General features: G+C 42.7%; 4 protein-coding genes across 20 annotated transcripts; 2 read left to right on the plus strand and 2 right to left on the minus strand.

Annotated features, from left to right (window-relative positions):
- Positions 1 to 22,044: 22,044 nt before the first annotated feature.
- CRELD2 (CRELD disulfide isomerase 2) lies at positions 22,045 to 55,488 on the minus strand. 4 transcript variants are annotated; one of them, XM_084810963.1, is made up of 10 exons: positions 55,157 to 55,488; positions 53,996 to 54,066; positions 49,499 to 49,609; positions 46,170 to 46,261; positions 37,139 to 37,315; positions 34,838 to 34,933; positions 33,062 to 33,145; positions 29,593 to 29,688; positions 27,497 to 27,637; positions 22,045 to 26,165 (listed from the first exon to the last, which is right to left on the minus strand). In XM_084810963.1, exons 1-10 carry the CDS (start codon positions 55,343 to 55,345, stop codon positions 26,113 to 26,115), a joined length of 1,110 nt encoding a protein of 369 aa, XP_084667089.1. In that variant the 5' UTR covers positions 55,346 to 55,488; the 3' UTR covers positions 22,045 to 26,112. The 4 variants fall into 4 exon arrangements, with proteins under 4 accessions (XP_084667089.1, XP_084667087.1, XP_084667090.1 ...); XM_084810961.1 differs by having other exon boundaries at positions 53,984 to 54,066; XM_084810964.1 differs by having other exon boundaries at positions 25,575 to 26,162.
- A 1,050-nt stretch (positions 55,489 to 56,538) lies between these two features.
- Positions 56,539 to 90,471, plus strand: ALG12 (ALG12 alpha-1,6-mannosyltransferase). 5 transcript variants are annotated; one of them, XM_084810956.1, is made up of 10 exons: positions 56,539 to 56,988; positions 57,970 to 58,151; positions 60,462 to 60,594; positions 60,789 to 60,962; positions 65,436 to 65,630; positions 66,945 to 67,048; positions 74,117 to 74,340; positions 76,575 to 76,744; positions 79,490 to 79,565; positions 86,385 to 90,471. In XM_084810956.1, the coding sequence occupies exons 2-10, from the start codon at positions 57,990 to 57,992 to the stop codon at positions 86,617 to 86,619; spliced, it is 1,473 nt and encodes a 490-aa protein (XP_084667082.1). In that variant the 5' UTR covers positions 56,539 to 56,988; positions 57,970 to 57,989; the 3' UTR covers positions 86,620 to 90,471. The 5 variants fall into 5 exon arrangements, with proteins under 5 accessions (XP_084667082.1, XP_084667081.1, XP_084667083.1 ...); XM_084810955.1 differs by having other exon boundaries at positions 56,539 to 56,604; XM_084810957.1 differs by having other exon boundaries at positions 56,539 to 56,792; positions 86,385 to 87,528.
- ZBED4 (zinc finger BED-type containing 4) lies at positions 90,438 to 122,528 on the minus strand. Of its 5 annotated transcripts, none has more exons than XM_084810952.1 (3): positions 122,490 to 122,528; positions 104,539 to 104,590; positions 90,438 to 96,470 (listed from the first exon to the last, which is right to left on the minus strand). In XM_084810952.1, exon 3 carries the CDS (start codon positions 96,117 to 96,119, stop codon positions 92,637 to 92,639), a length of 3,483 nt encoding a protein of 1,160 aa, XP_084667078.1. In that variant the 5' UTR covers positions 96,120 to 96,470; positions 104,539 to 104,590; positions 122,490 to 122,528; the 3' UTR covers positions 90,438 to 92,636. The 5 variants fall into 5 exon arrangements, with proteins under 5 accessions (XP_084667078.1, XP_084667076.1, XP_084667079.1 ...); XM_084810950.1 differs by lacking the exon at positions 122,490 to 122,528 and adding an exon at positions 110,497 to 110,664; XM_084810953.1 differs by lacking the exon at positions 122,490 to 122,528 and adding an exon at positions 108,910 to 108,943.
- Positions 122,529 to 122,763: 235 nt separating this feature from the next.
- BRD1 (bromodomain containing 1) lies at positions 122,764 to 165,638 on the plus strand. Of its 6 annotated transcripts, none has more exons than XM_084810946.1 (13): positions 122,764 to 123,280; positions 129,807 to 131,184; positions 134,871 to 135,027; positions 135,307 to 135,438; positions 136,550 to 136,678; positions 137,286 to 137,598; positions 140,544 to 140,810; positions 144,419 to 144,907; positions 155,721 to 155,856; positions 156,507 to 156,634; positions 158,009 to 158,118; positions 159,108 to 159,262; positions 161,731 to 165,638. In XM_084810946.1, exons 2-13 carry the CDS (start codon positions 129,821 to 129,823, stop codon positions 161,912 to 161,914), a joined length of 3,564 nt encoding a protein of 1,187 aa, XP_084667072.1. In that variant the 5' UTR covers positions 122,764 to 123,280; positions 129,807 to 129,820; the 3' UTR covers positions 161,915 to 165,638. The 6 variants fall into 6 exon arrangements, 5 of the variants coding, with proteins under 5 accessions (XP_084667072.1, XP_084667074.1, XP_084667070.1 ...); XM_084810948.1 differs by having other exon boundaries at positions 144,803 to 144,907; XR_014784462.1 differs by lacking the exon at positions 122,764 to 123,280 and adding an exon at positions 123,722 to 124,027 and having other exon boundaries at positions 156,507 to 156,712; positions 161,731 to 163,568.
- The last annotated feature ends 39,306 nt before the right edge of the window (positions 165,639 to 204,944 follow it).

Here is a 204,944-nt window from a genome sequence, read left to right on the forward strand (position 1 = left end):
CTGTAATTCACGCTCTCAATTTCTTTGCCTCTGATTTACATTGTTTCTTCTTTTCCTCCATTTCAACTCTCAGTTGCCTTTCTTTTCCCTCCAGCTCCATCACTCTAATCCTATTCTGTTCCCTCAGATTTTCTAAATATGTAGGGTCTGTGGTTTTTACCTTGAGGTCTTTCTCTTCTCTCATTTCACTAGACACTTTCACCTGATGTTGAATCAATATCGCTCTCAATTCCTCCACACTTTTTCCATCATGAGAGAGGTTCAACACTTTACACTTCTCCATTTCTTCATGCTCAAAAATTTTGCATTTTTCAACACACTTTTCTCTCGTATTTCAAATTCAACACACTCTTTTTTCATAACCCACCCCATATGCCACCCCCTGTGACGTTCCTGCCTATTTACCAGTATGAATACCTTTTCTATAAGGCCTTTCCCACAGCAGGCAACACCTTTCACCACTCACACAGTAACACACACCAGGACCTTTAACTCAGGTCCAACACCTTTATTTCTTGTGAGAAATAACTGCCTTTTTATTCTGACATATATTGTTCTCTTCATCACTTTTGCCCTTTGGTAGCTCTGCACCATAAGCTTGGGATTTTGAAAACAGAGAAATCTTCATTATTTACATGCTGAAGGTGTTAAGCAGTAAATAACCACTTTATTCTCCTCCTAACATAAAAAATTAAGTTAGAGTAATAAGTCACTTTAAATCCTTTTATATAGCCTCTCACACATGCACTCTCAATCACCACTCTAATCCTATAAACACAGATCCTGGGTACTATCTATCTTGTCAGAAACCCTATCTGTTCCCTATCTGAACTCCACAGGCACTGCTCCCATTTATATATATCACATACCATTTCTCCTCCTGCCCCACCCACTCAGGTAATCATCTCACATATGCAAATACAACATATCTCCTTTCACTCATACTACTCACTCTCTAGATCGACTTACAGAAAAATACATAGCATTAATGCATATATAGCTTTGACATCACAGCTTTTCTAGACCACCATGTACAGGCAGGTGCTGTAACTGTTCTATCCACAAATCAGGTCTGAAAAAGGATTGAGTGACAGCACACATATGCAAACCCAATGAAATAGAATGGATTGGCAACGATGTCATTAAAAAGTGAGTGAATTATGGCAATTCCAGACTAAACCAGTTTGGAAGTACCCTTAGTTCTCAGTTGACATTTACAGGATGAAGATTTAAGACTTCTTCATGTCCTCTAAATGTCTTAAGTATTCTCTAAGGTTGGGTGACTCAGAAACACCCTTAATACACATATTATCTAGAAGGTGTGTATGTTAAGTGCAGCTCTGGTTCTGCAGTTGAGCTGCTAATACCTGAGATTCATGTAGCATGAATCGTATCATGTAGGATATGATCTGGTAAATGCATACTTTCCTATTACTATGCAGGAAAATGGGTTACTCCAATGTTGTATCAATGCTGGTTTAGATATACCACAGCAGATGTTAGTTACTGCACCCTAGTTAGTTGGCATGCTCAGGGGAGAAAGGGAGGTGGGGAGGGAGGTACTGAATATTTTACTTCCAATCCTCTACTGGAAGTAGAAGATTCAGTAACACAGGAGATTTTCTAACTATCGGTTTCTCTTGAAAGAAGCTGCTTCATCATATACAGAACATGAGAAGGTGCATCATAAACTGTACCCTGTAAACAGCTGATCCTTAACATAAAGCAGGTTTGCTTCCAAGGAAAATGGCAGACACCACTAGTATTTAGCTGACCTATATGTTCCCACTTCATTCATCTCCTGTTTATCCTTCCACAGTTGTCTTCTTCTTACCTCCCCACATAATCCCAATTAAAATGTAATGTTGGCCACAGGCAAAGCACTTTCTCTTGTAAATATTTTGTATGTTTGCCATCTCTATTATTACACCATAACAAAAGCGTGATGTCAGCAGGACGACACTTAGTGGTGTCCTGGTATGGTTGCCTTCAGCCTCTGGTTCCTCAAATATCACATCATCTGAATGGAAGAGAAGAAAAGAAAGGTGATATTTCATGATACCAGCTTCATTTGGCTTAACTGGGTCATTGTAGTTAAATAATTAAGGGTCCAGATGCATTATTTGGTCTGTTTTAGTCATAATTATCCCTGTTACTGGGATAATGAAGTGGTCAATGAAGTGGGTTGATTAGTCAAATGGAGGAGCAGGAAGCAAATTTCCTTCCCCCAAGTGGCAGGATTTCTAGAGATGGAGGAAGAAAATTAATTGTTTTCCAGAGGGATGGGGGAGGGAAGGCTGTGTTAAGAAACAAAAAGAACTTCCAGGGAATTCTTGCAGTGGGGCTCTGCAGGGGCATGGGCCTTTGGCAGGAGCCCAACCATGCCTACCTTTGACGTCAACCCTGCCATGACCCTGTTTGCCAACCTTGATTTTTAAAAAAGAAAAATATTCTGAGCCTGTGCAGTTTTGCATTTAAAACTCACCAAAATCATAGCCCCATCATAACTACAGGAATAAAATGGAGCTTGTTTCAGCTCACCAATATTAAACATGTTCACTTGGGAAGAAGCACCATTTCATTGTTGAAAACAATAATATATTTGTAAGGTAAAATTTTATTTATTTATTTGTGACACTTATATACCTCTGAATATGATAAAATCCCTCAACACAATAAATATTAAATACATTTAAATACAATATTAAAAATGCAACATCAAGACACAGCATTAAAAAAAACACAACCTTAAAAGCCCTCCCAACTACAGTAAAAACAGTTCAGTGAGCAGTATGGTATTGGCAGTTTTATTTTTAATTAATGTCTAATTTTATTTAATTTTTAATAATTAATAGTATTTAATTATTTTATGTACGACACCCTGATTTATTTGGCCTGAAGGATGGCTTTGGAATTTGAAGAACAAACAAATAAATGAGACTTCTGTATGATTTTATCCTGCATTACGCAAAGTAAATCCTGGTATTTCATACAGTCAGCATATTCACTATCAAGACAGACAAACCCAAAACTCCCCTGGGAAGTAAAAATACCAGTTCCTGTCAATCTCTCTCTTTCCAGAATAAAGAGGAAAAACAGTATAACAATAACAGGATGTAGACAGATCCCAGAGGAAAGTGTCATGCGACTCCCAGATTTCACTCACTCATACAGGGCTGCAGATGCACAACACGTAATGCATAGGCCACTTCTCTAGCTAAGGGTTAGAATTGACATGGGGAGGCCGCCATCCCCTGAAAGAAGCTAAATTGCTTAGGTCCTGGTTTCCAGCAGAGGCCTATACAGTTGATTTTAAGTAATTCCCTGTGAATGATGACAGAAATGTGCTATGAATAACTCTCCCCCTTGGAATTCCAAAACCACTTTGAACATGCAGAAAAAAGCCCAAAGAATTCAGCAGCAGACCTCATAAGATGCACCAGGAGCTACCATAACAACAGCCCAGCCAGAGGATACGTTTGTGCTTTAAAACAAAATGCGACAGGTTCAGTTTTTACCTAGTTGGAAGACCTGTTCATAATTGCTGCAAACACTAATTTTAATTTCAGAGTTATTCTGGAGTCATCCTAGTTCCATCTTAATACAGAGAACTCCAGTAGTTTTTTGTTTTGGTTTTTAAGAGAGAAAGCTCAGCCAGACTTCTGATCCCAAGCCACATAACTGCAGGATACTTTACAGATATCACATGCCATGTGACAGCTGCTTCACATGTTCAGAGCACTTCCATGTCAGGGCTGTTTCACGTCATTTAGGGAACAATCCTATATACCCTAGACAGCGTCTGGATATTTTGGATTCCTGGATCCAAGGCTGGAGACAGCACTCCGACCTCAGAGCCAAGAATCCACGTTCCCCACCGCCTTGCCCTCGCCCTCCCCAGGAAAGGACCACGACCTCAGAGAAGGCGTTAAGAGGCGTTCGGGTGGGCGGAGGAAAGGGACTGGAGAGGCCGGGATGCGAGCTATCCCCAGGCTTCTCCAGCCTCCTTCCCTCCTCCTCTGAAGTGCTCCACCTAGATGGGCAAAACAGCTCATCTAGTAAAAATCCAGAGCGGGAGGAACGGGGAGGCGAAGATTGCTGCTCCTCCTGCTCTGCATTGGATGACTGTAGGCCTCCAAGTTTGGAGGCTTAGGATCTTCCCGATAGGACTGCACCCTTAATGTCACAGGAAATAGCCTTATACCAGGCTACTCTGGCTATTTCATTGTCTACTCTGACCAGAAGCAGCTCTCTGGGGTATCAGGTTCTGTAGCTGGAAGTGGCAGGCCCTGAAATACCCAGGGGACTACTGGATGTAGAAGGAGTTGGAAATGTGGGATTATGATCTTCCTCTCTCCCTATTCAGGCCTGGACTATCCACAGCTTAAGGGGCTGGAGGCACTCCCAACCATCAACTGAAGAGAAGGTAGTGGGGTGAATTAACCACTGCTTAGAATGATGTTACCATTAACAACAAAGACACTGCTATGGAAAGCAGAGTGCTTTGTCCTCTGTGGTGAAAGGGGAGCGTATGGAACCCTATGATGAGGAGCTACCTCCCAATATTACACAGAGACAGATATCTGAGGCAAGAAAAATGTGCCCTTCTGAGAACCTGCTGTCCAAAGTGGCTGCTTCTCTTTGCTTCATAATAAGACTCTAAGAACAGCTCTGCTGGATCAGACTAAGGGGTCATCTCAGCCACCATTCTATTTCTAACAATCTAGTCAGATGCCTCCAAGAGGAAGGGCCAACAGCCCTGTTGTTTGTCTCCTGAATGTGATAGTGTCTTTGAACATGGAGTTTCCATTTAGGTACTGTGGGCAATGGCCCCTTGATGGACCTAAACTCTTGGATCCATTTTTAAAAGCCCTCTAGCCAAGTGGTCACTGCCACAAGTTGTGGCCGTGAATCTCATTGTTAATTGTGCATTGGGAGAAGTGCAACCAGTCAATTTCCATGGGTGACCCCCAAGTTTTAGTATTATGAGAATGGGAAAAAGTTCTCTATCAGCACTCTCTTACTATTCAGAATTCAATTAGACTACATTATGCCCCCCTCTACACACACCTTAGTCATGCCCTTAGTTCCCCCTTAATCACATTTCTTTCTAAACTAAAAAGCCCCCAAAGTGTTAAGGGGGCCAAACCTGGTCACAACTGTCCATTACTCTTTGTTATGAGATCCCACAAAACCCATAGAACACTGTTCAGGTGCAATATTTTTGCTATAAAGGAAACCCCCTAAAATAGAGGAGCAATTTTCTTACAAGTGCCAATGTCATGTGGAATTGAGCATGAATGAGTCATTTGGCAGATCAAAAGGTCTGGGAACTGGTCTTGTTTACCAGAGATGTGTGTTCAAGGTCTGAGCCGAAAGTGCATTGATTGCACAGAAGATCAAAGGGAGAACATCAAATACATCTGACTGCACTGTTATGTGCATTGATAGTTTTGTCATGTCATGCCAGGACATATTTCCATTTAAAAAAAAATGGATTGGGATGCTACCTCATGAACAAGGGCAAGATTTGTCATCTTGAATTGTATATTATTAAATATATTGCATCTTGCATTGTCTAGTCTTCCCTCCCAATCCAGGTGGTTGTATAACTTCTGATTTGTCTTTAATTCCCATGTGATGTGCTGCCAAGCTATTACAAACTGTTAGTTCAGTGTTACCTGATGCCATTGTTCTTTATACCTTAATCATACTGGATTTTTAGAAAATAAGCTGGTTTGATCCTCCAAGAGGTACAGGGATTCTAAAACATGCAAAAGATCATGATATTGAAAGATTAGAGCAATTCCAGCATTGGACAGCTAGATTGAATAATATCATGGCCAAGCACAATTTCTGGATCCTAAACCATGGCAGTTTTTATAACAGCAAGGAGAAATATGGTAGGTTTACAATGTACCATGCTTTTAAGTAACCCATTTCAAAAAAAGTTTGAAGGTTGATTTTGCTATATATAAAAACCTATAGGTTCAGTCACTAATTTTTATTGATGCATTAAACAGTTTTTAGACTGTTTTAGATTTTAATGTGTCGCCGTAAACTACTTAAAGATATCTTTAAATATGGCACATCAATCGCATAAATAAATAACAATGCTTACCCATGACAGCTCATGCAGACATGTTGGGTCCAGGCTTAGTCATACTTAGAGTAGCCCTATTGAAATCAATGGGACTTGTCAGTCATTACTATGGTTTATTGGCCCATCAGTGAGCCATGCACCCATGTAGACCCTCCTCACCTCTTCCTTCTCTGTGCACCTGTCTTGGCATGTATATCCTGGGTTTATCATGACATCTGAATTGAGGGCCAAAGCAGATGTCTATTCGTTTGCTAAATTCATGCTCACCAGCTTGATCATAAAAGCAGGGGTGGGTATAGCGTCTAATTTTTATCACTCAATGGTACATATGGAAGGACAGGAACCATGGCACTACCAACTCATCTTCCAGCACTCAAATGGTTGTAGACCCCACCCCTAGCCAGATGACATCCAGTATCAGAATAGGTTTTTGGCGGTGGAGAAGAGGATAAAAGTAATGGAGTACGGGGAAGTAAATTGGAGGGAGGTGGGTTTCAACCCTGTCCTCTGTGTGCTCCATTTAGTAGTAGATTCCTCACTTCCTCTTTAATATAGCCAAACAAATGAGTGTGAGTTTAGTTTAGATCCTAATAGATCTTACTAAGGGCTTCTTCACAAGGAGCTTTTATCCTGCTGTTGAGATTGGTTACCCATGGAAGTTTGCGGGTCCTTTAGATGACATTGTCAACCTCCAGGGCATCTCCAGCACTAAATGACCTTTATTTTTATTTTTTAAAAAGGTCGGAGATGAGCTATCAAATTACAGTGCTTGAACTCCGCTTGAGTTCCCTCCTGAAAAGAGGAAAGTGCGCGGTAAGAGGAGCTAGACCACATCGCCATCTAGTGGCTGTATAATGAAACATATGGAAGACTCAGATAACAGGGGAATAGAGGGGGAAACAGGGGGAAAGGAAGCATGTGTAAAGGGAATCTGTCGTGATCCTACATTTAAAATGGAAGCAGAAAGCCCTGTTTTAAATACAGGATTTTAGGCTGGCCTAGAGATGCTCTTAATAACATATATTGAATCATTCAGTAACTTCAAATGACTTATTCAAACATCAGACACTTAACCAACATGCATCAATCAAATTTGATTACTTTCAGTATTTCATTAATTGCAGCCCACATTGTTATTAATTAGCATTAAAATAATTATGCCCGTTAAACACACACACATGTGCTGCTTGTGGAGTGCATTGTACGCCTGGTTCCTCCCAATCCACGACACATCCTAAAAACTTTGGAAATACCAGATGATGATGATGATGACAGAGCACAGGACCTCACCAGAATTCCTGATGAATGGGATATAATCCCCCCTGAGCCACCCCAAATTGGAATTAATACTGTATAAAGTTATGCTGGCATTTCCCAATCCACTCTGAAAACTCTGGTGGCCATCCCATAAGCCACAAGAAATAGTCATTTATGTCATGCTTAGATCAAACTGTCTTATGCATATTCATGATATCTGTATTGTTCCTATATTTTATCCTTTTAATGCCAAACCATCTCCTGCAATCTCATCATACTCCATGCCATCGGGAGCAACTTAGGGGCAAACTATCTTGAATATTTAGCATGGAACTATGCCAGTGTTTTTCTACTCAAATGTTAGGTATGGGGATCTGATCTGGATCAAGACCCAACATGCTGGAATAATGGAGTTTTAACCCTTTGACCCCCACTTCTGTAACTAGGTTGCAATACTATACCTGCTTCCCTAGGAATAAGCCTCATTGATTCAGTGGGGCTTACATATAAGTAGACATGCATAGGACTGTACCATAAGTAAACAATTAGCTAACAGTGATGGCATTCTGTTCACACAGTGGCCAACCAGCTTCCTGGGGGAAACCCATGTTCCCAGAAACTGGTGTACTGTTGAGAATGAAAAAATCTCAATTGAAAAAACAATTTTCTCAATTCAATTTTCAATTCAATTTTCTCAATTGAAAAAAGATTGAAAAAACAAAGATACCAGAGGTAGCATATAGCCATAGATGCCTAGTAGCCATTGATAGCCTTCTCCACCAGGAATTTGTCCAATCCCCCTTAAAGCCATCCAAATTGGTGGCCATCTCTACATCTTGTGGTAGCAAATTCCATAGTTTAACTATGCGCTGTGTGAAGTACTTCCTTTCTTCTGTCCTGAATCTCCCACCAACCAAGTTCATGGAAGGACCTTGGGTTATTATTGGGTATTATGAGAGAGGGAGAAAATGTCTCCCTATCCACTTTCTCCACACCATGCATAATTGTGTACACCTCTATCATGTCTCCCCTCACTTGTCTTTTCTGTAAGCTAAACAGTCCCAGCTGTTGTAACCTTTCCTCCTAGGGGAGTTACTCCAGCCCCTTGATCATCTTAGTTGCCCTCTTCAGGACTTTTTTCCAACTCCACAATAGCCTTTTTGAGATGTGGTGACCAAAACTGTACACAGCATTCCAAGTGTGGTCACACCATAGATTTGTTGGCTATGATAGTACGATATTGGCAGTTTTATTTTCAATTCCTTTCCTAATTATATCTAACATAGAATTTGCCTTTTTTCAGAGCAGCCACACAATGGGTTGACATTTCAATCAAGCTGTCCACAACAACCCCAAGATCTCTTTCTTTGGCCATTACCGCTAGCTCAGATGTCTTGTGTGAGTGGAAAGACACTTACACTTGCACAAAGTAGCCCCGAGGAATGCTCCGAATTTCCCACTCTCACATCTCTTTTCTGAGGGATGTGAGTTGTCTTTCATTTTTCTCACATCTCTTTTTCCTGACCCAAGGAAGGTTCTTCAGGGTGCAAGGGGCTGTCAAAGGTGGAGGAAGCAGCCATGGAACTCTCATTGCACAAGAGGCATTGCGTTCACCTATCTGTGGATACAACACTATGTGAAGAACAACAATGAGGATGGGGGAGAAAGTAAAAATCTACAGCTAGTATTTGGGGGGGTGGACAGAGTGAGTAAATTATAACATTTTAAAACTACAATTGTATTTCATGTATTTATATCATTTGTGAAACTCAATGCACCATTTATTGAATAAAGAGTTTGTGGGACTGTCTACAAAGATCTTTATCTTTTCTTCCCCTTGCTTCACAGTACAGTTAAGGTTACTGTGAAGGCAACTGAGATCAGGAGCCAAGCCATTTTGCATAGAATTCCCTGTCCTTGGGTTTTGCTACAAGACTCATCATAACTACTTTATAGTAAATCCTGGTCTCTAGTATTGTATTTCTAGTTTCCAAAAAGCAGTATACAGCTTCTACAAACCAAGAGAAGGTACAGAGGCATTAAAAATAACCAAGAACCTAATAAGGTACTGTTGCTAGTTTTGCCCCCTGGAAGCTAGTCCAACTTGCCCCAAAGAGGAGAGTCACACTCAGGCTGGGTCCAATTCGATTTTATTGTTTGCAGACGGTTCGACAGAGGAACATCAAGGCTCAAGCAAAGTCGACAATGGGCAACGCCCCCTTCTGTTTCCCCTTCTCTGGCGCTCATCTGCAGCTTTACCGTGCACTTTTAAGTCCACCACGGCTACCTCCTTTGGCAGTTGAAGAGCTTCTAGTAGTGCCACAATTTGCGGCCCATTTGCAATCTTCTGTCTAGAAGCTTTGATGAACCCACATTCTTTCCACAGCAGTCCACAGGTATGTACAGTAGCAAAGGCAAAGCCACTTGCAGGGAGTTTCTCTTTCCACATAGTCTCAGTCAGCATTACCACGGTGCACCCTGTATGTCGTGTGCCATGTATTACATTGCTTGAGCCATCCACAAAGAACTCTTCCTCTGGGTTTTCAAGTGGGTCATCTGTTAAGTCGGATCGAATCAATACTGTCTGACTTAATGGAAAGGTTCCTGCTGTGCAAGCACCGAGTCATTGCTGACTCCTAGAGGGATGCTGCTTGTGCTGGCGTTTTCATGGCAGACTATAGAGGGGTGATTTGCCATTGCCTTCCCCAGTCGTGACTACCTTTCCCCCAGCAAGCTGGGAACTCATTTTACCGATCTCGGAGGGATGGAAGGCTGAGTCGACCTGAGCCGGCTACCTGGGACCCAGCTTCTGCTGGGATCGAACTCAGGTCTTGGAGAGAGTTTTGGTTGCAATACTGCTGCCTACCACTCTGTGCCACATGAGGCTCTTGTCTGACTTAATACTTCTAAACAATAATGACATGGTTCTGGTAAAAGGGTGGCCAGATTTAAGGCAGTAGTGTGCTTGTAGGTGAGGCCTGGGTTAGATAACAAAAAGATCTCATATCTAGTTTGTCTGGAAGGGTTTAAGAACTTTCCCCCCTCTGCTTCAAGGATTTGGGGCACTCCATGTGGGGTGTGTATTTCCATGTTGGCTCCCATGACAATCTTTTGACCCTCCTCTACAAGGGTGGTGGTGGCTGCAACAGCTCTTAAGCATGCAGGCCACCCTTTAGCTACAGGGTCCAGGATCTTGGAGTAGTAGCCCACAGGCCTCCATGTCAGGCCTGCTGGTTGAGTTAAGATTCCTGAGGCAACGCCCTTATTCTCATGCACGTATAGGGCTTGCACCCATTTGGAATCATTAGTGCTGGGGGTTGTGAGAGGACAGTTTTCAGTAGGGATGTACAAAAGTCACTTACCATTTCATGGATCTACTTCACGGTGGGGGGGAGGCGCTCTGTCCCTCCCCCCGGAATCCTCGACAGGGGGGAGGCACTCCGTCCCTCCCCCTGGAGTCCTGCCCAGCTGGATCCGCTCCGCGGAGCCACTGGCCGGCTCCGTCCACAGCCAGACATCCAGCCGCTGGGCAGCAGGGATGCAAACGGCGGCGGCCGTAGCCGCTGCTGTTTGCGCCCCTGTATTTAACCGTGATAGGCTACGTAAATATTTATGTAGGCTAGAACAGCGAAAAATAGCAAACGCAAATGGTGGCCGCCATAGCCGCTGCCATTTGCGTACGCTGCACCTGGCCACGGCTGGCCAGGAGACCAGCCGCCGCTGCCACCACCACACCCGCCGTTGCTTCACTCGCTGCTTCCGCTGCCGCACCTGCCCCTGCCGCACCTGCCGCCACTGCCACCAGAGCCACCGCTGCACCCGCTGCCGCTGCTGCCGGAGCCACCGGAGCCACCGCTGCACCTGCCTCCACCGCACCCACCGCACCCTCCACCACCGCACCTGCCGCTGTATCCGCCACCTCACCTGCCACCACCGCACCCGCCACTGCACCTGTTGCTGCCGCACCCACCACCAAATCTGCTGCCGCTGCATCTGCCACAGGTAAGTGCCATCCCGGGGGATTCCGTGGGGAGGGCGGGGGGCAGGAGGCTGTTCCGCCACAGATTCCAGTGGGGCGGATTCTATAGAATCCGCAGAATTCTGTAGAATCCGGCCTCACTGGAATCCGTGGCGGAATTCTCCTCCATCCCTAGTTTTCAGTAGTTCAAATGCATGTTGGTTTTCTTTGGTCCATTTCCAACTTGCAAGGCCCTCTTTGGTAAGGGATTCATATAGGGGCTTAACCTTTCCCCCATAATCAGGGATCCACATTCTACAAAACCCCGTCAGGCCTAGAAAGGCTCACAGCTCCTTTGGGCTTTTAGGAGCAGGTATGTCTTGTATAGCCTGAATTCGATCTCTACTCAGGGCTCTTGCTCCCTTTTCAATTTAATAGCCCAAGAAGGTAACCTTTGGCTGACATATCTGAGCCTTTTCTCGTGATACCCCCTCACCCCCAAGGTATTCAGCAAGGATTCCGTTGCTCTCTTCCCTGTTTGCATATCAGGGCTTGCTATTAGCAAATCATCAACATATTGCAACAGCGCCACCTCAAGGTGTCTCTCTTTCCATTGTTCTAAGTCTTTCTGCAACGCTGACCCAAAAATGTGGGGGGCTGAGACAAGACCTTGGGGTAACACGGCCCATAACAGTTGAGTTTTATGATAATTATCTGGATCCTCCCATTCAAACGCAAGTATTTTATGACTGTCCTTATGCAGTGGGGTAGAGAAGACAGTATCTTTCAAATCCAGGACAGAAAACACCTTTGCATTCGCTAAGACCTGGGTTAAAATGGTATGGGGTTTCGGAATCAGGGGATGATCCACTAAGACTTTCTTATGTATAGTTCTCAGGTCTTGCACTAACCCAGAGGAGGTGCCATCTGCCTTGGGCACCCCAAAATTGTTAAAGGGGGATGAACCCTCTATTAGCCAACCATATCTTTTAAACTTTTCAATAACTGGTTTTAAGCCTGCATGAGTAGCTCTCTTCAAAGGATACTGTTTCGCACACACAGGAGTCTCTCCCTCCTTAAGGGGAATTTTGATTGGTATTATATACTTTGCCAGAGCTGGGGTTCCGTCTGCCCATACACACGAGTCAACATTCTCCAAAATCTCAATCCCTTTGGCCTCTAACACAGTTTCAATCGCCTGGAGGGCCATTTGGTAATTTGAGCTTTGTTTTACTGGCAGCTGTACTACAATTTGATCTTCATGGAAGAAGATTTCAGCTTGCAGCTTAGTTAGCAAGTCTCGCCCCAGCAGGACAACAGGACATGTGGGCAAAACCACAACGGCATGTTCTAATCTATTATCTCCAATCCTTGTGAGGAGGGGCTTGCATACAGACAATCTAGCTTTTCTTCCTTCAATTCCTTCTATAGGCACATGCTTTCTGCTTTCTATAGCTACAGGGGGTTTCACGGGAATCATGGAAAAGGTAGCTCCAGTATCTATCAGAGCATCATAGTCTCTGTCACCGACCCTTATCTTTACCATGGGATCCTCCCAAGCATTTGCTCGTAGGGTGGTGGCCTTAGATCCCAGTCCCCTTCCGCTACATTCCTTAGAGGAGTCCACTCTCCTTCAGCTTTCTGTAGTTTCTTTCGTATCTCTGGAGCTGCCTGCCCCATGAACATGGTATTTACCATGCGCTGGTTTTCTGTGGCCTCTGGGTCACTAAACTTCCTAAATGCATCAAACAACCGTCCTAGGAACACAGAGGGATTTTCATCTTTCTCTTGATGGACCTCATACAGTTTGGAAAAATTAGTCACACGTGGCACCGCCTTCCCCAACACCTCTACTATTATTCTCAAATACTCCTGACTCCTGTCTCGGTCTCTGGGGTCATTGGGATGCCACTCGGGGGCTTCTCAGGGGCACGATTCGCGGGGGCAGTTCCTGCTACCCACTCTTCAGTGATCCTGTCAGCTGTGCCTTGCACTAGGCGTCTTTGCTCAGACGACAATAGGGTTTGCAACATCATCTGTACTCAGCAGTTTGCCCATGTGGGTCGATGCGTCTGCCCCACAGATTGGAACAGGCTTTGCATCTTATCAGGATCTTCCCTGAAGGAAGGATTTTGATTTTTCCAATTGAACAAATCAGCAGTGCTGAAGGGCACATATACAAATGCAGTCTGTCCTTGCCCCATCATCACCTTTTGCATCAGGCACTGGTACTGGGGGTGCGGATTCCAGGTGGCCCTAGGCTCAGCCGGAGGAGAAAAATGTATTGCTAACTTGGGTGGATCTTGTGGGGGGTTGGCGAGTTGGGCTGGGCCGCTTGTCTTGGGACTTGGTCGGAGGAGGAGTCGGCAGAGCATGAGGGAGTTGTGTTGTATTCTTCATTATAGGGTGGCTGAGAGAGACTCTGCAATGAGGACCCAGTTGGCTGGGGTTGGGAAGTTATGTTGGGGTGCTGTCTGTTGGGGTGCTGTCTACCGGAGGCTGAGGTGGAACTGTGCGACCACGATCCTGCCCCCTCAAGCCTTGTGCCAAGTCCATCTCATCTTCTCCCTCTAAGATTGGTCTTCCCTTCCCCCCTTTCCCTCTCCGAGTGCCTGCAGTCAGCATTTGTTTACACATCTCTCCTTTACATTTTTTCGCAAGGGTTGCTCAAAGCACAACTCAACCACGAGTCTATGTAGGGATATTGATCCTAGTGCCCATCATTTACAATAATAGTGTGCACTTTTCTAATTGTGGCCTCATTAAAGGAGCCGATATCTGGCCAGTTGACTCCAAATGATGGCCATTCCAATTGACAGAACGTAATCAGTTTGCCTTTCGACATCTTGGTGCCATAATCTCCTTTGAATTTACTAAAGTTCTTTAGCATGCATCCTAAGGGAGTGTCAGTTTTCTAAATGGGAGCTACCCAACCCCATTGTGCCTGCCTCTATTGATTGCCAGCAGTTTGCCTACCTAAATTATCTTAGGGTTACTGTTCACTCATTCCAGGCATGCGCAGCTTTCACAATGCTACGTGCTGCTTAAGGCACATACAACGGTATTAGGTTACATTTTTCCACAGTACTGATGCTTAATTTTTTTTTTAATAATTAGTGCATTTCTCACATTAAGGGTGCAAACCTATTGATTGAGCTCTCTATGATCAGAAGCACCTGAACTCAGAGGCTGCTGATAATCTAGTGCAGAGTGGGATGAGCAGTGGAGGCAATCTTTGCCTCTCTGTCCTCCTGCCCTGCACTGTTCACTTTTTGGCCTGTCTAGCAACAGCGCTTCAGAGGGAGAGGGAAGCAGTCTGGAGAGGCTTCAGGATAGCTTGTATCCTGGCCTCTCCAGACTCGTCCCTTCTTTGCTGGCCAGAACGCTCCCTTTCCCCCGTCTCAGAGGTTGCTTTTCCAACCTCGGAGGGCAGCCAGCGTGGTTCTTTCTGCACTGGATGCCAAGGGGTAGGGCACTCCCCCTTCTGAGGTTCTAGCACTGTCTCCAACCTCAGAGGGAGGAATCCCCAGTATCCTATGGCCCCTCAGACAATGTCTAGGGGCCACAGGATTGCTTCCTAAACATATTAAATTTATTAAAGAAAAGAAGGAAAGAGTGTGTATGTGTGTTTTTAAAAGATCATAAGTAAGTAAGTTATGGAATCCACCCCCAATAGATTTGAATTGCTGAAGAGTTCTAGGAAATGGTTGCTAGCCACTGCCAGCTAGCTCAGCCTTCCAAAACTATCACCAGTTTTAGAAAAGAGAGAGAGAGATTTGATTTGCTCTTCTCTTGCTTGCGGAAACCGCAATGCAGATCTGTTTCAAAAATGTATGCTCATTCTCAGCTGTTCTGCATCCAGCTCAGTGTGTAGTTTTTCCTTTTGGGGGGCACATATTTAATAGTGGTGAAGTTGATTCATATCACTGGGCCTACCTTGTGCTAATGCTCCTTTTTAAAAGAGAAGCTTGACACAGGATTTAAATTGCTCAGATATAAGGAACTATCACTTTACCCACTAAGCTTTGTTGAATATCCTCCTTCCATCTCCAGCTAATAAACTAAAATTAAGCAAAGTGTTCATTAAAATGAGAGCTAGTACTCCCAGCATTTTAGCACGGAGAAATTATAACATCTACAGGGAGACAAAACTATCTTTGCATTTAAGCGTCAATTAGTTTTACATTTAGAGACACTTCACTACAAACATTTGGTTTTAATGTATCCATAAAAGATGCACTGGCAATTATTACAGAAATTAATGAAATCTGATTCCAATCTTCCCCCCCAGCTCATTCATGTTAAGTTTAAGACAGGGTGCAGCAGCACCTCTTTCAGCCCAAGGGATGCATTCCACTTTGGAGAAGCTTTCGGCGGCCACATTCTAGTGGTGGGTGGGGCTGAAGGCAAAAGGGGTGGGGCCAAAAATACCAGCATTTTTTAGCTCAAGAGCCTCTCTACACCAGCCTAAAATCCTGCATGTAAAAGGGGGCTTTCTGCTTCTGTTTTAAATGCAGGATCACAACAGACTCCCTTTACATGTGCTTCCCCCTTGCAACTTTCCCCCCTCATCAGAGTCTTCCATATGTTTCATTGGTCGAGCTCCTCTTCTTGTGGCTTATCCTTTTTTCATGGAGGGAACTCAAGAGGAACGAAAGCAGGGTAATTAGATACCTCATTATCTCCGATCCATTTAGAAATGGAATAAAGGTCATTTAGTGCTGGAGACGCCCTGGAGGTTAACAACGTCATCTAAAGGGCCCACAAACTTCTGTGAGTGAGCACTCTCAATGGCAGGATAAGAGCTCCATGTGAAGAAGCCCTACGGCTCTTAGTGCTGGTAACTAAGGGCTTCTCCACACAAGGCTTTTATCCCATGATTTACCGCTCCTTCCTCTTCTGGATTCTTTGTCGGTTTTTAAATTGGCTCTTTACGTAACTGGGTTTTCTTTACTGCGTAACGCTACCTGCCATTTACACTGGTGGGTGGAGCCTGGCGGGATGTTATCAGATGTCAGCAGCATTGTATGCTCCCTGTCCACCCCCTGTGGTGTAGCCCCTCCCCGCTCTCAGCATGTGCTCCTGCTGCCTCCGATCCCTACCTTGGCAACTTCTGTATACAATCCACAGTACTTTCAGAACTACAGAAATCTCCCCCTCCCCCATATGCGCAAGTCGGGTTGGACTCGATTGGGGGTTGGACTCGATGGCCTTGTAGGCCCCTTCCAACCCTACTATTCTATGAAGTCAGTGTTGTAACTGAAAAAGCAAGCAATAACACTTTTCTCTGGATGGTATACACTGGGAGAGGGGATTGAGTGGAAAGGGGTTGCATGTGCTCACGTTTGCCTGTATCATGTAGGAGCCATTGCAACACCCCCCATCTGCTTAGGCATCCCTGAGACATGGAGCTGAGCATGGCTTGGCTCTGTTCCACTCCTGTCCCTAGCTCAGTTTTTTGTCTCCCCCCAAATGTTGACCAGATCGAGGGCCTCCTGGTGTTGCCAAGAAATCCCACAGACAGTGTGGGCAGGCGGAGCAGCAGCCGGTGGACAACCAGTGATATCTGTTCTCAGCCATGCCATATTAGTGCAGTGCCATGCTGCTACTCTGCTGGCAAAGAGTAACAACTGAGGAGGTGGAAGGGCGCAGGCGTGGCAGGGAGTCACTCCCATCCCATTGTCGTCACTGCTGTTGTCATCATAACCGCACCCCCCACAAAGGACACACACAGTGCCTAATTTTGCCATTGCAGAAGTACTGGTGCTTTCATGGAGCAACAAGAGAAAATAGCGCATTTCCCCTGTTATGAAACAGTACGGGGAAAGCAGGGGGAAAGTGAGAAACAACCCACTGGAGGGCAATGTCAAATAAAGGACCTTGAAAATTCCATGGCTGAGGAATGATGAACGCACAACAAAACACTGGTGTAGATGCCCTAAGCCTTAGGAGAGGAATTTTAACCTTTTAGAATTGGGAAAAACTGCACAAAAACTGGGAAACCACCAAATGATGTGCAGTTGGGGGAATGGGAGTGGGGCCAGATGAAGGGGCCATGGTCATCTGGGAAAACACAGAGGGCCAGATTTGGCCCCTAGGCATGAGGTTCTGCAACCCTGGTTGAAGACATACCAGTCTGCAAAGCCTACATTGCACGATATATGATAAGAATTCCTAACTTCTTCAGAGTTTCCCAATAGATTGGGCTGCTACTTACAGGTAGCTGGTTTACAACACTTGAACTCACAGCTTTCAAGAATGCAACAAAATACCTGTAACTTTGCTAACAACTCCAACTTATTATATATACTTCTTACTTTAAAAGAAAGGGAGTGAACATTTACATTGATAGCAATGAAAAAGAATGGGAAGAATCTTCTTGGTCACATAGCATTCTGGCTCACTTACTTGTTTGTTATATAACTGTGTGTAACGGGGTGGGGAACCTCAGGCCAAGGGGCCAAAAGTCCTATTCTTGTTCATAGCATTGAGGGGCCCTTTGCCTAGAGGCTTTCAGCAAAGCAGCAACTCAGGAGACTGTACAATGACACATGGTCTCCTGGGCATTCCAAGAAACATTGCTGGCTAAAAGTCACTCTGCTAGGACCCCCACAGCTCTGTGTTAGTGTGTGGGGGGGCGTTAAAGTAAAAAACAAAACAAGGCCCCTCTACCACCTCCTACACTTGAAAGGTAAATAGAACTCCCCTCCCCCCCGGAAAGAGAAATTTAATCAAAATTCTCCCCATCCCTGTGAAAGAAGCAGAAAAAACAATGTCTCTTTCACAGGCAGTAGGGATGTACGAAACTCACCTTTTCGTGGAATCTTTCGCGGTGGGGGGGAGGCGCTCCGTCCCTCCCCCGGAATCCTTGATGGGGGGGAGGCGATCCGGTCCTCCCCCCTGGAATCCTCGATGGCTGGATCTGCTCCGCGGCCAGGCCGCGGAGCAGCCGCCCAGGGCCGTCCACAGCCGGATTTCCAGCCGTGGATGGGCTGCTGTGGACGCAAATGGCGGCCGCCGTAGCGGCTACCATTTGCATCCAGCCAGGCAGCCATGATAGGCTACGTAAGAATTTGCATTCCCTATTTTTTGCCGTTTTAGCCTACGTAAATATTTACGTAGGCAATTACGGCGAAAAAAAGGGGGATGCAAATAGCATAGTGGGCGCTATTTGCGTTCCTTTATTTTTCGCCGTTCTAGCCTCCGGCCTCACTGGAATCCGTGGCGGAATTCTGTGCCATCCCTAACAGGCAGGGAAGAATCTCGCAGAAGCAGGGGCAGGCTTCGGCACAGCACTACTGTAAGCTACAATATGCTGGCATTTTTTGTATTTTTGGCTCCATCCCTTTTGGCTTTGGCCCCAACCACCACTGGAATGTTTCCCCGAGAGCTTCTCTGAAACTGAATTTGGCCTTCTGGGCTGAAAGAGGTTCGCCACCCGTACTGTAGACTACATTCAGAATTGATTTTATTGCTAAAGCTCATCGTGGCTTCAATTACATTATGATTACGTGTGAAGAAAAGGTAGCAAACATATGCAACATTAAATTACCATGGTAAGCAAACCCAAAAGTGAAACCTCATCTTTACTTTAATAGGAAAACCTCCAGCACAACATAAAGTACTCTTGTAAAAGGCAATACCTTTAGCTCCTATTTTGTTGTAGTTGTAGTAAGTCAGTGTTGCGTTGCATTGCTAATTCAGTTCTGTCTGCTGTAGCTATGCTAGCAACAACTGAGGGCCACCCTCTTGTGGTCGAAAGTGAAAATGTTCAACTGCCGCACTGCAGTCTATGAACATAGAAGGAAGGGGTACATGCAGGTGTCCCAGTTTATTATCAAAGTAGCTTCCCAAATTTCAACATTAGTCACAGAGGGGGCGGGGGTGGCAGCAGAAAGAAGAGAGCCTGTGTAATACTAACTTTGCTAAAAAGAAAACAGGAGGAAAATAATTTCCTTCTACGATGTTCCTACATTTCTGATATGAACAAACCAAGCTGTGTACAGGACTGTTCAGTGGACTGCTTCGGTCCATGCACACTGAAGAGGCTTTGCCCTGGTTCATACATTACATACCCGGGCATGCTAAAGAAACAGTTCAATATACAGTGCTTTGCATAAGGATTCATCCCCCTTTGATTTTTCCACATTTTGTTGTGTTACAACCTGGAAGTAAAATGGATTTAATTAGGATTTCTTGCCACTGATCTACACAAAATAGTCCATAAAGTCAAAGTGGGGGAAAAATTCTACATATTTTTACAAAATGACTTACAAATAAGAAACTGAAAAGTCTGGACGGCGTTAAGTATTCACCCCCTTTCCTGTGACACCCCTAAATAAGCTCTGGTGCAACCAACTGCCTTCAGAAGTCACATAATTAGTTGGAGTCCACCTGTGTGCGATTCAGGTGTCACATGATCTCAGATTACGTACATCTGTTTCTGGAAAGCCCCAGAGTTTGTTGGACAAACATCATGAATATCAAGGAGCTATCAAAACAAGTCCTGGAGAAAGTTCTGGAAAAGCACCAATCAGGGTTGGGTTATAAAAAAAAATATCCCAAACTACGAACATCCCTCACCAGCACTGTTAAAGCCATTATTACAACATTGAAAGAATATGGCACAACTGCGACTCTGCCTAAAGAAGGCCGCCCACCAAAACTCAGTGACCAGGTAAGGAGGGCATTAATCAGAGAAGCAACCAAGAGGCTAGTGGTAACTCTGAAGGAGCTGGAGACATCCAGCTGAGATGGGAGAAATGGTCCATGGGACAACTATCACCCAGATGTTCCACAAAGCTAGGCTTTATGGAAGAGTGGTGAGAAGAAAGCCATGGCTGAAAAAAACCCTTATCAAATCCCATTTGGATTTTGCCAAAAGGCATGTGGGAGACACAGCAAACGTTTCGGAATAGGTTCTCTGGTCTGATGAGGCCAAAACTGAGCTTTTTGGCCCTACTGCAAAATGCTATGTGGGGCACAAAGCCAACAGTGCTCATTGCCCTGAGAACACCATCCCCATAGTGAAGCATGGTGGTGACAGCATCATGTTGTGGGGATGCTTTTCATCAGCAGGGACTGGGAAACTGGTCAGGACTGAGGGCAAGACAAATGGAGCCAAATACAGGGCAATTCTAGAGGAAAACATGTTTCAGTCTGCAAGGGACCTGGGACTGAGGTGGAGGTTCACCCTTCAGCAGGCCAATAACCCTAAACACACAGCCAAAGTTACACTGGAGTGGTTTAAAACCAAGAACCTGAATGTCTTAGAATGGCCCAGTCGAAGTCTAGACCTCAATCTGAGAATCTGTGGCTAGACTTGAAGGTTGCTGTTCACCAACAGTCCCCATCCAACCTGACAGAGCTTGAGCAATTTTGCCAAGAGTAAGCAAAAATTGTAGGATCCAGATGTGCAAAGCTGGTAGAGAGTTGGCAAAAAAGACTCACAGCTGTAATTGCTGCCAGAGGCGCTTCTACCAAGTATTGGCTCAGGGGTGTGTGAATACTTATGCAGCCAACAAATGCCAGTTGGTTTTTGTTTAACTTTTGTGCCACAATAAAAATATTTTGCCCCTTCAAAGTGTTAAGTATGTTATGTAAATCAAATGGTAAAAATGCCAATTACATCCATTTTAATTCCAGGTTGTAACACAACAAAATGTGGAAAAGTCAAAGGGGGTTGAATACTTATGCAAGGCACTGTACATACGGTGCTAACAGTCATTTCTTAAAACACTCATAATTCTGCAAGACAGGGACCTAGTTTACAATGACCTTTGCCTGGTGGCAGATCATTGTGACCCCTTCCTTCCCTACCACCATGGATCTATGACATAATATGAGCTGAGCCTCCTCACCAATAGCCCATTGCAGAGGTCCCATTTGTGAAATCTGTCTACCTAGAACAGTGATACTCACTATTTTTCAAGCAGGAGCCCCTTTGGCTCCAGCCACCGCTGCTTTGGCTACTTGGGGGCTGTTCTCAGGACATGGGGATGATGGCTCTCCTCTTCGCCCTAGTCAAGCAGTGACACGGTGCAATTTGGCTGGAGGCCTCTTCGGGCCTCTCCTCCCCATCCCACTCCCTGTTGGTCAGTCACCAGGAAAATTCCGACAGGGTTCTTGGATTGGGATCAATGGTTTTCTCATTGAGAGAGTGCTCTGTTCCACTCAGTGCTACAAAATCTCCCAGAACAGGCCACTGCTTTATCCCTCATCTGTGTATTCAATTTCCCTTCCAGCGCCTGTGCAGTGTGCCACTGCACCAACCACATTGGTCTTTACCTCTTGGGCTCTTCCTGCACCACAGCTAATTTGCTGAGCGCTGTGTTCTCCTCTTCCCCCCTCTCTAGCTACCTAACAGCTCAGGAGCAGTGGGTTGCCTGACTCCCCATTCCTGAAGCCTTCTCTGATAGCCCAGATCACAGCAGCTGGGCCACCACCATAGCGAACAAAGCAAAGCTAGACAGCCCTTGTGAGAAGGAGCAGCTCCTGCAAAGAGAGGGATATGTGCATGTGCCCATAAAGCCGTACTGGAGAGGACTGGGAGCTACGAGTAGCCCTCGGGCCTTGTGGTGAACAACGCTGCCCTACAAAATTAAGGGAGTGAATATGAATGAGACCTCTGTATGATTGCATGGTGGCCCCTGCTCACAAGTTATGTCACCAGTGTGGTGAACAGTAATGTCACCCATTCAGTACACAAATGACCTAGATGATGTATGAACTTTAATATGAATTTTAATATGGTGTTTTAATCTTTGTTTTACCTTTTATGTTCACCAGTCTGGAATCTGCTTTACATATGGAACGGTATCCAAATGTAATAAACAAACAAACAAACTGGTGCAAGGAATCCAGAGTGCGTAGAGAGTGGCATTCCAATGATTCAACATAGTAGGAAACACAGCTGCGTTATTCCACTTTCTCTCAAAACCGACATATAAATACCATTATTTAACAACTTGAATGTGATTATTATGCACCAACAGTCTTGCACTGGAGTTCTCCACAAGCTGGATGTTTTTAAAAACACACAAAACCTCTCTCAGAGGATGAAGTAGATCTTTAATGGCGTGGCATGATCTTGCTTTATGGAATAAAGAGACAGTCTCAAGACATTTTAAAAAAAGTTTTATTCCAAGGAATAGCCTTACGTGTTTCAGCCCTGAATGATATATATGACCTTCTTCAGGGACTATATCCAACAAGGAAGAAAATAATGTGTTATTCACACATTAAATTAGGGATATATGAACATCTCTGAAACAAACAAGAACAGGGCAGTTTTTTTGGAAGGTCATTTTGTAGAAAAAAGCTATTAGGTATATCCTCCACAACCGATAGGATCTTATTAAAAATAGAACTTGAATGGATTTTAAGGTTGAAAACCCTGACCCCTAGGGGCTGTAATGAAGAGCTGGAGTTTCAGCCTCTTTTGAAAAGTCCAGTACATTTGAGATACTCCCTAAGAATATGCTGCATGTCTAGAAGTGGGAAACCTTGACCCTAATCAGAAAAGACATGGATACAGCTCAAATATTTTGGTATATGTGTATATAAACTATTGCGTATCGGACATGTCACCAGTCACAGGATTCACTTTGGATCTCTTTTTCAGAGATCTCTGCAGACACTTTATAAATAATGTGTAAAGAATCACAGGCATTGCTGCAGTGTGTTAGTATTATTACCATGGTTTTAAAATGAGTATTTTATTCTAAAAGATATTTATGTGTTTTTGTCCTTTTCTTCCTTCTTTGATACAGCCCCTGAAGAAGGACCATATGTATTATTCAGGACCGAAATGCGGACTATTCCTTGGTTAGCGAGGGATGCTAAAAACAAAAAGGCTTTCTTCAGCTACGTGTATAGTAAAAGACAGAGGAAAGAAATGGTTGTTCAACTTTAAATAAGGATGGAAAAACGATAACAGATGACAAAGAAAAGGCAGAGGTGCTCAATTCCTACTTTGGCTCAGTCTTCTCCCAAAAGAGGGTCTATGACCCCCCCTGGCAAAGGCGAAGTACAGGCTGAAGGGGCAAGATTGCAGCTTGAGATCGATAGGCATATGGTCAAGGAACACCTCGTTAAATTGAATGAGTTCAAATCTCCAGGGCCAGATGAACTGCATCCTAGAGTAATAAAGGAACTGGCAGAAGAACTCTCAGAACTGCTGTCTATTCTCTTTGAGAAATCATGGAGGATGGGGGAAGTGCCAGATGACTGAAGAAGGGCTACTGTTGTCCCTGTCTTCAAAAAGGGTAAAAAGGAGGAACCTGGGAACTACAGACCAGTCAGTCTGACATCAATCCCTGGGAAAATTCTGGAGCAGATGATAAAGCAATCCAACTGGAAACACCTTGAAAACAATGCAGTGATTACTCGAAGCCAACATGGATTTGTCAAAAACAAGTCCTGCCAGACGAATCTAACATTTTTTGATCAAGTCACCTCCCTTGTAGTCTGTGGGAATGCTGTAGACATCATATACCTTGACTTCAGCAAAGCTTTCGACAAAGTGCCCCATGATATCCTGATGAGCAAACTAGCTCAAAGTGGGCTAGATGAAACAATGGGTGGATCCACAGTTGGCTACAGAATCGGACTCAAAGAGTGCTTATCAATGGGACCTTCTCAAACTGGGGAGAGGTAATGAATGGGGTACCGCAGGGCCCAGTCCCGGGCCCAGTGCTCTTCAATAATTTTATTAATGACTTGGAGGAGGAGGTGCAGGGAATGCTGATCAAATTTGCAGATGACACAAAATTGGGAGGGATAGCTAATACTTTGGAAGACAGAAACAAAATTCAAAGTGATCTGGATAGACTGGAGTGCTGGGCAGAAAACAACAGAATGGCATTTAATAGGGACAAATGCCAAGTTCTGCACCTAGGAAAAAGAAACCAAATGCACAGTTACAAGATGGGGGATACGTGGCTCAACAACATGACAAGCGAGGATCTTGGAATTGTTGTCGATCACAAGCTGAATATGAGCCAACAATGTGATGTGGCTGCAAAAAAGGCCAATGCTATTAATAGAAGCATAGCTTCCAAATCCCAGGAAGTACTAGTTCCCCTCTACTCAGCACTGGTTAGGCCTCATCTGGAGTACTGTGTCCAGTTCTGGGCAGCACACTTTAAGAAGGATGCAGACAAACTGGAGAGGGTTCAGAGGAGGGCAACAAAGATGATCAGGGGAATGGAAACAAAGCCCTATGAAGAGAGACTGAAAGAACTGGGCATGTTTAGCCTTGAGAAGAGAAGACTGAGGGGAGACATGATAGCGCTGTTCAAGTACTTGAAAGGTTGTCACAGAGAGGAAGGCCAGGATCTCTTCTTGATCATCCCAGAGTGCAGGACACGGAATCATGGGCTCAAGTTACAGGAAGGCAGATTCCGGCTGAACATCAGGAAAAACTTCCTGAGTGTCAGAGCAATATGACAATGGAACCAATTACCTGGGGAGGTGGTGGGCTCTCCTACACTGGAGGCCTTCAAGACGAGGCTGGACAGCCATTTGTCAGGGATGCTCTGACTTGGATTCCTGCATTGAGCAGGGGGTTGGACTCGATGGCCTTGTAGGCCCCTTCCAACCCTACTATTCTATGATTCTATGAAACACATAGCCTATCATGAGAAAATACAGGGATGCAAACGGCATCGTGGACACCATTTGTGTCTGGATCACTTCCTCCTTCTGCCCAGCAGCAGTATGGACAGCAATGGCGGCCGTATCACTGGCGGAACAGAGCCAGTGATAAGGGGGTTGGACTCGATGGCCTTGTAGGCAGGCCCCTTCCAATTCTATGATTCTATGAATAAAATCACGTATTTTTTCAACATCTTCAGCCTGTCTCTTTATTCCATTGTGCATTTTGGATGTTCTCCAGTTTTGTTTGACCATGATTGGTCAAACAAAAATATACTTCATGTGATAATAGAACATATTTTGACGTCTGATAAGGTTTCTCTGCTTCTGTAAAATAAATGCTTGTTTGATTCTAAAAGTTTCTCGTTAAAACACACACACACTACCTTTGCTGGATAACAAGATACTTACTCCAATAGAATTGTACCCGTTTTCTGGTACATAAAACCTAAAACTCCAATTAATGAGGCATTAAACACACAATCATCTAAACAAAACATATAAAACTGTGTATTAAGGAAAAGAAAAATGACCTCCTACCTTCCTTTGTGAAGGCTAAGGAAGACGGTAAATTGGTTTCTCTTCTAGACCAGCTAATTTGTACAATGACGACAGAGGTAAAAATAAATTTATCTACATTGCCACGTCATTCAACAGATGCCAACACACAACGCATGCAAAATACAAAGCAGCCAAAATAAATCTTTATTGAATGCCATACCTGACATTCCATTTTCATTTACACAAGTATTAAAAAACACCAAAAAAACCCACCCTTTTCCAGTTTTGAAAAGACAGGTTCTAGTCATTGAAAAGCCACCCCCGTATAAAAGCATTTAGTTCGCCAATTCATTTTCATTTTTCCACAAGTTATAGTTACTGCTAGATTGGGCAATACATCGTTGGATTTAACCAAATGCAATGAAAAGGTTTTGTAATTTCTCTTTCTCCATTCATTTCTACTAAGATAGTTTAATGGCAGTATAAAAAGTATCAATTGTTTAATAAAGAAATAGTTCTAAGGGCAATCCATCATCCATTTCCAACGAGAGTCATACTGGCAACCTGCCCTTGTAGTGGCTGTTCAGTCTAATAACTTAAGGGTTAGATATCAACGTCTCTTGTCTTGGAATGTAGATCATAAGTCCTCATGGGCATCAGGTGAAGATACTTTTGTTGCTGTCTCCTCTTCTGTCAAAAATAATGAATCTTAATTAAAATGAAACACCTACCCAGTTACGTTACTGATATTGGCTGGGATCCAAAGAGGCTCATGCTTGTGTGCAAAGTGTTTTCATGCATGCATGGGGAGGGGCAGAGACTGATTTTTCCTTCATGCTTGCAGAATACCACTTCAGAAAGCCCCCACCTACCCTTGTACATGTCTGCTGGAAGGGGGAGCTGAAAAGCCTCCATATGCTTGCGATACATAGTGCATAGCACTTGGATCCCAGCCACTTAAACCCCCCCCACATACAATATGACCATTTTTACAACAACGGAACTGTTAAATATATCGGCAGCAAGATTCTAACCTTTCTAGGAGCCTATACTGGGCTTGTCATTACATTTCACAAATTTGTTTTGGATTATGAAGACCAGACTTCCACAACCTGGTGCCCTCCAGATGTGTTATAGTACACTCCTGGCATCCCCTAGCCAGCATGGGAGTTGTTGTCCAACACATCTGGAGAGCACCAAGTTGGGGAAGTCTGATCAAGGCCAGTGATAAATGGTTTTCAAAGCAGATGTCTTCCAAGGTAAAAAGTAGTGAGTGGGGAGATGTATTCTTGCTTATTACATTTTTATCCCACCCTTCAGGAGCTTGGGGGAGTATGCATGATCCCCCCCTCCCCACACACACTTTATCCTCAACAACCATCCTATGAAGTAGGGTAGGCTGACAGAGTGACTAGCCCAAGGTCACCCTGTGAGTTTCACTGCTAAATCGGGACTTAGGATCCAACGGGGAGCGTACACCCCCACCAATTCTGTTGCGCAAGTGGCCCCTACCCCTTGCGCAACAGCAATTTAGCGCTTCCAGGGAAACCTGAAATGAGTTGAAACAGTCGTTTCTGGAAGGAGGCAGGGCAGTGGAGGTTGCATAAGAGAGCTCTGCTGACCTGCCTCCTTCCAGAAATGAGCATTTCCACTCATTCTGGGGCTTCCCCTAGGAACTGCTAAATCTCCCTTGCATAAGCTGTGGGTCTAGCTTGCACAACCCACTGGTTGTGGAAGGAATCACTGGGGCAGAAAGGAATCGGTGGGGGCATAAGTGCCCTTTTGGATTCTGCCATTAAAACCCAGGTTTTAAGGTCCTAGTCTACTACATCACACTGGTGTGATGACAAGCAAATATGCTAAGGATCAAAATTAGAAAACATAGACTTTGGAAAGAATGGTTTTTGAAGGTACACGAATACTGAATTCTTCATATATATTTACAGTTCTGCAGTAACACTGAATTTACCATATTCGTCTTCTGACTATCACCAAGACATCCTGAAGAAGCAGCCACTCACCTGCTTTTACAGTTGGAACACAGGTGTCATCCTGGTCTTGAAAGCCCTCTGAGCAGACACATCTGTAACCACCTGGAGTATTAATACAGTCTTCATTTTCTCTCTCACACACTTTTTCTGGCAGTGTACACTCATCTACATCTACAAAAAGAAAGAAAAGAAAAAAGAGTGTGGTGCAAAGACTTTCAGTTCAATTAAAGAAAGTGAACGAAAATCAATTCTACTAATACTCTTTCCTGCCTCCTGATTACAAATGCCTTGAGAACAAAATTTACTTTTTATTATGAATGAACAAACACATTGTCCCAAATTGTCTTCCTTTGTTTTGTTTTTTAAAGCAAGGGCTCTCTGTACATTTAGGGTTTAAAGGTTTTTTCCCCCCCACAAGAAAAAGAATTGAGCAAATTTGCTCACAAATGTTCCATTCACAAGAATCATGCAGAACATAACTTACCCCACATGCAGTACATTGGAAACAAACAACAGTTTCTACATCATTACTCATCAAACTGTAGCTGGTCATTATTTTTCTGCTGCAGAGTACGATGCATTCCAAGACATTAACCCCCCAAATTAATACTCAGACACAAGCTATGAAATCTGAATTGCTGTTATGTTTTACAACTCAAACGATGCCTGCAAGAGTTAAAATTGAGTCTTTTAGATTCTTTTAAATGAAATATGGAATTGGCTCCCTAAGGAGACTTGCCTAGAATTACTCTTTCCTTTATGGTGCCAAGAAAAGACCCCCCCCCCCCGGCTTTTAAAATTTTTATCATTATTATTATTATTATTATTATTTATTTACTATTAAATTTATTAATCGCCCATCTGGCTGGTCACCCAGCCACTCTGGGCGATGTACAGCGTACAATAGAACAGTTTAAACCAATAAAATTATACAGTAAAAACATTTTCTAAAATACCCTAACCCACCCCAAATGGCTGCCTGAACAACCATGTTTTTAATGCACGACGGAAGCTCATTAAAGAGGGGGCATGGCAGAGTTCCCTAGGGAGGGAGTTCCATAGAGTGGGGGCCACAACAGAAAAGGCCCTCTCCCTCGCCCCCACCAGTCTAGCTGTCCTGGCTGATGGGACAGAGAGAAGGCCATCCGAGGCTGATCTTGCTAAGTGGCCTGTCTGGTGTTGCTGGAGGCGCTCCTTAAGATAGGCTGGGCCAGAACCATATAGAGTTGTAAAGGTCAAAACCAACACCTTGAATTTGGCCCGGAAAACAACAGGTAACCAGTGCAACTCCTTCAGCACTGGAGTGATGTGATCCCGCCGGTGGCTGCCTTTAATCAGGCGAGCCGCCGCGTTCTGTACCAGCTGCAGCTTCCGAACCGTCTTCAAGGGTAACCCCACATAGAGCACATTGGGAGCAGATGGTCAGGAAGGAAGGGGCGCAGCCGCCGTATCAGATAGAGTTGATACAGCGCTGTCCGGCTCACAGCTGACACCTGAGCCCCCATGGACAGTTGGGAGTCCAAAATGACCCCCAGGCTGCGGACCTGGTCTTTCAAGGGTAGCCGCACCCCAATTCTCTCTCTTATCTATTTTTAACTACTGCTTTATTGCTGATTTCACAATGACAGAATTGTTTTGCTGTCTTGTACTAATTTTATTGTTTTTTCTATTTTGTGATCCGCTATAGGACCCATTTGGCTGAAGGGCAGTTCCTCCTGTGCAAGCACCGAGTCATTGCTGACTCCTAAAGGGATGCCGCTTTTGCAGGCGTTTTCATGGCAGACTATAGCGGAGTGGTTTACCATTGCCTTCCCCAGTCGTACAAAGATAAATAAAAATCTTCAGTGGCTGAAGGTTCTTGGCTCTTCTCAGCAATTTTTCATTTTTTAAAAATTCATTTAAAATTAATGACAACTTCCATATCCGGGACAGTGTTCTTGTAACTGTTTCGCTACATATCCAGTTCACAACTGAGTACTGCCACAAAGCAGCAATAAATGTGGGTTTCACTGAGAGCTGGAGAAGTGCTTACATTTTAAGTCGTGACAGGATTTAGAATTAGGGCCAAAAAACAAATAATCACCATGAAAACCTATGACTCTACAAATGCAGAGTAAAAAACTAACCTGTGCATTTTTCATCTTTCATTTCATAGCCAGATATACAGCTTTTACATTTGCTAGGGCCTTCTCCTGTGCATTCTGAACAGCTAACATCACATGCTGAAACATAAAAATGGGAATTCAATTGTTTTTAAAACAGCATAACTAAGCTGCAAGAGTACAGGGGGAAAAATCAAAGCTAACGGTTGCTTAAGTACAAATAAGGCAATAGCTACACTCAAAGTTGTACAAGACATCAAAGAATAACCCAGACAGAACAGTGCCCATAGGAATGCTCTCTTATCCGGATCTGTGCAGTTTAACACTTTAGGTTTCTATCTGCATTGCTGATCAACTAAAAATCTTTGAAGTTAGCGGGTGCCCGCACACGCACACAAATGAAAACATTCCTGACAATTTTTCAAGACAACTGTAGACAAGAGAAAAACTGACACACACACACACACACACACTTACTTTAAACTCCTCCTATTTCTCTTTGAGGTCTTCCTACCTTCTATTCTGTCCTGCTCATATTGCTACCACCTAACTAGGTTCCTTTCCCTCTCTTTCAGTCTTTGACACTTGGCTGAGGGTTACTCTTGTCTTCTGTTCCTACCCTTCCTGGGGATATTAATATTCATGACAGCTTTTTGAGCTTTTGAGCTTCCTTGGTCTTCCAGCCATCACAACAGCTTTGGCTTTTCTAAAATGAGGTGCATTTCTTATCTGCCCACATAACTCTTTCCTTTTCTAGTTATTGTATCACTTCAATGTAGCCCACGTCTTACACTCTGGGTCACTGTTTTCTCTCGGGTCCCGCATTCCAATGGCAAGTGGGGCTGAAGGTAAAATGGGTGGGGCTAAAATACCCAAAATAGCATCATATTTTAGCTTAAAGTTCTTACTGCCAGTAACTAATCCTTAGGGGAGGCATTCCAACCTTTTAGAATAGGGAAAAAACAGCACAAAAGCTGGGAAAACACCAAACCATCAATGATCTGGGGAAAGGGGTGTGGCCATCTGGGGAATTGTGGAAAGCCAGATTAGGGCTCCCAGAGGGCTGGATGTGACTCCTAGGCCTGAGGTTCTCCATAGGTACAATCCTATGCATGTTTGGACAGAAAAAAGGCCTACAACTCCCAGCATGCCCCAGCCATCCACCACACAGATACACTTGCTATGGTTTTTGTAACTGCAAAAGCATCTTCTGGAGCAGAGGCAGAAAGCACAGGGGCCACATGCGGCCCCCAGGCCTTTTTGGCATAGTGATGAAAATGCAGCATTTTAAGTTTAAAACAAGGCATGCTGGGGCTGCGTGCCTTGTTTTAATGCAAATTTACACTCCCTCAGGATTTCCGGGAACCTACAATTATGCAGTCAAGGAAGCATGCGCCTTGTTTTAAAATGAAAAGGTGGCTTTTTTTGGTTCGGCTTGCAATGGGTTCCTTGGACCCTCAGAAGTTCTAAAGCAATGGTTGTTGAGTCAGAACATAACATATCCATATAGCTCACACGTTTTTCAATGTTCTCCTACTCAGGCACAATGGGTTAACATTCATATGGTAGGAAAAAGCAGCTGGCTTTATTGATTTTGCATTTATTTATCTGATTTGTACCCTGCCTGTGTATGAAGAAAAATGGCACTCAAGGTAGCTTACAATCATATATAAAACTTGATTCAAACAATAAATCGAATGAATTAAAACACAATGAAAAACACAACAATAACGAAATAAAGAGCACATCCAATCCAAAAGGCCTGCGTGAATAAAAAAAGTTTTTGCTTGCCAATGGAAGGACAGCAAACAGAGAGTGAACCTAATTTCTGTCAGCAGGGAGTTCCACAGTGAACCTAATTTCTGTCAGCAGGGAGTTCCACAGTCTAGGAACGGCCACCAAGAAGGCTCCCTCTTGTGTTGCCACCAAATGCACCTCTGAAGGCGGTGATATCAAAAGAAGGGCCTCTCCCGACAATTTTAAGACCTGGCCAGGCTGGTATGGGAGAAAGTGGTCTTTCAGGTAGCTTGGTCCAAGCAGTACAGGACCTTACAGGTCATAACCAGCACTTTGGGTTCTGCCCAGAGATAGACCAGTAGCCAGTGAATCTGTCCCTGTACATACTCCCTGTAATCAGCCCCAGTCAACAGTCTGGCCATAGCATTCTGGACCAGATGAAATTTCTGAAGAGTTTTCAAAGGCAGTCCCACGTAGAATGCATTACAGTAGACTAAATGGGATGTAACTGAGACATGCACGACCATGGACACATCAGACATCTCTAGGAATGGGTGCGCAGTTGGAGCACTAGCCTCAGCTGCACAAGCACACTCCTGGCCACCGCAGAAACCCGGGAATCCAGGTTCAGGGCTGAGTCCAGGAGTACACCCAAACCATGATGTTGAGTCTTCAGGGGGAGTGTAACTCCATCCAGCACAGGATGAATCCCTACTCCCTGATCTGCCTTTTGACTATCCAGGAACACCTCTGTTTTGTCTGGATTAAGCCAGAGAAAAGGCAGGATATGTTATAAATAAATAATTTGTTTGCCCTCATCCAGTCCATTACTGACATCAGACACCAATTTAGAACTAGAACAGCTTCCTTGGATTTAGATGGAGAGACAGAGTTGGGTATCATCAGCATACTGGTGCCACCAAACCCTAAAACTCCAAATAACCTCTCCCAGTGGTTTCATGTATAAGATGAAATCCTGTGTGAGAGGAATTCCGCAGCACCACCTTCTGAAATCGTCCCTCCAAGAAGGACCAGAGCTGCCATATAACAGTGCCTTCTCAGACAGATGTCTCAGAAGGATACCGTGGTTGATGGTATTGAAAGCCCCAAGGAGGTCCAGCAGAACCAACAGGGACACACTTGCCCTGCCTAGTTTCTAATGTAGATGGTCCACCAAGGTGACCAAAGCAGTCTCTGTCCCCTAACGATGCCTGAAGCCAGATTGAAATGTATCTAGATAATCCACCTTATCCAGAAATGCCTGGAGCTGAGAAGCCACCACACGCTCCAGCACCTTGCCCAAGAATGGAATATTAGAGACTGGCTGGAAATTATTCAATACAGAGCGGTTCAGAGAGGTTTTTTTTAAAGAACAACAACAACAACGACCAAAGATCTTACCACTGATTCTTTTAGGGAAGGCTGAATCATACCTTGCTGTAAAGAGCAGTTCACCATTACCATTACCCACTCAGCCAGTCACCCCAGCTGCTTTTATAAGGAAGAAAGTGCAAGGGCTCAAGGATTCTGTTCTAAACCAAGAACTGAAAGACAGAGTATGTGTGTATGTTTATGAAGAAGAAAGCATAGCAAGTTCTCTAATTTCACTTGTGAAATTAAACACAAAGTTCTGTCAGTGGTTTTGAAGTGAGTAATTCCTTTCCAAGCCACAAATCTGACATTTGTTTTAGCCTACGCAAAAGCAAACGCCCTACAAGTTACGGCTAAATTATACATATATATATTAAAAGGAAACCTTTGCATGAGAAAGAACCGTTTGTGTTTAAACAGTATTGGTCAGAATGGCATGGAAAGTCTTCTACAGCACACTCATCCACATCTGAAAAAGTGATTAAAAAAATTAGATGTTAGTATTGCCACATGAATGGAATATTTCAAAAAAATAAAACCAAACCCCAGCACCATCTGATATGGAGGATTATCTATTTTTTCTTCCCCACTGCAGCCACTTATGCCTCATCAAATATTACTCTGGATGAATCCTGATACATGTGAACCCTTGGCCTCGAGGGGCAGCTTTTCAGGGACTGCAAAAGACAGTAGTCACAAGAAAACAGGTATGCATGAAACCATTTGGGTTCCAGCCTGTATCCTTTATACTATTCCTTTGATCTCAAGAAGCAGAACCACAGTTTTATACACAGTGGTTTGCTTCCCCTCACCCCCAAAATAGACTGGTTCACACATAATGTGGTTTGGCCCTGGGCTTATGTACTCCAATCTCTCCCTCGGCTCCTGGTTTGTACATACCACACTTGCTGTTACAACCAAATTGGCAAACCACAATTTGCTTCCATGGGTATGAAATGGATTTCAGATTCTAGTTGAAACCAAACCATGACTTGCACAGATAAGAAACGAGGGGGGTGGAAGAGGGCGTCCATCAGTGTTGAATTTTAACACATGAACCAACCCAATCTCTACAAAATATGCATTATTTCAAATAAATGTATTTTTACGCTAAGAGGTTAACATGACTGCTATCAATGTATGGCTGGGGTGCCATCCCAGGGTCTCAACCCAGAATGGTAGCAGCAAGGGCTGAGTTACCTTTTTGTTTCATTGCGATATTGCATTTGTGTTTGATTATGATGTATTAAGCGTGGATTGTACTGTAAACTTGCATTTATACTATTCTATGATTATTGAATTGTTGATTTTTATTTGCATTTGTTGATATACTTTGAAAGTGGTTTCAACTGGAACGCTGTGTTTCGATATTTGATGTTTAATTGTGAGCCACTTTGGGCATGGTCCATCATGGAAAAATAGCATATAATAAACATTAATGAGCCATGTATGATTTAAAGAAACAGAAGTGCAGCTCAATCGGTATTCAGAGCACCCTGCCACCATCTTCCCCTTTATCTTAAAAAATGAGGATGGTTAACCACTACAGAATTTAGGGAGCAATCCTACCAGGATAGGTGGCTGCCTCCGAAGTCAGAGGTGACCGCCTATCCAATGCAGGGCAGGAGAAGTGTGGAGGGGATCGTCCCTGCATTTGTGGCTAAACACCCAATTTCGTCTGTCTAGCTGCGGGAAGGCGGACCGGGGGAAACCGTTGCTGGACGACACACTGGATGTGTCATACTGGCATTTCCACCTTCCCCACCCTGGAACGCCCCCAGGAATGCCCCGTTTTCGCCGCTCTGCGCTCCTCTTCCAATTGCAGAGCGCAGGGCCGTTCTGTGCTGCCTAAGTGGGGGGGGGGGGGTGGAAGGTCATTTCTCAGGGAACTGATCTCGGAGTGTGGGCTCCGAGGTCGGTTCCTGGAAACTGATGCATCCTATGGCTGTCTAGGTACTGACTAGTGGCCACAGGATTGCTCCCTTAGTTAATTAATTGCTTGAACAGGCAAACTGAAACCCATTCAAGTTTTAAATCAGGAAAATTAAATCCTCCTAACTACAAGTGTCAAATGTGTGTGGGTGTAATATAACATTTTTCAGGCCCATCTCTAAATGAAGCACTTAGTGTGAACAATTTTGTGTCAGATGGCCTTACTTACCCACACAGGCTTCTTCATTTCTGATCCAGCCTTCTTTACAGTCCTTACAGTCTGTATTAGTTGCACCAGTGCATGTTTTACATGAATCGTGACAAGCTATTGAGAGAAGCAAGATTTCCGAGAACATTATTTATATATAAATAAATATATTTATATATATATTTAATAAATATATTAAATATATAAAAATTATATTTTTTATATATTTAAAAAATTAAATATATAAAAAAAATTAATTTTTTTTTTAAAAAATTAGTTTTCAATTGCAACAGAACAAGCGGGGACCCCCACAATGAAATGCTGCCACTTCTCTGCAACAGACGTATTCTTGTTCAAGGGTTAAGAAAGCCACGAATAAGAGTCTTGGAGCTCTCTTTAGAGCTCAAAGAGCATGGGGGAAGAGAGGGGATACTTCTTTTTCTTTCCTACCCACCATCCAGAAACTGTGGGTTTTCTGGAAGATTTTGAATTGCAAAACTCCCCTATGCAAATTCGGCTAATTTGCATCAGAACATTTTCCTATGCCCCAGAGTGATCAAATTTAGTAGATTTGTTTTACTTTACTTCCAAACGATGTGCAAAGGGAGAATCCAACTAAAGTTCCGCTTGCACAAGTAGTTCCATCACCACATTCAGGAGTGGGCCATATGCTCTGCTAGTACACACTCTGCTAGAAGATTGCTCGGCTAGTGCCACAGAAAGATTTGTTGGAGCCCTGCTAGCACTATTTGAGTTTGCGGAACCATACCGTTGCCTACTGCCCATGACACATTCTCAGAGTATAACTTCTCTATATAAATACATATTCTCTAAAATAAATATATCATAGCTGACATACAATCGGCTTTTCTAATTTTTACTGTCAATCTAGATTTTATATTGCGTGCAAAGTTTCCTGTCATGGTTTAAAATACAGATTGACTGATGTAAAGTCACAAGGAAAAACTGGTACATAACTGCACTGTAGAACACATAAAACTGTTGTTGTTGAAATCCATATGAGCATTAGGATGTAGTGTATATTTAAGCATTCAGAGGGAAAAAAACAGCTAGTTCTTACATAAGGATAAGACTTGAGTTTCAGAACTAGTTTTTTAAAACATACACACGATGAATCTGGGTTTATGTTATATAATTAAACTGCTTTTAGGAATACTTAAGAAGGTTCACTAGTGCAAATAATTACAGGTGAATTGGCTTGTTAAGTATTTGCACATAATGGCATGTTATTAAATTAATATTAAAATAAATGTGAAGGTTTATGCCTGTCGTCCCTAATCTGGTGTCCTCCAGAAGTCTTGAACTACAACTCCCAGCCTTCCTGACCACTGGCAATGGTAGCTGACTGGCTGGCTGCTGAAGTCCACCACATCTGGAGGGCACCAGGTGGGGCAAGGCAAGTTTATGATATAAACATAAACATATATACATAAACCACTGCACGATCAAAACAGCATAACAAGCAGTGACTGAGCAATCTGAAAAGGCTTATACCATATCAGCCAAATAAAAAAACTCTACTGTATTTGGGCTCTGATCAACAGGTTTCCTGCACGTAAGTGAGCCATCAGATAAACGTAAATGGAACGGAACAAGTTCTGTTCTGCGCCCTTCTGACAGCTAAAAGACTGATATTACAACACTGGAAGGATAAAGCTCAGCTATAAAACCTATAATGCAATGGATTGAAGACCTTATGGTATTTTCAATGGGTGATGTACAGACGCTACTTGCAAACGCATACTTATTTGGATATTTTGTCCTCTTTTGTTGAATTTTATGTATCCTTCTTAGAAACCTGTATTAATTAATTAATTCTCTCTCACACATACACACACACTTACCTCATATGTATGGATTGAAACTGACATATTCAAATCTATGTATTCACATTTTTCTTTTTGTTGAAATTTTGTAATAAAAATAAGTTAAACATGTTTTGGATGTAGGTTAAAATATAGTCCTTAAATATTTAGCAACATATTTTATGTCGCTAAATTTAATATTTACTATAAAAAGGAGTCTGAAAATCAACCATCTACTTTAAGTAAGCACACTAGTTTTGGTATGTCTAATGGGACTTTTGACTTCTTTCCCTTTGAGTGGCAGATATCTGTGTCACATCACGAACTGCTTCTCAGGTTTTTTTTTTTTTTTTTTTTAAAGAATTGTCATACAGTATTGCGAAATGGTCTCTGAGAAACTTAAGTCTGAAATTCCTTTGGGCGTGTGGAACTAATAGCGTGGCTCCTTGGAGTGAGGCCATTATCAAGACATTTAATGTAAGCATATGAATCATACCTGTACAAACAGAATGTGTGTCGTTTTTGTAAGAGTTGTAGTAGCCATCGGAGCAGTCCAAACAAAATTCTCCTATGTATTCTTTTTTACAGCTGCATGATCCATCACCACCCCTAGTACCATCTCCATCACAGTGGCCATTCCCATGGCAAGGCCTTTCTGATCCCCCACGGCAAGCTTAAATTACACAAAACATGACTTTACAATGTCTTCAAAATAAAACCAAATAATTCATTTTCCTACCACTTCTCCCACTGCAGTCAAGTCTACTCATCATTTCAGTTATTTGAAATCCCCTTGTTCAGGGGTGTTGAACCTCTTTCAGCCTGAGGGCTGAATTCTATTTCAGAGAAACGGGGGGTGGGGGCACATTCCAGTGGTGGGTGGGGCCAAAGGCAAAAGGGGAGGAGCCCAACATATCAGCAGATTGTGGCCTGAAGCTCTTACTGCTGGTAATTAAACCCTAGGAGAGACATGTCAACCTTTCAGAATGGGGAAACAACTGGTAAAAGCCAGAGAATCACCACACAATTGCAGCCCGAAAGAGGGCGGGGCCACCTGGGGCACTCTGGAGGGCCACTTTAGGATCCCAGGCAGGCCAGATTTGGCCCACGGGCCTGAGGTTCAACACCCCCTGCTCTTGACTAGGGAACCCACCAAGTGGATTTATCCTTGCTTCTAACTAAAGCTCGGCTAAAATCCGCCCCCTCCAACTTTTGTGAGCCTATTCACAAGTTTGTGAAACTGGAGAAGCATTTTCATTGATTTTTCATAAGAGAAAAGAGAAAAAAAAGTTGTCTGTGAGTCCATGTGAGAGCGAGCTTACTAGAAAAGCAGTGGCAACAGCACTTGGAATGATGCTACATTACAATGGGCTGCTTAGAGAAGTGCCACTGCAGCAGCAAAAAAACAATTAAGGGAAAATTTAAAATGGAAAAGCCTCTGCTTCTTGACTAGCAAGCCCTCAGCTGAAAATATTGTAGCTGTCTCCCGTTCCATCTGAAAATGTCTTGTATCCCCCCTCCCCTTTCCAACTCCTTCAAATGCCACCAAAAAGGTTATCTGCAGAACTTTTGGCTCCACTGGACTTTTAACAAACTGGCCACATTGACACTTAATGATAAGCCAGAATTCCAGAGAATCCTGGTGTATTGTTCAGAAGCAGCATGCTCATGCATGCTGCCCAGTTGCTGCCACTTGGCTCCTCCCACCACTAAGAGTGCTAAAATAATCAAAAGCTAACCAGAAAGCAAAAGCTTAGCATCACATCTGAACTGGGACTCTGGCTTGCTGCTTTCAAGCAAGCCAGGAATTGGAAATGAACTACAAAACCAGGGTTCAGATTCCAACTTGTGCAACAAACCAGGAGTTCCAGTTCGGATATAATTATTTTGCTTCCTGGTTAGTTTCTGATTACTTTAGCCACTCCAGCTGGCACAAAGAACCAAGCAAGACTGATCAGGGAGCATGTTGTTCATGAATGCTAAACCAAGAGTCTCCAGAATTTTGTCTCATTGTTATGTGTGAATGCAGTTAGGTAATTTTAGACTTGGGACATAATGGTCATATGCCCTCCCCCACTCCTTTAGATGATGATGTGAATTCTTCCACTTTAATTCAAAATATGCCAGCCCTGCTGTGTTTGACTTAATTATCTTGGCTGGGGGGTGGGCAGGAGTAGATGATAATGTGTACCCCTTCATTTACTTCAAGCCAGTCTTGCTATGTTTGGGGTCCGTCCTCCTCGTGCTGCGAAGTGGGGCCCTGGACGTCTGCCCCAAAGTCCACCCCTGATGGCACCACTGAACGTGGCCGCTGTGAGCTAACGTAACGTCTTCTCAGGTGTAGCTACTTGGATCATCGCTATCCTCAAAATTCACTGTAAAACAGGCTCCTCCAATGTGGTGCCCTCCAGACAGTCTGAATTACAACTCCTATCACTGGTCATGCTGGTTTGGACTAATGGGAGGCAGACTCCAAAACATCTGGAGGGCACTGCACTGGGGAAAGCTGCTGTAAACTATCTGACTACCAATCCAGCAAGGCTCCCTGGAACCAAAATCCCAAGTCCACTTTTCTTTATACACTATTTCCACACGCCTAAACGGGTGGAAACGTCAGCCTTCTCAGCAAGTACTACTGCTTGTGTGCTCCTTGTTTGCTTTCACTGGGCCAACTTTTGCTCTCCATCTTAGATCAGCACTACTGGGCCTGAAAAACAGAACTGGCTACTGCACACTTTCCACATGATAAATGCAGGTTGCTTACCTGCAACTGTAGTTCTTTGAGTGGTCATCTATGCATTCACACGTATGGGCTCTGGGCTTGGGCTCAGCCTCGTTCGGGAATCTTCTAAAGCTGAGGAACGTTTTGGAAGGAACCCTCCCCCACCGACCACTGCGCATGCCCCAGTGGGTTCCTGCTTGTTCCCTCAGTTCCTTGAGGCCACCTAGTGTGGCCTCTGACCTGAGAGAGAGAGTAAAAATCACACCTCGGTACCAACACTGGATTCGACATTGACACCGAAGTGGGGATAGTGGGTGGGTTGTGTGAATGCACAGATGAGTACTCCAAGACTACGGTTACAGGTAAGCAACCTGCACTTCTTCGTGGTCTCTGGGCATCACACATATGGGAGATTAACAAGATCTCTTACTGGTGGTGGGTAAGTGTCTCATAAGACCAATGACAGAATGGCTTGCCCAAAAGTAGGGATGGCGGAGAATTTCTCCATGAATCTCCGGGAGGCCGAATGCCAACGCATTCGGCCCCCCGAAATTGGTGGTGAAATTCTCTGCCCCCCCCCCCCGGGATGGGACTTACCTCCTTCGAATGTTCCTCTCGGAGGCGGGTCCCGGCGGTGGCCAGTCTTCCGACCGGCTGCCACCGCCGCCGCCGCCATTACAAAGTAAAGTAAAGTAAAAAAAAAAAAAAAAACGTGATAGGCTACGTAACGATTTGCGTAGCCTATCACGGCTAGATTTTCAAAGTCAGCCGTGATAGGCTACGTAAATCTTTACGTAGTCTATCACGGCTGACTTTGGGAAAAAAAAAAAAAGCGCATATGCAAATGGCGGCGCCCATGGGCGCCGCCATTTGCGTTCCTTATTTGGGCAGGGGTAGTCTACGTGAAGATTTACGTAGACTACGGCGAAAATAAGGGTAACGCTATTTGTGTTGCCCTTATTTTCGCCGTAGTCTACGTAAATCTTTATGTAGACTACTCCTGCCCAAACAAGGAATGCAAATGGCGGCGCCCATGGGCGCCGCCATTTGCGTACGCGTTTCCCCCCCCCAAAGTCAGCCGTGATAGGCTACGTAAAGATTTACGTAGCCTATCACGGCTTTGAAAATCTAGCCGCGATAGGCTACGTAAATCGTTACGTAGCCTATCACGTTTTGTTTTTTTTTTAATTTACTTTTTTATTTCGCAGCCGGGGAGATGGGGCGCTCCCCGCCTGCCTGAATTTCGGCCGGGAGGGGCAGGGCGCCTCCCCCCCCAGCCTGAATTATGGGGGGAGAAACGGTGCGCCTCCCCCGCGCACCTATCACAGCTGCGGGACCAGGTAAGGGACTTTCGTCCATCCTTACCCAAAAGCACAATCAGAATGTGCTTTGACATCCGGTTTGTAATGCTTCACAGACATCGAAGGCTTCGACCATGTAGTTGCTTCACATAAATCCGACAACTAAACACCTTTGCCAAAAGCTGTAGATGTGGCAACCCCCTCATCGAATGCGCCCAAACATGAGATGGACGCTCCAAACCTGACAGCTCATAGCGAAACCAACTGTTTGCACAAAGCATGAGGCTGAGACAAGACAGGAAGGCCCTTTTGGGCCACCGTAGCAAACAAATAAGTCGTTGGGTCTTATGGAAAGAGGCTGTCCTGGACTTATAAACAGACAATTCCCTCTTTACATCCAGAGCATGCCATTTCTTTTCCAGGTCAGAGAATGGTTCTGGGAAAAAAGTTGGCAATGAGATAGATTGGTTGACATGGAAATCAGAGAGCGCCTTTGGTAAAAAGGCAATGTCCAGTCTCAGGTCAACCTTGTCGTTATGAAAGATCAGGTAGGGATGATCAACCCCTAAAGCACAAATCTCGCCAACACATCTGGAGGACGTGATAGCAACCAAAAAGGCCACTTTCCACAAAAACAACGGAAGATCTGTCTTCGAACCAGAGGTTCAAAGGGCTTTGAAAGGAGGGCATGCAAGACAACAGAGAGACTTCACTGAGGCATTAGAGTTCTCACTGGAGGTACCAAATTCTTTACGCCCCACAGGAACTGACGAGTAGCGGGGTGAGTGAAAAGGGAAAACCTTTGAACTTGCCCTCTGTAAGAGGAGAGAGCTGCCAAATAAACCCTTCTGGATGAAAGCTTTAAACCTTTCTGGAACAAGTCATGAAGAAACAAAAGGACATTGTCAAAACCATGGAGACTTGCAAATTTTGAAAAAGAAGATCACTTAGCAGCATACAGTGTGTAGCTGGTTTCTTAGCCACGTCCAAAACAGCCTGGACTTCCACAGGGACCTGACTAGTAGTACTCACTGCTGAATTCTCCAAGCTGTGAGTTTCAAGGTGTCAAGATCTGGATGCCAAATCCTGCCTTGATCCCAAGAGATCAGATCCAGGGTCTGTGGAAAACTTGGGACTCTGTGTTGGACAGGCAGAGTAGAGTTGCAAACCATGGTTGCCTCAGCCACCAAGGAGTGATCAAAATACAATCCATCCCACCCTCTGCCAATTTCTAGAAAACCCTCAAGAGGAGTGGGAATGGAGGGAATAGGTAGAACAGTTCCTCGAAGTTGAAAGGCATCGCTCAATGATGATCGACCAATCTTCGCTCTTGTACAGAATCCTTTGCAAATTGTATTTGATGTGGTCGTGAACAAATCCACCATCAGCCAATCCCACTCTCAGAACAGGCGATGCACGATGGATGTGGACATTTGCCACTCATGGGACGATTTGTATGACCTGCTCAAACTGACCGCTAAAACATTGTCTCCACAATGTGGAGAGCGTTCAAAAGAATGCCTCGCTGGATTGCCCACTCGAATATGTCCATCATGAGATTCATGAGCTTGGATGAATGCGTGCCCCCCTTGCTTCTTGATGTGCCAAAGCACAGCTGTATTGTCAGTCAGGATTTGCACGTGCCTCCCCCATAAGTAAGTCTCAAAGTTATACATTGCTTTCGAAATGGTGAAGAATTCCAGGTAATTTATATGATGTTGTTTCTCCACTGCAGACCAGATTCCCTGGATTCAACGTGAAACACAGTGGGCTCCCTATCCCGAACGGGAGGAGTTTGTTGTCAATATTCACATAGGGGATGGTTGGAGAAAAGGAGCACCTTGACAGAGGTTGCATGGCTGCATCCACCACAGGAGGGAGTCTATCTTGTCTGGCATCCTCAGGTTATAGCATCACGCGTCGGTGGTGAAATTGAAGTGTCGGAGCAACCAATTCTGCAGCGGCCGCATCCGAAGCCTTGCCCAATGAACAAATGTGACCGGCGCGGCCATATGTCCTAGCAGTGTTGAACCATATGAGTGGTGACTAGCCGACGAGAATAAAGGGTCTTTGCAAGGGCGATAAGCTGCTCTTGTCACTTTTGAGGAAGGTAAGTGCATGCAACTGTAGAGTCCAGCAGCATCCCTATGGATTGGAGCCTTGGGGTTGGTTTCAAAGCTGACTTATTTCTGCTCACGTACAGGCCTAACGCTAACAGAAGATTCAGAACAATCCTTATGGCACAAGGAAGAGAATCTTGGAATCCGAGACAAGGAGCCAGTTGTCCAGGTAAGGGTAGACTTCAATGTCCTGAAGTCGAAGGTGTGCATGCACAACTGCCATGCACTTTGTAAAAACTCTTGGTGCGAATGCTAGACTGAAAGGCAGGACTTGAAACTGGAACATGTCAGTACTGTTGATAAAGCGTAAGTACTTCTGGTGAGCCTCTGCAATCGCTATATGGAAGTATGCGTACTTCAGGTCTACGGCTGCAAACCAAACACCCTTCCGGAGGGGTCATGGCCAACGTGGTCATTCTGAACTTTCTGGGGGTAATAAACTTGTTCAAGTTTCTTAAATCCATGATTGGATGGAAGCCTCCATCCTGTTTTGGTATGGTAAAATCCCAGGAGAAAAAGCCATTCTCTGGATGGTATGGGAGAACTCTTTGAATTGCTCCTTTCTGGAGCAGAGTGGTTGCCTCTAAAACTAGAGCCTCCAATGGAGGCATCACTCGAACAACACCCAATGGGGGAGGGGTATGGAACTCTATATGGTAGCCCTGACTGATTATATTTAACACCCAACTGTCCATTCTTATTGTTTTCCAGGTGGGAAGGAATCGAGCCACGACAACAACAAAAAGTGGTGGACTGGGGAGACAGTTAAGTATTGGAAAATCAAAGCCGCTGTTTAGATGAAGAGTCATTCTGTCCACATCCCTGATGGTATTTAGAAGAAGGGGTTTGCTGCTTTTGCTGCTGAGAAGGCTGGTATCAAGAATTGCACTCGAAGGTCTGTTTAGCTGGCTAAGGTTGCTGATGGAACCACCGGTGAGACTTTTAGGGCTGTTGTTGCGGTTGAGGACCCAGACCCATCTTTCTGGCCATCATCTTTGCATTTGTTCGTCCATCTTGGCATTCAACAGCCCCTCTCCATGAAATGACAAGTCTTCAATTCTGGATTGAGCCTCAGGACTCAAGCCCACAGATCATAACCAGGCATGTCTCCCGAGTGCGATCATGCCCACCGTAGACTCTGCACTGCAGTCAGCCTCGTAGCAGGAACTGTCAATCTGTGAGAGTCTGACAGCCTCCGTATGAAACACCCTGGCCAGATCCCTTGGGTCATCTGGGAGATACGCACAAAGAGGTCCATTTTCTCCCAGAGAAACAGCTGGTATCTGGCCATCATGGCCTGATAATTTGCAACTCCAAGGCAGACAGCAGCCAATGAACACATCCACCAACCCGGCAAATCCACAGGCTAAGGAGGGCAGAAGATCATCTTTTGCAATTGCCCTTCCGCTGATTCTATGATGATTAAGTTAGGATGTGGATGTGAGTATAAGAATGCCGTGTCCTTCTCCTGGACCTGGTACAAAGACTCAAGCCACTTGGATGTAGGGGCCATCAAAGATTGTAGGGGCCTTCCAGGATTGCCATACTGCCTGAAGAAGGGTTGGAAGAAAGGGAACTGCTGCTGGTTTCGATGATTCAGTATAAACAGCATCAAAGATCGAATCCTAGATATGCTGTTCTGGTCATGGAACCTCGATACCCAGAGATTGGGCCAGTCTAGTGACTTGTTCAGAGAAATGGAACATGTTCTCAGAGGACGATGCTCCTTCCTGTATCCCAGCTACATCATCTGGAGAAGGGACTGAAGAATAAGATGACAAATAGGACTGGTAATCATTAAGTGAGTTGTGAGGTGAAACTGGTCTGTTTGCAGGAACAGATGATCTGGCAGTATGACAGGTGAAGGTGGCAGTGGTGCTGGTTTGGCTGACGCCAGATGACTCCTAATTAAAGATAAGTGAAGAGGTGGTAGAAATTCGCCTTCCACTGGAGGTTGAGAGTGTTGCCACTGGGCAAGACGAACATCGAGGGAAGATGGCTCCAAGGTATCTGATGCAGTCGTAGGAGCATTCTCAATCCCCAGAGCAATGCCAGTCATTAAAAGCATAATGCCTTGGAGGTGAATAAGCCCATTCTGAACATCTATCCCAATCTCTATGTGGAGACCTGGACCTCTCCTTATATTGGCGTCCATACTGATGGTCAACATTTTCAGGCCTGAAGGACTCAGGAGAATAGGATTGGTGTTGTTGATCCTGAAAAGGAGAAACATTCCAATGTGGAGGAACACCCTCTTGCAATAAAGGGGAGGCTTCGTGCTCTCGAGGAGGAGAGATCACTTGATCCCGAGGAGCTGCTGGTGGGGACAACTCCAAAATCTTGCCTTCCGAGGCTGTAGAGATTGGTTTGATCACTCAGTACTGATGGAAGCACTCGAATTGCTGAGTCCAGTAACAGAGGGGCGTTGAAACCTTGGTCTTTGAAAACTTATCAACAACACTCTTTTTCTTTTTCAGGCTGTCTGATCATGACTTTGGAATCTTACCCTTTTTAGAAAGCTTCTTCATTAATGAGAGTGTTAAAGAGCGCTTCGACTCGGGTGTCTACTCAATGAGTAACAGATGTCGAAGGACGCAGAAAAGAGGGCTTTGATGAAGACATAGCAGTCACCACTTTCTCTTTTACATGAAAGTCAGGCTTTTTTTTTTTTTTTAGGATCTACCACCAACAAGGCTCTCCTCCAAAGTTCCACTTTCAGTCTGTCCGACCTATTGTTTCTCACCTGCTTGGTGAATGATTGGCAGAGCGAACAAGCCTCAGGCAAATGAGCCTCACCCAAACCAAAAAGGCAAAGGGAGTAGGATCAGTTAGGAGACAACTTGCTCCCACAGTTCACACATTTGCTAAATAGAGCCTTTGTGGCCATAAGCCGTGAGGACTCCAGCCGCGGCTGAAGACAGAACGAACAAGAAAACAGCAAAAAATACTACATGCATTTTTTTTATAAGAAAAAAGATTGGAAAAACTTACAAAACAACAAAAGACCTCAGCACAATGCTCAGCACCAGAAACCATTCTCTAAAGGTGGAGGAAGCTGCCATGGAGGCTACCGGCTAGGTGGTCGAACGAGAACTGAGGGAATGAGCGGCAACCCACTGGGACATGCACAGTGGACGGGCAGGGGAGGGTTTCCGCCAAAACATTTCTCAGCTTCAGAAGTTTCCCGAATGAGGCTCAGTGCAGCTGCAGAGCCCATATGTGTGATACATGGAGACCGCGAAGAACTTTACCTGCTGAACTGCATTTGAAGATTTATCTTCAGCACAATTCAGCACTGATGGTACAAAGCTATAATTAAATTAAAGCTTCTGCATACTAGGAATTTAAAGAAACTCCAGTACTTTATTATTGTGGTTTAGTTACCAAGACAATCTGGTCCATGTGTTCCAGGAGGGCAGCAAACTTCAATGGTTTCTATACAAAACCACTTAAACAAATTAGGGTATTTCTTCTTCCTGTAAAAACAAAGGCACGTATTTCTGAAGCAGAACACAAGATTCCTGTATGCATCTCTCTCTATATATCGAACATTAAATTTTTGTTAAAAAATGATCAAAATCAAAATTGTCACTAAGAATTGAAATGGAAAAGGTAAGCCTTTGAAGTCCAGGTAAGGTGTGCAATAATTCTGAAGAGCCAGCTACCTTAGCTCACCCATTTCCAACACTGGCTTATAGCTCCTCTGCCACCTCTTTACCCTATAGTACCTTTTCAAGAAAAGAGCTTTAGTCTACAATGGAGAAAGAGAGACCAGAAACTGGTACCAGTACAGAAGAACAAACATGTCAGAATTCTTTCCCTACCTTTTTTGGTGTTTAGTCCCTACCTTTTTTAGTCCCTACCTTTTTAGTGTTTAGCTTGCTGGGGTGGAGGTGGGGCGTCTGCAAATAAGGTTCTACAACTGTTTGAGAATTACTCACTGGGTCTCTTTGTGTGGTGTGTGGTGTTCCCATGGAGACGCAGGACAATGCACCAAGTTACCTGGCCGCTCTTCCTGGGTACCTGGCTTTGGGTGTCCCCCAGTGTCCCCAGGGAGATTCCAGATATCACATGAAGTGACCAGGCTGCAGTCACCTGCATTCCCACTGTTATCTCTGATCCCAGGGGAGCAGCACACAAGGGAATCCCCACCGTTATTACCAATCTCAGATAACAGCGGGGATTACTTCTGGGTGGGGGGGAATTCCTCCATGGAGCTCCATGGGCCAGATTAGGCAGACCAGATTTGGCTTATGGGCCAGGGGTTCTACACCCTTGGCGGGGGGAGACCTAGAACATAACCTGGAGGGACACCAATGGAGAAAGGGAGAGGAAGAGGTTCACCAATCACACACTGAACAAGTGATCTGATACAGAAGAGTGAACCGGTTTAGAATACAGACCTAAGGCATGTCAAGCAAGAGAGGCTGATCAACACTGTGAAAAATGGCAAAAAGCTTAAGGAGGACAAGGAAAGATGACAGAACCTAGATTTGGCAGTGAGGACATCCATCTGTGATTTTAGCAAGGGCACTCTGAACTGAGTGAAGAAGCCAGTTTATAGGAGGAGTTGGAAGGGATATAATCAAGAAAGCAGGAGTTAAAAAAGCATCTTTCAAGCATTTTAAGGCAAAAGGAAAAACTGAAGAGGTTTTTTTGAGAATGAAAGAACAGTGAAAGTGGGAGTTTTATATTTTATATTGGAAGCCTCCAAACTGAAAAGTAGTAAATGCTCAATTCTTGATGCATTCAGTTCTGGTAAGTAAGTTATTATGATCCTTTCTAAAACACTGCCTCATTATATTTAATTCACAGAGAAATAGTTACATTTGCAGTGTAGCCAGACAGAACTGAGAACCTCTCCTATGTCTATATATGATGCGGTCAACATTATCGGGTGTGTGCGTGTGTGGGGGGTCTTTAAACCTAACTTTGGTCTTAAGTCTAACAGGGCTTTCCAAGCAGTTCCACCAATATTACATCCAATGTTAGTCCTACGTAGAGTAGACCCACTGGAATGAAAGGCCCTTAAGTTAGAATAACACTGGATACAACCTGAATGGTGTGTAGGGGTTGATCGCCCATATGTGGAATGTATGTATATGAAGAGTAATGTCAAAGAATAATAGCTATAAGTAATAAAGCATCATTATCTAAGATGTAAGCAGCCATTTCTTTATCCGCAGGAGGCAACAAACCCAATGAATTCATAATCAATGAGTGTATCACACAACTGTTATACAGCCAGACTCCCTCGCTATTCAGAATCGTAAGTATTTTGTGCTGATCTATTTTTCATTCCTTTTTGACCCATCAACCTTTCAGGCTCATAACAGAAAGGTGAATTCTAATTCTTATAATATTTATTTACTGTACTTTTAAACCGTCCAATAATTGAAGTTCTCTGGGCGGCATACAAATAATTAGGATTCCATGCAAAATTACTGAACAAGGGTGCATTTTAGAAAAGCCACTGAACAAAACGTTAAATTTTGCAGGTATAACTGCAGGTAGAAAACTACAGCTAAGTGATGACATACAAGGAAGAACAACTTGCCCTTCTGATCCCAGGTGGAGCTGTCAGGGCTTGCAGTTAGAAAAACTGTCTTCTTTGGTTGAAAATGGAGCAGATGTGATCTGGAATTAATAAGAACCTGATCATGGAATCCTACAAAGTAATGCTCTAGAACGTTTATCACGTGCAATACAATAGCACAGCCTTCCCCAAGTCCTCTCCAGATGTTTTGGACATCAACTCCCATCATCCCCAGCAAGCATAGCCAATGGTTAGGAATGCTGGGAGTTATAGTCCAGGACATCTGGAGGGCACCAAGTTGGGGGATGCTGAGGAAGCACCTAGTAGCCAACTGTGGCAAAATTAAAGGAAACCTCAAGATTACACCAAAGGTCACTAGAAAAGAGCATACTAGGCTCTCACAAGATAATCGAGTGCCTATTTGGTTGCCTTTGCAAGTTACAAAGCTTGCAAAGTCTGCTTAGTTATGGATGGGTCAACTTGATGCAACAAGCCATCTGCTTAGCCTGCTTTTGCTAACCCGTAGTTACGAAATGTAGGCCCGAATGGGTTCCTCATCCATTGAGATTTACATTCCTTCTCTGCTGCTGTATTCACTGAGTGGGAGTCGCCTTTTTTTAAAGATGTCTACACTCAGAGGTGTAGGCAACCTGGTGCCCTCTAGATGTTTTGGACTACAACTTCTGTAACCCCTACCCATTGGCCACACTGACTGGGATTTATGGGAGTTGTGGTCCAAAACATTTGTAGAGTACCAGTTTGTCTATCATTTCCGATCTCAACCATTGCCTGCTGTTCAGCAGAGCGGGGGGGGGGGGGGGGAAGAGCAGCAACAGCAATCTGCCCTTAATTTGCATAGATGGTTTCAAAAGTGCCTTTAGATATTTTGAAATCATTACAGGACAAAACAAGCCCTGCACCAATGCCGCACCTTGTCTATACGCCTCACATAAACTTAATTCAAGTCCACAGTTTTCATTGCGACAAGGGAATTAGCAGTGCCTTACCAAGCTAACAGCGTGTGGGAAAATTGTTTTATCAAATTGCCTAAGAATGCATTTAATATTATTTTTATTTGTGTACTTAGCAAAGTTACCTCCCACCTTTAGCTTGAACCTCTCATAGATACAGTATTGCAAAAACCACAATAAATAATATTACCTTATTTCTTACTTACCATTTGAACCACCAAGTTTCTATATGCTCTTCATACTCTTCGACCATGTTGTTGCATTCAAAGTTACTACTGTCACACAGGTTCTCTATTATCTCTACAAGACGAATTTCACTACATAAAAACAAATCAAGACAAATTAGCTTATTTTGCTGAGTTCTATAGCACTAAAGAGTCTTCTTTAATATAAATCAAAGCAGACTCGGAAAAGGCTTCTGATATTACATGAGCTGCAAACATTTCTGCAAAATGCAGAAAAAGGGTGAAGTAGCTTTAAAAAACCGAACACTTAACACTTCCAAAATTACAATCCTACCCCCATTACATAGGAGTAAGTCCCATTAAATCTCTAAACTAAGTAAACATGCATAGGACTGGGCTGCTCATTTACTTACTGTATGCATGGTCAAATGACAGGCTTAGTTGTGACCACCAAACCTCCTGGCACTCTCTCCTTTCTTCTTCTGCTTCTGTTTTGTTTGCACTACCTTTCTTCAACAGTTTTTGCAACTCCTGAAATCCTCAGAATGAAGACAAAGGCTGAGGGAACAATAATCCAGGATTCTGGAGAATTCTGGCTTATCGTTAACTCGTCTCCGCCACTGTGACTGCTAAATAAACCAAGAAGGGTAAGTCTTTTTAGCACAAGATTCAACCCTGGGGATCCTGCCTTCTCAGTCCTAAACAAGCCAGGATTTGTAAACCAAGAACAAACCCTGGTTCACAAGCATGGCTTGTAGAAGAAGCAACAAGCCATGATATCTGTTTTGGAATACACATTTTCTAAAAAACACTTCTTGGTCTGTTTACCAGCTGCACCGGTGGGGAGGTCTAAAGTGGGAGCAAGCAGACTGCACACACCATCATACACAATAAGCCAGGATTCATTCATGATAAGCCAGGAAACTTTGGATGCATTCTGTGCAAACACAACCAAAGCTATCATTCACAATAACTGAATCCGGTTTTTTGGGAGGGCCTCATAGAACCATATCCTTCTTACTAAATATTTCAGTACCTTATGGCTTGTTTGAGGCTTAGACCTTAGTTAATATAGGAAGTAAATGACTTCAACAGGAGGGACTACAGTACACTCCTCATAAAATAACATTTGTCAAGTCTTTCCTATAAAACTTTACTTCACTTTTTTTCATGCCTCTCCTGGCAAAGTGGATATTGTGGAAAAGTGAATCAGCTTTTTCATTGGCCGTCACTGATTCTACCAGTCTGATGTGACAGCCTGTGATGTCAGAGATGCATAGGTCACAGGACAAGCTGATTTGAGCAAAGGGAAAATTTTTGATTGCACATTTCAAGTCCCAAGGCCAGCTTTTGCTCAATTGAGTGGAAATCATGGGTAGCATCCAATAACGCCCGCATGCCAGTGGGACCTACCACTAGCAGTTTCCGAAGCAATCAGAAGGGAGCGGAAACGCTCATTTCCAGAACGGCACAGGTCAGTGGAGCTCACAGATGGGGCCTCCGCTGACCTGTCCCATTCCAGAAATGAGTGTTTACGCTTGTTTCCGGGGTTCCTTTAGGAAGTGCTAGTTCCTGTTGTGCTGGTGCTGAGTCCCAGGAGCACAATGGAACCAGGAGAGTCTCAGTGGCAGTTCTGGATGCTGCCCAATGTATTTTGCCAAGTTCTTTCAAATGACATCTTGCTGATGCACCTCAGAAGAACAATTGGTTCTAACCCTACCACTCAAATCAGAAACATTTTGCATGTAGCATATGCAACTAACAGGTAATTCAATATGCTCTTCTCAGCAAAGTCACAAGCAAAGAAAGGCTGAGCATTTCATTATAAAAATGTGGAATGTTTAAATATGCCCGACAAATGCCAACATCAGAGATAAGCATTCATATCACAAAGCATGGGCTGAAGAACACCTAGTTACTCTCAAATAATGAGCTATTGAGTCCGTTCAAGGAATAAATTGGGATTGGAAGATGAGAAAGGGTGGGCAGGTGGGAGAGAATTCAAAGAGCTTATCCATGTTCTCCATCCCTTTCTTGCTCCACTGCTACTCCCAACTACCTTCCTTCCTGCCTGAATCAAACTTTTGGAAGCAACTCAGTTTTCCTCTGCAAAGGGAGCGTGGTTGGGACTAACTGCAGCACAGTGCTATAAAAGGGTCCTTGCTCTCCCTTCTCCCTGCCGGAGCCTGAGTGCCCAGAATTGCCACAGCACTGAACTGCTTCCCTTGCAGAGCAGGTGAAACTCTCAAAGCTGCCTTACAGGAGTTCAATGGCTAGTATAGGCAGCTACAACAGCAGGAAGCCTGGGTAGTAGTAAGTAGCACTTTCATCAAGGGGAATTACTCGCCCCACTTTGCAAAGTGAGAAGGATCCCCAGCTCAGACATTACAGCAGCCAGGAGCCGCCTCTGGGCTTGTGCATCCCTCCTTTCCTCTCTCATGCAGATTTCCTCCTCCCTTTCCTTGTTTGCTCTAACAATAGTTTGCTGTGATATCTGCGTGGGGCAAACTATGCTTAGCACTAAGGTTCCAAATCAGGGTGTGGAGGCAATTCCTGGAGCAGTCAATGACTGGGGTGAACAATTTCCCAAATCCGAAACTGTTCCAGTGCTATATTTTTCCACAGAAATGTTTCCATTTCATAAGTTCATTAGTAACAATGAATGGATGCCAACTGCAAATACATTAGGTAAACTTGGCATTCAAAGTTGTAGATGAGTGACTGTCAGTGTATCATGCACAGTTTTTTGGGTTACTAAAGTTTATTAGTGTGTCAACAATTTTCAATACATCTGGGTTTTCTCCTTAAATTGGAAAACTATAAGGGTGCAATCCTATGGTGATAGTCAGCTGCCGTCAGAGGCAGCTGACTATCCAATACAGGGTGGGTGGAGCACGGAGGGGATCCACTCCTCTGCACTCCAGCTGCCCTGAATTTGCAGGTAGATGGCAGATTTCGGCTGTCTAACCAGGGCGCATCGGGGGGGGGGGGAAGCTGGTCGGTGCACAGGAAGTGTCATAATGGCGCTTCCGTGGTCTCCTCCCCTCCGCCAGGAACACCCCCAGCAGGTGCTCTTATGAGTGCGGAGCCGTGGATGAGATGCGCTGCCTACGAGGTGGTGAGGGAGGGGGCAGGGAGTCAGTTTTCTAGGAACCAAGCTCAGAGCCCTGGCTCCGAGCTCGGTTCCCAAAAACCAAAAAATCCTATGACCATCTAGACACTGCCTAGCAACCATAGGATTGTTCCCTAAGGGAAGTACATGGTATTGTTTTCAAATTTTTACAAGTTGTCCAATAAAAATTCTACATAATATAACATTTAAATCACATTAAAGGCACAATCCTCATGATGTTTATACAAAAAAAGTCATACAACTCCCAGCATTCCCCAGCCAGCTGTGCCGAGTAGGAAATGCTGGGAGTTGTTGGATGTTTTTTCTGCCTAAATATGCATAGGACTGCACCTTAAGAGTGCTTCAATTTCCCCCTTCAAATATTTCAGGTCAAATACATGTGGTGTATTAGGACAAAAAAAATAATGGGATACTTTGAAAAGCTTTGTTGTTTACTAAATAGTAGTAAAACAAACATGCTCTAGGGCATCTGAAAATTTTCCTATGTAAACTGAACATTTTCCTATGCAAATTACCCTGATTAAAAAAACCTGCAGACCATAGTTTGCCCAATTCAGATGTTATGCCAAAGTACGGTTAAAGCTAGCTAGAAAGAGAAGGGAGAAACTACATCTGAGGGAGCAGGAAGGAGAATTTGAGCCAAGATGCATAAATTGGGCTTGAGACATTTTCAAAGCCTGACCCAGGGCGGTATTTTAAATCTATTTTTCCTGTGACAGAAATGCGTGAAAGAAATTCAGGTAACAATGAACTAGTAAGAGCAGAGTGCCAAGATGTACAAAAAATAAGAATAGGGACTTTGACTCAGTCAATCACATCAAAATGAAAACAGAATGACAGCCTTAAGAACATAAGGAGGGCCATGCTGGATCAGACCAAAGGTCTATCTAGTCCAGCATTTTGTTCACTCAGTGGCCAGCCAGATGCCTGTGGAAAACTCACAAGCAGGACATGAGTGCAACAGCACCTTCCTGGTCATGTTCCCCAGCAACTGGCATACAAACGCATACTGTCTGTGATACTGGAGATAACATATCACCATTATGACTAGTAGCCAATGATAAGATTTATTTCCCAAATGGGTGGTGATCACTACATCTTACAGCAGCAAATTCCATAGTTTAACTATGCGCTGTGTGAAGAAGTCCTTCCTTTTGTCTGTCCTGAATCTTTCACCATTCTGCTTCATGGGATGATCCCCCTAGGATTATGAGAATCACAACTTCTAATTTCTACAAATAGTAGCATGTCAACTTTACTCTCAATTAAAATGTTCCCTGCTTTACATATACTTCTTCATCCAGTCCCAGGCATCTTACATACTGCAGGCAAGGGCGCCAGCTCACTGAAAAGCATGGTCACACATACTGTACCTGGACTCATACTTTGAGAGTGTTTTTTCTTCCCAAGCTGTATTGCCACCTCCAAAGTTCTTTTTTGCAGTATTTGTTAGACCCTGCAGAACAGAAACAAATTTAAATGAAAATATTAACAACTCGTATCTAAAATTATGAACAATTGTAGTTTTATATGTAATTAGTAGGATATGTTTGTTGTTGCGTGTTTTGCGTATTCTACTGACAAAGTTAAAATAAAACCTAAACACTCTGACAGCAAGGGACTACTTCATGTCTGTAATGGTCTGTGCTGCTAAGCTCCACTGCAGCAGGAAATACACATGGCTACCAGTGTACACAGCACAGAAGTGAGTTACTTTGCTGCTGGACGAATTTACTGACGTTTTGGAATCCACAGTCAATCTTATGTATGTTTACTCGGAAGGAAGCACCATTGAGTTCAATGAGGTTTACTCCCAACTATGTAGGTATAGGATTACAGCCCTTTCCCTCCTGCTTGTACCCAACTGCAGAGAAATTAAGGAACAATTTTGTTTGGTTATAATTTTCTAAATGCACTTTCTCACTTTTTCAATATATCCTTTATATGGATTTGAACAGCTGTTTGGTGATAAGAGCACACGGAGGGGGGCACTTGTTCCAGAGTAAATAATCCAGAGGATTTTAGATACAGCAGGTCTTAATAATAAGGTACAGTTTTCCATACATTTTGGTACTTAAAGCACAAACCTAGCTATTTTTTTTCCCTTAGAAAAAAATATTCTAATATCCATACTCATTTCATTCCACTGGATGTCTATATAAATTCACAATAAACGACACCGCTACCCCTCTGGAAATAATAAGAGTTCACACGCATGCACGCACATCTATGTAGAGCTCCAATTTTAAGGGCACAATCTTCTGTAGGTTTAGGCGGAAAAAAAAGTCCTTCAACTCCCAGCATCCCCCAGCTGGCCATGCCGGCTGGGGGATGCTGGGAGTTGTAGGACTTTTTTCCTGTCTAAGCCTGCGGGGGAGTGCGCCTCAAAGGCATTTCACAGTGCAACCCTGTACACGCTTACCTGTGAGCAAGCCCACTGAACTCAACGGGCCTTGCTTCCGAGCAAACCTGTATAGGGCTGCACGATGCTTCAGTGGATTAACTGTAGGGCCGGGCAGGCACGGCCTCCCCCTGCGCTACCTCACCCGACTGAACCGCTCGGTGATTCCGCGGCAGGTGTTGCAGGCCTGCCGGAGCCGCTCCTCAGGCGAGCCCAGACCCGGCACCGGGAGGGCGAGGCAGAGAAGGATCAGTCGACCGAAGGCGGGGCTCAGCCCCCGGCACGGAGCGCGGCGCGGCGCCCGACGGGGGTCCGAGCCAGGCGAAGGTCTCATCGCTGGCCGCGCTCCGTTCTCTCCGCCGCACGCGTCGCCTCTCACTCGGCAACGGCTCCGCCCGAGCCCCCGCTGGGCATGACCCTGCGGGCGACGCACACGCGCAGCCGGCCCCGCGCCGGGGCCATTCGGAATTCTGAGTCAGGCCCTGCCCCGCTCGCGGCCCAGCCAATCCCGCGGTATGCTTCGGAGCCCCTCTCGTTCGGCCGCCGGAACGTGGCCCAATCCAGGCTCGCCACGCTCCGAGCCAATGGAAATCCCACGTATGGGGAAGGCGGGCGGGGCAAAGGAAAACAACAGGCGCCGAGCCATAGACTTGGAATAATTAGACCTATGCAGGCCTCGGCATTCTTGGTTCATTTTGTAGCCCCTATGTCTTTTTTCCTCCCGCGGCGGAGTGAGAGCTGCAAGCAGGACATAAGCAGAATGATATTAACAGAGAACTGCGCGGCGGAACTGTCGTGAACCACTGCCCCTCAACCACGGTGTCTTCCCCCCGACCCTAAAATACGTGAACAATGGACTAAGGGCGCAATCCTTTGCACGCTGAGACAAAGAAAAAGCGTTGTGGGCCTTTCCTCTGTCTAAACGTTCATAGGATTGCGCCCTAAATTGCCATTTGGGAGAAAAAATATTGGAAACGCTTCAAAGTTAGGGGAACAAACTCATTTTTCACGCAAAATAAGACCAGAGTTTAAAAAAAGAGTCCAAACTTCCTCCTCACCTTTGCTGCTACCTTTTTGGCTAGAAACGCTGGTGAAGCTATACAATTACAGCTATACTAAAATCCTGGATTTGTCCACTGATTTCTATGAGCAGCTCTCACTTCCGCCCCGGGTCTAAATTGAAGGAACCCAGGTTGTTCTCTTTTGACAGTGCGATGACTTCCTCTTCTTTTTCTTATCTCTATGAGCCTAGCCTCGGCCTGGGTTTAGCTGCCATGTTAAGTCCGGGCAAGGGAACAGTGGAGGAGAACGTTGAGCTCATGGCTGGCAGAATCGTAAGAAACTGGCGCTTGAAGAGAAAGGAGAAGGCTGCAGACTCTGATCGCTAAGGCTTTAAGCGCGGCTGTGCGGCAAAAACAGCAGCTGACGGCGTTGCCCATACCAAAGATGGCTGCAGGCAGCCGGCGCCGCTCCCGGTTCCCGACGCAGTGAGGTCGCTTGACGAGCCTGGCCCCGCCCTGCCCCTTCGGCGCCGAAGTGCGTCACGTGCGCCGCGGGGTGCCCCGTCTGGAGAGGCCACGTGGTCCTTTGCGGGTAAGTCCGGGCTCACGGGAAGCGGCGAAGGCAGGGAGCGCGCGCGCTTCCTCGGCCGGGCTCGGGCGGCTTCCCCTTTCGCTGTCCGCAGGGCGCCGTCCGGTTTCTATCGCAGGGCGCGGGGGGAGGAGCGCGAACGGAAGTCGCCCCTCACGGGACGAAACGGGGCAATGCACGATGGGCCGGAGGTTGAGCGTGGGAAGCGAGCTGAATTCGGGATGATGCTAATGCTAAAGCGAGGCGAAGGCGATGCCCGCCCCGCCATTGCGACTTGGATGCAGGGGCAGGCGTGCTCTAGGATTGCTGGATCTGCTTGGGTTTTTTGACTAAGATCCGCCTGTAGGAGCAAAGTGGGAAAAAGCGGCTCAGGCTGATGGACAAGGAGTAAGGAACAGCACGTGCTCAGGACCAGGACCAAGCTTTTACACAAACACCAATCCGCTCCTGGTTTCCCTCCCAAGCGGTCTTTTTCAGCAAATATTTTAGTTGTTGCTATTGTTAGACAATCGAGAGTCAGAAGTTCTTGGCGAGTTTCTGCACCTCCCCCAGAGATTTTCTGATAGATCCTGGCCTGGGCAGATTCCCCACATTATCCCATGTGGGATAGTCAGCTTGCCCTCATAATCAAGACATGATAGCTGACTGCCTCCACATGTGGTGAACTTGGGGGCAGGTTGGTAGGGCTAAAGCAGGCTTCCCCAAGCTGGTGTCCTCCATATGCTTGGACGGCAGTTTCCAGCATTCCTGACCATTGGCCATATTGGCTGGGCCTGATGGTAGTTGAAGTCCCAAACATCTGGAGGGCACTATGTTGGGAAAGGTTGGTCCAAGGCAATGTTATGCCTTTTTATATGTCAAGGGCAGCACCATATAGCAGCTTTCTCCAACCTGGCGCCCTCCAGATGTATTGGACTGCAAACACTCATGCTGGCTGGAGATGATAGGAGTTGTAGTCCAACACATCTGAAAGGCACCTATTGGGGAAGGCTGTCATATACTCTATGCAGCATTATGTAGGAGGCAATGACAATAGATAAGATGGTTGCCCTAGACCAGGGGTGGGCAACTTCAGTCCCTCCAGATGTTTTGAGATACAACTCCCATCAGCCCTAGCCACCATAGTCAGTGGTGAGGGATGATGGGAATTGTAGCCCAAAACATCTGGAGGGGAACAAGTTGCCCACCCCAGCTAGAAAATAGATTAGATACACATAGAATATGTGCTGGAGGAGACTTATACTCAAACCATATTCATCATGAGTCGTGCTTATGCTGCATGCCCAAAGTGTGTGTTTGCTTTTTTAATTATATCTTTAGACAGATACTTAATTCCTTTTCACTTCTGATTTCACTATAATAATGTAGATGGGAATTTTGAATCCAGCATGGCTGAAAAGAAGCCCTCGGGAGGACAGCAGCTGCTGCTGTTGCTGATCATTGCTGTTGCCTTCACACACTTAGCAGTTTGCCCATTTACGAAAGTAGAGGAGAGTTTTAATCTGCAGGCCATCCATGACATCGTGTACCACAAACTGGACTTGGAGAAGGTGAATGGGATTATTCTTTCAGAGGGTCCTCTTGATTTAGAGATCTCCCTGTTTTATGACTAGTGTGCTGTTGAATTTATTTTCATATGAACAAAGGGTGGGTTTCGGACAACCAGTAGTGTCTTTAAAGCTTGCCATGTTTTTGGCCTCTCCAATCATAGTGACCCAGTTCGAATGGGACTATGTGGGAACGATGCCTCCCACCCACTTGCCACTTCCACTTGCATCTGAATTACAAAACAGCCCAGGAGCTGGGTTGTTTTCATGATGTGTGAACCTGGAACTCTGGGTTCAGGGCGAAACAACCCAGAGTTTTAACCCCAAAACAAACCGTGGATTAAAACTCTGGGTTGTTTCTCCCTGAACAACCCAGAGTTCCAGGGCTGCATGTCATGGAATCAGTCCTGTTCCTGAGTTGTTTTGTAATCCAGGTGCAAAGCATAAGTGGCAAGCAGGCAGCCCCCAACGATTTATGGGTTAAGCGACCCATGAATTGTTGTAATGTGACTGTGGGGCCTGACATTACTATCCCATCTTGCATTTTTAGATATATTGATTTGTGATAAACTGCTTACATTTAAAGAGTTCAAGGGAGTGCACACCATTCGTAGAAACATAAAAATAAAGACAAATACATAAAATACATCATATGTACGTTAGATGGTAGGCTACGCTACATAGGGAAGGGTTGTATAAACAGATGGGTCTTCAACATCCGCCTACAAATAAAAAGTGTTGGCACGTGTCTAATGTCAGGAGGAAGATTATTTCATATATTGGGTGCAACTACATTAATTGCCCTCCTCCAAATGACTGCAGTGTGGATCTCAGAAGTAGGTGGCACCACCACGAAGTTCTTGGATGAGTGTTGAAGAGTGGAAACAATGACCAGTTAATTTGGGTGGATTGGAAGACGAGCACCCTTATGTTTTTCTCTTGTGGGTAATTCAAGATTAAGTGCTTAATTCATGAACTTTGTTCATATGGAAATGGAGAGCAGAGGGAAATGCACTTCAGTTTATGTCGTATTACATTTACTGTGTGAATGACAATGAACAGCTCAGGGTGCTTCCAGATGGGGCTTTTATCCCTCCACTCCTTGCCTCATTTGCAGAATTTTATGATGGGCGAGGTGGTCCTCTTACTTGGAACCCTCCAGAGTTTTCCCACCACTTCTTCTGTCTTTTTTTTTTTTCTCACTGCAGAAAGTCCATTAAGGAAGAAAAGATGGGATGGCTGCACAATGCCTTCCCGTTTGTTAGCACTAGGAGCTCCCTGTCTGGAAGCACCACCAATCCAGGAATCAGCTAAGCTGAAATATTTGGATTGATGGAAAAAAAGGTCTGGTCGCCACATCTGAACAACCTCTATGCAATCCTTTAGGACCATATTTGAGTACAGGGATCATGTGGAAAAGTGTATTATGCGAACTGGTGCACCAGGAACATATACCTGCTGTGGTTTCCACGATTGTAGAAGCACAGAAATAAGGGAAGGAATGAAGGAGCCCCAGGTCACACAGAAGACCTTCATATAATCCCTGTACCTAAGGATGGTTAGGAGGAACTGTATGGAGTGGATGTAGCGATCGTTGGGCTACAATCCTTTGCTCAGTTACTTGGAAATAAGCCTCCTTGAACAGGAACTATGTTCAAATTGTTAGTTTTGTGGTTTTCTTTAAGCCAAAATGTGCTTGAACAAGTACAGGAGAAGGGCTGTAGCTAAGTGGTGGAGCATGCGCTTTGTATGCAAAAGATCAGAAGTCCAATTCCTGGCTTCTCTGGGCGGGGCTGGGAAAAACTGAAGCCTTGGAGAACCGCTGTCTGTTAGTGCAGAGTGATTCCCAGCATTCCTAACCACGAGTCATACTGGCTGGGGCTGATGGAAGTCCAAAACATCTGGAGAGCACCTGGTTGGGGAAACTGGGTACAGAGTGACACTAGTGAGCTAGATAGAGCTATGGTCTGATTTGGTGTACAGGCAGCCCCTTGTGTTCCTGCTTGGCTGTTGATCCGACTGAAAATGTGACACAATAATAGTTCTGGCAAAGTAGTTATTTGTATGATTGTAACCGAGCAAATCCCATTGGAGCTACTTATTTTGTTTAAAGGGCTTTTTTTTTTTGGAGTAGTCCCATAAATGTCAACGGGACTACTGTAGAGTAAATGCTTTGGTGATGACAGTCCTGTCTAATTTGACCCACGTTGGCTCTAATCTCAAACGAGAAATGTAATTAAAATGTGTTTCCTGTTTGTGGATATTATTTCTACATTGTCTGTGTTATCAGCTCTTTTTGTTTTTAAATTGCAGTACGATCATCATGAATTTCCTGGAGTTGTCCCAAGAACGTTCCTTGGTCCAGTTTTTGTTGCTGTGCTTTCCAGCCCGGCCATATATGTGCTGTCTCTGTTTCAGATGTCTAAGTTTTACTCCCAGCTGATAGGTATGAGATATGTTGTCCCAGCCAGGAACAACGCCATTAAACCTGGTTATTCTGTCTTGGTGTTGTTCCATAATACTTTGTAATCTGTCATGCTGTTACGTTGCCAAGGTAACTTAGATCATCTTGAAATGTAACATTCAGTGTCTTTCTACTACAGATAATAAATCTATCTTTAAATTTTATTTTAACATAAGTCCGAGGAAGCCTGGGTTTGAGCGTGATTTACGCCTTGTGGCGGTTGCACAAAGAAGTGAAAAAGCAGTTTGGTTCAACCGTGTCCATGATTTTCTGTCTGATAACTGCTACTCAATTCCACTTGATGTTTTACTGCACCCGAACTCTCCCCAATGTGTTTGCACTTCCTGTCGGTAAGTAATTATATTGTGCATTGCCTTTAGGCCGGTGGTACAGCTAGGTGATTTTAAATTCTGGGTTTAATGGTCTTACGGGGGTGGGGAGGCTTTAGATGGCCATGTATATCACTTCCATTGTGAAGTCCACAGATAACATTTCTCTCCCTGTTTCCACCATTCCATACTTGCAAGTGTTTCTCCGTTCATGATACGTTAGAGTAGGGCTTGGCAACTCTGTGCATGGGGTCTCTGGGGCTAGTTTTGCCACTCTAGAACCCACCCTAGAACCTTCTGTCCTCTGTGCAGGCTGCATTCCTGACAGCACCCCATAGAATCCCCCCTTCCCCTCAGCAAAAAAGGCATTTTCACTTGAGAGCAAGCCAAATTTGACCTGTTTACCACTCCATATGGCAAATGGATGGTTTTTTGCTGCTGCAAATTTCCCTGCATTAGAGCAAAGAAAAGAAACCCCTTTTTAAAACTCTGTTTGCCAACCCTGATTTTTTTTTAAAGAAGGAATTCTCTGAGCATGTACAGCTTCACATTTTAAACTCAAGTCATAGCTACATCGTGACAGTAGAAATGAAATGGAGGTTGCTTCTGCTGTCCTGCTTAACGTGGGAATAAGCGCTGTTCTGTTGCAGAAAAGGATAATAAATTTTTAAAGTAAAAAACATGAGGATTTGTAAGCACCCCCAGGCGCATGGCAATAAAATGTTGTTAAAAATAAGAAGAAAGGATGCTTTGGTGACCAGTGTTAGCCCCGGTGGGTCTTGGCTTGCCAGGTGCTGATGTTGCTAGATGCTGGGTGGTCATTTGCACACACACGCATGCACTCAGACCTGCAACCCCCCCCCCCCCCCCCCGGGTGCGGGGCCCTGACTTTGGACCACTGCTTTAGGCTGAAATAACTTCTCATTTTATGAGTAGCTAATCATAACACAAAACATCTGTGAAATATTGTGGATACTAAAGGGACTGAGAATGGTTTGAAATATTCAGTTGCCTACTGCTGGCCACAGACACACACCTTCAAGGATAAAATCCTTAAACACTCCCTAAAATCCCTGGAAGGTGATGGTACACACAACAGAGCTCAGGAAGTAGGTCATTAGCATGATGCATATAACTCTCTGGAAGCCAGCTTACCTCTGGGAAAGTGAGCCTGTTGTTGTTGTTGTTCAGTCGTTCAGTCGTGTCCGACTCTTCGTGACCCCATGGACCATAGCACGCCAGGCCTTCCTGTCCTGCGCTCTCTCCCGGAGCGTGCTCAAGTTCATATTCATTGCATCCGTGATGCTATCTAGCCATCTCATCCTCTGCCGTCCCCTTCTCCTTTTGCCTTCAGTCTTTCCCAGCATCAGGGTCTTTTCCAGGGAGTTTTCTCTTCGCATTAGGTGGCCAAAATATTGGAGCTTCAGCTTCAGTATCTGTCCTTCCAATGAGCACTCAGGGTTGATTTCCTTTAGGATGGACTGATTTGACCTCCTTGCAGTCCAGGGCACTCGTAAGAGTCTTCTCCAGCACCAGAGTTCGAAAGCATCAATTCTTCGGCGCTCAGCCTTCCTTATAGTCCAGGTCTCACAGCCATACATTACTACTGGGAAAACCATAGCTTTGATTAGACGGACCTTTGTCGGCAAGGTGATGTCTCTGCTTCTTACTATGCTGTCTAGGTTGGCCATAGCTTTCCTCCCAAGGAGCAAGCGTCTTTTAATTTCATGGCTACAGTCACCGTCTGCGGTGATCTTGGAGCCCAAGAAAGTAAAATCTGTCACTGCTGCCATTTCTTCCCCTTCTATATGCCAGGAAGTGATGGGGCCAGATGCCATGATCTTAGTTTTTTTAATGTTGAGTTTCAAACCAGCTTTTGCACTCTCCTCTTTCACCCTCAACAAGAGGCTCTTTAGATCCTCTTCGCTTTCTGCCATTAGGGTGGTATCGTCTGCATATCGGAGGTTGTTGATAATTCTCCCAGCAATCTTAATTCCAACCTCTGATTCATCCAACCCGGCATTTCTCATGATGTACTCTGCATATAAGTTAAATAAGCAGGGTGACAATATGCAGCCTTGTCGTACTCCTTTCCCAATTTTGAACCACTCGGTTGTTCCATGTCTGGTTCTTACTGTTGCTTCTTGACCCTCGTACAGGTTTCTCAGGAGACAGGTAAGGTGGTCTGGTACTCCCATCACTTTAAGAATTTGCCACAGTTTGTTGTGATCCACACAATCAAAGGCTTTAGCGTAGTCAATGAAGCAGAAATAGACGTTTTTCTGGAATTCTCTTGCTTTCTCCATGATGTAGCGAATGTTGGCGATTTGATCTCTAGTTCCTCTGCCTCTTCGAAACCCAGCTTGTACTTCCGGTAGTTCTCGGTTCGCATACTGCTGAAGCCTAGCTTGTAGGATTTTGAGCATCACCTTGCTGGCATGTGAAATGAGCGCAATTGTGCGGTAGTTTGAACACTCTTTGGCGTTGCCCTTCTTTGGAATTGGAATGTAAACTGACCTTTTCCAGTCTTGTGGCCACTGTTGAGTGTTCCAGATTTGTTGGCATATTGAATGCAGCACTTTAACAGCATCATCTTTTAGGATTTTAAATAGCTCGGCTGGAATACTGTCATCTCCGCTAGCTTTGTTGTTACTAATGCTTCCTAAGGCCCACTTGACTTCACTCTCTAGGATGTCCGGCTCAAGTTCAGTGACCGCACTATCATGGCTATCAGGGACATTCAGATCTTTCCTGTATAGTTCTTCTGTGTATTCTTGCCACCTCTTCTTAATCTCATCTGCTTCTGTTATGTCCCTGCCTTCTTTGTCCTTTATCATGCCCGTCTTTGCACAAAACGTTCCCTTGAGATCTCCAATTTTCTTGAAGAGATCTCTAGTCTTTCCCATTCTGTTGTTTTCCTCGATTTCTTTGCATTGTTCATTGAAGAAGGCCTTCTTGTCTCTCCTTGCTATTCTCTGGAACTCTGCATTCAGTTGGGTATATCTTCCCCTTTCTCCCTTGCTTTTCGCTTCCCTTCTTTCCTCAGCTACTTGTAAAGCCTCATCAGACAGCCACTTGGCTTTCTTGCATTTCTTTTTCTTTGGGACGGATTTCGTTGCTGCCTCCTGAACAATGTTACGGACCTCCGTCCATAGTTCCTCAGGCACTCTGTCTATCAGGTCTAATCCCTGAAATCTATTCCTCACCTCCACTGTATTTAGTCATACCTGAACGGTTTAGTGGTTTTCCCGACGTTCTTCAATTTAAGCCGAAATTTTGCAAGAAGCAGCTCATGATCTGAGCCACAGTCAGCTCCAGGTCTTGTTTTGACTGACTGTATGGAGCTTCTCCATCTTTGGCTGCAAAGGACATAATCAATCTGATTTTGATATTGACCATCTGGTGACGTCCATGTGTAGAGTCGCCTCTTGTGTTGTTGGAAAAGAGTGTTTGCTATGATCAGCATGTTCTCTTGGCAAAACTCTATTAGCTTTTGTCCTGCTTCATTTTGTACACCAAGGCCATGCCTGCCTGTTATCCCGGTGATTTCTTGACTTCCTACTTTAGCATTCCAGTCCCCTATGATGAAGAGGACATCTTTTTTTGGTGTTAGTTCTAGAAGGTGTTGTAGGTCTTCATAGAACCGATCAACCTCAACTTCTTCGGCATCAGTGGTTGGGGCATAGACTTGAATTACTGTGATGTTGAATGGTTTGCCTTGGATTCGTACTGAGATCATTCTATCATTTTTAAGATTGTACCCCAGTACTGCTTTTCCCACCCTTTTGTTGACTATGAGTGCTACTCCATTTCTTCTAAGGGATTCTTGCCCACAATAGTAGATATGATGGTCACCTGAATTAAATTCGCCCATGCCTGTCCATTTTAGTTCGCTGATTCCCAAGATGTCGATGTTCAATCTTGCCATCTCATGTTTGACCACCTCCAGCTTACCTTGAAAGTGAGCCTACCCACCCAGTAAGATCTTCAGGGGAGGAAAAGCCCCGCTTCTGGCAGCTCTTATTTGTAAGGAGAAGTCTGTGGGGAAACAGCAGGGGCTTCTTGGTTGTGGCTCAAGTAGACTTCCAAGGGGCCCTGCCAGTATACCAGCCTAGGCACTTCTAGAAAACCATGCAAGACCTTTCTATTTAAATCAGCACTTGGATACAGATAGTTCAGCATTGCTTTATTTGGGGATGGAGGAACTGTGGCCTGCCAGATGATGCTGGGTGGAGTCCCATTGACTCCACCCAATATGGACAATAGTCAGAGATGGTGGGAGTTGTAGTCCAACAACATCTGGAGCGCCACAGGTTCCCCATCCCTGGTTTTATTGATGCTAGTTTCAAATTAGATGTTCAATATTCTCATATTGGGATATGTTTGGATGCAGTGGTATTTTGTTTTTATTGTGACTAGTTCAAACTTTACCTCAATGATCTAGTGACTGACAAGCTATGTATTCAATATCTGGTTTGTTTGCTTTGTAACCAGTTCTACTGGCAGTTACATCTTGGATACAGCAAAAGCACCGCCTGTTTATCTGGTTCTCAGCTTTGGCAATTATCATCTTCAGATCAGAACTTTGTCTGTTCCTGGGTCTTATGCTTCTGGTGACCCTGTTTAATAAAAGACTCTCCATTGTGAAAATGCTTTCCTATGCTGTTCCTGCAGGAGCTTTTTGGTTAGGTAAGTCTTGAGTGCTTTTGAACTAGTGGGACTTAAGAAATGCCTCTTCTAAAACTATCTAGCCAAGTATTAAATGAATGAAGTTTTTAGGGCACAATCCTGTGCATGTTCAGAAAGAAAAAAGTCCTACAACTCCCAGCCAGCATGGCTGGCTGGGGAATGCTGGGAGTTATAGGACTTTTTTCTATCTAAACATGCATAGGATTGCACCCTTAAACATTTTTTTAGAACATGGATAAAACAGTGTGCATGTGTCTCTGTGTTTTAATTTGGCATGCAAACAGTGTGTGTACATATATATGTAACATGAGCGTGGATGTGTGTGTGTGTGTATATATATATATATATATTGTGTGTGTATATATGTGTTGTGTGTGTATTGTGTACGTGTGTGTGTATATTGTGTATATGTGTGTGTGTATATTTTGTGTGTTTATGTGAGTGTGTGTGTTTGTGTGTGTGTGCGTGTGTGTGTGTGTATATATATATATATATATATATATATAATACTATGTGCACGGACGTGCATGCATACATATATGTATACAGGGCCCAATTGAAATGTGAATGTTACTTGTCATCCATAAAGCAGTTAAGCTGACTTGGTTTAAACCAATTTAGATCTGCTTTACAAGTGGCCACAGGATGTATGTTCTATGCCAGCCTTCCCCAACTGGGTTCCCTCCAGATGTTTTGGACTGCAACTCCCATCATTTCCAGCCAGCATGACCATGCTGGGAGTTGCAGTCCAACACATCTGGAGAGCATCAAGTTGGGGAAGGCTGCTCTCGACATGGTGGAACGTGCACACCGTTTTATATGAATTGGGGCTTATGCACATGCACTCATACGCAAGAAAGCCCTGCCCGTGAGATCTGACCCATGCAAAACACACTGCGTGGGTGGGGGTGTATTTGTATATCGACTGTACGAGTATATGTGGATCTGCCCCAGTTGAATAGTTTTCGTGACATATGGATAAGTTTCTGTGCAAGCCCGAGGCTCATGTCCAAACCTTGCCATCTAGAGCATTCCAGACTGTCTTCAATTAATACTAAGCTATCTTTAAGTTACTTCTTAACAAAGTGTGGATGAGGCAGAATGAAGAGCAATTACTGCAGCCTCAAGTCACAGCATTTTTGATATGGCTGGATGTACATCTTTCTGTTAATCAAGTTGGTCTGAAGGTTTTCCTTCAACTGTGATTCAAATGGGCCCCATTTTATATCTATTTGTGAAGCAAAGAAGTGGTTAAATTAAAAAAGAAGTAGTGTTCTCTGTTTATCTCTTAACTTGAATGTTTTGGTCTTTTAGGACTCACGGTGGCCTTGGACTCTGTGTTTTGGAGGCAACTTCTGTGGCCTGAGGGAAAAGTACTTTGGTATAACACAGTTTTAAATAAAAGTTCCAACTGGGGAGTATCCTTTAAACGATGGGTAAACCTAAATCAGCAGCACAGTATAAGTAGAGTCAGATATTCTGACTTACTCATGCAGCTTAACTAGGAGTTGCTAAAAAGTTACCTGAGAAGTGCCTCTTGTAAACCTATGTAGCCAAGTCTTAAATGAATAAAACTTGAACCACTAAACCAGATAACCAAAAAGCCCCCGTTGAGCTTGCATCCCCTCCAAATAACATTAACTCCTTGCACTATCAAGAACAGCAATCCAGCCAATATTTTTTTTTTTTTGATTCAGATCTGAAATGTCTTTAGCCCCTGTCATACATTACGGGTTAGCGTGTTGTCTGAACACAGCACGTTTTCTGCAGGGTGGGTTATCGTGTTGTCTGAATGCAGCCAGAGTGGCTTGTTAATCATGCAGTGTGTCTTGTTAATAATTCTGAACAACCCAACAACAAACCACAGGTTCTCAAGGTAGCTTGTTGGAGAAAATAAGCCACATTGCATGGTTAACAAGCCACTCTGGCTGCATTCAGACAACAAGATAACCCGTGGTTCAACAAAAACCCATGGTTCAAAGCCCACACTCAACCACTGAGTGTGGGTTAGCGTGTTGTGTGAACAGCCCAGTGTTATGAACCTCACTTGAACCACTCAGATCAAAAAGCACAGCTTCTGTTCTCTAGTTTTCTTTTTCAGCCTTTTTTTAAAAAAACATTCCTCTTGTTTGGAAAGGGTAAGTTGACATGGCAAAATTCCTCACACGTGTTACGTGAATTCACTTAACTGTGTGGTTTAGGTGGTGAATGGTTTTCGTGCATGACTTCAGCCTATCAAGAATAATCTCTTTGTATGTGTTTATACCACATCGGTCACTACAGAACCTGAAATTTTGTAGGAAGAGGGATGCTAGGTAGGGCAACCTGTGGTCCTCCAGATGTTTTGGCCTACAACTCGCATCAGCCCTAGGTAGCATAGGCAATGGTGAGGAATGATGAGTGTTGTAGGCCAAAACATCTGGAGAGCCAGAAGTTGCCCACCCTGGCATATACCTTCCAAAGGCCTGAGGAGGTAATGTAGCTGCTGTATGGCTTCTACCATATTCTTCCTCTGGTCCTTTCATCTGCCTTCCTCCTCCTCCTGCTGTGGCAAGCAGGCTTGCAGTTTTTCCCAACAGCCCAGGTAGATGGGGGAGACGGGCAGATGACAAGTCTGGAGCACACTTGCTTTGCGTGCAGGAGGTCTCATGTTAAATCACTGGCATCTCCAGCTGAAAAGGATCTGATGTGGTGTAAGGCAACTTCCCATGTCGTGGTGGCCTCTTCTGCTTGCATGGCACTTTTAAAGGTATATGCAGTATCTCCTGGTTGCAGCCTTGAAAGTTATTGAGAAGAATGTGGACTGTGAACAGACAAGCCCTTTCTACTTGAGCTGCCTTAACGTATAAACACATCTTAGGGTGCAATCCTATGCATGTATAGACAGAGAAAAGGCCTACAACTCCTAGCCATGCTGGGAATTGTAGGCCTTTGTCTAAACATAGGATTGTGCCTTTAGTTTCTACTAAATGTTCTGTAACTGGGAGTGGTTTGTGTGTATGTGTCCTTTGGATGTTACATGTACTAAATGGGAAAGTAGCATTTCTGTATCCCATTAAATAATGGGTTGTATCCAGTGTTAGGCTAACTTAAGTCCCATTCATTTCAACAGGACTATGCTAAGTAGGAGTAACATTGGATATAGTCCATAATTTCCATTAGGGCTGTGCAGCGCTTCATTTCCGAATTCTGAAACAAAGTGGAGTAATTCGGGCTGAATCCGAAGTCGGTTGGAGCAACTGGAGACTGCTGGGTTAAAAATTCCATTCCCCCATCACTCCAACCCACTTCAGATGATTCTGAAGCCCAGACAGCTTGTCTGGAAAATAACAATTTCCGTAAGATTAGGGAAGGGGGAGTTGGGAAGGGGGAACTGAGCCTTAGCAAGTGACATCTCTAAGTGACATCTGACCTTTTAACCCAGCAGTCTCCAATCGCAGTGGGGAAGAAGGGTTGGCCTCCCCTTCCCATTTTTCTCTTCATCTATATTATTAAAAAACAAAAGAATTTAAAAAATCCTTTTCTCTTTTGTTAGGCTTTAGATAGATAGTTAATGTTATGTCCCTGCCCTCCCCCCCCCCAGCTTTTGTAGGTAGTTACTTTTTTCTGACTCTGCTTTTCTTTTGGTTGCGTGTATGTGTGCTGTGCTGTGTGAGAGTAGCATATTGTGCAACGGGAACAGTGTGTGGCCAAGGCAGTACATATACGCAGTCCAATATATACTGTGGGGCAGAGCACTGCACAGTACATAATATGAAGCATCTTAAAAACAAAAGTTACACCTACTCAGTTTTCCTGATTTTCCAAGACACTTTGCCTGTTGCATGTTTTCCCTTGTGTACATCAAATTAATATAAGCAGAATATGATGAGGCTAGGCTATATGCCCCCTTCATGGATCACTGCCTTGTTGTGGCGAAGGGGCTTGCGTAACTCACTGAAGCCATAAGCTATGCTGTGCAGGGCCACCCAAGACGGACAGGTCATGGCAGAGAGTTCTGACAAAATGTGGACCACTGGAGAAGGAAATGGCAACCCACTCCAGTATTCTCGCCAAGAAAACCCCATGGACTGTATCACAAGGCTAAAAGATATGACGCCGGAAGATGAGCCCCTCAGGTTGGAAGGTGTCCAATATACTACTGGGGAAGAGCAGAGGGTATTTCCAAGTAGTGCCAGAAAGAGTGAAGCAGCTGGGCCAAAGGTGAAAGGACACTCAGCTGTGGATGTGTCTGGTGGTGAAAAGAAAATCCGATGCTGTAAAGAACAATATTGTTTAGGAACTTGGAATGTAAGATCAATGAATCAAGGTAAGCTGGAGGTGGTCAAACATGAGATGGCAAGATTGAACATCGACATCTTGGGAATCAGCGAACTAAAATGGACAAGCATGGGCAAATTTAATTCAGGTGACCATCATATCTACTATTGTGGGCAAGAATCCCTTAGAAGAAATGCAGTAGCACTCATAGTCAACAAAAGGGTGGGAAAAGCAGTACTGGGGTACAATCTCAAAAACGATAGAATGATTTCAGTACGAATCCAAGGCAAACCATTCGACATCACAGTAATTCAAGTCTATGCCCCAACCACTGAGGCCAAAGAACCTGAGGTTGATCGGTTCTATGAAGACGTACAACACCTTCTAGAACTAACACCAAAAAAAGATGTCCTCTTCATCATAGGGGATTGGAATGCTAAAGTAGGAAGTCAAGAAATCACCGGGATAACAGGCAGGCATGGCCTTGGTGTACAAAATGAAGCAGAACAAAAGCTAATAGAGTTTTGCCAAGAGAACACGCTGATCATAGCAAACACTCTTTTCCAACAGCACAAGAGACGACGGTCAATATCAAAATGAGATTGATATGTCCTTTGCAGCCAAAGATGAGAAGCTCTATACAGTCAGTCAAAACAAGACCTGGAGCTGACTGTGGCTCAGATGATGAGCTGCTTCTTGCAAAATTTCGGCTTAAATTGAAGAACGTCGGGAAAACCACTAAACCATTCAGGTATGACCTAAATCATATCCCTTATGAATATACAGTGGAGGTGGGGAATAGATTTCAGGGATTAGACCTGATAGACAAGAGTGCCTGAGGAACTATGGACAGAGGTCCGTAACATTGTTCAGGAGGCAGCAATGAAATCCATCCCAAAGAAAAGGAAATGCAAGAAAGCAAAGTGGCTGTCTGATGAGGCTTTAATAGTAGCTGAGGAAAGCAGGGAAGCGAAAAGCAAGGGAGAAAGTGGAAGATATATTCAACTGAATGCAGAGTTCCAGAGAATAGCAAGGAGAGACAAGAAGGCCTTCTTAAATGAACAATGCAAAGAAATCGAGGAAAACAACAGAATGGGAAAGACTAGAGATCTCTTCAAGAAAATTGGAGATCTCAAGGGAACGTTTTGTGCAAAGACGGGCATGATAAAGGACAAAGAAGGCAGGGACCTAACAGAAGAGGATGAGATTAAGAAGAGGTGGAAAGAATACACAGAAGAACTATACAGGGAAGTTCTTAATGTCCCTGATAGCCATGATAGTGCGGTCACTGAACTTGAGCCGGACATCCTCGAGAGTGAAGTCAAGTGGGCCTTAGGAAGCATTAGGAACAACAAAGCTAGCGGAGATGATGATATTCCAGCTGAGCTATTTAAAATACTAAAAGATGATGCCGTTAAAGTGCTGCACTCAATATGCCAACACATTTGGAACACTCAACAGTGGCCACAAGACTGGAAAAGGTCAGTTTACATTCCAGTTCCAAAGAAGGGCAACGCCAAAGGGTGTTCAAACTATCGTACAATTGCGCTCATTTCACATGCCAGCAAGGTGATGCTCACAATCCTACAAGCTAGGCTTCAGCAGTATGCGAACCAAGAACTACCGGAAGTACAAGCTGGGTTTCGAAGAGGCAGAGGAACTAGAGATCAAATCGCCAACATTCGCTGGATCATGGAGAAAGCAAGAGAATTCCAGAAAAACGTCTATTTCTGCTTCATTGACTACGCTAAAGCCTTTGATTGTGTGGATCACAACAAACTGTGGCAAATTCTCAAAGTGATCGGAGTACCAGACCACCTTACCTGTCTCCTGAGAAACCTGTACGAGGGTCAAGAAGCAACAGTAAGAACCGGACATGGAACAACCGATTGGTTCAAAATTGGGAAACGAGTACAACAAGGCTGCATATTGTCACCCTGCTTATTTAACTTATATGCAGAGTATATCATGAGAAACGCTGGGTTGGATGAATCGCAGGTCGGAATTAAGATTGCCGGGAGAATTATCAACAACCTCCGATATGCAGACGATACCACCCTAATGGCAGAAAGCGAAAAGGATCTAAAGAGCCTCTTGTTGAGGGCGAAAGAGGAGAGTGCAAAAGCTGGTTTGAAACTCAACATTAAAAAAACGAAGATAATGGCATCTGGCCCCATCACTTCCTGGCATATAGAAGGGGAAGAAATGGAAGCAGTGACAGATTTTACTTTCTTGTGCTCCAAGATCACCGCAGACGGTGACTGTAGCCATGAAATTAAAAGACACTGCTCCTTGGGAGGAAAGCTATGGCCAACCTAGACAGCATAGTAAGAAGCAGAGACATCACCTTGCCGACAAAGGTTCGTATAATCAAAGCTATGGTTTTCCCAGTAGTAAGGTATGGCTGTGAGACCTGGACTATAAGGAAGGCTGAGCGCCGAAGAATTGATGCTTTCGAACTCTGGTGCTGGAGAAGACTCTTACGAGTGCCCTGGACTGCAAGGAGGTCAAATCAATCAATCCTAAAGGAAATCAACCCTGAGTGCTCATTGGAAGGACAGATACTGAAGCTGAAGCTCAAATATTTTGGCCACCTATTGCGAAGAGAAAACTCTCTGGAAAAGACCCTGATGCTGGGAAAGACTGAAGGCAAAAGGAGAAGGGGATGGCAGAGGATGAGATGGCTAGATAGCATCACTGATGCAATGAATATGGACTTGAGCACGCTCCGAGAGAGAGCGCAGGACAGGAAGGCCTGGCGTGCTATGGTCCATGGGGTCACGAAGAGTCGGACACGACTGAACAACAACAACAAGGCTATATGCATTTTTTTAAAAAAATGTTTGCTTCATCTTACCCTTTTACATATGGGGGAAAGGGCTGCCAAAATGATCAGGGGGCTGGAACAACTCTTCTATAAAGAAGGGCTTCAATGTTTGGGCTACTTAATTTAAAAAAAAAGGCAAATACGGGGGGCGGTTTGGAGTAGAGAAAGTGGAGCAGTACGTGAATTCAGTCAGTGTGACTTGCACCTAGTAGGGATGTTAGAGAATTCCGCCTCGGATCCCAGGGGGGCTGAATTCCAGTGAATTCGGCCCCTCAGAATCCGTGGCGGAACGGAGCCCCCCGCCCCTCCACCCCGCGAAAGCCCCGCAAAACAGAGCCTACCTGGCTTCGGCGGCTTACCACCATCTGTGTCCCTATGGTAGCCCGTGATAGGCTACGTAAATATTTACGTAGCCTATCACGGCTAAAACGGGAACGCAAATGGTGTCCCCTACTCAGGATGCCATTTGCGTCTGCACCAGCCCAGCAGTGGCTGGAGGCCCCGCTGCGGGGTGGCTCCGCAGCCTGGCCGCGGAGCGGAGCTGGCCGGGCAGGATTCCAGGGGGGGAGGAATGGATCACCTGCCCCCACCTGCGGAACCCGGCGGAGCCAGGTAAGCGGGGTTTCATACACCCCTAAGTCCTAGCCAGGTAATGTGTATTGTAGCCAAAGAAGTTTAACTTCTTTTCCCTTATAATGAGAAGAGCCTCAGGTCATCCAGTGAAGCTGAATAGTGGCGGATTAAGGACAGACAAAAGAAAGTACTAGGGGAGAGGGGTTTTTTTGCACTTCTAAAAAATCTACACCAGAGATTAGGGATAGTGACCTAATAAACAACTTCTGATTAGGATCTCTAATCCCCTTTCAGAGCTTTTTGCTGTGACAGATTTTCTTGAAAAAGCAAATTTTACCTATAGCTAGCACAAAAGCCGCTGGACCTAACTGAAATTTGGCAGCTTCAGTTACCTCCATAGGGGCTGCCAAGTCTCCAGATTTCATATATTTATCATAAAAACTAAAGTTACGGCCATTTCTGTTTTCCAATGCAAGCCAGTGGGAAAATGTAAAATCCAAGTAATTAGGATTTCCAAATCTTGCTTAGGATCTGGAGTCTGAAGCAGGTCAGATCGGGTCCGAATCAGTCTGAACTGGACCAGACCTGAATCAGAAGCTCCGAATCAGCCTCCGAAGCAGGTTGGGGCGTCCGTGCACAGCCCTAATTTCCAACTATTTACTGTCAACATGAATGGTGTGTACGTATGATACAAGGAAAACTTGATACGTGCTTCTCGCTAAAAACTTTCTCGAATGTAGATGTTACTTTTTAGAGAATATAATTAATTAAAATGATGATACATTCTTAAATACAAAATAATTCTTAACTCTTTTTCTCTTTAAAGACCTCTCCTTTCTTGTGGTATTTTTATTCAGCCTTGCCTCGTGCTCTGGGATGCAGTATTATATTTATACCATTAGGTGCAGCAGACAAAAGGACCCGGATATTAATTATACCTACGCTTGGTTTTATTTTCTTGTATTCGTTTCTACCACACAAAGAGCTACGGTTTATCATATATACTTTTCCAGTCTTCAATATCGTGGCTGCCAAAGGCTGCTCGCGAATGTAAGTTTAGTGTTTTTTTAATTATATATAATTCCATATCTTGGCTTTATTACTTGTCACTTATCAGTTTTCTAATGACTTAGAAGAAACAGTATTTAATTTGTCTCATTCCATCAGGGCATATATTGAAGTGTTTAGGAAGCCAGGTAAAATTGGTCCTAAAGCCTGAAGGGGGAGAAATGGGTAAACAGTAAAGTGTAAAGTTATGTTGGTCCCTTGTAATGACTCAGGTTAGAAACAGAATCTCCTAGAATCAGAGGATCTAGAAGTCTGGAAAGCAGAAAATATGTTGTTTATGCTTGGTCCTGTGAATTTTACATTACATTGAAATCTCAAAGAGAGACAAAGAAGGTTAACCAATGGAGAGTCAGGGCTAGGAATTCTAGCAGTCGGGGTTGAGATTTCTTCACTCATCCCATCCACCTGGGTGCCCTCCAGATGTGTTGGACTACAATGGCCATGCTTGCTGGGAATTATGGCATTTGTAGTCCAGCTGAAGGGTACCAGATTGGGGAAGGCTGCATAACAATCATAACTCCTCTGACTGTCTGAGCTTTTCCATGAATACCCACACCTTCTTTTTCAACCCTAGAACAACAACAAAAGCCTTGCATCATAAATTCTTCAGAATGCAAGTTAAGCTGACCTGAACATTTCCCCTTTTGCATAATTTCCCCCCATCATAGAACTAGAGCTTTTTCTTGCACAACTTTGGCTTTATTCCAGGCAGAATTCTAGACAGCTTGCCAAGAGCTGGACAACTATTTGCAAACAGGACCATAGGAAGATGCCTTATCCACTGCTCTATCTAGCTCGGTATTGTCTGCACTGACTGGCATCAGCTCTCCTGTTTTTGGACAGGAATCTTTCCCATCCCTACATGGAGATGCTGGGGATTGAACCTGTGACCTTCTGTATGCAAAGCAGGTGCTTCACCACTGAGCTATGGTTCTTCTCTGTATGGCCCTTTGCTTAAATGAAATAAATGAAAATAAATGAAAGACACTTCTGCAAATGTATGGGGGACTTGTCTGTCTCCCTCTACCTGCACTTCATCACATGCTTCTTCAAAGGGTTCACTGATTTTCAAAAGTGACTTGGGGGACAGGGCGGCTGGAGCGTAGGGTCTAGAAAAGTGTGTGTGTGTGTGTGTGTGTGTGTGTGTGAGACAAAGTATGTGCCCCTATGGATCTTGGAGGCACAAAGAAGGTGAGTTCAATGAACAGTTGTCTCCCATCACACCACAATAAGTTAAACATTCCTTTAGAATACAAAAACAGATTTATTGCTGCATATTACTATCTGTCTAAGGCAGGGGTGGACAACTTGTGGCCCTCCAGGTGTTTTGGCCTACAACTACCACGATCCCTCAACATTAGCTGTGCTGGCTTGGGCTGATGGGAGTTGTAGGCCAAAATGTCTGGAGGACCACAAGTTGGCCACTCCTTGTCTAACAGATTAACAGATGTTTAGGCACAGAAGGAATTGTGTGAAAAAGCTATCCTTAAAAATAAAGTTATATTAGGGTAGGGTACAGGCATGAAGATAACGTACAGAAAAAAGAATGGAATGAAGTATTTTTAAAATGAGAGTGAATTTTGACTTGATCAGTTAATGACAGTCATCCCTCCAGAATTGAAGAAATAATTAGAAGATAAAATCTTAATAGTATAATAATACTTGCTTATTGGTACACGAATGAGCTTTGGGCTCACATGCTGTCTTCCTCCCCTCTTCTGGCACAGCCACACGGAGGGGATCGGAAGGTTTTGCTTCCATTTTTAACTAACCACACTTCAGCGTTATGTTCAAACCCAGACAAGCTGTGGTTAGTCTTAACTGGTTTATTGAAACAAGACAACTTCAAGTCTTGGTTTATGAAGCGGGCTTGTTTCAGTAAACCATGCTTAAGATTAACTACTGTTTAGGGTTTGGGCATAACACTAAACTATGGTTAATTGAAAACTGAAGCGAAAGCTTCTCATCTCATGGCGATGGCAGAGGAAAGTAGGAGGAATGAAACACATGAGATCAAGGCTTGTGTATGTAATAATAAACCATTTGGACACAACAGTAAACCATTTGTTGTGTCCAAATGCAGCCTAAAAATCATCATCATTCTCTCCTGATAACTAATGAAGCCATTTTGAATGGTTTTCTATGTTATAGTTGGATATCTTTTGTGAAGGCAAGATCAGCCACTAAGTATCATACCATTTTCCCTTTCTTCACAGTCTAAATAATTACAAGAAATCGTGGCTGTATAAACTAGGATCTCTATTTGTTGTAGCACACCTTCTAGCTAATGCTGCTTATGCAGGAGCATCGCTCTACGTTTCACACTTCAATTATCCTGGAGGAGTCGCCATGCAGAAACTGCACCAGTTAGTACCTTCAACATCAGGTGCGTAAAGCTGACTCAAAACTGAATCAGGTCTTTTGGCTTGTACCCTCAGTAGTCTGTGAGGGCAAGCCATGCATTACACACCCTCATACATTTGCAGACACATTTTGAACCCTGCCCCCTGGGGGGAGTGGGAGCTACTTTGAGAAGAAAAAATGGTTAAGGAACCTACCCATACACTATGCTCCTGGCATGAATCTACTTGTATGCTATGTTCATCATCTAAGGCCCTCCTCCAGGTACCGCCTCTGAGGGAGTCTCAGAAGGTGGCAACAAAGAGAGGGTTTTCTTAGTGATGGCTCCCCCAATTATGGAACGAACCATCTCCCCAATGAGGCCTGCCTGGCACCAGCATGGTTATCTTTTCAGTGCCAGGTTAAGACCTTTCGCTTCTTTCAGGGATTTGGCAGCAGATGATGAGGTTTTAATCATGTCCTGTTTTTTTTTCTTATTGTTGATTATTTAAAATTGTTTAGATGGCTGTGTGTGTGTGCTGTCTGTTTATAGGTTTGTATGTAAATGGTTATTATACAATGTATAATGTATTAATCTTTTTTAAACTTTGTAGCTTAAACTTTAAACTCAGAGCTTTCGTTGTGGGTATTATAGAAATGTAATAAGTAAGTGAATGAATGAACAAATTCTTACTCTACCACTTCCTCACTCTAAAGTCTCCCTAAAGCTGCTTTGTTTTAGGAAGGGAGGGATGGAACAGGGGAGCTATTGGGGCACAGAGTTGGCATGTATCCTATAATTACCCTCTTTGACAGTACCTGTAATACTGGGAAGGTAGACCACTGTTGTTTAACTGTGCTGCCATAATTGTGTGCACAAACAAGAACCGTTATGAGTGTTGGTGGTGAGATGTTAGGTCAGCAGAGACTATTCAGAGAAGATTGTAAAGCAGGGGTGTTGAGCCTCAAGACCATGAGCCAAATCCAGTCAACCGGGGCCGTCCGGGGTTCCCCACCACCAATCATTGGGTGGTTTCCTGGCTTTTGCACAGTTTTTTTTCCCCCATTCTAAGAGATTGAAATGCCTCTCCTAAGTTAATGGCAATAAGAGCTTTAAGCTCAAACGTTATGGTATTTGTGGAACTTTGGCTTCACTCACCACTGGAATACTATCCCCAAGAGCTTCTCCGAAACTGAGTTCAGCCCTCAGGTTGAAAGAGGTTCAACACTTCTGCTGAAAAGGAAAGCAGCTACCAGGAAGGAAGCAGAGAGAAGTTCTGAGGGAGATCCTTGCAGCAGGCCTCTCTGTCTAAGCCTGGCAGGAGGGGTGAGACAAACCTCAAAAGTGGCTTATGAGGAAAGATGTCCAGCCTGAACCTGTGTTATGAAAAGGGCTTCTGTGTTCTAATTACAGCTGTGCGCAAATGACCTCACAATTCTCCAGCCTATTTATGGGCAGAGAAATGGGCGGGGCAGCGGGGACCATTTCATCAAATTTCTTCAAGGGGAGGAGAAACTCTCCAAAGGTTTTTCAGATTGGAGCTCACCATTAGTAGTGGTTATAGCACAGCTTCTTTCTTTTTTCCTCAGGTTTTTGTTTCAGCACTGCCAACTGTGTTGGCAGCCTAGCCCCATTTTCTTACCCCTGAGAATTTCTCCAAATGTTCTCGTTTTGAACATGTTTTCAAAATTGAATGAGAATGGTTGGAAAAAAACAACCTGGAAGAAATTTTCAGCACAACATGTAGTTCTAATATCTGGCTACTCCCTGGGAATTATTTGTTTATTATATTTATATCTCGCCTTTCCTCCAAGGAACTCACGGAAGCATGCATGGTTCTCTCCCACCCTATTTCATCCTCACAACAATCCTGTGAAGTAGGTTAAGTTAAGAGGTGGCAGTTGTCCCAGGGTCGCCCAGCAAGCTTCATGGCTAAGTGGAATTTGAACTTGGTTCTCTCCAGTCTTAGTGTGGCTTTGCCACAATGGCTCTCATTGCCTTGAAGAAGAATTTTGGCAATGAGAGAGAAGTGGTCAGGACCTGTTCCCCACCACTTCCTCCCACCTTCACTCCATTTTTTCTACTTCTCCACCATTCCTGGTCCTTTTAATCCCATGTCCCTGCATTGCAAAGCTTTAGTTTTCGGAACTGGGCTTTTTGGGAATTTGTTATTCAGTGCAAAACAATCGATTCCCACAGAAGCTGCATTTGCAGAGGCTTTTCATCAGGGGTGGGGAACTTGTGGCTCTCCAGATGTTCTTGAACTACAGCTCCCATAATCATTGGCTGTGCTAGCTGGGGGCTGATGGGAGCTGGAGTTCCCCACCCCTGCTGTATAAGTTACAAGAAGTGCTGATAAGCAGATGCATTTCTATTCTTCTCACTTCCTCTGTAGTGCCTGAAAGGGAACTCATGTAAGGGAGATGCAGAACAACAGAAAGGTTTTCCCCTTTGCTGAAAAAAAGAAAATTCAGTGGAAAACCCAGAGTGGATTTTTGTGGGAAAGCTCAATTCTAGTACTAAAAACAAATTCTTGGACTAAGCATGAGTTCAGAGGCAGATGGTTCTTTAATTCTGAGTGTATGTCCGCCCACTACCCCACTTGCATGAGCCACTATTCTGCACCTTGCTCTAGCTGGTGGACCACAGGGATCTATTAACCCCCCCCCCCAAGCAGATCCTGCAAGTCTGCCCACCCCAATTTAAACTTATAAACCTTACTCCTTCCTTTCAAGTGTCTCCATCTTGAGGGGCTATTTATTTAGGAGTGTTGTTTCTTCTCTTTTTCAGATGTTTCAGTCCATATTGATGGGGCTGCAGCACAGACGGGAGTTACTCGATTTCTGGAAGTCAATTCGGATTGGAGGTAAAAACAAACGAAACGTGACATATTCAAAAAAATTTGTTGCTGTTTTCCATGCATGAATGCGCTTGCCACCGTGATAATCATTTGTTCTTAAACAGCATGTCACTGTTGCTAAGTCTGGAGAGCTCATGAATCAGGTGGCAGGACTTAGCTGGAGTCATAGGAAAGGAAAATTTGAACTTTGCATAAATTTCCATTCTCCGGGATTCTGAGTGGGGCATTCTATACATTTTGGAAGCGCCCTCTTCTGATTGGCTGACAGGGCTCCAGCAAGAAGCGCCACCAAGGGGAGGAGCTTCCCCTCAGCTCCCAGACCAAGCCCAGAGCCTGGAAGAAAAGCCCTTATCCCTAACAAGTGTAAAGTATATACAAGAAAACCATTCAACAGTATAAGTGCATGAACGGGTTCACGCTGAAGAAAGGGAAACATTAGGAGATCCCACTGGAACCTTTGGGATGTTACTTACAGCATTACAGATATTACTTACACTGCTTGCTAGGCATCCATGAGTCGTAGCTGCTGCTAGATGCCATCTTACGGTTGTTGCAAGCCAATTAACCAAAGGTGGAATGCTGCCCCCCCAAACTGTGACTGAGGAGAGCAATCACCATTGCTTGCCTCATCCGAACATTCACATTGGCGTCTGCCTGCCGTGAGGCTCTGTGGAACGCCATGGGGTGCAGCCACGTGACACGCAGGGTGGTGGGTCACTGTGACCGAGCAAACGCCTTCCCTTGTTCCCAATCAGTTCAGGTGGTGAGAAGGTGACAAATATACAGCCCAAGTAGTGGTACTCACCAGCCTCTTTCGGTTCATTGATGGCTGCTTTCCTGCTCTGCATGAGAGGAGGAAAAGCCAAGGTGAGGTTGCTGTGCCAGGAGTGGAAGGACGTCTCTCCTCAGTGGTACTCTTTTCCTCAGACTTAAGGGGTCGGAGTACAACCAAGTATAGCCCGAACCCCTGCCTGAAGGTGTGGATCTCCCACAAATTAATGCGTTGCTGAAGTACAATTCAAATGGTGTCGCAAGGTCTCAGCTGTGAATCATGCCACAAGTCTGCTGCCTGCTAGCCAGACAGGGCTAGTCTCAGAGCTGAGGGGAAGCCCCTCCCTTTGGTGTCGCTTTTTACTGGAGCCCTGTCTGCCCGCCAGCAGGAGGTACCTCCCAGATGTATACACTGTGCCACTCTGGAACTTGTGGAGAAGGGACTTTTCCATACCTCCCGGGCAGTCTGCTGCATAGGTGAGGCGGCGGATCATACAATGTGGAAAGGCACCCCAGAGATTATTGGAAATGGCGCAGGTATCCCTTGCATGTTGCTTTTGGCCCAGTGGGTCTCGCTGCCCTTGTGAAAGAAGCAAAGAGCTGGTGAGTGCCATGGGGAAGCACACCCTGGGGGCCTCTGAGACATCCTTGAATATTGGGTGGATATTGGCACCAGAAGGTCCCTGCAAGTCTTATGCTACTTTGGTTTGGCGTGGGCTGGCCATTCCTGTACTGGTTCAAAGCTGCACATGAGAAGGGGGATGCAGTTCAGTCATCGAACATGCATGAGATCCCAGGTTCAATCCCTGGTGCTTCCAGGTAGGACTGGGAAAGGCTCCTGTCAGTCTCGTATGCTTCAAATTCAGCTACTGCTCCATCCTATATGGCAGGGATGGGCAAAATGCACCCGCAGCCTCATTTCAAAAGCCCTCAGCATGCGATTAGTTCAGACCTCTGGCAAGAGCCATCTGTCTTTTCCTTGGCAGTGTTGCATGGATGGGGGGAGGGAGAGAGGAAGAAAAGGGGTGGCAGAAAGAGAAAGAAAAAAGGTGACCCACCAGTGTTTGGCTCTGGCCTTACCCAGTAGCGGCTTTGGCTGTGGCCACAGCCAATATGCAGCTCCTGACAGTTTACCCATGAAGGAATGTGGCCCTTAATAAGAACAAAATAATCCCGGTTATACAGGAAACTCCTGGGATGTTGCCCTGTCCCATATGCCTTTGCTTCCTCTACAGTCCTACTGTGTGAGCATTAAACAAATAGAGGAGGGAGCAAGATTCCTTCCCGCTCAAAAACAACTATTTATCTTCAACTAATTGAATCCTGTCGTTTGAGGGGCATGCCTGTCATTTGACATACTCCTCAAATTTGACAGGATTTGCTTAAAGATAAAGTAGTTGCTTCATTCGTGAGATGGATATACCTAGATTCTAACCATTTCCTGACCGGCTAAAGATTAAAACTTGACATTAATTGTTTGTTTGCATGTACGGTATAACAGGACAGTAGCAGAAATAAATATCAAACAACATAATTGTTGGTTTGGGGTCAAACATTTGGAGTTCTTCTTTAGATTGTTGGCAAACAACAAACAAGGTTTTTTTCCACTTCAGTCAATTTGAATATGGAATATTTGTGTCATTAGTCCAGAAACTGGGAGCATACCCCAGAACTGAAGAAACTGTAGTTTTCAAATAGATTCTCATTTTGTACTGGGGAGTTTAATGCCAATGAATATGAATGTGCAAAAGGCAGATTTTCATATAATAGATTTTCACCAAAGTTCACATAGGGGATTTCCAACTTCCGTTAATAAAAATCTGCAGAAAGATTTTGAATTTTCAAAAACTGGGAAGTACTTCCCCTTCAAAAATCCCAGTCATTAATTGAACATATGCAAGCAAGATTAATATATGCGAGAAACATTCTTCCATCTTTCCTCTTTAGCGGAAGCTTGCATTTAAGATTTGGTACCTAAATAACCTAAATGACTCATAAGGGCCATCTGAACCATAGCTACCTTTTGTTGCCTTGCCAAGAAATGCCTTAAGAAAATTACAGACTTTGTATAATTTTGCTCGAGAGACTAACTGCAATAAGCTTGACATAAATGCTAATACAGGCCAGCCTCTCTAATCTTGGCATTACAGCCGCTGAATTAGGATGAGAGAGTATCATATTTAGGACGAAAGAGTATTGTAGGGTAATAGTATTGGTGAAGCAGGCATCCTAGTAACAGCTTCTTCAGTAGCCAAAGGTAAAGTATTGCTTGAAGTGTGTAGTTTTATCCGGTAGCTGGGCCAGACTTTGTTTCAGTTAGAAGCTGAATCTGGTATGCCATCTGATAACTAGCATACCATTAATGAGGAGGATGGGAAAATTTGCCTAGTGACGTGGAGAAGTTCCTTGAATTAAAGCCTATAGGAGTATGGTCTCTGCTATTTTGGATAGACCCTATTCTCCATACTTAGCAATGGAGGCCACCCCTTTTGAATAGTGGGCTGCCTTACTGTTGTCCATCTCCGTCATGGGTATTGGACTTCTATCAGCCTGGGGGCTGGATTCCATTTTGGAGAAACTCTTGGGGGCTGCATTCCAGTGGTGGGCTGGGTCAAAGGCAAAAGGGGGCAAGGCCAAAACACCAGCCTGTTTTAGCTTAAAGTTCTTCCTGCCAGTGACTAAGCCCCAGGAAAGGCAATTCAGCCTTTTAGAATGTAGAAAAAACTGTAAATGCTGCAAAACCACCAAATGATTGGTGGCTGAGGGAAAGGAGTGGGGCCAGGAGAAAGGGTGTAGCCATTTGGGGACCCTGGGTGGGCTGGTTTTGGCCCTCGGGCCTTAGGTTCTGTTCCCCAGCCATTCTGTTATATCTTCACTGCTCACATCCTCCTGGACAGGCCATGTGACTATGAGGAAGTTGACAGAAAAGCTGTCATTCATCTGTCATGAAGCACTTGACAATCTGATGGCTCTCAAACTCTTAAATATTAAGCAAAAAGGTAAATAAGGAAAGGACAGGACAGGACAATAACTTGCAGCATAGATAGGCTGAGGTACAGTGCAGGGCTGAAGGCATTAATTGGGGTGTTTAACTGGAGCCAGCCAGCCAGGCTCTTCCACTAGCTCCCCAGTGCCTTCATCCTGTTGCAATCTCCTCCACCCTTTTCTGCTGCTGGAGGATGTCAAACTAGTACTGTAGAGTCATGGTACAAGGGCAGGGAAATCAGGAGGTATCATTTCCCTCCTATTGGAATGATCTCGCTAGCGAAGTAGAGAGAAACTGAAATAGGTATTTTGAAGGTCTGTAATAGGAGCTTCCTGGGAATGAAAAGTACTGGGTCATGGAAGCTTCCAGAGGTACGAAGGACATCTTTAAGTCTGGAAGCAGTGGAGCATGGACTGAGCTCAAGAGAAGTTTCAGATTCTGCAGTACAGAGGTTTCTTAAATGATCACTTGTCTTAACAAATGGTTGCGGGGGGGGGGGGGATATAATGGTGGCTAGCCATATTTGAATGTTCAGAGTCCAACCAAAGCCAAAGTCATTTGGTTCATATGGTAATTCAGTTATATTGCTTGACAACCCCCCAAAACCAGTACTCTCAGGTATTAGCCGTCAGTTCCATATTATGTCTCCTATGCATTATTGGACATTCGTCATAGACTTCATAATTGCCATATCTAACCTAAATAACCCTCCTGTTCAACATGGAACCCTGTCTTGAATTATTTTTCCTGCCTCATTTGTATTTCTGTTGCTTGTAATAAAATGGTGGAGAAAACCAGAGGTCGAGCATAAGAACTGAGCCAAATAACTTATTTTTCTGAAAATCAAAAGGGATTCCCTATTGATGCTTAAAAGATCCAGGCAGAGTTCAAACTGATTAGAATTGGATCAACAGAGAAAAGCAATTTAACAGTACAATCCTATACATGTGCCAGTGAGTCAATGGCACTTACTCCCAGGTAGGATTTTAGCCTCTGTTGACCGTATGATCTCCCACTGTATCTTAGCTTTGGCTGTGAAGACTGAATAAGGAGGGTAAGGCATCATATTATCTACTGCACTCAAATCCTAAGTCCGACTTGGTATTGATAGCAGGTTCCTGTTTCAAATGATAACAACATGTGGATTTTTAAAAATTATGATTCAGCATCAAATACTCTTAGTAGAAGAGACGACTAGGTGCACACTATTAGAGGTAGACATAAAATACATTTTCAGTAAATACTTGGTTATCTGTTAAACTCATTTTCACCACTGTGTCTAGAAAATGGTGGTTATCACTTGAAGCATCCAAACAGAAGCTGGTACAAACTGAATGCATCTCTCTGTTCTATATCAATAACAAAGAGGTATGATTTAGGAACTGGGAAGGTGAACGTGTACAACCATTTGTTACTGAGATAGCAGAGAGTGATGTGTTCACTTCAAACAAGTAGACATGCTGCCATAACTAACTACAAGTGTAACAACTCCATCCTACTGTATTGTGAGGTAGCTGCAATCCTACTGAAAATGCTTTCTGCCCCTATCACTAGCTTGCATTGGTCTAGCTGCTTCACCTGTGGCTGGTAAAGCCTTTTGGACACTGTTTAACTGCATCATTCTCATTCCTGCCACTAGTGTCCCCTTTCTCTGCCCACTTTGGTATGCACACCTAGTTTGCATACTACTGCTTTAGCAGTCGTATGCACACCTAGTTTGCATACTACTGCTTTAGCAGTCAGGTACCAGTGGCTGGTCCTGCAGTAGCAGCATAGAAATCCTATGTTTCTGTGCTAGATGACATCATGGGTGACTGGTGGATTTCAGTATTAGAGGCTCCAGTGTTGCACTACCTCCCTTTCCTCCTCAGTGGAGTCTGATGCGATCATGTATAGAAGTTTTGAATGACTGGGCAGTGCAGTATTATCTTTGTTATTCAGTTACCAAATAACCACTATTTTTAAACCTTCCTTGTTCCATAGAACATAATAGATGCCCCCCTCCCCTGGGAAAGCTTCTTTCTATATGATTCTATTGATTAACCTTCCTCTTTCTCTGCCACAACCCAGTTTTGTTCCAGGTATCTAAAATGGCCTTCCCCAACCTGGTGCCCTGTAGGTGTGTACTTGCTCAGACCCTTAGGTCATCTTTAGAGATCATTCTTCGGGCACCCCTGCTGAAGGAAGTTGGGCAGGTAGCTACGAGAGAGAGGACATTCCCCCTTTATGGAATGTCCTCCCCAAGGAGGTTCACCTGGCATCTACATTGTTCTCTTTTCAGTGCCAGGCAAAGACCTTTTCTCTTGGGCATTTTAGAGACCTAGTTTTTAGATTTTAGGGTTGTTCTTATAAATCTCTGTATTTATATATTCCTCTGCTGTTTGTGAATTTGTTACTTTATTATTTTAAGTGTTTGTAATCAGCCCAGACAACATTAGTCACTGGGCTGATTAAAAAATAAATAAAATGTTTATTCCTAACCATATTTTTAGGCCTTGTCTCATGAAGCATATAGAGCAGCCTTCCCCAAACTGGGTCCCTCCAGATGTTTTGGATCCATGAGCCCCAGCCAACATGGCCCGTGGTCAGAGATAATGGGTGTTGTAGGCCAAAACATCTGGAGAGAGCAACATTGGGGAATGCTGACATGTAGTACATTAGTAAAATGTACTAATTTTTAATCTAGGGGTAGTTTACAATGCATGGAGCTCCTTTATTTATTTTTAAAAACTGTAGACAGCCCTTCACTCACAAAAGTGGATTTCAGGGTGGTGTACAAAGATAAAACAAGTATCAAGAATATCATAAAAGACAAACGTCAAGCCATAAAAGTGAAAGGGATAAACCAAATCAACAGCTAAAATAACCACAACAACACAGTGAGCAGGCAAATAAACACATTTTAACTGGGCACCTAAAAGAATAGTGCTGATACACAGAATAGGTGTCTTTCCTTCACCTTATTTTTTTTTTTGCGTGCTGTGTCAAGAGGTCTCTGTGGAAGCCCCCTTGAGCCTTGGGAGCAACCTGGCATGTTGCAATGTTTAAATTAGTTTGTTCTCTTACAGGTATGACAAAAGGGAAGACCTTAAACCAGGTGATCCACTCATGTTCTCATACACACATGTACTTATGGAGATGGACCCTGTTCAAGCATCACATTACAAGACAACCCACAGGGTACTGGCACACATACCTGGCACCAATGGGATTGGATTGAATTTAACTGCACTACCTCCTATTACTTTAAACTTGAAATCTAAACTAGTTTTATTGGAAAAACTTCCTACTTCCGGAACATAACTTTTAACAGGCTTTGAATACATTTGCCAGTGAATTTATATTGCACTAATTCAAAATCACCATGCAATGGCTGTAATTGATGAAGAGAACTGTCTTTGATTCCATTAATTTCTCTTCCATATGTGAGTGGGTTGCATATATACACATTTATATTTAGTGCCAGCTGTATATATTTTTCATGCAATTGAGCATTGTTAAAAAAAATACTATGCAGAAAGTTCTGCATCATGTGTTTCACAAAGATGTGATGTACAGTTACCTAGTAGATACATCTAACAGATTTGTAGTGTTTTTATGTAATTCTGTGTGTGTGTTTGAAGCGTATTTTAATATTTCCCCTCCACTAATTGTTAAGTACTACTTTTGTTATTTAGGACTATAATATCTAAATCCATTCTGGGCTGGTTTAGAAAATCTTACTGGCTACAGTAGAGCAGGATTATAGTTGCCTGCTGACAGAGCCTGTTTTTCTGGATGTAGACTTGCAGGTGTCACATTTGAATAGCATCTACATGTGAAAAATCCAGCATGCATAGACCCAAACTATATGATTTAACATCTCATGCAGAATCTGGGAACTGACTGTGTGATTTGCTCTTGTATCTCTTGGATTTTATGCACACATGTGGATACAATCACTCACCCCTATCCCATGGCAAGATTTCTGAACCAGGTTCCCTGTCTTTATAGACTGACAATTGTGAGGAATGAGGCAATGGGGAAAAATCAAGTTGCCCTTGAAAGTGTTAACAAGTGATACTAAAAGCATTAATCAAGAGAAAAATAGCATACTACATTGTTGAGAACAATCTGTCCTTACTTGAAAATGTTTTAATCACTGTAAGCCGTGTTAGGTATTCAAGCTGCGCAATGCAAAACCTTTTAAATAAGAGTCATTCAGTGAACTGATCTTTTACTGAAATGAGTTTTCTATAAATACTTTCTTACTCATTTTAATTTAAAATTGTGTTGTTAAGTGGTAAAGCACATCCAAAACAAGCAGGCATATAATCCGACCTTCTAAAGACTAGTAATTGTATCCGATTTTCTCAATGGTCATAATGCAGAGCACTTAACAGACACATCACAGAAAGCAACAGGCTAACACAAGTCCCCTGGTGTGATGGCTTGCGAACAGTAGCTGAGGATACTGAAATTGAACTGGGTGCTCCAAAAGATTGTTATGCAAGTATACTGCTTCAAATTACTCTTTTAAAAATAAAAGAGCAGCTAACTATTGCTGTTCATAATGCGGAATGGAGCCTGGCACAGAATGAGTAGGGTGCAGATTTACCTAGATGCAACAAATACCAACCTGTAAAACTGGTTTATCCACACTGTCCTGCAGTTTCCTTGCATATTATGTCACACATTTAATCAGTTTTATTGTGCATCAAAGAGAATAGCACAATGCATTTATTCAGGTATTCAGCAGCAACTGGAGCCACTCAGGGCAGGTGAACCAGTAAGCCTTAGGCACATTGCCACAATCATAGCAGCCTATGTCTAGCACTAGCATGAGCATCAGGTACTGTAGCCTTGCTTTATGTGTACCAGACATTGCTGACAGATGAATCTATTGGATTATCTCCTTTAAACTTAAAACTCAAATGAGTACTATTAGAAAAACATCCAACGCCTTCTGAGATTACTAGTTGCACTTACTGTATTTCAAGTAAGGAATACCTGATGCTTTGGGTATTTGCAGATCACTAGCCTAGGCCACGGACATAAGGGATTATTAATATTTATGGTCACATAGAAGCCACCCCTTTTAATTTTGTTTACCGTCAAAAAAAAAATCTTGTGAATATACATACAGATATGTTTGCCCCTCCCTTCCAAAATAAGTAGTGTTAAATTACTTCTAGAGTTTAACCTCAACTGAAAATGTGTATAGACATTTATAAACAGAACCTGTATTCTCCAAGTGCACATCTGTTCCTGCCTGCCACTGGCAAACTCTTTTACCTGTCAAGATTGTTAAAGCCATAGCTGCTGTACTGTCATCCTCGTCCCCATTTTAAGACTTTTTAACATTTCTGGCTGTAACAGAGTCTACCCTTCTCTGATCTCATTACATGAAGTGTCTGAAAACAAGCTATTCTCTCTTCTGCTAAACTTGGAATATGAAGACAGCCTCAACACCGGTCAGCACCCCAGCAAAAAGCAAGCTAAAGTCTACATTTGATGGAACAGTTGGCTGTGGAGAGTCCCCTTCTCACATATATCACACTGCTGTTATGAGATGGTCTTCATGTCCCAAGGTTTGGAGAAGAGTTCAGATGTCTACTTCTCAAGTAACCAGAATGTGTTGGACTATATATGTACCAGTTCAGTTGATAACCATGTTGGTGAGGCCCATATGTCATCTTCATACTAGTAAGAGCTTGCATTCTATAAACATAGACCACATTCATGGCTGCTGCTAGAAATTACGGTCCTGCAATCCATGTCTGACTAAAGTGAGTGGAGAAAAAAACAAACCATCACAGCTTCACTTTCTGGCCCATATGTAGCTTTGCTTGTTCAGAAGCATGCAACAGAATGGAAGGAAACTATAGTTCCAAATTTATATCACTAACAGTTTTTGGATTGAAGGAAGAGAGGCAGAGTTACTGATAAGTTAAAGTATGTATTTCTGTTTGCAAAATACAAGCTGAGTTTACTAAACTAGATTAGGTGTTCAAACCAAAACTCCATGTAGTCTAGCACTGTATACATCAGCAGTTCTCAAGTTGTGAGTATACAATGAAACTGCTAAACACCCTGCCCGCTCACACAAAGGAACAGGTAGTCAGCTAAGATTGCCTTGCATCCATACCCACTATCCTCAATAACCTCTGCTGAATCTTAAACCCTTCCCTACGGTGACCTGGTTTGCATGATTGCCAGTGTCATGGCTTAAATAAGCCAACTGCCACTGTGAATATTCAAGCTGTAGCAGGTGGTCACTGCAGCTTATCTTGATGTGCAAACCTGGACAGGATGTCTTGTTGCAGTGGATAACAAGCCACCCACAACCCATGGATTGCAGTAGGGTTCTGCGGTACCTTGTTAGCCACGGCAGTAAGCCACCCTGCCTGGGTTTGCATGTCATCATAAGCTGTGGTACCTGCCCACTACGGCTTCAATATTTATAATAGCAGCTGGCATGCACCATAACCCACCATGGCTTAAAGCCACAATGGGCACTGGCGATCATATGAACCAGCCCATTGACAATGGTTCTGCCTGAGTCTAGAACCAAGATTTTTTGTAAGTCGCAAAATCTCCCAGTGGTGGCCCCTCCCTCCCCAAACTGCCACCAGAAGGGCATCTGTGGGCATCTTGCCCCGAGGGGATGAGAGAAGAAACAGATTAGGCTTTAACTCAAGAGAAACTGCAGAAGAAAAGGGGAAAAAAAGAACAGGGCAGCAAAGGAGGACAATAGATGCAGTGCAAACCTGAATTTAATGGATATATTCCCATCTATTTGAGCAACTGAATCAAACATCAGCATCATACTCCTCCCTTCTCCATCCTAATCCCTTTCCTTGTGCCTCATGTCTTTTTAGATTATGAGCCTAAGGGCAGAGACTGTCTCATTGTTGATTCTTATAAGCTGCTCAGGGAGTCTTGACTGAAGAGCAGGATAAAAGTGCTTTGAATAAATAAAGTAAACCTTGTTGACCAATATCCAAATGAAATATGCCACTGATTAAATGTGGGCTCCCATACAAGCAAAGCCAGTGCTCCACCAAGCCATGGCTTGTCACTTTAAGAGATGCCAGTACTTCTATTACAGAGATTTAGACTGGAAATTTATTCTTGCACCTTGCTTTATTTTCAATAAACACAGTTTTAAATGAAGATTTTTCCTTGCTCAGCATTACTTCAACAGCTATGAAACAAATAAGATTATTCGCCGTCTGTCTTGCCATTCTTTTCATGACAATGTCTTGGGTCTCTGAAAGCATCCTACTTTCCTTTCTCAGATACGGGCAACATGCATTGACTCTTAGCCCAAGCCCCAGTATGAAACACAAGTTGTATAAACACAGAGGCCAGGATCAAAATGATGTAGAATTATTTTTGTGTTCTCAAAAGGATTTTGGAATTCCTTTTGTTGATCAGCAGTTCCCCAATGCCACATGGTAAGCTTAAAAAAACCAGGAGCATTTTAAAATCAGTTTTTGAAGTGACATACAAATCTGCTGTTCCAAGTCAGAAATACTGAGAGGAATGAGCAAGCCCTTGTGAGCCCACTTAATTCTTAGGTAACAACCAATTTTGTTCTCCAGTTGGTCAGAAAATATTACCCATGGAAAGCACCTCATTTACCCTTGGTCTCATCCTAAATCTGTTCGTGAAATATTCTCAATAGCCTGGATTTTAAAATAAAGAAAATATTTCCAAATAGTATGTCTTTAGAATAGAATGGGCTGAATGGAAGTTTATAAAAGGGAGCTCCTCAATGTTGTGTTCTTATGCATAAATACAGATAGACATATCGAACCAATATTCAAATGTTCTGTACTGCAACTGCTATGTCACACACATCATTATCTGCAAGAATTAGTTTGGGAAGGAGTCCACAGAGACAACTAGTAAGAAAGTACAAGATCCCCACCCTCCACATTTTTATTCCATCGTCTCTACATACTTGTTACAGTCCTGCATATTCCTGGCACCACTTTTTGTTGTCAGCGAGCCCCATTGCCCTCTTAAGAGAAAACAGGAGAGGTAGACTCACTCTAAAAATTGCAAATAAGATGTTTAATTTCAGAAACTGAGTTCACCATTTATAAATACACTAAAACATAGTAAATGCAAAAATTAGGCAGAGGTACAATATTTTAACAAAACTACATTTTTTCTAAAGGTCATAGTCAACTCATTTCCCCAAAGAATTTCAATGCACAAAAATGGGGAGATGAATATTTCAAAAATCTGGAGAGCATACTGTTTACAATTAAAATGCTGGCTATTCTTACCTCTGTTTGAGGCTTAACAGGGTTCTACAGTATTTTATTTGCCTGATGGACACTGTCATTTATGGGTAATTCTACTATATAACATCCTAAGCAGGGCACCAATCTATAAGAGATAATCATTGAGAATCGGCTTCTTGTAACAGGAATGCAAGAGAATGCCATACAGAGTTTTCAGTTACATTGGAAACCAGGACTTAATTTTTACACCAAGGAGTACTGGATGTTCAGATGCACTCCATTTTAAAAGGCTTTTAGCGTGACACCTTTATATTTTACCTTTCAATACACTGCATTAAATAACAAACATTAATTGGAAAAATTTGAAAAAAAATGTCCCAAAGACCTTATAAATACTCAAGCTCTAATTCAGTTACAGTGTAAAAAACCTGAATAGGGACCACTGAAAGGCAAGATTATAGGTTACTGTATAACTGGTGTTTCATAATACTTCTAAGTTTAGTTTAGTCAAATACTAATTCAATAGCCACCCATAGTACATACATCATACTTGAATATTATCATTACCCCTTAAGTACATTAGGCTTGTAGTTAAAACCTGCTAAGTAGAAAGATGGCTTCAATTCCACCTTTATATACAGCTTTCTTCTGACAGCTACAAAATGGTTCTTGCAATTAAAGCAACGTTCAACTAATATACAGTACCTGGTTTATGGTTTTTACATAATTGAATAAAAAACTACATAATAGAACTGTTTACATCTCTTTTTTGCCATTCTATTCAAACTGCTTTGAAACATTTACAATTCTCAATTAAAAGCTACATTTTATAACTGGGACAAAACAAGTCTAATTCTAATGTGAAATTAAAAAAACCCTTATGTACAATATCTGGCCTGAAGGACTATTAATAAGGCACATGTAGACATATAGAAAGTTGAAAAATAAAACTAAATTTGGAACTAGACACTGATTAGATGTCATACATGGCCCCTACTGGAGCAGTTTAACAATCCAAGTTACAAATACAGTAATTATCCAGTGAGCAACAATAATTTTAGACTGGCAGCTTGTTCATTAGTTTCAATACTGGAAGTATATCAAAGGAAGATTTACTTTCAAAAATATAAGTTTTTCAAAGTGTTCCATTGCTAGCCTTGACTGACTAAAGTTGATGTTTTCGTTGGATGTACTGAACAATTTCTCTGATGGAACAATGCTTGGAGGACAACCCAGGAATCGAACAGCCAACTTCGATAGTACTGGCCAAGATGACTTTTTGAAGTTCCAGTAAGTTAGGGGATCACAGTTATGCTCAAGCACTTCTTCCTCCAAGTATAAAAGCACCATTTCTTCTGGCAGCTTGGCCTTCTCTTTCAGAACTTTTCTTTTTTTCATGTCTTCCATAAGTGACCAAAGATTATTGTCCCCATAAGAGTTTTTAGATGGTGAACCCAAACCATTGGAAACAGGTTGCTCATCATCTGAGGTAGCATTTAATATTTCTAGCTCCCTGATTAAGTCCTGTTTATACTGTTCTGCCTCCTCTTCAGTGAATAAGGAAGCCTTGTAACGGGGGTCCAAAAGTGTAGCAAAAATATACCTTGGATCATGAAGCGTGGAGGACAGTCTACTCACCATAGCTTCCTTGAAGGACTTTAGCATGGTATCTATGCCCATTGTTTCCTCAAACAGTAGTTCAATTTTCCGGTTGAGTATGTGAATCATTGGAATTACTTGGCTTAAAGTGGACATGTTTGTACTCATCTCTCTGCTTGCAACTTCAAATGGTTTCAGTGCATGACAGACAGACTGCATCACTTCCCACTGATCACAGCTTATTAACTCCCTGAAGCTGCACTCTATGGACATTTCATCAATAGCTCTTTTCTGTTCAATTAGGCGTTCGAGCATATGGAATGATGTATTCCATTTTGATGGAACATCTTGAATTAGCTGATGCTGTGGCAAGTGATACTCTTTCTGCAGCTCTGCCAGTTTCTCTCTCGCTTTTGCTGACCGATGAACACGTTCACATATCTTTCTTGCAATACTAAGCAGGTTCTGAACCATTCTCTGGCTTTTAATAGCTTCATTCACTATGAGGTTAACTGTGTGACTGAAGCACTCCACACTTGAATGCTCCCCTTCATTTAAAGTTTTTCCTATAGCCTGATTATCTGTAACAGTCATTCCAACCTGAAGCCCAATGGATGTTATCCAGGCTTCCCACCAATATTCTAGTTGCTTCTGAACGCTGATACCACTGTAGTCACAATCAATCTGTGATACATTTAAGAGAGCTGAACAATGGTAATCTTCACATCGTGGTCGAATCCTAGACTCGAATGTTACCCAGTGAGCAGTAAGGGTTAGATATTCTCGAGTTTGGTTGCTCATCCATATTCCAGATGTAAAATGGACCACCCCACTTTCAGCTTCTTTAAGATGTGAAACAATTATTTCTTTCACGCTACCATACATATCAGGAATCGCGGTATGTGAGAAATAAGATGGTGAAGGCAATGAATATTGAGGCTGCAAGTATTCAAGCAGTCGATTAAAGCCAATATTGTCTACAAAAGAATATGGCTGAAGGTCAAGTGCAATCATTTCAGCTACAAGACTTGTAATTTTTTTGGCAACAGGGTGAGTGTCAGAAAACTTGTCATTGGTTTCATCAAAAGATGAAGATCCCAACAGATCTGTGCTCAGTGGTATGTGGTTATTTGTGGAAGAGGACAATACTGGCTCTGAGGCTTCTGGTTTCAGGACATTGTGATGAAACCGTTGTAAGTGTCTTAGAAGGCAACTGGTACCTAGATTGGTTGGCTTTTTCCCTCGACTTATTGTACGTCCACAGTGCATACATATTACTTTAGTTGAATCTGCAGAACAAATTGAAAAATGATTCCACAGTTTTGAGGTCTTTTTACTACTGACAGGAAATATGACTTGACTATCGTTGGTAACCATCGTGGGTAAGTCAGTCAATTTTGAAGATGAACATTCTGCAGAAGCCAAGGTAGCATAAGGAGAATTTGCTAAACTCCCATCTGTAAAGCTCTTCTGGATCCCAATGACTTCAGCGTGATATCGAAATAAGTGCCTTGTCAAACCACTTGTGCCTAAATCACCTTTTTTCCCACGATTTATCATACAATTGCAGTGTCTACACACAGCTTTTAGATTATCCTCTGGAGACAAAGAAAAATGATGCCATACTTCTAACTTAAATTTTCGCATTGTCCGTTTATTCTGATGAAAAACAGAGCCATGTTCAAATATCAAAGGACTTTTTTCAGGGGAAGAAACAAAAGAAGCTTCACCTATATCTTCAGATGGTGACAATAATGATGAGTCCTCCATGAGTGTATCTCCCAAAGGGAGATTAGAATTGTTTTCTTCAGTCATTCTGTCTGGAGAAGAACAGACAGATGTTGATTCTTTAGCCATTTTTTCAGGAGATGACACAGAACTTGGTTCACCATCTGAAGGCAATAAAGGTGGTAATAAAGTTGGAGGAGCAGAGTACAGAGGGGGTATGCTTGAACCACCTCCATTCTCTTGTAGAACAATAGAACGATGAGCTCTCCACATGTGCCGTATTAAACAACTGGTTCCAAGATCTTTTCCATTCTTTCCTCTGCTGAATTCATTCATACAGTGGATGCAAACAGCTTTTGAGTTATCTAGAGGAGACAAATAAAAATGTTTCCAGACTGCAGATCTTCTTCTGGAGCCAGATGTACTCTTAGGGACCTGAACAGTTTTCTCTGCTTCATTTTCCACCATTTCTTCACACTGGTTGTTGGGCAAGTGTTGAGATAACCCAACACCACTTTCTTCTTTATTGCTCTTTTCAGTATGTGGCAGGTCTGAGGGCATTTCTTCAGTAGATTCCTCAGCTGTTTGATCTGGGGATGGAATCTTAGAAATAGTTTTCTTAACTAATTTCATAGGGGCTAACATGCTGGTTAAATCTCCAACATCTGCAGGCTGAGGTGGCATTAATAATGTAGAGGAAGAAAAAGAAGATATAGTTGCCATACTTCCATTTTCCTGAATGAGTACAGTGGGATGAGCTCTTCTCACATGCCTCATTAGACAACTTGTACTTAGATCTTTTTCATTTTTACCCCTGCTAAATTCTTTCATACAGTACATACATATTGCTTTAGTGCTGTCTCTAGGAGATATAAAGAAATGGTTCCAAGCGGGGGACTTTTTTCTGGAACTTATGTTTCTGCTTGAAAGAAGGCTCTGTGTTACAGCTTCCATTGCTACATCATAAAGAGTGCTGCTGTATTGGGAAAACAGAGATCCATAATCATCTTCATTTTCTGCAGAGATGTATTTGCCTGAATTGTTATGGAGGAAATTCTTTTCTCCGTCATCTTGTTCGTCACTGCTGTCTGTCTGTCTTAAGTCTTCTTGCTCAGTTTTTATATCCATTGTTTCTAAAGCACAGTTACTATCATCTTCTGGTTCCACTTTTAAACTGTTGATTTTATCCATCATAAAGTTATCATCAACTTGTGGAGAATCTGCCCTATCTGTATCCATGATTGACCTGTTATTTCTGCTGTGCCTTCATGACTTAGTGAAGATTTTGAACTCAGTTTAAATTATATTTCTTAAGTCATGCAAAAGAATGGGGTGGAACATAAGTTTGTATTCTAGGCTCTGTAGGTTTGATAAATATGTATTTACACAAACTTATGAAAAAGCACTTGGCTTAATGCACAGAATCTCATTTCTTCCACCAGGATCTTGAGATTTCCGGTCATATATTATTTTTGATGGGTGTTGGTACTAAATTCTTCATGTTGTGGGGAGAAGCCTGAGAAGAACTTGAGCTTCTTCCCAATAAAATCATATACTCCTGTCACTTCTATTATAATCCACTCACATCATCTAGAAATAAAAGAAAACAAAATGTATAAGTACACCAATTCAGGTAAGTTTAGTTACTCCTCTAAAGTGAATGGCTAACTACTTCCTTCTTAACCTTTAAACATTGCCATTCTTTAAAAAATAAGAAAAAAATGTGACACGCAACTTTTTAAAAAATAGAGTTTTCCAAATGTGCTTATGGAGAGTACATCTGAAAAGTAGTTTCTATACACTATTTCTAATGGCCAGGATCCAGATATCTAGACTTAGGTGTGTGAAAAGGTTTAGTCAAGCCCAATGTGATTTGTTACTTTCTCTGAAAGTACCCACAATTTCAAAAGCATTTTGACATACTTTATGGAGATGTTGAGAAACACAAGTTCAAAGCCACCTAGGCCACACAAAACTAATTGTGTGGTGTTTTGGACCCTGGCTGTCATTTGCTTGTAACCCAATTAACAGCATTTACTTAAACCAATTAACGCTTAAATGTTAAACGGAGAACTATACAGAACTCCTCTTCAACCCATAACTCAAGAGCATGAGTGATAAGCAGTATAGGCTTGTGAAAAACAGATCACATCATATAATCCCTATGACCTCTCTCTGACAATTTCCATGTCAACTGCACAAAGGGGCTACATGAAAGCCAGTTTGGTTCACTGTTGTACATTTTATCATTTACACAGTTATCTGTTTAGTTTATGTGGGAGGAAAAAGGGAAACAGGTGGCGTCACTTTTGTGCTTACTGAATTGTATCTTATTTCCCCCTACCCTACCATCTAATGTTTGTTTACTTATTATTTATTACATTTATACTCCATCTTCCTTCAGTAGAACTCAAGGCAGAATATAAGAGTTCTCACATGTTCTCCCATTCAAGCATTGGCCATACCCAAACCTATTTAGATGCAGTAAGTTTGCACAGGTCTGGAAGTTAAACCTCCTCAGCTTAGCTGGCATGAAGCTGGCTGAAAAATTATGCTGCCATTCTAACCATCATTCCAGCTGCTGCCTTCATCCCTTAATTTAAGGTGATGGCAATAGCACCATCTCCTGCCCCTTTACCCCCACTTGTCTAGTGAGTGGTTTGTGGTGGAGTGTGTGTGTGTGTAAATTCGACAGGTGTGTGCATGGGTCTGGCCTGCTCACTTGGTGCTCTGACTAGCTTGGCCACTTGGGTGATGGTTTTCCTGGTTTATCGAGTTCAGTTTCCCTGCTATACCCAGTATTCTTATCTAAACAGAGACACGGACACTAGACATATTCATTTATTTCATTCATTCAGAAAGTAAGGGAAAGAGGGAAGATGGGAAAGAGGAAAAGCATTGAAGAAAGGCTATAATGGATTTCTCATGTGTTTTAACTTAGTTCCACAGGTTTGAGGCCTGACCTGACCTGACCTAAAACGTACATAACTCTACAAGGTGTCTTTGTATGACTGTGGGCTATCCTGACCTGTAAAAAACTGTGTTTTTAATCTGCCTCTCTCCAAAGATGCCAGCATGTATATCTTTTTAATATGAAGGCAATTTCTGCATTCAACTCTGGAAGTTTTATAAAGTGTACTCTATTGCTACTAGTCAAGAGCAACTATGAAAAAAGAACTGACACTTACAGTGATCTTCAATATTATTTGAATTGAGAAGGCATTCACTCTTATAATAAAGATCAAAAGGATCTTAAGATGATTTTTAGTTAGGAATTTGATCCATGTGCAAATATACTAACTAATCATATGTAATAAGTTTTTATTAGCCATAAAACAATTGTCTGCACAGCTAGATTTGTATAACAGATGTTTTCCTATTAAGTCCTCTCTGTCTTGAAGCTAGTTTTTCTTAAAGATACATTTAATGTCATCCAAAAAAGTTACCAACTTCTTTAAAGAGGGTTTCCCCCCTCCTTTTCACCTTTATTATGCATAGATCAAAGCTCTGTACAGCTGAATTGGTACAACAGACATGTTGTTTTTAACATCATTACCAATATTTAACTGTCATGATAAATATAGGAGTGGGGGGGAACCCTACAAGCAGCTAAATACACCCATTTTAACCAATATTATGTGTAAATTCTACTTTTTGCTTATTATTGAAAAAACTAATCAATGCTCAGGATCACTCATGAAGACAAGTTATATAAATGGTATATGTGAACAACCCCTGGAAATGCCTGACTGCCTATGCCATGGTCTACTTTGCAAGTGAGTTCTCCCTCAGCTCCAGATTATTTGCCTTCAGTCCACTTTCCAATATAAAAGAACTCTGTTTTCAGGCCAAAATCCCTGGCTTCCTAGACTTTGCTGCTCATATATTCCATTTAGGGTGCAATCCTATGTTTAAGCCACCATAGGATTGTGCCCTTACCAACCTTATTTCTCAAGGTGCTGATTCTGGTGGAATTTAGTATGCACTGAGGGCACAATGTGCTGGCTCAAACAGGCAAGTACTCACTGCTGAAGCAAGAAGCTGTGTTACACATTCTCTGCTAAATAGAGATCACCCAAATAAGTATCTTTTTATTTGAAGGAATAAAGGTAATCTGCCTCTCAAATTGGTAATGACATGAAAGAGTTTGATACAACGAACTAGGGATGGGCCGATTCCCTACCTGCTGGTCCAGGTGGGAATCCGCCCGCGGGGGAAGGTGATCCGTCCCTCCCCCGGAATCCATCTGAGCTGGCTCTGCTCCACGGTGATCCCATGGAGCTGGCCGCCGGCTCCGCATCGCTGGCAATACGGTCGGCCGCCATTGCCATGCCGCTGGCTGAGGGCTAACTCCGGATGCAAATGGCGTAGTGGATGCCATTTGCAACTGTAAAGCTGTTAGATAATCTAACAGCTTTAGGGCTGCAAATGGCGTCCACTACGCCATTTGCATCCAGAGTTAGCCCTCACTCAGCCAGCGATACAGCACGGCAATGGCGGCCGGCCGTATCGCCATGAAGCCAGCAACCGGCTCCGCGGGATCGCCGCACAAAGGAGCTGGCTCAGATTCCGGAGGGAGGCAGAGGTAAGTGCTCCATTCCGCCACGGACTCTGGAGGCCGGATTCTTTGGAACCTGGCCTCATTGGGGTCCGTGGCAGAATTCTCTGCCATCCCTACACTGAATTGAATGAAGCTTGCCAGAATCGGTATTTCACCTACCTTGTAGGCTTCATCCTCTTAATTAGGCCCCACATGAATAAAGAAAACATGGCAACTTTCACAAACTAAGGAAGAGGGCCACATTCTCTGAAACCCTATACAAAGACAAATAACATTCACTTTACAATGTTTTTTGTTTTTCCTTATTGGTTACTTTGAGTACATTCGCTGAAAAACTCTCGATCTAGGTATCACTGCCAGGTAATGACTGCATGGCCCTAATCAGATATACAGATAAACCCCTTCCGTTCTGTCTGAGTGGGTGAGATTTAAAACTTCTGATTGCAGCTTCCTATTTCATCCAAATACAAGAAACCATGGTTACTTAACAAACTAGGATATCAAACTGCAGTTTTATAACCTGGTATGTTAATTTACTGTACAAATTAGAATGTTCCATACTTGGATGAAATGGGAAACTGTTTTGATCCAAACCACAATTTAAAGATTTAGATCTCCTCCCCTCACAAGTGGAGAATAAAGGGGAGGGAGAAGAACAAAACACAGAGGCCCACTGTAATGCATTCTCATCACAGCACACCATGGTTTGTTGCAGTGTCTGAGTGCTGCCTTTCTACCCTGAGATAATTAGCAACAATCTGTATTCGAAGACTGAATAATTAATTGCCTTCAAGTCAAGACAGAAGCTCCAGCTATAATGGCAGAATGTTCAGAAAACAGTAATATTGGACATACAGGACAGTATCTAATGCTGGCAATCTACCAACTCTAAGCACACTGTATCAGTGGGAACACAATGGAAAACTATGTCTTGCTAGTAAAACCCAGGAAACTAGCCAAAACTACCATTTCTGGAATGGGACAAGTCAGCAGAGCTCACAGAAGCTCTGCTGACTTGTCCCATTCTGAAGCAATAGTTTGGGTCAGTTTTCAGTTGTGCTAGCCAGCATTAGCTTCCTGTTGTGCTAGCAGTCATTCCCACTGTGCTAGATACTGCCCACAGTTATCCTCGCGCGCGGGGGGGGGGGGGGGGAGAGCAGTTGACACTGATGCACCTAAAATTCTTTAAGCACCATGTTAAATTATTAGTAGCACAACATCTCTGCTTCCATAGTTATTTATTCAGATAGTTAGCTTTACTTTACAGCATGAAAAATTTGACTGGAGTTTGTGAGTGCGCACGCGCGTATACACACACACATACACATACATACATACATATGAGAAATGTATTTGTTGTTGTTCAGTCGTGTCTGACTCTTCGTGACCCCATGGACCATAGCACGCCAGGCCTTCCTGTCCCGCGCTCTCTCCCGGAGCGTGCTCAAGTTCATATTCATTGCATCGGTGATACTATCTAGCCATCTCATCCTCTGCCGTCCCCTTCTCCTTTTGCCTTCAGTCTTTCCCAGCATCAGGGTCTTTTCCAGAGAGTTTTCTCTTCGCAATAGGTGGCCAAAATATTTGAGCTTCAGCTTCAGGATCTGTACTTCCAATGAGCACTCAGGGTTGATTTCCTTTAGGATGGACTGATTTGACCTCCTTGCAGTCCAGGGCACTCGTAAGAGTCTTCTCCAGCACCACAGTTCGAAAGCATCAATTCTTCGGCGCTCAGCCTTCCTTATAGTCCAGCTCTCACAGCCATACCTTACTACTGGGAAAACCATAGCTTTGATTAGACGGACCTTTGTCGGCAAGGTGATGTCTCTGCTTCTTACTATGCTGTCTAGGTTGGCCATAGCTTTCCTCCCAAGGAGCAAGCGTCTTTTAATTTCATGGCTACAGTCACCATCTGCGGTGATCTTGGAGCCCAAGAAAGTAAAATCTGTCACTGCTTCCATTTCTTCCCCTTCTATATGCCAGGAAGTGATGGGGCCAGATGCCATGATCTTAGTTTTTTTAATGTTGAGTTTCAAACCAGCTTTTGCACTCTCCTCTTTCACCCTCAACAAGAGGCTCTTTAGATCCTCTTCAGTTTCTGCCATTAGGGTGGTATCGTCTGCATATCGGAGGTTGTTGATAATTCTCCCGGCAATCTTAATTCCGACCTGCGATTCATCCAACCCGGCGTTTCTCATGCATATAAGTTAAATAAGCAGGGTGACAATATGCAGCCTTGTCGTACTCCTTTCCCAATTTGGAACCACTCGGTTGTTCCATGTCTGGTTCTTACTGTTGCTTCTTGACCCTCGTACAAGTTTCTCAGGAGACAGGTAAGGTGGTCTGGTACTCCCATCTCTTTAAGAATTTGCCACAGTTTGTTGTGATCCACACAATCAAAGGCTTTAGCGTAGTCAATGAAGCAGAAATAGATGTTTTTCTGGAATTCTCTTGCTTTCTCCATGATCCAGCGAATGTCGGCGATTTGATTTCTAGTTCCTCTGCCTCTTCGAAACCCCGCTTGTACTTCCGGTAGTTCTCGGTTCGCATACTGCTGAAGCCTAGCTTGCAGGATTTTGAGCATCACCTTGCTGGCATGTGAAATGAGCGCAATTGTGCGGTAGCTTGAACACCCTTTGGCGTTGCCCTTCTTTGGAATTGGAATGTAAACTGACCTTTTCCAGTCTTGCGGCCATTGTTGAGTGTTCCAAATTTGTTGGCATATTGAGTGCAGCACTTTAACAGCATCATCTTTTAGGATTTTAAATAGCTCAGCTGGAGTACTGTCATCTCCGCTAGCTTTGTTGTTACTAATGCTTCCTAAGGCCCACTTGACTTCACTCTCGAGGATGTCCGGCTCAAGTTCAGTGACCGCACTCTCATGGCTATCAGGGACATTAAGATCTTTCCTGTATAGTTCTTCTGTGTATTCTTTCCACCTCTTCTTAATCTCATCTGCTTCTGTTAGGTCCCTGCCTTCATTGTCCTTTATCATGCCCGTCTTTGCACAAAACGTTCCCTTGAGATCTCCAATTTTCTTGAAGAGATCTCTAGTCTTTCCCATTCTGTTGTTTTCCTCGATTTCTTTGCATTGTTCATTTAAGAAGGCCTTCTTGTCTCTCCTTGCTATTCTCTGGAACTCTGCATTCAGTTGGATATATCTTCCGCTTTCTCCCTTGCTTTTCGCTTCCCTTCTTTCGTCAGCTACTTGTAAAGCCTCATCATACAGCCACTTGGCTTTCTTGCACTTCTTTTTCTTTGGGATGGATTTCATTGCTGCCTCCTGAACAATGTTACGGACCTCCGTCCATAGTTCCTCAGGCACTCTGTCTATCAGGTCTAATCCCTTAAATCTATTCTTCACCTCCACTGTATATTCATAAGGGATATGATTTAGGTCATACCTGATTGGTTTAGTGGTTTTTCCTACGTTCTTCAATTTAAGCCAAAATTTTGCAACAAGATACTCATGATCTGAGCCACAGTCAGCTCCAGGTCTTGTTTTGACTGACTGTATAGAGCTTCTCCATCTTTGGCTGCAAAGGACATAATCAATCTGATTTCGATATTGACCATCTGGTGATGTCCATGTGTAGAGTCGTCTCTTGTGCTGTTGGAAAAGAGTGTTTGCTATGATCAACGTGTTCTCTTGGCAAAACTCTATTAGCTTTTGTCCTGCTTCATTTTGTACATCAAGGCCATGCCTGCCTGTTATCCCAGTGATTTCTTGACTTCCTACTTTAGCATTCCAATCCCCTATGATGAAGAGGACATCTTTTTTTGGTGTTAGTTCTAGAAGGTGTTGTAGGTCTTAATAGAACCGATCAACCTCAGCTTCTTCGGCATCAGTGGTTGGGGCATAGACTTGAATTACTGTGATGTTGAATGGTTTGAGAAATGTATACACATGTATATATTAGTTGAGTCCCAGTGTTTTGATCACATTACATTGATATTATTTCATCCTCACTGGTTGCCAATCCATTTCTGAGCCCAATTAAAAATGCTAGCCTTGATCTTGAATGGATTAAGTGGTTTGCAACCTGGATATTGTAAGACTACCTCTTCCCGTATGAATCAACTCACATGCTTAGATTTTCATTGCAGACCCTGCTCTGTATTCCACTGTTGCTTGAGGTACAGCAGGTAGATATGTAGGACAGGGCTTTCTAGGTGGTGGCACCCAGTTTCCAGAATTCTTTGTCTCAGTTTCCTTCCTCCCTATCTTCGGATACCAACTCAAGACACTTATTTCTAGGGCTTTGCACAGATGCCCCAACCTGATTTGGAGGCTGATTCTGGGCTTGGGCTTGGGCTCAGATCCACCTCAGACCAATTGGGAGGGGAAGGAATAGTAATTCAGAAGGACAGGGAGCCAAAGAACAAGCATGAAACCAAGAAAGGAAACAAACTGAAGTTTAGTGTGTATGGAATTGAGAAGGGCTGGGTACTGGGAAGAACGAACAAGTAAAGCTGCACTAACACAACCCAACAAACACTCAGCAATGAAGAACCCTCCTCCTACCAACTCTCTCTCATGCTAGAAAATGAAAGCAGAATTTCCTGTTATATACAACCCCTCGTCCACCACTGTGAATGGAGACTGCTGGGTTAAAAGTTCAGCCCTATTGGCACCTAGAGATGTCACTTGCCAAGGCTCAGCCCCCAACTCCTCCTGTCCGCCTCCCTAATCTTCAACAAATAGTTACATTTCCCAGATACACTGGGCTTCATAATTGCTCGGATCGGTCCAAATCGATTTGGATCTGACCCAATCCAATTTGGTCCGAATCACTCCACTTCAGAATTCGGACCCAGAACCAAAACGGTGAACAGCCCTACTTATTTCAACATGCTTTTGTCCTGGGAGATAACTGACTGTTGGTTTCTCATATTGGGATGTATTTCTAGTTTTGCTACTTAATTTTTTTAATGTTGTTGCTTTACTTGTAATGTTACTATGCAGTATTATCTGTCTTTCTGGTTTCATGAGCATTATCCACCTTTTATTTTATTTTAAATATTTTAAATAGTAATAATTTCAAGTGGAAAATATATCCAGCAGAAGAAAATACATATGGTTGATAGGGCACTTACCTATCTGGGAAACTATCTTCCCCTGGCTTCATTTCAAAAAGAATCTCCAGATCTGGAGTTGGGGGCAGGAGGGAACAGAAAAGGAAACAATAATTTAATATAAATTTATGCTCATAGGTTTTGGCCCAAAGACACACAAGATGCCCACTATTTCCCATGTAAACCCTACTACACTGGTTTAAAAACACAATAGATTATTTCAGACTTCATGATAAACTATGGTTTATTGTGACAGGAATGAGTCAAGCCCCACCCCACCCTGCTTGCACACTTCCCTTCTCCTCCGTCACAGGCATGAGGAGCTTGGAAGCTTTCACTTCCATTTTTGTTTAAACGTGGTGTCATCCAAACCCAACAAATTAATGTTAATAATGCTTTGTAATCAAACCATGGCTTATGAAGGTGGTCTGTTTTAAACACAGTTAAGATTGACCACAGTTTAGTGTTTAGATAGCAAAGAAGCTTCCGATTTCCTTGTCACAGCCATGCCAAGGAGAGAGGAAGAGTGTGTGAGCTGGAGAGAGGCTAGGCTCATTTTAATCACAAAGAACCATCATTTATTTTAATGTAGCCAATATTCTTGTGGTACTGCAATATGTGTCCTTCCTAATCACCTTGCCCAGTGATCACAAGTTACTTAAGAGGTAAATGCAACCATTTGCTTTATATAAATAGAGTAAAACTTCTTAAGAGTACACACAGCTACTGTACACTTTTGTGGTAATATAAAATGTTTAAAAGATCATCTACAAATAAAAACCACAATGGTAGTTGTATTGGCCCAGAACGATCATAGAAATGTAATTGAGAAACAGATTCTCTTCCAGCAGTTCTACTGTATATTGTTACACTGGACTGAAAAAGAGCAAATGCTCTTATGTTCTCTAAGTGTACAGTTTTTCATCTGGACAGGTGCATTTTGTTATAAACAGCTGTTGCGCATTACCCAAATTCCAAACAGAAATATATCAGAAGCCATTGTAATAAAGAGCAAGGCTTCCATATAGCTTCTATAGAGCTCTGATCTATCACTTGGCCTCCAGGAATTACAGTGCTGGAAAGAGAGATGCTTCTTCTAAATGAGGAAGTTCTAGAAACCAATGGAAGGTGAAAACAGTGAAACATGAGTAGACAATAAGGAAATGAAGAGGCTAGAATATATGTAGAGATGTAACAATATAACTAAAAAATGGCCAACAGTACTTTTTGCAGTTTGTGGCCTTTCTATACTTTTCTGTAATACTAATGGAAAGAGACTGGGTTCGGACAATTGCAGGGGGCGAAAGAAGCCATTATGCCTTCTTTCCCTGCCCCTGCCCCCACTCATGACTGCGATTTGCATAATTACCTGTGATACAGCATGGGTTGCTGTGTCATCCAAACCCGGAGCAGTGTCAGTGGCTTCTTACCCACACCACAGCCCATGACTTGTAGTAGGGGTTGTGGTGTGGGTAAGAAGCCACCCTCCACTGCACACCACACCAGCGCAGCAACCTGCACAGCATCACAGGTAATTATGCAGATTGCAGTCACACATGCAAGAAGTGCAGGGAAGAAACCACAATGGCTTCTTTCGCTCCTGTGTTTGTCCAAACACAGCCAGTGTATCTAAGCCAAACACAGAAATAACATTACAGTGGGTTTTAATATCACGAGACTGCAAACGCACTCAACAATATATACAGACAGTGGTTAGTATCCAACAGTATCATTCCTCTAGCGCAGATGATATACACTAGTGGAAACTAGGTTCTGAACTTTGTGCAAGAGGAATATCCCGCTAAAGTTACATTTGCACATGAGCAGTTGCACAAGTGGTTGTGCATTATACTTGCGCAACCTGTTGCACAAATAATGTACAACCGCTTGCGCAATGGAAAGATCTGCCAGAGCTCTGGTAACTCTTTTGAGTTTGCAGAATGACACTCCTGTATACTACTCAATCTGGGTGTCAGGATTGAGCCCAGGTCCTCTGTTTTGGTTTCGGGAGTAGGAGTGAGAAGAAGACTAGCTGAGACAAGGTGTGTGGGAGGAAATTCCCCAAGACTCCCTAGGAGCCAGTGATGAACCTTTCTAGGGGCTTATCAAGGAGGAGGGCCAGGCTCAGAGACCAGCTCCCCCACCCCACCCCGTGGGAACCCGGGCTCTGTCGGGGGGGGGGGGCCTTCAGGACTAACAGATGCCAGGGCTCACCACCAAGTTAAGTGGACAGAGTTTAGAGGAGGAGGTGGAAGGTGTCACACCAGACTCGCTGCCTACCAGAAGTTGGGTTGGAAGGATCCTCCCTGAAGGCTGGAGCTCAGAAAAAGCCAGCTGAGCACAGCAGGAAACCCATCCATAGTTGAAAAGGCAACTGCCTTGCATTCAGTGCCTTTCTTAATCAAAGCGCTATTTAGCTAATTAAGCTCCAACAACAGCTCCCAGGCTTTATAGTCGCTTTAGGTATGAAGAAATACTATTAATTGAATAAAAGAGTTTGTGGATTGCACAGAGAGTCTCAGTTGCCTCACTTCTCGGTGGGAGGGCTTGGAATCCACCACACTCAGTAGCCTGGCACCACATTTCAGAGAGGTAGCTCTCACTGCTGGCTGCTTGTATGAAGGGGCCCTTAGTCTTCCACAGCCGCACCTGTTTCTTCCCAGCAACTTAAATGTTGACATAAATGGATATTCTGCTTAAATTCCCATTTCAAAACTGTTAATGAACTGCATCATTAATGATGTGCAGTTTAACTAACGTCCAGTAGTTATGCCTTAATGCCCTTTAAAATACAGTTGGAGTGTCATTGTCATTTAGTTTGGGGTGCTAAGAGGTAGATGTTTTCAATCTTTTCAATCAATGCATGCTTCAGGTGAAACAAGGATTCTCATCTGTGTTAGTGACTATAACAAAACCTGGGGTGAAGTAGTGGCTGTTCTTCTGAAATTGGTAACGTGAGCCTCAATCCAGATAAAGTTAGTTGTGGCTGTGCTGCAATCCTACACAGTTACCTGCAAATACGTCCATAGTACAAAAATGATAATGCTTTGAGAGTAAACATGAAAATAAAGGAACTTGATTTAATCATGTGTAACTTGTTTCACTAGTTTCCATAGGATTTAGGCTGCAATCCTATGATCCGTTACATGGAAGTAAGCTTCACTGAATACAATGAAACTTACTTTTAGGTAAACATGGATAGTATTGCACTGTTAGTCACAACTGACTTGAACTGGATTGAGGTCATGGAGTATGTGATCTTATGTATCCGGTGTTTGGACAAGCTCAGTGGCGAGAAGTTGTACTCTCCTGCTATCTTTCCCTGTCTATGTAATCCTTATGATGTAGCATTTGTTAGGCTTTAATACAAAAAAAAAATAATCTGACTTTTTATGACATTTCATGCTTCTAAATGCAAGGCAGAATTTCAGAAAAAAGATAAATAAAATGCCTGGTTAAACATTTACATGGGATGCTTAAATTGAAGATCCATAGGAGAGAGCTCCTCCCTACTTACAAATAAGCCACTTTCCAACTGCAGCTACAAATACAAAGACATTTTCATCTTTTTTTTAAAGTTTCTGTTCACATTCGATATCAACTACTATAATGATCCACAAGACCTGGATCATTAGTGCAACATCTTTGCATGTCTTCCTTACCAAGGAGAATCACATACCTTACTGAATCACATAAAAGAGCATAGTAATGTATTACTTATACATTAGTTAGGAATGCATTTGCAAATACAATATGAGCATTACAAAGAAATGGGAAACATAGGCATTAAAGGCTGCAATCCTAAACATACTGAAAAGGGAGTAAGCCCCACTGAACACAGTGCAAGTTAGTTCTGTGTGAACATGCATAGGATTGCACTATGAATATAATTTATGAATTATTTAGTTAAGTAAGATTTTAATGCTTTATATATTCTCTACAAACTAAATGAATGGTAGTTCGTACACTGGATTCTGTGCAAAAAACAATGAAAAGGGTAACAATCTGGCATAGAAAAGAGGAAAAGGGCAACAATCATATTATCCATATTATACTTTATGCTTGGCACTGGAAAACATTCCGTATTTCTAAAAGGCAAGCTCCTCCCAACAAGGTAAATAATTCATTTTGAGAGTTTATACTGGTCTGTATTCAGCAAACCAAATCATGATGCAGTTCCACAGGGAACAAGATGAAGCAGGGTTCTAGACCCAGTACAGACTAAAGTCTGGAAGGCTTATTAAGAGGCTAGAGCCTACTAGATTAACAACAAAACCCACATCTTAGAACTACTACTTTTACAGATTTTTATTTTGAACACCTAAAGATGTAATTAGAAAGTTCAGTTCTAGCAACTTTTATACACACACTGGCTCAATAAGGTTCTCTCACCTGCTGTGTTTCTCTCAGGACAAGTTTAAATGAATCAGCCCCTACATGAACCTAGTATTATTCTCCATGTAGTAAGCAAACGTTGAAACGTTTCTTAAACCATGATTTGGCCCAAACATGCACAACTGCACATTAATGGTAGCGGTTATATGGGAAGTGCTGTGTATCAGTCTCCTCATGGGGGCTGAAGTGGGGTTTAAATTAGCCTTTATTGTACATGTGTGTACCTATAAAGCCACATAACACTGTCAGATCATTGATCCATCTATGTTTGATCACTAAGCGAGACCACCGATCTACTGACTATTTTGACTGGCAGCCGCTCTCCAAGGTCTCAGAGGTCTTTCCTAGCCCTGCTATCTGAGATCCTTGTAACTGGAGATGCCATGCACTGAACTTGGGATTTTATGCATATCTATGGGATCAAAACAGCTACTGCCTCTCCAATCACTAAGCACTAGGGTGACTTCATATATTACATTTTCCCTACATGGATAATTCTACCAATACAAATAAACCAGACAGATTACTATATGGAATGACTGTACAAACACCTATTTTGCTGAATAAACCTTCACTGGAAAGTGGCAATTCCATGAACTGGCCTTAAATTTCCCATCTGTACAGTAGAAACAATCGCTGAAATTTCCCCCTTCCACTGCCTGGGCTGCTAAGAGGATTAATCAAAGAGTATGTACAAAAGTGCTCTACACCTTTGGTAGCAGGGAACAAGGGCTGTGTACTCTTTAAAAAGGCATACACTTGCCATCTTAGTGGGTCTGACTGAGTTGTTTACAAGGGGAAAAGGTTGCTCTGGGGAAAGGTGTGGTGTCACACGACGAGGCTTACACGCCACCTTCCCCTTTCATTACTTCTTTTCCCCAGGAGGCATATGCCCAAACCAACCTGGGACCACCCCATAAAGTATGTCAAAAGGAGGGAGGGAATAAAGGGGTGGCGAAAAAAGGGTTTTAGTATTGGTTAAAACAGGGTGAAGTGAGACATACTTTACGGACGGACCCCCATATGGGAACTAAAGGTGTGCGTAGGGAGAGGGGGAGCAGACCGAACCGAAGGCCAGACAAAGCCAGGCGCATGCTCCTGCTCCTTTAAGGGAAGTGCGGCGCAGCGCCTTCCCAGGGGGGCTTCCTGATCCGACACTGAGGGGGGGAATGGGGGGGAGCGGGAGGGACGAAGGTTACCCCACCGTCCTCCTCGTCTGACGGGGGGGGCTCTTAGAGATTCCTGCCGGGGTTCAATGCCGCTTCCCCTCAGACAATAAGGCGGCGCACGCGAGGGTGAGAGAGAGCGGGTCGAGCGCTAGAGCCACGGACGCTGTTTCTTGCGCCCGCCCGACTCCGGATCAACAGCGACTCTCAAGGCTCTTGGAACGGCCAGGGGCGGGGGGTGGGGTGAGGAGAGAGGCCTGGCTGCAGCGGAAGGATTTCAACTGACTACAGGCGTCACTGCCCAAGCACAGCCACGGGGGGTGGCTGAAAGGAGTCCGGCGGGGGTGGGGGTGGGCAGGAGACAGACAGAGACCACATACACCGCCGTCTCCCACAGCCGGGACTTTTCTTCCCTCACCTCGACTCTCCTCCGAAAGCTACCGTCTTCGGTTCCGCCCTGCCGGGGCCGGAATGGTTAACGCGAAGGTTCGAGCGGGCCTGTCCCATTCATTTCTCAGGCGCTTTGTCTCCCGCTGCCGCGACGCTGAACTCGGACTCCCCCGGCTCGACCGCCACGGCTCGTACTGCGCCTGCGCCCCGCTCGGGGCAACAGGCAAGGGGGAGGCGGAGCCGGGGCATGGCACGCAATCCGAGCGGCGAAAGGGCCTCCGTCGGCCGAGCGAGCGCGTCACACGCACCGGCGCAGCGTGTCGCGTCATCGTCTGTGTCGCGGTTCATCGTCATTGATTGAAAGGGCAGACAAAAGCAAAAGGGCACGGCGACAAAATGGTTGCCGCTGAGGGCTAGCTGGGGGCGGAAGAGTAGGTGCGGCTTGGGAAAGTACGAGGCAAGCCCTTGTGTCTTGGCTACTGAATACAGACGAGCGATTTTTGTTTTCTGTTGTACTTTGGGCTGTGGCTACGAGGGTTTCTGTGCCGCCGAGAGTCAACCGAAGGGGCAGCAGTGGAATGCTTATGGAGAAAAGGCCTCTGGGCAAGCACGGTCGTTTTTCCCTTAGAAAGAGGTTAGGTACTTCTAGAGCGAAGAACCCCATCGCGAAGTGGGGGTGAAAATTGTTTCCACACCTGATGCAAAGGCCACGATTCTAAGGCGGTTGGGGGTGGGTGGGGTGGCGGTGGGCTGTTCCGCCCTATTGGAAAGTCCCATTAACTCTATGTAGGGTTGTCAACTAATCAACTGACCCCAATAGCTATGTTTTAAAGACTTGCTTGACGCATAGACCTTAGTGGGAGATAACGGTTATCCCCATGCTATGAAATCTTCACCTTATTGCTGCACATTAAGCTGCTACTAAACGCCCATGAGCCTTTAACAGGCTGGGTTTTTGGTCAACTGGCCATTCTTGTCAGTGGAATAAAGCTCACTTCCAAGTAATTGTGCATAGGACTGCAGCCCCAATGGTGGTGTAGAAGTGGAATTTCAGCAAGTACATAACAGGCTGTATCTGCCAAATTTTTCTCCTCTAAATAGCTAAGTTAAAAAAAAAAGGGGGTAAAGGTGTCCCCAACCAGTCATGTCCGACTCTAGGGTGTGGTGCTCATCTCCATTTCGAAGTCGAAGAGCCAGCGCTGTCCGAAGATGCTTCCGTGGTCATGTGGCCGGCATGACTGAACTTCTTTCAGTTTCAGCAGGTTACCAGTGAACTCATTAAAAGGAAAAGGCTGAAAATCCTTAGTCTGATTTCTTTATCACACTTACAAAGGCTTTGAGACCCAAAATTCAGACTTCATTCATATGAACAGGTGCTGTGGGGCCCAAAAGCTTTTAACTGCTTTACCATCACTTTGGTTCATGCAATAAACACTATTAAATTGAGGAAAGTGTTCAGAACACTATTAGAGCTGTAGTGGGGGAGGATGACCTGATGCAATAGAAGACAAGGTACCTTTAATAGGAGGAGGAGGTTTCTACAGGTGCAAGTTTTCCCACCCCTAAGGCACTTGATAACATGGCAACCTACATCTGCCCACAGTCCTGCTTCTATCCAACTATCAAAGGTGCATCTGAGCTTAAGCTAGCGCTTCAGCTATGACTGTGTAGTCCTGGGTGCAGATATTTAATGCACTGACTCCAATACTATTTGTTATGTACCGTCCCAGAATTTTGTGTAAAGAGATGCCTTATGTCCATGAGTGATTGCTCTGACGAACAGCAGCTTTTGCTTAGAGGTGAGATCTTCTGGCTGGAGATGCTAGTTGAATCTGCAACTGTGTACAGGTGTTGAATGGAATACAGTATGTTTATCATCCTGACGTGACATCTATGTGTTGGCTAAATACACACAAGTCTGTCAGATTGGACTCAACCATACAATTATCAGATTACTGGTTTGGTTGACTCCCAAACATTTGGCTGCTCAGCATCTGAAGGATTTTGTGGGAGGTTGTTCAGTATCATAATGAATCCAAGCTTTTCCCTGCTATAGTACTTCTAAAATGTTACACAGGAGTTTTTCTTTACTTAGTTGCTGAGCCAGTTGTACAACTTTGGGCTTGCACCAAGATAAAACAACATAGTTCTCTATTTCTGTGAGAAAGATCTTTGGGATACAGGGTTGTGTATCTGGTGTAATTCTGTCTGTCTCAAGTCCTTAAATACCTGTACCACATAGTCTCTGAAAATTGGGTGTAATTTCTGAAAGCATCCTTAATGAGATGTGTAAATTAATCCTATGCATCTTTAGATAGGAAAAAACTCATAGAACTCCTGGAGTTCTAGGACTTTATTCTGTCTAAACATGCATAGGATTGTGCCCTTAGGGAAATAAAGCTGTGCAGGGAAAATTGGGCAGATGAGTCACAGAGAAACTTCTGTTGATATATTAATTCTAGTTTAAACCCCTCTTACGGTGATTATTAAGGACTGCAATCTGTGCTAAAGTATTAAATACGTTATGGACTTATTGATACCAGAGTTGTGTACTTAAACTGTATGTTGTTTTGCCTTCTGGTAGTTGTATAGCAGGAATTTTCAAACCTTTTATCATAATCCTTTCTAAATCAAGGAGGGTGGGGGAGGGGGGAAAGAAACCCTTTTGAAGCTTATAGAGTGTAAATAAGACAAAACAAAAGAAGCACAGGACTCTCTTCTATCTTCACTGATTCGGGTTATCAAAACAGTAGCCCATGGGTACATATGGGTAGCCTGATCCTCAAGTACATTTACTTGGGAATCAAGTCCAACTGCATACAGTGGGGCTTACTCCTAAGTATGTATGTGTAGGATTGCAGGTTTACAGCACAGCAAAAGAATGCAAGAAAATTAAAATGCTCCTGTTGGGCCCAAACACTGCCAATAAACACCATAGTGTAGGAGACCCTTGCTTATAGGAAGATAAGAAAATCTTCATTGTCCTGTGTGTCAGGTGAGGAAGGAAATAGGAGCGCATCATACTTCAAAGAACTGGAATGTTGAAAAGGACTGAAATTCAGACCCCTACCTGGATGCAGGGTATTTTCCTAACAGACTCATCTGAATTTGTGTGCAATGAGAATACATGAGTGAAGAAGATGCAGCTCACTAGCTGGGGAAAAGTGCATTGTGATAAGAATGTCCACTATTGTAGGATTGTAGGCATCAGTGTTATAGTTATCTTAAAAAATACAAATACCAAAATAGAAGCAGAGTAAAAACGTGACTCTTTCGTTATGTATGTTTCTGACAATGCTTACTGCTTCTGCTTTGAGGTTGAGGGAATGATTTGTGAACCTTAAAATACATTTTAAATTTGTTTTAATTAAACATTTAAATATTGTTAAGGTCTAATTTTCATGTTTATTTTGTATGGGCTAGTTTTCATGTTTATTTTTCAGATGTGCTAGCTAATGTCATAGCATTTTGAAACTGAAGAAAATAATGATGAAGACATTCCAACTTCATAGCGGCTGCGTGCGTGCATTGAGGGTGTGGTTGTGGGCGAGGAGCAAGCAGCCCTGGATCCAAAGTATCCACAGTCCTCTCGGCCCCTAACATAGAGGGGAAGTCAGACCAGCTCTGAGGCTGGTCTGTAACTGGATTTGGGAGTAAAATGTCCCACAGAGAGGAAAAAGAGGCAACAGACACCTGCACTGTTCCTTCTGCCCTGCCGCCTAGTGTCTGGCAGAGCTTTGGATGGGGCAGAGCCTCTGAGACTGGAGCACCCCATCCTCCAGAATCCCTCCCCTTTAGGATTGCATTCTAAACTGGTTAGAGAATCAAGTCTGGGGAATAACACTGACAGACAACACCTTTAGACAAGTCATTAGACATCCTATGCTAAGATTCAAACAACAGTGATTTGTGCTGCCCTGGAAATAACATTAATGACCTGTGATCATCTTGAAATTCAGAAATATTTATGTGCTACCCATAGATAATGATCTGCAGAGTTTTCAAAAGCCCATGGTAGAGTCTCAGATTTAGGTTAAACGTCCCAATTATGCTAGTAGTGCTTCTATGGCAAAAGAATGAAACCTTGGTAGTTAAACAAATGAGACCTGCTACATTACTGGAAAGAGCGAAAATTAATCCCACTGTCAAATACTGAGCTCCATCACATTCTAAAGACATCAACAGAAGCTTTCATTTTCAAGCTGCAGTCATACTAGGATAAAGAAGAAAACCTAAACATCTTTAAAAGGGAAAATAAGGCTGCTTAAAAAAAACACCTTGGTTCCTAGCAACTATTTTTCTGATATGAATATTACTTTCTACTGTATTAGCTTTTGGGGTTCCTAAGCATTGTATTCATGAGATCAGGAAAGAGGTTTTTTAATCAGTTTCCCCAGAACATTTCAAAACAGTGCTATTTGTATTTGTGTGTACGTGCGTGTAATTGTACACTCATATTTTCAAAAGCTTGTACGCCACCTTGTGAAGGCAGTGTGCCCTAAAAAGCAGGTTAAAAATCTCTTAATAATAACTATCAAACAGACAAGAATAACTTAAAGAAAATAATTGTATTCAAATCATCCAAAATGTATTTTAAGTCGAATAATTTCAATGTAAATATCTGCAAATAGTTACATTTGTTAATCATGTTATGTATGATATAGTAAAAAAAAACAAAACCTTCCTCTTCCCATACATTTTTAATTAGCTATTATCTAAAGTTCACAAAACTGTTAAATAAAATTGTACTTTAAATAAGCATACATGTTCAACATTAACTTATTATGTTCAACATTAACTTATTTTTAAATTTCAGTCCTTTTTCCTTCTCTTTACTTTTAATCATTAATGAGTTAGGGCACAATCCTAAGGCTGCTAGACAGCAGCTAGACAGCCATAGGATTGATCGGTTTCCAGGAACTGGCCTTGGAGCCTGTGCTTCAAAGTCAGTTCCTGGAGAACTGCCTCCCCTGCCACGTTGTACATGGCGTAGATCATCCCTGCACTCCGTGCTCATAATAGCAGCACGGAGCAGGACAAAAGGGGGCATTCCCGGGGGTGGGGTGGGGGTTGCAGAAGTGCCTGTACAACATTTCTTTTGTGTTGTCTGGCCTCCCCACCCCACGCTTCGATGTCCTGCAACTAGACAGCTGAAATTAGCCGTCTAGCCGCAAATGTAGGGAGGCTGGAGCGTGTAGGAGATGATCTCCTCTGCACTCCTCCCGCCATGCATTGGATAGGCAGTCACCTCCGAGTTTGGAGGCAGCCGCCTATCCCCACAGGATTGCTCCCTTAATCAATTTTCCAAAGATTTTAATATATTTAGTTAAATCATGTGAGGAGGCCCAAATAGTTATTTTTTCTTGCTTTTAAAATATTCTACCTTTTTATGCTTTAAAAAACTGCAGGTAGCTATGTTAGTCCATTAGAAAATATTATTCATCAAGACCTACTTAAATTTGGGAACGCTTTTGAGTTCATCCGAACTCTCAGGCTAGATATCAAGAAAAACAACAACAAAGCAGAGTTAGGGGGAAAAATGTTTGGGCTCATAAAGCAGATTGGGGCTTTTTCATCATGCCAAATATCATTTTGCCTTTTTCCTCCATCCTTTTGTGTGCTTGTGTTATGTTTTCTTTAATTAACATTTTGCTTAAAGAGGAGCTCTTGCGAACTTGCTGAGTATTTTGTTCCATTTTAGTTGGCCCTAACGAGAACTACCAGAAGTACAACCTGGGTTTCGAAGAGGCAGAGGAACTAGAGATCAAATCGCCAACATTCGCTAGATCATGGAGAAAGCAAGAGAATTCCAGAAAAACATCTATTTCTGCTTCATTGACTACGCTAAAGCCTTTGATTGTGTGGATCACAACAAACTGTGGCAAATTATTAAAGAGATGGGAGTACCAGACCATCTTACCTGTCTCCTGAGAAACCTGTATGAGGGTCAAGAAGCAACAGTAAGAACCGGACATGGAACAACCGATTGGTTCAAAATTGGGAAAGGAGTACGACAAGGCTGCATATTGTCACCCTGCTTATTTAACTTATATGCAGAGTACATCATGAGAAATGCCGGGTTGGATGAATCGCAGGTCGGAATTAAGACTGCCGGGAGAAATATCAACAACCTCCAATATGCAGACGATACCACCCTAATGGCAGAAAGCGAAGAGGATCTAAAGAGCCTCTTGTTGAGGGTGAAAGAGGAGAGTGCAAAAGCTGGTTTGAAACTCAACATTAAAAAAACGAAGACCATGGCATCTGGCCCCATCACTTCCTGGCATATAGAAGGGGAAGAAATGGAAGCAGTGACAGATTTTACTTTCTTGGGCTCCAAGATCACCGCAGACGGTGACTGTAGCCATGAAATTAAAAGACGCTTGCTCCTTGGGAGGAAAGCTATGGCAAACCTAGACGGCATAGTAAGAAGCAGAGACATCACCTTGCCAACAAAGGTCCGTCTAATCAAAGCTATGGTTTTCCCAGTAGTAATGTATGGCTGTGAGACCTGGACTATAAGGAAGGCTGAGCACCAAAGATTTGATGCTTTCGAACTGTGATATGAAATAAAGATAAAGATATCTTTATAAATAAAGATATGAACTTGAGCACGCTCCGGGAGAGAGCGTGGGACAGGAAGGCCTGGCGTGCTATGGTCCATGGGGTCATGAAAAGTCGGACACGACTGAACAACAACAATGGTTCTTATAAGATTTAGCTTTCTGCTTTAGCTCCATGTTTGATTCCTCTCTTTTCTAAATTGAAGATAGTTTAATTCTTTTGATGAAAAACTTAAAACAGGGGAGTTGATGATTTAAATAAAGATAGCATTCAACAACATACTTTATCCTTACATTACAGAAATGCATAGATGCATCTTCATATTGCCAACAAAACTGAATAGGAGAGCCATGTGCTTGATGTTTACTTCCTCAGAAGCTGTCTGGCTTAAATGCAGTGATATAAGGGAACAGAAGATCAGAAAAAGATCAAAAACAGTACAGATCTGAATCCTTATTTATTCCACTCAGACCATCCTTTTGACTAGCAGAAAAAATATCATGTGGTTATGTAATTAAAGACTATATAGAGCATTTTCAAGTGGACTGCTGTACTTGCAAACAATTTTGATATAAAAACATGTTTCTGTCCATTAACATTTGGGGGTATCTTTCTTAGAAAATGTGTTTCTTTAATTATAAAGGGTAAGGGTACTACAATGCTGCAACCAAGAATAAGGGAATGATACCATTTTGCAGAAAAACTTTCCTGTAAAAATCCTTTAAAAACAAGGATAGTTGGTCACCCGCTAAAATGTACGTAACTGGCCAACATGATCATATCATGCCAGTACTTTTCCAGCTGCACTGGCTGCCATTCCATGTCCAGGCCTGATTCAAAGTGCTGGTATTAACATTCAAAGCCCTAAACAGTTGGGGCCATGTTATCTGAAGGATTGTCTCCTGCCATATGTACCTACCCAAATCCTAAGATCATCTTCAGGAGGCCTTCTCCAGGAGCCCCTGCCAAAGGAAGTGAGGCTGGTGGCTACCAAAAAGAGGGCCTTTTCTGCTGTGGAATGAGAGAAGTTCCCGTCGCCTATGCTGTACTTATTCAGGTGCCAGTGAAGACCTTTTTATTTTCCTAAGTATTTTAGATGAACTTGAACACGCTCCAGGAGAGAGCGCAGGACAGGAAGGCCTGGCGTGCTATGGTCCATGGGGTCACGAAGAGTCGGACATGACTGAACGACTGAACAACAACAACAAAGTATTTTAGCCTTATAGTCTTTTAACTTTGCTGTTTTAAATAACTTTTGTTGTTGTTGTTCAGTCGTTCAGTCGTGTCCGACTCTTCGTGACCCCATGGACCATAGCACGCCAGGCCTTCCTGTCCTGCGCTCTCTCCCGGAGCGTGCTCAAGTTCATATTCATTGCATCCGTGATGCTATCTAGCCATCTCATCCTCTGCCGTCCCCTTCTCCTTTTGCCTTCAGTCTTTCCCAGCATCAGAGTCTTTTCCAGGGAGTTTTCTCTTCGCATTAGGTGGCCAAAATATTGGAGCTTCAGCTTCAGTATCTGTCCTTCCAATGAGCACTCCGGGTTGATTTCCTTTAGGATGGACTGATTTGACCTCCTTGCAGTCCAGGGGACTCGTAAGAGTCTTCTCCAGCACCACAGTTCGAAAGCATCAATTCTTCGGCGCTCAGCCTTCCTTATAGTCCAGCTCTCACAGCCATACATTACTACTGGGAAAACCATAGCTTTGATTAGATGGACCTTTGTTGGCAAGGTGATGTCTCTGCTTCTTACTATGCTGTCTAGGTTGGCCATAGCTTTCCTACCAAGGAGCAAGCGTCTTTTAATTTCATGGCTACAGTCACCATCTGCGGTGATCTTGGAGCCCAAGAAAGTAAAATCTGTCACTGCTTCCATTTCTTCCCCTTCTATATGCCAGGAAGTGATAGGGCCAGATGACATGATCTTAGTTTTTTTAATGTTGAGTTTCAAACCAGCTTTTGCACTCTCCACTTTCACCCTCAACAAGAGGCTCTTGAGATCCTCTTCGCTTTCTGCCATTAGGGTGGTATCGTCTGCATATCGGAGGTTGTTGATAATTCTCCCGGCAATCTTAATTCCGACCTGCGATTCATCCAACCCGGCATTTCTCATGATGTACTCTGCATATAAGTTAAATAAGCAGGGTGACAATATGCAGCCTTGTCGTACTCCTTTCCCAATTTTGAACCAATCGGTTGTTCCATGTCTGGTTCTTACTGTTGCTTCTTGACCCTCCTACAGGTTTCTCAGGAGACAGGTAAGGTGGCCTGGTATTCCCATCACTTTCAGAATTTGCCACAGTTTGTTGTGATCCACACAATCAAAGGCTTTAGCGTAGTCAATGAAGCAGAAATAGACGTTTTTCTGGAATTCTCTTGCTTTCTCCATGATGCAGCGAATGTTGGCGATTTGATCTCTAGTTCCTCTGCCTCTTCGAAACCCCGCTTGTACTTCCGGTAGTTCTCGGTTCGCATACTGCTGAAGCCTAGCTTGTAGGATTTTGAGCATCACCTTGCTGGCATGTGAAATGAGCGCAATTGTGCGGTAGTTTGAACACTCTTTGGCGTTGCCCTTCTTTGGAATTGGAATGTAAACTGACCTTTTCCAGTCTTGCGGCCATTGTTGAGTGTTCCAGATTTGTTGGCATATTGAATGCAGCACTTTAACAGCATCATCTTTTAGGATTTTAAATAGCTCGGCTGGAATACTGTCATCTCCGCTAGCTTTGTTGTTCCTAATGCTTCCTAAGGCCCACTTGACTTCACTCTCTAGGATGTCCGGCTCAAGTTCAGTGACCACACTCTCATGGCTATCAGGGACATTAAGAACATTATAGTTCTTCTGTGTATTCTTTCCACCTCTTCTTAATCTCATCCTCTTCTGTTAGGTCCCTGCCTTCTTTGTCCTTTATCATGCCCGTCTTTGCACAAAACGTTCCCTTGAGATCTCCGATTTTCTTGCAGAGATCTCTAGTGTTTCCCATTCTGTTGTTTTCCTCGATTTCTTTGCATTGTTCATTTAAGAAGGCCTTCTTGTCTCTCCTTGCTATTCTCTGGAACTCTGCATTCAGTTGGGTATATCTTCCCCTTTCTCCCTTGCTTTTCGCTTCCCTTCTTTTGTGAGCTACTTGTAAAGCCTCATCAGACAGCCACTTGGCTTTCTTGCATTTCTTTTTCTTTGGGATGGATTTTGTTGCTGCCTCCTGAACAATGTTACGGACCTCCGTCCATAGTTCCTCAGGCACTCTGTCTATCAGGTCTAATCCCTGAAATCTATTCCTCACCTCCACTGTATATTCATCAGGGATATGACTGAGGTCATACCTGAACGGTTTAGTGGTTTTCCCGACGTTCTTCAATTTAAGCCGAAATTTTGCAAGAAGCAGCTCATGATCTGAGCCACAGTCAGCTCCAGGTCTTGTTTTTACTGACTGTATGGAGCTTCTCCATCTTTGGCTGCAAAGGACATAATCAATCTGATTTCGATATTGACCATCTGGTGACGTCCACGTGTAGAGTCGCCTCTTGTGCTGTTGGAAAAGAGTGTTTGCTATGATCAGCATGTTCTTTTGGCAAAACTCTATTAGCTTTTGTCCTGCTTCATTTTGTACACCAAGGCCATGCCTGCCTGTTATCCCGGTGATTTCTTGACTTCCTACTTTAGCATTCCAATCCCCTATGATGAAGAGGACATCTTTTTTTGGTGTTAGTTCTAGAAGGTGTTCTAGGTCTTCATAGAACCGATCAACCTCAGCTTCTTCGGCCTCAGTGGTTGGGGCATAGACTTGAATTACTGTGATGTTGAGTGGTTTGCCTTGGATTCGTACTGAGATCATTCTATCATTTTTAAGATTGTACCCCAGTACTGCTTTTCCCACCCTTTTGTTGACTATGAGTGCTACTCCATTTCTTCTAAGGGATTCTTGCGCACAATAGTAGATATGATGGTCACCTGAATTAAATTCGCCTATGCCTGTCCATTTGAGTTCGCTGATTCCCAAGATGTCGATGTTCAATCTTGCCGTCTCGTGTATGACCACCTCCAGCTTACCTTGATTCATTGATCTGACATTCCAGGTTCCTAAACAATATTGTTCATTACAGCATCGGATTTTCTTTTCACCGCCAGACACATCCACAGCTGATTGTCCTTTTGGGTTTGGCCCAGCCGCTTCACTCTTTCTGGCGCTACTTGGAAATACCCTCTGCTCTTCCCCAGTAGCATATTGGACACCTTCCGACCTGAGGGGCTCATCTTCCTGCGTCATATCTTTTAGCCTTGTGATACGTTCCATGGGGTTTTCTTGGCAAGAATACTGGAGTGGGTTGCCATTTCCTTCTCCAGTGGACCACATTTTGTCAGAACCCTCTGCCATGACCTGTCCGTCTTGGGTGGCCCTGCACGGCATAGCTTATGGCTTCACTGAGTTACGCAAGCCCCTTCGCCACAACAAGGCAGTGATCCATGAAGGGGTTTAAATAACTTACTGTATTTTAAATCTCTCCATATCTGCTAGGTTTTATTCTGGTTTTATTTTTATACTGTACTTTTAAGCTTTTATACTTTATATTTTACAGTTTTTATTCTGTACTTTGTGGTTTTAATTCTTGTGAACCGCCCAGAGAGCTTCAGCTATTGGGCAGCAAAGAAATGTAATAAATAACATAGTTTGACTTCATCTTCCTGCTAATTTGTCTTCTCACTATATGCATATGTTGGATGTCATTGCCTACAAACATCAGACCATTTGCCTTGAAGCCTTTTGAGGTTATTGATATGGGTGTTTCCAAATTACTAATATATTCATCACATGTAAATTATGTACGGGATTGCAGCCATGTTTTCACATCATACTACAGCACTGAAGTTTGCTTAATTTTGTTGGTGAGCCTTTTACAAGTCCAGGTTCCATGCAGATTCTTGCCACCTGACAAGGAATATAAGTTCCTTGTCATATCATATACTACTGGCCATACAGGAGCATTGCTATGTACACATAAATAATGTCCATCTATCACTGTTATACTGCAGAACAATTATCTGCAGAACCATAAACCATCTTCAGTGCTGGTATTTATACAAGTAGAGAACAAAGCCACTCCTTTAGTAATGGGACAATGGCAGTGAGCTGCACCTTTGAAAACGTTCCTTAGTTTTACTCCTCCAGAGCCTGCCTTCCCTGCTGATCGAAAGCAGGCCACCATCCTATGCTCGGTTTTCTTGGGAAAGGCCGATTGAACTCGGCAGAATATCTTCCGAATAAACATGCACAGTAAAACCAAGCTAAAGCATTCACGCTAGCGCCGGGAACCTAAAAGCGTAATCCTACACATGTCTACTCAGAAGTGAGTACCACTTAGTTCAACGGGGCTGTCCCCCAGGGAAGGGTGCACAGGATTGCAGCCGAAGTGTATTTGCTCAGGCGGATTCAGTGGGATTTGCTTCCGAGTAAACATACCTAGGATCTCCCGGTGAACGGGGTTAAACCCAAAGCACCCGCTGCACCTCACGCGTCTTCGTTTTCTGCGCACGACACCTAAAATGGCAGCGGCTGTCACCGACATGAGACGCTACCTGTTTTTTCACCCGCCGCGGCAGGCGAGGAGCGGCCAGCCCAGAAAAACTCACTCTTCCCGAAGTTGACCGGCAGCGAGGACTGGGGGAGCGTCCGCCGCGAAGCGTCCCGCGCGAGGATTGGCTCGCGGGCGGGTGACGAGCCTGGAGGGGGCCGGCGGGGGAGGCCCGTTGCCCCGCCCACAGAGCGCGCGGAGCCCTGGCGAGGCGTCCGCGTCGTCGTCGTCGTCCGCAGGCTGGGAGGCGCCTGGCGCCCTCGCGTCCTGTTCCTCCTCGCCCCCCGCCTGCGCGCTCCCTTCCTCCCCTCCCCCGCCGGCGCGAGCGCTGTGCTGAAGCCGCCGCATTGTTTGCGCCGAGGGGGGAGGAGGGGAAGCTCGTCGGCCACGGGAGCCTCAGCGCCCAACCCGCAGCCGGACTGCGGCCCTTCGCGACGCGCTCCGCCTCCCGCCCCGAATGCGTCGCTGCAGCCGGATCCAGCAACCGCCACCTCCGCCGCGACCGGGAGCCCGCGGGCGGCCGCGACAGCGCGGTGTCCGCCGCCGCCGCCTCCTCGGTCTCCCCTTCGCCTGGCACTAGCAGCGGAAGGAGCGAGCGCCGCCGCCATTAGACCGGACCCAGCCCGGTGTCTCAGAGTGGAAGGAGGGTCTGTCAGCCGCATCCCTGCGGCTCCCTCAGGTGAGAGCGGCAGCGCCTGCGTGCGGGAGCGGCTGGCGGGCCCGTCTCGCCCCCGAGCGAGCCCCGCTGAGCGAGAGAGCCGGGGCGGCTCTTGTGATGGGCGGGCGCCATGTTTGCCGCCCGAGTATTGTCCCGGGCGGGGGTGTGGGGAGGAGAGGGGGAGAAGCGAGGGGGCCCTTCTCGCAGAAAGGCCGGAGAAAGAGCTGCTGGGCCTGGCGTGGAAGGAGCCATTCTGCGAGATACGGGGGGGCGGAGGATGGGGGAGGGGAGCGCCGTGGATCTGGGCAGGAACCATTGGCGCGGGGGCGGGCTGTGGGAGGGGAGAAGGGGCGTGCTCCGGAGACTTCCAGCGACTGTGTTTATGTCACGGTGAGGCGGAGACGGGGCGGGGAAAAGCTAGCGTTTGGATGGGGGCGTCTGAATCTCGTGTCGGGTCGAACCATTCCAGAAGGGAGGGGTGTCGTACATGTCAATACGTTGTAGCTTTAATATTAGGGCGTGAATTTGTTATGTCTTCCTCTTAATTTTTACCCCTTTAATTCTGGATATTATCATCTCTCTTCCTGGATGTTGGGTTTACTGACGTCAGGGAGAGAGGGTTAGTTTCTGGGAAGCTCACTTTCGCTTTTTTAAGTGAAATGTGGCTTTCCCTTTTTCTCTTGACTTTAAGTTGTTTGTTTATTTTATTTATTTACACTACTTATATACCACTCCACATCAGAAGATTTCGGAGCAGTGAACAACAAGGTAACAGAACAGAACACCAGGTTAAAAGAGTTAAAACATTTTTCTTTGTCCTATATAAGTGTGGGGAGTTAGCACCGCTGAATTCAGTAGGGTATGATTCAGTGTAGACATGTATAGGGTTAGGTTATTGGAATTCTTAATCACCGGCATATATCAGAGTGCCAGCCTTTTCACTGAATGATTGAACGGGGAGGCTTTCATTTGCTTGTTATAGGAAAGGTGATGTAAGATACAAACAAATATATCTGTATCTTATTGTTTTGTGTACCCGTTGCAGTGCACATATTGCAAATCTTAATCTGTCATAACTTTGACAAACAGTAGGCTTCTTGGTGGGTGTTTTCTGAAAGAAATATTTAGACAGATGACATCATTTTCAAGAAGCCTTGTCTGTTGTTGCTGAGCTATGAACACTTGACTTGAGCATCAATAAGCATTTCTTTCTGTCTTAGTCTTCTAGACATGGAATCCTTTCACTGTATTTGAACTACTTTTTGTATAGCTGTTCTCTTAGTTTATGATACAAGCATATGCGCTGAACAAGATACACATAGTATTTACAACCCTGGAGAAAATAGTTTTAGTTGAACGCATGTTAACTTATATTGTTTTCTGTTAAAACTGTTTCATTGCACAAAGACAGACTTCTAGCTTTGTTTTTGGAATGTTGATTATTTTAAGGCTGAAGATTTTGAGAACAGTTAACTGTCAAGCAATATAGCTGTCATAGTATAGCTATCAAGCAGTATAGCTGTCAAGCAATAAGGTATGCTATTACTAATACATGTGATAGCCATTTTAAAAGTTGGCTTGGATCTGGGAGGTCTGGATTTAAGAGTAATTTATGTCATAGTCTCAGTCATCTCTTCTTCTGTAAAATAAGCACAGCGGTGACCTACCTTACAAGGTTGTTATGAGAGCAAAAAGATTCTAAGGCTGCAATCCTATATGCCACCCTTCCCCAACACAGTACCTTCTAGATGCTTTGGACAGCAACTCCAGTTAGCCCCAGCCAGCATGCCTGACAGTCAGGGATTGTTGAAGTTGTAGTGCAAAACTTCTGGAGGCTAGCAGGTTGGGGAAGGCTGCTGTATGCACTTATATGGGAACAAATCCCATTCAACGCAGTTCTGATATTAGACATGCAGAGGCTTATGCTATACAATACTTAGTACTCCATTTTCAATATACCTAGTAGTGTAAAAATATTCATCAATGTCTCCATACCTTATTTTATTTCTAATATAATTTTTAAAAGAGATGTTCTGGTTTCTATTCTAAATGCTGAACCAAGGCATCAGATTCTATCAAAAAACCAGCTTAGAGATTCCTGGAGAGGGAGAGATCTATTCAAACCTACATCTATTTTTGATGTAGGTTTGAATAGATACATCCTGCATTTGGAAGTATTTGTTATATACTTGGTGAACTAATCATTCAGCATTGCGGTTTCACTAATTCTGTGGAAATTCATGTAGTTGTACACTCCTCCCACCATCACCTTAGTATTCATAGTCAAATATTAGGGGAAATGGTTTTTAAATGTTATTTGTCCCTGCCTCTTCCAAAATTAGGATTTTTCCTGGAAAAATTGCCAACACAGCTTGAAAAGGAGGAATCTTCATTTTCAGAGCTGGAGAGAAATGGGGAGTCATTGGCAAAAAGATATGAAAAAAAGTCAGGCATCACCCATTAAAAAAATTCTCTCAGTGCAGACATTTGTGTGTTGTCTTCAGATTGCATTGCACAGCTATCCTATTCTTTTCCAAAAACAGCTGCAGTTAGTGGAAGAGAAACTGGTGATTGCCATCCAGTAGCCTTTTATTACGTTAAAAAAAACACACACAGCTGTTGTCTGTTGCATTTGTGTCTACTACAAGTGTTGCAGACAGGACGGCTTTCTGAAACAAGTAATATTCTAAATGAGTTGTGTGACAAATGCTTTTTGATTATTCTCTTGTATTGTACTTTAGTTTTATAAGGATTTATAATGCAGCTAAGAAATTATGGTGGCATTCTAAACTCTTAAGCAGAGTAAACCATGAATATAACAAGTTCATGAGTTAAATTAAAAAAGAAGGGTTATAGCTTAAGAATCTGTTTACCAGTGATGTGATACAGAAAATTTCTGCAGAAAAATTTCAAGTGCTTTATTTTTTTTGTGGAAAATGTTCCGTTTCGTAATTTCATTAGTAACAATGAATGGATGCCAGTTTCAAATACAATATTAGTCAAGCTTGGCCGTTTCAAAGTTGTAATTAATGTTTTTCAGGTGATTATCCCTAGCAAGTATGTGAGAGAATACACATATGTCACTGAAATACATATATGTCGCAGTGTGAAATGGATTAACTATTGAAAGTGAAACTAAAGGTGCCCCAACAACCTTAGTGGAAGAGAGTTGAACTCTATTGAAACAGATGAGTGTTTGTCAACATACCATGCACAGTTCTTTGGGGTTTTTAAAATGATTTATTGTAGACTTTCCCAACCTGATGCCCTCCAGATGTGTTGGACTGCAACTTCCAGCATCCCCAGCTAGCCATACTGACTGAAGGATGCTGGGAGTTGTAATCCAGCACATCTGGAGGGCACCAGGTTGGGGAAAGCTGAATTAATATGTCAACAATTTTCAGTACCTTTGTTTCATTTAAACAATGTAAGGGAAGTACATGCTGTTGTCTTTAAATTCCAATAAAATTTTTGACGTAATATAACACTTAAATCACATTAAATGTGCTTCAGTTTTTTTGTCATCAAATATTTCAGGTCAAATACCTGGGGTGTATTGGGACAAAAAATTAACATGGGTTACCTTGTTGTTTATTTGACTTGTGTTTAATAAACACGCTAAATTAAATCACTTTCTAGTGATTTTCCAATACAAACTGAGCATTTTTTGATGCAAATGATCCTATGCAAATTTGCCTAATTTGTGTTGGGAAATTTTCCAGTTCGAAATTTTTCAGAAAACCTTCATTGCTGTTCACATAATGTGTGTACATGTGGAGGTATATAGAACTTGTACCCATAAAATGATTGAATAAGGGTATACATGTATCATGTTCATATAAGTGAAGGTTCTGGTTTTATGAACCATCTGGAGGGTGGGCAGACAGACAAGTGTGCATTGCACAAGATCATTAAATGCACACTAATTACCCCTAACAATTTTAACTGCTTATACTTGTCAGTGGAGGGCATAATCTTCCCTGTGTGTGTGCAGTGTTTACACAGGTAGGGAGACCCATAGGACATAACTGAGCACTGTTCTTTCTTCCACCACCAACTTACATGTATGCAAACACTATGTTCCTTGACTGGAAGGAGGTATGGGAGCTGTTCACACACTTATTTCTTATAATGGCGTGGTGCACTGCATGCCCATGCTTCATTAGGGGAGGGCTGGGGAAAACAGGACTCTTACCATGTCCTGTTGAGAATTCCTCTGTGTGTGGGTACCATTCATGTTCAGGGAAGGATTATGCCAAGAATAACTAAAGGCTGGCTTTTTTTCTCCAATGCTTTAAATTTATACTTATAGGTAAGGTGGGTACACATTAGCTAACAAGGGTTTCTAAATAAAATGTGGAGTGCACTTGTGATCTTGTGAAGGCAGCAGCAATCCTTCAGTGCACTGAAGCGCACTATCTTGTTCATTTGCTGAAATGGAATAATCAGCTTTTGTCAGTTTCCTAAAGGCAATGAATGCATTTGGGTAGTGGTTGAAAACATTCTTCAATAAACTTTTGCTCACTTCATAAAATCATTTCAGTCCTTGGGGAACAGAGCATCCCTTAGTAATGTTGAATTTTTACTCAACATAATCAAGGCTCACTACAAATATTGTCTGAAGAAAGTGCTGGTGGGTTGCAGTTGACCTTTCAAAGCAGTTGTTTAAGACTAAAAATTAAGTGTTAACTGCATTATTGCAACAGTATGGTTCTAGTCTGGAAAATGGCCCTGAAGAGAGGAGGGCACCTGCACCGTTGTTATAAATTATTTCATATTCCCATATATATCCAGATAACTTCATGTATTATTGCCTAGCTAGTCTTGTTTTTTTCCTGATAGAAAGAGTAAAATGAGTGTTGCATCAGTGGAGGTTGATTAATTGGGGAGAGGATCTCATGCCCTAAGAGAATTGTTGTGTAACTGGTAGATTTACAAAACTGACTTAATGCAGAGGAGATAATTGCTGTAAAGAAAACAGTAAATATCTGCTTAAAAATTTGTAAAGAAACCCCAGAGTGGTTTACAGACATTATCAAGCATTGGTTTTGTTTCTCTTTTTGAGATCAGTTCACAACATTTTTCTTTTATCTCAGCATTTTGGCATGGGAATTTCCACAATATAACTCTTCCGGCTTTCTCTCCTTTGCCCCTCTGTGCCTTTAGCAGCATATTGGATCCGTCACAGCTTCTGTCCAATTCTTGATTCAGTGTATTGTACTTTAAACATTTGGGCTTTTCAGCAGATTTCTCACCCTATTACAAGGCAGAGACATCAAAATACTCCTTCTCTACTGATAACTGAGTTAAGCCACACACTACAGGGGAACGAGCCAATGTCCCACTTCTTCACAAGGGCATTAGTTGCAAGGACCCTGTACCTGAGCAGCCATCCCTGAGTCTTCTCCAAAGGATATTTCTAAGAGCTTATGTATACTTCATCTCAACATCTGTGGGTGCAAACATGCAAATTGTGTCAGTGTCTGCTCCCACCACCTACCCGTACCCTAGATAGAACTTGAACTATTGTTAAATTCCCAGTATGAAAACTGTCCCTTCCCAGAAGCAGAAGGCAAGGATATGTGCATAAAACAGACCATGCTCTGTAAACTTTCCAGACAGTGACTGGGTTCACACAACATGGGAACTTTTCCTCCCCAGCTGCAGTCATGAAGAAAATCGCTTCTCTGAGGCTGTTCACATTTTTAAAAACGTTCTGTTCTAGTTTGTGAACATCTCACATTATTATCAGATGCTGTTAACGTTGTGTATCATATTTAATCTCAGGCAATATGTATTACACATGCAATATTTACAGTGCAATCCTATGCAGGTTTACCTAGAAGTAAGTCCCATTAAATTCATTGGGACTTACTTCCAGATAAGTATGTATAGGATTACTGGTTAAACAATGCATAATGAAAAACAATGTGTAGTTTTATTTTGAATGCTTATGAGAGGTACCTATTGAATATGTCATTAAAACATATTTTAATGTTCATAGTATAAGTAGTCTCTGCTATGGCTGAATAGATTAAAAACCTGCTACCATTATTTTTTCCTAAAATGCATTAATGACGGTTATATTTTTTGCTACTCTTTTGTCCCAGAATGTTTCCCTTAATGTCAGAACGCTCATTTGTTCAATGTAGGGATTGATATGTATGGATGATATTCTGGAGGTGACGGACTCGACCTTGGGGGAGCTGGGGGTGGCGACAGCCGACAGGAAGCTCTGGCTTGGGCTGGTCCATGAAGTCATGAAGAGTCGGAAGCGACTGACCGAATAAGCAACAAGGGATTTTTAGTAAATTGAATTGCTTCCAAACTTTTAAAATTACAAAATATGTGGAATTCTTAATTTGATTTTATGAAAGTATTGTTCTGTTTCATAGTTTTTAAATGTCTTCTTGAAATGCAGGTACTAACTAGGCTTACGTTGGGGGAGAAAACCAGCTAGATGGTTAAGCTGAGTTATACGTTCTTGCTTTCCTGTTTTGTTGTTAAAAGATATAGGTTCATCTTACAATTGTGGTTATAATTTTAGGTAATCAGTACCAAATGAGGAGGAAAGGAAGATGTCATCGAGTATCTTCAGCACGGCACTCTTCTTCTCCATGCAGTATTAAACACTCCCCTACTAGAGAAACCTTGACCTATGCTCAGGCTCAAAGGATGGTAGAAATAGAAATTGAAGGTCGCTTGCACAGGATCAGTATCTTTGAACCCTTGGAGATTATATTAGAAGATGATCTTACAGCCCAAGAATTAAGTGAATGCAACAGCAATAAAGAAAATAGTGAGAGGCCGCCAGTCTTTCTAAGAACGAAGAGACATAGGAACAACAAAGTTAAAAAGAAAAATGAAGCTCTTCCAAGTGGACATGGTATTCCATCTACAGCAAATACTCTTCCAGAGCCCAAAGTGCATATTGTTGAGTACAGTCCACCTTCTGCACCTCGGAGGCCTCCAACTTACTATAAATTCATTGAAAAGTCTTCAGAAGAACTTGATAATGAAGTGGAGTATGACATGGATGAAGAAGATTACGCATGGTTAGAAATAATCAATGAGAAGCGAAAGAGTGATGGAGTCTCAGTTGTGTCACAGAACATGTTTGAATTTCTTATGGACCGTTTTGAAAAAGAGTCTTATTGTGAGACTCAAAAACAGGGTGAACATCAGTCTTTAATTGATGAAGATGCAGTTTGTTGTATTTGTATGGATGGAGAGTGTCAGAACAGCAACGTGATTCTTTTTTGTGATATGTGTAACTTAGCAGTGCATCAGGAGTGTTACGGGGTGCCATATATACCTGAGGGCCAGTGGCTCTGCAGGCAGTGTCTGCAGTCCCGTTCAAGGCCTGTAGACTGTGTACTGTGTCCAAACAAAGGAGGTGCCTTTAAAAAGACTGATGATGATCGGTGGGGACACGTTGTGTGTGCTCTTTGGATTCCAGAAGTTGGATTTGCCAATACAGTTTTTATTGAGCCAATAGATGGAGTCAAGAACATTCCCCCTGCCCGTTGGAAGTTAACATGCTACCTCTGTAAACAGAAAGGTGTTGGTGCCTGTATTCAGTGCCACAAAGCAAACTGCTACACAGCATTCCATGTTACATGTGCTCAAAAGGCTGGTTTGTATATGAAAATGGAACCAGTGAAAGAACTAACTGGCAGTGGCACAACATTCTCAGTGAAAAAGACTGCATATTGTGATGTACATACACCACCAGGTTCTATTCGGAGACCTCTGAATATTTATGGAGAAGCTGAAATGAAAAACGGCCTCTATAGAAAAGAAGGCTCTGCCAAAACAAGGTCTACATCTAAGGTCAGAAAAAAGGCTAAAAAGTCAAAGAAAGCACTGACTGAACCCTGCACAGTTATGCCTGCAGTATCTGCTCCATGTATCCCTCCTCAGAGGTAAGGAAGATAAATATTTTAGCAAGCCTTTTGCTTTATTTTATTTTCCTTGGTCTTCCATTTGTCAGCTTATTGATAGGGAATGAGATTTGATACTTTATGAGTCTGCTCAAATAGTAAATTGTAAGAATAATATTCTTATTCCAAAACATAACCTCTCTATAGAAAAGAGGATAGGTTGGTTTGAGTTCCCTCATATTTAAAGGGAAATCTGTGATGATTCACCTAGAGCCTAGTCCTAATTTAACAATACTGTCTAGTCAGAAATGTGTTTTTTTCCATGAGGTTCTTTGTTTTTTAGTTATATGCTTGTATGTTAGTGGGTCTGTAGTTTGTGAGGTTGGGGGCTATTATATCTTTAAATGTTGTGACTACCTCTAGACATGCAGTGAAGTTAAACATAACACCTTATGCATATTTAAATAATGTTCCTGAACTTTTTATTTTTAGAAATTAACTTAAATTGTCAGTAACTTTCCTGGCCGTAGATCCTTGAAATGAATGCTTTATCAATTATATACACTTCAATTTTCAAGCAAAGTAGAAAATGGTCTTGAAATACAATGTACTTTGTAACGAAATGGATTATTATGCATAGAGCCTAAATTGGAGTTACAAAGCTATTACATTCTTGTATTCATTTCATAGAGAGGCTTTGTGTATTTTGAGCAAGTATATCTGAAGACAACTCTTCAGAGTTGTTGAATATGTTTGGATGTCTTGTGGCTCGTCTCAGAAAACAACTAGGTTGAACTATCTGATACCAGAAACTTTTAAATATTACCTTGTTTATAGTGCTTCTTAATACATCGATTGGAAAATACTTGGGTGGGTCAAATTCAAAATAAATGTATTTTCTAGTTTTCTGCCAATAGTGCAGACACAGCTGTGGGGGGTTGTATTCCATTGTGTGCACATGCCATATATTTTCTCAGCACCTAGCCTATGAATGCCCCCCAAATTTAAATCAAGCCTGAGTTTAAACAACAGTTTCTAGGTCTGGCACAAAATAAGTCCCTTAGTTGATATGTAAAAACAGTTCTTCAGATTGTTTAACATATCTACAACTTCAGTACATTTTCTATAAATAGAAATTCTGAACAACATAATAAGAATTCATTAAGAATATATCAATCTACTTTTCAGCTTACAAAGCTCTCAAGGCAGGTATGAAATGGAAATGCTATGGTGGTATTACATGATATAGAAAGAAGGGTATCCAGCAACCCTGTCTTCAAGTATGTAAACAAAAACATGTGGCATCTTAAAGGCCAACAAATTTATTATGACATAAGCTTCTGTGAACAAAAGTCCACTTCATCAGATGCATGAAGTGTTATCTTAAGTATGTATGTAGTATTTTGTCCTGTTGAAACACCATTAGTCTAGTAATGAGATCTACTGAGGAAAGAATAACTACCACACTTCTACTCATAGTTGAGGATTCTATAATAGCTTGTATCCTGCAAAAACAAATAGGGATGTCTGTTCTAGAGATGTTCATTTCATATATTGAAGTTTCAGAGAACCAATAATGCTCAATTAAGACTGCAGTAAAGCACTAAGCCCCATTGAACACAGTGAAATGTACTTTTGAGAAAGCATCATTTTATTTATTTATGTATCACATTTCTTAAAAGCTTCATAGACAAATCTCTCTAGGCATTATATAGATTAAACACAATAAAGTCCACAAACAATTAAAAATCAGCACAGATGAAAAATTCACTTGACACATAACAGCATAATACCATAAAATATACCATAGTTTACAAAACCTAAAAGAGCCATCAGCAATAGGAGATTAAAACAAAAAAGTCAAATTGTATTGCAAACCTGTTTTAACAGTCAGCACCAACATTTGAACACATTTTAATACCTTCAGAGAATGAGTTAAGGTAAATAGTTGGCCTATCATAAATCTTAGAAAGTTTGGTTATGCATTGAAGTTCTGTTACCTTTAAAGACATTTACTTTTATATAAATGCAGAGCTGGCGCAAATCCAAACAGCACCATGTGCAAGCAAAATTGCTCTGCTCGTGGGGGTGGAGAAGAGTTTGCAATTTTGCTTTTGGATTGCAGCTTTTAGTGCTGCATTGAGTGTTCCCAACCTTTCAGGAGCAGCTTAGGGGGCAGTGTAAAGGGCTGCCTTGGGAAGGGTGGCCAGAAAAGCCTTGGCTTGCATGCAAAACTGGTGTGCATGGTATGTGGATCCTGACTACTGTTATAATATTTTTATATATCATTTGATAAAGTTAGAGAGCAATCCTATGGCCCCTAGACAGAGTCGGGAGGGAGGCAAAGGACACTTTGGCTTCCTGGATCTGAGGTTGGAGACAGTGCTTGCACCCAGAAGTCAGAACTTCCTGCATCCTCCCTCACCGCCTCAGAACTAGTGTGGAAGGAACTGTACTGGCTTTCTCTCCGAGCTTGCAAAGACGACCTTGGAGAAGACAGACAGGAGGCATGCTGGTGGGAAGGGAGAGGAGGGGACTGCGGAAGTGGGGATAAGATCTATCCCCAGCTTTTCCCAGTCTTGTTCCCTCCCCGATGCCTCAGCTAGATGGGCGAAAATGCTTGTCTAGCTAAAATGCAGAGCAGGAGGAGCCCAGAGGCAAAGATAATCTCCATGCTCCTCTTTCTCTGCATAGGATTCCTGTCAGCCTCCGAGTTCAGAGGCTGGCAGGAACCCCAATAGGATTGTGCCCTTAGTGATGTTTCTTCAATATGTAGTGTCTTTAAATACAGATTGCATTTCTGTGTAGGAAACAGTAAGGAGAACCATGTATTATATTGGTTTTTAGCACTCATCTGTAAAGCTCTTTTCCCCAAAAAATATTTTTGCCCATTATTAGAAGATTATATATACCTTCACATTCCTAATAGAATCTTGTATCATCCAGATTAGTGTGCTATGAAGAGATAGCAGGAGGAAACAAGATGCACCTGTTGGTGCGTAGATGAGGCAAACACAGCTGGTATAGTAATAGAAATAAAGCAGTCTGATAAATCAAACTTGTAAATAGCCATTTGCCTAGCTCAGTTGAGAAATTATCTCTAGGGAGAACCTGGAAAGCTTTTGTAAATTGGAAGAGAGTTGTTTCTCTTTTTCTTTTAGCCGGTCATTGTGCCACAAATGACTAACAGGTGTGTGTAGTTATATCTCAAGTCTGCACTACATAACTGGAGTGGCAAAAAATAAATTTAATCAAAGGCAATATGCAATAAGTGTTTATTGAAGAATTTAGGGTGTGGTGATGTTGGGGTACTATTCTGGAACATTCCACTAATGAACTACTATTAAGTAACATGCAAAAGTAATACTCTGAAAGATGAGCTTTTGTACGATACATGTAATTGTTTATAATGCCCTGGATCCAGAGAATTAGTTCCTCATGCCTTAGGGTGTTTCTTGAGCAGCAGACCCTCATGGTGTACGGTAAAGCTTTTGAAACTGAGGGGAGTGCCAAAAGCAGTTTGATGTGGCAGGAGTATCTGCCATTCAGATAATTAAAAAAAAAAAAATTCAACTGAGTATGCCAAAGCCCAAAGTATCTCTTTGGATACCAGGCCATGTAAACTTGTTAACATGTATTTTTGAAATGAGAAATCTATTCTTGATTTTTTAAAACTAAAATTTGCAGTGTTTTGTTACAAAATATAATTTCCCCTTTCTATGCTTTAGATTAAGTAAAATTATGAATCAGGTGGCCATTCAGCGGAAGAAGCAATTTGTTGAAAGAGTTCACAGTTACTGGTTACTTAAAAGGCTGTCCAGAAATGGTGTTCCTTTATTGAGAAGGCTGCAGTCCAGTTTGCAATCACAAAGAAACACACAGCAGGTATGTATGTTTCATAACTCAAAACGTAATTAAGTTACTTCATATGATTTGAGCTGATTATGTATGGCTTAAATAGCTAGGATCATTATAATTGCACATGAGCTGAAAATGAATATATGAGAATGTATATTCCTTCTTGTTCTACAACAGAAAAAAAATATTCCTGGTATCATTGTGAATAGCTTCACATACTAATTAGACTAAAATTGTTTTTGAAATGTTTTCTAGAATAGGAGTTAAGAGTACAATAACATATAAACTGCTCTTTTCTTTCTTAAGAGGGAAGATGATGAAGAAACACAAGCCTTAAAGGAGAAGTTGAAGTACTGGCAAAGGCTTCGCCATGATCTTGAGAGAGCACGGTTATTGATAGAGCTTATACGAAAACGAGAGAAATTAAAAAGAGAACAGGTATGAGAGTAACTCCTTTTAGTATCATTTTGAAGGCAAAACTTGAATAATCAGAGGATTAATTCAAAGGATATATTTAAGATGGCTTTGGTAGCCAACTTATGGTTGCCAAGTTCCTTATCCTTCTCATAATGGGGGAAGGGGCAATATTTTGTTTTTGACATTACACTTAGCTCAAGGTCAAGGATTACTCCTTTCCCCTAGCTCCTGTAGTTAAACTTGTGTTTGCTCCTTGGAAGCCAGTGCTACATTGAGAAGCCTTATTCCTGAGCTCCAAGGTCAGTGAGGAATCAGGAGATTATCTGTGCAGTTGAACTGTGCTTCTGAGGTATTCCAAGCTACCACTTGAAGTGCAGCATAACTGCAGCCGTGATCCCCCACCTGTCCTCAGCTTCAAGGTCAGGAGGAACATTGGGTCTTGTCTGTGTCACATTGCTCTTTGGAGGTGCTTGGAGCATGGGAGCTCCGGACCTGAGAAGTGGGCTGAGACTCCATTCATCAAAAAAGTGAGACACTTTTGACTTCTATATACAATTAACACCCCCAGTAATCTTTCTCCCTTTAATCCAACATAAGTCATGAATTGAACTATAATTCAGAGCTCCAACCAACCAGTCAGCCATTCCCTCTTCCTCTAGCTGCCAACCTTTTTCAACTTCAGGCTACTGATGTTTCTACATGGCTATATATAGGATGAGTCTGTGTCCATGTGTGTGGTGACATATGCCGAAGCTCTTAAACCTTTCAAAGAACGTCATGGTTACATGTCATACAATATGTTTTCTCTCCTGTCAGGGCTAATTCTCTTTCCTCCAAAATGTTATGGTTGCAGTTAGGCATATTACCAAATGCACACACAATTTTATAATTAAACTGTAAATTGTCAAGATGCGGGCAAAACAAATCACAGCTTTACCACCTAAATCAGTGTACTATTATAACGTTAAGGCTTCAGTCCTCCACACACAGAATTACTACTGAGTAAACCTGTTTAGGATTGAGCTTTAAGGCCAATACATTAAACTTAGCTTTGTATTGTCATTATAGCAGTTAAGTAGCTTGTAGTCATATTTGTTAATGAACTGGACTGTATTTCTCTTCCATTGTGTAGATCAAAGTGGAACAGGTTGCTTTGGAGTTTCAGCTAACTCCATTTAGCGTACTACTGCGGTCAGTACTGGACCAGCTACAGGAAAAGGATTCTGCTCGCATATTTGCTCAACCAGTGAATCTTAAAGAGGTGAAACTTTAATCTTTCTGATGTGGTTAGTTGTTCATCAGTATAGAACAATATAAGTGTTAATGGCATTGTTTTGAGGGACATGACAAAATGTTTAGTCAAATATCTGGTGTCACCAGACTTAAACATATAGTTTATTTACATTTAATTTAGAAACAATAAAACAAAACTCTCCTCATTACTTTTTCCAGATGTTGTGAATGCACACAATATAAAATATTTGTCTTATAAAAATAAGATCAATATCTGATTTTTCAACCTATTTGTAGGATTTAATCATAGAAACCTCGAAAATACAGATTATCCTCTGGCTTAGATATTAAAGTTAATTTGACTGTGCTCAGGTCACTTTGTAATAAAAGTTTGCTTTTAAAAGTAGGATGGAAAGAGGAAAGATGGAAAGCAAAGTTTCAGGCTGTACATTTCTTATCTTGACACATTTGTATGACTCTCATTGATTCAACAGATTCATTCTCATGGCAATGTTTGCATTTTATTAATATGGTATAGTCCATTGCCACTTTGCAAAATATAATCTCTTGAGTTTTAATCAAAATGCAAATAATTAAAATATATTCATGTCTTCTTTTTAAAAATTGTACTTCAGGTTCCTGATTATTTGGATCATATTAAACATCCCATGGATTTTTCTACTATGAGAAAACAGTTAGATACCCAAGGTTATAATAATCTCAGTGAGTTTGAAGAAGATTTCAACCTTATTATTGATAACTGTATGAAATATAATGCAAAAGATACAATATTCTACAGAGCTGCTGTGCGGTTAAGAGATCAAGGAGGTGTTGTTCTGAGACAAGCTAGAAGAGATGCTGAGGCAATTGGGTATAATAATGAAACTGGAATGCACTTACCTGAACGGCCTAAACTTGAATCTCCTCCACCTTTTACCTGGGAAGATGGTAAGGACATGTCACAGTAAATATTAATACAGTATTTTCAAGATATTGGGTAGGCTAACAAATTACTTGTCCATATCATTGTTTGCAAATCTGTTGCACGCAATAAAGTGAACATCCTTAGGCATATGGCAAGGATTTCATGTACTTAGGGCTTTCCACAGTGTAGCAGTCCCTGCAGTGCCAATTGCCAATTGTTTTTAAAGCAGCCCAGACATTAAAAAGTGTACTGTGATGTGAAGAAGGGATGAAAGACTAAGGGCACAATCCTATGGAGATAGTCGGCCACCTCCAAACTCAGAGGTGACCGACTATCCAATGCAGGGTGGGGGGAGTGCATCTTCTCCTCCATGCTCAGGCCTCCCTGCATTTGTGCCTATATGGCTGATTGGGGGGGGGGGGGGCAAACAGCACATAGGAAGTGTCATAACAGCGCTTCCACCGTCCCCTCCCCACCCCAGTAATGCCCCCTTTTCAGCCACTCCACACTGCTCTTGCTAGTGCAGAGCCAGGGGCGAACCGCACCACCTGTGGAGGAGAGGGAGGAGAGTCGGTTCCAAGCTCAGTTCCCAGAAAACAAAAAATCCTATGGCCATCTAGCCGCCGTCTAATGGCCATAGGATTGCGCCCTGAATTAATGAAAGACTGAACGTACATATTCTCTATATTGTGATTATAGCGTGCAAGTGACGTTAGAGGAATTGGACGGTGTAATATATTGGGCAGCAAAAGCCTCATAGTTGAGCATGGTAAAAGAACGTAAACAAGTCTGAAGTTATTGTTCCATTTGCATAGAAAGAAGGCAAAGATTTCAACAGTGAGGGTTGATGAGACAATATTTTCCCTGTTCGGTTCTGGATGTCTTCCATGAGTTGACTATGTTCAGTGTTTCACTCAGCCTGTTTCTGTAACTTCAGAATTGGTACATTATGCTTTACTCTTGCTGCAGCTTTCCATTCCTTCCATTAATTCATATGACTTTTCTCCCTTTGCTCTGGTAAGATAAATAACCCTGTCTGTATCATAATGTTCATCCTGTTCTCTGGTTAAAAGAAATGGAACTTGATTTCAGCTTTCACACATATAGAAACAGTTGAAAAATATATATCGAGAGAGCTAACTAAACTCTCCTTAAGCCCCTCGTAGTTTTTTTTTTTCCTCCTTCAAAAGCATATATATATGCACCAGCAGTAGTATGATAGTAATATGTTGATTACTCTGCAGCAAGGTTTCAGAAAAACTGCTTCTCATGCAGAAGTTCATATAAGGCAGGGAAAGGAGCTTTTAAACAATCAAATGATACGTGTGGTGCCATTGCAGCAGTCTTTACAAATTCCAGGGATACATACTGGAAGAACGGCAGAAAACAAATACATCATTGCTGTTTCATAACCATTACAAGATAAATTGGAACTATTAAATCCAGGGAGAAATTCAGAGGGAAGGAAATGCAGAAGTGTCCCTTATATAGGCCATGTTACGTCACAACCTGTTTGAAATAGGATGGCCAAATACATTTGTTGGTCTGATATAGTAACATAGCGAAATGTCTGTGACTTTCAGAACATGAAATTCAGATTAAATTGTCCAAGTAATACTTTCATTCTCAGGGGGAAAAACTTCACTATATTGAATTGGATACAAAAAAATGCTCTTCCACAAGTGGAAGGTATCTTCTGCTTTATGGAATGGCTGTGCTATAACCCTGCTGGAGCATCCACCAGGAAAGTGAAAGGAAATACAAAGGGATTTTTTTTCATTTGCTCTAGACTGCTCAAAGTCTTGCATATGTGGAAGCATGAGAACTGCTATATCACCTATCATAGCTGTGCTTGAAACAAGTTGGAAAGCTTTGGAGTGGGTTATTATTTTCAGATACAAGAAAAATCTGCAGCATAGAATACCTGTCCAAGAGTGGTGTGGAAATAATAGTTTGAATTGTTTCAAAAAAGGTTGGACAGTCACCTATCTTTCTTTATTGTGGAGTATGAAATTCCCCAGCCTACTCCCCTGCACTTGGTTAAACTGCAGCTGTTTGCTATGTGCCTCCCACACTAAGTCCTCATATGCTATGCAGTTCATGTTGCTTAGGAATTTGGGTGGCAGGAAGAGAATGGAGTCATCAAGAGCACTTGACATTGCATCTGAATAGCTGCTGGAATAGTCTATTTATACTGAATATATGAAGCTGCCATATTGACCCAGTTTGCACATCATGTCAACCCAGATTGTTGTTGTTTTTAACCCTGGGTTACCATGAATGAACCAGCACACTGTGAATGAGCCAGGAGGTTCCAACTCTGGTTTGTCAGGGGAGAGACAAGCCAGAGTTCCAGCTTCAGACATCACACTAATGAAGCCAGGAACAGAGCCTCCCATTAGCAGGAGCCAAGCGAACGTGATCAAGCTGTGTGAACTAGAACACTGGCTTGTTCATGATAACCCAGAGTTTTAAAAGTACCCTGGGCTGCCATGACATGTGAACTGGGCCACTGAGTCAGCCCATTGAGTTCAGTGCTGTCTACTCTGACTTGCAGTACCTCTCCAAGGTCTCAGGCAGTGGACTTGCTACCAGAAATACTTTGGAATGGAGATGCCAGGGATTGAACCTGTAACTTTATGCATGCAGAGTCAGTGCTTTACTACTGAGCTATGCCCCATTCCACATTGGTGCAATGTTGTGTCAGCAAAATGCTGTATCAAGGGTATAAAGGGATTTAATACTTTTAAAAGACAGGTGGGGTGGAATTTAATGGCTCTGCTCTGTTAGTCTAGTATAGGATGCTTTTTTAACTGTTGTTGCACTCTTTGCACTGCATCAGCTTCACTAGCAGAATAGAATTCTACTAGTTACTGAGAGTTGTTGCTGCTGCTTCAGTCACACTGTTTAAGCTATGTTCTTAATGCTATGGAAAAAATACTGTTCAATGCCTGTTTTTTAACTTCAGTGGATAGGTTACTGAATCCTGCTAACAGAGTGCACATGTCTTTGGAAGAGCAGCTGAGAGAGTTGTTAGAAAAACTTGATCTCACCTGTGCAATGAAATCCAGTGGGTCTAGGAGCAAACGAGCAAAGCTTTTAAAGAAGGAAATTAACTTGATTCGCAGCAAGATAAGTCAGCAACATCATCAGCCCCCTCAGATTGATTCAGGTATTGGAAGTTTTGAAGAAGAAAATTCAGCATTAGAACAAGAAGGTGAAGGTGAAGAAGAAGGTAAGAGATTTGTTGATTTAAACCAGTATTAATAAGTTGATAGTAACTACCGCAGATGTTTGGGGAAGCTGGAAGAGCTTATTTAGTATTAGTTGTTGGACGTCTTACACTTTTGCAAGCTTGTGTTGGTTTTTAAAGTAGGTTCTAAATTTAATTTTGGTTACTACATAACTGTTGTTTTTTTTAAGTTTTCTTTCACCACTTTCTGTGCCCAGCTTCCAAGAGTACCTTATAATCTAAAATTCCAGAAATTTTCAAGCCATGCTGGGAAAAATGTCCTTCCCTCTCTACTCCATTTTTGTTGAGTGGGCAATGAAAAATTGAAATATATGCTATACATTCTTATCAAACTTAAACTTATTTTACTGCTTGAACAGCATAAATACATGATCTATAACATAGCATATAAATTGTACTATTTTGCATATTATGAAATTTATACAGCAAGGCTATGCATTTTCACTCAGAAGTAAGATCCACTTTATTTAGTGGAACTTATGCTTGCATGGGATTGCAGCCTCAAAGGTGTAAATGCCTATGTTTTGTGCAAGAGAGGTTGTGAATATACCCAACACTAGAGAGAGAGAGATGCAAAGCATTGTACTCAATGCTGCCTAAACAGATGTATCTCCGTTTTTGCCATCTGAGAAGTAGGGGAAAAATAAATGTAGAAAATAATAACTGCACATTTTGTAGTAGACAAAAGAAAGTATAATTTCAACAAAAAAGTCAAATACAGTCAAATTATTAAGCATTAGCAGCATATTGGGATATCAGATTTCTTCCTGACTGAAGCTGTTGACGATGTTCCAAATAACTTCATTGTTAACAAGATAACAGCTCAGAGTCTTACGGCAGTAAAATAAGTTATTTTCTGTATAAACCAATTAGAAATGTAAAATTTCCGGAAATGTTAAGGCGGGAGGGGGCATTTTTTTTTCTGGGGGTTGCAGGGGGACTTCCACTTTGGAAAAATGGAAAAATAAGCAATACTTACTTTTGTAGTGCTCTTTACAGATCTATTGTCACATTGTTGCTTTAAGACAGCCTTCCCCAACCTGGTGCCCTCGAGATATTTTGGTCTTCAGCTTCCATCACCCTCAGGCAGCATGGCCAGTGTTCAGAAATGCTGGGCACTGTAGAGCATCTGGAGAGCATCAAGTTGGGCAGGGCTAATTAGGAACATAGAGTTGCCTTTCTGTTCCTAAATTTATTTTATGTTTAACTTAGTTTGCTCATATAATTACCATTATATCTTAATGAAAGTAAACTTAATAAATTTGTAATTATTATCTGAATACATTAGAACTACATTAAATGACTGTTAGAGCATCAGAAACACAGGACTCTATAGAACAAAAGCCAAACTGTCAAGAATGCACAATGATGACTCTACTTACATGTTGGGAAACTGAGCATAAATGTCAATCAGTAAAATATACTTTAGATCAATAATTTTAATAAGGAATGAAAGAAATAACTATGCTGGGAATGTTACAGAAAAGATTAAAAAAATTTCCCCCCCATGGCTTCATTATTTCCAGGCATTTTACATCGCTAGTCTTTCTATAAAAGTGTTTTTATTACATAGTCTTTAGAAATAATTTTGAGGGGAGTAAGGGCTGGGTAACAATACATAAATATTTTGTCTTAAATTATAAAAGAAAATAGTTCATAATCCAAAGCTGTTCAGTTTTTCCAATTTGGCAGGTGTGGGGGACCATCCTCGGGGAAAAAACAGTTTTTTCCAATGTTTTCTGGGGGGTTTCCAGGCCTTCACATCTCTAAAACCAATAAAAACTCTAATCTGTTGAAACTTTAGTTCTCTGTAGTTTTATGTGTGCGCCTGCAAGTGTTTTTTTCACGTACTGACTATAATGTCAATTAGAAATAATTCCAGAGAGTATAGTAAAACTTGAAAGAGCATGTATGAAGAGGTGAGATTTAAATAATGTGGCTAGATAGCTGTTGCCTTTTTTCAAGTGATTATCCAGCTGCTACACTCCATGGAAAGCTGCATTAGTTGTAGTGCTTCTCACATTTTTACAGATTGATATTCCCTTCCCCCCCTCACATACCTCTTATGGTGACTGTCCATATACCTCACGTGTGCATATCAATTAGCCCTGCAAGACTAAACCCAGCATGATGCGAATAGAGTTCTGCTCTTGCAGTGGGAGTTCCCCTTTCCTTTCTCTCCCCCTCCATGCCTCCCAGACCTGCTCTGGGGGGTCCCGCGACCTTTTGGAGTAGATTTGGGGTGCATGCAGGAGGCAAAGGGAAATTCAGTCCGTTAGTCCATTCTGCTGTTGAATGGACACCACTGAATACATCACACAGTTCTCACAATCATGGCCGCGCATCTTGCCTTGTGTGGTTTTACGTAACATATCAGCTGCCCTTGCTCCTCTGTTTATGACATTTGGGCCTGTTGATATGACTCCCCCTCTAAATAAAAATCCTAAGAAAAGTGAACTGCTTTTTAAAAGTTAGGTTTTAAAGGTGAACTTTTTTAAACCTGTGCAAAACAAAATAAAAAGGTTAAGGAATGAATAAATAATGTATAGATGTTTGAAATTCTTTTTATAGTCAAATATATGAATGAAGTTAAAATCTGAAGCTGGGACTTAGATTGTAGGGGGAAACTGCTCAATATTTTCAGCAGGTGTAAGGGGAAAATATATGAGAGGAAAAACCCATGGGAAATGAAAGCTATCATCAAGGACTGTTTGGGTTCTGACTACACTAAAGCACCCATACAATATTGTCAGTTTTAAGATACTGACAAAGTACTTCAATACAAATAGTTGCTGTGTTTATGTCCTCATGGAGTTCATAGAGATTGTATATGGACTGTTGAGCATTGGAACCTTTTGTGCGTGAAAACAAACATGGTTGACTTTCCCTAGCACATAATTGCTGTAAACAATGTCTTAATTGGCATTGAAATAAATAATGGGGAAAGGAATTGGGAGAAGTATAGTTTGTCTGAATCTTCCCAAATAAGTCTGATAGTTTCTGCCAAGTATTTTCCATTAAGATTTAAGTGCAAGTTTGACTGAATTGAAACTTGTAGCCATAACTATAAGGTTGTGTTGCAGTTCTTAATAATATATTAATTTAGCAAAGCCCCTTATTCTTGCAGTTCAAGGATGCAAAAGTAAAAAAAAAAAGTTAACTGAAAAAGTTTAATAAGTATTATTCAGCTTATTGCATTTAATTGTAAGTACTTTCATAAACAGTTTTAAGTCATGAAATACTATTGGCTCTCACATTATATAGTATTTTAGAGACTTAAATCTTTGACACAAATCAGGTCACTTTTAAGTTGAAATCCATAATACTAAGAATAAGTCCTGTGGTTCCTGTGGGACTTGCTACTATGGAATAAATATATTGAAGATTAGAGCCAATCTTTTCCATGCTTATAGTCCCACATAAATCTAGGCATTAACTAGGATAGTTTGTTTAAAGTTTATGTACATGAGGTGTTATACTTTGTATCAAACAATAAAACTTATTGTGGGCTACATATTTGATACTAAGTTTTATGTAGTAGCTCTTATAATTATCAGTTTTCAAAAATCGAACTTTATTAATTTTTTCAGGAGATAAATCTCCCCCTAAACTTGAACCATCAGATGCATTACCTCTTCCTTCAAACTCGGAGACTAATTCAGAGCCACCAACCCTCAAACCAGTAGAACTCAATCCAGAGCAGAATAAACTTTACAAAAGAGTAAAATTTGGCAATGAATTGTATAGTACTTCCATTCAGAAAGAAATTAATGGACACACTCCAGAACACTTACTTGACAGTAATCTCAGTGAGTCGACTGTTTCTGCTGTAGCTGAGTCATCAACTGATGTAAACAGACGTACATCAATTCTCTTCTGCAAATCGAAAAGTGTAAGCCCCCCAAAGTCTGCAAAGAACACTGAAACCCAGCCAACTTCTCCACAGCTAGGGACCAAAACCTTTTTGTCTGTAGTCCTTCCAAGGTTGGAGACACTACTGCAGCCCAGGAAAAGATCAAGGAGTGCATGTGGAGATTCTGAGGTGGATGATGAGTCCCCTGTAAAGCGTTTGGATACAGGTAAACATTTGCTTCAGTGTTCTTTTTGATGATAACATGGATAAATAATCTATTTAATATTAAAATCATCCACATCCAATTGATAATGTAAATATACAGCTTTATATTTGTTTGTATCTTGATATATTGTGATCTCAGTGAATTTGTTTTATCCATGTTGTCTAACTTCATATTTAGAGGTTGCGTTTTTGCTATAATAGTTGTCTGTGATCTGGTCTTCCTTAAATCAAATGAAAGGTTATTCCTCCAAGCCTTTCCTACTAATCATGTTATAATGTTTGCTTTGTAGTTATTATTGCATATATGGGTTCCTTTGTTTTGAAACATGAGAATAATTTTTCCTATTTAAAAGACAACTGGAGAACTTGTGCTCAAACCCAAACAAAGGTTTTGACCAGTTCCTTTGTTCCATTTTCTGAAGCAGGCCCATATTCAGTGTAAAGTGTAGTTCTGCCATAACATTTATGGATTGGATCCAAGGAACCTTGAGTTGGAAGGAAAATAACTGCAAGTGCCATTCCATGAATGTTTGCACAAGACTTTGTGCTATAGTAGGTACATTCTGTAGCAGTTTTCATGCTTGCTCAGGAACATCTTTGGATTTAGTTTCACTGTTCTCATGCAATGCATATTAGAAAAAGCATATGTGCACTTTTGGATCCAAGCCCATATTTTCAGTTTACCATACACATGCTAAAGACAATTCTCACAGCTTAAGCATATTTCTTAATTATATTAATCTGAAAAAAGTGTGTACTTCAGTCTTCTGAAAATGTTATGGTAAGTAACTGGCTTCTTAATCATTGCACTCAGTCTCAGCATAGATTGATCCAAGAATTCATGTAGTGCACAGGAGCTCTGATGTGACAGCAACTCCTGCATGGTCAGGGGTTTCTTCCTGTTGAAGTCAGAGCCAAACGTTCACCTGATCAGGCATTTCACATACATATTGGGACACGTGGACGTCTTCTAGATGTGAGAAGTATGCAGCAATCCTATCTGCAAACTTGTGTGACTTTTTGTTAAGCATTTGAGCTAGGTTTTTTACCCCTCAAAAATATTTGCGTCAGGAAATTCAATTTCTTACCTAGGTGCACGTTGCTATTTGTAGAAAAAAGGTAAACAAATACTTAAAGCTTACATATTGAGAAGTTATCAAAATGTATGCCAAATCAATTCATAAAATGCAGTATTGTCAGCAGCTCAAGAGGATTGGTTATCTTTATCTGTGCATATACACTTCTTTATAAATTCCTCTTCAGAAACATTCATTCTGAATCCATGTACCAGAACCATTAAAAGATCCGTGAATCAAACTATTAATGTCTAGCTAACTGTTGAGCATATGTATCTGTTCCTGTTACATTCTTTAACACACAGTGTGTGCGTGTCCAGATTAAATATAGTACCTAGTCCTACAAATAATAATACAGTTATTATGAACATGTAAAGCCCAAATTATGGCTCCATGGTGGTGTTTCATTGACTTTGGGAATGAATGTTTATAATTTTCTATAGATTGCTCTATAGCAATATTTCAGAGCAATTCAGAATTCAAGATTAAAATATGATAAATTAGTAAACAACATCTAACAATACAAAATAATTAACACCCAGGTTTTAAAAAAAATTCAGTTGAAAACCTAATTCATTTACAGTAGGGGTGGGCAACTTGCAGGGCTGCATGCCGACCCTGCTGCCCACCCAAATTGTTAACAAATAAATAAGGTATCTAGAGCAACCTTCTTGACCTTTTAGTGCTCCATAGCTGCTCCAGGTACCTGTAAAAAAAAGGTTCTGGAGCTGCAAGGGGAGGTGTGGCCCATGGGGGGGAGTTCTGGGGGGCAAAAATGGCCCCTGTACCACCCGAAGTTGCCCACCCTTGATTTAAAAGCTCCCTGAATTAAAAAGGGGGTTTATTTACTGTTTAAAAGTCAATAGAAAGGATGGCAGAAAAGCCTCACTAAGCAGGGCGGGGTGCCTCTTAACAAGTAGTTCTAGATTTTATGACTACCTGTCATGCGTCAGATGGTGGGAAGCACTTAAAGAACCTCCTTAGATGACCTCAGTGCATGGAGTAGGGGGGATAGATGAGAAGGAGTGTTGCCTCACATAACCAGGACCCAGGGTGTGTGTCAGCACTTTGAATTGGGCCCAGAAACAAAAAGATAGCTGATGTAAGACCCTTAGAAGTGGTGTTGTGTCATCCTGTTGGCCTATATTAGGTGAACTTTTAAACACTGAAACTTGGACCATTTGTTTCCAAACTACCTTCAGAGGCAACCGAATGTAGAGTGGTCTAATGTAGAGATTAACAAGGCATAGATTATGGAGGCATTAGCCTAGTTATCGTGGAGAGGACATAGCAGAAGCACCAGATGGAGCTAGAAAAGGTCACTCCTGCCATAGCTGTTGTGTGATAATCCATGAGTACCCCTGCAAGCTGCTGTTCTATATTTTAGGGACATGTGATCCCCATTTACATACTCCTCAGTCTAAGGCCCCATTGGTTATTACCATCCTGGCCTTATGTAGATGTTACCTGATGAACTGTATCTTACATTAAGAACTTATTTCCATCTTGAATGGCCCTGTGTAGATGTAACATTTTTGAAGTTGCCATGGTTAGGAGATCTGGAGCAGACTTGAGTGCTCTTCGCTCCCTTGTGCATTCTCCCACTTCAGTTTATTGGTTTGCTTTAGACATGAGAGCCCTGGTTTCAAGGACAATGTTTGCCAGCATTTACCACTGTTAGCCCCAATGTAGATGTAACACCACATCATACTTAAAGCAAACCATGAAAGGGAGAGGGAGATTTGTGTGGAAAAGGAGAGGCAGTGTTTGAGCTCATTATACACAGCCAGTCTTCTAAACATGGTTAGGTAATAGAGAACATACCCCAGCCACCCACCCTTGGTGGGTTTGGACATCACAACAGCTGTATCCGGCAAGGGTAATTATGATAGTTAGGCAGTTCATAACCAGCGCACCTGGGGAGGGAAGATAAGCCACGTGGCTTATTTTCCCTCTATGACCATGCAAACCCACCATATGTTTGTATTAGATCAAAATGTATATAATTCTAAACAGTTCTCAGGGTCTACTTGACACATGCACAATAGGGTTTGATTATGCTGTCCTTGTGTTTGAGCAGCTTGAGTTTAAGCATAAGCTTCTTGACAGGCATATTTCATGTAATTGTTGAGTTAAGCCGCTTTATTGGTTTGCAGAGGTAGAAAGTTTTGGTGGTTTATCCTTTCATTGTCTGCTTGAAGCAGCCGAAGTAGGGCAGTTTCCAAGTACCTTGTCACAAGTATTCTGTTTCCAATAGTAGTAAACCAAATACTTTGGTAAAACTCACAAGCAGGAATTATAGTCCACCCCTAAAGATACACAGACCTATGATACAGTGAACTTGGTGATTTTAGTGTGTGATCTGACTAACATAAGTGCTGTTAGATGTCCTAACTACTGTCTTGCCTCCATATCATTTTTTTTCTGTGACCAGGAGCTCAGTTGAAGAGAATGTGATGGGTATAGGTTTTCAACTATGATCATTCAAGGGAAGCAGCTGGTAGATTATATTGGGCTGAGCAAGTTAGTCACACTTCAGTTCCGTTGAAATCAGTGGGACTTAAGTTACACTAATTGCAGTTGGACCTACATGCGGTTAACTAGCTCTGGATCCAACTCACCGTGTCCTGCCTCTTGATGGGTATTGGGTTACTGGGAATGCATCATATGGCAAGCTGTTCTGTGGTCTACTCCAACTCTCATATGCTAGTGAAAGTGATATTGAAACTGACAAAAGACTAAAGAGTTTGGGTTCTGTGGTTGAGTGTCCACCGCCAGCATTTCCCACTGCAGTTTCTATCAGTGTTCCACAGAACTGTGTTGATGCAGAGAGAAATGTTCTTTGTGGTTACTCCATTATTATTTTTTAAAAATCATCAGACAACTTCTCTGAGTACCTACTGGGCTTATTTTAGTAGCCACAGGGGGTGACTAGTATTAAAGTCAATATTTTACAAATAGAGCCTTTTTTTTTTTCTTGTCTAGAATCTCCACTGATCAAAACTTTCCTGCATATGTTCTTCGTGCTTATGCTCATACTCCCATAATGGGAACATAGCGAACCCCCAAACCAAAGTATACCTCCTCTTGCTCTTTTGATTCCCTCAACTGGTGATGCACTAGCTCATGGTGGACTCCCTTTTTTAACATGTGTGTTCAGAACCTCTCCGCTGAGCAGTTATGTACATTAACCTCAGACAGGTAGACAGACAGAGAAAATGACATACCACAAGTTCAGGAAAGATCTTCAACCACAAGTCCTCAAATGCTGCTTGTCTTGATAGCCAGGAATTATTTGTGGTCACCATAAATCTGCTCCCCTGCATCCTCTGGAATGCACAGAGGGCTTGAGAGGTTGGCAGGATCTTCTTTCTTTTGTGTGGGGGTATGGAGAAGTAAGAAACAGTGGGAGTTGCTCCCAGCGCTTGAAGGGATTCCTACTGTTTCTTTCCTGATCAAAACAGCAGTGGAACTAAGACTCTTGTGGGTAAGGATCTGTTCTGCTTGCTACAGGCCGTCTCTTTTGACAGATGGGTATTTTGATGCCTGCTCCAACTGTCCCCTACCAGTGTTTCAAGCAACATTGAATGCATACTTATGAGGAATCTTATCCCTTTCATGCTGCTGAACTATGTGCTTGAAAATATTTTTTTTATTGGTACCACATTCCAAAATTTAAGCTAACACAAAAACTACTGGGGTATGTTGGACACCACAGTGTTAAAAGAAAAGGCAAAACAGAGAACAAAATACGTCTAGGTAAAATAGTGGCCTCATAGTAAATAATACAAGGGCTCCAATGTACCCCAATAGCCTAATAGGGGCTTTCCCCCAAAGAACATAATAAATAAGAAATCAGTGCTATTAACTCCTGTGTCAAGCTAATGCCAATTTGTAGCAGAATTAACCCCGTAAGGTAATATTTGTTCCTGGGACCTAACACATCCCTGCTGTGCTTTGTAATGGGGCTTTTGTATATGCATGGCAGTGTACAGATTTTTTTTTTTTTACAAAAACAAAAATCTTCTACAGTGCTCTTGGAGTGGTATGACCTCAAAATATGTTAGGGAAAATAACTTGACATTTTATGTGCATCATAAATTTCATTTTTTATGAAGTTTGAGATGGAATGGACTCTAGTTAGCTTAGTTGTTAGTTGCACCTTCTCATTCATTTCAACAGGGATAAATTGGAATGGATAGCAAGTTAAATGTATTTTTTTTTTAAATGGAAAAGGTGTGGTGGGAGATGAAATGGCACAGGAAATTCTCCACAGTTGTTGAGAAGTACATGTATTCCACAATAACCCCATTAGCTCAGGAATATTAAATTCTTGCAAAACCTAGAAAGAATATGGTTATAATCCCCAGCCCAGAAGCAAGGTTTTCTATGATATTGGTTGTATCAGTGGCACTAGTTTAAAAAGAAAAATAAATACTCTAAGATTGTTATATGTGTGTGTTTCTGTTCAAAGCCTCTTATATACAACTCTACTTTAAACCATGTAGACATTCCATAAAACTAGAAATTTATAAAATCTCTGGGAAATGTCAGTACAGTAAGTGGCTCAATATTTTCCTCTTTGGCTTTTGCTGCAGTCTTCACAAGACTTTCTAGTAGTCTTCTTGTAGACTGTGAACAGTTTGAGTAAAAGGATTGCAAGGTTGCAGTCCATTTCATTTGATTGCATATAATGGAAATATGTTTCACTGCTCCAGTCTTTTTCAAATAAGTATCTTGAAGGAGGCTTGCATGTATTGTGGGTGTAAACAACTGTTCCTTCTGGCTTTCAAAAAGAAAAGGCTGTTTCTTTCTGGATCCTAGATGTTTATGCTATCTTTTGAAGTCTGTTTGCAGAAAAATGCTCTTCCTAGTGTTCTTATGACTGTATTTATCAGAATTCTAGCTTAGTGTGTAGTTGACATGAGTATAGGATTGGCAGGAAAAAATTATAAGCTATCCCCTAAACTGGAAAATAGCATCTTGTTTTTGTTAGAAATAATTGAAAATGATAAAGTTGTACTATACTTAAAATGTTAGCAAGACCATTCTGTGAATATGTCTCCATTGTGGAAAAGCAAAGCTCTTTCTATACTTTTCTACACAGCAATGTTTATACGGAAAAATTGTGGGATGGTTCCAGAAAGAAGATGCTGAGTGTGCCCTTGGAATTGTGAAACCTAAATGCCCTCAAGCCCATTTCCTTTCTCTTGGAGAAATTGACAATAATTAGAAATGTTGTTTCTGAAACACTCTGTATTACAGCATAAGATCTAGCAGTTGACTGCAGAGGACATTGTTCTAAATAATTCTCTTAACACATTAAAATCTCCTGTGTTCGGAGGCTCTATTAATTTGTTATCCAGTACATAGATTCCCAAGATGTTTTTCATCAGCAGTTCATTCTGTGGATTCCCTGCTTTCTTTGAACTTCTTAACCACTGGTAAAAGCAAACTTTGGGAAAAGAGTAAACAGTTTTGTAGTTAGTTAAATCCAAACCTACAACTATGTTTCCTTTTTAAATTTTCATGTACTGAAAACTAATTCAGTAGCGTCTTGTGACCCTAGACATGTTAGCCTACAATATACACTCCAAATTCACATGTGCAAGATACTTTCTTTGCTAATGTCTTTCTGCACTGTTTAGGCATCCTCAGAGTTACTGGTGTTGACTTCTAAATGTAGGTGCATAGCTAACATTTGAAATTTATAGGAAAAATTTATCTGTCCTCTTCTTTCACTGGAAGGCAATCCTGCAAAAAAAAAAAAAAAAAAAGTAGCCCATTATCTATATTAAAAATGCCCCCTGAGTTCCCTGCTGCTACTGCTTTCAGTGATGAGCAGTTGATTCAAAGTGGAGACTATTTCAGTCTTTCACTTTCAAATTTTATATTAAATATGGCTAGTAGAATACATGGATAGTTTGCATAGTTTTTGCTAATCTTGCTCTGGAAACTGCTGGGAGGAGGGCTTATTTATTTAAAGCTCTTTTTCCTTTCAGTAAGACTAAATGGCTTTTTCACTGTCTTCCAGGTTCTCATATTAACTAATATGCTGAGTATTTATCTATTTGGATCCTAATTATTTTCTATTATCCTGAACACGGACTGGAATTCAATGTAATGATCATTTTGGAACGCAGAAAGACAATTACATTTCAAGTAATTATTTTGGATCATGTTGGAGACACCAGCCATCCTTAAAACAAAATCAATATCTTGAACACTGTTGGAGGAAGTCTTTGATATATATGAACCTATGCTCTTCATTCAGTATATTTCCCTATCTCCGTAAGTTATAAAGTTATATGTTGCAATCTATGTGACATAAATTGGTCGCAGTTTTACCAATCCCCAGAACTCTTACCTCAAACATGCTCCTTGTGGGTTGATTGGTTAAGAATGTTTCTTTTCATCTCCATTACTCTGCAAACCAATCTAATCTTCCCTTGGCCAGGATTTAAACTTCATAGTACTTACACCAAATTTGGTAACCATTTTTCTGTCCACCTTTATTTGGTTTCATAAAATATGAACATCTGTATATTAGGAAATAAAAAGGAGACGGAAGTAGTTATTGAAACATAAATAAAATTTTACACAAAGATATGATTTTACACAAGCACTGAGTGGCAAAAAAGTGCCAATGTAGTTGCCTCCATCTCCTTGATGGTTGAAAATGCTTGCCTGCTGTAGCCTCAGCTGATGTCTAGATAAGCCTGCCCAATCCTGTATTCTTCAGTTATATAGAGAGGGAATTGGTTAAAATCCATTTTTGACTACTTAAAACCAAGGAGATATTGAATTCCTAAATACAATATCTTGTGTTTACTTTTTCGCATTTGTAATAATATTTCTCAACTTGTAATATGTTTCCCTTGCCTTCTGTTCTTTCAGAATTGCTTGCTTCTTCATTAAGTTTTTGGACAGATCAGTATACAATACTTATCTGGTGGGGAGTGGTCTATTTGATTTTTATATATGTTAACTCTGGCATAGCAGTGTTAAAGTACTCAATCTATGTTCAGATACTGGGTTTTTGCAAGAGAAGTTTCCCTCTCAGTGTTTGAAAGTTTGAGTAAAAACATGATTGTTCTGTAGAACAGTTTCATTAATAGTAGTCAAAGAGCCCTTTACAATTCCTGGGGCACCTTAACAGGCTTATCATGTGGCATGATGTTGTGTAGACAAGAGCTTATTTCATCAGAAATGAAGTAGATCTGAAATGGGCTGTTGGCCATGAGCTTTCATAGGCAGTTGGCATCTAAGATGCCACAAACTCTTCCATGTTAAAACAGACGAACATGGCTTCTCTTCTGAATGTTATTCAGAATAGTTGTAGCAAAGAATGGAGTGTTGTTAGCTGAAGTATTGCTTGGTACAACTTAGTGGAAATTTATAAACATGGAAAGATCAGGAGAAATTTAACAAGCCTTTGAAATGGCATTTGAAGCAGATTTCAGGGTGCATCTAACAGAACATCTCAATTGCAGAAGAGGTTGAGTACTGATTCTCAGACACACCATTGCCCAACAGATCATTTTCTGGGACTCTGTGCAGCTCCTAAGTGCTTTTGCCCTCATAATAATCTAACTATTTTTGTTAAATCGTTTGCATTAATACAGTTACGCTACCTTGAGCACCATGTTTTGGTGGAAAAGTGGGATATAGATCAGGTAAATCTTATTGGCCAGCCCAAAATGGTATATGGAACTGTGTCTGTTCCCAGCAGCATCTCTTCTGTGTAAATAGTTTGTTTACCTTTTTGTGTTTTTTTAAATACATTTTGCGTATATTTTTTCAACTCAGCAGAGCTTAAGTCATGGAATACTGTGGGGATGTAGGGAATTAAATTTCAGTTGCGTGTGGTTTCAAACTCTTGTGCCTGGGCTCGTATAGAGGTATATGAGCAAGTGTTTTAAACTGCACTGTTCTAGTTTAGGTCTTATATATTCTACTTTCTCCTGTGCAGCAAAACAAAAAACCACACACACACAGCTCAATTCGTCCCATCATACTTGTAGGTAGTGCTCAAAAATTCCAGGCAGGCTGCTCCTAGAAATACGATGCTGGCCCTTCAAGCTCCCGCTCTCATCCCCTGTGTGTATATATTACTTGGATTGGGTTCAGATTCACTTGCTTTTCAAATTCTGTTACATTTATGTTTACGTGTATAATTGTGAATAATTTTTTTTCCAACTTAAGTTGTTCCATTTTGGAGGAGGTTGGAGATCTTCTTGCATGAGGATTTAGCCCTGTAACTGCTTTTTCTAATAGTTTTTTTTCACTAAGATTTGTGCACATATTTACTGTTCTGAGTAATGGAATCATCTTTGCCTATGCACTATCTCACAGAATGGTCATATACACAATTATGGATTGGAATTGTTTAATGTGGAAACTTCAGGAAAACTTCACAGGTAACATGGCACAAACTGTTGAATACTATTTTTCACATTGGTTTCCCTGTGCCAGCATATTCCAATGTAAGGAAATGTGTGTCCTTAATAGAGAGAGGCCAATGTCTGCACCCCACAACTATATACTATTCTGTACCTACTTTCATGTCAATTAGCAGTATAATTAGCTAATGTTAGGTAGGAAAAGATTCTGACATTGCTTCCCAAGTTATGTGAACGTATTTCCTTCCACCAGAGCATATGTAGGTACAGGGAAATCGTAGTATGAGAAGTCACTGTTAGGTTTTGTCTGCATTCTGTCTTATAGCTGGTTGTCTCTGGTTTTTATTGCAGCAGGTTCATACACTGTTAGATTGACTGCTATGTGATTTGAACATCACATGATACTTGTCTTAACTTAAGAAAAATTATTTCTTCCATAGAGGTTTTTTTGTTTTTTGTTTTTAAACTCATTGGAAACACCTGATTTAAGGCCTCCAAAGATACATAATTTCTTGCTTAGACTGTTCACCACAAGAACATTGACAGTCTTTATCACTATATCCTCTACAAGCTTGATTGGTCCATTGAACCATCTCTCAAATGTTTCCTTGTGGTTATTAGACTACTTCGTCCCCAATTCTGAAGCAAAATAATGCATAACTAAAATAACTAAAAATTAAGAGCTGTCAGACTGCTTGGGTTGTGGAGGTTTGGACTTGTTCAGTATTGTGTTTGGCTTCTGTGCAGTCCTATCTATGGGACAGAAACTGTAGACAGTAGGGTCAGATTTTTTTAGACTCTAATGGAAATAAGCACTTTTGCCCATCTATGACTGAGTCTCATCTACCTAAGTGCTCAGGGATGAGGGACGGTAACCTTCCATTTTCTTCTGACCAGTGGATGAGCAGAATGTGTGCACTCTCTCACAATTTGGATGGCTTAAGTGCTGTATTTACTCATACCTTTGCAATTTTAGGCAATAAGTTTTCGAAGCCGTTATTTAATGAGGTTTTAGTCCTGTTTCTTTTGTTTCTTCAAACTTGGTTCTGCATGTATTAAGATCAGCACTGTTTGGTATGTCTTGTAATGATCATCAGTTCCTTTGACTTGACTTCCTATTTCTTCACTGGTGTCTGCACATTTTTGCATGCTTCTCTTATTTATCTCTTAATTATGTAGCATTTTCTCTTCTTGCACATGTTACAGCTCTATTAGCAGAGACTCTAAAACATGCACTTGAAAATATATATATATATATGTGTGTGTGTGTGTGTGTGTGACATGTCTAAAAATGTAATACACTTTCAAATTATGTTTTTCTCTGTTAACTTGCCAGGTCTTTCAAATGGTTTTGGGGATGGTAGTAAAGACTCGGAATTAGATGAATCTCCAGGGAGAAAAGTTGAACCTCGTCGCCGTTGTGCATCAGAGTCTAGTATATCCTCAAGTAACAGCCTATTGTGTAATTCAAGGTAAAAACGTGGTGTCTTTAGCCTAAAATACAATCAAAATACAATGACTTGGATTTAGACTACCCATGAGCAGAACTCTGCTCACGGGATGCTCCCAGTGGAGGAAGAGGTGGAGGCAAGTTTCACCAATTCTTCCTTTCACCAATTCCTCCTTTCTCCTGCACCCCCTGAAAATCCACTCTGGAGAGTTGGGGGAACCTCTGGAAGAGTGTGAGAGGTGGCATGAGGGGCTTCAGGAGGAAATCAGTTGAGGAAATGGGGAGGAAAGTTGCCTCCCCATTTCCTCAACTGGGAGTCTCCACTGGATTGCAGACCCTTCCACAAATGGAATGAGACCTTTCACAAACAGAAAAACAACTCAGGATCCAACTCATGGAGTACAGTTTAAAATGTGAGTACCCACAGAATTTTAAAAAATCTTGTATGTTGGTTGTGAACTGTCTGAATTGGAACTGAAACGGTTCTGTATCTATTCAGGCTGGCTCATGTAAGTTGCCAAAGTCAAGTGGGCAGGCCAACAATTGCTGTGTAAAGACTGGCATATAAATAACCATATCTGCAACACTGTAAAGAAACAGAATTATATTTTGTATCTGCAAACAAACAATGACTATTTTAATGTTTTCTAGTAACACTTCACATATTTGTAGTTTTAGCCTGCCAAAATGTGGAAAAGGCAAACCAGCTCTTATACGAAGACACACGTTAGAAGACAGAAGTGAGTTGATATCATGCATTGAAAATGGAAACTACGCAAAAGCAGCAAGAATTGCAGCTGGTAACTAACTTTAAAAAAAAACACAAACGCATAGAATAAACGTCTGGCCACCTTTAAAGCTTCCTGTCTGTTCTCTAGGTAAAAAAGGCTGTGTCTTCCCAAGTTATGTGTTTCTATGCCCAACTGACTCAAAGGCCGTGCCCTTTTATATCTACCACTGGACTATTCCATTGTGTATAAAAGAGATTTTCCACCTTGCACCTGATCTTTATGCCTAGATGTCTCTTCTTCTGATCAGTCTCATATTTCACCCTATTGCTTGTGCATGTGTGCACATGCACATACACATCAAAGTTGATCATGGAAAGTACAAACCCTCTTCCACCCATATTTCTCTTACTTCCTTTCCCCACATTCTGTTATCCACAACTAATCCAACTTCCATTGACCTTTTCAACTATTTCCATGACATTTGTTTGTTGGATTCATCAAACCACTTCCCTTTCATAAGTCTCTTTCTCATGACCCATTTAGCGTTGCCTTCCCTGAACCAGCCTCCCCTTACCTTCTTCCCCTGAGCTGCCTATCTCATTCATGCTAATTTTGCTTTCTTTGTCAATCTAATATAAATTGTAAACCCTATGGGTTGCATCCAGATTTAGGCATATGCAGTGGGGATGGTGGAAGCAGACTTCCCCATGGCAGCCCCTCCAAAATGCTGCAAAGAGGGTCAGGGACCCTGCAGAATAGGGTAAGCTTGGCAGGGAGGGGGGAATTCGGCAGAGGCACCTTCCTTCCACCTCAGCTCCCTGTGCCACAACCTACCCTATTCAGCAAGGTCCTCCAACCTTCTGTGTAGCATTTTCAGGGAGCTGAAAGGACTTCCATTTATTTTATTTAAAATATTTGTTGGCCACCTTTCAGGGCAGAAGCTCTCCCAAAGCAGCATACAACGATACAGTATATAAAACCATGTGGAGAAGTTGGTAGGGAAGTCCACTTCCATCAGCACTGTTACATGCACCTAAAGCTGGATCCAGCCCAGATACCTCACAAATCTGTGGCACTTGCAGATACGATTTTAACTGGATGTTCCATGACACTATTACCCCAATCAGCCAGTGAGTGGTAATGTTGTGCCACTTCAAACATTATGTTGGCAACATGCCTGCCTTTCTGCATGGAAAGCTTTCTTTTGAAACAACTCCTTTGTGGTTTGTGCTGATTTTTAATCATGCAAAAGACTGGGGCAGCTAGGGCAGAGGGGGAGATTGATGATTAAAACTGATCCAAACCATATAGGAACTACTTCATGCTAATGCCCTATTCAAAAAGTACCCATGTAATTTGTCTTCTCAGTGGCCACCATGACACCAGTATATTGTTTGCAAATAACCATAATGAACTACATTCTGAAATAACTATTCATTTTAGAAGTTGGACACAGCAGCATGTGGATTTCTACTGACGCTTCCAGTTCTGTCCTTGAGCCTCTAAAAGTTGTGTGGGCCAAATGCAGTGGGTATCCTTCCTATCCAGCACTGGTGAGTTAGCAACCCATCAGCAAAACCCAAGATAATTAAAATTAGCTAAATTTCACAGTTTACAGATTGAACATTTTTATGTAGTAATCCTGAATGTTTCTATGTTTGTAGTGCACATTAGAGCTGACTAGAAGCAAGTGTCAATTTTTATTCCAGTTGCTTGATTTATTATCTCATGCATTTCAGTTCATGAAATGACAAATGATAGTTGTCATGTGTTGAAGCTGTCAGAGTCCATCTCTATATATGCATCATGTAGATCCAATTTTGCAAGTACCCCCTCTTAACAACTAGTTTTTAAAATATATTTATACTGGATAATAAACACTTAGCTCACTATGTGTGTGGTGGCCACAGGGAGTGACTGCCACTGGAGTTGGTGAAGCAACAGGCCTGTATGGGTGTCCCATTGTTCAGTGAGTAAAGATGTCAATCCTCCAATAACTTAAAAAAAAACACCCATAACCTTGTTTTCTGAATGTATCCATAACAAATTGGCATTTTCAAACATAATGCATAACAAATTCAGACCTCCATTCTTTTAAATAAAAGTTGTAATTTATTTCTAAGATGTTATCTTAGCAGCATGGGATCTGACCATGTGAGAGCATCTTCTGTGTGGCGGCATTAACCATATCAACCATGTTAGAATTCATTCCCACATTGCTTAGCTTGTGTGTGAAATGTCTCCAGAGTTAAGCGCACACAGAAGTTTCCTCCACATAAATTTTCAGAACCCCCCCATCAGCCCCCCCATGCCATATCTACCCCAATCAGCAGGGTCTCCTGACCCTCAGCTAAATTTGGAGGGGGGGGGCTGCTATGGGCAGGAAGGTGGAGAGAAGGTGGCTTTTGACAGCCCTATGCATGCTTAACCCTAATCCAACCCATTTTTTTTAATTTGCATTAGTATTTGTGTATATAAAAAGAATTTTTAAAAACAGAGGCTAGTAATTTACCGTCCTTTCCCCCTCCCCCCTATTTTATAGATAATTGACCCTAAAATGCCTCGTGTTGCTGGTCATCACAATGGTGTTACAATACCAGTGCCACCCCTTGATGTGTTGAAAATTGGAGAGCAAATGCAGACCAAATCGGATGAGAAGCTTTTCTTGGTTTTATTTTTTGACAATAAAAGAAGTTGGTACGTAACTTTTTTTTTCTTCCTCAAACCAAGAAGTCCTATGTATTTTAGCTCTAAGGGAAGTTGAGAATGTGATGAATTGGGTTGCATAGCTCCTTACTGGGTTTGGAAGTGGAGCTTTGCTGAAGTAGTAGAGCAAAATGGTGTGCCAGTTCAGGCATGCAGAGATGTAAAATTGAGACTTTACAAGCAGATAATCGTGTTTGGCAGAGTGTGCACATACTGGAGTTCTGGAATGCAACTGAAGCCAAAGTATTACAAAAACTTGTATCTTAGAATTTTCTTTGACTGGAAAATAATGCTTCAACAAGAATTATACCTGACATTTCTGAATATTTCTTTTGTGTATCTTGTGCTTAAAGGATATATTCTGTTGTCCTTGTCTGATTATAGGGAGCATAAAAGCTCAAATTTCTGAAAAAGCAGATTCCTCCTATATAGTCTCACATGTTTCTTCATACCTCAGATGCATGGTTTCTACTTTTAGAGATCATAATAGGATATTGCATCAGTGTTGTTGTGTGTGTTTTTTAAAAAATACCTGTCTGCTATATGTACAGAAATAAAAATTAACTGGCTCCTGCAACAGTTTCTTAATTTTCATATTAGACCAAACCTTTCATGTTGACCTAGTTTGCACAATCACTGTGCCTTAAATAAGCTACAGTGGTTTGTTTAAGCCACAGTGCATGGCGGGTGCCATGTGCCTAATTACTGTCCAGCTGCAGCTAGTTGTGTCTTCCGAACCCAGGCATCATAACTTGTTTGAAGAGGAAACAACCCTCGAATAACACATGGCCTGTTATTGGGTTATTTGAGGGTTGTTTCCTCTTCAAACAAGCCATGCTGCCTGGGTTCAGACAACATGACAAGCTGTGCCTGGGCAGGTAATTAGGCAAATGGTGCCATGCATACACCGTGGCTTTGTTTAAGCCGCAGTTATCGTGTGAACTGGGCCATTGCCTTGTAGAGACACACAAAGTAACTTGATACAACAATATATCAACGATAGATCAATATATAAATGTTGAAATGGGCTTGCAATATAGAAGAATTTATGTGGTTTGTTGATGGCATGACTGTCTGCCTTAAGTGGGGCCATATTCCTCTCAAAGCACTAGTTCACACCTTTCTCCTGAATGGGTAGGTGATGGCTGTGCTCCCCAGGCTTTTTATAAGTTGTGTTTAACTCACTGATTGTGTCCCTTCCTGTAAAACATGCATGATTATTTATAGCGGTTATGGCCACTGGTAAGTAACCTTGTGGATCAAATACTGTGTAATGTTCTGTAATACGAGATTTTTCCTTAAACCAGCAATGGGGAACCTCAGCTCACAGGCCGAATGTGGCCCACCAGGCCTCCCCACACAGCCCACTGAAGCTTGGCCAGGGTCCTTCCTCTAAGCCCCACCCCTTGGGAAGATCAAGGAGAGAAGGAAACTGGCTGCCTCAAGGCACCTGCAGAGCCCCAGAGCAGCTGTTCTGACAGAGCAGCTTCTTCTTTGCCACTGCTCACTATTTCCTGAGCAAGAGGGAAGAGGGAGCTCTCTGTGTTTATGTGCTGTGCAGTGCTTCACCACACAACACAGAAGTCAACAATTTGGATATGGAAAAAGAGAACCCTTTCTGTGTGTTCAAATTGCGTTTCTATGCTGTGTGGGGAGCTCTCTTCCCACTGCTGCACAGAAGACAAATGTTTTGTGTGTGAGAAAGAGAGAGGGGGCAGGGGCGAGATTGTCATAGAGATTGTGGTGTGTAAGAGTGGGTGAGAGAGAGAATGAGGGTATACATTTTGCTCTCAACCACTTTCCCCCATGGGAATGTAGTCAGTCACCTGAGTGGCAGATAGGTTTCCCACCCCTACCTTAAAGTACATGGAAGCGAAAGGTGGTGCAGAATGCATTTCTTGCCTTCTAGTTGGTGCTGAGTATAGGGTACATGCTACACTGGCTGCCTGGCTGCTAATTTCCTACTGATTATGACCTAATAAAGCCCTAATCAGCTTGGTCCAGCATACCTAATAGTAGTTTCCTATACACACATACCTCTGTTGTCACATTTGTATGCGGTTTTGTTTCACATCCCACTTCTGTAGAAAATAGGATATGAATTGAATGCACAAAGTAGGTCCTTTTTCTCTTGTTGGAACCTATTTGGCCAATGATACTGTATAAATTTAGACACTGGACTAAACGTTTCTAATTTCACCTTGCCTTTATAGCTTTAGAGGTTTTAGGTTAATCTTCAGATACTGATACTGTTTATTTATGCTGTTTCTCTCATTATGACTTTTAATAGATTTTGATTCTAATTATATGTTGTAAACTGCTTTGAGCATTGGTTTAAAATGAAGGAAAGTATAGACATTTTAGAAAGTATATTGCATGACATACAATGTTCAGGTTATTTGGGATTTTCTAAAATTAAGTGATAACTACATAAGTTGTTTTGTTTTGTTCACTTACAGGCAATGGCTTCCAAAATCCAAAATGATTCCACTTGGGATTGATGAAACAATAGACAAGTTAAAAATGATGGAAGGTCGGAACTCAAGTATTCGTAAAGCTGTAAGAGTTGCTTTTGATCGTGCTATGAACCATCTAAGTAGAGTTCATGGAGAACCAGTCAGTGACTTCAGTGATATTGACTAACATAGGTTGTCACCCAGGCGTAAAAATACTTTGTATAGAGACCTACAAATTAACCCCTTTGTCTACAAGAATGTATTGAAGATACAGCTTCATAATCATTGATCCAGTGGCAGAGTTCTGCAGTTCCTTGAGCAGCTCCTCTGAATCACCACTGCCATATTGATCTTTTTTTTTATCATTGTGTTGCCGTTTGGAGGATTTTCCACTAAAATATCTTGTTCATAGTGTTCATAAACTGTATATATATATATGTATATTCAACTCTTAACTTATTCTGATTTTAGATGTAGCTTTTTATTTCTTTTATTTGGCTGGGAAAGGGATAGATTGTCACTTCAGTTTCTTTCCGCATTAAAAAAAATTGTAAGCACCACCTTCCAGCTTAAGATGCTAAGTGAATCTTGAAGTAAATAACATCAGATAGGTTTGGCTAAATCATATATTATGATATGGTGCTGCTTATGTAACTTTATGTGATTTGTAGCTTTTAACAAGACCTCTGAATGTTTGATTTTTCATAAATCATTAATCTTTGCACAAAGTACCACATAGTTAAGATGTAAATTTACAACAACTAATGTGTATTTTAAAAGAAGAAAGTACATTATATTGGAGGGTACTTTGTGAAAAAGACAACAGAAGTAAAAAAAAAAAAAAATGCTATGTACATCACTTGAAAAATCACCAAAAACACTCCATTGTTGCCCAAAAGATAACTTTAAAAATTATTTGTGTTTTACGCAAAACTGGCTTAAAGCCTGTAAGTGTATTATTAGTTGCAAAAACCATATCTCATCTATCTCCCCTGAATTTTATGTGCCTCCCTGTGTTATATTTATTGTAGAAAATGTATTACTTTGCTTTATAAAGAGAAATAAATGAGAAAGTATATTGATATACATTTTTATACAGGCACATAAGACAATTTGCTTTGGGAGAAAAAGCCGTCTTGGAAATGGTTGTATAAAATAACTTGATGGGTTGTGTGTAATTTGACTTTTTTGTAACTTGTAATCTTTGTTTCAATGAGGGGATTTATGTAACTTTTAATTTTAGAACACTTTGGTAGCAATAGAAACTTTGGATACATTTTTGTATGGTACATGTGATGTATATAGAATTAGTACTTTATTTTTATTTCAAAGAGGTAAAGCATTACATTTAGGGAGGGAAAATGGTAGGGCGGGTTTCAAGTAATAACTTTTATATTAAAAAAATAAAGTCAAACTATTGATTGTTGTAGCTACTTTATTTCTATGTTCACTGGAATACTGAATTTGTAACTATGAAAATGGCAAGTATGTTTTCAATGTGATTTATAAGGATTACATTATTTATAAGTGCACTGTGTTGGACTCTTCAGTGATAACTTAAATACTGTACCAAGGTATATAATATGCAACACCAAATAATGCATATGAATGCACGAAATATTTATGCCCAATTTTTTTTATAATGGGTTAGCAAATATGGCAAAGCCAGTACTTTGAAAATCTTTTAAAACAGTTTCATTGAACAGCATTCTTCATTGTAAAACCTGCTTGATTTTTTATTTTAAAGCTACAGCCAATTTTGGAATACTTTCTAATGTTTTTATTCTCTATGGTTTGTAATACCCCCTTAGAAGCTTGAAATAAAATTCCTTTCTCAAGTGATATTTTTGTCATGCCTTTGGCCCCTTAGAATCTGCATAAGATCCAGAATTACCAAACTTCTTTCTAGCTCCTAGTTCTCATGACAGAGACTACTCCAAACCCCATTCACATTATCCCATTCAAACTTTGGCTGCACTAGGCTGCACTTGGACCACCTAACAGCTGTGTTTGCATAAACAGTGCTCACAGATGTTGTATGTAACAACATGAATTCCAAGCAACACTTTGAAGCATCTGGAAAAGACAGGTTGCTTCAACCAACTTCTGTATGTGTGTATATAATGATGCTCATTCAAATGCAGTTGCCAGGAGAACTCTTTGCAAGTCCACAAATGGATGCCAATGTAATATCTGACCAGCCCAAAAAGAATGATAAAGTAGTTTTAAAGTGAGAGTTGCAAAACTTCAAATGTAATTCTGATATAAATGCTGAGACATGGCAGGATAAAACATGCAATAGTTACCTTAGGCTGACAGTTTCCAGAGCTTCTTGATTAATGTGCATTTCAGATTGATTAAAAAATAGTTATTGCTTTTTCATGATTTGATTTTTCACTTGATATGGTACTATATTAGAGTAGGTCTCATATCGGATACTGAGGGCTGCTTTGAAAATGTACAGTCAGTAGTTGCTGTTGTGTTATAATGAAGATAACATAATTGTAAAATGCATGTGTCTTCTAGATCTAGCGTACCTAGTAAGAATCTTGTCCATAACCTTCGTTGCTATTTGTGTAATTTTCACTGAAAGGCTTGTTAGAAAGTGCAACCTGCTCTAAATCCTTGGCAGAAGAATATAAACATGACAAGTAGAATGTTTTGGGGATGTTAGACTTTGGATTGAGTTAAGCAATAAAAATTTGGTCACAAAGGTAAGAGCTTTCCTACACTTCCCCTCAGAAATGTCCGGGAAGATAAGCTGCATGAAAGAACAGAAAGAAAAAGCCCAGTGGCTTCTTTTCATCTGTATGATTCAGTTCTTGTTCTTCCTGAGATTAGGGGAAAGCTAAGGTTGAATGAGCAAGTTTTTCAAGCTTCTCCAGCTTTCCTTGCCTGTAGAGGGGAGAGCCTTCAGGGTTCTTAATAGGTAGAACCAGGTTGCTTTTCCTATCAAGTATAATGTGTAACCCAGCTCTTTATGATTTAGTGGCCAACTCTTACGGGTTTTATGTCACAGCTTAGATGTTTTACTTCAGCCATCCTCAACCTGATGCCCTCCAGATGTTTTGGACTTCAGTTCCAATCAGCCCCAGCCAGAATGGCCAATGGTCTAGAAATGCTGGAATGTGTTGTCTAAAACGTCTAATTATTAGTGGTGAAGTTTAAAGGCCAGAGTTGAGCTATATAGCCAGCATTATGGCACTGCATGGACCCCCAGCCACATTGGAGGCTCATTTGGAGCTCTGGATTCAGACTGGACCCGATCTGACCCATTTCGGACTCCATATCCAAAGCAAGATATGGAAATCCAAATAATTCAGAGTTTATATTTTCCCATTGACTTGTATTGGAAAACAGAAACAGCCATAACTTTCTTTTAGTTTTTATGATAAATACATGAAATTTGGACACCTGGCACCCCCTGTTGAGGTGACTGAACATGCCAAGTTTCAGACGGACAGACAGGTCCAGTGGCTTTTGTGCTAGCCATGCATAAAGTTTCTTTTCCCAAAAAACTAAAAAAGGTTTAAAAAAATTGTCGAGCCCCACACAGGGGATTAGAAATCCTAATTGGAAGGTGTTTAAGGTGACAATTGTGAGGATTTTTAAAGTGCAAAATAACCCCTCTCCCCTAGTACTTCTGTCCTGAATCTGCCACTATTCAGTGTCACTGCATCATAGAATAGGGTTGGAAGGGGCCTATAAGACCATCGAGTCCAACCCCCTGCTCAGTGCAAGATGACCTGAGGCTCTTCTCATTAACAGAAGAAAGAAGTTAAACCTCTCTGGCTGCAACACGCATTGGGAGTAAGATGCTCCATATGTGTATTGTGTGTAGTGCTTTGCCCCGCTGCTTTGGCCACACACTGTGCACAATAATATGTATGCTGCACTCACACAGCGCACACACGACCAAAAGAAAAACAGATACCAAAAGAGAAAACTACCTACACAAGCCAAAGGGTGGGGTGGGGGGAAGAAAATAACACTAATGTTACTTACCTGTGTAAAGCCTGACTGATGAGAATTTTGTAAAAAATAATATAGATGAGTTCAAAAATGGGAATGGAAGAGATAATAATTGAGAAGGGGGGAGCCAAAGAACAAGCAGAAAAGCAAGGAATCTAAACAACTAGAAGAGAGAGTTTTTATATAGAATCTTGAAGGATTTAAGGGAAAGGGAAGGTTAAGAAATGGAATTGAGAAGGGCTGGGTGGGTACTGGGAAGAAGCCACACTAGCACAATCCAATAATAAAGGGCTCTCTGTTCCTTCTACCAGCACTTCTTTCACACTGGGAAACTGGGCTTCAGAATTGTCTGGATTGGTCCGAAGCGATTCAGTCTGAATCACCCTGCTTCAGTTCAGAATTCAGATCTGGAACTGAGGTGGTGCACAGCCCTAGCCAGCATGTTAGATGGAAATAACGTCTAGAGAGACTTATCTAGGTACAGCACAGTGTTTATGAACTATGTGGGTATGTATTCTCTTTTAAGGGCGCAATCCTATTGGGATAGGTGGCCACCTCTGAACGCAGGGGCAACTGCCTATCCAATGTAGGGCAGGAGAAGCATGGAGGGGATTGTTCTCTGCGATTCTCCTGCCCTGTATTTTCGGTTAGACAGATTTTGCCTGTCACAGGAGGGTGGAGCGGAGGAGGAAGCTGCTGGACAACACAGGATGTGTCGTACTGGCATTTCTGCCCGGAACGCCCCATTTTAGCTGCTCCACACGCCTCTTCCAAGCGCAGAAGGGGGGGAAGGTCAGTTCTCTGGGAACCAACCTCGGAGTGCGGCTCAGAGGTCGGTTTCCAGAAAACCAGATATCCTATGGCCATCTAGCAGCTGACTAGTGGCCATAGGATTGCTCCCTCTGTGTGTAATTATTTTTCATGATTTCTATTATGTTGGTGCATTCATAGAAAACTGATTTTAAGAACAGCATAAAAACCCATCGCGGAGAGGTGAAAAAGTTATTTTAAACTTCCAGGCCCGAACTTCCAAGGGGCAGTTGAAACCTATACCGCCACCTCTGTCTGATAAGCACAAGATATCACTTAAAAGCAAAAGAGATGGGGTTTTGGTAACAACTGAAGGAAATGCTGGTGTATGAGAAACAGAAGGGCAAAGTCATCTTGAGTTAGCAGAACTAGTGACGTGTTCCTTTGGATTCCTACCTTCATCTTTGAAGGGCACGTGGGTTGGTCTTTACATATACAAAGTATGTGGTTTTTGGTTTTTCTAGTAGAGCCTTAAAAAGTCTGTAAAATGAGACTCTACTAAATCCTCTGGTTCATATTATAGTATTCACCTCTGATTTTCCCCCATCAGTCCCCCCCCCCTTTGGCCTAAAACAGTGGAAGCACAAAATATTAATCAAGTGACAGCATTGCTTCAGCATAATGGTCTTTAAGGGGTTTTAGCACTCCACACTGATGGATTGAGTGTTCATTTAGTGCAAATACCCAAATGCCTAGGGAGAATTATGGCAGACTTCTTGTAGAAAACTTTCCTTGTTAGCATGAGCTCATTTGTCCAGTGCAAAGTGGCTTTAAAATAATGTCCACAGTGAGAACAGCCTTTGATGGGCAGACTGAGCTGTAATGCAGAAACCCTTTTAACTAAAGTAAAAGAAGCTCACAAAAGGCTTAAATTTCATGAGAAAGCATAGCTGAAGGAGGATATCCTTCACCCCCAGATGGAACATACAGGTGACTACAATAGCACTGTCTTGCCTATTGGGAGTGGAGAAAGAAGGTCCTGGCTACTAGAGAATAGCTAGGACTAAAAAATGGCTAGCACTTACCCCTATCGCCATTTAACTTGCAAATTCATCACCAGAGCACTGAAACACATGCCTAAACTCTCACTGAGAGTTTTAAACTATGGTAAAACTGCACACCTAGTGAGGGAAATTCCAAATAGGTTGAAATCTTCAAGCTGCTAGATCTCAATAGGTACAGTTTTACTTAGACTTGTTATCCTATTCCCTTAACCCCGCTATAAAGTGTGATATTCATGTTATCGCCAGCCAAAGTATCAAACAAATGAGGGCCTTGGAATCCATTGCTTCTGCAGCTTTAGCCTGTTCCCTTGAGACAATGAAATCTCTAGTACTCTTAGAATATTCCCTGTAGAAAACTTCCCCACTTAACTATGGTCTCAGAGTTCTCAGCTTTTAAGTCTGGGTCTAGGCTAACACAAATACAAGAGGAGTTTCTCTCCCCCTTCCATCGTGCCCACTTTCTTCAGTAATGTGGTATTTTGGCATGACCAAATAGCAGAAAAGCAAAACCACAATAACCAAGCCTAGTCCCTCATTTAAAAGATAAGTTTACTAAATGCATGCTATCACTACAACTACAAAACAATTGAGTAAAATAACTGTTCAGCAAGCTCATGAACAAAGAAATGAAATACAAGTTTTGAATGTTCATACGTTCATATTATTCTACTACACAGTCCTGAATCTTACAAAGAATATGCTGATTTACCTTAGTTACTGAGAACATCCTCCTTTTATGCCATATTCAAAGATCTTTGGGGACATGAATGTCCTCAACCGGCCCATCATCCTGCGCGTCCTGATGAACTTCAGATGTGTGTCATGGAATCCCCTGTCCTTCACAGCATCTCCTCTTTCCTACTCCAAGGAGTCTAATTGTCTCCCCTGCTAGACTGCTTCTTGGCCTCCACCCATTTTTCACTAGAAAATTCTTCCCTGTGGAAAATTCTAGAGCAGAGGTAGGGAAATGTTTTGGCCCCATAGGCACATTTGGCATTTTGAGACACTGTCCTGGGCATCACCACTGCACTGCCAATGAAAGCATCAGCCTGCAGCCACCGCCATCTTCATTTCCTAAGAAGGCTAATATGAGGCCCAGAGACATTCATGGGAAAAGAAGATGGAAGCAGCTAGAAGCCCCCTCTTTCCTTTGAAGCAATCCCAGCTGCCAGGAAGAAATTTTGTTATTTAATACAAATTAAAAGTGCAAGGGGTCATGCACCTCAGCGGGTGCCAAGAAAGCTGCCTGTGGGTGCCATGTTACATACCCCTGTTCTAGGGGGAGGCACCATTGTGCATAGGACCTAGCCTAGTACTTCTTGGAATGACAATGGCCAAGACCTTTGCACCTGAAGAGGGTTCCTGCCTGTGCTCCTGGCTGATGTGAGATCACAGAACCAAAATTTTGAAGATGGATTATTTTGTAAACTAACTCCAGAGCTCAGACAGAATGAAAACCCAGAGTTTACCAGAAGCAAAAAAAGACACACATACACCCAGTTCATAGCAGGTGAAGTACTACACCTTGTGTGACATACTTTGGAAGAATTTGGATGTTTAGCTTAGGCAGTACCCTATATGGGTGCTTGAACTATGGAGACATGAGTTCAAATGCCCATCCAACCATAAATTTTGCCAGGGCCATCACTATAAACCAAGTCATACACTCATTTCACTAGACCTCCGCATGGCAGAAATGCTAATTTAATATAACTGCCCCATGCATGAAGTGACATATGCATGTAAGTGATTCACTATTTCCCCAGTCTGTTGAAAGAAAAGATTCATGTGAATTGGAGCAATGGGTTGTGCCAAATGGTGTCATTCTGCTACTGTAAATGATGTTGTGCTAGTGGAAATCAGCTTCTGAACTATGCACCAAGGGAGAATCCAGCTAAAGTTCTGCATGCGCAACCGACTGCAGATCCTAGGCTTACAAAGTGGTCCACCAGCACTTGCACGATGGGAAAAAGGCAGCAGAGCTCTGCTAACACAGCAGTTCTTTCCGCTAATGGTACCTTCGATTTAGGCCAATGTACATACAGTTCTACGTGTAAAGATTTCAAGCCAAATTAATATCCCACTGTCCTTCAACAGAATGCACTGTGCTTTACATAGTGTTCCAGGCACTGACCAGACCAGGTCCCAGACCTAGTTAGCTTTAGTAAGATCATGTGCCTTCATACCATAGCCCTAGCCCCACAATTAATGTGTGTGTGTGCGCGCACATGCGTGCGTGCTGGAGGGTATGTGTATGTGACCATGTGCCTGTTCACCACATGAACAAGGTGAGTGTATGACCCATTCTTGTGTCTCAGTTTTAGTCAACCTTCCCCAACTTGGTGGTTTCCAGATGTTTTGGACTACAACTTCCAGGATTCCTGACCATTGGCCATATTGGCTGGAGCTGATGGGAGTTGAAGCTGAAAACATTCGGAGAGCATTGAGCTGGGGAAGGCTGGTTTAACCAAAGCAACAGGATAAAATAGAGGTAAAGACCATGTTTCTGTCCTTGAGTTGCTTTGCTGTTGTGCTGCTCCACACCAACCTCTCTCTGTGCCTGCCTGCCTGCTCTCTCTCTCTCTCTCTCAAAGACATGTCAAAACTCTTATGTGGCAGATGTGTTAGCCACTTATAATACTCCTATAAATACTATTATGTTTGAAGGTGTGACATGTAAACACATTGAGATACTTGCAAGGATGTTTCACTTGTGACAGCTGATTTTCCATGTGTGCCATCTTCCAATGTTATGTTCATATATTTATGCTGCTTATATGTGCAGGTAAATGTGCAAGTTGGCTGTGGCAACTTACGAACTGGCATTCATGTATCATGTGTTTATGTGTATTAGAAAAGTATTCTTACACTGCAATCCTATACATGTGTACTCAGAAGTAAATCCCATTGAGTTCAATGAGGCTTACTTCCAGGTAAGTGTGTTTAGGATTGCAGTTACACTCCCTAAATTCAGTCATTACAGATGAGTTTCTTCTGACAGGTGTGTTGACTGCATGGTAACTTGCCAGCCTAATGCAAAGACTGTGGACTTCACATCCTATGTGTAGATAGGTGGTACATGAACACATCTGTCATGTCCCCCTTACTTGCCTTTTTTCTAGGCTAAAAAGCACCAGAGATTGTAACCTTTCCTCATAGGGGAGTTGCTCCAGCCCCTCAATAATTTTGGTTACCCTTTTGTGCACCTTTTCCAGCTCTACAATATCTTTTTGAGGTGCAGTGACCAGACCTGAACACAGTCTTCCAAGTGTGGTTGCAGCATACATTTGTGTAAAGGGCATTATGAAATTGGCAATTTTATTCTTTATTCCTTAGATCTCTACTCCACAATATATAAAAGAATATGCTACTCTTTAACCAGTAAGCAGTGGCATGTATTAGTTTTGTAGATTTTATGGTAGATTTAGTCCCAGTGGAAAAGATGGAACAACTGGATGCCCATCTAATCTGGGTACCTAGTGCACCTTTCAGGCACTTGAGTAAGGACTCCCAAGAGATCTCATGGATGTTCTGGTAATTTGTCAGAACAGCTACTTGTTTCACGTGAAGATCAGCTAGATATGCAGAGCTGGGTCAATCCCAATGTATTGATGAAGCTGTGGTGGTGAGATGAAGGGTTTAGATTTGTTAGGCATGGAGGGACATTCAGGACAAGCTGACCCCTGTACAAAAGAGACAGGTTCCACTTGAACTACTATGGAAAAAGATCACTGGCACTGAGCATCAAAAAAGATGTCAGAATAGCTTTGAACTGAATTATGGGGGAAAGCCACTCAGAGCTGGGAAGGATGACCCACTGTTTAGGGATGATGGTGCCAATTGGGGGTAGACAACTTAGTGCCCTCCAGATGGACTACAACTTCCATAATCCCAAGCCAGCATGGCGAATGGCCTGGGCTTATGGCAGTTGTAGTCCCTTTAGAGGGCACCAGGTTCTCTACCCTTAGTATAAAAAATTCAGGTCATCAAACTGGGAAATAGCGTTCTTTGAAATGAGGGTGGACTTGCAGGGCGCTTCTAGGTGAGGCTTTTATCTCACCCTCCTAGCATTGCTTGTGCATCCTAATATACATGCAGCATGGTGATGGGCTATCTACGCTGCCATTCCTGTGCTGGTTTTCCCCCTTGCTGCACATTGTTGCATGCTGTCCCGATTGGTGGGTGGTGTCATGCTGCCACTGAAGGAATGCTCAGAGGAAGAGCTAGAGCTCTCAGAAGCTGACAGGATCCCAGATCAGTCACTGTCACCAAACCAGGTGAAGCCTAGGCCCTCAGGGTAGATGGCTGCAGGTCAGTTCCTGTCAGGAGGAGGGGACTCTGCCTCTGAGGCACACCCTCAGTGCTCTTGGAAATGGGAAGCGTTTAGCAATATCTAACTGCAGCTGTAATGGAGAGTGTTCCTGCAATATCACCTTGGCAGCAGCTGAACCTTGCCTCTTCCCTGTTGGGGTGGGCAACTTGTGGCCCTCAAGTCATTTTAGCCTACAGCTCCCATGATCCCTCACCATTGGCTATGCTGACTAGGGCTGATGGGAGCTGTAGGCAAAACATCTGGAGGGGTACATGTTGCCCACCCATTTAAATGCATCAAAGCACCCTTCCTTCTCTTTTTCCTCAAGCAGAATGCTGCATGCAGTTTATGAGGAAATTATTTACTTTGACCCCCCCCCTCCCCTGTGCTAGTACACTACTTAGTATCTTCTGCCTCAGTCCTAAATGTGCCTGGATATAGAATCACCTTGACTAGCTGGCAGACTGTACCAAGCATTTTCTCAGGAAGGGGGGTTCAGACCATTTGCTTATTCTGCCAGAGTCCTAAATTCCAGCCCACAGCCATGACAAACAGCATATTTTAGCACTCTGCCACCTAGAGTGGGCAAAGGATTTGCAAGGAAAGGCAAGCCTATTCCTTGTTGTTGTTGTTGTTTTGGAGGGGGGCATATATGAAATATGAAAATAACAGCTCTTTGATTACCACTATACACTAGGTTAAGGGCAGAAGGTTTACATTACAGAATATTACCAAAGAGAACTTCAAAACAATTGATCAAAGTCCAATCCTTTGTACACTCTTGCACTATTTCCTTCCCTGGTCCCCACAATAAATGCCAAGTCTATACTCATTTATTTATTTATTTATTTATTCTTTCTTTCTTTCTTTCTTTTTTGCAGGCCATGCTAAATGGATGGTTTTTGTTTGGGCATTAAATGCTGTTTGTTAAAATAAATCTAAAAGGACAGGAAGATCACATTGATCTAGTCCCCTAAGTACTCTTAGACATATGTGTGGACAGGTGGCTAATGCTGCCTTCTGGCCAAAAACAAGACATGAAGGAATTCCTCTTTAACTCTGGACAGGTGGCCCTGCTCATTGTCGAGATCCATGGTGTGTGTTTACCAAAAATACTGACATGCATTTCAAATGAAATGATGGGCTTTTGGGCATGGAAAGTAGCCATTCTCAGATGAAAGACGGTCTTGTCTGCATTTAAAAATGAATGAACATGGACGAAGAGGCTGGATGGAAAATACTGAGAGCATTCAATGACTTGGCTATTCAGAGGAAATTGGGGGTACTTCCACTGCAATCATTTATGGCCTCTCCTTTTCACATGTAGAGATTTATCCAGCCACTGCTGGGCACGCCCCACTTCCCCAAGAGGTATGGAGGTTCCAGCCCAGGGGCCATGCGTGCTCAGTTATTGTTCCCTTTGGGAAGAGAAATGACTGGAAAAATAAGGCATTCTTTTAATATTTGACTTTATATATTCTTCTTATAATATTCTTTTAATATTTGACTTTATTTACAAATATACAAGTTGAGCAGAGGTAGAGGCACACCCTGGGGAAGGAAACGGCAACCCACCCCAGTATTCTTGCCATGGAAACTAAATGGATCAGTACAACCAGAGATATGTCAGTATACCATTGGAAGATGGGACTCCCAGGTTGGAAGATGTTCAAAATGCTACTGGGGAGGAAGAGAGGATAAGTTCAACTAGCCCCAGCTGTGATGACGCAGCTAGCTCAAAGCCGAAAGGACGGCTAGCAGCCGATGGTGCTGGTGGTGAACGACAAATCCGATGTTCTAAAGATCAACACACCATAGGAACCTGGAATGTAAGATCTATGACGGCCGACAGGAAGTTCTGGCGTGGGCTGGTCCATGAAGACACGAAGGGTCGGAAGCGAATGACCGAATAAACAACAACAAAAAAAGAGGCACAGCTTAACACTCCAACAAACAGCCAAATCCAGTGCCTGAGAGAAGTCCCTAAAACCCAGAGCTCAAAGCCAACTAGCTTCCCCTGCCCTGGCTCTCTCTGTCAAAACTATGCCACTTCTATTCTTTTGTTCCTTTGTACATGCAAGGGATAGGGAGTGCCAGGGAGAAGGATAAGTCATTTTCTCCAACCATCTCCAAGTATTTCTGGGGTTATTTACCTGCGATTTCCATTACAAATTCCTAAGGGAAGGGATCTACCTTTTTTTGGCTTAGATTTTTCCCTTTAAAGTTCCATGTACACCAATGGTGCTATAGAACAGATGGATGGATGATAATCAGAATTATTTCTTTATCTTCTATCCTGCCTTTCCACCCAAAAAATGATGCTCAAGGTGGCTAACAATAGAATCCAGGTTCAAAAGAAAATCTTAATTAAAACATAACATAATAAACAAATACATTCAAAGTCAATGGATGAACGAATGATAGTGACAGCAAGTTGGCTCCCTGGCCAGTTGGCAATGACAATTGTGAGGAGAAAAACTGGAACACATTATAGGACACAAACCAGGGTCACTGTGAGCACAGGGATGTTGTGCTAGTACATTGTGTTTTGCGGAAATGAATCAACGCGAAAGTGGTGAATTTGTATCCCTCAGTCTTTCTGCAGAACTCAGATTTTATGGAGCCAATTCATACACCCAGCACTTAAGGCCTCCATATATGAACATATCTTTAGTTAGCCTCCAGAGTGGATAAATATTTGTGTGACTTTGCCACTGACATGAGGGTAGCCACAGCCATTTCATGATTGTGGAAGCTTCTAAAAAGGTACAGAAATGATAAGAGAAATAACAGATGTAAGCAGATGGTTTGTGCCAACATTTCTTCATGTAGTTCTGTTGACAGCCATAAGGAGAAAAATAAAATGCAGCTTGTTTCTCTGTAAACCATCCTTTTTTCCTTCTTTTTTTCCAAAATGGCTCACAACAAACCAGGTTGCTGTAACACTGCTTGCTTCAAGAGAAGGTCTTTTGTACTGTTGGCATGTGGTTGCTTTTTCTTCACTTGCTTTCCGCTTGCAAGTTGCAAGCAGAAAGACTTGAAAATTGTATGTGTGTCACCTTTCCCGTAATCCCCAATATATTGTCAATAGTGATTAAGGGCCGCTTTCGTCAGGTGCTCCCAGATCCTAAAGCAAATGTGGCATTTTGAGGTCTCCTCGAGAGCAGTGTATTAATTGTACAAAGAGAGAAGCGGCATGAGCCGCCAGGGCTTGGGAAACATGAAACAATACTTCTGGCTTTTATCTTGCAGATAAAATAGACTTCTTGATAGCAGATGACAGAGCAGGGAGTATGGCTCAGACAGACTTCTGCATAATGAACCTGTATCCTCCAGATGTGTTCCTCTGTTATGAGGCTCTGATTGCCTGAGAAGAGTTTCCAAGCCCTAGAGAACAGACCACTTTTAGAGCAGGCATTTTAGAAGTGCTGTGGCCAAAAAACAAAACATTAGGATCAAACCTGAGGCTGGGATGATATGAGTGCCATGCTAATGAACTCTGATGAAATCTTCCTGATTCAGATCCGCACAATGATTGTGTAAATGGAGCGACCTTGATTGTGGTGGTGCAGCTAGGCCGGGGCTTTGGGGCCAAATTCCAGGGCCCTGCAGCCCAGGGGTCCTGCAACTACCCAGAGAGCAGCAGGTGATGAGGTAAGAGCAAACTCCATTGTATTCCTGTAGTCCTGGTGATGCCATGATTTCAGTGAATTGATTATGCAAAACTGCACATGCTCAGAGTATTCTCATCATTATCATCATGTTAGCAAACTGTTTTGTTGTTCTAACTTGTCAGGAATGTAGAAGCAGTTATAATGTTGGTTGCGTTCTTCACAATCAAAATAACACACATGGTTGTCTAAGCCCTCCCCGCCCCACCCCGCCCCCCATTAAGACCAATAAGTCCAGTCCTCTCACAACTCCAGAGTCAAGCCCTAGGGCCTGTCATCGGTAATACAGAAAACATGTAAATAGTGCTCCTGAGCATACGTTGAATGTGCATATTGTCTTTGCTGCTGAGCAACCACAGCCCATTGCTACGCACATGGGATACGGGTGGGATATCCAGCATGCAGGAGCTGACTTATCCAGCACTTCTTAGAAATTTACCTCTGAGTATAAAGATTTGAGAAGTGCACCTGTGCAGACTCCATTGCAATTGCTTGATTGCTTGATTTGAATTGTACCCTGCCTTTCTATCAAGAAAAATGGCACTCAAAACTGTACATTTCACTGGGTGCTTCTGCAGCTCTGTTTCATTTCATTCAGCAGGGTCTGAGAACTTTCTGGTGGGTTATGCCCATTCCCTTGATTTTCAAATAAATCACTGAGGATGCAATCCTGTGCACACTTATCCGGGAGTAGGCTCCATTAAATGCAATGCGACTTGCTTCTGAGTAAACATACATGGAATTGCACTGTTAGTAAAATAAAATACATTGTAGCCCTCAGGGAACTACATCTGTACTCATCAGGAGGAAGGAAAAAAAAAAACCCAATTCATTGCTCTGAATTACTGGGTGGTTGTCTACTGAGAGAACAGATTCTCTCCCCCACTCCCCCGCCCCAGAATCAAGTAACTCTCCATAAAAGATTTAATTTAATTTTTATGTGTACATTTACAAACCATTAAATTAAATTGAGCAATAAAAATGCTCCTTGTGACTGGGAACAATTGTAGCTGTAAACTATTTATTAGAGGTTTTATTCATGCGGGGTGTGTGTGTGTGTGTGTGTGTGTGTATGTAAACTATAATGATTTCTCTAATATTTGGGGAGTACCTAACATCATTATACCTTTCTTAAAGATTCACTAAAGTGTTGTGTCTGCCTCCCCCTATCTTAAACTGTGTAGGAGTCAGTTCCCCATGTGATATAGAATCCAACTGTATTGCCAAGCTATGGACTTTGAATTGAAAAATTCTTTTTGCAAACTGCCTGGGAAAACACCACTAGATGGCAGTCTTGGATTGGTAGCCCACGGCAATCCATTTTTTTTTACTAGCTACCTGATTGCTGGGTATATGGAAAAAACTGGAATTTGTCAGCTATTCTGGTTAATATTTGTTCTAAGCTCAGTTTTATATTTCTGACTTTTTGCCATATCATTCGTAGACTTTACTGTTTCTAAGAATTTCTCTCAGCTTGTATCTTCTTTCACTTCCACAAATTACATCTACCCATCAACTCCAACAACAAATGAAGGCATGTAAATGTAGGCCTATCTTTAGTCCTTGACATTTACATGACTTTCTCCCACTGTTCAATGTACCCATTGCAGTGTTTCATTAGTGGTGAACTGGCCTGTAATGTGCTTGGTAGGTTCATTATCCAAGCCATGGTAGGCAACCTGGTGGACCCCAGATGCTTTGGACTACAGCTCCCACATTTCTGGACCACTGACTATGCTAGCTAGGACTGATGGGAGTTGCATTCCAAAACATCTGGAGGCCACCAGGTTGCCTGCCCCTGATCTAAGCTGCTCGGAGGCAGTACACTGCTGAATAGTGGATGCTGGGAAGTATCAGCAAGGAATCATGGTGGTTGTCATGTCCTGCTTGTGGGATACCTAGAAGAATCCTGTTGGCCATGGTGGGGTAGGAATGGGTGAATTGGATAGGCCACTAACAAAATGGATTGCATCATCTATCAGACAGTTGCTCCATCTCGCATCAGCTGGATGTATGACAAATAGATTGCCTTTGGGATGGCTTGTACCACAGTTAGGGATGGTGCGGTAGTATGGAAAGGGGGTGGAGTCTGACAGACTCCCCCCTGTCTGGCCTCCTGGACCTCGCTCGCTGAGCCCTGGGAAGCTGATGGACCCTTCTGAGGCCATGGTGATAGTGCTGGGGGCTGGCTGTGCCAGGACCCGTCCTGCCTCCACCAGCTGTCAAGGAAGCCTTCGACAGCAGGAGTGGGGAGGAAGGGCCTCAGTGGCACCCCAGCGCTCTCACCCTGGCCTTCTCAAAAGGAGGCCAGGATGAGAGTGCTGGGGGCTGGCTGTGCTGGGACCTGTCCTGCCTCTACCGGCTGTCAAGGAAGCCTTTGAAAGCCAGCATGCGGAGGAAGGGCCTCAGGGGCACCCCAGCACTCTTGCCCTGGCCTCCTATCAAGAAGAGGAGCATTCTCCTCTCCAGAAGGTGATATGCTAATGGTGGCTGCCATTAGCCTATCGCTGGGACAAATATAGTTGCAAATGGCATATTGTATGCCACTTGCGGACATAAAGCCCTGACTTTGACCTAATTGCAGCCGTTTATGGCTGTATTTAGGTCAAAGTCAGTGCTTTACAGCCACAAGTGGCGTCCAATACACCATTTGCATCTGTATTTGTCCCAGCAATAGGCTAATGGCAGCTGCTATTAGCATATCGCTTGTATAGGGAGCCGGAGTGCTGCTCCATGAAATCCTCTGGATGTGGAGCAACTGGATGCGGAAGATTTAGAGGGGCCCTCCGTGGCATGGAGGGCCCCTCTATGAACCCCACCCCGGACCAGAAGGTAGGGGTCTTGTACATCGCTAGATACAGCTATTCCCAGCATGTAGAGGACCCTGATATGCCTGTCCAGGGATGCAGGGACACCATTTCTGTCCCTGGAGAGGCCATGATAGGCTATGTAAATATTTTACATAGCCTATCACGGCCAAAAACATGAACGCAAATGGCGGCCGCTGTAGCTGCCGCCATTTGCGTCCGCAGGCTCCACACGCCTGCGAATGCACCTGGCCAGCAGCTCCGTGGAGTTGCTGCAGAGCGGAGCCGGCTGGGTTAGGATTTCGGGGGGAGGTGCGGAGCGCCTCCCCCCACCGCGAATCACCCCTGCAAAAAGGTAAGTGACTTTCATACATCCCTAACTTTCCCTGTTCAAAATGTGCACTTCCCCCATTCACACAAAAAGAAAATGGGAGCGAGATCTGAAGTGGGGTTTGGAGAATCTCGGCGGGCTTGAGCATCCCTGATTCTCCCATCTCTAGTTGTGCATGCAATTTTCAAAGTGATACAATGGCTGGGGTGGTGCACCGATTGGCTGTTTGGGAAGTAGCGTGGTGTGCTGAGATCTCCTCTGCTTCCTTTCTCTGCCAAACAGATGGTCCATGGGATTCCTTCTTCCCCACTCCTTTTGTAAAAAGAGTTTAAAAAGAGTTTGCACTCCTTTGCAAACGCACTTCCAACTGTTCTGTATGTGTTGGAGCCAATGTGTGTTTGTTTGTCTTTAGAGCTGGCCCAAGAGCTTTTGCTGCCTGAGGCGGACAAGATGGCACCTCCCCTCTACCTATTTCAGCTACAGAAGCCGACTGGACTGGACTGCTAGTTGTATTCTACTTCAATATTGGCCATGGGACAGGCCCTATTTGGGGTTCCCCACCACCACTATGTGAAATCTGGTGGGTGGCTACTAATGAGACGGCCTTCTCAGTGATAGCATGCTGTCTGTGGAACACCCTCCCCAGAGAAGATCATCTGTCACCTACTCTAAAGTATTTTTGGTGCCAGACAAGACTTCTAAAACTATTCTCAGGCTTTTTAAGGGCTTGCCAGGACTTTTATGGACTCTGAGGTTTTGGCTTTTTAAAGATGTAGACCTGTTGTGCCTGATTTTATTGTTTTATTTCTGCTATGTGTGTTATATTGTAGTTGTATTTTTTATTGTTTATATTGCTTTACTTTGTTTTTGAAACATATGCCTCCCAGAGAACTTTGGTTATGGGCTGGCATAGTAATATCATAAATGAAATGAAATAAATAAAATAAATATAAAGTATTGTTTCATTTAATAGTTTAAAGTTCAATTTTGCCTTGGCCATAAAATGTAATAAAATGAAATCCTATCCATGACTACTCCAGAAGTAAGCCCCGGAGACTTCAATGAGACCTACTCCCTGGTAAGAGTACACAGAATTGCAACCTTAGTATGGTATGTAAAACACGTCCGTTGTAATATACAGAATTACAAATTCATGCAAGGAATTGCAAAAAATGAACCAATTTCCTCAAAACTCTATGGCAGAATGTAACTATTGGCCTGAGGTATCAAACTTGCAGTCTATTATGCAGGTAGTTAGAAAATTCTGGTGGGATTTAAGAGCGCCAAAAGCAAAATATGTTGCATTAGCATGACCTCTTTGTTTATTGTTTGTCAGCAAATATTCCAACTTTTGTAGAATAGAACATTCTAATACATATGTCCCTCCAGCAGCTGTGAAAGAAACCTCTGCCTTGGAGTCTGTAGGACTGCTCACAGAAACATGAAGTAAAAGTAAATCCTACTGGTGAAATAGATATTGATCACAAACAACATTCAGACAAGCCCTATTCAGGTGTTCTGTACCTGAATAGAGCAAACACATGAGAAGAGGGAGCATTCCAGCCTTGTTCCTCTTCTCCATTGCATTCGTCACCCTCTATTCATGGATTCAGGAGGCTCTCCTCTTCAGACATGTGACAAAGAGGAGGGGTGGGGCTGGAGCACTTCCTCTTCTTGCATGTTTACTCTGTTCAGGTACAGAGTGCCTGAATAGGGCTGAAGTTCCTTCAAACTGGAGGCTTAGTCTGAAATAAGACATTTGGAAAGGAAAACAAAGGATCCAACAGAACGACTTGAAACATTACAAACCAGTTTTCACACTCATTGCTTTTGTGGGAGAATCACTTTTATACTAACTAGCATTATGTGTTGCAATAGTTGTGCTTTATGATAGTTCAATGTTGTTATTGCCAAACCATCTGTCTTGTCATGACATTTCCTTTCATTCTACCCCATCTTCATTTTCCCCTATGGAACACATATTGTGTAAAAACCATGCCATCTGTATTCCCATGACATTATAATTCCTCAGTGCTAAATCAGCTATCTTCAATCCCATGACAAAAACAGTCCTGTGAGGAAACCACAACTTCTGCAGCCTTAACCCATGATCCGGTGGGGCTGCCAACTAAATACACACGTAGCAAGCCTGGGCTTTTTTCTTTCTTTTTTTTTTTTGAAAAGCAAAGTTTATAAAACAAAGGCACTGAGTCAATTACAATGACAGGCTTGGGGAAAGCACAAAACCTGAAGCTGACTTGTGGCACTAGCCCTGGAGAGTTAATACTCGTGGTACTTGAGGTTTGGATCTACCTCAGAGGTAAGTTCATTGCAGGTCAGTTGCAAGGAACAGAGTTCTGTTTCGGCTGCCTTCTTCTCGAGGAGTCCCTCAGCTAGCCAGACCTTGATCTTGCAGGCTCACCTTGGAGAAGACTCTACTCTTCAGGCTGACCTGCCCCAATCAGGGGAGACTGGGAAGCTTTTTTGGACTGAACATTCTTATGACAGGTCACACCTCATTGGCAGGTCTTTGTTGGAGTGGTTACCTGTCCTGCCCTGTATACTTGTCTTGGGGCAGCAACATCACAGTTAGTGAGATGACTGGTGCCCTGTGCTGCTGAATGAAGAGGAGCTCACTTTCTCTCTCCCTGCCTTGTTGCAGACACACAGTGATCACCCTCCTGAAATGTAAAAGGCCCCATGGATATTCTGTGGAGAATTGCTTGAGATTGGGAAACAACATCAACATGACCTGCAGAGCCCAATTTGAATATCTGCAGATCTCTCCTTCCCCACTTCCTCTTGGGAGGCTTGCACAAGACACTATGACTTCACCATCAAACTTTCTTTCCTCCCCTGTTCCAGCCCCTCCAACTGCTTTTTGTAACAACTTGCCTGATAAAGAGAGTTGGAGATCTCAAAAGCTTGCACATTTTTTGACATCTTTTGGTTAGCCTAATAATGGTATTGCACTAATAGGATTTTGGGATTTTTCTTACCCTCAACATGGCTACCTTTGTTGTTGTTTTTGTAACTTCAAGATGGAATCCCTCCAGTAAGCTTTGCAGTAGCCTGGATGATTGTATAGTTGCTGCTTACATTTCTATTATGTCTCTCCTTGCTCACCTTTTTCCTAAACTAAATAGCCCCAATTGTTATAATCTTCCTCATAGGGGAGATATAGATACACATTTTTGTTGCCCCTTTCCACATCTTTTCCAGCTCCACAATATCCTTTTCCCAGTGGAGGCTGGTGGCTCCCGTTTCGGAGGGAAGGTAATTCCATTCTGAGTTTTAGTTAGAACCAGCCAGAGCTCTAAAGGCGCCACCAAGGTGCTGCACTCTATCCCCCAAATGGGTTCAGCACCTTGGATAGCATCTTTAGGGCTATGGCTGGTTCCAACTAAGAACTAGATTGGAATCCCCCCCCCCCCAGCTGAAGCCACCGGCATCCCCTGCCTTTTAAAGCTGCAGCAGCCAGACTTGTACATAGTATTCCAAGTGTGGTGGCACTGTAGATTTGCATAAAGGCATCATTATATTCACAGCTTTATTTCCTATTTCTTTCATAATGATCCCCAACATGGAATTCGTCTTTTTCACAGCTGCCGCACGCTGGGTCAGTGCTTTCATTGAGCTATCCACCACAACCCCAAGTTCCCTTTCCTGGTCAGTAACACTAACTCAGGCCCTGCCAGTGTATATGTGAAGTTAGGATTTATTTATTTTTATTTGCCCCAGGGTGCATCACTTTACACTTTCTTACATTCAACTGCGTATGCCATTTTGTTTGGAGAGATTCTTCTGGGATGCTCTGCAATCCTTGTCTATTTTTCCTACTCTGAATAATCTGGTATCATTCACAAACATGCCCTACAGTGAAGAGCTATAGGAGCTTCCATTTGCCATCTCATATAGAGCAAGCAGTCAACATGAAATCAGGATGAAAGGCCTTTAAGAGGAATGGAAATGAATGGGACAAGTGTAAAGATGGATGGGGACCCTAGAAAATGATTTTGTAATTCCTAAGAGGAGTTAGTAACATCAGTTTTGTAAAACGGTGGCCCTGTTCAGAGATAATGCTATGCCATGATGGTTAAGCATTTTGAGCTAACTATGATGGCTTAGCATGTTGTCTGTGGGGCATTTTTCCTAGCCATGATGGCTACATAACCATGGTGTAACCACGCTCACTAACCACACCCTGTAGTAGGGTTAGTGGTCCCTATCATAACTTATTTATTTATTTATGTAATTATTTAATTTCTTAATCTGGCTGGTCACCTGGCCACTCTGGGTGATGTACAATGGTACAATTTAAAACAGTAAAATTATACATTAAAACATTATTTAAAAATACCCTAACCCACCCCAAATGCCTGCCTGAATAACCATGTTTTCAGTGTGTGGTGGAAGCTCATGGAGTCCATGGTGGAGTTCCCTAGGGAAAGAGTTCCACAGAGTGCGGGCCACCACAGAGAAGGCCCTATCCCTCGTCCTCACCAGCCTAGCTGTCCTGGCTGATGGGACAGAGAGAAGGCCATCCGAGGCTGATCTTGTTGAGCGGCCTGTCTGGTGTTGCTGGAGGTGCTCCTTGAGATAGGCTGGCCTGGAACTGCATAGAGTTTTAAAGGTCAAAACCAACACCTTGAATTTGGCCCAGAAAACAACTGGTAACCTGTGCAACTCCTTCAGCACTGGAGTGAAGTGATCAAGCCAGCAGCTTCCTTTAATCAGGCGAGCCGCCATGTTCTGCACCAGGCAGCTGCAGCCTCTGAACCGTCTTCAAGGGTAACCCCACATAAAGCACATTACAGTAGTCTAGATGAGAGGAGACCAGGGCATGTACTACCGATGGGAGCAGATGGTCAGGAAGGTAGGGGTGCAGCCACCATATCAGATGGAGTTGGTACAACGCTGTCCGGCTCATGGCTGACACCTGAGCCTCCATGGACAGCTAGGAGTCTAAAATGACCCCCAGGCTACAGAGCCGGTCTTTCAAGGGTAGCCATACCCCATTCAACACCAGGTCAACATCCCCCAACCTACTCTTGTCTCCCACCAGAAGTACCTCAGTCTTGTCAGGGTTCAGCTCCAGCTTATTCCTCCACCATCTCCAGACATTTAGACAGGGATTCTATGGCCAACCCTGGTGAAGATTTGAACAAGAGGTAGAACTGCGGGTCATCCACATATTGATGACACTGCACCCCAAACCTCCTGATGATAGCACCCAGTGGCTTCACATAGATGTTAAATAGCATTGGGGAGAGGATGGAACCCTGTGGCACCCCACACGTGAGTGGCCACAGGTCCGACACCTCCTCTCCCAGTGCTACCCTCTGGTGCCTGCTGGAGAGAAAGGACTGGAACCACCATAATATGATGTCTCCACTGCCCATCCTCTCCAGGCGGTCCAGGAGGATACCATGGTCAATGGTATCAAAAGCTGCTGAGAGGTTGAGGAGAACAAGGAAGGAGCATTGACCCCATATCCAAAGCCCTCCTCATATCATCCACCAAAGTGACCAAGGCCATTTCTGTGTATTAGTGTGTTGTCTGACAGGCCCCCATGGTTAACCAAGTGTGACCATAGAGCTCTGCAGCAAGAGTGGGCGAAAACAGCCTCACTGCTCCTGCCAGGGCATGAGATCTCATGGTCAAAATTTGCCTAGCAACACATGATGCAGCAGCCAAGAGCCAGCCTCTCGCTCTTCATCCCTGCCCTCAATACGAAATTGGAGAACCGGGTGGGGAACAAAGAAGTTTTCAATCCCACACCACTGTTATCAGCGTAGTGACCTCGAGTGCTCTGCACTCCCAGACACAAACAACTATGGAAAGCAAAAACATCCCCACATGCCATGACACGGTGGGGAGGTGCCTGCTGCAGCACTAGCCCCAAAATGGCTGCCCATGGTGGGCACAAGATGGCCACTTGCTCCTCTGAGGATGCATGCATTGCAGGACAGGGAGTGGTTAGCCTAACCACACTGTGGGCCATGGTTCCAAGCATATGTGCCAGAAGCACACGCAGTGGTTAGTGGTAACCATCATGCAACATGGTAAGCCTAACCACTCTTCCCCAAGTCACATGTGAATAGGGCCGGTGTGTGTTTTAAAAAAGGGTTACACTGAGTTACAGTGGTTTGCTGTATGGAACTTTATGTACATCCAGTCTACATCACAGTGTGGGTTGTATAAGTTGGGGTCACAGTGGCACAGAACATTAAGTGGTCTGCATAGATACACAAACACTGACAGGCTAAGGGCACAACCCTAAGCACGTTTAGAGAGAAAAAGGTCCTACAACTCGGAGGACTTTCAGAGGAGGTGTGGGACTTTTGTCTGTCTAAACGTGCATAGGATTACGCTGAAAATATTAAAGGTGCAGTCCTATGGGTCACACCCTCAATGATGGTAAGCCCCTGAACTCGGAGGCTTACAATCATCCTACGCAGGGTGAGAGGAGCACGCTCCTCTCGCCTGGCATTTTTGCTACACAGGCAATTTTGCCCATCTAGCTGGGGCTATGCGGAGAGGGAGGGAAGGAGGCTGGGGTGGCTGAAGGATTCTTCGTAAGCTGGCCACCCTGGTCTCCTCCTATTCCCACCAACAGAACCACGCCCTTTCCATCTCTATGAGCTCACATTTGCAAGCTTGGAGAGTCAGCTGCTGTGGGTCTCTCCATGCCAGTTGCAAGGGGGACGGGGCAGGGAGCTCCAGTTCCCAGCTCCAAGGTTGGAGCATAGTCTACGACTTCAAGGCTGGGAATCCAAGCAATCCTATGCCTAGGGGCCATAGGATTGCTCCCCCTGTATCTATTTTGTGTTGATATATATATATACCTATGGGAATCGCATTTTCCAAAGTTTAGCACTTGAGGGCCTCACAGGCTAGGATAGATAAAAATAGGCTTTAAGGGTGCAAACCTATGGCTGCTAGACAGTGGCTAGATGGCCATAGGATAGGTTGGTTCCTGTGAACCAACCTCGGAGCCTGCGCTCTGAGGTTGGTTCCTGGAGAACCGCCCCCCCCCCCGCCTTCTAGGCAGCACGGATTGGCCCCATGCTCCACACTCAGAAGAGCAGCATGGAGTGGGGGAAATAGGGCATTCCTGGGGGTGAGGTGGGGAGCTTGGAAGTTCCTATGTGTCATCCAGCCACCCCACCCCACGCTCTGAGGTCCCGCGGCTAGAGCATGCAGGGTGGCTGGAGCATGGAGGACATGCACTCCTTCACGCTCCTCCTGCCCTGCTTTAGAAAGGCAGTCGCCTCCCAGTTCAGAGGCAGCTGTCTATCCCCATAGAATTGCTCTCTAAGTATGCTAAAAAAAATCCTTAACAGTTCAGAGATAAAATTTACAGCAATCAAAAAAGTAATTGAACTTTTGTAATCCCACCTGATTCTGTTCATACTAATACGATATGAGGATTTAACTGAAATGCTATCTCAACCCCAGTTACTTGTTCTACCTTTACATTCTCACAAGACGGTCGGGCCAATGTAAAACATGATGCGATTAATATTCCTAACACTTGTTCTAGAATCAGATGCCTATTTTAGAAATACCTCGACTTCAGCAAAGCTTTCGACATAGTGCTCCATGATATCCTGATGAGCAAACTAGCTCAAAGTGGGCTAGATGAAACAACGATCCGGTGGATCCACAGTTGGCTACAGAATCGGACTCAAAGAGTGCTTATCAATTGGACCTTCTCAAACTGGGGAGAGGTAACGAGTGGGGCACTGCAGTGCTCAGTCCTGGGCCCAGTGCTCTTCAACATTTGTATTAATGACTTGGAGGAGGAGGTGCAGGGAATGCTGTTTGCATTTGCAGATGACACCAAATTGGGCGGGATAGCTAATACTTTGGAAGACAAAAACAAAATTCAAAGTGATCTGGATAGAAAGGAGTGCTGGGCAGAAAACAACAGAATGACATTTAATAGGGATAAATGCCAAGTTGTGCACCTAGGAAAAAGAAACCAAATGCACAGTTACAAGATGGGGGATACATGGCTCAACAACACTACAAGCGAGAAGGATCTTGGAATTGTTGTCGATCACAAGCTGAAGATGAGCCAACAATGTGCTGTGGGTGCAAAAAAGGCAAATGCTCTTTTGGGCTGCATTAATAGAAGCATAGCTTCCAAATCCCAGGAAGTACTAGTTCCCCTCTACTCAGCACTGGTTAGGCCTCATCTGGAGTACTGTGTCCAGTTCTGGGCACCACACTTTAAGAAGCATGCAGACAAGCTGGAGAGGGTTCAGAGGCAGGCAACAAAGATGATCAGAGGACTGGAAACAAAGCCCTATGAAGACAGACTGAAAGAACTGGGCATGTTTAGCCTTGAGAACAGAAGACTGAGGGGAGATAGGATAGCGCTCTTGAAGTACTTGAAAGGTTGTCACAGAAAGGAAGGCCAGGTTCTCTTCTCGATCATCCCAGAGTGCAGGACAGAGAATAATGGGCTCAAGTTACAGGCTGCCAGATTCCGGCTGAACATCAGGAAAAACTTCCTGACTGTTAGAGCAATACGACAATGGAACCAATGACACTGGAACCAACGAACTCCCACACAGGAGGCATTGAGGATGAGGCTGGACAGCCATCTGTCAGGGATGCTCTGACTTGGATTCCTGCATTGAGCAGCGGGTTGGACTCAATGGCCTTGTAGGCCCCTTCCAACCCTACTATTCTATGATTCTATGATTCTATGAAAGGCAGTGACCAGAGACTATCGTTATAGATGGTGATGAATTTAAATAGGTAGAAATGCTGAGGAATTATTTTTACTTTTAAAAAGTATATTATCCTTTTCTACAAGAAGGGTGGTTCTTACTCCCAAGTCAATGTGCTTAGCATCAGGCCAGCAGAAACAAACTCCATTTTATTCCTGTAGTCATGATGGTGCTATGATTTCAGTGAGTTTAAAATCTATTGATTGATTGATTTAAAATATTTCTTGGCCGCCTTTCAGGGCAGAAGCCCTCCCAAGGCAGCGTGCAACAATAAAATACATAAAAACAGTTAAAATATTAAAAGTGATAAAAATGTAAAAACAATAAAAACAATAAAAGCCAACAATTAAAACCAACAGTAAAACCAACAATGATGTTAACAGCAGCAACAGGAACAGTAGCAATCATATCAGTAGAAGGCCAAGGTAAAGTAATATGTTTTCAAGGCCTTCTTAAGAGTCTGCAATGACGGAGCCTGGCAGACCTCCGATGGCAGCTTGTACCAAAGATGTGGGGCCATTGCAGAGAAGGCCCTCTCACGTGTGTTCACCCACCCTGACTGCTCTCATGGGTGGGCAAATGAGAAGGGCCTCTGTTTCTGATCTTAAAGTGTGGGCAGGCTGATATGGGTGATGGCAGGCCTTCAAGTAACTTGGTCCATTTAAGGCTTTAAAGGTCAAAACCAGCACTTTGAATTAAAATGCAAAACTGTACATGCTCAGAATATTTCTTCGGTTGTTTTATCAGCATTTGTGAACAGTTATTGTTTGCTCAAACGTATCAGGCATGTAGATGCAGTTGTAAAGCATGGAATAGTTGGGTGAAGAAAGATAAATGTTAGTTATATGCTTCACAACTAGAGTAATACATATGGCTGTCTAAAGGCCCCCACCACAAGACCATTAAGTCTAAGTTTTAACATTACCTAACTGCACCATTGTCCAGAATCTTTTCATATTAGATAAAAATGCTGTGGCACTTTAAATCACAGTTAAGTGATTCTGCAAGGCACTGAGAAAATTGGCTTCCAGAGGTGTCTGTATCTTCCTTAATTAATATGTTAAGAAGCTTGTTTTAGCAACCTTGGTGGAAGGCCACTGATCTCTGGGCACCAAGCACTTAAAAGTGGATTGTCTTGTGTTCACTGGCGGTCTTTCGCAGCAGAGCTTTTCCTGAGAAATAAAAAATAGAAATAATGAAGCTGAGTGTAGCTAGAAATAAATAATGCATCACTGTGAAATTTGGAACATGGATTTTAGAGGTCAATGCAAGAAAGGCATCGCAGAGCACTTGTGTTTCATTTTTTTTTTTTTTTAAATGTAAGCATATGTTAATTGCTTTGGTCTTGTACTGATATATTCTGAAATGTAAAGCCCTAAGGTTGATTTAAGGAAGTGTCTGACGCTGTAATTGTGTATCTTTTTATTAATGCTGCTGTTAACCTGAGCTTCTAGCCCTATTTAGATGTTTACTTGCCCTAAGATAGCTGCAGTGAAAATTCCTGTGGAAAGGCGCCATCATTAGTACCCAATTAAAGTGAAACTCTATGCTAATAAAGCCAGGAGTCACTTGACAAAAGAAGAAAAAGTGCTTAATGAATAGATTTCTGCACGCTTTAATGTTCAAGATAATTAGTTTAGTCCAGCTCTTAAATTAAGGGCTGCTTAAAAATTGCGTAGACATTTGAAGGTTGCCATATGGAGAAAGCCCTCTCAAAAGCATCAGGTGAGGATCAGGGTCTCATTCAAAATTTACGTTTTGTCAAAGACTTACCCACAAAACGTATGTTAATGAATTCTGTTTCTTGGGCAGTCTGATTCTGTTCTGCATCTTAGTAGCTGCAGCTTAGCCCTGCTCATTTGTCTTGAGAAAATGCTCATCCATGCACCACTGTTTGCTCTAGCATTCCCCTGGGGCAATATATCTGATGATGACCCTTACCTTATGGTCCAAGTCCTGCCACAGGTTCCATCTCCCTTTGCGTGGTGTTGTGATGAACAGGGACCCAACAATGGAACATAACTACCAATGACTAACTTAAATCTACTGATTTCAGTGGGTGTACTCTACATATGACTAAGTCTGGATCTAACCCAGTATCTTCAAGTACACACGATGAGCTGAACTGGATGGAGCAAAAGAACAGTAATACAACTGTTCTGTATTCAGAATCAAACCCTGTTGTTAACTATACAGATAGCTTGTTTGCATTTTATACGTATGGCTGAAATTCTACACACACCTGAGAGTAACTCCCAATAAACTCTACGGGGCTTAATTCTGAGTAGACATATATAAGACTGCATTGTAATATAGATCCACACATCAACTGTTTGTTCATGCTAAAGACGTTACTATTAAAGTCATGTGGAAATGTCTTCAATCCCCCCCCAATCCAACAACCATGAGGAAATGTTTGACAACTTAACAGCAAGAGGCTAATGTATACTGGAATTAAAAATTAGTAAGCAGAACAATGGAGCATAAGCATGGCTGGCTGCAATTGAATGGAAAAGTCAAAAATAAATACTTGAAATGCATGTTCAGAATAGAAAATTAGGTTAGGCAGACAATGTACTGAAGTAAACTTGAAGGTGTCTGCTTATAGAGAAGAGATGAAGAGAGAAAAACTTAACATCTCAGTAAAATAAATATTAATACTGCAAGAGAAGGAAATAGAGGCATTGTAATAAAAGAAGAGTAAATGGTTAGAAAATGCAAAAGAAAGTGATCAGATAAAATAAAGGGTCATCATGGGCATGACCAATATATAGCATACTGAAATGATGGTTCTGTGTTGAATGTAGTATGTTTTTAAATGGAATTGAATGCAGGAATTATATAATGAAGATCTGTGACTTCCTTTGTCACAGATCTATGACTGTGAAGTCTTCAAAAGACAAAAAGTTTAACAGTCTGATGTAAAGCTTACTCAACGTTTGATCAAATTTCATCTAGCAATATTGAATGGGCAAAGGCCCAAATAGCGTAGAAGGACATTTTACTTTTAAATCAGGAGGGAGTATAATAGGCTGTCCCCTTCATGGATCACTGCCTTGTTGTGGCGAAGGGGCTTGCGTAACTCAGTGAAGCCATAAGCTATGCCGTGCAGGGCCACCCAAGACGGACAGGTCATGGCGGAGAGTTCTGACAAAATGTGGTCCACTGGAGAAGGAAATGGCAACCCACTCCAGTATTCTTGCCAAGAAGACCCCATGGAAAGTATCACAAGGCTAAAAGAGATGATGCCGGAAGATGAGCCCCTCAGGTCGGAAGGTGTCCAATATATTACTGGGGAAGAGCAGAGGGTATTTCCAAGTAGCGCCAGAAAGAGTGAAGCAGCTGGGCCAAAGCCGAAAAGACACTCAGCTGTGGATGAGTCTGGTGGTGAAAAGAAAATCCGATGCTGTAAGAAACAATATTGTCTAGGAACCTGGAATGTAAGATCAATGAATCAAGGTAAGCTGGAGGTGGTCAAATATGAGATGGCAATACTGAACATCGACATCTTGGGAATCAGCGAACTAAAATGGACAAGCATGGGCGAATTTAATTCAGGTGACCATCATATCTACTACTGTGGGCAAGAATCCCTTAGAAGAAATGGAGTAGCACTCATAGTCAACAAAAGGGTGGGAAAAGCAGTACTGGGGTACAATCTTAAAAACGATAGAATGATCTCAGTACGAATCCAAGGCAAACCATTCAACATCACAGTAATTCAAGTCTATGCCCCAACCACTGAGGCCGAAGAAGCTGAGGTTGATCGGTTCTATGAAGACCTACAACACCTTCTAGAACTAACACCAAAAAAAGATGTCCTCTTCATCATAGGGGATTGGAATGCTAAAGTAGGAAGTCAAGAAATCACCGGGATAACAGGCAGGCATGGCCTTGGTGTACAAAATGAAGCAGAACAAAAGCTAATAGAGTTTTGCCAAGAGAACATGCTGATCACAGCTAACACTGTTTTCCAACAGCACAAGAGGCGACTCTACACATGGACATCACCAGATGGTCAATATCGAAATCAGATTGATTATGTCCTTTGCAGCCAAAGATGGAGAAACCCCATACAGTCAGCAAAAACAAGACCTGGAGCTGACTGTGGCTCAGATCATGAGCTGCTTCTTGCAAAATTTCAGCTTAAATTGAAGAACGTAGGGAAAACAACTAAACCATTCAGGTATGACCTAAATCATATCCCTTATGAATATACAGTGGAGGTGAGGAATAGATTTCAGGGATTAGATGGGATAGACAGAGTGCCTGAGGAACTATGGACGGAGGTCCGTAACATTGTTCAGGAGGCAGCAACGAAATCCATCCCAAAGAAAAGGAAATGCAAGAAAGCAAAGTGGCTGTCTGATGAGGCTTTACAAGTTACTGACGAAAGAAGGGAAGCGAAAAGCAAGGGAGAAAGGGGAAGATATATCCAACTGAATGCAGAGTTCCAGAGAATAGCAAGGAGAGACAAGAAAGCCTTCTGAAATGAACCATGCAAAGAAATCGAGGAAAAAAACAGAATGGGAAACACTAGAGATCTCTTCAAGAAAATTGGAGATCTCAAGGGAACGTTTTGGGCAAAGACGGGCATGATAAAGGACAAAGAAGGCAGGGACCTCACAGAAGCAGATGAGATTAAGAAGAGGTGGCAAGAATACACAGAAGAACTATACAGGAAAGATCTTCATGTCCCTGATAGCCATGATAGTGCTGTCACTGAACTTGAGCCAGACATCCCAGACAGTGAAGTCAAGTGGGCCTTAGGAAGCATTAGTAACAACAAAGCTAGCGGAGATGACAGTATTCCAGCTGAGCTATTTAAAAGCCTAAAAGATGATGTTGTTGAAGTGCTGCACTCAATATGCCAACAAATTTGGAACACTCAGCAGTGGCCACAAGACTGGAAAAGGTCAGTTTACATTCCAATTCCAAAGAAGGGCAAAGCCAAAGAGTGTTCAAAAGACCGCACAATTGCGCTCATTTCACATGCCAGCAAGGTGATGCTCAAAATCCTACAAGCTAGGCTTCAGCAGTATGCGAACCAAGAACTACCGGAAGTACAAGCTGGGTTTCGAAGAGGCAGAGGAACTAGAGATCAAATCGCCAACTTTTGCTGGATCATGAAGAAAGCAAGAGAATTCCAGGAAAACATCTATTTCTGCTTCATTGACTATGCTAAAGCCTTTGATTGTGTGGATCACAACAAACTCTGGCAAATTCTTAAAGTGATGGGAGTACCAGACCACCTTACCTGTCTCCTGAGAAACCTGTTCGAGGGTCAAGAAGCAACAGTAAGAACCAGACATGGAGCAACCGATTGGTTCAAAATTGGGAAACGAGTACGACAAGGCTGTATATTGTCACCCTGCTTATTTAACTTATATGCAGAGTACATCATGAGAAACGCTGGGTTGGATGTATCACAGGTCGGAATTAAGACTGCCGGGAGAATTATCAACAACCTCCGATATGCAGATGATACCACCCTAATGGCAGAAAGCGAAGAGGATCTAAAGAGCCTCTTGTTGAGGGCGAAAGAGGAGAGTGCAAAAGCTGGTTTGAAACTCAACATTAAAAAAACGAAGATCATGGCATCTGGCCCCATCACTTCCTGGCATATAGAAGGGGAAGAAATGGAAGCAGTGACAGATGTTATTTTCTTGGGCTCCAAGATCACCGCAGATGGTGACTGTAGCCATGACATTAAAAGACGCTTGCTCCTTGGGAGGAAAGCTATGGCCAACCTAGACAGCATAGTAAGAAGCAGAGACATCACCTTGCCGACAAAGGTCCATCTAATCAAAGCTATGGTTTTCCCAGTAGTAATGTATGGCTGTGAGAGCTGGACTATAAGGAAGGCTGAGCACCGAAGAATTGATGCTTTTGAACTGTGGTACTGGAGAAGACTCTTACGAGTCCCCTGGACTGCAAGGAGGTCAGATCAGTCAATCCTACAGGAAATCAACCCTGAGTGCTCATTGGAAGGACAGATCCTGAAGCTGAAGCTGAAATATTTTGGCCACCTAATGCGAAGAGAAAACTCTCTGGAAAAGACCCTGATGCTGGGAAAGACTGAAGGCAAAAGGAGAAAGGGACAGCAGAGGATGAGATGGCTAGATAGCATCACCGATGCAATGAATATGAACTTGAGCACTCTCCGGGAGAGAGCGCAGGACAGGAAGGCCTGGCGTGCTATGGTCCATGGGGTCACGAAGAGTCGGACACGAGTGAATGACTGAACAACAAAATAATAGGCTGTATGATAGCATGGGAGGCAGAGGAAGACTTGCAGGGGGTGGGGATTTCCATGTGGATGCAAAACTTGGCTCTAATCAGGGATGATGCTAGGTACTTAAAAGATTTGGGGCCCAGGCCCATAGGACACAAATCTGCATAAAATTTGCATATACTAATGTGTGTGCATGTGTGTGCACGTGCACATGCTTCTGTGTGTGTATACACACACACACACCCCATAATTACATGAGGAGTAATTATTTCAAAATAATCACTAGCCTATCAAAACATCTATTAGAGAAACCTAGTTAGACCCATCTCCTCACTTAAACATTTTAAGACAAAGTTTACATGGTTTGATACAGAAGGTAAACAAGCTAAAAGCAAATTAAGCAGAGATCTTTCCCAAAAGAGGAAACATCTTTGGCCAAGCTCCAGAACTGGGCAGAGAGAACGAGTGAGAGAGCATACATGGCTGTTAAACTGTTAAAACAGGAGCTATTAGGAGGTCTTGGGAACAACTACATTTGGCTGTGATGTAAGAATTCTTACCCTTAATGGCACATGGACATAACAGGATGTGATGAAGTTAAACTCTCTATAGCAGCTAATATGCCAAAAGATAGACAGGAGCAATTGGGGGGGGGGGAATCTTTATGCATTGAAGTCTGTTCCTTTGATTACTCTGAATTTACCATAGATTGAGAATGGCCATCTGTGACAGTATCTAAAGTGAAGATGGCAATAGCACAGCTTTAAAAACAACAGCTGTGAAGTACCAGAGGAGGATCAATTACCCCCAAAAATGTTTAAAGAAAATGTGGATTGGCGAAACCCATTTTTTAAAGCAGAATTACTTACATGGATCAATAGAAATTGAAGGAGCTGCACTATGTGTGAAAAATACACATCTCTGCACAAAAATACAGGCGGATGAGCTTGGTAGCCCCATCGAGAGCATCTGGGCTAAAATAAATGGAGCAAAGTATAAAAGGAACATGGTGGTCGGAGTCTACTACTGGCTACCAAATCAAGGAGAAGACGAGGGTGAAACTTTTCAAAAAGCAAATTACCAAGTTTCAAGGAAGCATGATGCAGTAGTAATGGGGGACTTCAATTTCCCTGATATTTGTTGGGAGACAAATTCTGCAAAACAGGGCCCCTCCAAGAGATTCCTGACTTGTGCTGCTGATAACTTCCTCCTACAGAAAGTGGGGGAAGGAACAAGAGGATCAGCTATCCTTGACTTGATCCTAACTAACAGAGATGACTTAGTGGATAAAGTAGCAGTTAGAGGAACCCTGGGGGAAAGTGACTATGTTATACTTGAGTTCTTGGTTCTAAAGGAAGCAAAAGCTGAGTGTAGCCAAACGTGTATCCTGAATTTTAGGAAAGCTGCTTTTAATAAACTCAGAAGAATGATCAGTAAGGTCCCATGGCAAGTGACTCTAATGAGAAAAGGAGTCCAAGATGGGTGGGAGTTTTTAAAAAAGGAAATTCTAAAGGCACAATTACAAACAATTCCAACAAGAAAAAAAGGTGGAAGACAACAGAAGAAGCCAATGTGGCCTTACAAAAAGCTGGGAGGTGACCTGAAAACAAAAAAAGGACACATACAGGAAGTGGAAGGAAGCCCAAGCTACAAAGGAAGAATACAGGCAGGTAGCGCAGAATTGCAGGGATGGAGTCAGGAAGGCGAAAGCTGAGAATGAGCTGAGGTTAGCAAGGGATACTAAAAGCAACAAAAAGGCTTTCTTCAGATATGTGCATAGTAAAAGACAGAGGAAAGAAATGGTTGTTCAGCTATTAAATACGGATGGCAAAATGATAACAGATGACAAGGAAAAGGCAGAAGTGCTCAGTTCCTACTTTGGCTCAGTCTTCTCCCAAAAGAGGGTCTATGACCCACCTGGCAAAGGCAAAGTACAGGCTGAAGGGACAGGATTGCAGCTTGAGATCAATAGGCGTATGGTCAAGGAACACCTAATTCATTTGAAAGAGTTCAAATCTCCAGGGCCAGATGAACTGCATCCTAGAGTAATAAAGGAACTGGCAGAAGAGCTCTCAGAACCACTGTCTATTCTCCTTGAGAAATCATGGAGGATGGGAGAAGTGCCAGATGACTGGAGGAAGGATAATGTTGTCCCTATCTTCAAAAAGGGTAAAAAGGAGGAACCTGTGAACAACAGACCAGTCAGTCTGACATCAATCCCTGAGAAAATTCTGGACCGGATTATCAAGCAATCCATCTATAAGCACCTTGAAAACAATGCAGTGATTACTCGAAGCCAACATGGATTTGTCAAGAACAAATCCTGCCAGATGAATCTGATCTCATTTTTGGATCAGGTGACCTCCCTTGTGGACTGTGAGAATGCTGTGGACATCATATACCTCGACTTCAGCAAAGCTTTCGACAAAATGTCCCATGATAGCAAACTTGCTCAAAGTGGGCTAGATGAAACAACTATCGGGTGGATCCACAGTTGGCTACAGAATCGGACTCAAAGAGTGCTTATCAATGGGATCTTCTCAAATTGGAGAGAGGTAAAGAGTGGGGTACCGCAGGGCTCAGTCCTGGACCCAGTGCTCTTCAACATTTTTATTAATAAGTTGAAGGAGGAGGTGCAGGGAATGCTAATCAAATTTCAGATGACACAAAAATGGGCGGGATAGCTAATACTTTGAAAGACAAAAACAAAATTCAAAGTGGTCTTGATAAGCTGGAGTGCTGGGCAGAAAACAACAGAATGAAATTTAATAGGGATAAATGCCACGTTCCACACTTAGGAAAAAGACACCAAATGCACAGTTACAAGATGGGAGATACTTGGCTCAACAATACTATGAGCGAGAAGGATCTTGGAATTGTTGTAGATGACAAGCTGAATATGAGACAACAATGTGATGTGGTTGCAAAAAAGGCAAATGCTATTTGGGGCTGCATTAATAGAAGCATAGCTTCCAAATCCCGGGAAGTACTAGTTCCCCTCTACTCAGCACTGGTTAGGCCTCATCTGGAGTGCTGTCTCCAGTTCTGGGCACCACACTTTAAGAAGGATGCAGACAAGCTGGAGAGGGTTCAGAGGAGGGCAATGAAGATGATCAGGGGACTGGAAACAAAGCCCTATGAGGAGAGACTGAAAGAACTGGGCATGTTTAGCCTTGAGAACAGAAGACTGAGGGGAGATAGGATAGCGCTCTTCAAGTCCTTGAAAAGTTGTCACAGAGAGGAAGGCCAGGATTGCTTCTCGATCATCCCAGAGTGCAGGACACAGAATAATGGGCTCAAGTTACAGGAAGCCAGATTCCAGCTGAACATCAGGAGAAATGTCCTGACTGTGAGAGCAATACGACAATGGAACCAATGACTTAGGGAGGTGGTGGGCTCTCCCAGACTGGAGGCATTCAAGAAAAGGCTGGACTTCCATCTGTCAGGGATGCTCTGACTTGGATTCCTGCACTGAGCAGGGGGTTGGACTCGGTGGTCTTATAGGCCTCTTCCAACCCTACTGTTCTATGATTCTGTGAAGGCTTCCATAAGTTTGGAATACTAGTATAGTTGTGTCTGTTTTTATGAAGAGTGTGATGGATCCACCAAACTGTTGACCAATAAGACTTACCTTTCTTCAAAAAAAACACAAAAACCTACTGGGGGCTCCTTCACATGGAGCTTTTTTCCTGCGATGAGATGGCTCCTCCACAGAAGTTTGCAGGCTCTTTACATGACGCCATGAACCTCCAGGGAGTCTCCTGCACTAAATGCCCTGTGTTCAATTTTTAAATAGTTCGCAGATAATGAGCTATCAAATTACCCTGTTGTGTTCCGCTTCAGTTCCCTCTGTGAAAAGAGTAAAAGCGGCAAGAAGAGAAGAGAGAGCAATGAATGATAATGGATGACTCCGAAACGGGGAGAAGGAGGGGGAAAGGGGAGGAGGAGAAGGAAGCGGGTGAAAAAGGGATTCGTTATCCTGCATTTAAAATGGAAGCAGAAGGCCCCATTTTAAATGCAGGATTTTAGGCTGATGTAGAGATGCCCTGGGTGTTTACATTATTAAGAATTCAGCCCATACATTGCAATTAGTTGTTTTTTATATTGGACCAACTGAAGATCTGTGACTGGGGTAAGCAACATGGTGCCTGTGGAAACCAGTGTACCCCCAGACACCTTTCTTCATGCCCACTGACATGCTCTACCCCCTCCCACTTTTTAAAAAGAACCAAAAAACAAATTTTCTTACCAGCAGCTGGGATTGCTTCAAAGTAAAGCAAGGAACTCCAGTTGCTGTGATCTTCATTTTCCATGAATGCCTCTGGGCTACACATCTGGTTTGTACTCAACCTTTTTGGCAGTTTACTTGTCCTTTGTGACTATCCATGCCTTCTATGGAAGCCATTTTGTGGTGGTGCCCAGGATATGGGAGGACTGTGGCTTATGGGAGGAGCTGTGGCTCAGTGGCAGAGTACCTGCTTTGCAGTCAGAAGGTCCCAGGTTCAATCCCCGGCATCTCCAGGTAGGGCTGGAAAAATTCCTGCCTGAAACCCTGGAGAGCCTCTGCCAGTCAGTGCATACTGGGCTAGATGCACCAAGGGTCTGACACAGTACAAGGCAGCTTCCTATGTTCCTATGTTGCCAAACATGCCCACTGCCCCCCCCCCAGATCTCTGCTGGCAGGATCATGAACATCAGTATCCTATAGATCAGCCAAGAAAACATAGGCCACCACATGGACTGGACAGGTGATGTGGTTACTTCCAGTGATGTGGTTGCTTCCAAACATTCTGGCTTCTCTCTGGGGACTGACAGAGCTGTTGTGAGAAGTAACTACATCTTCTGCCTGATCCCTGTGGTTTCTAGTTCCAGATGTTATCACTACAGCATGATGTTCCATGTGGCACCTGAATGTATTCTGGAGAGAGAGTGTGAACGAGGACAATGGTGATATTACATCCAAAGCAATCCTACAAATCCAATGGCCCCAATCCAAAGAAAGTTAGTTGTCCTGAAGGCTGCAATTGTATGCAACTTACATGGGAATATATCAGCCACCCCCACCTGGTTCCCTCCAGATGCTTTGAATTTCAACTCTGATCACCCCCAGACAATGGGGGTGATTAGGGGTCAATGGTTTGGAATGTTGGGGGTTGTAGTCCAAAATATCTGGAGGGCACCAGGTTGGGGAAGGCTGGAGTAGACTAACTGAAATCAATGGCACTTCATTTAGCTGTGACTAACATGTCCCACTGTGATGTAAAACTAAAAATGCCAGGTTCTTTTTTCTAGATTGGGGCATTGGGACTTAGAAAAATGGCAGGGCTCTACCACCATTCTTTAGCTGTCAAGAATGGTTGATTATTTCCTTCAGAGAATGAAATGAATGAGATTCCTTGTGAGGTCTGATTAGTCCCGGGCAGGAAATGCAGATATGCTGGATCCGGCTGACTATAAACCAGCCTGGGTTGAGACAGGAAGGGTGCCGTCGTGCTGGTCATGACGTGGTTATTTCCCTATCCCTTTCGAAATCACAGCAGGCTATTAGACATTCTGCATCTCTCAGGCATAAAGCAGTGGCGTGCCACACCGTGTATTTGAGCTTAACATTCTTAACCGTGAACAGGCTCTGGCAAAGAGATGAGACGGCTCTCCCTGCCTCCCTCTAACCTAGAGAAACGTCTGGCTTTCGTATTGCCCACATGTTTCTCGCCACACAATGACAGCAATTTCAGTTGCCTACTTGTGAACTTATGAGGGTTTCAGGTGAAAAGTTGTTGTTGTTATTATTTTAAAGAGAGAAAGAAAAAAGAACTGTTTTGCTTTCCTTTTTGGGGCTTTGGAAAGCTTTGACAGACGTCAAGTGACCTTTAAGCAGCGTTGAAATAAGCCCGGCACTTTCCTTTTAAATACTCTTCAGTTTATTAGAGGCGCTCTCTCGTAAGAGGCAGAGTCCCGATTGTTAGTCTGTGATTAGCAGGAGCTTCTGCCTTTCACGCTTCAATAGTTCAGATAAGCCTATTATTGAAATTCTATTTATCACAAAGGCAAATTTTCAATAGGGGAAATTTAAATGCAGAACCAGATTTTTTTTTAAAGACAGCTGTAGCCATACTGTCAGAATGTGTTTGCTTTCAACACAAAGTCCACAACACATATGCATTGAATTCCTTTGCACACTTTGGTTAATAGGAACCAAAACTAGGGAACAGCTAGAATACTGCAGGTGTCCCATTGCGCCTCTTCCCAAGTCTACAATTGTATTTCACTCCCATTGCCCTTATAAAGAACAGGCCAGCTCCAGCTGTTAGTCTCCATCAGGGGTATGCAACTTGATATTTTAGCCTACAACTCCCAACAGCCAATCTGTATGAATAGACAATACAGCCACTCCCAGCTTACCAATAGGCATATGAAAACACTTTGGCTGCATGCATTCAGTTTAGTTCTCTTGCTCATTTACAACATTTGCCATTATTCTTTTACTCATTTTTTTAAAAAAAGAAAATAATTTTGAAAGGGAATGGGAGAAGAGTCTGAGAACTGTTTTAATAGGCATAATCTGTGTCTGATACCTTTCTTGACATGTAGAACTTGGCACACCAATAAGATGTTCTCAGCTTGTGTGGCTATCAGACTTGGCAAGATCTGCTGGGAATAGAATAACTGACTGTGATAAATAAATACTGGCTTCAGGGACTGGTCCTAGTTGCTGTGCTGCCATTCCTGTGATGTCCTGGATGTTGCTTCAGTCAGGGACATTTGGGGGAAAATGGTGGCAGCCATTACATAGATCAGGGGTGGGCAACTTGTAGCCCTCCGGATGTTTTGACTACAACAAAGCCCTATGTAGGGATGGCAGAGAATTCCGCCACGGACTCCAATGAGGCCGGATTCTTAGAATCCAGCCCCCCCGGAGTCCGTGGTGGAATGGACCACTCACCTCCGCCACCCCGCGAAGTTCGTGCCAGCCGGATCCTACCTGCTGGCGTAGTGGACACCATTTGTGTCCCTGCTCCTTGCTGTGATAGGCTACGTAAAGATTTACGTAGCCTATCATGCAAAGGAACAGGGATGCAAATGGCGTCCGCTATGCCGGACGCCATTTGCGTCCGCAATCCGGCATTCCGGCAGTGGACAGACCCAGCTGGTGGCTCTGCGGACTCACTGCGGGGCGGAGCCAGCCAGGGAGTATTCTGGGGGGGAGAAATGGATCACCTGCCCCCCCTGCGGACTCGGGTAGGTGGAGTTCGTATACCCCTAGCCCTATGAGGAGAGACTGAAAGAACTGGGCATGTTCAGCCTTGAGAAGAGAAGACTGAGGGGAGAGATAGGATAGCACTCTTCAAGTCCTTGAAAGGTTGTCACAGAGAGGAAGGCCAGCATCTCTTCTTGATCATCCCAGACTGCAGGACATGGAATCATGGGCTCAAGTTACAGGAAGCCAGATTCTGGCTGAACATCAGGAAAAACTTCCTGACTGTCAGAGCAATATGACAATGGAACCAATTACCTAGGGAGGTGGTGGGCTCTCCCACATTGGAGGCATTCAAGATGAAGCTGGACAGCCATCTGTCAGGGTTGCTTTGACTTAGATTCCTGCATTGAGCAGGGAGTTGGACTCGATGGCCTTATAGGCCCCTTCCAACCCTACTATTCTACGATTCTGATACTCCTATACCAACCTGCCTGTACCCTTAAGGCCATTGCTGAGGCCTTTTTGCATTGGAGCACAAGGGAGTGGGCTTTTTTGGCACTGGTATCCTGGTATGGAATGGAAGCTCTCCAGGCTCCAATGTTACTTTTTTGTTATTTTAGGCACGAGGTGAATTTTTATTCAACCAGGCATTTTAGCTATTTTAGGTATTTTAAACCCTCTTCTGCCAGTTGTTTCTTTTATTGTTGCTTTATTGTGATTGTGGCCATTTCTACTTTGTACTTTGAAAAGTTTATTTTGTAAACCGCCCTGGAACCAAATTGGAATAAGGTCAATATATATCAGTGGCAGTGGGTGGAGTCACCAGGAACATCCAGCCCTCTGAGCTTGACATATGGGTTGCTTCATGTCATACCTAGAGTCGCAGCTAATGCTCACCTTCCATAGCCTAGATAGACAGCTTGGAAGTGTTACCATTCTCCCCGTAACCATATCAGTGAGACATGCACTCTGAAGCAGCCTTTCCAACCAATGTGTTGGGCTACACGTCCCATCACCCCACCCAGTGCACCCACTGGCCATGCTGGCTGGGAATGATGGGAGTTGTAATCTAACTCATCTGGAAGGTGCCCACTTGGAGAAGCCTGCAAAGTTCTGAAGATTTAAAGGCACAAAGTGAATGCACTGACAATGTTTTATGCAGACTGGTCTGGAACCAGAAAGAAGGAAAGAGAAGGAGGGCCGATCACGAGGAGGCATATCCATCCACCATTAGAAATTCTGGTTTCTTTGCAGATATGCCACTAATTGGACGAAAATGAGCTTCAAGGTCCCCTTCATACATTTTTTAAAATATTTTTTGCTTGCAAGCCTTCTCAGCTCAGCATTGTAATTTGCAGGTAGCCATTTCTCATTGTGGGCAGCCCTCATGGTCTTTGACCTTTGCTACTGTACAAGTCCCATTCATTTCAATCAGACATGCATATTGCTAGTGGATGATGTCCTGCTGGTACAATCTGTCAGTTTCCCACTTTGCTATTATTAACAGTACCCAGAATCTGCCATCTGAAGTGACTATCTTACTTACAACTGCTTTGATAGTGGAAAACCAGCTATGTAGATTTGATGTTTGCAAGGCCCAGACATAGCGGTACTGGCTTATTTCTATTATTGCCGCTTAATATTTTAGGCAGAGATGCATATTCTGGAAAATGCACTGGGAAGTAGGACAGGTTCCAAGTGGGTTGAAGAGAGAATATTATAAAGTGAAGTTGACTAGTTGATGAAAGTTTGGACAGATCTCGCAGACGCAGGCAAGAGTCTACATAATGTTAATCAGGTTGTTTATTAGTCCTGGATGAACAGTTCTACAACCCACTTGACAAATAAACACTCAGCATCGCAGGGGAGGGTCTCTCAGTGGTCAGGGCAACTCCCTGATCTGTGGAATTAAATAATCACTGGAGGAAAACAATCCATTTTTCCATCTATCGCATTTACTTCAGTGTACGAAACAGTCTCTATCTGAATTAATAATCCAAGTTCACACTTGCCTGCTCTCAGACACCTTGATTACAAATAAGCTGAAGTGCAGCATAGTGCAAAAGCAGCAATATAAGATGAATTGTTCAAGATACATATATCCTGGGCCAGAGAGTAGACCCTTCGTGCTTTGCTTGTGTGAAGGGGGCATCCCGTGATTACTGGGGAGCAGGGACATGCTCCTGGCCCCCACCCCCAGTGTTGGGCATGTGGCCTAGTGCTGTCTCTTGACATCCATGCACTACTGTGGTGATCTTTGTTGAAAGTGCCTGTGCATGAACATCTACTCATGCATAGGTCTTCTGTATCATTGGGACACCTTCACTGCACACAACCATGCTAGTAATCCATGGATGTTTAGAGGTTGGACCAGGCAGTGTACCCAGCACCAAGAGTGGGGGCCAGGTACATGGCTTCACTCCCCAGTATTTGCATGATGCTCCCTTCACACAAATAAGCATGAAAGGGACTACAGTTTGCCCCTCTTCTTTCCATTCAGTGTGGAGTTCTTAAACTAAAGGAAACAAGTTTTAGCAAAAAAAAAGTGTGTGTGTGTGTGTGTGTGTGTGTAGTTAGGCCTCCAGAAATGCCATGCAGAGAAAATGTTGATTTGTAACACAGATCTGGGGTTAATAAATACCTTACAGAAGGATTTTAATACATACCCTGTCCTTTTTAGGGCTGCCTAAGAGTAGAGAATATTGACATATCTAACCGGATTCCTTTCCCTTCCTTTAAAAAGCAATGCTTTAATTCTCGTTTTTGTTTAGATTATGGACGCTAGTTTAAATTGGCTAAAATTATAGATTAATGAAGTAACATTTTGAATAGTTTTAGTAAGTAAATTTTAACTGGTGGGGCTGAGAGTTAAGGGCAGGTTTGCTTGTCTGTCTGTCTGTCTGTCTGGTCTGTCTCCTCCTCCTTTTAAAAGCTTATTTTGCCTCTGGTGTGTTACTGAGCCCATTCAAATGATACTTCAAGGGTCCATTTTGGAACTACACAAAAGGACCTACACACCAGCCCTACCTCTGCCATTCAAGAGGAGAATTTTGGTCTCAAATGAGACCAAAGCACTTAGGCCAAAGCTGCATATTTACATCCTGGATTGTATTTGGAGAACTGTCTGCCTGCTTTTGGTGCATGGAAGTGTACTTGCATAGGCCCAGTTCGATCTCTGTGTGCATGACAGAAGTGAAACCAGATCAGGCCTCTGATAGGTGTTGTCCGAACCAACCCGGTAGAAAGGAGTTTAAAAGAGAGAAGATGCTAAAGAAAGCCTTTTCAAAAAGGAACTTTATTAAGTTGTATATCTTACGCATCACTGAGTATCTAAAAAGAAAAGTAAAAAGAGGACCTATATTGATGTTTTGGGAATATAAACAAATTTATCTCAATTGAATCAATTCATAACAATTAAGAAGTCATATGAACAGAAAAAAGTGTAATTGGTCAACATAGACTTACAAAAGGCACAAAAGGATGGGATTTCTGTTCTGACTCATTCTTGTTCACTCAGCAAGGAGCTGCAGCCAGCCTTGCCTCCTGATGAGTGTACCTGTATGGTATGTGTGTTCACATACAAGCGGATGTCACAGGTACATATAGTGGGTTGGATCCAGACTTAGCTACACTTAGTTAAATCATGAATAACCCAAGTCCCATTGATTTCAATGTGTCTACTAAGTATGACTAAGTCTGGATCCCACCCACTGTGTGAACATGTAGATTTTATATGAACACTGAAAAATGTCTGATGTGAAGCTGTCAGAATTGGGAAAAGGATCTGGCCAAGATCTTGGTGAGCAGCTACCAGTCAGAGTTGACATTACTAAGCTACATAGACCATTAATCTGATTCAGTATGAGGCAGGCCCTTAAAAATGGAAGCAATGAGGCAGAACCTTCTTAATGGAAGATGTGATGCTCCTTCCCTGGGTTCTGCCATCTCCAGCCTCCACTGATGAAACTGAGAAGAAAACTCCCTCAAGATGTCTGCCTCTGCTGGGTCAGTTGTCCTGAGGGACACCTACCCTGAGCCATGTGTGAGCACCCGTTGTTCCTAGGGATATTAGAGAATTCCACCAAGGACTCCAATGAGGCCAGATTCTTTACAATCCGCCCCCCTGGAGTCCA

The sequence above is a fragment of the Heloderma suspectum genome, chromosome 7, assembly GCF_057233095.1.
Source record: "Heloderma suspectum isolate Gila_16-S chromosome 7, 16-S_ref, whole genome shotgun sequence".
In the NCBI taxonomy this organism is placed as follows: domain Eukaryota; kingdom Metazoa; phylum Chordata; class Lepidosauria; order Squamata; family Helodermatidae; genus Heloderma; species Heloderma suspectum.

Bases quoted from the DNA above. Each gene is read 5' to 3' on its own strand.
- CRELD2 (XM_084810961.1), bottom strand. From the start codon at position 55,345: ATGAGACCTTCGCCTGGCTCGGACCCCCGTCGGGCGCCGCGCCGCGCT. The intron at 34,934-37,138 runs GTATGATTCATA...TTCTCTCAATAG, and splicing joins CACACATTCTGTTTGTACAG to CTTGTCACGATTCATGTAAA. The intron at 26,166-27,496 runs GTGAGTGGCTGC...TATTTTTGACAG, and splicing joins TGTTCCAACTGTAAAAGCAG to AAGAGGAGACAGCAACAAAA.
- ALG12 (XM_084810956.1), top strand. From the start codon at position 57,990: ATGGCTGAAAAGAAGCCCTCGGGAGGACAGCAGCTGCTGCTGTTGCTG. The intron at 65,631-66,944 runs GTAAGTCTTGAG...TTGGTCTTTTAG, and splicing joins TGCAGGAGCTTTTTGGTTAG to GACTCACGGTGGCCTTGGAC. The intron at 74,341-76,574 runs GTAAGTTTAGTG...CTTTCTTCACAG, and splicing joins GCCAAAGGCTGCTCGCGAAT to TCTAAATAATTACAAGAAAT.
- ZBED4 (XM_084810952.1), bottom strand. From the start codon at position 96,119: ATGGATACAGATAGGGCAGATTCTCCACAAGTTGATGATAACTTTATG.
- BRD1 (XM_084810944.1), top strand. From the start codon at position 123,919: ATGTGGCTTTCCCTTTTTCTCTTGACTTTAAGTTGTTTGTTTATTTTA. The intron at 124,028-129,806 runs GTAACAGAACAG...TTATAATTTTAG, and splicing joins TCGGAGCAGTGAACAACAAG to GTAATCAGTACCAAATGAGG. The intron at 159,263-161,730 runs GTACGTAACTTT...GTTCACTTACAG, and splicing joins TTTGACAATAAAAGAAGTTG to GCAATGGCTTCCAAAATCCA.